Source organism: Dama dama, chromosome 32 (assembly GCF_033118175.1).
Source record: "Dama dama isolate Ldn47 chromosome 32, ASM3311817v1, whole genome shotgun sequence".
NCBI classification, from domain to species: Eukaryota; Metazoa; Chordata; class Mammalia; order Artiodactyla; family Cervidae; genus Dama; species Dama dama.
The window spans coordinates 34,684,780-34,973,137 of record NC_083712.1 but is presented as its reverse complement, the minus strand read 5'-3'; the positions used below and the strand labels follow the sequence as shown (position 1 = coordinate 34,973,137).

Below are 288,358 nucleotides of genomic sequence, written 5' to 3'. Positions count from 1 at the left end.
CACTACTGTCTGTTTTACACATGTAGTGTATATATGTATACATGTCAATGCCACTCTCTCAATTCGTCCCACCCTCTCCTTCCTGGGTAGATTTTAGACGAGGCCTTTCCCAACGCATGAAGATGAGCAAGACAGACAGGTACCTCTGCCGAGGAGCAGTTGACTCCTGTATTCTCCCTGCCGAAGGGTCTGTGTCCAGTGAACACCCTTCATCTCAGACCGTCCTGAGGGCCTCTGTGGATCCACCCACACGTGGAGGATCCTGGCCACAGCTGCAGACGTCTGCTTTCTACCTTTCTTCCTTTCGACTCCTGTTCTCAGTAAGTCAGCTGGTTTCTTATATTTGTGGACCATGTTAAAACCTCCTTGGGTAACATCTCAGGTTCCAACCACCCCACGCTTTTCTAGATGGAGTTGAATGTAGGCATCACTGGGGCTTAGAGGAAATTCTCATAGCTACTCTGAGTCCCAGGGAGTTTGTCAGGTGGTGCTGCAGGACTGGCCCCTTCTTGCAAAGCCTGCCCTGGAATTTTTATTTTCCCAGGAAACCTTTCCTCAATGGCTCAGTGGGTAAAGAATTTGCCTGCAATGCAGGAGACACAGGAGACTCATGTTCGATCTCCCGGTCGGGAAGGTCCCCTGGAGGAAGAAATGGCAACCTGCTCCAGTATTCTTGCCTGAAGAATCCCATGGACAGAGGAGCCTGGCAGGCTGAATCCATGGGGTGGCAAAGAGTTGGACATGCCTGAGTGACTAAGTGCACAGAAGAAGCCTTTTAAGCTGAGTCGAATGAGTTGATCAACTTTGGAGCCACGAGAGATAAGAGAACAAAACCGCTACTCTTCCTGGAAAAGAAGGAAAGGGTCAATGAGAAGAATTATTTATACCTCTCGCTGCCACCTTCAGCGGGCAGTTAAGATCGCCCTATTGAGTGGCCTCTGCTTATTAATAGAAGGAGTGAAGAAAGAAAAATGGAGTTAATGTTGCCATGAAGACATGACAGAGCCTCTGGTTTCCAGGATCGGCCTGAAATGAATTAAAGCCAGATTATACCAACAAATCTGTCACGCCGCCCTGCAAACAGGAAGCCTCAGCTGGGCCAACAGGAATTAGTCACGGCACACACTGGCAAACCCTACCAGACCAGGGGATGAAAAATCTGCTTCATCTGCAAAAATGAACTCTCGGAATTTGTACAGTGTTTTCCATTACCCACTTTCTTTTCTCCGAAGGCCGGTCATCAGATCTGCTTGGCTGGCTTCTGCTTCTGCTGTACCATTAAGTGTAGAAATTGGTATATGAAACGCGATCCCAACTAGCTGTGTGTCTTTGGATTCGGTGACCTCATCTTTCGGGACCTGAGTTTCACCTTCTGCAAAATAATGAGGTTGGCATCTCATGATCCTAGTACTTTAACTCTTTTTTGGAGATTAGAACAGAATACATAAGACATTTATTGCCCACCCGTGAAGTGCTCATTTGATGATACAAAATGTTGACGATGAAGTTTTTTTCGAGAGTTTTCAGTATCTAACCAGCAAGGACCTCCTGCAGAACGCAGGGAACTCTGTTCAGTGTGATGTGGCAGCCTGGATGGGAGGGGAGTTTGGGGGCGAATGGACACGTGTGTATGTATGGCTGAGTCCTATTCGCTGTCCACCTGAAACTATAACATTCTCAATAGGCTATAACCCAAGACAAAATAGAAGGTGTTTTTATTTTTTTATTTTTATTTTTTTAATTTACTGCATATCTTAGAACTTTATTTTTTTTTATTTTTTTTTTCAGTGGGTTTTGTCATACATTGATATGAATCAGCCATGGATTTACATGTATTCCCCATCCCGATCCCCCCTCCCACCTCCCTCTCCACCCGATTCCTCTGGGTCTTCCCAGTGCATCAGGCCCGAGCACTTGTCTCATGCATCCCACCTGGGCTGGTGATCTGTTTCACCATAGATAGTATACATGCTGTTCTTTTGAAATATCCCACCCTCACATTCTCCCACAGAGTTCAAAAGTCTGTTCTGTATTTCTGTGTCTCTTTTTCTGTTTTGCATATAGGGTTATCGTTACCATCTTTCTAAATTCCATATATATGTGTTAGTATGCTGTAATGTTCTCTATCTTTCTGGCTTACTTCACTCTGTATAAGGGGCTCCAGCTTCATCCATCTCATTAGGACTGGTTCAAATGAATTCTTTTTAATGGCTGAGTAATATTCCATGGTGTATATGTACCACAGCTTCCTTATCCATTCATCTGCTGATGGCATCTAGGTTGCTTAGAAGGTGTTTTTAAAAAAGAGTTTCCAGTGTCTGTGGAGTGATGTGCATTTAGAAAATGTGTTCTAAAAACAGGGATAAGGTCAACAGAACTGAATATACTTAAAAGACATCTAACAGTGTGTCCCAGTGGGTTTTTCTCTGCCCCAGAATTATAGCTGGAGAAAGTTCCTGTGTGTATGACATCACAAAGACAGTCTTGAGCACACGAGGCCAGTGCCGCCTGCCTAGGGCTCGCTGGGAGGGACCAGAACCACACGGGCCTCAGCCCCACCATCCATTGTCATGAGAGTGGGTGGGGAGGGTGGGGGAGTCTTCGTTGAGTGAACAGCACAGTATCCCAGGTGAGAGACCGTTGCCTCCCATTCCTAACCCATTCCTAAAGCCAAACAGGAGGGCTTCTAGGAGAATTTGTCTTAAAGGCTGGAGGGAGCTTTAAGACATGGAGATTGGCAGCTCGCTCCCTGACCGGGCATGTGCCAAGCTGTCAGCCTCCAGGGTCACCCCGATTCTCCTGTCTGTGCCCAGCGAATGTTTTCAGGGTTAGTGGAGGAGCAGACTGGAATCGTAGGGCAGAGCTTGCATTGTCCTTTTCAGTCTCAGATTTGGGGACGTCCTTAGACCAACGGAGTTCAGAGCTAGACATTTCTGAGGATGAAGGGCCCATCGGAGGAGGCCAGGCTAGCAGGCTTGATGGGTTTTAATATAAGATGTTTGCGGAAAGGACTGGGCAGCTCGCATCTCATTCCAGGTCTTCACTGGCCTTGCGGGGTGTAGAAGAGAGGACTCCGGCAGTCCCGACCACTCTCCATCAAGAGTAATCAGGTTTACCTGAGAAGCAGCAGTGAGCCTGCCAAGTGAGCGCAGAGATGATGGCACCCTTCTGGGTGAGGTCATCGGTTGTGGAGGGTGTGGGTTAAAGCTAATCTTTTTCTCAGAATATCATCACCTACTTGGCAGCCACCAGCAGTGGACAGAGCTAGACTGAATGAGGGCGAGTTTGGGAAGGGTCCCTTACCACACAAGGAGACTCTGGTACACCCCCCATCTCTTTTCCCAGCACCTGAGGGACATAAAGCTAGAAAAAGAAGAAGGAGCAGGTGTCTAAAGGTGTCCAAGCCAGATAACAAGGCTTTCTGGTATCTATCAGGTACTGGAAATCTACCGAATCTGCTCCATGCTGTTAAGGCAGCTACTGCCCAGTGGGGAAGAGGGAATCCACGTTGCCCAAATGCAGGAAGTTCCATATTTATACTCCGCTAAGCTGAGAAAATTTAAACACCAAGTTAAAGTGTCATGATGGCAGACTAACTCTACTTGGGAACACTCAAGGATTCAGTCAACTAGAGGAGACAGGCTCCATTAACTTTAGGACAAATACAACTGATAAGTATAGAGGCAAAATAAAATGCTGGTGGGGGCGGGATGCTGAGGCAGACTGGATGGATTCTGATTGGAAGTGAACGGCTGCCCTGAAGAGGTGACATCTGAGCTGGAAAGGAAGAATTTGAAAGAAGGAAAAAAGGGTGGGCTTTCTCAGTAGAAGATCCAGAATCAATAAGACACAGAGAGTGAATAGTGAGTAATCGGTTCTGATTAGAACAGAGAAAGGGAGAGAGGGAGGTTAGAATTTAAGGCTGTCCCAACTTGCTTTCCAGGTGGTGCTGGTGGTAAAGAACCTGCCTGCCAATGCAGAAGATGCTAGAGATGTGGGTTCGCTCCATGGGTCGGGAAGATCCCCTAGAAGAGGGCATGGCAACCCACTCCAGTCTTCTTGCTTGGAGAATCCCATGGACAGAGGAGTCTGGCAGGCTACAGTCTATGGATCTGCACAGAGTCGGACATGGTTAAAGCGACTTAGCACGACTTGCTTCAACTCACTTTTCCAGCTGTAAGGTTTGCTGTCTTTATACTTACTGATCATGAAAAGCCATTGAGAACACAGTTTAGAATTTTTTAAAGGTATTACTCTGGCAGAGGGAGAGTTGGAGGAAGAAGAGAGCAGAGAAGAGTGGGCATTGGGCAGGATTTTGCAGCAGTTCAGTTGAGAAGTAATGACTGTCTGAGTCAGAGCCTGACGATGAGGATGGGGATCACTGTGGCTCTGAGAGGTAGTGAAAGTCACTGGATGGTGGTTTAAAAGCTGAGTCAGAAAGAGTCCAGTACAGCTTCCAGCTTGGTCTGCTAAGTAGGTGATAAGTGCTATGAAGCACAAGAAGGGAAACAGATTTTGGTGGGGAAGAAGGAGACAGACAATAGAATGATAATGACCAACATTTATTAAGCCCCAGGACTTCCCTGGTGGTCTAGGGGGTGGTTAAGACTCTGCCAATGCAGGGAGCATGGGTTCAGTCCCTGGTCAGGGAACTAAGATCCCACATGCTGCATGCCCAAAAGACAAAGTAGTAGTAATAATTGAAAAACTGTAAACAGTTTACTCATTTTGGGAGTTCCCTGATGGCCCAGTGGTTAACACCCTGAGCTTCCACAGCAGAGGGCACTGGTTTGATCCCTGGTCAGGGAACTAAGATCTCATGTGCTGTGTGGTACATCTGAAAAAAAAAAGTCTCCACTTGGTATCAGCACTTTTCTGAGTGATTTATGCATATTAATTCATTTCATCCTCAAAACAACTTTAAGAAGAGATACTATTAAGTATCACCATCTTACAGATAGAGTTAGATAACAACTTTAGTGTTCTGTGTGTCAAATTTGAGGTACTCATTCGAATACCAGATGGATGTACAGTATGTGTGTGCGTGCTAAGTCTCTTCCGTCGTGTCTGACTCTTTGCAACCCCAAAGGCCAAAAGCCTGGCCTTTGCCTGCCAGGCTCCTCTGTCCATGGAATTCTCCAGGCACGAATCCTGGAGTGGGTTGCCATGCCCTCCTCCTGAGGATCTTCCCAACCCAGGGATCAAACCTGTCTCTCTTACATCTCCTGCATTGGCAGGTGGGTTCTTTACCACTAGCGCCACCTGGAAAGCCCAGATGTACAATAGGTTTTTGGAAAGTTCAGTCTTGAATTTGGGAGGGGAGTTTTGGCCGGATACTTGAGAGTATCCATGGGTAGTAATCTTTGCATCCTGAAAGTGTCTGGGTGCAGCATGCCCTGCTATAAGACTGAGAGAGGCCCTGGGAAACCAGGAACTCCACCACTGAAAGAACGGGGAGGAGAGGAGTGTGGCAGGGATGGCTGGATGCTCACTGTAATCCATGTCTCTTCTTCCTGGGCGTGTCTCCCTGGCTCCCTTGCAGCTACATGTGGTGGCTTGCTAGCCAGGAGGATGTGTGAGCCAAAGTGATGGGGCCATAATCCATGCAGCCTTTCATGTGGGCTTTTCTGTGTTCCTTTCTTTTCCAGCTGACTGAGCTGGAGACCTCCAGGGAGACTCTCATATGTAGTTGACAAATCCTCCATCAACCTGGGTCTCTAAGTGAGTGCGTGGAGCAGAGCATTCCACACCCTCGTCACCAACCAGGATGACTTGAGATTGCACTGGGCTCTAAAGTGAAAAAGGAATACGTGTCTCTTGTGATTGAATCATGTAATTCTGAGTCTACTCTACAGGAGTTACCTACCCTAACCAAAGCAGAGAGAACTGCAAAAGACATTAAGAAAAGCAAGGAGGGATGAGAGTTTATCTCTGTAGTTGCCTCCTATGCAGAATTGTTATTTCTTTCACAAGGGAGCATTTGGTTAGGTTCGATCCAGTGACTTCCTTTATTCTAAAATTTGTCACAAAATGGGTGAAAACCTAAATCCTGGGGTGACTTTTTTTTTTTTAAATGTCTTCCCTAAATCCCTTCCCAAGCTTTTGGTTGCATCTGCTATCACTCTTGGATTAGGAGCAAGTCTCGGGTGAAACTTGTCCCACACAATGCTGCAGCAACAAGCTCATTGCTTCCTTTCAACCATCTGACTTGCACACGCTGTACTCTGTACAGTCTGTCAGGGTCCCCTTTCTTTGCAGGCACAGCACGAAGTGAAGGTCAGTCAGCACATAATTGTAGGGACATTGCTGTGTTGAAAGCAGACTTCATTACCCTCTGTAAGTGCTACCTGATATTGACTGAGGCATCATAAGGAGGAAAAAAAGGCTTAATGCATCCTGCATATTTTGCAATGCAATGTATTGTGATTACTGTGGAGGATGTATGAGAACTTTGGTTGAAAACGAAGCACCTTTCTAACAGCATTTTGCACAGGAATGTTGTAATGGGTTTTGCAGGCACAGAACATACTGTCCAAATCATCAGAACCCACATTTCCTACATTTTCCAGGATCAGCTGCTAAGTCACGATTCAGGCACATGCTCTCCTGCACACTGCAGTTCAGGCCACCTGCAAATGTGAACCTCGTGTGTGTGTGTGTGTGTGTAAGTGTGAGCAAGAGACCTACAGAGACTGGACAGGGAAATGAAATGCCCAAAGGGAACCCTAAATAGGCCTCATCCACTTGTACAATTGGCATCCTCAGTGTTAAGATGAACTTGGGTGGCAAAACACTTACCTGTCATTTAAACAAAATAAAGTCCCACATAACAGGAAAAGCTACATTGGAAGCAAGACCCAATTCACACTGAGCTCCACAGGAAAGAAAAGAAATTGAATGTGCTCCTCCCTCTTAAGCATATCCAAGAGACAGCCAGTCTCGTAAATTTCACATCAACCTAGTTTGGCCTCTAAACCAAATCTGCCGTAATGCTATTTGTAGATATAGATTGCTGTCTTTTTCATTACCGTTATCAAATGATGCATTTGCGGCTCAGCTCCGAACTCCTTGACCCATTAAGTGGATTAGATTGCCTGTTGCCTTTGTCCTTTTAGCTTTTGCTTTATCCTCAAATATTCCACCCTGTTATTTTATGCATCTAATATACAGGCATGATTCTGCATGGCATGCACATACATATGCCTGCAATTCCAATTAGCCCAGCGACCCCAGACCTTCTGTTTTTTTTAAGAGGACTGTGTTCAAATCTCTCATCAGAGTCATCAATCCTTCCCTGCAGCACAGCAGCAGCTGAAACCCTCTGAGGAATGGTATGTCACAAGCCCAGCTCAGGGCTCCCTGTCGAGCTACACTCAGCAAATTGAAGATCATGCTCCCTATTAAGCTCCTGGCTGGTGCATCACGGTAGACTCATTTTCAAGAGCAGCTTACACCCCCCACCCCCACTTCATCTTGTGCATGATAATCAGTACTCCAGCCCACAGGAGCTGCAGGAGAAAAAATTAGTTCAGGAGAAGTCTTGATAGTATTATTAACGTGAAAACAGGTGCTCCTGTATGGCTCAAGAAAAACTGGGGGAAAACAATTGATGAGAGAGACAAAAACCAATGATTCAGTCCTGACTCATGAAGCCAAGGGATTACTCCATTGGGCTTCCATGATTGGCCAAACATTTATTGAGGGTCCACCATGTGCAATATGCTATGTTGGGTAATGGGGATGCAGTGGTTGAGTGAGACAGGCATTCTCACAAGCAGCTACTCAAGGAGCTGTAGAGTTGGGCACAGTAATCATAGTAAAGAGCAGTAGCAATTGCTATGATATGTGCACTTACAATTAAACATTCAGAAGGGGCCCCTCACATATTCTTGGGAAATCAAGGAAGACTGCCTGGAGGAGGTGACATTTGGGTTAAGGCATGGCAGAAGGGTAGAAGAGCTATTTTCCTAGGAGAGCTCTGGGTTTTTGGTAGGTGATAAAGAATACTTGGTAGCTTGCCTCCACGTGGCCACCGTTAGCTGGAGAATCCCATGGGCAGAGGAGCCTGGCAGGCTACAGTCCATGGGGGTGCAAAGAGTCAGACACCGCTGAGCGATGAAGCACAACACAGTCGCTTTACAATGTGGTATGAGTTTCCGCTGTACCGCAAAGTGAATCCGCTCTACCTGTACACATATCCCCTCTTTGTCCCACAGAGCACTGAGTCGAGTTCCCTGTGCTATATTGAGTGGCTTCTCATTAGTCATCTACTGTATACATAGTGTCAGTAGAATCCCTCTATTTTAAGCTTCCCAACAGACATTTGTTAAACCACGGCCGAGACTCCACTTAAATCCTCACTGATAACGCGGAAGTTTTTCCCCAGCAGACCTTTCTTTCTTACGTGCCCGTGTTTCATAGATCCACCCACTCTCCGGCTGACATCTGAGGAAGGTGTGAGAACATAGTCGCCCTCCCTTCCAGGCCTCCTCTTCCTGATTGTCGATGTATTCTTGACTTCTTATCCAGCTTTCCCTGGTGTTGAGGGGAGTGTGGGAATCATGGCACAAAGAACTGCTTTGCAAGAGCTGCAGATTGGCTCTGATGGTTAATCTCCCATGGAAACCTTTTGTTTAAGCAATTAAGAATTTGGGTAGAGGGCATTTCTAGGGATTAATGGCCAGGTGTTAAAAACCTGACTGCTTACAACCTTGTAAATAACTATTTATCACCAGGAAATGACCTGCTTCAATGTGACTAATGATATTTACTCAGAAAATTAGATGAACAAGGGCACAGGTACATTTTGAGGGATTCAAGGCTGACAGTGTTAGAGAGGTTGACAGTCTTCTTAGGCAAGACTAGCTTCTGGGTTTGCTCATTGAAGCATTTTGCTCTTGGTTTTACACAGAGGAGTTCTCAAACATTCTTTTAAGGGTATTATAAAGGGCTAAAGTCAAGAAATGAGAAATATATCAGTATCACTGTTGTTCAGATATTTAATATTTAGCAGGAATTTTGAAATTATATGAGACAATGGAAAGCAAAATCAAAATTTAGCACCAGGGTACTAAATCAGACGCTGTCATTTCTTACCTGCATGACCATGGACAAGTCACTTCACTTCTAAGTTTATTCATGTGTAAAATGAGGCTTGTGGAAGAAGTGATCCCAAAGGTATTCCCAGCCTTGTCATTTTGCAAGTATAGCTGCAGTCTATTATCAAGTCATCTAGAGAAAATTTGATGCAGTCAGAAATACGATATTGTATCGGTGTAACGCTATTTTTTTCTGAGGCGGCCAAAGAGTTCTGCACACGCTGGTCTCATGGGCTTTGGCCACCTGCTTTCATGACTGAGTGGGCTGCCTGTGAAATACCATGCTTCCCATTCTTGCCAACCCTGTCTCAGGACCTGATGTGCCCACCCTCTTGCTGTTCCTCCTGGTCTTGCCCCTAGAAAGGCTTTGCTATGAATGAATCAGGAAGGCTAACCCATAAGCCCACAAGCATTGGGAAGGCTTTACTTCATGGGTGCCAGATGTGGATGAAGGTTCTGAATAATGGAGGAGCTATTGGAGAGAGAGTCAACGTGAGTGGAGATACCACAGTATGAAGCCTTTGGAAGGTTCGTGGGGCTGGAAGGGAAAGATGGGGCCCTAAGGCATTTGTGCCTTGGTTACGGTGGTACGTGGATGGCCAGGACTAAAGAAAGGTCCCTTGTTAGAAAAGGCAAGTCAGGAGTTAAGATCTCTTTGTGGGGTTCAAATGATGACATTCTTGTCTTCCAAGAACAGTCTTCTGCAACCAAGGACACATTTCGCGTTTTGTGCATTGCATCTGAAGCTATAAATTCCATAGGTGTTGTATGGAGCATGGAGACCACTAGAATCACCAGGATCCCAACAGCTCTGTGCAGGAGGTGTTATTGTCACTACTTAGTGGGTGAGAATATTGAGGCTTGCCTCAGATAAATAATGTTCCCAAGGTCATGCAATTGAAGTCAGATAAGATTTTTGGTCTGTCTGACTCCAGGACCTGTTATATCACACTCTTTCTCCCCTCCCAGGGAAACACAGAGCCGATAATCTGCCTCCAAATAATTGACAGTGAACTATGAATTTATGTATTTAATTTTAACTCCAAATGGAAGCTAACCCTTCCATGGTGTCACCATGGGCCCAAGTGCTTTCCATGCGTGACCTCATTTAATGCTTGCAATGTGCCTTGGACACAGCTACTATTATTAACTCCATTTTTCAGAGGGGAAAAAGAGTCACAGACCAGTTGAGTGGCTTATCCAAGACTCCACAGCCAGTAATTGGTGGATTTCAACTCTCATGGCATTGACAATTAACAATATCTTCATACGTCTTTTGATGATGTGTCTCTGTTGATTCTGGAAGGTAAAGAGTAAAAGAGAACACCGGGAAAACCAATAAAAGATTGGATGTAGAAAAGGTTTAGCCTCCACACTACACAGTTTCGTTTTCACAAGGGGGAGCAGGGCAGGGACAAGGGAGCATGAATTTTCTGTGTGATCCCACCCTCTCCAGAGAGGCTGGAGGGCCGGCACCAGCCCCTTCTCCCTCAGACACAGTGGGATTCACCTCTGGCAAGGGAAGCAAAGGACAGAAACATAAGCTGCCATCAATTGATTTCTTTTTAAACATTAGAGGGGAAAAAAATAGGCAGATGATAACTCAGCATTTTAAGGCTCTGCGGATTGGTATGGTGTTAATCAAATCTGTAGGATAAAGGGGGCAGCGTTAGATGGAGCAGAGAGTCATGCCTAGAGGTCGTCACATGCTGTGTGTTCTGACTGCCGCAGCTGCTGCCCTAACTGGTTTAATTTTTCCCAAAGCCAGTAAAATCTAGGGGGAGGAGACGCCACAGAGTGGGGAGAGCCTGGGACTGAAGAGTTAGGACGTGCAAACATTTCTTAGCACAGTCGTACTGATTCTCGGTTCTGTATGATTCTACAGTGCCATATGGTTATTTTTAAAAGTGAGCACCATTGTGTTTGCACCGTCAGTCATAAAGTACAGAGAATAAAGACCGTCGGAGATGATGGTCCTGTTTTACTCTGTGTTCACCCAGAAGAGGGTACCAGTTCCAGGCACCATATTCAGAGGGGGTACAGCCAGAGCGGACCCCCAGAATACTTGCGATCATTCACCCCAAAGAGAAGGGAGGTTTATGACGGGAGGGGCCAAAGGCTGGAAAAGAAGCTGTCCTAAATAGTAAAAGGAATTGACCTTGGGCACTGAGGGGATGAGACTTTCCTAGAAAATAAAAAAGAAAAACCTATTGCTACTCAGAATAACATGTAAAGTTTGTGCAATCAAGTAGTCTTTTATTTCAATATGAGCTTTTATTTTTTTTAATTTATTTGGCTGTGTCGGATCTTTGTTGCATCATGAGGGATCTTTCATTGCACGGTGTACCTGACATAGAGTAGGTCCTCCGTAGATATTAATTAATAGCTGGTTTTAAGGGGTGAGTGAATGAATGATTGAAGAGACATCAGCATGGAAGTGGTGAGATGTGGAGCAGACAGGGACATGTGTCTCACTGCCTGGTTGCTAGAAGCACAGATGCCTCTGACCATGGGAGAATGCGAAGGTCTCATCAGGTGGAGGTTGAATTCGATGATCATCTCTAGACCAGTAATTTTATGAAACTTCAGGGAGATGGAGGGAATGGACGGAAATTGCTTTCTGAAGGTCTGATATAAGGTATGGCTCTGAGCGGTTGCCACAAACTGGACCAAATGAAGTCTACAATGAAACATAAAGGTTTTCCATTGTGGAGGAGCTCGCCATCAGGGTGGAAAAGGAGCTTTCTTAGTTTGAGTGGTCTTTGGTGCCAGGAGAGATTTTTGAAAAATTTCATTGGAATATAAAAACCCATAAAACTGTTAGTGGAACTACCCTGACACTGCTGAAGGTGGACAGTAGGGAAAGGCTTGTGCCCTTTCTCAATATTCTAGGGCAGTGGTCCCCGGCATATTTGGTGCCAGGGACTGGTTTTGCAGAAGACAACTTTTCCATGGACAAGGTCGGGAAGGTTTCGGGATGGTTCAAGTGCGTTACCTTTATCGTGTACTTTATTTCTATTAGTATGACGTCAGTTCCATCTCAGATCATCAGGCATTAGATCCCAGAGGTTGGGGATCCCTGCTCTAGGGAAATCTTTTCTCTTCTTAGCTTCTAGTGGTTGCCGGCCGCCCTTGATGTTCCTTGGCTTGTAGACAGATCAGTCTCTGCCTCTGTTGTCACAAGGAGAACACAGGGCGCTCTCCTTGTCTGTCTTCTGTCTGTGTTAAAACTTCCTGCTTCTTTTTTGCTTTAACTTTTACTTTTGTATTGGGGTATAGCCGATTAACGATGTGATTGTTTCAGGTGAAGAGCAGAGGGACTCAGCCACACACACACATGTATCCATCTCCCCCAAGCTCCCCTCCCATCTAGGCTGCCTCATCACATTGAGCAGAGTTCCCTGGGCTACACAGGAAGTCCTTGCTGTTTATCCATTTTAAATATAGTAGAGTGTACATGGGAGTTTGGGATGGACAGAAACTTCCCGCTTCTGATAAGAACACTGAACATCGTATCAGGGCTGTCCCTAATCTAGTATGCCTCATGCTTTATTTGATTATATCTACAAAGACCTTATTTCCAAATCAGGTCATATTCAGAGGTCCTGGGAGTTAGGACATGAATATATCTTTTGGGGAGAGAAATAATTATACTCACTACAAGAACACATCAAAAACACCCGACTGGTCTTCTGAGCCTTGGATGAATCAATTTTTTCCTGGAAGGTCAAACTTTGCCTCTCACCCTGACTTTTGGGAATGGTGTGTGTAGTAGGAATGGAGACCCTTTTTTATCCCCTTCCTGTATTCAAAAATTGCAGGAGAGTTCACCTTCCTAAAGTTTGACTTTGTAGGAAAAATAAGACATGAGTGAAAACAAAAACCAATTTCATTTCGAAGTCTTTGCTTGGGTCTTTGCCTAACTGAGGTACAGCTCTCAGGGGGCAGATCTCTCTATAATGAGATTGTAGTTAAATTATGGTTGCTTCTCCTTGGATGAGAAACTGCTGATTGCTTTTCCTCTCCCTTGCCAGCGATTGGCTCAAGCCAATTTGGACTGATGTGATGTATTTATTCTTCATTCATACAACAAATACCTATTCAGCTTCTATTACTGAAGGTAACCGAAGGTAATATCTTTAGAGCCAGATATCTCTAAAGTGTGGCTAAAAATCCCCTATGTGTAAGGTTGTGGCCTCTGTGAATTATTGACTTTTTTTCTTCTTTTTTTACTTTTAAAGATCAGTGTTAAAAAGATGTCTAAAAGATCATGGAGAAAAATGGAAGTTTGTCCAGAAAATGAGAATATGCAAATAACTTTCACTTGACACACAGGTCTTCATAACTCTGCTGAAGGTGCTGAGGATATGGTAGCAAGTAGGGCAAGGCAGAGAATAGACTTGTTTGAAGTTTCTGCAAAGAAAAGCTGGGATCCCTCTCCCATTGGATATGAGCAGGGATCTGTCACTGTCACAGATGCTGAATTTGAGGGAACCAGCCCTACCATAAAGCTGATGCTTTATTCTTCAGAATAGAGGAAGGGAAAGAATCTCCGATGACACGGTTGAATAACTGAACCGATCAAACCTTCTGTCATGACATTCTGTATTATGAGAAAATGAGTTATGAAAATAAACATTGCATTGGGTTTGGGTTGAGTTTCCACCTGTTGCCTGCTAAAACATTTGACACAGGCATCGTCTCTTTTGCTTTTCTTAAGTTCTGCACGGCCTGAGAGCCACGGGAGAATAAAGGGTTGTAGACCTGCTCTGCTTAACAGCATTCTGTCTTGACTGTGGGTTGTTGTAGGAGACTTTGATTGTGCTTTGAAACAGGAGATGTTTGCTAAAAGCAGAGCACATACGTGGGCAGGGGAAGCAAGGCTAGGAGCTAAGCTGTGTCTTCAAAGGAACCACGTCTCATATGCTTGTCTTTGGGGAGCTTTTTCTGTAAAGCACACAGGTTAAAACCTCTCCCTCTTTTACAGTAATCCTTTTCAGTGACCTTGAATTCCATAAAATCTCAACAGCCTTGAGCTAGGGACGTGTAATCCTGGGAGAAGAAGGAGAGGGCTGTAAGACATATCACCAGCTTGCATTCATTTCCAGCTGAAGCACCTGAGGTTAGGAGTCCAGGCATTCATGCCAGTGACTTGTGGTCAACAAAAGTCAATGATCATTCAGTCTTGGAGACTCAGGAGGGAGCAGAGCATTGTGGGGAAGCAGCTGAAGCATGAAACTGACCTATAAGAAATGAAACAAACCTGCCTTTCATGAAGTGAAAGTGTTTTTCTTGCTTTTTATTTCTTGCTTCACATTTGGTTGTTGTTCTTCCAGATTTTATCCTGTGTCTTTTTTTTTTTTTTTTAACCAAAATTCTTTCTTAAAACATTTGGCTATTGCATTAGTTTGCTAGGACTGCTGTAACAAAGTACCACAAACTGGGCAGCTTCAATAACAGGAATTTATTGCCTCTAGTCTGGAGGCTAGAAGCTTCAGATCAAGTTGTTGCAGGACTGATTTCTTCTTGGAACAGGAAAATCTGTCCCATGCGTCTCTCCCTGCTTCCCCAAGCTTTGCTGGAAGTCTTTGGTGTTCTTTGGCTTGTAGAGCATCACCCTATTGTATGCCTTCATCTTCCCTTGAGCTCTTCCTGGGTGCATGTCCGTTCAAATTTTATCATTCACAGGTCCTGAGAGTTAGATATCAATCTACTTTAGGGAGATACAATTTAACCCATAACAGGTAGCTTGTGATTAGTCACACAACCAGTCTTCTATGGGAACCCAAATAGTGCTGAGTATTGCAGTTTTTTTCTCCACATGTCAGCAATACATCAGGGATTTCCTATGGGCCATCAAACTCAAACATTCTATGGTTCTATTTGTCAGAGATAAAATTCAGGTCAAGTCATGAACCGGGTCAACAGACTCACATCAAAGTAGTGATGCTCACATGGTCACAGAGTTATAGTTTTGGAATAAAACTCTCCTATCCTTTCCTATTTTTAATCCATTCAGGCATAGGGAAGGCATTGAAAATAAAAGGATGAATCATATGTAGAGTGGCGACTGGTGATTAAGCAGGAGAACCGAGTCTTGAACACCTCCCTTAATAGTAGAGGTGTGGACTTCCCTGATGCTGGGAAAGATTGAAGGTGAGAGGAAAAGGGGACGAAGAAGGATGAGGTGGCTGGATGGCATCACCGACTTCATGGACACGAGTTTGAGTAAATTCCGAGAGTTGGTGATGGACGGGGAGGCCTGGCACTCTGCAGTCCATGGGGTCGCAAAGAGTCGGACACGACTGAGCGACTGAACTGAACTGATGGTCCAGTGGTTAAGAATGCACCTGCCAATTCAAGGAACACGTGTTCGATCCCTGGTCTGGGGAGATCCCACATGGTGAGGGGCAACTAAGCCCTCACGCCACAACCTCTGAGCCCGCACATCCTAGAACCCATGTTCCACAAGAGAAGCCGTTGCAGGGAGCACTCTGCACTGAAATGAAACGCGGTGTTCAATGAGAGCCCCAGCTGGCCGCAACCGAGGAAAGCCCGTGCACAGCAACAAAGACCCAGCAAGGCCAAAAAGAAAACTAATAAACAAATTTAAAAAATAGACACACACTCAGAAAGTAGTAGAAGTGCTTGAAACCATGGTGACTTAAAGAAGGAAACATTCTTTAAGTGACCATGGACTTAAATCTTCCCTCGGCTAAGTAGCTGGTTGACTTTATTTGTAACTGGGACTTGGCTGAAAAAAGTTCTTTTTTTTTTACCCCATAATCACCTAAAGGATAACATATTTTCAAACTGTGATCAGAGTTCATGAGACATATTTTAATTTACTTTTTGAACTTACTCCATTTGTAGCTATTTAAATTGCAGCAAAGTATTTTTTTAGAGAGAGTGCACATAGCAGAGGCTTAACTTAAATTTTTTTTTTAGTATCACTATATATGTATGGCAAGTGTAAGCTCGACTGAGGATATATAATTACTTGGCTGTGCCCTATAGTAATGTTCAATGTGGCGGAGAAAGCTGTTATTTTTAGCATCCTGAATAAGGATGCTTTCCTTTCTCAGCCTCGAGTCTTCCCTGCCACATCCACCCAAGTTAACCTTGATACATTATTGATGTATCCTCAATATTCAGTTTCTATATATAATTTTTAACGAATAAAAATTTTAAAAAGGTTTGAGGTGCATAATTTTATCACTCTGAATTCTGATGTATCAGCCTAGCTTGGCATCCAACCTCTATAATCCCTCTTTTCCAAATGACTATGGCCAGAGGACTCCCAAACAACTACATGCTGGTCTTTAGGATGAATTCTGGTCTCAAAAGTAGATCGAAATTATGATTTTTGTGCCCTCATTGTGAGATGAATTTTCAAGTGACTTCTAGGTTGCCCTGGCTTTGTTTTTCTTTTTAACATTGAGTTATATGAGCTGTTTGTATAGTTTGAAAATTCATCCTTTGTGAGTTGCATCATCTGCAAATATAAATGCTCTTTTATTGTTATTACTGTTGTTGTTATGTCCCTAAAAGACAAACACTTAGTGGCTGAACACAAGGGCGGTGATACCCTTTCATCATCTCCCTGGTAGAATACCCATATGGTGCCGCCTTCTAGGATTCAGTGGCTTCTCATTTAAAGAGGTTCCTTGTTATCCTTAAAGACACCATGGTCTCAGAACAATGTCTGTTTGGTCCTTGAGGTGCCCTGTTTTGGGGATTGAATCCTGATAGTGGAAATTTTCTCCACAGCTAGGGAAAAACCACAGCAGAGTCAGGCTATGCCCTATTGAACCGTCACTCTCGCAGGAGTTATTTCAACAGAGGTGCTCCTCCTGGGCCAATAAGATAGCCGGGTTACCACCTCTTTAGTGCTATGTCCCACATTTTCAGGAGGGTTCACACTGAAGGTTAAAAGAAATGATAAAGTAAGCGAGTTCAGAGAAGCCATTTATAAGCCAGGGAATGGAATGGTTTCATATATTCAGCTCTTCTGGATTGAGGAGTTAATATGTACCAGGCACTGTACATATTGGGTGTAGAGATGAATGAAATGTGGTGCTTACACTTGGTGGAGCTCACTGTTGGGTGAGTTTCAGGACTGGAGACAGGTAGGCTAATTAGTAGCTATAATTGTACTTATAAAATGAAAACATTCAACAAAAACAAACAGCCAGCTGTCATGAAACACAATGGGGTGGGGATCAGAGAAGGTCTGATTTAATCAGTAATATTAAAGATTCAACTTGGAGGAGAAGGAGATGGTCATGAAAACGCATTCCAGACAGAGAAAATGACAGAACAATAACTGTCCGGCAGTGATAATTGTAGCTAGTCCAAGGAATTATAAAGAGGCAGTTTGGTCAGAGTGTAAGGAAGGGGCAGGAGGAGTGAGTCAAATAAAGTGAAGGATACAAGCAGGGGGCCAGATCAAGGGAGGTCTTCTGGGTGTGGCACTGTTCCAGCAAGAGCAAAAGGGAAATGGTGAATGGGTGAAAGAAGGTTGAAGAGGAAACTTTGTTTCTTTCTACTCTCCCTCCCCTTCTTTCCTCCCCTCCCTTCCTTTCCTCCTGTCTTCTTTCCTTTTTTAATGAGTGCTCAGTATGTGCCAGCATTATTCTAGTCGCTGGAGTTACTGAGCTAAACAAAAGAGATAGAAATTGAACCCTGGCATATCCAGCTTCCTGGTCAGGAGGTCATCGCCCTAGCCCAGTGTAGCAGGGCCGGGGAGGGGGGGACCCGATGAAGCGGTGGAAGTGAAGATGGAGAGGAATGGGAGGCTCTGACATCCCTCCTTCCCCCCTCTAGCGCCGGCCACGTCCACTCGCGCTACTTCCACGACTGGTGTTTCATCCAGCTCCTGACTTGGGGATCACAGAAATCATTCCTTTAGCTCTCCTTCCTGACCTCTCCCTTACCCAGCGGCTGCCGGCTTCCATGTCTCATTTCCAGAAAATGATGAGAAAAGCAAGAGAAAGAGACGGCAAGAAAAAGTACGAATCAATACATGAATTAGAACATGAATCAAGTGAAAGGAAAGAAACGTTTGGGGAAAATGGCAGATGGCACAATGCCAGCATCAGTGTGCCCAGTGAAGGAGGAAATGGATGATGTTTTAGGAAAAGGATGGATTAACCCGGTCCACTTGGGGAGATTAGGTGTAGGACTTTAGAAACTCAAGTTCCCCATTAATTTTCTGGTTCTGACACTGATGGTGGACTGAATCTTGGGACTTCTACTTTAGCTTTTAAAACAAATTACGTGTATTGTTAGAAGGCGTCATAACCTAGAAAGGGGGCACTTCCCCAATGGCTTTCTTCTGTTGTGGCTCCTGAGCACTTAATAATATGCATAGTCTGAATTGAGATAGAGTGTGAGTGTAAAATACTCACTGGATTTGATGACTTAGTGCAAAAACAGGTCTGAAAATATCTAGTTAGTGATTTTTTATATAGACATGTTGAAATGATATTTTGAGTATTCCGAGATAAGAGAAATTATTAAAATTAGCTTCACCTGTTCTTATTTAGCATTTTTCAGCGTGATGGTTAAAAATGTAAATGATATATATACCTCTCATTATGCTTCTATTGGATACGAGATTATAATAGTAACCAGCACTTACTGAGCACCCAGTGTGTTCCCGACCTTGTACTAACACATGTTAGTACCTGTGTTACATGTTAAACAGGTTACATGTTTTAATTTTATTCTTCACAACAAATGTAAGGGTACATACTGATATAGTTCCTTTTTTACAAATAAACCAAAGAATAGAGGGATTACGTGGCTTCTCTAAATTTACACGATGGGATTGTGGCAGCGTGGGGATTCTAAGACAGCCAGGCTGGCCCCAGAGCCCACTTTCACCCCCTCCACTGCTTTCCTCTTGGTGTTCAGAGCTGCTTCGGTCTCTGACACCACGCTGATGGGTGTGGGTTTAAGAGATTCAAAAGAAGAGAGGAATGAGAGACAGAGAGTCAAGCGAACTCTTTCAAGGAGCTCTGCTACAGAGGAGAGCAAAGGAATCAGATGTAAGTTGAGGGGGAGGGTGGAGCCAACCTTCCTTTTCCTTTTCCAAGATGAGAGAAGGCCTGGCATGTGAGTATGCTGATGGGAATGACCCAGTAGAGACTTAAAAAAAAAAAAAAAGATGATATAGAAGAGGAAGGAGAATTTGGGACAGGTTCTGGAGCAGATGGAGAGCGTAGCATCTGGTACCCACGTGGAAGGCATGGTTTTAGACAGGAACATGCCAAGGTGAGCCATTAACAGTGGGAAGGCAGGAGATAAGCTGTGGAAGTCTGTGAAAAGGGACTTTCTAAAAATTTTACAGCAGAGCTCCAAAGAGCTGATCTTTTAAAATTAATTGATTGATTGATTTTTGGCTGCACCATGCAGTGTGTGGGATCTTATTACTGCAACCAGGGATTGAACCCATGCCTCCTACAGTGGACGCATGGGGTCTTAACCACTGGATCACCAGGGAATTCCCTACCTTTGAGTGAAGTAGGAAGTAATGTTATTGGCTGGGAGTGAGGATGTTGGAAGAGTCATGGATTTCAGGAGGTAAGAGAAGATTTGGAATAATCTGGAAACATGGGGCAGTGAATGGATGCTAGAGAGTGATGGGCATTTCATAGGCAGCAAAGCCAGAAGCTTTAAGGATAATAAGTGACTGTTTCCTTTTTTGTTTTTTAAATGGGATGAAATTTGCCATCTATTTGGTTGAAATGAGTCAAATGCTGATCAGATGGGGCTGTTGGCAAAAGAGAAGGAAGGAGATGGTTTTTAAAAAGCTGAGCCAGAGCTGGGCATCAGTGATGAAAATGGACCGGTAATTCATCTCCTTTATTACACTTGTAGTAAATGCTTAACTAGCTCTTAAAAAGAGAGAGGGAAAGAGGAAGAGAGAGGGAGATAATGGCGCATGGCTGTATTAGAATTTGGAGACCTGGAAAGATGTCACTCTGCGGAATGAAGCACTCTGGCTGTGGCCGTCTGGGTTATAGAAATAGATGAACAGCTCCTTAACTGATCACAGTGTGAAATGAAAAAGCTCTTCCAATGTTCCGCCTACAGGTCTGTCTCATTAAACTTTATTTCCAGGTTTGAAACCTTCAGAGCTTCTAAATAAAAGAGAAAAAAAAAAAAAAAGAAAAGAGAGCCCAGGTGAAAAATGATGATGACAGTTCGATGAGGATAGGCTGTTTGCTCACTGGGCGGTAAGCCTGATAAACCGAAACCTCTCCCTTATGATTCCTAGAGAGCTCAACTATGACCGTAGGACACCAAGTAAGATCAGAAGGCTGGACGTTATCAGAAGAACCCAGTCTAATTCTCTCTAGAGAGAACAGGAGTGATGATCAAATTTCATTTACTTTCAGGACTTAGTAAAACTGTATAAGCAGGTTTCTGTATAATGCATAGGCTTAAGTATATTTCGGGGGCTGAATGCATCATGACACATCTCACACCTTAGTCTTCTAGATTTTCTAAACCTTTTTGTTAAAAGTAATGAAAGTGGATGCTATGGGTAACAATTTCTTTAGTCTGTTCACTACTCTTGTAATCTTGTGCTTAGACCAGGATCTGGCTCGAACAACCTTCTGGGCTGTTAGACTCTTCACCCCAGCCTGGCAATCTGGCTTACCAGCTTTGGAGGGGTTGATTGTATACCCTGCTTTAAAGTACTTAGGAAAGCATCTGCTTTTCTTCTGGAGCAAAAATACGAGCCCATCTCCGTAGGGTTGGGGTTCATCTTTGTTATCTTTCTGTTTTAAATCAAAAGTATGGAGACTGTCCGCTCACCAACAGCATGGAGTGTCTACCAGCCGGCTTCCTCCCTGACCTAATGAAGTAACACATATAAACCACATAGATTCGTCCTCAAGCATCAGAGTCGAGATTTGGAAAACTCTTGTTGCTGGATAATCCAAAGTTGAAAAATCTACAGGAAAAAAGATTAGGGGACTGAAAATTTACCTAGAGGCAGATGTATTTTCCAAAGTCCTTATTCCAGTATATTCAAATGTACAGATAATAAAGAAGTCTAGATAGGGGAATGTCAAAAAGAGCTTAAAACAGTAATAAAATAGCTCTTAAAACAGTAATAATTAATACTGTACCAAGCATGACAGTTGAGCTTTCACGCAGAGATGACTTCTGAGAAGACTTGTGGCTGAAAGTAGGGAAGGAGGGAGGGTTACACTGGGGGTGAGGAACCCCCAGGGCCTCTTCCTCCTTCTCCTGGGTATTCACTTTCTGTGATCCTTTCTGGAAGGTGTATCCCGTGCTTGTGGCTTTAGCAGAAAGTGCTGTGTGAAGAGCTTGCGGCTCCTGAATGAGCTTTCTCCTCCTTTGAAGAAAATATATTGGGCAGGCCAACTCATCTCTTTAAAAGAGCTCTTACCTCCTCTTTATTGGCTGTAGTCAGTCCTTTAACCTCGATCCTTTTGGCTTTTGTTTTCACCTGCATTCAAAGTGGAGCCTTTGAGTGCTAAGTTTTAATCAATTGATTTCTCTGGAAGTTTTTTTTTTTCTTTCTTTCCAGTATTCTTTGAGAAATGCTGCCCACTTGCTTAGCTAGTCACAAGGAAGGGTGGGTGAGGGGAAGATGGCTTTTCAACATGAGGGTCTCCACCCATCCCTTCGCCATATTAGGTGACAAGGGAAGCAATTTACATTTCTTCTTTCAGAAAAAGTCACTTTTAGCACTTATACCATAGTTGTAGGGTCTTGGCGGCAAACCTTATTTTAAATGCTTTCATGTATTATCTCTTTTAATGCTCTATTCTGCTGAGTGAGGTGGCTATTGCTATTTTTTTTTTTTTTTTTCAGTTTTACATGTGAAGAAAGGAATGGCAGAGGGGAAGAGTAACTTGCCCAGGATCATATGCCAAGTGGAAAAGCTGGGCTTGTGTACAGCCTTCTGATTCCAGGCCTTTCACTGCTAACCTCTCTAGCAGGCTGCCTCCTTATGAAGCATTGCTCACTACTTCTCCTTGTCATGATCACACACCCCACACTCATCTTACTCCCCAAACTTGCCCAGTGGCAACATCTCACAAAGCTACCAGATTGCAGAGGAGGAGCACAGAGTCCTCCTCTGTGCTCATATTCATGTCCTCATATTCATGACAGAGCACGGAGATAATCTGTGGTCTGGGGAGAAATACACAGAAGGATGAAGGTAGTGGTGAGAGCCCCTCAGAGCAATTGGCTTTCACAAGACTGTTTCATAAGAGAACTTTACATTGACTTAGAGTGACTTTTGTGTGATGACCGTAATTCCAGTGGCTGTGTAAAAAGTATACAAAAGTAAATCTGCAAAATATCTAAATTCCTTTAAGAGAACGTGCAGACTATTCTATGTGTTACTGTCAAGGTCTGCCCCCATTGGTAACTGTTAATTTTTTAAGAGAAAGAGCACCAGTCAAATGATCTAATCTACCAGTTTTTGCAGTTGACTTAAGACCTGCCTGACCATCTCCAAGGTCACAGAGCAATAATACTAATAATTGACTGACTTCACAAAGCATCTACCCTGGCTTTATTTCTTCTTCTTAAAAATATTTACTCATTTATTTGTCTGCACCGGGTCTTAGTTGCAGCATGTGAGATCTAGTTCCCTGACCGAGGATCGAACCCAGGCCCCCTGCATTGAGCGTGATTAGTCTTGGCCAGTGGACCACCAGGGAAGTCCCACTTTGTTTCTTTTTTTGTCTCAGTTTTTCCTTATTAGCCTTGTCACACTTTACACATCGTACTAACCCTCTGGAATCCGTTCTTTAACAAGAAATGAGTGACTAGACTCTGTTTCGTAGCTCTTTTGGAACATAAAAGAGATAATAAAATGATTTTGAAGCAATGGAGTTTCAGTTTATTGTTGTTCCTGTCCCCTAGAATGTCTCTTCCTCCAGTTGGTGCCTAACACTTTCTCCTCTCTTTCTTTCCCAAATATTCTATGATGTTTGTTCACATTCTGATTGCCATCCGTTTTCCAGGCAGTAATACTGATTGCCTTATGATATAAGGAAATCACTTTACGTGTGCCCATGTAGTATTTTCATGGCTTTTCCCATTATTATAATAGTCTTTCCTGGGGGTTCTTCCTTCTTGAACCCATCATCCTATCTTCACTTTATGGGAAATTCTAAGTTATCCTCCTATCTTTCTTATTTTGCTTTCATAGAAGGAGGGAGATCAGAGCTGTCTGATGACATTTTAACCATTTTACCTCCATTCACTTACAGAATAAGAACCTTTACTTATTTTCTGTGATCAGAATATAATCAGCTTTTCACCCTTTGGTGATTCAATATTGTTGGGAAATTGTTCTGTTTATGAGTCCTTCACAGGAGAATGCATCCCAGTCACTGCAATTTTTTGAGTGACGATAGGACAATATAGGTTGAGAAAGTGCACTCATCACACTCTTTGCCCTTTAAAATTCACAATTTTCCAGGGTGAAATAACACGTTGTGTCATTTAAGTCTCAAAGGAAATAAACAGAAGGGCCATTCCTCTCCCAGGCTAGGAAGTCGAGATTCCTCTTATTATACCCTTGGTGGTAAAATGTTTAAAAATGCTGAAGATTTTTATAATTTTATTTTGTATCTTCTTAATAAATACAAGGATATTTCTTAGTATTCTAAAAACTTGAATGTTGATAAATACAGATACGATTAAATGATAGTAAATCCAATATACTTGAATTTAGTAAGAAAGCCAAACTGAGGAGTTTCTAAATGAAATTTTAACAGATCTACTTATTAAGTTATGGGTTTATTCCCCTGCCATGACCTGAACATAATAAGACAGATAAGCAGGAAAGAACAATGCTGGGAAAATATTCAAAACTGTAACCAACAGATAGAAATGAAATTTTTGGTGAGGAGTATGCTGTTTTGTACACAGAAGTAGAAACATAATGTTGTGCAGTTGGAACTTGTATAATGTTTTAAACCAATATTCTTTCTATAAAAAATAAATTTAGAAAAGTGTGACCACGGATGCTCCCTAAAGGTAAGGAAGCTGCCTTATTAGTTGAGGATTTTGACTGTGTCTGGCCTTTCTCACAAGGCCAGTGTCAATGTTGGCATAAATCTCTTTTTAATGGAGCGATAGAAATCTGGTTCTTAAGGGTTTAAGAGGATATACTTTGGTCATGTGTTCCTATTCATGGAGGTTAATTAATGTTTAGACAAAGCTAATCTTGTTAATAGAATTGTTCAGCCCTTTGTAAAAAGAGGATACTGGAAACGTGTCATGTAGAGCGCTTTGGAGTTTGAACAGTCACTGGACTCATAGCAATACCTCCGTTTTGTGGAGATTTTTACAGAGAGGTGTTCTTGCTCCATCTTACCCTCTCTCTCGTGTCCGTTCCTCTCCCGGTGCATGCCTGCTAAGTCGCTTCAATCGCGTCCGACTCTTTGTGACCCCAAGGACTGTAGCCCACCAGGCTCCTCTGTCCATGGGATTTCCCAGGCAAGAATACTAGAGTGGGTTGCCATGCCCTCCTCCACGGGATCTTCTCGACCCAGGGATTGAACTCACATCTCCTGCGTCTCCTGTATTGGCACATGGATTCTTTACCACTAGCGCCACCTGGAAAGTCATATTTAATGTATATATGTGTGTGTTAGTCACTCAGTCATGTCTGACTCTTTCTGAACCCACCCACTATAGCCCGCCAGGCTCTTGTCTCCAGTGGAATTCTCCAGGCAAGGATACTGGAGTGGGTATCCATTTCCTTCTCCAGGGGATCTTCCTGACACAGGCAGATTCTTTATCATCTAAACTACTAGGGAAGATCAATATATATGACATATATATTATATACATATTTATACCATATATAATCATATATACATGTATGATATATACATATATGTGATACTTACATGTCATGTATATTTGTCTATCTGTCTTTCTTTGTGTTTATCATCTATCTTTGATCTATCTTTTTCCTGTAGTGAAATGTTTGGTCTTTGTCTCTTTAACTATAAACTTTGATTTGGAACTGTAGCCTCCCCCCAGTGCCTCTTTGTTACACAGATTATTTGAGGGGTGGGACAATTAAGGGCTTGACTCTGGAAGAAACTTTGATCTTCCCCTTAACTTCCTGAAAGAACTTGCAGAGAGAGTCTGTTCCTGGAAAAGAGCTACCCCAGCTACTTCAGCAGAAAGTATAGACTCAGTGTGGTGGGGGTAACCCCTAGAGATCAGGGTCCGCTCTGGGTCCCACTGTCTCTGTAGGCCCAGCAAACGTTTATTTACCAAACATTTGCTGCTCCATCTCCATGTGAATTTCCTTCCTCCCTTCTGAAGTCCCAGACCCCTACCCTCAACAGCCTCTTTTGTCTTTAGCAGAAGATGGTGTGTAAGGTGAGGGCTTGGGCCATTTTGGTGAGTTGCTTTCTTTTCCTGGGTCTCTCCCATGGATGCATATTTCTGAGTCTTTTTTTTTTCCATTTATTTTTATTAGTTGGAGGCTAATTATTTTACACTATTGTGGTGGTTTTTGTCATACATTGACATGAATCAACCATGGATTTACATGTATTCCCCATCCTGATCCCCCCTCCCACCTCCCTCTCCACCCAATTTATTTCTGATTCTTTAATCTGGGAAGCAAACTCACTCAGAAGGACAATGCAGATAGTGGAGTGCAGTTTACTACATTGGCGGGCCCAAGGCAGAGTCGCCCTAAGGACCCCGACCAGTTTTTGTGAAAACCTTATATACCCTAAATGTACATGCTCAAACCCACCTCCCCAAATTCTCTGAAACTAGTCTGAACAAAGGAAAAGACAGATACCATGAGAGTTAACCCGTGATTCCTATGCCTTAAACCTGGGTAGTTAACAGTGGACAATTATCAATAGGCCTGTGGTCCTACCCCAATAAGCATAATAGAATTTATGATTCTATTTGGTTACACAGATAATTAGGGTATTCTTTTAGGGACAGAGAGTCTAGGTACAAGCCCTGGGGCTCTTCCTTGCTGGGGGCCGGGGGGCGGGGGCAGGGGAGGGTTGGGGGCGTGGTCTGATTTTCCAGTTGGTATGTCGTTTCCATTGATACTGGGCATATAGCTTAAATTCCACAGGCCAGCCCAAGAGGGGGTCCTGCTTTCAAGATGGAGCCTGTTCTGTCTATTTTCCTCCTTCACTGTCTCATGTCAATTTCATTCTTAGACAATTGGAAGCACCAAGAAGGGTAGAGGAAAACCTCTTCCTCTCCAGCTGATGAGAGATGGACCGCTGGGCTGGGACTCAAGTTCGGGCACTGGGAGGCCCCTTGCAGGCTAACTTGTTTCCTTCGCTCCTGACAGCTTTCCAGTCTCCTGCCCCTGATGAGAGTAGCAGAGAGGAAGGGAGCCCCGGCAGATGCCCCTTCAGGCTGAAGCAGGTGAGTCCCCCAACAGATCTGAGTGAAGCCTTGAGAGGATGCTACTTGGGCTAGAAGAGCCTTGAGGTAAATGGGTCCAAACCATGCTTGTGGACCCCAAGAGGGGCCGCCAGACTTCCTCTCGCCGAGGTGAGTTATGTGGTCAGGAGGGCAGATTCAGCTGAGAGGACCAGGTCCCGCCTGGTGATAAAGCGGTGTCCCAAGGGCACCAACATGCCCGCTGGGGTGTGTGAGTCTGAGGGACAGAAAAGGGGGGCTGGGGAGTCATAGGCTGGAAATAGAATTAAGTTGTCCTGAAGAACAGGCTCCCAGAACTGGGAGCCTCCCTCATTTCAAGTGGTCTGTGCTCTTGGCTGGTCCTTGGGATCAACCCCGGGGGGATGGGTCTCTTCCTGCTGAGCTATGTGGGCCCCAAGGGGGTTTTTCAACAAGGACACAATCACCACGGTCCCCCTCCCTTTCCCCTTACCCAAAGCTCTTTGCCGGATTATATGCTATAAACATTATAATCACATTAAGTATTTTACTTGTGAGACTACCTATTGTACCTTTTATAATAACAATAAATCTGGCTGAATGTTTATTATGCCCACAGGGTACCTAATGCCTTGGTAAACCTTCCCTCTCCTATTATACTTTCTGTTTTGTCCTTCCCTAATATGGGAAGCAAGGTGGTTGTTTTGTAGACTCTGGTATTAGTTAGAAATTTAATTTTCTTTAAGCATTTGGAAGATTACAGTTGATGACAGTGAATGATTTTTTTCCCTGAAAATTAATATCTGCCATGGAATTGAATAATAGATAAGCACTGAGATGTTCAGGATAAGAGCAGTAGAAACCTCATGGTCAGAGGGAGGGCCTGCCTGAATTAACGATTGCTCTTTTTCTGCCCTCTGCTTCCCCAAGTAAAGAACTTACCTCCCTATTTTGTAAAACACGAACTTGACCCCTAAGCAGCTGATTGGAACATGAGTGGGCCCTGACCTAAGACCCAGAGAGGTTTAGTCCCCCCAAGGACTTACTTGTAAGTGGCCTTCCTCATGTCAGAGCAGAGGTATGCTGGAAAAGCTGATGGGGAGAGACAGAATGACAGAGATCTGAAAAATCAGAGCATCAGGAGGGACGATGAGGAAGAAAAGAGACCAGAAGTCTCCTAGTCCCTTTCTAAATCCAGCGGCATTCAAAGGTACCTTGAGTTTTTGTGATCCGCCACTGTGTTCAAATAACCAAGTCCATTTTCATGCTTAAGCTCGGTCGAATCATTTAGTTCATTTCAGTTATTCGTTGCCAAAGCAGCTTTAATGAATTGCGTCAATATTCCCAGTAAAACTACCATGACCATGGGTGTTTGCTGCTGGGGGGGTGAGGGTGGGCTCAGAGGGGCACTGGGTCTTTGCCGCCTGGTTTCAGACTGTCCCATTTATCACATCTTGTGCTTCAAAGTGTGTTTTGCCTTGAAGAGGTTCTTGAGAAGCACAGCTATTGACCTTGGGCTCCCCTAAGGCACTGGGGCCCAGATACGCGAAACCTAAGAAAAACAACAGCTTTCTCTTCACAAAGTCAGTGTTGCCTTGTGTTTTTAGAGCTGGAGCCTTGATTGCGCCTTTGGGGGCTGACAGTTCTTTTGTTTTGGAAAAACACCCTATAGGTTAATCAAAGTTAAAGCCCACATCCTGTGTTGGACTGGAGACCGGGAGGCACTGAATTGAGCTCTGTAGTTTGGTCAAAGGTTGCGTTCCTCATGGGTGAAATAGCATCCCTGAGAATACGTGTGAGAAGAGGCTGGCTGGTGATGACAGGGGAAGAACAGACTCACTTTTCGTTTTGTTTGTGTTTTTCTCTATTCTGGTGGTGGGCCAGAGCCTCTGACACCAACCTGCGTGGGTTTGAGTCTTAGCTCTGCCGTCATTCAGGACCCAGTCAGGAGGCATAACCGCAACCAAGAGAATTTCATAGAAATTTCACAGGAAGAATGATCAATTAGGCCAAACAGTGTTAACTAGGTGACTGAAAGGGTTTCACAGGGGTAGCAACCCAAAGAAGTGGCTATCACCACTAGGTCTGAGGCCACAAAGAGAAGAGGCTACAAGAGTTAAAACTTAAGTTGGTAAAAGAGGAGCCCCGTGGAGATGGAAGTCAGACTTCTGAGGAGGGGCTCCTGCTCCGCGTGTCCTGGCGTCTCTGAGTTGAAAGGAGGGGCCTGTGGGACCCAGCTTTCCCAAGAGCAGGGGCTGGCCACCTATTGCTGGCCTCTTGGGAGGTGGGGGCAAAAAGGGAAGGTTGTCCTGTAAGCCTTGTGTGTGTGTGTGTGTGTGTGTGTGTGTAAAACCCTTATGCTTTTTAACTCCCTTATGCTTTCACCCAGCTTTCAGCCAAAGGTGATTGTATCGTGTGTGAAAACTGGGTCTCAGCTGTGTTTTGGAATTCACGGTTGAACCCAAGTCTATGCTTGGGCAACACATGATGGAGATCAAAAGTCACTTGACAAGGCTGGTTCTAAGATGGCTAGAGGTGAACTGTGGAGGAGTGCAGCTGAGAATCAGGTCCACATCCAAGAGTTTGGGATTAGCAGACACGATATATAATTTATATAAAAAAGATAAATGACAACATCCTACTGTTTAGCGCAGGGAGCTATACTCAATATTTTGTAGTAAATTATAATGCAAAATAAGAAAAAGGATATATATGTATATATTTGGGTAACTGAATCACTTTACAGCATACCAGAAAATAACACAAACATTATAAATCAACTATACTTCAATTTAAAAAACCCTGAAAATACCAAGTTTAGGAAGGACATAGGAAAAAAGGCTATATCCAAAAGAATTATTCAACCAAATTTACTCATACTGTCCTAGAAACAAAACTAAAACCAGCATAGAATAAATTTTTTTTTAAATGAAAAAATAAAAACCCCACAAAGCAATTTTACTATAGATACGGGAAAATGCTAACATGATACTGTGCAAAAAAGGAGGCACACGAAATTCCTTGTGTAGTGTGATCTCAAAATTACCCAGAAGAAAACTTGATGGGCATATATTAAAATAATTAACTTTGTATTGCAAAATTATGTATATGGTAAGACTACATCCACGGATGTAGTGGACATGAACTTGGGCAAACTTTGGGAGATGATGAGGGACAGGGAGGCCTGGGATGCTTTAGTCCATGGGGTTGAAAGAGTTGGATATGACTGGGCGACTGAACAAGACTCTATTAAATCAAAAAAGAAAGAAAAAAGAAACTTTGGGCATTCTGGTAGCAGGAAAAATATGAAAGCTATTAACAGAAGACTTCTGTGATAAGTTAAAGGAAGAGGAGGCTGTTTTCCTTCAATTAAATTCTGTGAGAATTTTTTTTCATGTGGAAATTTCGTAAAGAGAAAATAAATATCTCCAATGCCTTATGTATAGATTTATACTTATATTAGAAGTAAAATGATTCATATTAGAATACTTGGAATAATTTATTTATTTATTTATTTGGTAAAGGCCTTTCATAAAAACCAAGAGCATAATGTTCGGAGTGAAAGTCAGTGAAGGTTAAGTCTGGGAGGAACCACACTGCAATAAATAGGTAAATTTTTGAGTGGCTAACCTGGTCCAAGAATAGATCCTGGAGAAGCATTGACTTAACCAAGGTCACAGAAGATGCTAATGGCAGAGCCAGAATTAAATCTTGTGACTTGATTTTTCAGCCTGACCATGCTACCCATCCCCCTACCTAGCCCAGAAGAAGAAATGTAACTAACTTCAGCTTCTATGGTCAACATCCATCATTGACTTCAGCCCCTGATCCCAAATGTCTTACTAATGTATACTCACCCACTTCCCCCCTTCATATCAAACTACTTCTTAATTTCAAACCCTATCTTTCTTCGGATGAGTGTACATTTGTGTGTATGTGTGTGTGTATTTGTGTGATTGTGTACTTGTGTCTCTTAGACTAACTAGGCTTGAAGACATTCAGACAATATTCTGTATCCAGATTTTAGCCCCAGTAGGCCAAACTGCAAACACTTGTCTTTCAATGATTAATGGAGAGAAATTTATGTTATAACTGATGGGAAATTTATAAGATGCTTTTAATATAATTAAAAGTAATGTCTCTATTGGCTTTTAACTCTTCTCCAAGCCCAGTATTGGCTTCTTTCCAGAACTAACACATCTCATCCAGCAACTGGAGAACATATTTTAAGAAAAAGAAAAAAGAAAACAAAAACTTCCATCTTTGAATTCATACTTGATTGACCGGAGTGTAGTTTGTGAAATTTAATATTAGGTGACTGTCTTGAAAGATCACTGGGTTGCTCCTATTAATATTTCCTTAAAATCCAGAAATATTTTAAAGCAGAAAGAAGCAGAGAGTTTCATCTAAACCTGTCTCTTTCTACAGTTGAGGAGACTGAATCTAGAGAGGTTACACCATGTATAACCACTAATCCTGTGATTTTCTTTTTCTTTCCCCCTCATTCTTTCATTTCAAAAATAATTTTTGAGTGTCTGATGCAATGCCTCCTAGAGTTAAAAGTGAAAGCCTTGGTCATGGCCTTAAGAAATAAGAAACCAGGGGAGCGTATGTTAATGAACATTAATCTGTTTTTTAAACATGTTTTTATTGAGATATCATTGACATATAACATGTTAGTTTCAGATGTACAACATAATGATTTCATATTTTTATACATTGGGAAATGATCACCACATAAGTCTAAGTTAACATTATCACCATATATAATGTTGACTGAAAAAAAAAAAACACACAACCTAAACATTGAGCCTTATATTTTTTATTTGATGCATAAAATTGGAGACTTCAGCCTGGGACACAGCATCTCAAATAGTTCTGAGACTGCTCTGAAGAGGAAGAGAGGAAGCCAGGATAAATAGAATTTTCTGTGAAAAAACAAACAAACAACAAAAAAAAACCCAGGCAGTTGGAACCTCCAAAGATTACTGTTAATAAAAGAAAAGCAGATACCTCAAGTTAAGGAATTTAGCAATGACCATCAATCTACTATAGCATATGTTGCATTGTTAATGTTATATTCCTAGAGTTATAAAAAATGAGGGAATAGGGAAATTTGCCTGGGCAGTCAGGAAACTTTTCTAAAATGGATGATGTTTTATAAAAAGGTAAGTAGGAATACACCTACTTCAGAAACAAGAAAAGAGTATTTAAGGCAGAGGAAATGAGGTGTATAGGATAGGTTTGTGCTCACTTGGGGGATACCAAGGACTGGCTTAATCTGTAGGGAGTGATTGAGGGTCAGATCGAATAGGTCAGCTCTGACGTCATTGAGGAAGGCTTTATAGGGCCAGCTAAGTTCCATAAGCTTTATTCTGCGGGTAATGGAAATCTATTGCATAACGTTAGGTAAGGAAATGACATTCTACACTTTCACATGGGTCTGCACTTGAGAGGAATAACTGGAAGCTCTCGAAGGAGGAAGGGCAGCTGGAAGTCGAAATGATGAGATAATGAACTCGGCCAGTACGGATGCACGTTACAGAGAAGGAGGAGGCACTTAGGAGCTGCGGATTGGCAGGACCTTATAATCATGATGAGGGATGAAGAACAGGGAGCAAACAAGGAAGAAACTGAAGCTTCCGTTTTGAAGGTTCGAGTCTTGGCAATGCTGTATAACTAGGCTGTGACATACATGGGAAGTGTGGTGGGAGAAAGCGTGCATGTCGTGTTAGAGCTATTCAGCTTACTCGTGATGGGACATTTAAAGGGAAGATACACAGGAAGTAATTGAAAATCTGTGTCTTAAGCTCAGAAGCGTCTGGGCTGGTGTGGTTGATTTCGTAGTCTTTAAAGAAGATGAGAGTTAGGTAAAGAGAATAAAGAAAAGAAGTCTAAGAATGAGCCTCTGGGGGATTACTGGAAGAGACGAACTACTACAAGACATGGTTCGAAAGAGTTATTTATGTGGTAGAAAGACAATGATGGTAACTGTGTTGTTACTATGCTTTCAGTTGCTATTAACAGTCAAAGAAACTCAAAATGACTGTTATGATAAAGTAGACTTATCTGTTCATTTAGTGACAATGGCAACCCCAAACTCCAGAGGTAAGTAGAACAGGGAACAGGTGTTTTCGTCACAAATCCAGTTCCATTTCTTTCTGACTCTCTCAAAAAGGTCCTCCCATGGATGTCAGGTTCATCCCTGGACTCCTAGAAGATGACTGGGGCAATGTCTGATATCCTATCTCTATACAACTGAGGCCATTCTACCAGTGGCTCTATCTCAAAAGGGAGGAAACTTCTTCTCCCGGTTCCCATCAGCCTTGCAGTGACCTTTCATTGGATGGACAGACCTGTTCTTGAGCCAGTCTCTCTGGCCAGTGCAATTCTATAATCTGGTTGCATTAGGCTTGGACTTCTGAACTGATCACTTGCTTACAAAGTAGAGATTGGGCTGACTTCCGTTAGTGAGAGACTCATTGATTTCTCTTTTGTCTCACAAAGTGCAAGCCTGTTAAAACCGAAGAAGGTGAAGTGGAATGGTTACTAGGCAAGCGGATGCCTGTTAAGAGGGGGCATCCCCGGTGGCTCAAATGGTAAAGAAGAATTCTCCTGTAATGAAGTAAGCCCGGATTTGCTTCCTGGGTTGGGAAGATCCCCTGGAGTAGGAAATGGCAACCCACTCCAGTATTCTTGCCTGGAGAATCCCACGTACAGAGGAGCCTGGTGCGCTGCAGACCATAGGGTCACAAAGAGTCGGACATGACCGGAGTGAAGTGAATCAGCTATATGTATACATTTATCCCCTCTCTCTTGGACCTCCCTCCCACACCCCTCCATCCCACCCTTCTAGGTCACTTTCACTACCTGTTAAGAAAACCAAAGGAGGAGAGGGTTTCAGAATGAAGGAGTGGTCATTCATATCAACAATTGCAGGTCAGGGACTGCCCTGACAGTCCATTAAGACTCCATGGTGCCAATGCAAGGAGCACGGGTTTGATCCCTGGTCAGGGAACTAAGGGGCTTTCCTGGTGGTTCAGAATCATGCCATGTTTTAGTTTTTAAAAATTTTTTTGGTATAATGAGAAATGGACACATTTAATTTGCAAGGTCAGGCTTAGCAATATTACATGCACTTTGTAATTGCAGTGTAATTACATTAAAAGGCAAAGGCAATCTTCTCTGAGTATGGCCAACCACTCAGAAGATTGGTATTGGAAAGCAATAGGGCACATTTAGTCAATGTCAGGCTATAATGTTTCTAGATTTCCAAAGTGTAAAATCTGTTTTCAAACCCTAAGATCAAGAAGAATTTAATGTTATTAATTCTGTGATAATAATAATAATAAATACATCCTTATGTGGCTGCTAGGTGCCTTTCAGTTTTTAGGGGAAGTCTAGGAATGACACCCATTTCATTTTCACTTGTATGTATAGCACTTTTCACAATTCATTCCAACTTCTCCCCATAATGATCCTGTCACAATCATCCTGTGAATTGGGAATATGTGATACTATCTTTATTTCCAAACAGGAAAGAGACCCCTAGAAGAGCTGCTGAGTGATTAGCTGAGAGTTGCCAGTTATCTTGTATGGGGACCTGCTGCCTAGGTTGCAGCAGTTCCACAGCGAGTGGAAAACAAGATATCAGAACGTGATGCTAGGGAACGTGATGCTAGGACCATGTTGAAGCTGGGAGCGGTGACTTCTTGGTTAGACTTCTAGGTCACTCATAGTGTACCACGTGGACTGGGGTGAGGCTTCCAGAACTAGCTGGATGAATGAGTGACCCAGGTTCAGGCTGAGGATTAAACTGTCCAGAAAGCTTGTTTCACAGAATGCCAAACTTGGGAGTGATTGATGGATTGATTTTTATTGGAGGATAATTGCTTCACCATGTCGTGTTTCTGCTGTGTTAATCAGCTATATGTATGCATATACCCACTCCCTCTGGAGCCTCCCTCCCAACTCCTCTCCCATCCCACCTGTCTCGGTCATCATAGGACTCTGAGCTGAGCGCCCTGTGCTATAGAGCAGTGCCCCAGTAGCTATCTATGTTGCCCATGGTATATATATGTATCAATCTCAATCCCCCAGTTTGCCCCATCCTCCCCTACCCCCACTGTGTCCACATGTCCATTATGTATATCTGTGTCTCTATTCCTGCCCTGAAAATAGTTGTATCTGTACCGTTTTTCTAGGTGGGAGTTCTAACATGCCCTCTCCTTTCAGCACAAGGATGCCGAGGCCCAGAGAATTACAAGCTGGGTGAGGGATAACGTCTTCCGCAGTAGCCCCCTCTCCTAGCTCAGTGCTGTATCCGCTACTCTGAGTTCCATCCAGCCTGGAGATCTCAAGAGAAAGAGCATAAACCTGATGGGAAGACAGGTGGTGTGGTTCAGAAGCTCATCTCTCATCAAAATCCAGAGGATACGGAAAGAGTTATTTTCCTAATACCAAGTGAACAATTGGTCTGGTCAAGTGACTCTATAAAGGATACTAAAGTGGAAGAGAGTCAAAGCCAGGAGGACATCTCAAAGTGTCACTTGCTGTGAACACTCTTGATGCATTATGAAACTAGGCATTGGGATATGTCCTACATTCTCTGCAAAGATACTAAAATCTTTGGAGATTTTCTGTAGTGTTGCTATAATTTGTCTAGATCTGGGGAGAGGCAGTCAAGTTTTTTTAAATTGCAGATACTTTCCAGTAATGGATAACTCTCTTTGGGGGGGTTGGGGGTGGAGCCAGAATGCAACTTCTGGCTGATTTATTTCCATTAGAGCAAGAAACAAAGAGCCTTGTTTATTATTAGTCATGGTTATTACACGATTCATAATCTGTTTTCCCACAAGAACAGTATTGCAGTGATGAATGACAACGTATATATAGAACAAAAACGAATTTATTGCCGGATGCATTTCCAGTGACATGAATAATTGGCAGTACATTCAAGCTGTGCTGGGCAACTTTAGTTGTGCCCAAGAACTCACCTTTAAAGGAGAAAAAATGAGCAGACACATTTCTTTCTTTCTTTAAAAAATGTTTATTTGGCTGCACCAGGTTCTTTATTCACACCATGTGGGAATTTTTGTTGCAGCATGTGAACTCTTAGTTGCAGCGTATGGGATCTTTTTTTTTATTCATAAGTATCACTTTTTATTTATTTATTTTTTTTGTAAGGGATTTTATTTTTTTTAATAAATTTATTCATTTTAATTGGAGGCTAATTACTTTACAGTATTGTGGTGCTTTTGCCATACACTGACATGAATCAGCCACGGGTGTACATGTGTCCCCATCCTGAACCCCCCTCCCACTCCTCTTCCCATCCCATCCCTCAGGGTCATCCCAGGGCACCAGCCCTGAGCACCTGTCCATGCATGGAAACTGGACTGGTGATCCGTTTCACATATGATAATATACATGCTTCAGTGCCATTCTCCAATATCATCCCACCCTCGCCCTCTCCCACAGAGTCCAAAAGACTGTTCTATAGTCTTTTGCTGTCTCGCATATAGGGTATTGTTACTGTCTTTCTAAATTCCATATATATGAGTTAGTATACTGTATTGATGTTTTTCTTTCTGGCTTACTTCACTCTGTATAATAGGCTCCAGTTTCATCTTGATAGCTCAGCTGATAAAGAATCTGCCTGCAATGTGGGAGACCTGGGTTCAATCGCTGGGTTGGGAAGATCCCCCGGAGAAGGGAAAGGCTACCCACTCCAGTATTCTGACCTGGAGAATTCCATGGACTGTATAGTCCATGGGGAAACAAAGAGTTGGACACGCCTGAGGGATTTCACTTCACTTCTCTGATCAGGGATCGAACCCAGGCCCCCTGTACTGGGAGCACAGAGTCTTAGCCAGTGGACCACTAGGGAAGTCCTGAGCAGACACATTTCTAACTGATATTAGATAGCAAACTTCCCTCTCCAAAGACAGGTCCATACCTTGTCCATTTTTTTTTATTCCCTTGGAAACTTATTCATATCAAACAGTGAAATAAATGTAGGGTAGACTATGCGGACGTGAGAATGAGATTTTTATTATGACTTTTCCCCCACCACAATGACTAATACGCACTGAGTGCTATGTGTTGGAATCCGTTATGTGTTTTAACTCAGTAATCCTCATGGCAACCCTGTAAGGTAAATGGTTTTATCACCGTCACTGACAGTATAAAGACAGCCATGCACAAAGAGATTGTGTAATTTGTAAGATTAAATAACACAACTGAATAAATTGCTGATCTGGGATTTAACTGCAGGCGTGCTGGCTTCCCTCATAGCTCCATCAGTAAAGAATCCGCCTGCAATGCAGGAGACCCTGGTTCTATTCCTGGATTGGGAAGATTCCCCTGGAGAAGGGATAGGCTACCCACTCCAGTATTCTGGCCTGGAAAATTCCATGGACTGTATTGTCCATGGGGTCTCAAAGAGTCGGATGGACTCAGTGACTTTCATTTTCATGCTGACTATAGGTGCTGCTGCCTTAATCAATACCCATTCCAGTTTCCTGCACATGTATGTATGTGTGTGTGTGTGTGTGTTATGAGTGAGGATATATTTTCCTTCAAATTGATAATAATTTATGGAGCCTTAGCTCTGTAAAATATTTTAGTATTTGCTTGTACCAGTCCTTCTCATTCCTCTTATTTTTCAAAAAAATCTTTTGCTGTTTCTCCACATTATTTGATTTTCCCTTTTTTGTTTTCAATGTGTTTTCTTGACTCAGGAAAAACTCCTCTTCCTCCATATTCCAAGAGTGTGGAGACCTTGGGTCAGAAGTATTTCTGTAAAATGATTCAAGAAGTGGAAAGGGCAAGATTGACCCTTAGGTGGATAAAAAATAACCTGAGGATGGGAACAGAGGTGTGGGGTATTAGGTGTTTGTGAGGGGCTGGGGTCTTATCACTCCAGTCTTGCCCTATTCACTTGTGTGTGTGTGTGTGTGTGTGTGTGTGTGTGTGTGAGTACACATACAGATACACATACATACACAGATATTTTTTCTGGGCTTCAGTTGACATTTTCTCTGGATCCAGGAAAGGGGAAGAATTTTTGAAAACAATTATTTTAGTTTGCAAAATGGTTAGTTACCCTGGACCGAGGGAACCTGATTGATCTCTAGGCCAACGGGTCCTTGAAAAGATGGTAGCGAAATATGAGGAGGCCAGTAAAATGGCAGAAACATGATTCTGAGTGTTTCTATTATCTTTCTTATGGGATGAGGCTTGGTGATACTCAACAGTGTCTTCTTGCAGCTTAGGAACTCTGGGTGGGAAGGTTGCTTTGGGGGAAGGTAGGTAGGAGTTTCTTCTATTGCATGCTTACTATATGCTGGCTATTTGATAGTCTAAAAGCTCCACATACCTTATGTCTTTGTGCCCATGCGATTCTATCAAGTAGGTAGTGCCATCCCCTGTTCACAGATGAAGAAGCAGAGAACCAGATTAGCTGGGTGAAATAAGCCATCAGAGTATTACAAAAGGTAATCCAGACCTGGGTTCAAATCTAGTCTTTGACATGGTTTATAAGACCTCCACAATCTGATCTTTACTTAACTATCAGCCTCGTCATGTGCACCTAAATTCAACCACATAGGATTTTTTTTTCCAGTTCCTTAAATATGTCTTGTTTGCTATAGCAGAGGCATTGCTTGCTATGTATTCCCCAAAGCATCTCCTTTTCTTCCCAAGCACACAGAAAGCTTCCTTTCTCAGCCTCCCCTAGGACGTGGGTGGGACCATATGAGCAACAGGATGGAGGTGGAAATGATGCACAACACTCCCAGACCTGGCCCCTAATGCGTGTCACGTCCTTGACTCTGATTTCTGCTCCCCATGTGCACAGCTGGGTTATAGAGTCTCCAGTTGAGCTCCCGCCTCGCTACGTGGACAAGAGCCACCCAGGTCAGCTGCTCAAAGAGCTGTGGTAGTCGAGGGAAACACTTATCTGGTAAATAGCTGAGATTTTGGAGTGTTTTGTTACAGCATCTAGTGTTAATAACTGTGACTAAATCACTTGCCCTGGACTAGAGATTAGGGGACTTCCCTGGTGATCCAGTGGTTAAGCCTTCGCATTCCCAATGCAGGGGGCCCGGTTTGATCTCTGGTCAGGAAACTAGATCCCACATGCCAAAACTAAGGATTCCAAGTGCCACAACTAAGACCTGGAGCAGCCAAAGAAATAAATAAATTTAGACTAGAGGTTGGTAAATTTTTTTTTGGTACAAAGCTAGGTAGTAAGTATTTGAGGTGTCCCAGGCCACACAGTCTCTTTTGTAATGGACTGTGGCATTGCAGTCTGTTGTCATGCTTGGAATGGATTCTGGCATTGCAGTTTGACAATGGCTTTACATCATAGGCAAGTGAATGGGCATGGGGCTTCCAATAAAACTTTATTTACAGAAACAAACTCTGGCCCCCACCATTTGGCCTGTGGACAACAGTATAGCAACCTCTCTAAAGGACTAGAACAGCAATGCTGTTGTCCTATTCAATGTCTCTTTTTCCATCACTCCCAGACTCCTCCCACCCTTCAACAGATACATGGTAACAACTCCAGTTCTGGAAGGTGGATGTTTCTAGTCTCCCCTCACATCTCTTCCCCCCTCCAATTAGGTCAGGACCCATTATTCTATGTTCCTACAGTAGCCTCCTCTACATCCTTTTTCCTAATTAACTTCCCATTTATAAGGATTTGTTCAATGTCTTTTTCCCCTTAATATGCCCAGAGCTTCAGGAGAAAAAAACTACTTCTGCTTCATTCATTGTTTTGTCTCTAGAACCCAGCCCAGCACCTGGCCCAGGGTGGATGCTGTAAATACTTGTTGAGTCAATGGGTAACACTGCCTTCAGTGATTCACCACTGCCTTCAATATATAGAACTTGTGGAAACTCATCCTTCCTCTTCCTTCCCTCTCCTCTTCCTCCTTGGCTGCAGTCCTTGGGCTCAATACAACTAAAAGGAAACCAAACCCACAGTTACCATATTATAGCCACATTCTTGAATGGAGAAAATACCACAGAGATATTTACCCTCAGGCATATTTCTTTGGTGTAAATACTGACCCTGTCTTCACCTCAGGCAATGTTTTTTCTTCAAGACCATACAGCCTGGGGTGTCTTCTCATAAAAACCAACCTCTGTCGCAGTTCTGAAAGCTCATTGTATCTTGAGCCCCATAAATGGGAAGAGCTATTTCTGAAATTCTGTCATCGTGTTGCCCCAACACCTATGAATTTGAAAATGTTTCCAACTTTCCCCGATATTGTGGATATTAGGTGAGTGCATGCTATGTGCTAAGTCATTCAGTTATGTCCAACTCTTTGCGACCCCATGGACTGTAGCCTACCAGGCTTCTCTGTCCATGGGGATTCTCCAGGCAGCGATTACTGGAGTGGGTTGCCATGCCCTCCTCCAGGTGATCTTCCTGACCCAGAGATCTAACCAGCATCTCTCACATCTCCTGCATTGGCAAGCAGGTTCTTTGCCACTAGACCCGCCAAATGATCAAATACAGTTCCACCATACACAGAAAAAGAAGATAGGGAAAAAGGTACTCTATTTTTAGGATAAAGAGTAAAAATATAAGAGATCATGGCAGCTTAGAACAGCATAAGATCAGTAAGATATGTAACAGAGCAGCCAACATAGACAATCAAGTAAGATGAACTTGTAGTTCTGTGGTCTTTGATTTGAGCTGATAAACCATGAGGATTAGAGCTCAAATACTGTCCTGGGCACATTCCTAGTGCAGCTAAATTTACTGGGACTACAAGCTGAGTGGTGAGCCATGCTTCTGGGTGTCCCTCATGAGTTCCCCATGACATCTGTGAATCTGAGAAGGGAAACACAAGTGGGCCAATCTGGGAAGAGTCCAAAGGCATTTTACTCAAAAGGTAGCATCAGCTGTCTTTTACCTTGTCGCGTGGTCAAGTGGAGAGTCAGCAGGAGCTTCTGCAGGTGAGTCAGGGAATGAAGGAGTGGGGATGGGCAGCATCAGAGCCTTAGGAGGTCTTGTGGGACTGGTAGCCATTTTCATCTTTCAGTCTAAGATGTAGATTTAGAAATAGCTTAAACATAATGTCCTTTGGGGAATAAAACTAAATTACTACTACTTTTCATATTGGAAAGTCACACAGGTCCTAGGATGGGACTTTATGAAAGACAGTCTGGCCCCAGTTCATTTACAGAAATGAAATTCCCTCCCCTGGCAAATCTGGTCCCTTAATAGTCACTGGAATCTACCTCTAAGAAGGAGGATAATCAAAGCCTTCTAACGACATGGTGACCAGTCTGTCCCTAGAACTCAGCTCATTGTAATGTGCCGTAAATATTTGCAGAACTTATGAATGAATGTTGTTATTGACTGGCTGACTGATGGAATGAATGAATGAAAGAGGGCTATTGAAAGAGCCCTGTTAAGTGGTTCCAAGTCTCCTTTTCTTTTTCTGACACTATTTCCCACTTCTACAATGATCATTTGTCAAGTGGCTTTATAATGATAATAACAGGATCACTTGCACTTATGCAGCCCCATCCATGCCTTATTTTAAGTAGTATTCAGGCTTTCGCCTCAGTTTTCTGGGTGCTTTGCATGTGCTCATGTTGACCCAGGTGTCAATCAACAAATAATTGCTACAGTTCACCCTCCTGGGAGTGGGATACCTGTGTGGCCGACCTTTTTGCTCAGCACTCAACGGACAGAGGAAACGTTGTCATGTTGAACACAGATAACTGGAAACAGAGACTTTGGTCAGTTACATTTAAATTGCAAGGTTTTGAATTATGCCTTCTGATGGAATTCAGTGTGATCATTAGGATAACTAAACGCATCAGGCATTCAACATCTATGCCGAACTAAATGTAATCAAGGAAAAGAGAGACTTTTCCCTCTCCACTCTGTCATTTTGTTTTGCAACTCTAAGCATTACTGCATGCTATAATTCTCCAGAATAATATTTAATTCTACAGCTAAAATGCTGTATCAGACATATTTCAAGCTAATTATTTGCATTATAAGATTACATTCTATTCTTTAATAGCTTTGCAACATACTCTTTTCATGACAGCCTCAGTGATTTCCAAAGATTAATAACATGATTCAGGCTGAGTTGCCCAGGCCCATTTGCTGTGTGGGATTGGAGCTCTGCTTTGGGCCAATCTTATGCTCTGCTGCATGGAGGCTGGTTCTCTAGTTAAATAGCCACATTATTTTCTTTCTTTTTTAAAAATCAAATTTATTATTCTTCTATTATGGTAAATTTAAATAACAGCAAACAATAAATATAAGGACTAAAAAGTTGCACTCCTTTCTTCCTGCTACCATGCATTCATTCAAACTGCAAATATTCCTGAGTAACTGCTATGTGTCAGGTATTGTTCTAAGCACTGATATTTTGGTGAATTTCTAAATACCCATTTCAGATGAAATTAAGAGGATCTGTGTGTGAAATAACTTTTAATGAAAATGTAGCTAGGTGACATTTGTTTTCAGTCCTCTGCCCCTTCACTCTTGGCCTCAGTCCTTCCAAGACTCTCTTTTTTCTCTACTTTTCTGAAATTCCCTTCTCAGCATATTAGGAGTCTGGAGTCCTGTCCTGATGCTGACATAAAACTTGCTTTCATGAATGATTCTTTTATTTTTATTTATTATTGGTCAGGCCATGTGACATATAGGATCTTAGTTCCCTGACCAAGGACTGTACTCATTTCCTCCTGTATTGGAAACATTGAATCTTAACCTCTGGACCACCAAGGAAGTCCCTCATGAATGATTCTGATGAGTATGCATTTACCCCTGCTTATACTGCGCGAGCTGAACGAAATAGAGGCTTGCTTGGAATTTCTATCAGTCTCTTAGATATCAGAGGAGGAGATACTATGGCTCAACTATAGTTTGACAGACAAAATCTTTGCAAGCAATATAACCAAATGGTAAAAGCCCAGCCCCTTGATGGAATATCTGGCATAGAATGGAAGGTGGATGTGGGGGGTACCCTGATCCCTGGTAAGCAGTTTCCTACAGCCCTTTATAGGTAGTGCTGGTCTTGCATAAACATTTGATATTTTCCATCGCAGTAGAGAGTGGGGAGCAGACTGAGTGTGACAAGGGGGATTGTTCGTGACCCGCTTTCCTGGACATTGTGCCTGATCGTGGTAACATGGAAACTGGCCTGATGTGCTTAAAAAATGCCAGTCATCCTGCTAAGAGTTGACCCCAGAGCCTTCTTTGGGAGTTGGACTCTTGAGCTGCTCAGAGATCAAACAGAAGAGCCTTTCCTCCAGAATTGGAAAATCAAGATTTTTCTCTAAAGAGAGTTTTCTTCTGGGCTTCTCTGGGTCGCTGTTAATTTGCAGCCCAACTGAGTGGGTTAAAAATGTCTTTTGATCACATACCAACATGTGGTCATCAGAACACTGGTGGCATTCAACCACAAAGGGAGACGGAGAGGGAGGGAGGAGTCTCAAAGTGACCTTGGTGACAAAAAAGGACTTCCTCAGCGAGGCATGTATCTCGTGCAAGGGTCTCACACAAAGAGGGAGCTGTGACGGGCTGACATTTTGTCCGTGAGTAGCTGCTCAAGTATTTGGAGAGGCTGACGGGATCCCACTCTCCTGGAAACCCCCAAAAGCTCTCAGAAAATGCCCGCTTTCATTTAGCTTTTGCTAAAACAACTAAAATACCCTTCTCATAATTGTTGGGACATCTCGACAACACAGTCCTTTCTTCCCCAGCTTGCAACTCAAACAAATATTGTTTCATTCATTTCTTGCGGGCTTCCCAGCCTCATACCAACCTCTTTTCACGTTGAGAGGCATTTCCCAGGACTCCCTGAGGGTGGCAGTGTTGTTCACAAGTCAGGGACGAGTCCGAGAAATTGGGCACCTGCTGGGGGAATGATTTAAGAAGCATGGCTTTGCGCTACCAAACTGAGCAAGCTTATGATGAGGAATGAGGATTTGTTTGAGCCCACGATATAACTAAATGCCCCCAGAGCCATCCACTCCAATGTGTATATGAAGCGCAAAAAGAAAGGATGAAATCTAAAATGCTCTTGTCAACAGAAATGTATGGATGAAGGTGGCAATGTAAATCCTATTTCAAATAGGCTCAATTCCAGATAATTACTTAATATGAGCTTACTACCCACAATGCCTTAGGGTCTATGAGTTATCCACCCGACAGCTGGCTGGGCAAATTCAGATGATGTCACTTCACCAGGAATTTTCCAGGAGGAGACAAACTGCCCTTGCTCTCATCCAACTTTAACTCTCCAAGAATTTGCAATCCATGTGGTTTATTAGTAAACAGCCTATTGTGCTTTGAGCTAAGTCGTTTGAAGGTCGTGTACTAAGAATGCTCTAACAAGATATTTCACACTTAGGCTTATGTGAATAAAGCTTCTCAGAATGACCCAGTGTGGAATTGAGCAACTAGAATTCAGTGGAACTCACTGGTAATTTTAAATGAGAAGGAAAAAAAATCATTACCGTTAGTATTGCTGGGGAAGGGGGGCATCCATTTCTGGGCACAGTCAACATCAATCACTGCCTGTAATCAGGATGCCTGTGATGGTGTTTAGATATACCTAGTGATGACATCATAGTGTCCCTTGGGGACTTGGTAAATGATTGATGTCAGACCCTGAGAGGACATTTTAAGGGAATACATTGCTAGTAGCAGAAAGAGCAAAGCTGCAGTTGAGGCTCAACAGACAGATCAGGGATGTGAGGAAAACCCCTCAGTATGGAAAGCTGGGAGTATCCAGGTCTTCCCAGAAGACCTCAGGCTGCGAGTTTCCAAGACGCAAGTTGAGTCACTTCTACCTTTTTTCTGTGTGTGGTCACTGGGGTTTTTCCCAGTTTTCTAGAACTCTGAGAGAGAGGAGGCACAGAGAATTCTATTTGTATTTAAATGACTAAATGTGGCTGCCTAACTTTCCTCCTTGCATTGCTTGAAAAGGCAGTGGGTTGTCTGAAATTGTGCTTCACATCAATGCCAGCCACTTACAGAGGTCACTCAAGACCTCTCCTTCCTGGATATGGTTAGTAATAATTCAGGAAAAGTTTTCTAGGAAGAAGTGCCATGTATAGAAAAATCCAAGTAGTAAACCTATTATCTGGCTGGTGGTGGGTTAATCACTTGGTTGTGTCTGACTCTTGCGACCCCGTGGACTGTAGCCCACCAGGCTCCTCTGTCCATGGGATTCTCCAGGCAAGGACACTGGAGTGGGTTGCCATTTCCTTCTCCATTTATCTGGTTACTGGAAGGAGTTCAGCTTGCCCAAGCCCATGACCAATAAGGGGGCAGAGCTGGGATCTTACCAGGAGGAGACAGCAGATAAACTTTTGAAATCATTGAATGGGATTACGATTCTGTTGTGCATTTGTTTGAGAACTATTGATTTAGAAGGACAAAACTTTTTTTTGTTTTTACCCTTTTTAACTTTTTTACTTCATGTTGGAGTATTTTTTGCGTGTCTTTTGCCAAGGCACTTTCCCATTATTTCCAAAGCTAAGAACCAGATCATTCTTCTGGCTACTAAAAGCCTACCTACTTGGGAAAAGTGCAGGAAAGAGACATCATTGTGTCTATCATTCACAAGGTTGGTGTAGATATATATGTGTGTACAAGTGTGTGCATGTGTGTAAGTATGTACATGTGTACATTCAAAATCATGATCAACCTCTGCCCAAAAGACTACTATGCTTAAAATCTAACCAATTCCTTCTTCACTTTATTTCACTGCCCAAAATTTTACCAATTAGAGGTATAGTTGGGTTTAACAAGCATCTTTTCAGATTCAGATATGAAAGTATATGGATGTCAGTGTTGGAGGAACGTTCAGAAATCTCTAACTTGTACTTTTTCTGTGATTATGCCTTTTTAGGATTTCAGCACCTTTCCTCTAATGACATTCTTCATCCACACAAGGAAATTGTTCCCAGATGTCAAGGTCGGCACTGCCCATTATCCCTTACAATTCTATGCAGGGAGGTGTAGAAACTACCATCAAGATGAGGCCAATCCTACCATCCATTGACTCCAGCAAGTTATTGTTGGAAGCAATATAACAAATAGCCCTTTGTCATTGCTCTTTGGCTTGAATACACAGGCATGTTATGTGGGGTCAATTTCTCAAGAGCTCCAGGATACAGTATTGCAAACTGTCCCCCATACCCATAACTGCCATCTCCCTGAGTGAGGCTAGGGCCTGTCTCTTAGATATCACTTGGTATATTTTGACAGAGCGACCCACTTTCCTCCTAAGCACTGAGATGTGCCAGTTGTAACTATCACTGCTGGGTACCACCCAGACTTCCAGCAAGGCTCAAGTCACCTCCCAGGACACCTTGCCAGCTGCCTCCAGAGAGAGGGGAGTCTTCTGCATCCCTATAGAACTGGCAGTGGTATTCAGTTCAAGCATAAAAATAATAAGTTTCTAAGGATTCTAAGGATCAAGTCTTAAAACTCAACATTCAAAAAACTAAGATCATGGCATCTGGTCCCATCACTTCATAGCAATTAGGTGGGGAAACAATGGAAACAGTGACAGACTTTATTTTCTTAGGCTCCAAAATCACTACAGATGGTGACTGCAGTCATGAAATTCAAAGACGCTTGCTCCTTAGAAGAAAAGTTATGACCAACCTAGATAGCATATTCAAAAGCAGAGACATTACTGACAAAGGTCTGTCTAGTCAAAGCTATGGTTTTTCCAGTAGTCATGTGTGGATGTGAGAGTTGGACCATAAAGAAAGCTGAGCACTGAAGAATTGATTCTTTTGCACTGTGGTGTTGGAGAAGACTCTTGAGAGTCCCTTGGACTGCAAGGAGATCCAACCAGTCCATCCTAAAGGAAATCAGTCTTGAATATTCATTGGAAGGACTGATGCTGAAGCCGAAGCTCCAATACTTTGGTTGCCTGATGCAAAGAACTGACTTATTGGAAAAGACCCTGATTCTGGGAAACATTGAAGGTGGGAGGAGAAGGGGATGACAGAGGATGAGGTGGTTGGATGGCATCACTGACTCGATGGACATGAGTTTGAACAAGCTCCGGGAGTTGGTGATGGACAGGGAAGCCTGGCGTGCTGCAGTCCATGGGGTTGCAAAGCTTTGGACACAACTGAGTGACTGAACTGAACTGAAGTCTTGGACTGACTTACTTAAACTGAGGTCATGACTGTTTCTGATGATTGCCCATGGAGGACATGCAAAACTCTGGTGCTGTTTTTCTCGATATGTTTCTCCCACTCTTTGTTCTCTTCTGCCTAGAAACTGGACCTTTTTGTTACCAAGATTCGTGCTTTTCACTGAATCGCAGAATTCTACCACCAGTGCTGCCTCTGTCCTTGTGAGCCTGAAGCAGGAAACCCCTCTCCTACAGTAAGCTCTGCCCGGTAGATTATGGTCCCCTTCAGTGTATTGTGAAAAATTACCTCTTTCTCAGGCAATTCAGATTGGACATCTACTAGCAGTTGTTTTCTTGTAGGAAGATTTGTGACTGACACCTGTGTTCCTGTCAAGAATATATATTCCTTCTCTGTGCTCTCAGTGAAGTCCTCTGTAAACACACAGATAAATAAATATATAAATGTTGCTGCCTTCCCTTGCTTCTTCCACATTTTCTGGACCTGTACCTCTTGATGCAGTTGGTGCTTTAGGTGCCTATAAGCTCATATGAGTTAAGGAGAATGATGGGTAGAAAGCAACCTTCCAGAAATATAGAAACAAATTGTAATGTCCTTCAGCTTGGGCCACGCTCTTACATCTTCTGGTGATTAAGATTATACTGCAGTTAAAGAACAGTTAAAAAAAGAATCTGATCCTCCATTACCTCCTGGGCAGAAAGATCCTTATATATTTGGAAATCCTATTAAACCATTCCTTGAATAAATATTGAAGCTTGCACAGCACTCTTTCTGGGAGAACCCCAAGTGAGTCTGGGAAGCCCGTAAATGTGACATTGTGTACAGGAAGGGCAACTTCTTGAGATCAGATAAGATGTTAGTAATTTAGTTTTGAGACTCATCCTCTGTAATAATCAAAGATGGTTCAATATTGCTGGTCATTTATTCCCCACTGTTACACTCTAATTAGGCTTGGTCACTAATTTCAAACAGTGAAGAAGAAACATGTCTGTTTCACATGGCCATGATCTTTCTGAAGCTAAAGGTCTTGTTCACTTCTGACGACCTGTTTTACCTAGCCTCAGGCAACACCCACACCAGTTACACTGAAAGGGACCATAATCTGCTGGGCAGAACTTACTGCAGTGAACTTGGGACTCGAGTCTATGAAGACTTGAACCTCTCAGTCAAGGTTAATTGCACTCTGCAGGAATGGGGGTTCATAGCCAACAGATTGTTTTCTGTTCAGTTGTGGGGACATTGCATTGAGAAGATCTTGCATCCCTTGGCAGAAGTACTGAGACCATGATAGGTTAAAGCTGTTGGAATACAATCAGATCAGTCTGTTCCAGACCAGCTTGGCTTTCTTCTCCTTGTGTTTAGACTTCCCCAGACATGTGCCAAGCAGCTACAGTTGGAGGGTTGATGCTCTGTGCTGGAAATGGATGGTTCCAAAAGGTGATTCTCCTCAGGAAAATTTCTATCCTGAGAACCTTGGCCCCATTAAGTACACATGGCATTTCCCACCAAGTGATGGGGAAATTACATCAAAGTTCATCATGGCGTTTGATACAGTGATTCCTTTCTTCCAAGCTTGGCTTCCTTCTCTCTATCTGCTCATTGTCATCCTCTTTACTCATTGCCTCCCCCGGCTCCTCCTCCCATTTTGACCCTGAATCTTAGTTGTTACCTGTTTGGGGGTTACTAGAGTTTGTTTCTCTTTGTCGTCAATGTTGGGCTTTCCTGTGTGTTTTTGTTTTGCGGTAATGTTGTGAATCAGAAATTGATTCCTTTTGTCTTCAAGCATTGCTTGTCAATTTCCACATTCTGAAACCATGGGTGTAAAGCTCTCTTCTCACTTGAGTACAGGGAAGTTGGGGGTGAGCAGTGCTTTTATTTTTATTCCTTTAAAATGCACAGCTCGCGTCCCTGAGCATGGCCAGGGGAATCATAAGGAAAATCACTGCCACCTGGCGGCCCCCAAATTCCTCAGACTTGGCCCACTGTCCTCATCATGTCTATTTTCTGACTCTCTTTCTACCCTGTGTCACTGACTTTCTGATTCTTATTATTTTGACTTTGTGCCTTGGCTCCCCCATTGCCGTCCTTTAAAAAAAAAAAAATTGCAACCTTGGACTCTGCAAACTTAAAAAAAAAAAGAAAACAAAACCCTCTTGTAGCTCTGAGAGTGATCATCCTTGGCTCTGGGTCTCACTCAGCTCTAGTTTTTCCCGGTCCCAATGGTCCCACTCACATAGGTCCACTTTGAGAATAAACTAGTGCTGATCCTTTTTCTATAAGTTCAGCTTTCAAGTAACTGAAGGCAGCAATCTCCCCACAACTGCTCTTCTCCTGCTAAGCAACCCAGTTCCTTCATCATTCCTCATATGACCTCATCATTTAGTCTCTTTACCACCCTGAACCCTCTCTACCGAATACATGCTAGCTTGTCCAGACCTTTCATCGTGTGTGGGTCTCAGAACAAAACAAATCAGGGTCGAGTCAAAGGTACCATCATGTCCTTTGTTTTGTACACTAATATGTTTATTTAACAGAGCCCATGTTCGTAATTGAAATTCTAGCCCCACCCCCAGCCCCCAACACTAACATCAGAGTTCAGCAGTGGGTTAGTGAAAATCCTTAAACCTCTCTATACTGATGTTCAGACACAACCCATCCTTTTCCAGTCCTTTTAAAATCTTCCTTCTGAAAAAGAGACAAAACAGCTTAACAGTAAGTACTGTAAGAAGATAAACAGAGGCAAATTAAACATTTTTTAGATGTTTATTTGAGCAGAAATCAATTCAAATCTAGCAGTATCCAATGTAGCAGATAGAATAAAGCTCCAAGGAGCTATACAAAATGAAAAACTTTTGTCAACAGAGGGGAGCAGGAACAAAGAAGTTGTACTATGTGAAAAACCAGGTTCATTTTTACAAGGTTACTTTCCTTTAAGGGATGGCAGGGGGTTGATCAGGCAGTTTACTTAACTAGTGCTGATCTGATTCCTGATTGACTGGTTTGAGATTTCATTTCTGGGAGAGCTGAAACTAAAAACTTTGGTTTGGTAATGTGGGGCTTAGCACAAGTGACTCCATTTTGGGCCTGTAGTCTTGCTTTTAACAGTGCAACACAATGCTTTTCAGACGATGTTCCCATTGAACCTGGAGTTCTCATGACTACACTTCTAAAATTAATCCCTGTGATTTCTTTTCAATTCAGTGAATAAATTAAGTTGATAGAATTTCCTCAAGATTTAACTCATATTTTTTTCTAACACAATTACAGCTGTATTTAATAGTGCTTAACTGAACGAGTAAAATAGTTCAATTGGTTTTTGTTGTTGTTGTTGGTTTCAAAAAGCAACATGACTTCCAGATATGTTCCCTCTAAAACAACATTAAGAAACTGCTGTTCAATGTATTGAGTACCTCTCCCCTTAACATACAGCTCATGTGTCTGATCAAAGTGGTACCATCTGTTATTGATTAAATTGCTGAAAAGACCTCCCCGATGCAGATGAAATGCATTAATTTATTCTCTTTGGCGAGATCGTTCAGTGAGTGGGAGTTTAGTCTTTGTCTCTCTCTCTCTAGACATTTCTATTTCTTCTATAACTATAGTGAGACACTTTGTCGAAGGCTTTCCTGCAATTCAGATTCATCTGAAACGTTTATTTCATCATCTAATGGAGAGAGAGAGGAATCACTTGGGTACGGTTTGTTCTTGAAGGGTCCCACGGTATCTCCTCGTGTTCTCCACATCCCCCTGTGTGTGCTCACAATTCAACCTTTTAATATTCCATTGCAGAAACTTGTGTGGATCTGATGTCAAGCTCACTAGTCCATAAATGACAAGCTCCATCTGCATTTTTTAAGATAAGTGGGAACATATTTATCTAGTCTCCATAACTCCACGAAGTACTGTTCATCCTTGAAGAATACTATACCACGATATGTGTTTTTACAGCCAGGGAACCGAACCACTTCAGCGATGTCAGGGACTGCTTTATTGGACCTCACCCATTTGTCAATATTTATTCTACCCTTTTCAGGATAGAAATCATGCTTACTGACAAAGTATTCTAATGCAGAATTCAAACAGTCCTTTTCTCTCTCACAGTCATCTGTTAATACTACATCCATAGCCCAGGTGGCTGATAAGTACATTTCTTGTTATTCTATTTACTTTCAATATAACAAAAAATACACATGTTTGCTCTCTTAACATGGTTGACTCTTCTCAGCTATTTGAGAATTTTAGATACTTCAATATCATTCTTAGAGATTCAAGCCAGTTCCCTCCCTTTTTTGTATGCTGTCTCCCCTTTCTCCTTATGTCTCCTGAAATTTGAGTTTCTAGAGACTTAACTATTCAAAGACATTAGTCTCTTTTGCCATGCCTTCTTTTTGTTTCTTACTGAGATCATTTGTATGATCATGGATCATTTTATTGTCGAGATACAATTTTTTAAAAATTTGTCCACTTTTAAATTTTAAAAAAATTCAAAATTTTTTTAAAAATTTGAAGAATTATCTTCACGTTCATCATGTTAGGCATGACATAAGGCGGAGGGAGGTACTTAGGGCTCTCTTCTGCATCCAGCTTGTCTTCTCAGTTGCATTTGAAATGAGGTTGATTAAGAAACACGTGACTTTCCAGACAAAAAATGAAAAATAGTAGAAATGGGGCTTTAAAATCCTGCCACAAGTTTATTAAAAATAACTAAGGACATTGAGATAAAATTTTCAGGAAAACCTTTTGAAGACACCAGATTTCAGAAGGCGCCTGGTTCCATCCATGTGTTACTCCCTACCTGCCCCAACCACACTTTGCTGCCATCGGTACTTACCTGCTCCCTCCTGACAGCCTTGTGCCTAGGATCTTTTTTTCCTGATTCTGATTCCAGTTCCTTATTGAAACTAAAGCCAGTCCCTGATCCCAGTCAGTCACCGGAACCATGACACTCCTCATGTAATTACTGAAATGTCTTTTCTGAGTTGCCCCTACCTTCCAACATCTTTCATATTGACCCAAAGGATTTGCTTTGTTTATAATGCAGACGTGCATCTAATGGAACCATTGGTGGCCCAGTGTCCTGCCCCATCCCTATCACCATCTTCAGATATTGACGTCAATCTAGATTTGTCTGTAGTTCACTGACATGTTCCAGTGTTAGCTTGCTTCAGTCTCGCTGAAGAGTTCTCAGAATGCATGGAGTTTCAGAAAGAGGGAATATTTACTCTTCTTTGGAATCAACATAAAATAATTTTTAACAAAATTCAAAAGAAGTTAATGACTATTTTCAGATTCTAGGCAACGGACAGGATTTGCAGTATTTTCACAACTCCACTGAAAACATTTTGAAACGTGAAGAGTGTACTTGGCCACATGAAAAAGAATGTAGTAAAATAATACAAATTCCTTCTTCGATTGATCAGAGATCAAATATAGAGTCTGGGTGAGATTTTGGTCTTCATGCTGAATATTTGCATCAGTAAATATGATTGCCAAATACAACTTGAATGTTCCAGGAATCTGACTTACATTTAAAATTTTTACAACAATCTCTTCTTTCCATTTCAGAGGGAAGGAAACTGAATTGTGGGGAAGTAATTGGAATGAGGTCCTCTAGCTAGTAACTTCTAGATCTAGAAAGTAGGGCTACTAGCCATTTAAGTTAGCCTGAGATTGTCCAGGATTTAGCACTCAAAATCCCACGTCTTGAGAAACTCTCAGTTCCATGCAAACTCATGCTACTAGTGAGCCCACAATAAACTTCTGAAGCCCATGTTTTTTTCCTCTAATTGCCAACCCGTTTTGTTTCCTCTGAGCTCTGCAATATTCCTGTAAAACACTTCAGTGGTCCTCTAAAACAGTGACTATCTTTTAGTTCCTTCATGATCTACCAGCGAATTTCAAGACCACTCACCTTTGATATGGAGGCTTCCCTGGTGGTAAAGAGTCTACCTGCAATGCAGAAGACCTGGGTTCTGTCCCTGGGTTGAGAAGATCCCCACTCCATTATTCTTGCCTTTGATATACCAGTACTTTTTCATAACTCACTGCTTTCTTCTTTGTCCAACTTCTTACTGAGCCAAAACACTTAACATCCCTATAATACCCCTATTAATATGAGTGGCCTTGTACTGATTAAGACTTACTCTCTTGGTAAGAGCTTTTTTTAACTCATAAGCACAGAAAAAGCATTGGCATTCTGAAAAAAGGCAAAAATCACGGGGTTAATTCTCATTACAAAATTTCCAAGTGTGTCTAATGTTCTTTTGCTGGAATCAGTGTTTTATTAGAGAATATTTTTAAGTAATTAAAATAAGTAAGTCATGGGGATATAACCTATAGCATGGTGGTTAAAGTTAATAATACCATAGAGCATATTTGAAAGTTGCTAAGAGAATAGATCTTAAAACTTCTCATCACAAGAAAAAATAAATTTGTAACTATATGGTGACCAATGTCAGCTACAGGAGTTTTTTGATTCTCCAATGTGGATTTTGATATTTTCACATTTCATTGACTCACCCTTTCTTTGTGTGCCTGAGTGCTTAGTCGTGTCTGACTCTTTGCAACCCCATGGACTGTAGCCCGCCAGGCTCCTCCATCCATGGGATTCTCCAGGCAAGAATACTGGAATGGGTTGCCATTCCCTTCACCAGGGGATCTTCCCGACCCAGGGATCAAACACACATCTCCTGTGTCTCTGCCTGGGAAGCCTTTTCTTACTAGATTTATAAGTCATAATCTGGAATTTTTGCTACAAAATTTTAATGAACTCAGAAGAAAATGATTCTTTCTGTGTATAAAACAGCAATTTCCCATTTCAATATGAAAAACCTTAGGATAAACTATATGTCAGTAAAATTTTTTAAATTGTATTTCTTTATTTAGACTGTGCTTGTCTTGATTGCTGACATGGTCTTGGTTGCGGCCAACAGGGGCTCCTCTTTGTTGCAGGCCACAGGCTTCTCACTGTTGTGGTTTCTCTTTGGGGACTAGTGGGCTTCAGAGTGGCACACAGGCTTAGGTGCTCCATGCCATGTGGGGTCTTCCCAGACCAGAGATCGAACCTGTGTCCCATGCACTAGCAGGTGGATTTTTTTTTTTTTTTTTAACCACTAGACTACCAGGGAAGTCCCTGTCAATAAACTTTTTTAAAAAAAACTCTTGAGGGTATGTATGATGGTCATCTGGAAGATGTAGCTAAATGCTCATGTGAAATCTTCCCAACCTATTCTAGCTAACAGAGATCATCTCCATCCTTGCTTGGCATAGAGATATTCAGGTTTAGTGACACCAGTTGCTAATTGATTCAGTGTCAGTGTGATGTGGAGCCTTCTAGGTGTGTTTCTACCTCCAGTGTTCTGTGATGTCCTGGGCTTGCACAGATTCCATGGCAAGCTGAAGAGAATCGGGATGCTAGCAGGGGGTGATAAAAAGGATTATTTCTTGTGGTGCACAAATGTATAGATAGCTCTTCTGCTCTCTCACTGGGTGTTGCTAGAGGAACATCCATGAGGAGGTTGCAGAGGTCAGGCATCTCTGGGGAGACTATCATAAAGATGCATTCCATTTTCAATACACCATTATTGCCTGCTAGTTTTTGCTGGGGACAGGTGGCTCTAGTGGAAAAGAATCCGCCTGCCAGTGCAGGAGATGCAAGAGTCAAGTGTTTGATCCTTGAGTTGGGAAGATCCCCTGGAGGAGCTCATGGCAACCCACTCCAGTATTCTTGCCTGGAGAATCCCCATGGACAGAGGAGCTTGATGGGCTGCAGTCCATGGGGTCACAGAGTCAGACACGACTGAACGACTGAGCAAGCACACATGAGTGAGAGTTGGTGGCCAATACAACTCTTCTAGTCACTCTTGGGCCTTCCAAATTTGGGAGACAACTTTGCTTGTCTCTACACTAGAAAGTCAGCACGAATACAACAATGGGTTACTGAACTCCTCCTGGGTGCTCAGCACCGTACTAGGCACTGCAGATAGAGATAGGTGTGAAAAAGTCATTGTCCTCAAGGAAAACTTAAAGCATAATGGGAAGAACTAGCGTAATAAATAGACGATTCAGGTAAGTCCCCCACATACGAAAGAGTTCCGTTCCATGAGTGCGTTCAGAAGTCCAATATGTTCAAAAGGGCAACCCAACTAACACTATTGACTATATAGTACTGTACTATAATAGGTTTATAAGGCTTTTCACACAAATGATACATACAAACACAAAAAATAAAGAAAATGTTTCTAATCATACAGTACAGTACCACTAAGTTAGTTATTGCTCAGTCATGTCCAACTCTTTGCGACCGCATGTACTGTAGCCTACCAAGCGCCTCCATCCATGGGATTCTCCAGGCAAGAATACTGGAGTGGGTTGCCATTTCCTTCTCCAGGGGATCTTCCTGACCCACGGATTGAACCCGGGTCTCCCGCATTGGAGGCAGACGCTTTAACCTCTGAGCCACCAGGGAAGCCCCACAGTACCACTAGCAGACAATATATTACATTGTACACCAGTCACGCAAACTAACTTATGTGATTGGACACAGGAACACATGTTCGCATCTTTGAAAGTTTGCACCTTGATGGTTCATATATCTGGGGCTTACTGTACTAGAAAGTGCAACAAGTGTTAATACAGGGGAAGACGAGAGTGCGGCTGAAGACAAGGAAAGGAGTAGTGATTTGAACAATTCTATTTTACATGGAGCAAGATCAGAAAAGAGGTCTGGGGGTGGGAAAGGAGGTTGAGAAAGGGGTGAAGTGGTTTTTCTGGGGCCAAGACCAGCTCTGGCCTGCCGCGAGCAGAGCTGAGCATGAGACCGCCGGGAAGTCTGCTGTCTTGGGCGATCCTTGCCCCTGCTTGGCAGCGCCTTCCTGTACCTTGCACGCATCTGTCAGCTCCCGTGATTTGTTCCTGCCCACCCCTGAACTGAGAAATGAGTTTTCGGGCCAAATTCCCCAGTCAAAAATTCATTAATCTCATCCCGTGGCCGCCTACATTTTTCTTAGTCTCCATCCCCCTGAGCGAGAATACCTACAGTTTGTTCAGCTGTCACTCTGGAGTCTTCTAACAGGCTCCCTGTGGCGGGGTGCGGTGGGGCCTTTTATCTCAGGGCTTTGTCTGAAGTTGCAGTAGCTCCCTGGGCATTTGCAAAGCCTGGGGCCAGGAGTTCAAATCCAAGGAAAGTTCCCCTCATAGATCGCACGTTAGGGACGCCAAGCCCAGGGCTTGGAACACGAATCACCGCAGCACGTTGCCACTGCCCTTTATCTGAGAGGACAGAGATGCTGGGATGGAGACGAGGATGGTGGTGATTAACTCAGCTTTTGATATCTGACATGTTTTGAAGTTGGAAACATACGCAATGTGCATTAACTTGCATCCTACTGGTACTGGATTCTTTTTTTTTTTTAAGATTTTTTTTTACGTTTATCATTTTTAAAGTCTTTACTGATTTTATTACAACATTGTTTCTGTTCTGTGTTTTGGTATTTTGGCCATGAGGCATGTGGGATCGTAGCTCCCTGACTGGGGCTTGAACCCACACCCCTTGATTGGAAGGTGAAGTCTTGACCACTGGACCACCAGGGAAGTCTCAGGATCCTTTTCATGTGTGCATTCTCCATATACGTGACAAGAAGGTGACGTGACTTGACAAAAAAGTAGACCTCATCTCAAATGCCATCCTGAACAGTGACAGGAATACAAAGCCCACCCTCACAAGTTTTGTCAACAGAATTACATGAGTCTTTTCGCATGACATGGATTTTCCATTAGCCCTTTTAAATAATGTCACGTTAACTGGGACCATCAGAAGAAAGATTGTCTAGGAGTATTTCTCTTTGGGAGTCTGAGTTACTAAGGGAGACAATACCACCTTCAGAATGCAAAATGCTGAGAATCTTAAAAGACTTAAAAATAAAGCAAGGACATATGGAAACAACAGCAGGTCTTATGCTTAGACTGGAAATCAGTGCAGACCGCGGGGCGCCTGGAGCTTGGTTCCTCTCCCAGCTCTGCCAGGCTCCTCTCTGCTGTCCACCGGGATGATTCCTCTAAAGGCAGGGAGGGGTGAGAGTCCTCTCCCTTCTAGTTTTGTTGAGTAGGGATGGCAAAGCTGTTTCTTTTATCATTTAAGCATTCGTGTGTGTGCTTGCTCAGTTGTTAAGTTGTGTTCCACTCTTTGTGACCCCATGGACTGTAGCCCACCAGACTCCTCCATCCATGGGATTCTCCAGGCAAGCATACTGGAGTGGGTTGCCATTCCCTTCTCCAGAGGATCTTCCCCACCCAGGGATGGAACCCATGTCTCCTGCATCACCTGCATTGGCGTGAGGATTCTCTATCACTGAGTGAGTCATCTGGGTAGCCCATCATTTAAGCATAGAATAGCTTTAATGAAACAATACAGGATTGGTTGAGTCTCTCTGCTCTAACCCAAAAATTGCTTTTCTTTCTCCAAATTTAATTCATAGCTTTATTCCCCATGTACATTTTTTCAAGTTGTTGCCATATTGCCTATGTGATTTTACGACTTGCTTTTAGGAAAGGAAAACTTTAGTAACATTATTTCAGGGACATTTTCCATGTCGTTACAAAGGTTTCAGGTTGATCATGTTTAATGATTGAATAATTCCCCATTGACCAGATGCTTCATAATATATAAGCCAATTCCCTTGCTGTTGGACATTTAGGAAAACTATTGTTTTTGGCAGGTTTCTGCTTCTGCAGAACTCCCAGCTGTGTGGGCTGAGATGGAAAAGATCAATCCAGGGCAAGCCAAGATGGGATGCTGGGGAGCATGTGGACAGGATGCCAAAACCTAGTCCAAGGAGCAGAAGTGGGGTTGGGAGGGAATCAGGGTTAGATTTCAGGCTCATAGAGAAGGAACTTATTTTCCCACTCCTTCTTGTTTTACTCCTTTATTTCCTTTTATCTCTACTCTACAATCTTATTCCTCTTACTCTTCCATAAATAACTATTCCAAAGTGTTTTCCAAAAGCAGCTCTCCAGAGCTCATTTGTAATTCCAGGGAGGGTCACTGGGCAGGCTTTCTGCAGGGCTCCTGCCAGGGTGGGGATGAGGAGTGGGGAAACCCTGGGCAGAGGTGCTGAGTGGATCACATTACTTCTGCTGAAGTTTTCCTTCCAGTAGATAAAAGATATGGCCTTTACAACCAGCTTTATCATTCATGGAGTTGGGCTAAACTATAGTAATAGAAGACATCAAACATCTAGTGACCAAGGACAAGGAGTTTACGTCTTCACCTCCTGGTGATACAAGGCTGGTATTCAGGTCAGGGGATGGCTCTCTCTCGTGGGATCACACTGCTCTGCTCTCTTCAACATGCGACCAGTAGGATCTCTGAGGTTCACCATCCCTGCCCACAAGAAGGCAAGAGAGAATGAGGGAGTGTGAATGGGAGGTTGTATAGGCTTGGTCTGCAAGTGGAGATATTATACCCATTCTCATCCCAGAGCCTCCCAACTTCAAGGGAGCCTAGAAAATGTGATTTCCTAAAGACAGAGAACAGATTTGGGGGGTTGTTAGTGATATCTGGGATTCCCAGGTGGCGCTAGTGGTAAAAATCTGGCTGCAACATCGGAGATGGGGGTTCAATCCCTGAGTCGGAAATATCCCCTGGAGGAGGGCATGGCAACCCACTCCAGTGTTCTTGCCTGGGAAATCCCATGGACAGAGGAGCCTGGAGGGCTACAGTGCATAGGGTTTCAAAGAGTTGGACACGACTGAAATGACTGAACATACACGTAGTGACATCTGTACTGTCAGTAGTATCTGTGTGCTTGGTCGCTCAGTCGTGTCCAGCTCTTTGCGACCCCGTGGACTGTAGACCGCTGGGCTTCTCTGACCATGGGGATCTCCAGGCAAGAATACTGGAGTGGATTGCTGCTCCCTCCTCTAGGAGATCTTCCCAACCCAGGGATAGAACCCAGGTCTCCCGCGTTGCAGGTGGCTCCTTAACCATTTGAGGCACCAGGGAAGCCCTAGAAGTATCTGAGACATTATTCATGTACATATTGTTTATTTGCGGTACCAGGTCTTCACTGCAGCATGTGAGATCTTTAGTTGCAGCATGTGAATGAACTCTTAGTTGCGGCATGTGGGAACTAGTTCCCTGACCAGGGATCAAATCTGGGCCTCATGCATTCACAGCACAGAGTCTTAGCCACTGGACCACCAGAGAAGTCCCTATTTGAGACATTCTGACAAAGGAGAACTTTGTCTTATTCCTCAACTGGTTTAGAATTTTTGCCAAGAAGGGTGCTGTTTGAGAATCTCTAGAAAGACTCCAACAGAAATTATTTTGGTGATGAAACAGTATTAATGATATGAGTATACTTTCTCAGTGACATTTGTTGGAATGGAGGAGGAGGGTTGGGGAAAGTGAGAAAAAGAGAAGTGGAAAATATTCCGGTGTAGTGAGTTTATGTCGGAGAAGGCAATGGCACCCCACTCCAGTACTCTTGCCTGGAAAATCCCGTGGACGGAGGAGGCTGGTAGGCTGCAGTCCATGGGGTCGCGAAGAGTCGGACATGACTGAGCGACTTCACTTTCACTTTTCACTTTTATGCATTGGAGAAGGAAATGGCAACCCACTCCAGTGTTTTTGCCTGGAGAATCCCAGGGATGGGGTCGCACAGAGTCGGACACGACTGAAGTGACTTAGCAGTTAGCAGCAGTGAGTTTATGTAAAAGTCATGAAGTCATACTCTCCATGGGACCACATTCACTGTCCTTACAGGGGCGCCTCTTTATCATTCTTGACAGTCCACAGATAGCTATTTCAATTGTATGGGTCAGCTTGTGTTCTTCAGTTAGTAATTTTAAACTCCACATTTTCTACCCCTCTATATACTTCACATTCATTCATTGAATCAAAATTTTATTGGGTTCATGAAACAACTTATTTTCTAATACAACTAGCAGTTATCAACAGTCAAAGGATATCAGTGTTTCAAAATAAATCTGAATTTATTAGAATTAAAGATGAACAATGGCTGGTAGAATTCTTTTGGAATAGGAGAGGTGATGCAAAAGGTTGATAAAATTCCATCATGAAACAGTGTCTATTCTAGTGCAAACTAGGAGACACAAAACAGTCAAAGGATATCAAAGTTTTGAAATAAGATAAAATTTAAATTATTAGATTTAAAGATAAATTATGGATTGTCTAATACTTTAAGACTGGAAGAGGTGATTGAAAAAAATGATGAAATAAAATTTGACAAAGAAAATCTAAGAGTGCTCGAGTTCTAAAAATAGGTCGGGCAACCAAGTGGTTAAAAAAGAAATACTTTCTTTGTAAAGGTTGGACTAATGGTGGATCACAGAGAAATGATTAGATAGAGCATATCCTGTAACAGTTCAAGAGGGTATTCACCAACAGCAGTCTTTAGGAGCCAGGAAGAGAAGAAACTCTTTTTTTGTATTTCTCTACCTGTCCTAGCTGACTTTCTTGCCGAAGTCCTGTACTGATTTTGAAGCCCCTTATACTTATTAAGCAGCAATAGGAGGCCCTGTAAGCTCAAACTTGGCAGCTCCATCTGGACTATGTGACCCCTCACCACACAGGCTGCTAGGAATTCTGAGTGTATGAACAAGAGTCATCCCAGTGGTCATCTCTCCTGGGTACCAGGTGGGGGCCAGGCACTGGGTGAACCACTTCACGTGCAGTATTACATTTCATTTTCATAGCCTCCCCCAGAGTAATGCTTTTCCCATATTGTGTGTTAGTAAAACTGGGGTTCAGTTTACCGAGCTTTCCTGAGATTACATGGCAAATAAGGGTAGGTTGGGCCTAAGAAGCCAGGGTCATTAATACCTGACCTTGAGCGTGAACAGTTATGCTGTACTGCATTTCTTTAGGACCACAAAGCCCTCAAGTTACAATATGAACACCCTCATTCGTTTTTATAAAAATATTGTCTTCATTTTAACTCTCCTTCCCGTGTCCCTAAAACCAACACAGAATTATTTAATGGCTGTCTTCTGAGGTCCTTGCCATCCAAAGTGTTTATGATGAAGACACGTGATTTGAGGAAACCTTTCACATCTGCAAAATGGGGTCTTTTTCATTTTAAATGAGATGTTGTATAATGAATCACTTCGTAAACTGAACACTTCAATAGAAATGATTGCTGTTTCTGCTACATGGACAAGACTGGAAACATATAAGTATCTTGTGAAAAATTTTAGAATGAAAAACAAGCATTTTGGTGAAGAAATACTTTCAAAACCCTTATAGGTGCCTTCATGGGTGTGTGTGTGTATGTTTTCGTCCAGTTGCTTTATCTACTTATTTATGCATTGCTGGCTTTTTTGGTGAGAGTTCCCTGTCCACCATTTCTCATCTGAGCCTCTGGGATCATGTGTAATCCAACTGGAGAGTAAATTTCAGTAGACAATCAGCAATAAGATTTTGTGGTTTTGGTTCAAAGACTTTTCTACAGGGGTGAAATTCTTCTTCTGCAAACGAAAAGCTGCTAATTGGCTAGCAGGGAATTGGACTGGTCTTAGTTTTCATCAAGGCTTAACTCCTTTAGCCGCTGGTATTATACTCTTAGTCTGAAATTGATCACTGTGGTAAAATAAACACACTCCTCTTATTTTCTGAAGTGGTTTAGCCCGGTTATCTTAAGTGTCAGGATTGTCATTTTAAAAGTTCAAGAACTCTTTAGGTCCCAGGAAGGATTTGTGGACCCTATTCTTAAAAGGTGAAACAGAAGTCATTTATTAAATGTCATTATTAACAAAACAGTTTTCATGAGTGTTTAGATCGACTGAGAAAAGGTGTGCTGGGTTTTCTCAGAGAGGAAAGGATGGAACACAGTTGGAAACAGCCTAGAGGTTGAGAAATCACAGCTCCCTCTATCTCCAAATCTTTCCTGATCCCTGTGCCTAAGCACAAATAAAAGTGCAGATTTCTCTCCAACAGAGCAAACTGCCTTTCTAAGTCCGGCCGCAAACTCATACTTCATGGGGAACGGAAGAGCCCAATCTGTGAAGAGCGGTGTCCTGCCGGGGCTCTTGGTTTCCCGTCTTCCGGTGGGATTTGGTTTCTGGAAGAGGTGCCCGCCTTGCATCTCACTTTCTTTAGCCGGATGCTTGTGTGTGAGACGTTGTTTGTAGCATCAGTCAAACTTTCAGCCAAATTCAGCAGCGTTCCCATGGAGACCATTGACCGAGCAGGGTGTGAATTGAATCAGCCCGTGGTCCCCAGAGCTTGCTGTGCTGCTGTAGCGGTGAGCCTGGTGGTCTGTACCAAGCCCAGCATCTCCATGATTAGTGCCATCAATTTCTTTCCTTCGGCCCACCAGTCTCCTCTCCTCACTGTCCCCGAGGGTGTTGTAATCAGCTTTTCATCAACTGTCTGTAACACTGCAGTAGCCCCCTAACTGGGTTCCCTCATTCTATTCCTGTTCTCCTACAACCTGTTTTCCACTCAGTAGCTGGAATAATCCTCTGAAAATACAAATCCAATAGTGTAAAATGGCGCAGCCAGTGTGGAAAGTGGTATGGCCGTTCTTCAAAAAGTTCAACGTAGGATTACCATGGGAAAATGACATGTAGTCATGTTACTCTCAGGACATCTTACTGAGCCACACTATGTAAACCACCCCCACCCCTTCTATTTTATCCTAGGTTATCCTAGTTTCCTGCAAACACTTATCACTCCCTGACATTATTTTGTATACATATTTGTCTGTTCACTGTCTTCCCAGCTGGAAGGTTAGATCAGTGAGATCAAAGATGTCTGTCCTTTTCATCACTGTGTCCCCAGTGCCTGATTCCAATGAATATTTGTTGAATGAATAATCAATGGATGAATAAACGAATGAGTGAACCACTGCTCCGAGGAAATGCAGTAATAGTATTAGAAGGTCTGAAGCAGAGGACAGATGACTTCAGTGTCCAGACAGCGATGAAGCGGCTGGTGGCTGTGGTCCGTTACACAACGAGTTCAGTAGTTCAGCATTCTCCCCAGCTCCCCCAACCTCAGACTCAACCTAGCTTAAGGCCACCCCTGGTGTTTGGGGACCCTGAGGAGAAGGACTATTATCACCTTCTCTTGTTGCCTGCACTGCCTGACATTCTTCAGTTTACACTTTCCACTTCGCATCCCCTGTCTGGATCTCTGCCTCTCAGCTTGGGTTTCAAAGAATTAAAATCTGAGCCTACCATCTACACCTCTCTGACACAGGCAAGCTCAGTTGCTTACAGATGATGGATGCGATTATCACCACCTGTAGCTGAGATGCTTGCCGCTTCACTGAATTTTGTTTGAAAAAAGGAGACGATGGCTATTTTTTCTTTCCACTTTGGGCTCTAATTTTCATGAAATGTTTGCCTCTTCTCCTGTCTTGGACTCTTGAGGGAGGGACAAACATGTTCTCAGTTCAAACCTTAACCTTGGCTTTGACCCTTCAGCTCTGTCTCCCAGGCCCAAGTGACTCTTCACACGCAGCTGGACTATTCTTTAATACCTATTTAATGCGCCAGAGCTGTTCCTACAATAATAGTCACTATCACCTCCAGGAATCTGCCCGCATCCACACCAGAACAGCTGTGATGACCTGTCAACCTTCCCAGGGGTCATTTTAGCTTTGTTTTGGTTGTGACATGGGATCGGGGTCTGGGAGTCCTCACTGGGGTCCAGGTGGCTGTCCGGCCAGATACATTTGTACTTGGAAAGCTGATCACACACATATGGCTGAGTGGGGCTTGGTTGTTTTGTTTTGCTTCATTTTTCTCCCCCCTCAGAAGCTTTTGTTCCACCTCTTAAAGCCACAGACTAGACTCAGGCTCTTCCCCCATTATTTTAACATGAGTTATCGTTGAAAACCCATGAAATTATGTTTTTAAATGTGGAGGTTATTGGGATCCTCTTTTGGCCAAGTGAGAACTGTTTTCTAGGGGAAAAGATATTTAAGATGAGACCAGAGGAGGAATAGGTCTCATCTGAGGGAAGTGGAAGGGAGGATCCATAGGAGGTCTGCGATCCACTTTGAGTTAACATTTTGAGAAAGGTATAAGGTCTTGTCTCAGTTCATTTTCTTGCATATGGATGTCCGGTGCCTCCAGCACTGTTTGTTCAAAGGACAATCTCTCTCCATTGAATTGCATTTGCTTTTTTTGATCAAAGAAAAGTTTATATTTGTGTGGGCATATTTCTGTGGTCTCTATTTTGTTTCTTTTTGCCTATTCTTTCATCAGTATTATACTGTCTTGATTACTGTGTAGCTTTACAGTAAATTAGGTAATGTCAGTCCTCTTACTTTGTTCTTCTTCAGTACTATTGGCTACTCTGAATTTTTTATCTTCCCATGCAAACTGTAGAGTCAATTTATTAATATCTACAAAATAACTCTTTGGGATTTTGATCTAAATTTCATTAAGTCTACAGATCAGGTTGAGAAGAACTAACATCTTAAGAATGTTGAGATTTCCTGTCCATGAGAAGAATATCTCTTTATTCACTTAGATTTCCTCTTCATCCTTTATCATAGTTTTATAGTTATCTTCATATAGAATTACATCTATTTTGTTAGATTTACACTTCAGTTCAGTTCAGTTCAGTCGCTCAGTCATGTCCGACTCTTTGTGACCCCGTGGACTGCAGCATGCCAGGTCTCCCTGTCCATCACCAACTCCCGGAGTTTACTCAAAACTCACGTCCATTGAGTCAGTGATGCCATCCAGCCATCTCATCCTCTGTCATCCCCTTCTCCTCCTGCCCTCAATCTTTCCCAGCATCAGGATCTTTTTCAATGAGTCAGTTTTTTACATCAGGTGCCCAAAGTGTTGGAGTTTCAGCTTCAGCATCAGTCCTTCCAGTGAATATTCAGGACTGATTTCCTTTAGGATAGATGGTTGGATCTCTTTGCAGTCCAAGGGACTCTCAAGAGTCTTCTCCAACACCACAGTTCAAAAGCACCAATTCTTCAGTGCTCAGCTTTCTTTATAGTCCAACTCTCACATCCATACATGACCACTGGAAAAACCATAGCTTTGACTAGATGGACCTTTGTTGGCAAAGTAATGTCTCTGCTTTTTAATATGCTGTCTAGATTTCACTTAAGTGTTTTATTTTTAGAGGGTGTTGATTTAAATGGTGTTGTGTTTTTAGTTTCAAATTCCAGTTGTTCATTACTGTTATATAGGAAAGAAATTGACTTTTGTATGTTAACCATTGGGCTTCCTGGGTGGCTCAGAGGTAAAGAATCTGCCTGCCAATGCAGGAGACACAGGAGATGAAGTTTCGATCCCTGATCCAGGAAGATCCCCTGGAGGAAGAAATGGCAAGCCACTCTAGTTTTCTTGCCTGGAAAATCCCATGGACAGAAGAGCCTGGTGGGCTACAGTTCATGGAATCACAAAGAGTTGGACATGACTGAGCGACTAAGCGCGCGCACACACACACATGTTCACCATTAAGTAGATGTTAGCAGCAGTGTTTTTTATAGATTTTTTCCTATCAAGGTGAGGAAATTCTCTCTATTCATAGTTTGCTGAAGAATTTTGTCATGAATGGATGTTAGATTTTTATCGAATGTCAGAGAAAAATCTAATGAATGTTAGTTTTTTTCTATATCTATTGATACCATCATATGATTTTTCTTTAGCCTGATGTGATGGATTATATGAATTGATTTTTTAATTCATATCTAGGAAAAATCCTATTTGATCATGGTGTATGATCTTTTTACACAGTTTTGCTAGAATTTTCTTGAGGATTTTTACATCCATGTTAACAAGAGATATCGATCTGTAATTTTCTTTTTCTGTAGTTCTTTTGCTATAAGAACAATGTTGGCCTTATCAAATTAATTAGTATCATTAATTAATAACCTATTTTCTGGAACAAGTTGCTGAGAATTGGTATTAAATTCTCTTTGAAGTGTTTGATAGAATTCAACATTGAAACCATCTAGGCCTGGTGCATTCTGTTTCAGGAAATTATTAATTTTTGATTTAATTTCCCTAATAAATATCAGCTTATTCAGTGTATCCCTTTCTCCTTGTGTGAGTTCTTGTATCTTTTAAGAACTTGGCTTGTTTCCTCTAGGTTATAAAATCTGTGAGAATAGAGTTCTGTATAATATTCCTTTATTACTCTTTCCCCCTTTTATTATCCTTTTAATGTACATGGAATCAGTATTCTCTCATTTGTGATAATAGTAATTTGTGTCTTTTATTTCTAGTTAGGGATTCATCAATTTTATTAATATTGATATTTTCAAGGAAAACTTTTGGTTTTACTGATGCCCTCTATTAATTTCCTGTTTTCAATTTTGTTGAGTTTTGCTCTATTTTTTTATTTCTTTTATTCCATTTAAAATTGAATTTAATTGTTTTCTTTTTCTAGTTTCCCAAGGTAGAAGCTTACATTATCGAGTTTAGATCTATCTTTTTTTCCTAATATATCCTTTCGTTTCCCTCTAAGCACTGCTTTTGCCACATTCCACAAGCTTTGACATTTTATTTTCATTTTCAATGAGTTCAAAATATTTAAAAATTTCTCTTGAGAATTTTCTTTGACCCAGGTGTTATTTAAAAGCATGCTGTTTGATTTCCAAATAGCTGGGAATTCTCCTGTCACCTTTCTGTTTTTGATATCTAGTTTAATTCCAGTGTGGTCTGAGAACATCATTTGTTTGATTTCTGCTCTTTCAAAATTGTTAGGGTGTGTTTTGTAGCCCAGATGGGGTCTGCTTTGGTGGATGTTCCATGTGATCCTGAGAAAAAATGTGTATTCTACCGTTGTTGGACGAAGTAGTCTAAAAACGTCAATTAGATTCAGTTGATTGATGGCGCTGTTCAGTTCAACTGTATCCCTACTGATTTTCTGTCTGTCGGATCTTGTGATTACTGATAGAAAGAGGATAGGTTTTAAAAAACACATGTCCTTTGTATTTTAGCCATCCTAATGAGTATGTAGCTATATCTCACTGTTGTTTTTATTTATTGTTTCATTTTAAAACAATCTCAAACTTTCAGAAAATTGCCAAATACAGTACAAAGATTTTTTTTTCTCTCTCTCCTGAACTATTTGAGAGTAAGTTGCTTATCTAATGTTCCATCATTTTTGTACACTTTAGGGTGTATTTCCTACAAACAAGGACATTTTTGAACATCAACACAATACAGCCATATACACCAGGCTCTCAGATCCTCTCAGTCAACAGTGCTAAGGAATATACCTATACATATGCCTGTAGGTATATCTGTTATATCTGTGTTTATTTCCTTATATGCCTCCATGTCTCCATCTATCTATCTATCTCTCTGTTGTTTAGTCACTAAGTCGTGTCCAACTCATTGCAACACCATGGACTGTAGCCCGCCAGGCTCCTCTGTCCATGGGATTCTCCAGGCAAGTATACCCGAGTGGATAGCCATTTCCTGCTCTAGGGGATCTTCCTGACCCAGCAATCTAACCCAAATTCCAGCACTGGTAGGTGGATTCTTTACCACTGAGCCACCAGGGAAGCCCCATCTATCTACCTACCTATTTTAAAAATATTAAATTCATTCCTACCTTCAGTTTCCAATCCAGCACGTCAGGGTTCAATCTAGTTTTCTCCCTTTTCATTCCAGCACTTCCCACAGTTCTCATCCCACCCCAGCCCTGATACCTGGGGCCACTGCAGCTCCTTGCCACCCACATGTTGATGTTGACGCCGATCTTCCTTGGTCCCACCTAATGGTTTTTGTACTGAATATTCAGAAAAGGAAGGGGAGGGAAGAACATGGGGGGATGTAGAGAAATGAATGAATAGCTTTGGCAGAGACTTAGGAAATAGTGATGGAATTCCAGTTGAACTATTTCAAGTCCTAAAAGATGATGCTGTGAAAGTGCTGCACTCAATATGCCAGCAAATTTGGAAAACTCAGCAGTGGCCACAGGACAGGAAAAGGTCAGCTTTCATTCCAATCCCAAAGAAAGGCAATGCCAAAGAATGTTCAAACTACCACACAATTGCACTCATCTCACATGCTACTAAAGTAATGCTCAAAATTCTCCAAGTCACACTTCAACAGTGCGTGAACCATGACCTTCCAGATGTTCAAGCTGGTTTTAAAAAAGGCAGAGGAACCAGAGATCAAATTGCCAGCATCCACTTGATCATTGAAAAGGTAAGAGAGTTCCAGAAAAACATCTACTTCTGCTTTATTGATTATGCCAAAGCCTTTGACTGTGTGGATCACAATAAACTGTGGAAAATTCTGAAAGAGATGGGAATACCAGACCACCTGACCTGCCTCTTGAGAAATCTGTATGCAGGTCAGGAAGCAATAGTTCTATAGGACATGGAACAACAGACTGGTTCCAAATAGGAAAAGGAGTACATCAAGGCTGTATATTGTCACCCTGCTTATTTAACTTATATGCAGAGTACATCATGAGAAGTGCTGGGCTGGATGAAGCACAAGCTGGAATCAAGATTACCAAGAGAAATATCAATAACCTCAGATATGCAGATGACCACTCTTATGGCAGAAAGTGAAGAAGAACTAAAGAACCGCTTGATGAAAGTGAAAGTGAAAGAGGAGAGTGAAAAGTTGGTTTAAAGCTCAGCATTCAGAAAACTAAGATCATGGAATCTGGTCCCATCACTTCATGGCAAATAGATGGGGAAGCAGTGGAAATAGTGGCAGACTTTATTTTTTGGAGGTTCCAAAGTCACTGTAGATGGTGACTACAGCCATGAAATTAAAGATGCTTACTACTTGGAAAAAAAGTTATGACCAACCTAGACAGTATATTAAAAAGCAGAGACATGACTTTGCCAAGAAAGGTCCATCTAGTCAAAGCTATGATTTTTCAGGTAGTCATGTATGGATGTGAGAGTTGGACTGTAAAGAAAGCTGAGTGCCGAAAAATTGATACTTTTGAACTGTGGTGTTGGAGAAGAGTCTTGAGAGTCCCTTTGACTGCAAGGAGATCCCACTAGTCCATCTTAAAGGAAATCAGTCCTGAATATTCATTGGAAGGACTGATGTTGAAGCTGAAACTCCAATACTTTGGCCACCTGATGCAAAGAGCTGACTCATTGGAAAAGACTCTGATGCTGGGAAAGATGAAGGCAGAAGGAGAAGGGGATGACAGAGAATGAGATGGTTGGGTGGCATCACTGACTCAATGGACATGAATTTGAGTAAACTCCAGAAGTTGGTGATGGATAGGGAGGCCTGGTGTGCTACACCTCATGGGGTCGCAAAGAGTCAGACAAAACTGAGCAACTGAACTCAACTGAACTCAACTGAACTGAACTAGAGGATAGTGTAAATAGGGCTTGATGGGGGATGAGATGTGGAGGGGAGGAGGCCCGGAGTCACAGGTGATGCTCAGGGATGATTTAGAGATAGAGAACAGAAAACAGGAAGAGGTTTGGGGAATGTGTGGGAATGGGATGGACATGGTAGAAATGGGGCTCAACAGGGAAATCTGGCTTCAAACACCCCTTGGCTGTTCAGATTATATCTAATATTTAAAGATGTGGAAGTGGGGTGGTACTTTCTCAGCAACATATATGTCAATTAAAAGAGAAGAAACCCTAGAGAAGAAGTCTATAGGGCGCTCTAATTAAGAAGTGGGCAGAGAATAGGAGTAAACTATGATAGAGAAGGAGGAGCTTGTAGAGTGTCGGGGAAGTCTAGGGAAGGAGGTCCGCTGAGAGCCACGCTGTCAACAGGTCAAGGATGGATGCGGATGGAAACATACCTCCTGGATTCAGCCACGGGGCCATTAGTGACTGTCACTGTCAGTCAAGTAGATGGGAGTGTTGATGGCGGGGGCAGTTGATTGAAAAGGGAATGCCAATTCAGAAAGTGCATAGTGACTGTCCCAGGAAATTTGTGAATCCTCAGGGAAAAATAAGAGTCTAAGTATGTAAGGGACCGTCAAGGCTGATGAGAGAAATACGCAAGTTATAATATTGTTGGAATGTGTTGAAGACCCAGGGATGAGGGGAAATAAATACTATGGGTCTCTGATGAGGTTAGAGGTCAATTATTGTCATACTTGAGGGAGAGAAAACATCACCTAGAAAACTTTAAAAGTACACCAGTCTTGGATGCTAAATCTAGAGATTCTGCTTTTGAAGGACTGGATTAGGGCTTCTGTGCCCTGTGGAGCCTTCTGTACCTGGGCGATAATGATGCTGGCATTTCACAGATGATACTTTGAGAAGCGAGAGAAGATAAACGGATGGAGAGCACAATGGTTGGTAATCCTCTGCAGACAGAAAAAAAGAGAGGTGTTTCATCCATTATAATAGGAGCAGGAGTAAGCACATGTGTTGTCTGAAGACAGAACATTTACTGATTCTTGTCTGGTGCATTCTACTTTCTCTCTGAAATAAGAGGTGCCTTTTCCCTTGAGAATGAGGGGTTAAAAAGTTTGAAGAGAGTGGCAAAGATCGGAAATACTTATGATGGAGCAAGGGAGATTGTGTACTAGTGAAATAAAGAAGGATTTCTGAGGAGTTTGAGAACTGAGTTGAGGTTTATAAATTATGAATTTATAGCCTGAATTGTTTTCACTTGTCTCAGAGTCTGATATTCTAGGGTGAGCACCGAGAGAGTGGTGGGCTGGATGGTTCTAGGGTTTGTGTTTTGCCAGGTGTGAAAGATGATGTAGTAGAGTTGCATTTAGTCCCAAGAAGATTGTTGAGATGATGAAATCCAAGGTCACCAAGAGAAGAAGTAAAGACAGGACTCTAATGAAGAGACTAGAGATGAGTCAAGGGGCAGAGGTCTCCGAGAAGCCGAGCATGGATGGACAGAGCTTTGTGGTCTTGGGGGTAAATTTGTGATTGGAAGATTTGAGAGTTTTAGTTGTTCTGGGTGAAGCTAAACTGTGTAGGATGTGGTCATGAGAGTGAAATAATAAAGTAGAGTGGAGACAAAGGTCACTAGAGATGAAACGTGTCAAGAAAGCTAGAAGCCAAGGTCTTTCCTTGGTGGGTTGTCTCCACCAGTTTTACCTTTTCAGCACACTAGAAATGGGACATGTCAAATTACACGTCTTATTTTTTCTCTGAATGTGCATTTAAATCAGTGCATTGCTTCTGGAAAGAATGAACCTCTTCAGTGTGACCTCTAATGACAGGACATCTTTGTTATTTTAAGGAACACACAAGCTCAGAAATCAGATACTTAACCTTACTCTGCTTAAGGGAAGAGCAGCTTAGATAAAGGTATTAATTTGCAGTAGCATTCCTGTCCTTATTGTGCATCACTTAAAAATGGCCCCATCATTGTGCTTTTATAAATATGATCATCAGACCCCTTGCCTTAAAATCATTGGGGGTGATCAGAGGGGGTGACCCCTACTCCTGGGTCAGCCCTAGACCTATTAGTACAGTTTACTAGAGTGGGAGGGGGCTGAGTTGTGTGGTGCTGGATTCTGTATTTTAACTAGATCTTCAGAGGACTCATGCCCACATTCTAATAGACATACACGCACTCTAATAGACGTACATGTGTGTACTTGAGTCCATGTGCTTGCTGTGTGCCAGGAGTGTGTAAGTCTGTGTTGTTGATGCACAGGATTCATGCACAGACCTACATTCTCTGAAATGTGCCTGCTTGCTTCACTGAGGCACATTTTCATTCTCGCAACTATTGCTCCATTTGTGTGCATGTGTGTGTGCTTAGTCATGTCCATGGACTGTAGCCTGCCAGGCTTTTCTGTCCACTGAATTTCCTGTTCAAGAATACTGGAGTGGGTATTCCCTTCGCCAGGGGATCTTCTGGACCCAGGGATCGAACCCAAGTCTGCTGCATTGGCAGGCAGATTCTTTAGCACTGTGCCACCTGGGAAGCCGAACTGCTAATACATAGAATAGAGACAGCTATGAAATGCCTTCCTGCTTGTTACTCTGTGGAATACAGAATACTCTCTAGGGGATTTTAAGCAAATATTTTTTTTACAGATTTTATCTTTGGTTGAATTACAGAGCTTGATTCCATGATATCCACCCCCAGTGAGGGCATAATCTTGGAACTCTTAAAAAATAAATATCACATTCACTCATTGTTTTTAATGAAACTGTGTGTTCGTCCAGGGTGAACTGGTAAACAAGAATTTCAGGTTTCCAAATGTCACAAAAAGGACAACATCACAGCCTGCTTTCAGAAGAAACCAAATGTTCTAATTAACATTTTTATCTTTGACATTTCCTGACTGCCTTTATGTGTCCCCGGGGCTATTATTGTAGTTTAACTTTTAAAAATAAAATTCCCATATTCACTCTTGCCCCGATTTTTATAGGCAGTTAATCTCAGATAGTTCATCTGCTTGGTTGATTTACATTGCTAATGTCACTTAAGAGAGGTAATCAGAATGCTTACAACATTTTGCTCTGTTTAGCTTAGTGCTACAATTGTCTGAGATAGAAGTACCAGTATTCTGTTCCAATAACAAACTCAATAAATTTTTTTCTTGGGGTTAATGTATTCTCTTATTTCAGTTTTCCTTCCACTCTTCGTCTTCATTTCCAAAAAGCATCACATTTATTCCTATGCTTGGTTTTTCCTATTCAGCATCTGGGTATGGCCATTGACATCTATCAGGTTCTCAATAACTTATTTGAAAGTTCTCCAGCTTCCCTTGCCTCTTATATTTTTAAAAGGATTCATAAAAAACCTGAAAAGACGGAGTTATAACAAGTTTACATTTTGCAGCTGGTTTGCGTGTCATAGAGCAAGTTGTGGTGTGATAGTAAAAGAAAAAGAAGGTGGAAGGAATAAAATCATCATTTATTGTGCAATGCTTTATGCTGGAGTCTGTGCTAAATGTGCCGTATCTTATTTCATTTAATCCTCACCGAAATTTTGGAAGTTGGGCTTGTGATTACTACTTTTAAAGATTAAGAACTAGGTAAGACTCTGAGAAATTAAAGTCATTCACTCAAGTTCTCCTTTTTCATCAAGTATGCCCCCCCCAGCCACTTATATTTTCAATATCTATCTTTCCCAGCCAGATTCTTTCCCTTATGACATAATGTATTAACAATCTCAGAACCTAAAAAATCAAGTCTTCCTTCAACTGTAATTTGTAGCATTTGTTTTCCTCACAGTTAATGGTCTTGAAGGAGCTGGCTATGTTCTTAGTTTTTACTCCTAACATCTTTACACCTGCAGCAATCTGGCTTTAACTTCAACCTTCCAGTGGTTTTGTGCTGTGCTGTGCTTAGTCGCTCAGTCGTGTCCGACTCTTGGCGACCCCGTGGACAGTAGCCCTCCAGGCTCCTCTGTCCATGGGATTCTCCAGGCCAGGATGCTGGAGTGGGTTGCCATGCCCTCCTCCAGATCCTAGCAGTTAAGCACATGCATTAGCACAAAACCACCATCTACTCCGGTTCTCACCTGGCCTGCACGCTTTCGGTGTTGACTATGTTTGACTCACTAGCATGGTTGTTAGCCAGAGTAATTCAAGAAATTCAGCAGTGTTCATGGCACATGGGAAATGGCATTCTCTGTGTTATGTGAGTGTGTGTGCTCAGTCGCTCAGTCGTGCCTGACTCTTTGTGACCCCCTGGACTGTAGTCCCCCAGGCTCCCCTGTCCATGGGACTGTCTCAGCAAGAAAGGTTGCTGTTTCCTCCTCCAGGGGGTCTTCCTGACCCAGGAATTGAACCTGAGTCTCCTGTATTGGAAGGCGAATTCTTTACCACTGAGCCACCTGGGAAGCTGCCCCCCCCCCCCCCCCCCCCCGCCATGTATTATTTTAACATCTTAAAACAGCATTTATATGGAAGGAAAAAAAAATATATATATATACACACACATATACATATATACATATATATATGTATTTTTCTTCTGCATATTATATTGTTTTAACATCTTAAAAAACATTCCTTTCTGGCTGGGGCGAGACTGCTCCCCGCTGGGCTAACCAGTTCTTAGAGGTCAGCTAGGGCTCAGCTGGGAGCATGGCCTTAATATGTCAGCTAAGCAACCTGGAGCCTGGCTTCCTCTATCTGGCCCTGAACCCCAAGAGACGATACCTGAATTATCCAAGGGGCAGGTACCAGGCAGCTAGAGACCATCCCCTAGACCCCAAAGCTTGCTGAAATGATCAAGCCAGCCCTAACCTGTTCACCCGTCCTGCTTTGTCTCTCCTGCAGAAACCCCAATGAAGGCCGTGGTCCAAGCCCTCCCCTGCTTCCTATCTTCTGCCTCCTGATCCCCCTGGCGTTTTCCTAAGTGGCTCTGGGTGGTGTGCTCTGACTGCTGTCTCTAGGACCTATAAGTACAATAAACTTTATTTTCCTGAACCACTCCTTTGTCTCCTCTTGTGGCCCCCGATGGCTGACTATCTCGTTAAAAAATCCGACAGAAACCCTCATTAAGTGTTAGATGTTGTTGATGTGTGGCAGTGATTGGTACTCCTGGGCATCTATGAGCACAACGATCCGGGTCTCTATCCACCTTACAAATTTTACATTTTTAGTTTCTTTTATTAGTTTTTGTCTTTCTTTACTGTCCTTAGACTCAGGCAAGAGGAGTCCTTGCTCCAGGCTTCACCTTCACATGAAAAAATCAGTTATATTGAGATGTAATACATGCACAATAGCATTCATTGATTATCTTTTGTTTTTACTATAAGATTACATAGTTATTTATTTTTTTAATGAAAATACAATCTATTTGCATAAGTAGAAACAATATAACGTTCTAGATCTCAAGTGGCAAGTTCATTTTATTTATATCTCAATATGTATTTTTTAAAAGGTGTATTTATTTGTTTGATTGCATCTGGTCTTAATTGTGGTACACAGGGCAGGATCTTTGATCTTGGTTGCAGCATGCGGGATCTTTAGCTGTGGCATGGGAATTCTTTGCTGTGGGCATGCAGGATCTAGTTCTCTGACCAGGGATCAAACCCAGACCCCCTGCACTGGGAGTGTGGAGTCTTAGCCACTGGACCACCAGGGAAGTCCCTTAATATGTATTAAACTATACTATCTTTATATGTTCTTTTATATGCTTCAAGTATTATGTGATAGGAATGTAATTAATTATTTGATGTTTTGACAGGTATATAGACTCCTGTACTCGCCACCATAATCATGACATAGAGCATGTCTCTCGTCCCCCAAATGCCTCATGCCTCTTTGGAATAGTCTTCTCCTCTTCTTCTTGATCCTTGGCAGCCATTCATCTTCTCTCTGTCATTATAGTTTTGTCTTTTCTAAAATTGTGTACTCATGGAAACGACAGCATTTAATCTTTGGTATCTGGATTCTTTCACGTAGCATCAAGGTTTTGAGATTCATGCCTGTTGTGACACAGCAGTAATTTGTTCTTTTTTTTTTAGTAGCTAAGAAGTCTACAATTGGTGGTGCAGAGGTAAAAAATTCACTCGCCAACATAGGAGATCCAGGAGACCTGGGTTTGATCCCTGGATGGGGAAGATCCCCTGGAGAAGGAAATGGCAAGCCACTCCAGTATTCTTGCCTGGGAAATCCCATGGACGGAGGAGCCTGGTCAACTATAGTCCACAGGGTTGCAAAGGGTTGGACACAACTGAGTGAGTAAACAACATGAGAATTAATCCACCCCCTGTGACTCCTTCCTGGTCAGAGGTAGAGTCAAGGATGTAAGTCCACCTCCGCAGGGAGTGGTCCCGCTCCGTCCCTTCTGCAGCAGCGCCCTTCCCACAGAGTGAGGACTTTGTGGGGCCAAAGGATAGCCTCACCCCACATGTGTGTTTTTCTCTATTCTAGCCCCTATTCTTGATTATCAGAAGCCAGGAACCTTCTATTTGAATAACACAGACTGACTTCTAGTCTGACCTTTCCCTGAATCATTTTCCTTTTTTAACTTTAAAAAAAAATATTCATTTTTACTTATTTGGCAGCGTTGGGTCCTAGCTGTGACATGTGGGATCTTGGCTTGTGAACTCTTTAGTTGTGGCATGTGGGATCTAGTTCCCCAGCCAGGGACCAAACCTGTACCCCCTGCATTGGGAGAGTCTTAGCCACTGGACCACCAGGGAAGTCCCATGGATCACTGATGGAGGACCTAAGAGTGGCTACTTGCTGGGGTGATGTGATCAAATGTCCACCTGTATACCGAGAGGCCCCTTGTGGTATCGTATGGATCCAGGGGTGGGAAAAGAAGGGAATCTGAGCATCTGGGGTCAGTTCTCCCCAAAGACCACACCTTGGCATGGGAATTGCCGGTACAAGAATTCTAAATGTAGGTTGGCATTCCAGAATGTTATGATAGTATGTTTTTCAAGGTAGGAGAATCAAGTGTTTTTTATTTAACACTGTGTTGGCTTAATGCGTAACTTTTAAGTCTTAGATGTATGTATGTGGGCCTTTGTACTTTTGCTCCAGACCTGGCAAATGTCAGGAGTGGGCTGACTTTTTGTCCTTACTACCCTCTAAATGTATGTGTTTCTTTGTTTAAAGGAAAATAAAAGAGAAAAAAGAAAGAAAAAAAAAGTAAAATTATATCTAGGAGTTTCTCTGGAGCTGTTGCGGTCAGTGTGGGTTCGGCTCAGTTTCAGATAGCTCCTCGTTCCAGCTTACGCTTCTCGATATCTACAGGCTCCTCCGGTGTAGTCAATGTTTCCTAGAGGGATTTTAATCTGTTGCACAGTCCCTTCTGCAGCGGTTCCCTTTGTTTATTTGGCTTCTGTTTGCCGGTCTCTTCAGAGCCTCATTTCCGCCCTGACACAGGCGGGCGGAGGTGGACTCTTATTCAGGTAGCTAGTTCCGTAGCTCTGCGGGGAGGGGATGGCGCTGCAGGGAGAGGCTGGCGCTGTGGGGACAGGCTTGCGCCGCGCGGATGGGCTGGGGCTGCCAGGAGGGGCTGACGCTGCTTTCTCCGTCTGCGCTGCTCAGGCTCCCGGCTGCTCTATATGGAGCACGCCCCGCGCTGCGCGAGGTTCCAGCCCTCGGGTGTTCCACAAAAGCGCGGAAGGAAAAGCTGCGCCTGCTCTCTGTGCCTTCCCCGTCAGAGCGGTCCAGGCAGCCAGGGGCTTGGTGGGCGCACTCTCCCCAGGTGTGGCGCGCCCACTCCCTTCCGCGGACCCAGTCTCAGTCTCCGCTGGCGCCAGTCGGGTGCGCGCGCCTTCTGCCCTCCGAGTCCCCAGCCCCAGTCCCGCCCGCGCCGGTCGGGTGCCTGCGCCCTGTGTCTCGCCGCGCCCTTCCCCTCCCCCCTGCCTCCTGCCTCCGGCGGGGCTGGGCCGGTCCGCAGCCTGCGAGCTCCTCTCTGGACCCTCTCGGTCCCTTTGTTCTGCGAACGGCCGGCACTGTGTTCGGGCCGGTTAATTTACTCTCTCTCCTTTGGTCTCCCACAGTTCAAGTTGGAAACTCACAGAAGCTCCCTCCGATTGTCCTCAGGGCACTCAGGCCCGGACCCTACCCCAAGCAATGCCGCCTAAGACTCCCTTCCCGGGACGGATCTCCGTCCTTAGCTCTTTTGTCTCACTTTTTATCTTTTATATTTTGTCCTACCTCCTTTCGAAGACAATGGGCTGCTTTTCTGGGTGCCTGATGACCTCAGCTAGCGATCAGAAGTTGTTTTGCGAAGTTTGCTCTGCGTTCAGTTATTCTGTTGATGAATCTGTAGGAGAGAAAGTGGTCTCCCCGTCCTACTCCTCCGCCATCTTGGCTCCTCCCTCCTCTTTGTTTAAAAAAATATTTATTAATTTATTCGGCTGCATCAGATCTTAGTTGCAGTCTGTGGGATCTTTGATGTTCGTGGCAGCATGCCAGCTCTTCATTGTGGCATGTGGGATCTGATTCCTTGACCAGGGGTTGAACCCGGGCCCCCTGCATTGAGTGTGGAGTCTGAGCCTCTGGGCCACCAGTGAAGTCCCTGTGTGTGCTTCTTGTGTCTGCCCTTTGTCCTCTTCCCTTATCACTCTAGATTGTATCTTCACCTCTGTTCCCCAAATTTCCACTAACAGAGTTACAGGTTGGTACAGGTATGCATTGTGAGTAGGTCCTACAGATTCAGTTGGTACAAGTGTACAGACAAGACTGGAAATGTCTTGCTAGGTGCAGGGGTGGAGCAGAAAGATACACCCATAGGCAAAAGAGTATTAAACTATCTGAGAAGTTTGTGAATAAACCAGAAAGAGCTGAGCAGTGTAATGGGTGAGTCTGTACAGGCTCTAGAACCAGGTTGCCTGGGATCAAATTCTGTTCCTCCCACTTACTACCTGTGAGACCTTGGGTAGGTTTCCTAATCCATTTGTACCTCAGTTTCCTTGTCTATACAATGGGTGTTATAATGGCAACCATCTCATAGACTTATTTTAAGGACCTATGATTCAATACTTATAAAATGATGCGACAATGCCTGGGAAATAGGAAAATCTCAATGCATTTTAGCTAATATTTTAATGAGATACATTTGCAGGATTCAGGCTGGGATTTCCATATGTTTCTGTTGCATATTTTAGAATTGGATAATCTTTACTTGCACATTTTAGAATAATGTATGGTGGTTCTTTGGGCTTCCCTAATAGCTCAGTTGGTAAATAATCTGCCTGCAATGCAGGAGAGCCTGGTTCGATCCCTGGGGCAGGAAGATCTACTGGAAAAGGGATAGCTACCCACTCCAGTATTCTTAGGCTTCCCTTGTGGCTCAGCTGGTAAAGAATCTGCCTGAAATGAGGGAGACCTGGTTTAGACCCCTGGGTTGGGAAGATACCCTGGAGAAGAGAAAGGCTATCCACTCCAGTATTCTAGCCTGGAGAATTCCATGGACTATATAGTTCACGGTGTCACAAAGGGTCAGGAGCGACTGAGCGACTTTCACTTTCTCTAATGGTAGCTCTAGCTGCATTTACTCCAAAGCTGGCTAGGTGCTCACCAAGGCTATCTCCTCTTTCTGGGAGCATGGGTGGATTTTATTTCCCAGCTTCCTTTGATGTTAGGCTGGGGCTGTGTGCTTGAGTTCTGGAAAAGGAAATGTGTGCAGAATTGATGTGTATCACTTTTAAACATGGTCATAATTCTTCTCAGTTACACTTCTCTGTCTTCCCCCACCTGAGGACTAGATTATCCCAGGTTTACCTTGAAATTTGTAAAATGGCAAAAACATAAGATATAAGCACTTGGGCTACTAAGGCATAGTTTGCAAGAGAACCACCAAACCGGGAATATTTGCCTTGAACTTGAATGAAAAATCTTTCTATTGCATTAAACCAATAAGACTTTGGATTGTCTTCTACAGCAGTTAGTCTGTTCAAGTACAGGTATTTATATGTTGAAGTGGAGTCCTTTTATAACAAGAGTATGAAATATACGTTATTGGCTTAGCCATTGGCTATGGTAAGGAAATTGAAACTGGCAGCTGGAAAAATGGTAACCGTGTTATGCAGTGGCAAGGCATTTCGTGAAACTCCTTCCTATGAACACTGGGAAGGTAGAACCTGTTGGAACTGAACTCTAGGTGAAGAACTGAAAAATATGACTCTAGTGGGGTATGATTTTTTTTATTGGCTGTGTTGGACAGAGAAAAGCCTTGAAAAAGAAATGGCTAGGTTTCAAGTATAAATGAAAGGGAATAGAGAGAGTCTGGAAATTCAGTTTCGCAGAGTTGAAAATGTCAGCTGTGTTGTGGCATCTAAAGAGTGAAAAATGGAATTTAGGAAAAAACTTTAAGCCCTGACAGTCCACTAAATCTTTTCAGGTGAATAAAGTGATTCACAAAAAAAGATCAGTTGAAGGATAGGGTATTCTCCAGTCAGAAGTTCTAGTCTCAAGGTAGCTATTTTTAAACCGAGAGACATTCTTACAGTGGCAAAAAGGCAGAGGTAAAGCATATTCGAGAATTCTGTCTAGGAAAGATCTTTGAATGTGGTTTCTGGCACTTGCAACTGCTGGGAAGAAAATTGGTTAGAAGTCTATGAAGTTTTTGAGGAGTTTGTATTTCCAAATAAGCCACACACTAAACAAATTTTTAAAAACCTGTTTTGACTCCTTTAGACTTGCAGCGATCACTGGGACTCCACAATTGCATAAGTATGAGGTGGATTTCCAATGCTCCCATAGACATGCCCCCCTCTTTCCCACTTCACAGAGTGGACAAGGCAAAGATCACAGAGGAAGGAGCCAGGGTCCCAGAGAAAGCTGGACATGGGTATTCCTCTTGGAGAACACAAGAGAAACCTTATCAAACTTTTCCTATCACCATTTCACAATCCTTCACATTTTCTACCCTAGAATGACTTCAGCATTGTTGAAGACCATTGACTTCTAGACTTTTCCACATGTTCCCTTTGTAAATGGGGGCATTGATTGCTGTAGTCTTGCCTCTGTCCCACCGTTGCATGTTGCATATTGGGGGTGTGTGTGTGTGTGTGTGTGTGTGTGTGTGTGTGTTGGTGGTGGGAGATAACTCATCTTTTAATTCATAGATTATCAGAACATAAGGGGCCTTAAGTACCCATAATGGATGAACTGTGCACTTCTTGGGGATCTAGAACTAGAGGCAGTGATTGGCTGTGACTTTGAGGTCCTCGTTGGTGAGAGAGTGAGTGTACTTTGTATGTAGGAGGAAGAGTGAGCTGAGAATTTGGTGGCCAGAGGAAGTCTGTGCCAGAGACTTTTTTAAAAAGTGATTTCCAGTTAATTTTTTTAAAAAGTTTTTTGATGTGGAACATTTTTTTTAAGTATTAAATTTGTTACCATATTGCTTCTGTTTTATGTTTTGGGTTTTTTTTTTTTTTGGTCCCGAGGCATTTGGGATCTTAGCTTGCTGACCAGGGATCGATCCTGCACCCCTGCGTTGGAAGGCAAAGTCTTAACCATGGGACTGCCACGGAAGTCCTTATGGCAGAGGTTGACTAGATGTTCAGGAATCTCATTCCCTCTTCCTGAGTGCACAAGAATAATGCATTTCTCTATTTCTCTTGAAATTAGATTAAAATAATGCGAGCCACGGTTGACCAGTGGTCTGTTGTAGAAGTGATGCACACCACTTCCTGGCCTGGGCACAGAACCCTCTGAGCACTCGCCTCCCCCACTCTCTCCTCCTTCATCCACCTTGGAATTTACATCAGCAAGAAAATCCCTTGATCATGTTCAGCCACTGTAACTTTGGAGGTATTTTTCCCTTTCAAGCAGCATATCCTGAATAATACACCACACCATATCTTGGGAGGATGGAGCGTAATCACTTAAGATGGGGCATCTTTGTTCTTACAGATGGAATGAACACAGTTTCTTACTCTGATCTCCAGCATGACCTCTAACCCTGAAGAGGTTGAAAATCCTGAGTCAGATGTTTGCAAGGAGGAGAATGCTGCTGGTGTTCCGGGAGGTTCTTACAGTGGTGGAGTCCTCCGGGATTTTAAGAGAGCGATCTAAAGAAGGTGGGCACGTGAAAATAAATCAATGAGTTTTCCACTCCCAATTCAGTGATTTTGAGAAAATATCTAGAGGAGGAACGGTAGAGTACGATCCATTTGCAGAGTGTTAGGTCTAAGGGTACCACTTTCTTTCCAAGGTTCACCTGAGCTCTGAAGTTTGTTTAGGGTAAATATTACAGTTTGAGAAGCAACCGCTAGAGGGTGCGTGCGTGTGTGTGTGTGTGTGTGTGTGTGTGTGTGTGTGTGTGTTGTGTGTGTGTGTGTGTGTGTGAGATCAGGGTATGCTATTCTCATTGCTGTTGTCATTTAGTCGCTAAGTTGTGTCCAACTATTTTGTGACCCTGTGGACTGTAGCCCACCAGGCTCCTCTGTCCATGGGATTTCCCAGGCAAGAATACTGGAGTGGGTTGCCATTTCCTTCTCCAGGGGATCTTCCCGACCCAGGGATAGAACCCACGTCTCCTGCATTGGCAGGTGGGTTCTTTACACCTAAGCCATGCAGGGATATCTTTAAGTTGGAGTAGTCCATGGAAAAGTTCCAAGTTCAGAATTGGGCAAGCAGAGGCAACTGTTAAAGAGCCTCCCAGGGCAAGTGTTTACTGTAGTCCATGTTCTAAAAGTTCCTTTCTTCTCTTCACTGTTCACTATTGCCTAAGGGCCAGGTTAATACTTTGGGGAGTATGGAGACTGTACAAAATCTTTACATTAATTATTTTAGGGCAAAAAAAGGTCTTCAACCTGAAGATAGCATTAAAGGAAGTATGCTTAAAGAATTAGTGAGGAGAACATGGGAGTCATACCAATCTGTTCCAAGAAATTGGATGAATTTAATTAATTATTCTACTATTATTATGTTTTATATTTTGGCCATTCTGCACAGCATGTGGGATCTAGTTCCCTGACCAGGGATCGAACCCATTGGCAGCGTGAAGTCTTAACCACTGGGCCACCAATGAAGTACCGATCAGATGAATTTTCAATGAGATGTTTTTCTGGAAACTCCAATAAGGGAGCTTCCCTGATGGTTCAGATGGTAAAGAATCAGCCCGTGATGTAAGAAACCCAGGTTCAATTCCTGCTTCAGGAAGATCGCCTGGAGAAAGAAATGGCAACCAACTCCAGGATTCTTACCTGGAGAATTCCATGGACAGAGGAACCTGAAGGGCCCCAGTTCATGGAGTGGCAAAGAGTCAGACATAAGTGAGCAACTAACACTTTCACTTCCAATAAGACAAACAGCAAGAATGAATTCCCTGATGTGACTTACTTGGGAGAGGCAAAATTTCTCCTCCCATTGTATCTTGAACCCATTGCAATCAGACTTTTATTTTCACCTCTCCACTGAAATGACTCTTGTCAGCATCTCTAAGGACTCCATGTTAACCCATGGGGTGTTTTTCCATCTTATTTGGTCTTCCAATAGTATCTGACACATGATTTACTATGGTTTCCTTGGAATAGCTTCTCCATTTGGATTCTCATTCACATGGGTTGTTTTAAGTTCTTATTTTCCTTTGCTGGTCTCTCCTCGATATTTACGTAAATGTTCGTGTTCTCCAGACTTACTGTTTTAATCTTTTTTTCTTTTCTATCTATGTTCATACATTTGGTGACCTCACCTATACTCTCTTGGCTTTAAATTCCATCCATATACTCATGATTTCTGGATTTATATCCCTCCACTGTACCTCTTCTCTGAACTCCAGATTCATACAGCAAAATGCCTTCTGGAATCTTCTCTTTAATTTTTTTTTAGCAGCCATCACAAAATTTACTCCTGATATTCCCCTGACAAGCCTTCTTCTCATGTGCTTTTCTCATATCCGTAAATTACAGCTCAGCCCTTCCAGTAGCTCAGGCCAAAGGCCTTCATACAGCCCTTCATTCATCTCTCATACCTGAGTTTATATGAAAGAGCAAGTCCTTTGTTTTGACCTTCATCGTATAACTAGACTGCAGCTCCTTTTCACTGTCTTGGACTTCTGCTTTTGGTTTTGATGAAATAGTTTATATCCAAGCTACCTTCCTCAGAGAATGACTAGGACACCTGGATGAAACAGAAGGAAATCAATGCGAAGGCATCTGAGAGCTGTCAGTGCATCCAAGACTTGCTTGACTAAGAGCTCAGAGAACAGAGACTATTCTGAGGCAAGTGCAAAATTTTGTGTTATTATTCCTCATATTGGTTGATCCATAAACTGCATAATGCAAACATCAAAGCAGCAAAGCAGGGAGCTGAGAGATAAAAGGTTGAGAAGCTCACTAGAACTTTCCTTGGTTGTAGGGAGCAGGTGGACATCAGAGCTGGGAAATTATAAGGATTTGATGACCCAAGATTTTCAAGGGAAGAAAAATGTAGAAGAGTGAGTCTGATACTCTGCACTGCTTTTTCCCACTAAAGCATGTGTCTGTTCGTACAAGGTCACAGGCTGAGAGGCAGGAAGCTTAGTTGATGTATTTTTCAGCTTCGTGGTCCTCAGGAGACAGTATTTAGAGTTCAGGGCCCCTGTACAGTTATCAGGCTTTCAGTGAAAACTCCTGAAGGTCTACATCCTAGGAGCAATGGAGAACTCAGAATAGTTTCTTCAGAGACTAAAATCCAGTCTTGAGTAAGTTGTTTCTGATCAGACAGGTTAAGATCAGCTGTTCCTACTCTAATTTTTGCCCAAAGTTAATAAAAATCCTCTCTGGTGGAAGACAACATCCTCCATAGTGTCCACTTTTTTCATGACACAATGTCATTTGCACACTATACTTTATAGTATAGCAAATATCATGCATTCAATAAAATTGATAAATTAACAAAATCAGAGGTGACTAAAATAAAAAGACACAATGTAAACAGACCCACAGTTGATCCAGTTATCAGACGTATCAGCTATAGATGCTAAAATAACTCTGATGGCTATGTTCCAGAAGATGGATGGCACAATGGAGAATATCTGCCGAAAAGAGGAATCATTTTACAAATTAAATAAACTGATGTTAGGAAGCTTCAGCCACAGAGGCTAAGTTTAATATCAGGTTAGATGTGGCTGAAGAATGAGTTAATAAATTGGAAGAAAGGCGAGAAGGAAAATATACACAACAAAACATAGAGGAAAAAAAAGAAAACACTGAATGTTTCCCAGAATGCATAAATAATGCATGGGAGAGTAACAGAGACTGCCGTAAGGGTAATTAGAGTCACTTACGGGGCAGAGGAAGTGAACGGGACAGAGCAGTGTCCAAAGGGCTGGCCAATGCTGAGTACATCCCCAAACTGATGGAAGAAATCAAGCAATAGATTCAAGAAGTCCTTTGAACCACAAGCAGGATAAGTACTAAGAAAACCACACAGAGGTACCTCAAAATAAGGAGACAGAAACCATGACAAAGAGAAAATCTTAAACGTAGCTCGAGAAGAAAGTGACGCTTGAAAAGAATCGATAGTCTGGTGTCTCAAACAAAATGATGCAAGTCAAGTCAGAATAAAAAATAAAGGAAATGCCATCTTTAAAATGCTGAAAGACAGTTGCAGTCTATCACACAAGATCAAGTAAAGACACAGCAATTGGGAAGTTTACATCGTTACCTGTCACCTGTGTCCTAAAGACAAACAGGGTGGAGATAATGTGCTTGGAGATTTTGGTAAGCCTCAGACTTGTTCCGACTATCCTGCCAGGTAATGCCAGAGAGAGTTGCAGTCTCCTTATAAGCATGAACTAATTACAAGTCGGATGGTTATTACATTCTTCTTTGATCCCAGTCTCTTCCCCCACCCTTCAGGAAGTGATTCCAAAGACTTCTTTGCCAGACTGCAGAGGAGGAGGGAAATAAATGATGTGGAACATTTTCAGCAGAATGAAGATGCAAATGTGAGTGAAGCAGATGAAAGGAATCTGGGAATTGTAAGCCTAGCTAGTAGCTGGCCATCAGAATCCCACAGTCCTAGAACTTGGCCCCTAAATCAGCGGATCTACAATGGCCAATTAATTCCTTTGATGGAAGTTGGAGAGGCTAAAGAGCGAAAGAGGAACCAGATCTGATGGAATTATGATACATCTGGACAGTGGGTAATGATTTTACCCAGCTGTTCGAAAGTGCCAGCTGGCTCAGAGAGGAGTGTAGCAACCTAGTGGTTGAGAAGAACAGATGGGATGTTTGGAGAAGAAATTATTTGAATGTACTGAGATGACTTTTTTTTTTTTTTTTTATTGTGTAGTGTTTATTACTAGGATGGAAAAGTTTTTTACTGGAGCAAGGATTCATTAAGGAGAGTTAGCCAAAGAAATGATAAGTGAATTCCAGGGGGGAAGAGTGGGACTATGTGATCATGGCATGCTGGGACCAGCTTATACTGGTGGTGAGAAGTGACTGTGCACTTTTCTCTCCGATCTCATGTTCAGGGATGTGTTTGGTAGCTTGAAATCTGCCATCAGTTCAGTTCATTCGCTCAGTCATGTCCGACTCTTTTCAACCCCATGGACTAGCAACTAGTCCGTGAAGGACTAGGCCTCCCTGTCCTTCACCAACTCCCGGAGCTTGCTCAAACTCATGTCCATCGAGTCGGTGATATGCCATCCAACCATCTCTTCCTCTATTGTCCCCTTCTCCTCCTGCCTTCAATCTTTCCCATCATCAGGGTCTTTTCCAGTGAGTCAGCTGTTCGCATCAGGTGGCCAAAGTACTGGAGCTTCAGCTTCAGCATCAGTCCTTCCAATGAATATTCACTGTTGATTTCCTTTAGGATTGACTGGTTTGATCTCCTTGCAGCCTAAAGGACTCTCAAGAGTCTTCTCCAAGACCACAGTTCAAAAGCCTCAATTCTTTGGTGCTCAGCTTTCTTTATGGTCCAACTCTCACATCCATACATGAAATCTGTCATAGTGAGTGCTACAAGTCAGGACAACCCTACTCTGAGAACCAATTTATTAAGCAGTTGCCAGTACACCATTGGAGTTATGCCATATGACATATTCCATGACACCAATTACTGGGACCATGTGAACAGATTAAAACATCTTTTAAATGTTATTTCCCATTGTATAACTCAGGCTTAGACTTAAGATCAAGTTCCGTTTTTCTTTTACCTTCCAGATCATACCCCTGATTTTTTTTTTCATTTATTTTTATTAGTTGGAGGCTAATCACTTTACAATATTGTGTTGGTTTTTGCCATACATTGACATGAATCAGCCATGGATTTACATGTGTTCCCCATCCCAATCCCCTCTCTCGCCTCCCTCCCCATCCCATCCCTCTGGGTCTTCCCAGTGCACCAGCCCTGAGCACTTGTCCCCTGATTTTACAATAAGCACTTTAAACTTAAATTGTCTAAAATTCAGTATCTTCTTTCCCAGACTACTTTTTCTTCAGGTATTCTTTACTGTAGTTCTTGACAGCATAAGCTAGGGACCCAAATCAGAAACGTAGATGCCTCTCTGGTTACCATTCTCTGATGATAACTGGATCTTCACAGACCAACCTAATTAGCATATACTATTCTTATTTATTTTCCCATTTCCTCTATTAATCCTATTGTCTTGGTTCAGGCCCTCAGACTGTTGCCTCACCCAGTTTTTTCAAACACTTAAATCATTAGAATATTTCAGTCAATATCCATGCTTCTTTTCTTGAGATTTGGGTTCAATTCTGAGGAGAGTTCTGAGGTCAATATTTTTTTTCTTTTAAAAAACCTAATTTCGTTTTTTGTTTATTTTTTGGCTGTGCCACATAGCATATGGGATCCTAGTCCTAGACCAGGGATCGAACCCCTGCCCTCTGCATTGGAAGTGCAGTCTTCCTTTGGATTATTACCGAAGTCCCTGGCATCTGTATTTTTAACAGGTGATCCAAATTTCAGACAAATCTAATTCTCAGCTAAGGCTGGAAAATAGATACCCAATAGAGATCAAAATTTCTAGTCTTGAAATCCAAACCCAACCATAATCTGTTCTCTGCCTGTTTTTCTAGCTTTATCTTCCATTACTTTCCAGCATATCTTCACTTCTTATATTATTTCACCAACCGTTTATTATGCTCCAACTGTGTACCAGAACCTGTCTTAGGTGCCCACAGTTACAGTGGCGAAAACAGACAAATTATTTGTACATATGAGCCAAGCATCACAGTCTGGGGGGTCACCAGTCACACCATTCCTAGACATGCCTTCGCACTTTGGTCCTTCATATTCTTCTTGTCTGGGTGCCCTTTCACTCATCAGCCTTCTCTGATTGCCTTCTGCTCCCAGTTCATTCCTCTGTTTTATCTACGAGGTTGATTTCCTGGTCTTTTTCTCTTACTAGACTTCTGACATCTTCCTGGAAGAGTTTTCAACCCTTGGTGTCTAGACTACTCCACTATTCTTGCCTGGAGAATTCCATGGACAGAAGAGCCTGGCAGGCTACAGTCCATGGGGTCACGAAGAGTCGGACACGACTGAGCAACTAACACACAGACACACACACAGTGTCTAGACCAATAATTGACATAAAATAGTTCTCAACCATGTTGAGAAATATTGAATGAATATTGCTCAAGTAATAAGTAACACAGAAGGGATTTGAATTGAGGCGTATTTGACCCCAAAGTCATGTCCTTTTAACTAAGCTGCACTCTTTCAATAAAGTGTGGTTTACCTTGTCAGGGGAGCCATTCTTTAATCATTCAAGGAGAATCAAATGATACTTGCAGACAGAGCTACTACCCGTCCAAAGGGAGATGGGCCAATCTACCACTTTAGTTGATCAATATCTAATCCAGATAGGAAAGTCCATGCCAAAGATTTGAGATTTATTAAACTAACAAAAGAAGAAGACAAATTTCTCCCTTTATCTTGGTCTGAATAGACATAGCTTTACCATGCAGCTATATTCCCCCTAACTAGGAAAGGCGGCAAGCCAAGACTAGATAGTGATATTCCCTAATACAGTTTTCACCTAACCAACTAAACTTATTTCTCGGTGTAGGTCAAGTGCAGAAACTGGCACACAAAATTCCTCAGAAGCATTTCAGAAATATTGAATTAGAAGAGGAGGTTGATATTGTTTGGCAGAAAATGAACATCACTCTCAATCAATTTAAGCATCCACTTTATTGAGGAAATTAATGCAACTCCTGTGATTTTTATTCTTTAGCATAAAAAAATTGGGGAAGCAAAAGCTAACGACTAAAATTTAGAATCTATTCTGTCATCTGATTTGGGAAATGGGTGCTGACTCTGCTGGTTCTATTAAAAATGCTGTCCATAAAATATTCGTAGGCTAGTTTGGCACAAGTTGTTTTAGAATGGCGAGAAGGACCATTATTAATAAAAGCTTCTCTTTCCCTTCTAATTAATTCATGGTGATGCCACCAGAGTGTTCTTCCTGTGTCATAAATTTGATTGTGTCACCTTCCCCTCTGCTGAAAAACTTTAATGACTCCACACCTCCTATAACAAAATATATAAATACTTTAGCTTTGAATTTGTTTCCTACAACCTGATCAACACCCATCTTTCTAATTCACAATTCTCAGTTTTTTTTTTTTTTTTTTTTATTTAGTGTCTGTGCCATGCAGCATGTGGGATCATAGTTCCCCGACCAGAATTGAACCCGTGCCCCTGGCACTGGAAGCACAGAGTCTTAACCATTGGACCACCAGGGAAGTCCCCAATTCTCAGTTCTAAATGCAATACACATTGCATTCTTTAATTACTGGAATGCTCACCCATAAATGCCTCTTGACTTCCCCCTGCTGTGTCCTTGACCAGCTATTTTATCTGCCTTCAAGCCTTTACTTCTTGTTTCCTGACAGCTCCTACCATCACTCTTGTTTTTCCCATTCTTAACAATCCCTCAAGGATGATTCATTGTTTTCTCATCTATGTTCACGCATAATTTATACATAAGTACATGAATCAAACCTTAGGACAAATGGTCTGACAAGCACAAGTATAATTAAGAGAACAGAATAATCAAAATGGTTCCAGAAAATCTGGGATGTGTAGTTGCCATAATTATGACATTTATCACTAGCACCTTGGGTCAAGCATTCTATTGTATGGATGTATGAATAATTCCTTGCTTATTTCTCAATTTCTCATTTGTTTATTTATTCAGTAAATATATGTGAAGGCCTGTCTTGTGTTACGCACCGTCACAGGCAAGGGAGATATAAAGAGAAAAGGAGATGTTTATGCTTTCACGGAATTATATTCTGTTCAAAGAGACAGTGAAGAGACAACTAAGGAAATAGCTTCAAGTAGTGGTAATTACTATGGAGAAAATAAAAAAATTATAATAGAGAGTGACCTGAGAGGTGGGAATGGGCAATATCAGATATGGGGCAATTTCTGTAATAATAGATTTCTTTTTATAGACCCCCAATGCAATAGAAAAGTGTAGGAAAGTTTTGAACAACAACAACAACAAAAAATCACAGAATCTCCCAGAGCCCTATATTATTGAGATTTTGTGGAGGCTTCCCCAAGTAGGCATGATCCATTATTAACTCCATTTCCTGCCCCTCTCCCCTCTGGAGGATTAGGGGTAAGGCTGAAAATTCCAAGCTTCTAATCATGCTTCGGTCTTTCTGGAGCCATCCAAGAGCTCACCCAGGGTCATCTCAGGAAAGCAAGAGATGCTCCTACTGCCCTTATCACTTAGACACTTACAGGGGGTTTAGAAGCCCTGTGTCCAGGATGGGGATCAAAGACAAATGTTAGAAGGAGATGCTCCTAGTATTAGCAAAAGAGTTTCAGGAGCTCTGTGTCAGAAACCAGGAGCGGAGACCAATACATTTATTCTCTATTATCTCACAATGGCCAATGCCGTCCTCTCTCTAACCTTACCACTGTGTTTTTATGAAGCAAACATCAAACATTGCTTAATTCTATCCATAAACGTATCAGTATGGATCTTTAAAGGATAAGAATGCTTTTTTTAAAAAAAATTCTTTATGTTTATTTCAGGCATTAGCATTAACAGAACATTATGGCCATTCCTGTGAAATACATGCTTAGCATTTTAACTTATTATTATTTTTAATATTTTGACTGTACTGCATTTCATTGCTGCATGGGCTTTTCTCTAGTTGCAGCAAGTGGGGGTACTCTCTAGTTGCACCATGCCGGCTTCTCATTGAGGTGGCGCGGACTTCAATAGTTGTTGCATAAAGACTCAGTAGTTGCAGCTTCCAGGCTCTAGAGCACAGGCTTAATATTCGTGGTGCATGGGCTTCGTTGCTCTGTGACTTGTGTGATCTTCCTGGATCAGGGATGGAACCCGTGTCTCCTGCATTGACAGGTGGATTCTTTACCACTGAGCCACCAGGGAAGCCCCTTCAAATATTAGTATTTTGTTAATATTATCAAATATGCAGCAGGATTCAAATTTCTGATTCTCATTTTTTTTTCCCAGTGTGTGTTTGAATTGGGATATCAATAAAGTCTATATCTTGCAATTAGTTGGTTTATTTTCACTTACACATACTCTGATTTCATCAATGCTGCTTTTAAAAAACAACCAATGCTCTAGATTTACCTCAATCTCTTTCTTTTCTTTCTTGCTATTTTTTGTTGTTTTCAGGAAAACTAGTCTTTTGTCCTGCGAAGGACCCCACACGTGGATTTCCTTGATCACATTTCTGTAGTTTTCCTTTAACATGTTCTCCAGTCCCCTGTATTTTCTTCATCTAGAAAGTGGATATAGAGACCTAATCAGATTCAGATTTAATTCATTATTTTATTTCTGGACCAGATTTGCTTGTTTTTGAAAAGCAGCATTGATGAAATCAGAGTATGTGTAAGTGAAGAGAGTTGAGTGGAAAGGGAAAGGGGAGTTTTATTATTATCATTTTTTAATCCATTTTCTTCAAAATCATGGCCTTAGAATTGGTCCTATCTGGCTATGGTTTTTCCAGTGGTCATGTATGGATGTGAGAGTTGGACTGTGAAGAAAGCTGAGCGCCGAAAAATTGATGCTTTTGAACTGTGGTGTTGGAGAAGACTCTTGAGAGTCCCTTGGACTGCAAGGAGATCCAACCAGTCCCTCCTAAAGGAGATCAGTCCTGGGTGTTCATTGGAAGGACTGATGCTGAAGCTGAAACTCCAATACTTTGGCCACCTCATGCAAAGAGTTGATTTATTGGAAAAGACTCTGATGCTGGGAGGGATTGGGGGCAGGAGGAGAAGGGGACGACAGAGGATGAGATGGCTGGATGGCATCACCGACTCGATGGACATGAGTTTGAGTAACTTTGGGAGCTGGTGATGGACAGGGAGGCCTGGCATGCTGCAGTTCATGAGGTCGCAAAGAGTCGGACATGGCTGAGCGACTGAACTGAACTGAACTGAACATCTTTCAAATTGACTGGACTTTTTAAAAATGGATGTGCATTTAAAACAAATAAAAGCTTTATTTGTTTATTTTTGGCTGTGCTGGGTCTTTATGTGCACAGACTTTCTCTAGTTGCAGAGAGCATTGGCTACTCTCTAGTTGGGGCACATGGGCTTAATTGCTCTGCAGCATGTGAGATCTTCCTAGAGCAGGGATTGAATCTGTGTCCCCTCCATTGGCAGGCAGATTCTCAAACCCTGGCCCATCCTGATCTGATATTTTGAAGTGGTCAAAGTGGAATCAGAACACCTGTCTTCTCACTGCTAGTCTGATATTCTGGATTTTGCCATTTCTCTTGGTTTGGCTATTTCATGACAAAATCCTCACTCCATTTCGTGTTCTGATCTCTCTTAAGCACTCCTTTCATAGAGGGTTACACTGAAGAAATATTAGAAGTTTAGAAAATCTGATTCAGACTGCGGCTCTGGGATGGCTGCCAAGTTTTTGCAAAGTGCTTTTCAATAATTCATAATTCCTTAAACATGGAAACCCACTGCCTAAATATAGCCTGAGAAAATGTGCTCTGGTGCTTAGGAAAGCTGAAAGCTGTGTATTCAAATACATTAAACTTCTCCATCCCCTCAGACAAACACATCCAGCATCACCCATTTGTTTCTACAGAATGCTTTACAATAACCCCTATTGAAATACACGGGCACCAAAGATGCCATTCTATGGCTTGTCGTATTTGTGTTGTTTCGGGGGTTTTGTGCAAGTTCAACACTTAGGAGCTTCTTTTCCTTTAGTTTGGCAAGACCATTAAGTGCCCTGATGTCAGGATTCTGCACAGGATGCTGGAGGGCCAAAGGAGAGGTTAATGGTGGGCTCCAAAGGAAGCCAGTGGAAAAGAGTCCATGGAACTGGAAGGCCAGCTTTTCCCAGCCAACTGGGAACTTGAATGCCCAGCTGAGTTCCAGATCTGCAGAGGAGACATGATGTTCTTGGCCACCTTGGGCTCTGAGGGCCTCTGTGTGGATGAGGGCAAGATGAGGGTATCAGAATCTTCACAGATTTGGTCTGTTTAAGGTCCAGGATGGTTTATCCTGAGACAGTGTCTTGGAGAAAGATTTGTCACTGTTTGAAATTTCTGATCAAGCTCACTGAGTCTGTAACTGGAGCTGGGCTTCCCCTCTGCCTCAGTGCTTCGGTGGCTTGGTTTCTGAAGATAACCAAGCCCTGAATTGGCCTGGGCTCCAGTAAAGCGTCTGCCTACAATGCAGGAGACCTGGGTTCGAGACCTGGGTCGGGAAGATACCCTAGAGAAGGAAATGGCAACCTACTCCAGTAATCTTGCCTGAAAAATCCCATGGACGGAGGAACCTGGTAGGCTATATAGTACATGGGGTCGCAGAGTCGGACATGACTGAGCAACTTCACTTTCTTTCACTTTCTTTTGGAGAAGGAAATGGCAACCCACTCCAGCACCCTTGCCTGGAAAATCCCATGGACAGAGGAGACTGGTAGGCTAGAGTCCATGGGGTCTCAAAGAGTCGGACACAACTGAGAGACTTCACTTTCACTTTCCTTTCCTAATCCCTATCTTAATCTCTGTTGATAATAAATCTTAAGACATCTTTCTCTGTTCATCCTGCAGGCACGTAGAGACTGGCCACATTCTAACCTCCCCCCACCCCGACCCCGAAGTATTCGTTTTTGCCTTCTCAGCATCTCTCCACACACTCCATTTTTTGCCTGTGTTCTGTTTAAGTGGTTCCTCTGTTGAGCAGATTTTCCTGAACTAGTTGCCTCTCTCAGCTTGTCACAGTCTTGTTTTTTTTTTTTTTTTTCTTTCCCTTCATTGCTATTGCCACAGCTTGCATTTAATGGTTTCTTTGTGGTTTTACTTAATTTCTATCTTTCACTCCCCAACACTCTCATTAAGTGTAAACTCCATTCGAGCAGGGATCACACCTATCTTACCCACGGCTGTATTCCTATTAGTACAATGTGTGAACCATGACAGGGTCTCAGTACATATTTGTTGAGTGAATGATTGAATGAATGAATTCTTGAATTGTGTCCCACCTAAGTCTAGTCTGTTTGCCAATCTTCTGTTGAATCCAATATAAAAAAACTGATAATAAAATGTAGTAACTACTCATTTGAATGGGCGTATGCTGGCTGGAAGGACATGCCAATGGTGAATTCTCAACAAATATTGAGTACATCAGTGAGTAGACTGAACTTTAGTTGATTGCAATAGTATAGTTTTGTTCTACATGCACAATCTCTTTTATTAAAGCACTTGAATTTAACAGCAGTAACCAGGTAAGCAGGTCTTTCTTTTTATGAACACACTTAGTTTTATTTGACAGAACACCAATACAGCTTAAAAAATGACTGAGGCAGCCTTGGAAAACATTTGAACCTAGAGTAATTTCTCTGTTAACTTTCATTTACATCATGTAGCCACCTTCCTGAAGCAGATGATTTTTTAGAGGCATTTTTAATAATGCAACTTTTCCCTTATAAATTAATTATGAATCGTAGACTGGAATTAAAATCTCTTCCTTCTTAAGCTTTGGGTTCACATAAAATCAAACAATGCCTTGTCTGAACTTAATGTTTTCCTCTTCTGGTAACAGGGTATGTGTTTACCTTTATGAGCTGAGCTATTTAAAGGGAAGGATTTTTCTTGATTTTCCAGACCTCTCAATGAGAAAGGCGTGTGTTATTTCCTCTGTGCCTTTGATTGAAGGGTTTCAAATCTCTTATTTGATAAATATCACAGGAGAAAGAGTACTTAACACGGCATACAAAAGCTCTGTGAGTGATACACACACGAATAAATCTCACCTATTCAACGAAGATTTTTTTCAGTCTTTTATTGGAGTATTTGCTTTATAATGTGTGTTAGTTTCTACTGTACTGCAAAATGAATCAGCTATATGTATATATCTCTCCTCTTTTTAAAATTTCCTTCCCGTCTAGGAACCAAGCTCTCAGCCCTGAGCATGTGAGGAGAGCTGCCCGTGTTATACAGTAGGTTCTCATTAGTTTTTACATAGTGTCAGTAGTGTTTATAAGTCAATCCCAATCTCCTAATTCTTCGCACACCTGCTTTCCCCCTTGGTATCCATACATTTGTTTTCTATGTCTGTGTCTCTATTTTTGCTTTGCCAAAGAGATCATCTATGCCATTTTTCTAAATTCCACATATTTGTGTTTTTCTTTTTCTGACATACTTCACTCTATGATGGTCTCTAGGGCCATCCATGTCTCTGCAAATGACTCAGTTTTGTCCCTTTTTATGGCTAATATCCCATTGTATATATATACCATAACTTCTCTGTTGATGGACATTTAGAATGCTTTATAATGGCTATTATAAATAATGCTGCAGTAAATACTGGAGTGCACGTGTCTTTTTGAATTATGGTTGTCTCTGGGTATATGCCCACTAGTGGGATTGCTAGAACATATGATAGTTCTAGATTTAGTTTTTAAATTGACATTCCCACCAACCATATAGGTACAGGAAGGTTGCCTTTTCTTCACCAACAAAGATTTATTAAGCTGGGAAATATCCTAAGTAGGCAAAGATATGAAAAAATAAAGATCATAGCCTCTGATTCAAGAAAGAAACGTTTACTCTAGTAAGAAAGACAAGCATGTAATTAATCAGAGTCCAGTGTGATGGGTCTCAGCTCAGACGAGTAAAGATGAAATGCATTGAGAAAATAGAGCAAGGTGGGTACTAACTGCCTGGTGGTGTCCTTTGCTGGATGTGCTCTCGTGACCACTGTATACCTAGATGGCACATGGAAATGCACTTCATCTTGGGAAATTCTCCAGACTGCATCACTTCTGTCCACTCTACAGCATCTCCTAGTGGGTTTATTCTACTCAGCATCCACTTTGGAACAGGCACCTTGAGCTGACCACTGAACACAGGCTTTGCTTTCTGGTTTTGACCTTCACCTCTCCTCCAGGTCACAAAGCTCTGCCCCACAGCTTCATACGCTTAATGAAAAGGCAGTGATCGTCAGACTTGGTTGCACAGTAGAATTAACCTAGGGAGTTTTAAAATATACTGATGCTTGATTCCCTACAGAGATTCCATTTTAATTGTGCTTGGCTGTTGGAATTTTTTAAAGCCCCCCAGTTGATGCTAATATGCAGCCAAGAGGATGAGGGTTGCGCTCTGTGTCCTACATGGGAATCACCCTTTCTTCCACCCCCAAATCGGCCCTTCCTCTGGGAAACTGGACACAATTTTGTAGATGGTCTCTTAGATTTCCACTGATGCCCGGCTTCTGATGAAGGTATATAAGCAATCCCGTAGAATCTTTACTCTGGTTGTCAGCACAGGCGCAGATAATAGATGTGAGTGCTGGGTCTAAACCTCTCAAACTGATGAGCTGTCACAACCATGAGCTTTTTCTCGTCATCCTGGAAATTGGAGAATCGTTTCTAGGGGCTCTTTAAGCTCTTATCTCTCTTCTCACTCTGCTATTTTCTCCCTTGGGTTTGCAATGTTTCTATACCATCTGAAGAATTGAGGCTTTCAAATGTGGTGCTGGAGAAGACTCTCGAGAGTCCCTTGGACTGCAGGAAGATCAAAGCAGTTAATCGTCAAGGAAATCAACCCTGAATATTCATTGGAAGGACTGATGCTAAAGCTGAAACTCCAATACTTTGGCCACCTGAGCTGAATCATTAGAGAAGACCCTGATGCTGGGAAAGATTGAAGGCAGGAGGAGAAGAGGGTGACAGAGATGAGATGGTTGGCTGGCATCACTGACTCAGTGGATATGAGTTTGAGCCAGCTCCGGGAGCTGGTGATGGACAGGGAAGCCTGGCGCGCTGTAGGCCATGGGGTCTCCAAGAGTTGTACACGACTTAGCGATTGAACAACAGTAACAGTATCATCCAGTTGAGCTCTGTTTCTTGGTTCCTCCTTCTGTCTGCTTCTCTGTAACGACTGCCGCATTTTCCACTTACATATTTTGGTTTTGACCTCTGTATTTACTTCTGGGACATGACCTCTTGTCCTTACTGACTCTTGTCTGAAATTTTTTTGGAGTGATTCCCCCTGTCTTGAATAAGGAGAAATGCATACCACCGAATGACTTCAGTATAATCTTACTTTCTCAGGTAAGACACATTTAATTATTTTGAAGTGAATATGAAATAATCATAATCTGGTTGCAAACATTTTGAGAAATGCACTACTGACTAAAATAATTAGAAATGTCCCTGAATGACAAGGAAGCCAAGGGTAAGGATCTTTGTTAATGGCACTTGTCTTAATTAGCCTATAGAGGAAGACTGGATATAAGATATATATATTTTTTAATTTATTTTTTTGCTCTCTCAAATTTTAAATGGGAAAACCAGGCTCAGAATTACTCCAGCTCATTTAGGATTCTTTCCCAGTACTTCCTTCCTTCAGCTCTTGGTTTCTTTTCCTTGTCAGTAAATGAGCGCCCCCCCACCACCGTGTTCCAATAACCCTTGAGAAGGAGTTGAATATGCTTCTCTTTGCAGCACAAATTTCCACTTCTGTAGGAAGACAAGTGCAGCAAATTGGGTTATGACTGAGAATGACATTAAGGTGTCAGTGGAATAAGTTCTTATTTCATTTTATTAGCTTCCTGGGAAAGTGCAAACTTCAATAGCCATATATGTTCTCCCGGGCAACACCAAGTCTCTCTTGTGTTTTATTTTTAGCCTTGACAAGAAAGCTGTCTTTGCCAATTTGCCTCAAAACAGGTGATGGATGTAATATTTATTCTCAAAGAAAGGAGTAGCAAGAATAGCAATAGCCTACATTTATATTGTGCTTATACATATTTTATATCATTTGATCCTTGTAGCCACCAATGCAAGACACATTGGCATTATCTCTCCTAAGTGAGAACTTGAGGGTCATGGGAGTTGCCTTGTTTTTTGTTTGTTTGTCTCGTTTTTGCCTGTGGCCCCACCATGTGGTGTGTGGGATCTTACTTCCCCGACTAGGGATTGAACCTCTGCCCCCAACAATGGGAGTGTGGAGTCTTAACCACTGGGCCACCAGGCAGGTCCTGAGTTGTTTAAGGTCACTCAGCGAATCAGCAGAGAAGCCAGGATTTGAATCCTTTTCTGGCTGTTACCAATACTCATGATTTTCCTATCCAAAATGCTGCCTTCATGTCTGCTTTTATTTACTCCAGGGGTCAGAAGGATTCCCCAGCACAGCACACAGATTAGATGCCCAACATACACAATGCTCCGTCCTAGCATTGGACTGAAATGAACAAAAAAAGTGGTGCTACCTGAAAAGCCTCGTTATTTTTAGGAGATGCTGACAGAGGGACAAATAAAACCATTAACTTAGCTTTTAAAGAGGCGATAAGCAATACTGGCAAAGGCAGAATCGAGGCAAAATCATTGAAGTGGTAATGTTTACTTAGCAAATTTCAATGACTCTTATGAAAATTAGTCAAGCTTAATAGCTTAGCAATACAAATACAGAAAAATGAGCGACAAATTCATCCCATCAATATGGCAAAGATTCTTAAAAAGTCCTAAGATGCAGTTTTGTGAAGGACGGAAAGGGAAATGAATTTCATGTAATTGCTTGTGGGTTTTAAAGTTGGTACAACTGCCACGGGGCAATTTGGCATATTAATTAAAAAACTTAGATATAGGCATTGTGTCTATCTTCCTGTGCTAGGTATTATGCTCGGAAGTAGGAAACCGATGGATGGTAAGCAAGATATTTTTCCTGCCTCCTTAGTAGGAAAGACAACTAAATACACAATCACAACAATGTCATCATTTGACAAAGAGTATGTAATGGATTTTCCTATTTTTGCAATAATGAGATCTGTGTATGTGCGCATGTAGAATATTAAATACATTAAAAGAATAAATACCAGAGTTTAATGGTGTTGGTTTCATCTCTGAGTTGCAGAATTATGGGATATTTATTTTCTTTGTATGTTTTTGTGTAGTTTTCAAATGCTCTGATAATTAATATGAATTACTAAATAATCAAACTATATCATGAATCCCTGCCTTTTTTACTAGCAACGAAAATCAGTTCATGAGTCAATAAGAACCAGGCTTGGTGGCATATACAAATCTAGAATTTTATGCCTGGTATACTTTGGAGCAAGCCTCCGAGTATCCATCTGAGATCCAGTTGGTCTCCTCATCACTCCTGCTTTCTTTTACTGCACTTGTGTGTCTGAGCTGCTGTGTTGTTCAGTCACTCAGTTGTGTCCGACTCTTTGCGACCACATGGACTGCAGCACGCCAGGCTTTTCTGTCCTTCACTGTCTCCCAGAGCTTGCTCAGACTCATGTCCATTGAGTCAGTGATGCCATCCAACCATCTCGTCCTCTGTTGTCCCCTTCTCCTCCTGCCTTTGATCTTTCCCAGCATCAGGGAGCTGCTGGTGTTTGGACCCAATTATCATTATTGGTTTTCTTTTATTTTAGAACTTATTTATTTCAAACATTTGCAATTTTCTCCTTAAATACAAGATAGCTGATAGAAAGAAAAAACATTGAAAAACATCACGTTGACCCTTTGCCCCATATACAGACATTGTCAGGCTTTGGTATTTGCTTTCAGATAATTAGGTAAAAAAATAAGAACAGAAAAAAATAATGTAAAATTGAGGTATTCTATTTAACAGATGTGTGATTTCCGTTCAAATATGATTTCTCTATTAATTAACAGCCTTGCTATTGGGTTTCAGTACAGTTTGTCACTGAGACCGGAGTCCAACCTTCAGCCTAAGTTCTGTTGGCTAATAAGCTTGCCCTCTGCTCAAGAAGGGAACTTGGTCCCTAGGACCTCAAGCTTCTGGTTAAATATCTCTAGATACATCTCTAGGAATATCTGAGAAACTCTCCAAGGCTTAGGATCTAGAAATTTTTTTAGAGCATCCTGTTGTCATGTTCTTTCTCCTTCCGTATTAGAATCAAGTGAGTTCTTGCTTCCAGTCTTGGAGATGAAGACTTTTCGGTACACACCTGCTCTCCAGGAAAAGCAGCTTACTCACTGAACTATTAATAGTTCTTTAATCCATCACCCAACACTTTGGATCCTTCCTTCTCTTCTGCTGCCTACCTGGGAGACCCAGGATGCCTTGTGAGTATGGTTTATCATAGACTCCCATTCCAGATTCTTTCACTGGCCGTCCACCTGTCCTATATTTAGCCATGACCTTTTCCTCAGCAACACCTCAACCTTCTCATTTAAACTTCCTGATTTTGCATTCAGGCTGCACAGAAACCTCATATTTATGGCAATTGGCAAGCATCTCCCCCCCAAAAAATTAAATAAAATAATTTTAAGTTTGTGTAACTTTAATATTCTTTTTAGGAAGTAATGAAATATCCTTATTTAGGCTATTAAATAAAAAGTAATCAAAGTACCTTGCAAATCCAATTATTTATGTGCTGCCTAAAAATTTCTGTAATTTAAATAGTGGTTTATTTCTCCTTGGGATCCACTAACAATAACAGAACTTACTTTTAAAAGAAATTGAAGAGTCAAATACCTATGGCAAGTATTCTCGGAAAATTCTAAAAGATAAAGTGTATCTGGATAGCACTATAACAGTAAATTAATTTGAAAGTTGACTTGTGTATTATTTAAATATGTTCTCGATAGAAACACTCAGAGTGTCAAAATTCCCCTTAGGTAGCTTCTCAGTGGAGTACTATCTTTAGTCCAAGAAGGAAAAAACAAATTGAGACATAATATTTATTTTAAAATATTAATTATTTGATAATGCATGGCAGTAATGATTTATCACCATTTTGGTAAAATTACTCATTTGCCTAAAATAATTAAGACCATTTGCCTAAAATAATAATAAAATTATTATTTTAACAATTAAAATAATAATCTTAATTATTTTGCCTAAAATAATTAAGAAAGGTCAATGACAGTATATTCATTGCTGAATACTCCAGTATTACGGGATTTGCACTAAGTGAGGTCATATCTGTATTAGGGACCGAGGGTGTTTCAATGACATTAAGCATGAATAATTTTCATATAGGCCATTTGTATTTGCAAAACAAACACCATTCCTTCAATTTTGCCTCACAGTGCTACCATTCCGGATATTATGCATTGCCCCTGTAAGTCTTAGTCTCTTAGGTAAGCTGTTTCTTCTTTTTGTCTGGCATCTTAAGTTCTAGTGATCTTGTTTCTTACCATTTCTTGAGTATACTTGTTACTAATTATCCAAGCAGCAAAAGACAAATGTTGGATGAAGTCTGACCTTCTGTGCTGGAGATCTGAAAGTTGTCTTTATTTGCGCTGTGATCAGTCGTCACTCGAGTGCACGCTCAGTTGCTTAGTTGTGTCCGACTCTGTGCGACCTCATGGACTGTGGTCCGTCATGCTCCTCTGCCCATGGAACTGTCTAGGCAAAAATACCGGAGCTGATTGCCATCCCTCCTCCAGGGGATCTTCCTGACCCAGGGACTGAACCCCCATCTCCTGCATCCCCTGCATTGGCAGGCAAATTTTTTTACTACTGAGACACCTGGGAAGCCCTGGTATTTATTTAAGGGTGGAAAATAACTTTTCCTATTCAGCATATTAGACACATATTCATTATGCAAATAACCCCCGTGTCCCTCTTAAGAATCAACTGCCTCCTCAAATATATTTAGGAAAGAAAAGAGATTTGTTCCACATCCAACCCTTAGTTGAGAGACCATTGCCTATTGTTATTTCCTAGGCTCCTGGCATCATTGGTTACCCTGAACATCATCAGTTACTTCTCAGTAGGGCTAAGAATTTGGATCAACTGGTCTTAGCAGAATGACGTTGAGAAAGGCCATGCTTCCATTCATTATTTCTAATAGATTTTTGTCATTTTTTGATGACTGAGTCTTGGAATCTCCTTTCTATGTTTGAAGAATCACCCACGCTTGGAGACAGAACCTGCTTCTCACCATGGAAGTATGCTAGATAATCACATTCCCATCATCCTTTGCAGTTAGGGCTATATGACGTGCCCTTGGCTTCATCCATCACATACACCGACTGAGTCAGGAGCTGCTTCTGTGAAGAAGTGCTACTCAGAAGCTCTTCTGGGGAGCTGCGGAGGCAGTTACAGATCTGTGGAGGCAGATCCCAAAGGAAACTGTCAGTGGTGATTGTGGCAGTGGTGGGTGTGCAGTGTTTGTGCTGGCAATCTTGGAAGTGTCAAGAGTCATGTACAGTGATGGTAACAGTGATGTCTTGGACCATCTGTGGCATTATTTGGGCTTTATGTCTGGCTGCATGTCCCAGAGCCTGATTCTCTAGAGATTATAAGCAAGCCAACATCCTTTATGTTAACTTTTACATTTTTATATAATTTAGAACTGACAGAAAATTTGCAAGAATCTACTAGGAATTCCTATATATTTTTGGTTTAGACTCTTTTAATCTTTCTTTAAAAAAAAATCTTAGACTCACATAGAATTTGCAAAAGCAGACAATAGAGTTCCCATATATCCTTCACCCAGCTTCTCCTAATGATAATAACTTACAAATCATAGCATAACTATCAAACGCAGGAAACTGATAAAATTACTGATTCAACTACAGACTTTATTTGGACTTCACCCTGGTGGCTCAGATGGTAAAGAATCTGCCTGTAGTGCAGGGGACCTGGGTTCCATCCCCGGGTCGGGAAGACCCCGTGGACAACGGAATGACAACCCACTCCAGTATCCTTGCCTGGAGAATTCCATGGACAGAGGAGCCTGTTGGGCTACAATCCATGGGGTCGTGCAAAGAGTCGGACATGACTGAGCAACTAACACTTTCACTTTCAGTTCTTATATACATTTTTTAAAAGTGTAAACAGTTCTACAAAATTTGATCTCATGTATGGGTTTGTGCCTCCACCACCACAATCAGGACACAAACCTTTCACACGCCAAAGAAGCTCGCTTTGCTTCCACTTTGCAGTCACACTTTCCCGGAAATATTGTCCTTAGCAACTCTGGACTGATTCCCCATCACGATTCTGTTCTTTTGAGAGTATTGTGTAAATGGAATCATGCAGTATGCAAGCATACTCATCTCTTAAAGACAAATAATAATTCTTAGAAACAATTCAGCCTTTCTCCAAAATAAGGGAAAGATTTTCTTTCCCTTCTTTTTTTTGGGGGGGGAGGAGGAGAAACATTTTCTAAACACACCATATTCTGTATAGATTCTTTTATCCATTGTCTCCACTTTGAAAACAATGTTTTCTATTATCATGCAAAAAAATAATCTCTGACATCCATCTTCTGTTTGCAGATGATGGCTAGCTATTGGGGTCTCACAGCCCCCCTTCATTGATCTGCCAGACACACATGCATGTACTTCTGTTGACACCTTTAGTTAGCTAAATGTCAAAGAGAAGCTTTGAAATAAACTTAAATTTTTTTTTTTTTACTTTGGTCCATATTAAATTCCTTGGCATCCTTCTCAAATTTTCATTAATAAAAAGGTGGGAAAAAAGGTGGTGTCAAGGTTTATTACCTTCCTTGTCAATAGCAGACCTCAAAGGATATAAATAGGTCTGTGTGCGTTCCATCAGTGACATAAATTAAACATGGTGAACACTTTGTTAATATTCCTTCACAACCTAAAGAACTTCCTCTCTTTTCATTTTGGTACCAACACATGTCCTCTTTGATAAGGGACTCTTCTCATCATAGGTGACTCAATTTAGTAGAAACAACAGTTTCACATAATTCTCTTGGTGCTAACCCAGACACATGCATTTACCATGATTGGGTCTTCTGTAGTCTTCATGGTTTTTCTTTTTCTCATTTGGCCCTTTGCTGTCCATTGACTTCTACCTGGCACTCAATACAGAGCCTTAGTACTAAAAGTTTCAAATTCAATGCAGGTGGATTCAGAAAGACAAGAGGCATATGAAAGCTGTTTTATTTTTTATCCATATGGGATTACTGAAAAGATTTTTATTTAAAAATTAGTTATACTAATTATATGGTAATTTTATTACATATGGGGTTATCCATGTACAAAATGAATTCCCTGTAAGCTGGGATAGAACTTTTATAAGTATGCTAACAAAATGCTCCAGAGAAAAACTGATAATCTAGAAATGATGGAAGGATTAGAACTTACTAGAGTAGTGTAGTGAGAAACTTCATAGTAGACTTCAGTTAAAGTAAACTTCAATTCTTAATGAAGATGTGAGTTTTTCTTTCCAGAAAGGCATATTGGAATTACTTGAATGAATTTTTGACAATATACAGCAGCTTATAAAGATTTTGGTGATTTCACTCCTGTGGGATGAGAATCATTTTTGCAATGATTCTGTTTTACCAAAGAACGTACTTTTCCTTGGTTGGGCTAAACCTGAAGCAGGATTATGAATTACTAGGTTAGAATTCTAACAACCTCAATTGATAAGATTCAGGTAAAACTGTGGATGAGGTTGTGCACTGCAGACAGATAAGTTGAAACTGGCCTTTTTGTCAGTTGCTTGTGATAATTGAGGGAAAATGCAGAGGCCATAAGAAAAGAACTTTGTTGTGCTTATGTATGGGTCAGAAAAAATTTTTGGTATACATTAGCTCAGAGGGGCCCAGGAAGAGGGAACTCACTCTTCAGGGAAGGAAAGGAAGCCAGGATCTTTGTATCAACCTTTTTTTTTTTTTTTTTTTTTAACTTGAAATATCAGAAAACTTTACTTTGAAGGTGACTCTCTTTATTCCTTTGTTATGGTCTACAATAAGTTCTCTTTCTTTTTCCTTTAGTATTGAATGAACCTCTTTGACATAATTTTCTGGTCTCTGCTTAATAAAGTCTTTTTGTCCATGTTTAGGCAATTGGTGAGCTTGAAAAACTTCATAATCAGGCAAGAATTCTAGAGCAGGACTGTCTAATGGGACTTTCTCTGATGATTGAGATGTTCTATACCTGTGTTGTCCAATATGGTAGCCACTGACCAATAAACTGTGGAAAATTCTGAAAGAGATGGGAATACTAGACCACCTGTCCTGCCTCTTGAGAAACCTGTATGCAGGCCAGGAAGCAACAGTTAGAATTGGACATGGACCAACAGACTGGTTCCAAATAGGAAAAGGAGTACATCAAGGCTGTATATTGTCACCCTGCTTATTTAACTTATATGCAGAGTACATCATGAGAAATGCTGGACTGGAGGAAGCACAAGCTGGAATCAAGATTGCCAGGAGAAATATCAATAACCTTAGATATGCAGGTGACACCACTCTTATGGCAGAAAGTGAAGAGGAGCTAAAGACCCTCTTGATGAAAGTGAAAGAGGAGAGTGAAAAAGTTGGCTTAAAACTCAACATTCAGAAAACTAAGATCATGGCATCTGGTCCCATCACTGCATGGCAAATAGATGGGGAAACAGTGGCTGACTTTATTTTTCTGGGCTCTAAAATCACTGCAGATGGTGATTCATTAATGAATTCACCATTCATTAATGAATATTCAGAACTGATTTCCTTTAGGATGGACTGGTTAGATTTCCTTGCAACCCAAGGGACTCTCAAGAATCTTCTCTAACACCACAGTTCAAAAGCATCAATTCTTTGGCACTCAGCTTTCTTTATAGTCCAAATCTCACATCCATACATGACCACTGGAAAAACCATAGCCTTGACTAGATGGACCTTTGTTGGCAAACAAATGTCTCTGCTTTTCAATATGCTGTCTAGGTTGGTCATAACTTTCCTTCCAAGGAGTAAGCATCTTTTAATTTCATGGACACAACTCAGCGACTGAACTGAACTGAACTGACCACTGACTAACCACAGAGTTTTTGAAATGTGACTAGCATCACTGAGAAACTAAATCCTAAATTTTATTTAGCTTTAATTTAAATGGCCACAAGTGTCCAGTGGCTATACTATGGAACAGCTTAGCTCAAGGAGGGAAACAAACAGGTGAGATATTCTGGACTTATTTAATTATAATTTCTTTTGTAATTATAATTTCTTTCTAGAGCTGTTCACTTTTAAAACCTCAGAGGCTTTATAATTTGTTTCATTGAAGGAAGCCTGTTAATAAGCTGTCTCTGATTTTGCTCAAATGTGCAATTCTCCCTTACAGTGTGTTCCTTCTTTCAGGAATGCTTACTCATTCCTTTCTTGACCTGACCACAGCATGCTTCCCCATATTCATGAGACATACAAGGACAAGCACATAGGGATTGTGTAAGAAGGACTGTTTATATAGACACAGAGCATCCTCAGCTGGCAAGAGGCTGGCTTACAAAGGTTCATTGTGAATTACGGTTTTGAAACATTGGGCAGGTTTTCCCACTGACTCAGGTTACAGGAGCAATCATATCAATTCACTTAACTCAAAATGTAGGTGAAGTTATATTTGCTTTATGAAATCTTCAAAAATGATAATGCTGCAATTATAATACAAATTGTTGTTGTTTAGTTGCTCAGACGTTTCTGACTCTTTGAGATCTCATGGACTGTAGCCTGCCAGACTCCTCTGTCCATAGAGTTTCTCAGGCAGGAATATTGGAGTGGGTTGCCGTTTCCATCTCTTAGGGATCTTCCCAACCCAGGGATCGAACCCGCATCTCCTGCATCAGCAGGCAGATTCTTTACAGCTGAGCCACCAGGGAAGCTCAATAAAATAAAGGTGATAGTTTTCTATTAAGGGTGAGAGAGATAAGAAATGGAGGGACTTAGGATGTGCATATTTTCCATGAGAGTGGGGAAAAAGCAAAGATGTTGGTGAAGAAGATGGAGACTAGAGAGTCCAGGAGACCACTTTTGAAGCAGTGCCCTTATCACTGGGCAGTTCAGTTCAGTTCAGTTCAGTCACTCAGTCGTGTCCGACTCTTTGCAACCCCATGAACTGCAGCACGCCAGGCCTCCCTGTCCATCACCAACTCCCGGAGTTTACCCAAACTCATGTCCATTGAGTCGGTGATGCCATCCAACCATCTCATCCTTTGTCATCCCCTTCTCCTCCTGCCCTCAATCTTTCCCAGCATCAGGGTCTTTTCAAATGAGTCAGCTCTTTGCATAAGGTGGCCAAAGTATTGGAGTTTCAGCTTCAACATGAGTCCTTCCAATGAACACCGTGAGGATGAATTATGGGGAGAGGGCAGCTGTCCAAGGAGAGGTGCTGAACGTTTCTAAGTTGACAGCTCAACAATGACTGGGGAGAGAGTAGAGCAATACCTCTACTCTCGGTAGCTTTTTATTAGTTTTAAACAAGACTTTCAAAAGAATACCTGAACAACACGGGACTTAACTTCTCCATAAGCTCTAGGAATTAGTCTTATTAGGCAGGCCTGGCAGGCTATCTTTCCCATGGGTTTGGGAAAAGCAGAAAAATATGCGAGGAATGTCCTGGCTGTAATTGTATCTCCAGCGTGTAGTACAGGGTCTGATGGGCCATTGTTGAACACATGATTGCAATAATAATGGCAGAATGGATGCTACAACTCTTGTGCAGAGCTCTTTGTCCAGGAAGGAGACAAGGAAGCAGTTCTGACCTGTGGACACTTGTTTATATTTTTCTTGGGGTTATAGATTACTAGTATTTTGCCTCTAGAAACCAAATGTCAGTAGAATTTCCTGTGGCTCTTTTGCAGAGATGGAGATAGTCTAGATTTGCGTCTTAATCACAGTTAAACTTTATAGAAGCTTTTACTTGTATGGAATTCAGTCATTTCATTTCTTTGGATTATCCGTACACTTTCTGTATTGTGGTCTACTTTGACACATTTGACAAATGGAAGATTCTGGAGGACTTGCTATCATATTGGCACCTGCAATTCATTTAGATTTCTTGGGCCCTGTGTGAAAGAGACCTGGAAGAATGCAGCATTCAGTCAACCATGGGATGAGCTGCTATTTTTTATGGTCTGACTGAAGTTCCTGTTAGCCCTTGACTGTTTCCTAGGATGCAGCTATCATTTTCAGATAGAAAAAAATGAAAGCTTAAATGAAAACTTAGAAACAGATGGTTTTGCCCTAAACCAATTGATTTAACACCAATTTATCTAAGATTTAACCTCCATTGAGAATTTCTACATCAACTCGGCATCCTTTTTTCCCCTCATACTTTTGAGATTTTTATCTTTTTAGAACATTTTTATCCAATAGACTGGGCTGACTTTTTTTGGACAGTATGGAGTAACAGGAACAGATTCATCCTTTTGACTAAAACAGCCCCCCTGCCACCTAAAAAAAAAGACAAAATATATGAAAACAACAATACTTAGAAATTGGAGTTCAGATAGCACAAGGCAGTGGTCCCTAAGAGAGTACAAACTGAACGCTATGAGTGCCCCCAGCTAACTTACTGAGAGTTTTAGGCCACTGTGCAGGAAGAGGAAACTCAGAGGAACTAATTATGGGCAACTCCTACATACTGTGTAATTGCATTTGTAAATTTTCCAGCTGGACCTTTGTACTAGAGATATTTCCATGAAGGTTTATGTTCTGGTTGTGTCCACAGTCTTCTTCTGAGGAAAATAACACTCCCCCCTCCCTTTAAAAAAATTTTATTTATTTAATTATTTTATTCTTGACTTCCCTGATAGCTCTGTTGGCAAAGAATTCGCCTGCAATGCAGGAGACCCCGGTTTGATTCCTGGGTTGGGAAAATCCACTGGAGAAGGGATAGGCTACCCACTCCAGTATTCTTGGGCTTCCTCGTGGCTCAGCTGGTAAGGAATCCACCTGCAGTGTGGGAGACCTGGATTTGATCCCTGGGTCGGGAAGATCCCCTGGAGAAGGGAACGGCTACCCACTCCAGTACTCTGGCCTGGAGAATTCCATGGACTGTACAGTTCATGGGGTCACTCTCCCCCCTTCCCTCTGCTTTTTTTCTTCTTCATAATTTTATTTCTTTATTTAATTTGTGGCTGTGCTGGGTCTTCACTGCCGTACGCGGGCTTTCTCTAGTTGTGGCATGTGGGGGTGCTACTCTCTAAGTTGCGGTACCGGGCTCCTCATTCTGGTGGCCTCTCTTGGTGTGGAACACAGGATCTAGGGCCGTGGGCTTCTGTCCTTGCAGCACGTGGGCTTCGTAGCTGCAGCTCCAGGCTCTAGAGCACCAGCTCAGTAGTTGTGGCACATGGCCTTAGTTGCCCCGAGACATGTAGGGATCTTCCCAGACCAGGGATCGCACCCACGTCTCCTGTTTTGGCAGGTGGATTCTTTACCACTGAACCACCAGGGAGCGAAGCCCCCTTCCCCTTCTTTGTGATTAAAGTTGCCGTGGCGTAGCCCGTGCAATGATTAATCAGTGGTTATATTCCTCACCCTCTGGTTTTCACTGATGGGGTCAGGGAGCCAGTGTTCATATTTAGGTGGAAAATCAAGGTGCTGTTGGGCAAGAACTTTGACCCAGTATCTTGTTTCATATTGGATAGTAACTAATTGAGCTGCTTGGATCTTCTCTCTTGGAAAGCATAAATGCCAACAAAAAAAGAGGGTGCCTAGAACTCAGGTTGTGTCTCAAAAGATTGAGCTATTATTTTGGTTTAACACAAGGTCTGATATCTATCCTAGTCTTAATAGTCCACAGTGCAGGGTAACTACATGGTTGCTGAGATGATTTTTCTGTTTTCTTTCACAATAAATTACTGTTACCAAAGGTTATATATGTGTGTTTTTTCTTACAAACTAAAATAGGTTCTTTATTCTTACTAAGAATAATGTATGGCTATGGTTGAGTCCTTACTATGAACTAAGTCCACATATAGCATCCTCCCAAAAGTCTTGTAGAAAAAATATGTAATTATTGCTAATACAATTTTATAGATTATAGCCCAAGGTCAAATTATTAGTATGTATCAGAGTTGGGAATCAAATCCAAGTTCAAGTTCATCTGACTATCAGTTTACACCCCTTTTCTTTCTCTGGTTGTCTGTCATTGATCAATATTTTTTCTACCTAAGTTAATTAGGACACCTAAAAAAAGATGAAACTCAGGGTCTATATTGGACTCAAAACCTGTTTAAAAATTTTTTTTATTCTTGGATAATTATTACTATAATTGGATCTGTTTTTCTTGGGCGAGTTGTCAGTTAACTGCTATTAAAATTCCAATTAGAATGTTTTCCGAATAACCATTTTTTCCCAAGTAATTAAATAAGAGATTATCTTCTTTTTGAGAAAATGTTAGCTGCCAGCAAACATGTTTTCAGCTAATAGGTTTTAAATTAAATGCATTGTAAGTGGTATTTTACTGCTAGGTAGGAGAACTGAATTCTTCTCAGAAAGATTAATATTTCTCATCAAAGAAACACACATACAATTCTCACTTTCAAGAAGAGGCACTTTAGATGGAATTGTAAGTTAAGAAAATAAAATGCTGCAACCTGTGAATATAGTATGGTTTGAAAAGGCGATTTCAAAAAATCCAATAAGAAAAGTTCAATGCAGAAAATATAATTCGCTTTAGGAATTATCATATATATCATCACAGCTTAGATTAGCAAATTTGTGTCATTGGACCTATTAATTAGATAAAAATCTGGCATGGTTTAGAATACAAGGAAATCTGGAAGATAAACTGTTGGACTACACAACAGAAGTGACTTGAATTCATTGGTATTTTTGGCAAAGGACTAATAATTGCTGTCAGTTTTCCAAAGAGCTACAGAAGGAGACTAGGGGAAAAAATGCTGTAAGAATTCTTAAGCCCTGTTACTTTATAGCATCCACAGGCTTTCAGACAGTATCCCATATTATGCTTTTTCTAAGATTAAAAGAGAAAAACCTATATATTAGAATTTCAGCACTTTTAGGTTGCTGAACAGAGAATCTTTTTGAGCAGTCATTGTTTTAAAAAACAAAAAAGCATAAAACACAGCCAGTTTCCTTGAATTGGACCCTCTTTTGTGAGAGCTATATGTGTGAATGTAAGTGTCCTGCCATCTTTTTTGGTTATTCTAAGTATATAAAAATTGTTATTAGTGAAGGTAACTTATTAATATCATTGCGTGCAGTGCTTAGTCGTTCAGTTGTGTCTGACTTTTTGCAACCCCATGGACTGTAGCCCACCAGGTTCCCCTGTCTATGGAATTCTCCAGCTAAGAATACTGGAGTGGGTTGTCATGCCCTTCTCCAGGGGATCTTCCCAACCCAGGGATCGAATCCAGGTCTCCCGCATTGCGGGCAAATTCTTTACCATCTGAGCCACCACGGAAAGCATTAATATCATTAGTATCATTATTATTAAAATACTGCAGCACATAATGAAAGTCAAACAGTACTAAAAAGTATGAGTCTCCCTTATGACCTAGACTTAGGAAAGAGATTGATTGTCATCAACAGTTCCTCTGTGTCTTTTGTAAAAGTTTCAATTGTTGATATATATGCACACATATTTACATAATGAGAGTAACAGAAATGGTATGGACCTAACAGAAGCAGAAGATATTAAGAAGAGGTGGCAAGAATACACAGAAGAACTATACAAAAAAGATCTTCATGACCCAGATAACCACAATGGTATGATCACTCACATAGAGCCAGAAATCCTGGAGTGTGAGGTCAAGTGGGCCTTAGGAAACATCACTATGAACAAAGCTAGCGGAGGTGATGGAATTCCGGTTGAGCTATTTCAAATGCTGAAAGATGATGCTGTGAAAGTGCTGCACCCAGCAAATTTGGAAAACTCAGCAGTGGCCACAGGACTGGAAAAGGTCAGTTTTCATTCCAATCCCAAGGAAAGGCAATCCCAAGAATGTTTAAACTATTGCATAATTGCACTTATCTCACACACTAGAAAGTAATGCTCAAAATTCTCCAAGCCAGGCTTCAACAGTACATGAACTGTGAACTTCCAGATGTTCAAGCTGGTTTTAGAAAAGGCAGAGGAATCAGAGATCAAATTGCCAACATCTGCTGCATCATCAAAAAAGCAAGAGAATTCTAGAAAAACATCTATTTCTGCTTTATTGACTATGCTAAAGCCTTTTACTGTGTGGATCACAACAAACTGTGGAAAATTCTTCAGGAGATGGGAATACCAGACCACCTTACCTGCCTCCTGAGAAATCTGTGTGCAGGTCAAGAAGCAACAGTTAGAATTGGACATGGAACAACAGACTGGTTCCAAATCAGGGAAGGAGTACATCAAGGCTGTATATTGTCACCCTGCTTATTTAACTGATAAGCAGAGCACATCATACGAAATGCTGGGCTGGATGAAGCACAAGCTGGAATCAAGATTGCCAGGAGAAATATCAGTAACCTCAGATATGCAGATGATACCACCCTAATGGCAGAAATTGAAGAAGAACTAAAGAGCCTCTTGATGAAAGTGAAAGAGGAGAGTGAAACAGTTGTCTTAAAAGTCAACATTCAGAAGACTTAACATCATGTCATCCAGTCCAATCACGTCACGGCAAATAGATGGGGAAACAATGGAAACAGCGACTTTATTTTTGGGGGCTCCAAAATCCCTGCAGATGGTGACTGCAGCTATTAATTTAAAAGACACTTGCTCCTTGGAAGAAAAGCTATGATCAACCTAGACAGCATATTAAAAAGTAGAGACGTTACTTTGCCAACAAAGGTCCATCTAGTCAAAGCTATGGTTTTTCCAGTAGTCATGTATGGATGTGAGAGTTGAACTATAAAAAAAACTGAGCACTGAAGAATTGATGCTTTTGAACTGTGGTGTTGGAGAAGACTCTTGAGAGTCCCTTGGACTGCAAGGAAATCCAACCAGTCCATCCTAAAGGAAATCAGTCCTGAATATTCATTGGAAGGACTGATGTTGAAGCTGAAACTCCAATACTTTGGCCACCTCATGTGAAGAGCTGACTCATTGGAAAAGACCCTGATGCTGGGAAAGGTTGAAGGCAGGAGGAGAAGGGGACAACAGAGGATGAGATGATTGGATTGCATCACCGACTCAATGGACATGAGTTTGAGGAAGCTCTGGGAGTTGGTGATGGATGAGGCCTGGTGTGCTGCAGTCCATGGGATTGCAAAGAGTCAGACACGACTGAGCGACTAACCACCACCACCACCACAATATTTAAGTACTAGGGATTATCCTGATGTATTAGAATGGCGCTTTCATTGCACTCAAGTATTTTCCTCATGGCTTGTGCTAATGAATGTTCAGCTGAGGACTTAAGGAAAGCCTCTATCTGTCCAGAAACTTTCTAACAGAAAGTTAACTCTCTGTTTCTGAAATGCTCTCCTTTTTGGTACTTGGCCATGTGAACTCCTTACCCTCCTCAGACTCCCAGTTCTGTCCCCTCAACTTGGGGAGACTCTTACTTGATTCAGACTTATACAAAACATTTCCACAAAACAGCCAGTGAATTCTTTTCCTTAAGCCAGATTGCATAACGATTTTTGGTACTTGCCTTGAAAGAGTCCCACCTGTTTGTTGAACTCTATGGAGCTATTTTTCATAACATGTTTTGATACACATGGTAAGAATTCCAGCAAAGCACAGAGGACCTCTGCAGGGGTCCATTAAAATAAAATATAGTTAAGGGGCTTTTTGGCTGTCTAATTCAAGAGTAATTATCAGGCTACTAGAGGGAGGAATAGACTAAATCACTTGATATCAGTTCAGTTCAGTCACTCAATCATATCCGACTCTTTGCGACCCCATGGACTGCAGCACGCCAGGCCTCTCTGTCCATCACCAACTCCCGGAGTTTACTCAAACTCATGTCCATCGAGTCGGTGATGCCATCCAGCCATCTCATCCTCTGTTATCCCCTTCTCCCCGCCGCCTTCAATCTTTCCCAGCATCAGGGTCTTTTCAAATGAGTCAGCTCTTCACATCAGGTGCCCAAAGTAATGGAGTTTCAGCTTCAGCATCAGTCCTTCCAATGAATATTCAGGACTGATTTCCTTTAGGATTGACTGGTTGGATTTCCTTGCAGTCCAAGGGACTCTCAAGAGTCTTCTCCAACCCCGCAGTTCAAAAGCATCAATTCTTCGGTTCTCAGCTTTCTTTATAGTTTCCCACACATATTATTCTCTCAAACTTTAAAATATTACACAAATGGTTTATTTCATCTATTTTGAATGTGATACATACTCAATATAAAACACATACATGTGCATATACACATATGAATTATCACCACCATCATTAAAAATTATATATTAGAAATAAAGATCATTCAACATATTATGATCCAGTGATAGTTCCATCTTTGTTCCACAAGAGAATTCTTAATTTGCAGATAACCATGCTGTGCTTAGTCGCTCAGTTGTGTCTGACTCTTTGCGACCCCATGGACTGTGGCCCACCAGGCTCCTCTGTCCGTGGGGATTCTCCAGGCAAGAATACTGGAGTGGGTTGCCATTCCCTCCTCCAGGGGATCTTCCCAACCCAGAGATTGAACCCAGGTCTCCCACATTGCAGGCGGATTCTTTACCAACTGAACCACCAGTATCAAAGCAGAGTGGACAGTCTCAAAAGCAGACAGTGTGACAGAGTAGGAAATGGGATGAGGAAGGAGACCCTTGAACCAAATGGGAAAACACAATATTTTGGAGCAATTTCACATAGTGCCAAGTAGCCTTACACTTATCCACATCTCATAAATATATATTCTAATTTCATCATATTATGATTTTTGTTTCAAAATGATATCATCAAAAATAGCTAACATATTTTTAGTAATGAAGGAATTGTGTTATAAATTTTATCGTGTGCCAGAAACTATTAAATTGAAAAGCAAACATTAGTGTTATGGTTTGGATTAAGCTATCTAGAATATTCAATAAATCAGAATCGCTTATTGCCTGGTGATAGTATGTAAAAGAACTTTTATTATAGCTTAGTGGTAAATTTATCTGGGTTGTTAAGGGCCCTCTGAAGCGTAACTGGGACTGGATGGATGACAAACTTGCAAAGATTATGAAGTTAAAAAGAAGAGGAGATAAAGCAGAAGAAATAAATCCTTAATCCTTTGTTCAGGAAATGTTTAGTCTTATTGTGTCCAATAAATCAGGGAAACACAATCAAAATGTCAAGATTCAATAAGCATCATCCTCTCTGTAATTCATTCTTATTTTTTTCCCATTTTCTTTCTTAACAACAGTTTTCTTTTTTGTATTTCTAATTTTAACCAGACCAAGCCTCTTTGCAACTCTATGCATTTGAAGTCTCATTTATGTTAGGGGATGACTGTAGGCCAAAAAAGAAGGGATAGAATGAAGATGGGAAATAAGAAAGGAGGATAAAAAACAAGGAAGGAAGGAAAGAAAAAAAAGAAGAGAAGGAACAAAGGGTCACCTGAAGACAACAGCAGAAGTGCAGCAAAATAAATGGGCATCACCAGTTCCCAAAGTTTGATTTACCCTTAAAAGCAATTTTTTTTTTTTGAACCCAGTAAGAGCACATGTTGTTCTCTTATAGATTCACAATGCACATTGGCAAATTAAGGACTTGGAGAAGGAATCGGCTTAATTTTGTTTAACTTGGCATTTCCCAAATACATGTTCTTGGTATGCACATGATTCCTTGTGAAACAACTATTAATACGATAGTAAGTTAAATCCCATGGAGCACACTTTAGGAAAAATTGAAGCTTACAATTTCAGTTGCACGTATTATTGAATTTCATTATCTTCCTCTTAAGCACAACTTCTCTTTTTTTTACCAGCCTTGTTGAGACATTGTTGACATGAAATATTGCATAAGTTAAAGGTGTACATTGTGTTGATTTGGTGCACTTATATGTTGTGAGTCCCCACCATAGTGCTAGCTGACACCTCCATCATACCACACAATTACTGTTTCCTTTTGTGGTTACAACCTTTAAGATCTGCTCTTTTATAACATAGTTATAAAATTAATTAACTGTAATTACCATGCTGAATGTTAGCTCCTCAGAACTTATTCATCTTGTAATAGGAATTTTGTATTTTTTGACAAATTTTCTTAACTTTGGCTGGCTTATCATTGCTATATTGATTGCATGTCATTATATAATGCTTGATATCCTCTATTCCAGGTAATGATATACATTAGGTATATATCACAAACTTTCTGAGCCATAGTTCTTTGGTCTCTGAAGTCATATTTTGAATAAACGGGAGACATGAAATGGGCTGAGAGGTCCTCAGGCTTCTATTTTAGAAAGATAGGTAGAAGAATCATGGCTTCCTAAAGAGTTCCATGCCCTAATCCTTGGAATCTGTGAATGTTAATTTATATGGTAAAAGGGACTTTACAGATATGATTAAGTGAAGGATCTAAAGAGGGAGAAATTATTTTGGATTATCCAAGTGGCTGTAAACTGATCACTTGAGTTCTTCAAAGTAGAGAAATTTCCCTGGTGCAAGACGACCGAGAGATGGTAGCATCAGAAGGGCCACTGTTAACTGAGAAGATGGGGGAAGGGACCATGAGCCTTGGAGAGTGGCAGCCTCTAGGAGTGAGAAAAGGCCTCTGTAAACAAATATAGCTCTGTTGATTCTTCAGTTTTATCCCAATAAGACCTGTGTTGGACTTCTGACTTATAGAATTGTAAGATAATATATTTGTAAAGTGTAAGTCCCCTGCAAAGGCATATGTGAGGTGGAAGCAACAGGAGGAAGTCTTTTACAACTTTATCCCAATCAGAAGCAGAACACATGTAGAATAATATATATTGTGTTAACATTAAGTCATAGTAATTAAAAAATATTTGGGTGGATGATAAGACATGGTTCAAATGGTAAAGAATCTGGATTCAATGCAGGAGTCTGGCATCTGATCCTGGGGTCGGGAAGATCCCCTGGAGAAGGGAATAGCTACCCACTCCAGTGTTCTTGCCTGGAGAATCCCATGGGCAGAGGAGCCTGGTGGGCTACAGTCCATCGTGTTGCAAAGAATCAGACATAGCTGAGCAACTTTCACTCACTCATTCACAAGACCTAAAACACAGTTGACTTTTATCACACATGAATTTAAAACAATTTGTAAATAACAGAATGAAGAATGCCCCACATTTAAACTTAGGGAAGTCCAGTGACATCTAAAAGATGCTTTGGCTATGTGTGTACTGAGAAGGGGGGCTTCTCTGGTGGGTCAGACAGTAAAGAATCTGCCTGCAATGCAGAAGACACAGGTTCCATTCCTAGGTCAGAAGATCTGGAGAAGGGAATGGCAACCCCCTCCAGTATTCTTGCCTGGAGAATTCCATGGACAGAGGAGCCAGGAAGGCTATAGTCCACGGGGTCTCAAAGAGCACTGAGAAGGATAGAGGGATGCCCAAGTGCGGGACAGGTATCATTGTCAATGTCCTCCCTGCAGTTGTGGGCAGAACATGTCTGAGAGTAATAATACTAAACTAAATTTAGAATGATCTGGAGTCTTCCAATGGGATACATTTTTGTTCAAATAAACCAGATTTGGATGTTATTAGTTATGATGCCAGTTGAGTCTTTGGTTTGCCTCGGTCTTCATGGATGTTACTCATTGCTTTCCACTTCTGTCACTTCGTGCCCATGTGTTTGACGTCTGAGTAACATCAGATGGTAGGATCTGTGGAGTAACCAGACAGCCACACCAGAAGCAGCAGATTGTCCTCCTGCTCCTTCTCCTGGGCTTAGCTTTAATTTTTTAGGAGTTTGCTCCTGCCAAAGACCCAGATCTCTAATAACTGGTATGAAGAATGACACTTGAATTAGTAAAACATATAAGAGCTTAGACATTGAGAAAGGAAAGGCCTAAACTCTCCGTTGTTGAATTCGTTATAAAACAAATTCCTAGGAATTTAATGAATACAATTTCTGTGGGCCTCACATTTGGAAACAATGAGGTGGAAAATATGAAATAACGTGTAACAGTATTGTGGCACGGAGGATCAGATCTAGAAGAGTTTATTTTGGGCAGTGAATGTTTTCCCATCTGAGGTTCCTATTTAGACTTATGACCACTAGCTGGCATGCGAATTCTAGTTACACTTGGAAGATTTTTTTTTTTTGCCACTTTTGTCTGGGACTCGCCTCAATTTTTTAAGATTGTCAATAAAAAGGTGGACCAGTAGCTGGGCATGATTTTAGTTCCATGATCAATTAAGGCTTCACAGAAATATAAAAAATTGAGTGTAAATTAAAGGAGACAATCTGAGACCTGCCATTCTTGATTTTTCCAGGTTTTCAGATTCTCATTTAGAAATCACAGGAGTACTTTTCTTTGACAGGCATACCCATAAGTAAACATTTTTTAAAGGGATAATCAGAACCCCCTGAATTGTCTGTGGTTCAGGAATCTTCACTGGCCTGTCAAATTGGCAGAAGTCTCCTCTAAGGACCTCAGAATTTATCCCAGCTGGCACTGCTGATTTGACCAGATTATGTTTCAGCCAGTCATTGGCTGGGCCTCGTAAAGGCCTGTTTTCATAGTTAACTGTCAGCACTGGGCTCTTCCCAATTAAAATCAGACTAATACCACTTCCAGCAGCTTGGCAACCTACCCCTTGAGTTTCCCATCTGTCGCTTCTGCTGTTTTTAACAGATAAACCCCCACATCTCAGGCTTCACCCAATAAGAAGTGTTGTTTCTTGCCCATGTCATCCTAAACAGGTGTTCTAATTGGCAGGCAGCATCTCCCCAGCAGTGGTGCTTCATGAATCGGCAACATGTGGTTTCCAAGTTGGCTGTCCTTGCTGGAAGGGGTAAGAGAATGAAGGATTCATGGCGGAGGTTTTTTATGGGTCAGCGTTTTTATGGAAACTGGTGTGCCTCCCCTCTACTCATATACCACTGACCCAAACTCTGTTGCAGTTAGATGGCCAGATCTAACTGCAACAGAGGCTGAGAAATACAGTCTAGTTTTGAGGCCAAGAAGAGGAGAAATTGGGTTTGATGAATAGCTGTCTTTAACACACCTATGCTTGTACAATTATTTTAATAGTATTTAACATTTTTAAATGGCTTTTTACCTACTTGTGATTTCTCACATGTGAATTTGAAAAATTATTCCAGTTTGTCTTGGAAATACCTATTATTTTATCATTTTGCTGTACTTTTCCCAATATATACATATAGTCTATATACATATAAAATATGTGTGTGTATGTGTATAATTCAAGGTTACATAGTTACATAGGCCAGATCCACAACTTGAGACCAGGATGTATAACTCTGAGTGTGCTGAATGGTTTCATTTTATTATATTTCAATCTCAAATATATAGAGAAGATGATAAAAAGGTCCATGAATCAATACTTTTGATTGATATAATCTCTAATGTAAATTCCACACTGAGTAGTAAATATCTAGAAAACTATCTTAACTTTTAGAGCCTCAAGGGCATCTAATATTGGGATCTTTTTGTAATTTCCTCTGCTACGCCTTCCATTTTTTCTTTTAGTATTAATAATTTCTTAATCAGATTGACTCAGATTTATCATAATCACTCTGGAAACTGAGGAGTTAGAAAGAGGCATAGATAGATGAATAGATATGGTAGAAGGCTGAGCTTTCTAAAAATTACAAACTTACAAAGGCCAAACTCACATCATTTTCCTCCTTTCCCTCACATCCAATAAAGGATAGCCAATGGGAGAACAATAGAAAAAAACAATGGCACCTTTCAGTACGTAAAGTGGTCTGGAACTTGAATCAGAAATCTGACTACAGGGACTTCTCTGGCTATCCAGTGGTTAAGACATTGTGCTTCCAATGCAGGGGGCACCAGTTTGATCCCGGTCAGGGAACTAAGATCCCTTATGCTGCCTGGGGTGGGCAAAACTAAATGACTAAGAAAAAGAAAAGGAAATCGACTACAAATGCAGCAAGAGAGGCGGGCTGATCTAGGGGGTGTGACAAACTTTGAACCATGATGATGACACCAGTATCTCTGTGTTATTGTCCAGGGCAGACAGCTGCTTCTCATGATCGCTGCCAACGAGGGGTCCAGGAGAGTAGAAAACTCAAGTGTGTTGTTTGTAAAGAAACAAACTAAAGTTCAGACAAACTCAGAGAGGAATCAGCTAGTTAGTGAAAAATGCTAAAAAGCCAGAAACACCTGGTGTAGGAGAAACTACCCTAAGAGGGGCCGTCAACATTACAGATAGCAAACGAACAGAGACATCTTCCCAGGGTAGGATGAAGGGAGGTGTTTTATTGTGGCCTGATAAGGTGAGTAATATGGAAGGATTGTTTCCAGGCAGCTGCTGCCCATTAGATGAAGGTGGTGAGCGACTCCACTGAGAGCCTTTCAGACAAAGTTATGTGAAAGTATGCACACACCAGAAACTCTATTGAAGATGTTAGATTGATCATGCTCCAAGTTCTGTTGTGGCTAGAATGTTTTCTGGGCAAAGGGAAGAAGGCCAGGCTTGGATTGTCCATATGTCTTAAACACTTAATGAAAAATAATATTATATTAATTCCTTTATATCCTCTGTGATTTGTCCAGGAGACTAAATATGATTCAGATTGTCTTCATGGGACTCTACTGATTAAAATAGACATTTCTTGGCCTTCTTTTTGTGTTTCAATTCCCCAAATTTTTTTTAAATTTCAACTTTAAACTTATCGAAGGTAGAACCAACATTTGATGATGTACTGTTTCCCAGACCTTATCTCAATGCTTGATGTCTTGAAATCCTCCATATGGTCCTGCAAAGGAAAGAATTGTAATAACCACATTTCACAAATGAGGAGACTGCTTTGCTTAAGGATACAGAAAATGGCAAAATCGGAAAATTTATTGTCTTTCTCAATGCAAAGGTCATGCTGTTTCACCTAGAAGAGGTGCAAGGATCCCTGACATTGCATTTGAACTTGACAGAGTTTTTGGCTCTTACTTTTACAGTTAACATAGCAGCTTCTTCAACTTTCCTCTACTTTATGCTCCTGGAGGCAACATTGTGGCCCTAGTCACTGTGTTTCTTTTAATCTTGAACAAGTCGCTTCTCTTTGTCCAGTGGTAAAATGACGAGATTGGATGAGAGGATATCACAGATCTCTACCAACTTTGACAAATCTCCAGTTCAAGGACTAGGATGTACTATTCTCTCAACCATCCTCCTTAATGCGATACCTAGGAAGAATCTAGGAGCATTTTCCATTGCCAGGTAATAGCTCCTTTTGCTTCTTCCCTCACTGTGGGTGACTCTTTTTAAAATTGTGGTATCATTGCTTTACAATGTTGTGTTAGCTTCTACTGTTCAACAACAGGAATCAGCCATGTATGTGTGAGCATTAGTCGCTCAGTCGTGTCCAACTCTTTGAGACCGCATGGACCGTAGCCCAGCCAGGCTTCTGTGCCCATGGAATTCTCCAGGCAAGAATACTGGACTGGGTGACTATTTCCTTCTCCCAAATCCGCCATATGCATACATACATCCCCTCCCTCTTGTATCTCCCTCCAACTCTCCCATCCCACCCCTCTAGGTCATCACAGGGCCCCGAGCTGAGCTCCATGTGCTATATAGCAGCTTCCCACTAGCTGTCTATTTTATGCATGGTAGTGTATAGATCATTCCCAACCTCCCACCTCATTCCACCTCCCACTGTGTCCACACGTCTGTTCTCTATGCCTGTGTCTCTATTCCTGCCCTGAAAATAGGTGCATCTGTACCGTTTTTCTAGATTTTTCATATATGTGCTAATATGATATTTGTTTTTCTTCTTCTGACTCACTTCACTCTATATGACAGACTAGGTCCATCCACGTCGCTACAAATGACTCAATATTGTTCCTTTTTTATGGTTGAGTAATACTCTTAAAAAGGCGAAAGTGGGAAAACTTTCCTATATGAATCCATACTCAGAAAGGCTGGTGTGACAGTGAACATCAATTTCTTATTCATCAAGATGAATTCAAGCCCTGCCATCTGTCATTTCACCCATCTGCAACAAACATTAGGAAAATAGCTGTCACACTTGGAAGATTCCTCCATTTTTCCAGGAAATTGAAAGTGTTTGCCTCCTTTGTAGACGGGCAGCTGACTGAAAGTGCTTATCAAAAGACTACTGCGGAGAGTGAGGATAGCTAACCCTTTCGGGAAACTTGGTTGCATAGGTAAACTTACATTTCTCTTTATCCCTATTGACTCAGTCAGTGTTTCTATGATGCTTGTATCATCCCAGGAGCAAATTTTAGAAAAGCATGGCAATTTCATTTACCCTCTTCATGGAAGCAATTCACAAAACAAAATAAAACAAAAACTATTTGTTTTTCAACTGTGCTTGTGAACTTACTTTGGCAGATAAAGCACATCTTTCCTTTAGTATAAAATCCCTATAATCCTCACGTGGAGTAATCTATTTGCTCTATCATTTATTCAATATCATTAAATATCTGTTTAACCCATCGAAGGGATTCATTACTTCTTCAATAAAACATTTCCTTACCGATAAAATGGCCCTAAATAATATGAGCTTATAGTCATTATGTGCAGTAATTAAGAAAATGAATGAAAGTGCATCCTTCCTCTGTGAAAGGTACTTGTCAGTCACTGTATAGAATTTAAAAAAAAGATGATTTCATAAGGAAATAGATCAAGTCCTCAAGAAGCTGTAGTCCAATTAAAAAAGATAATGTATGTTCATAAATTACCCAAAGTTAAAGAAGAAAGTGGCAGGTATGGAAGAGAAGTTATAGGAAAAATGCCACAGGAATCTGGAGAACAAAGGATACTTCTAGGATTATGATACAGTATTTTGCAGAAGGCAGTTGAACTCAGCTTTTAAGGATGAATAGGATTTGGACACATACAAATGGAGGAGAGGGACTTCCCTGATGGTCCAGTGGTTAAGACCCCGTGCTTCCAATGCAAGGGGCATAGGTTCGATCCCTGGTAAGGGAACTAAGATCCCAGATGCTGTGTGGTGCTGCCAAACAAACAAACAAACAAAAAATGGAGAAGAGAGGATGAAAATACCTCCTGAAGATGCAGTATGAGATTAGAACTAAGAAATAGGTGTCCCAGGGCAATAATCAGTGGTTTAGTTTGGTTGAGGAATGTGGTTTATGGAGAGGGGAATGGTAAATAAGGTTGGGAATGTAAGTATGACTAGATGGAAGATGAGTCTGAGTGCTTTTATTCTGTAGACCAGGATTTTGTCTAATAGTGAGAATAGAGAGGTTATGGGATAGAGCGGATGTAATGAAAGAGGACAGAAAATTCAATGAGGGGCATATTGGATTTGAGATGTACCAAGAGCTTCTTGTTGGGTTGCTAGGGAGGACTGAGAACTGGGACACTGGAGGAGGTACCCAGCGTGCTGTAGTTCCCTTGGCTGTACATTTACTGCAAGCAACATGCTATATAATTCAGTAGAACAGAAGCACCTCCTAAGACTTTTGTAAACAAAGAGCCTCAGCAATTCCATCACTTACCTCAGTTCCTAGCCACTGAAGGAAGTAGAGGTGACACAGAAGTGAGAGTGAGTTTATTCAAATTTTAAGGTGAAATGTGAAAAAGATCTGCTGAAGGTGTTGAGGACTAAGAGGTACTATGAAAAATGGAAAAGTGAAGCTGTTAGTCACTCAGTTGTGTCTGACTCTTTGCGACCCCATTAACTGTAGTCCGCCAGGCTCCTCTGTCCATGGACTTCTCCAGACAAGAATTTCTCCAGGGGATCTTCTTGAACCCAGGTCTCTTGCATTGCAGGCAGATTCTTTACCATCTGAGCTACCATGGAAGCCCCAAGATTTTTGGATTCAGTTTATAGTGTATTCATGATGGTCTGGGGTGAAGGAAACTTAATGAGCCCTCAAAACAATTAAGTGAAAAAAGTTATCAATAAGGACAAGAAATAGAGCAAATAGTACACCTTAACTGCACAAGTCCCGAGAATAACTGCAAGATTGAAAAAAAATGACTGATATGTGAATGGCAGTAAAATCCAAAGGAAAAAACGAAGTGCTAACAAGTTGCTAGTTTTTATATTTTAATGTGGTAAGTTGCCATTCACATCAAAGTGTTTTCTGATTTGAGGAACTGAGATAGAAAATTCAAGGTAAGCAGTGAAAACCCCATTACCATGTCAGGGAGCCTTATCTGTAGTTTATTTTCTGCAGCTTGATTTTGTTGATGGAGACTGGTTACAAAGATTATCATAGAGATAAGAGAAATTGATAGACAGAAAAGGTAACTTGAAAACAGCAAAGGATATAGCCAACATGGCAGAATAATATCTTAAAACCCTATCATGCTGAAAATATCAAATAAAAGACTCCCTGCCATAAAACCTCAGAAAATACCTCTGTGAAGTAATATAGGGAGAATATTATTGGAAGGACTGATTTTCTTCATGGGCTTTGGACACATTCATTGTGTGTGTTAGTCGCTCAGTCATATCCAACTCTGCGAACCCATGGACTGTAGCCCACCAGGCTCCTCTGTCCATGGGATTCTCCAGACAAGAAAACTGGAGTGGGTTGCCATTCCCTTCTCCGGGGGATCTTCCCAACCCAGGGATTGAACCTGGTCTCCTGCATTGCAGGCAGATTTTTTTACCATCTGAACTATTTAGTAATATCATGCAAATCAGATATCTCTGCCATTATTTCTTATAACTCTGTGTCTAACAGGAGGACTTCCTGAAAAATATGAGGGCTTAGGCAATACACTTGCAGTGAATTCTCCAGAAAGTCAGAAAACAATTCATTTCTCACTATTTAGGGTCTGAAATCAGGAGACCTGACTGACACCAACCTTTGAGTTGATCCTATAAGTAAATAAAAAGTAGGAACCAAGGCTAGAAAAATCTGCAGAGGCTTTGAAATCCAGGTTTAAAACGTTTGACTTATTAAAAAAAAGAATAGGCCTCAAATAGAGTCACTTGTGCTCAGCCCCACGACAGCAAAGCAAAGCTTAATACTTAATCTAATTGCAGTTTCAGCCTCTTTTAGGCTTGAAATTTTATATCAGTCACCCTGGAATTTCCTGATCAACTCTAGTGAAGTCGTCTTCAGGTGAAAGCCCCCCACCCTTCCCTCAGAGGAAGGTGACCTCACCAGAAATAATCTTTCCTTTTGTTTTTGATTTCCTTGTCTCATCCTTTTTGCCTTTAAAAACCTTCCATTTTAACAGCTCCTCAGAGTGTCTTTCTGGGGCTTCCCTGGTGATTCAGTGGTGAAGAATCTGCCTGCAATGCAGGGTTTGATCCCTGGGTGGGAGAGAGCCCCTCGAGAAGGAAATGGCAACCCACTCCAGTATTCTTGCCAGGAGAATCCCATGGACAGCGGGCTACAGTCCCTAGGGTCTCAAAGAGTTGGACACGACTTAGGGACTAAACCACCGCCACAGAGTGCCTTTCTATTAATAGTTGCAGTTGGGATGCCAACCAATTCATGAATTGATGGATAAAGTGATTAGATCTTCAAAATTTACTTAGTTGAAATTTGTTTTTTTCACAGATTACATCCTTCTGGGGAAAAAAAAAGGGGTACTTATGTGAGGTTTGGCAGGGAGGGTGGCAGGTGGTAATATGAGCCAATCTGTATTTTATTGTCAAGTGTCAGAGAAGCTGGAATAAGGAGAAATTTGGGGCCAGGAAGAATCAGAGAGCATGGTCCAAGAGCTATTTCTCAAGTCGAATAATACAGTTAGAGGAAAAAAGATCACTATTATATCTTTTAAAACACAATCTTAAAGAGTTTGTTTAGTGAACATCAAAGTTTTTTTTATTCTTTACATGAGATTTTGCTCTAAATATTAAAGAATAATGTGATTGAATGCAATATTCTAGGTTGGCAGTTATTTCCTTGCTGCATGTGGAAGATACAACTCCATTGCTTTCTGGACTTCGTTGTTGATGAGATGTTATTAATACTATCAATCTATCAATACTTTTCTTTGCTAATTTGTTATTAATACTATCCCTCTATCAATATTTTTCTTTGCTAATTTGTTGTTAATACTATCAATCTATCAATACTTTTCTTTGCTAACATTAATGATTTTTCTCTTCTTTATTTTCATTGTGTGACCAAGGTGTGGACTTATTTTCATTGTATTTTTATCTATTTTTAGTGGATAATTCTAGTAATAAATTTTTGATCTAAAATTTTATTTTTTAATCAATATTCTAGAATATTCCTAGCAATTAATTCTTCAGAGGTAGCCTACCGTCATTTCTTCCTTTCTCTGTTTCTATAATTTTTATTGAACATTAGATATTAGGCTTATCAATCTTTCATGTGTCTTAACTTCTCTTCAAAATTTTTTATTTTCTAGATTGCATTCTGGGTAAGCCTTTTAGTATCATTTTCCAAATTCACTAATTAGATCTTTTAATTAGAATCCAAGTCAGAATGTATCCCAGCTCTTGCAGTTTTAAAATTTGGATGATTGATATAAGTTTGATGTTCAAGTTGTGTTATTGATTCTTTTTTAATTTTTTTTTTTATTAGTTGGAGGCTAATTACTTCACAACATTTCAGTGGGTTTTGTCATACATTGATATGAATCAGCCATAGATTTACACATATTCCCCATCCTGATCCCCCCTCCCACCTCCCTCTCCACCCGATTCCTCTGGGTGTGTTATTGATTCTTGAAATCAGTTGATTCACACGACTTTGTTTTATTTCTGTTCATATTGTTTCAAAACTTTGTTCTTTTCAAGATGGCAGTTATGTCTTGGTTTATTTCCTTAAGCATAACTTATTTTAAAGTTTTTATCAAACTGTTCAATGAAATGAATTTCATATTGTGTGTTTTGATTATTGATTGCACTGGCTCCCTTTCTTTTTTTAAAAAATATTTATCTATTTTTTGGGGGCTGTTCTGGGTCTTCACTGTGGTGCATGGACTTCTCATTGTGGTGACTGCTTGTTGCAGGCTCTAGATGCTCAGGCTTCAGGAGTTGTGGCTCACGGGCTCAGCTGCTATAGCCACATTGGATCTTCCTGGACCAGGGATCAAACCCATGTCTGCTGCACCAGCTGCCAGACTCCCAACCACTGAACCACCGGGGAAGTCCCTCAATGGCTTTTTAAACATTAGAATTCTTCAAGTGTTTATAATATTGCCCTGCAGGCCTCTGTTTCCCTCTCTCTGTCACAGACACAAAGACACAAATGCACACCCACACACAAAATAACTTCAGAGTCTGGAATCTCAAAAACAAATAAAAGAAAGAAGATGCATAGGAGTTACCAATTCAGGAGGACAAGTTTCTCTTACAAGGACAGACAGCTTGGTAACAACCTTAGAAGTCTTTCTCACTACTGATAATTCTGGAAAATGTGCAAAACTAATATTTTATTAGCATCTTATATAGGATTTATCATGTAGTATGTATTAAATATATATTTGTTGAATTCATTTCTTAATAACCATGCTAAAGATAATTGTAAGACCACTCAAAATCATACCTGCAGAAGGAAACTGAAGCCCTATAGCTATAGAGGCTTCTAAAAGCATTGGAAGGAAAAATAAAAAGTAGTAAAAGTTTACTGAAACTATTAATCTAGGCCTAAAACTCCCAGGTACTATCTTTAGAAAGTAATGAACTAGAGCAAATGGAGTCAGGATGTCTCATTATCATAAAGTCTGGGAATGTGAATCCCACAGAGTAAAGGTTGACAGCTAGGGAAGAAATGAGCAGAAAGAATTAAGAAGGAAATGCTAGAGGGTTTAACATGAGGAGGGGTTTACAAAAGATAAGGTGTGTTAATTGAAAATAAGAAGCGCTAATATTAATAAAAAAAATGGGACTGACTGAATGTGTGTATGAGATGTTATCCAAGGTCTGGAGAGATTTAGGAAAGGAGGAGACATCGTAGTAAGAACTATAATACATTATATTTGTGCAGCAAATTGCTTTTTAGTTTAGGAAGCTTTTCTACAGACTTTATTTTACGTGAACTTTACAAGTACTCTATGAAGTAGAAAAATTATTATTTAGGTTCAGGGATAGTAATATTATTGAGCAGCTTTTCTTTTCTTTCTTTTCTTCTTTTATTTTTGGCCACGCAGCGAAGTTTATGGGATCTTAGTTCCCCAACCAGGGATTGAACCCGTACCCACAGCAGTGAAAGTTTGGAAGACTGCCAGGGAAGTCACGAGCCGTTTCTTTATGCTAAAAATTTCACCTGTTTATACAGTTTACTTGGAGTTAGAAAACCTGGGCTCAAATTTCAGCTCTTCTACTTATAAGGTAGGAGGCCTTGAGCAAGTTACTTAACATCTCTGTTCTCAGTTTCTTTACATATAAGATGGCCTAATAAAAGTTTTTATTGAAGGGATTGCTATGAGGTTTCAATGACTTAAGACATTTAAAATACTTACAACAGAGTCTGGCACACAGCAAGGACCTTTGAAGGACCTCAGTGTTATATATAATAATAATCACTTTCTTCTCTGAAGGAGCAATTGAGGTTCTGAGCAGTTGAGTTTTTGATCAGGGTCATGTAATTAGTCACGTTAAAAGCTCAAAGTTAGAGTCTCACTCCAGAGTCTCTGCTTTTCTAGAAACACTGCATATCGCTCCAGTCATTGTTTGTGGGGATATTGAGACAGAATATTAATATAAAAAATGGAAGAATGTGTATGTATAAAATCAAGCTGGAAACATCCCCTGGGAGAAGAGTCCTCAGGTAAAGTGAGTACTTCAGTAAGTGTAGGTAAGGAGGCTTGGAAGAGCTGTTATAGCTTTGTGTCTGTAGGGTTTGGTACAGTGCATGACACTCTCGACATGAAACTGAATTACTTTTTGGTCATCTAATCAGCACTCTCCAATAAAAAGCAAGACTTCAAATGGCCTTTGGGAAACTACCTGTAACCTACTCTTAGTCATGGTATTTGGGTGAGAATGACTCCTAATCACCTCCTAGCTCCAGGGGTGGATGGTCGTGATTTGATTCATCTTCTCAATATCCTATTTCCCTTGTCACAGAATGGCCATAAATGGTCATGTCAATCAATTCAGACTAAAATAAACCAAGGAGAAGTTTGCTGGAATTTTGCAGGAGGAAATTGCATTTCTTCTTGGAATTACTAGTAGGTGCACTTACATTTCTCTTGGATGAGGCCCTGTGAGGATATGAGGGCTGGAACTGCTGCAGCCATTTTGCTATTATTAGAGAAACTGAAAGAGAAGAGTAGGGGAGGAAAAATCTTTGGTGACATCAGCTGTTTATTGTGTGAGCTTGTAAATAAACTGCTTGCCTGGAGAATCCCATGAATGGAGGAGCCTCTCTGCAGTCCACCGGGTGGCTAAGAGTCAGACACGACTGAGCGACTTCACTTTCACTTTCATGCATTGGAGAAGGAAATGGCAACCCACTCCAGTATTCTTGCCTGGAGAATCCCAGGGATGGGGGAGCCTGGTGGGCTTCCGTCTATGGAGTCACACAGAGTCAGACACGACTGAAGTGACTTAGCATTAGCATAAATAAACTGAGTGTTGTCTGGAGCCAGTCTTACTTCTGGACTTTTCAGTTAGGCAGCTCCTGTATTTTTTTAGATAAAGAGTATGTGCTTTTTCTTTTTGTCACTAGTAACACAAAAACTTCTGATACAGTAAATTTTCAATAAATAGTTATGAAAAAGAATTTGGATTTTTTTGTAAGTTTGGTCCATAACCTTAATATATTAAAAAACTATTAAAAACAGTTTAGAAAGGACTTCCCTGGCAGTAAAGTGGATTGGAATCCACTTGCCAATGCAGGGGACATGGGTTTGATCCCTGGTCTGGGAGGGTTCCACACGCCGTGGAACAACTAAGCCTGAGCCCCACAGCTAGAGAGTCCATCTGCTCCCTCCTTCTGCAACAAAGGTCCTGCGTGCTGCAACTAAGACCCAAGGCAGCCAAATTAATCACTTAATTAAAAAGATAAATTAAAGTTAATTAATTAAAAAAGATTATATGGACAAGGTTATTTATTGCCCTGGTTAAATTTAAACAATAATATAGCTACTCAATAGAGTATTCTGTTGCTGAAGAAAAGAATGAAGAATATCTCTTTATCTTAATATATCCAATATATTAAGTGGAAAGGAAAAGTAGAGAAAAATGTATATAGTAGGCAAACAATTGACTAAGAAGGAGATTATATGAATATATACATTTGTTTATATTTTTTAAAAATGGAAGATAAACCTTATAATTTTTGAAAAATAGTCACAGAAGGAGGAGGAAGTGTGGTGGGGGCAGATATTGAAGCTCAACTTCCTTGACTATACCTTTGATTGAGGATTCGTTAAATATTTTACATAATTGTAAATTAAATTAAATTAAAAAGCAGTCCCTAAAAACAAAAAGGGAAGTAAAATACCTCTATGGGTGACATAACTCCATAGAATAATTTTTACAAGTGACTTTAAAACAGTCATTTGACTGTACATTCTAGGGACAAAAACAAAGTGCAAACTTTGTCATCAGAATGTCTAAAATCTAGTTGATGTTAGTATCATTAAAATAAAGAAATTAAGACTTCCATTTCTGGGGACTTCTCTGGAGGTCCAGAGGTTAAGACTTCACCTTCCAATGCAGGGAGTGAGGATTCGATCCTTGGTCTGCAAGCTAAGATCCCACATGGCCAAAAAACCAGGACATAAAAAACAACAGAATCAATATTGTAATAACTTCAATAAAGACTTTAAAAATGGTCCTCATCAAAAAAAAATTCTTTAAAAAAAAATGACTTTCACTAATGGATGGTTGCTTAGTCGATAAGTCATGTCTGACTCTTTTGCAACCCCATGGACTGTAGCCCGCCAGGCTCCTCTGTCCCTGGGATTTTCTAGGCAAGAATACTGGAGTGGGTTGCCATTTCCTTCTCCAGGGGATCTTCAAACCCAGGGATCAAACCTGAGCCTTCTGCTTTGTCAGGCAGATTCTTTACCACTGAGTCACCTGGGAAGCCTGACAGAGATGTTCTTTTCCCTATTTCTCCCGTTAAGTACAACCCGAATCCCTGAACGTTATGTAAAAACAAGCATAAGAAGACTCTGAGAGCTGAAGAAAAGCAGGAGATTGGCCATGGACCTCAGGATCCAAGGAACAACGTAGCAGTGATTTCCCTGGGTTTTCTTCCTTGCTTCATGAATCCCGGGCTGAGTGTTAGAAATGCCAATGAGGACAGACATAAAAGCAGCAAGAAAAGCCTGGTCTCTCTAACCAAAGGGCCAGCAAAGGGGCAGCCTCATAAGACAGACATCTTGCAGACACCTCTCTTCGAGTCAAACATCATCCCACCCCCATGAGCCAAAGCTGAATGTGGAGCCTAGGTGCCCACCCTTGCCTGACAATTTGTTACCAGTCACCCCTCATCCTGCCCCGACCACGGAGGTGTCAGAGTTGGGCAGTCAGAGAGCTGAAACTTAACCGTCAGCAGTAACAAGGACTCTGCTTGCCAAGTTGTCAGCGGAGGTCACTTGGGAAGTAGTAACTGGGCACTCCTATCCCCACAATGACAACTCAGAATTCTACAGCCGGTGGAAACAACCTTGAGGAGTAAAGGGGAAATCGAGATGCTCTCAGCTGAAGGAAAGCTAAAAGGATTTGTTGCCAGATTGACCCTCAAATAATGGCTTAAGGAAGTTCTGTAAACAGAAGATGAAAAAAGAAAGAAACCTTGGAACATCAGGAAGAAAGGTAGTACAAGAGAGTAAAATTGAGTTGCTATAATTTGCTTTCCTTTTTCTCTTTCGTCTTCCAAATCGCGATTGAGGCAAAATTAGGACAATTTCTGATATAGTTATTGTGTATGCAGAGGAGACTTTTTAGATAATTAATTATATTATAAATGGGAGAGGGTAAAGAGAGGTAAGCTTTCATTTACGCTAGCAAAATGTTATCTGTAGACTATAATTGTCTAGTCGCTAAGTTGTATCCAACTCTTTTGTGACCCCAAGGACTGTAGCCCACCAGGCTCTTCTGTCCATGGGGTTTCCCAGGCAAGGATACTGAGAGTGGGTTGTGATTCCCTCCTCCAGGAGATCTTCCCAACTCAGGGATTGAACCTGCGTCTCTTCCACTGGCAGGAGGATTTTTTACCACTGAGCCACCACAGAAGCCCCAGGCTATACGAGGGTATCTATATAATGTAACAGGGCTTCCCTGGTCACTTACTGAAAAAGAATCCACCTGCAGTGCAGGAGACTCAGGATCCCAGAGTTCAATCCCTGGGTCAGGAAGATGCCCTGGAGGAGGGCATGGCTGATACAGTCTTTAACCTGTCAGTGATATTTCAAAGGCAACAGGCTGAGGGAAAAAAGAATGCCTTTCTCCAAAGGTCACATATTGTATAATTCCATTTATATAACATTTTAAAAATGGAAAATCATACTGATGGACAAGAAATTAATGGCTGCCAGGGGCCCGGGATGGCGGGAGTGGGTGGGTGTGACCTCAAATGGTAACATGAAGGAGTTTTGGCTGGTGGTAGCTTCATGAGTATACAGATGCCATAAAACAGCATAGAACTGTAAACAATACATTGTGCCAATGTCAATTTCCTGTGCTAATATTATGCTATAGTTTTGTAAGCTATAACCACTGGGGGAAACAGGATGAAGGGCACAGGGAATTCTCTGTCTATTTTTGCAAATTCCTGTGACTGTATAACTATATCCAAATTAAAGGTTAAAAACATTAGTTATTAAAGAACAATGTTTTGAAAGTTTTAAAATATGCACCTAGTACAGTGATAATGAGAAGACACAAGGGCCTAATTCAGTATAAATAAATCAGGGCAACTTGACTGAGGAGGCAACATTCATAGTGAAACTTGCAGGACAAATGTTTGTCAGGCAAAGTGCAAAGTTGACCAGGACATTTCAGTATTATGGACTTGTAAGTACCCCCGAAGAGGAAAATGGGAGGAAAAGCACATTTGCAGAAGCATGTGTGGTTCATTATGAATAGGCTGTGTGGTTCCCTGGGAGTGTGGCAGGTCTCATGAATGAACAGGGCCTCCTCCGCAGACATTCCAAGGACATAAGTTTGATTGCCCATGTGTATGCTGACTTGGGCTTCCCTGGTAGCTCTGTTGGAAAGAATCCTCCTGCAATGCAGGAGACCCCAGTTCCATTCCTGGGTCGGGAAGATCTGCTGGAGAAGGGATAGGCTCCACTCCAGTATTCTTGGGCTTCCTTGGTTGGTAAAGAATCTACCTGCAATGTGGGAGATTTGGGGTCGATCCCTGGGTTGGGAAAATCCCCTGGAGAGGGGAATGGCTGCCCTCTCCAGTGTTCTGGCCTGGAAAATTCCATGGACTATAGTCCATGGGGTTGCAAAGAGTTGGACACGACTGAATGACTTTCACGCTGACTTGGTCTTCCCAGGTGGCGCTAGTGGTAAAGAACTGCCTGCTAGTGCAGGAGAGGTAAGAGACCTGGGTTCAATCCTTGGGCTGGGAAGATCCCCTGGAGGAGGAAATGGTGCCCCACTACAGTATTCTTGCCTGGAGATTCCCAAGGACAGAAGAGCCTGGCAGGCTGCAGTCCATAGGCCCGCACAGAGTCAGACAGGACTGAGTCAGACAGGACTTAGCACACACGCATGCTGACTTCTGTCTTTCTCAGTTCAGTTCAGTCGCTCAGTGATGTCTGACTCTGCGACGCCAAGGACTGCAGCATACCAGGTTTCCCTGTCCTTCACCAACTCCTGGAGCTTGCTCAAACTCATGTCCATTGAGTCGGTGATGCCATCCACTATCTCGTCCTCTGTCATCCCTTTCTCCTCCTGCCTTCTGTCTTTCCCAGCATCAGGGTCTTTTCCAATGAGTCAGTTTTCACATGAGGTGGCCAAAGTATTGGAGCTTCAGCTTCAGCATCAGTCCTTCCAATGAATATTCAGGACTGATTTCCTTTCGGATGGACTGTTTTGATCTCTGTGCAGTCCAAGGGACTCTCAAGAGTCTTCTCCGACACCACAGTTCAAAAGCATCAGTTCTTCGGTGCTCAGCTTTCTTTATAGTCCAACTCTCACATCCATACATGACTACTGGAAAAACCATAGCTTTGACTAGATGGACCTTTGTTGGCAAAATAATGTCTCTGCTTTTTAATATGCTATCTAGGTTGGTCATAACTTTCCTTCCAAGGAGTAAGCGTCTTTTAATTTCATGGCTGTAGTCACCATCTGCAGTGATTTTGGAGCCCCCCAAAATAAAGTCTGTCACTGTTTCCATTGTTTCCCTATTTGCCATGAAGTGATGGGACTGGATGCCATGATCTTAGTTCTTTGAATGTTGAGTTTTAAGTCAACTTTTTCACCCTCCTCTTTCACTTTCATCAAGAGGCTCTTTAGTTCTTTGCTTTCTCCTCCCCTGATACAAATTGTATCACTATGATTTCATGATGAAATATTAAGAAGCAAGACACAGAATTCTTTTTGTATGCCTCATACCACTGACCTCCAATTAATTATCCTTTTTTATCATGCTTGTGTGCTCAAAATTTTAATAGAAGAAGGAGGACAGAAGAAGCCAGGTAGATATTGAGAAGAGGTGGAAGTGGATTTTAAATGTTTATTACGTAACGGGTGGGACTACCCTGGTGGTCCAGTGGCTGAGACTGTGCTTCCAGTGCAGAGGACGTGGGTTTGATCCCTGGTTGTGGAACTAAGATCCCACATGCCATGTGGCATGATCAAACCAAAACCCCCCAAAACAAAAACCAAATAAAAAATTTGTAAAAATCCAATTAAAAGTTATAAACAAAAAATAATGGGAGGTACTATTTAAAAACACACACACCCACACACACACACAACTACCAAGAAGCACTGGCCCCGTGGGACAGGAAATACCTACAGTGTCCATCTGGGCCCAGATGGACACAAATGCAGGATCATGAGCTTCGTACGAGGCTCCCTTCAGGGACTGTTGCCGTTGTTTAGTTGTACCGTCGTGTCCAACCCTTTGCAACCCCATGGGCTGTATCCCACCAGGTTCCTCTGCCCATGGGTTTCTCCAGGCAAGAATACTGAAGTGGGGAGCTACTTCCTTCTCCAGGGGATCTTCCCAGCCCAGGGATCTAACCCGAGTCTCCTGCATTGGCAGGTGATTTCTTTACCACTGAACCACCAGAAAAGCCCACTTAGGAATACAATAGGCTATGGTAATCCCCCGGATACCGAGTATGTTGCCATTAGAAAATCAGTACAAATGCCAAATGTTTCTTCTAGTTCCAAGTGACATTAAAATGATTGGGAGGATTGACCTGCATCTGTAGGAAAAAAGAATGAGCCTATGGTTTGTCAGTATGGGTCACATATTTCAATTCATTTAAACTTACATTTATCCAACTTAGTTTTCACTGTGTGTCAGGGATTCTTCTAAACACAGAGGCCTTCAAAACTTAAAAGCCAGGAAATAACTTTGTCACATATGAGTTTCAGAACTTTTCCATGTAAAAAAATAGAAACATAATTATGGTATTCAACAAACTGGGGAAAATGTTGGCCCAAAATAGGAAAGACAAATGGTTACTATTCTTAAAATACAAAGAGCTCATCTAATTTTGCAATTGAAAAATTGATGTAAAACTAAAATAGATAATTCAGAGAAGATATATTTATATATGGTTAGTAAATATTTGAAGTGATGTTCAGTCTCACTGTTAATCAAAAAATAATAAGTTTAAACAAAATACTTCCCACTAGTATAGGAAATAACATATACAGTTGCCAAGGGTAAGTAAATGCACAAATAAGTTCAAATTTTTGAAAAATCTTTTAATATGAGTTGAATCTAAAAATATTTAATAACTTTGCTCTAGAGATGGTACTCTAAAGATTTTTCATGAAGAAATAATAAAAAGACAGACAAAGAATTATATATATGAATATTCATTTAAATATTAGAACAAATACTTTTAAAATAATCTAAATTCTAATGAGGGCAGTGATATAATAACACTAAATTCAGAAATTGCACTATTTGTAGACACTGAAAATAGTGTTTCAAAGATTGACATGGTAAAATACATAGTCTACAAATATCAAATAAAAAGAGTTAAAATATTGCTAGGTATATTTTTATTTTCCTTTTTATAATTTTCTGTATTCTCTAAATTTTCTATAATAAATATATTCTACTTTTGTAATTGGTAAGCCAGTTATAATTTTAATATAATGATGTGACAGTTCATTAAGGAATTATTTATCAAAGTTAATTTTTCTAACAAAGTTTCAGTAACTAAATATGTTTCTTCATAGAAAATTATTAATTCATGATGATTATATATTTATTTATTATCTATCTTCTTTAGTAGAATGTCAGCTTCTATCTTTGTATTTGTACTATAGCTCTATGTAACAAGAGATTTCTGCCCTAAGGGAAATTCTGTCTGTACCATCCAATACAGTAGCCACTAGACGGATCCATGTAGTGACGGAATACTTGAAATGTAGCTAGTGCAACTGAAAACTTGAACTTTTTATCTTATTTAATTTTAATTAATGTAAATGTAAATTTATGTAGTCAAACTCTGTATGGACAATGTAATTCTAGAGCCAGAATCGTTCCAGGCAAAGAGTATTTGCTAAATGAACACTTGTATAATGCTTGGGCATTATTTGATGACACTGGGATAAGAACAGAGATAAAGTTAGTATTATCCAACATGTATTGAAAATATTCCTATTGAAAATTCCTAATATCAAAACAAAATGGGCAACAGTGGCTCCAATGATACTGAGAAATGCTTGTCACTCAGCTGTGTCCAACTCTTTCGGACTGAAGCCTGCCAGGCTGCTCTGCCTGTGAGATTTTTCAGGCATGATGACTGGAGTGGGTTGCCATTTCCTTCTTCAGGGGCTCTTTCTAACCCAGGGATCAAACCCAGGTCTCCTGCTCTAGCAGGCAGCTTCTTTACCACTAGCGCCACCTAGCACTGTAAATATGAAATCGTTTAATCCACTAATTCAATCTCAAAAAATCTGAGTAAACCATTTCCTCTCATTTTACACACAAGGAAATGGAGACACAGAGAAGTAAGGTAACTTATTCAAGGACAGGCAGCTAATGAAGGCTGGGTTCAAGTCTAGGTTGCCTGGGTTCTCTTGTGTTCTTAGCGTCTGTAATATAATGTCTAGGTGAGCAGATACCTCCTAATGACTGGGATGGTGTTTGTTGTCAAAGCTACAGGTTTAACTGTACAGCCAGATGGATTTGGATGGATTTTCTAAGTTAAACTCCCTGTATCCAAGCACAGCGAGCATAAGGCATAGTGCCTTTGTTTTGTTTGGTTTGCAAGCATCTACACCACGGGTCCTCAACCTCCAGAATCTAATGTCTGATGATCTTAGGTGGAGCTGATGTAATAATAATAGAAACAAAGAGCATAATAAATGTAATGTGCTTGAGTCATCCCCAAACCATCCCTTGCCCCCTGTCCTTGGAAAAACTGTCTTCCATGAAACCGGTCCCTAGTGCCAAAAAGGTTGGGGACCGCCTATCTACACAAACTCTTGAAATTCATCCAATAAACATGTACTTTGTGAAACTGAGTGTCAGAGGTTGTGTTAGGTTCTGGAACTGCAAATATAAAGAAGCTATGTTACCTTCCTTCCAGGAGTTCTTACACTAGTAAAGAAGTGTTCATAAAAGCAGATTATAAAATGTGATCAGTACAAAGATGAAAACATAAAACTAGATTCTGGAAGCCAAGAGAGAGAGAAACACTTGGAAAGAATGGATCCTGACAGTTGGGGGCCCCTATTTGACTCCACTTTTGTTCTGCAAACCCCCTGACCCTCATTCGTGCTGTAAGACCCCCCAGAGTCATGGTCACAACTTGTAGATTTGTGTTTGACCCACATCTGCCATTGTTAGCTGGTGACTTCAGGCAAGTTGTTTTTTCTTTCCATAAAGAGTTCAAACATCCCTACCTCATGGATTTTTAAAAAATGAAAGTAAAAGTGAGATCTTACTGAAAAGATCCAGTGCAAAATGTAAACCACTATGCCAATGTCAGGAATCTCTCTGATTAGTTCAACTATACCATTGAGAGAGGGTAGAAAAGCAAGGGTTTTATCCTAAAAACTCTTGGGGACTAGATGACAGGCCCATACATGAATAATGAATGGAATAGACTCCCTGGAAGGTGTCTAGACTTCAGGAGGAGGGGGCGGTATCTGAACTAACATCATCCCAAAGGATCTCATTTGCAAAATGTACTGTTAGTGCCTGGGTTGGCACAAGTGAGTTGCATTACAGAAGTCTGGTTGGAAGATGAAAGATAAAGGACAGCAAATGGAGTGTGCAAGGTGGTGTCTGCAGGCATCGCTGGTGACAGTGTAGATCTACATGTGATATTAGTGGATCACAAGAGGGAGAAAGCAGAGGGTCCAGGAATATTTGAGAAAGAATAGAAATCTGTGAACTATAACTTGAGACTCATCAGTTTGGCATAAAAAACCCACGTTTGTGAAACACCATACAGCCTTAAAATTGACTCTCAAAAATAGTTTCCCTTTAGTCTAACAAAGAAAAGAGTAAATAAAACCCTAACACCAGACAGTTTGCCTTAAGCTGTATCACCCAGATTTTGCAAGTAAATAAAAAACCTAGAAAGCTTAAGTTATTTGCTCAAGGCTTCACAGTATAACCAATAAATAAGAAAGAATTTCTGATGTGAAGACCATTTATTTCCACCACACCGTAGCAAATAGGCACAGTACAGGGAAATGAAGTTGGCCAAGTTGGTTAATGACTGATGTCCCTGGAGAATAAAGTGAAATTGCAATTTAACAGGAGAGTCAGGCCTGGATAAGCTGGGTTGCCAGCTCTGTGGACCATCTTAGATCTATTTATGAGCCTTTAAAACAATCAAAAAAAAAATTTTTTTTTTTTTTTTTTGGCCTCACCTGCTGGCATGTGTGATCTTCCTTCCCCAGCCAGGGGTCAAACCGGCAGCTCCTGCATTGGAAGGGCAGTCTAAACCCCTGGACCGCCAGGGAAGTCCCTATGACCCTTTTAACTGGGATTGATATTAATCAAAATTTATTCAAGATTTTCAGTGAGTTAAACAGGAGTAGAGGGTTACGTCAACCTTTAACCAGATTAAGGATGGCTTGGCCTTCCCCAGGCAAACTCACTTTCCTGGAGGCCTGTCTGCAATGGCCAGAGGCTGTCTTCTTTGTCAGCAGAGCTCTGAGAATTTGCCTGAAAACAGAAGTTCCTTGGGCTGCCCTGGGGAGCCTGGCATCCCTTGAAATCCGCTTATGAAAGAGGGCTTTTGCCTGAAGCTCTAACTATCTCTTAAAAGGCAAGGGAAGAGAGTGGCAAAATATGCAAGGGATTCCAGCAAGAGAAATGAATTTGGCCTTCATTACCTAACTTTGCAGACAGAAATCTCTCAGAGCGGCACGCCTCGACTTTTATTGTGCAGCAATCTTGTTAAAATACAGATTTTTAAACAAGGGATCTTGTTAAAATGCAGATTCTAATTCAGCAGACCTGGGGTGGGGGTGGAGCTTCTGCATTTTTAACAAGCTCCCAGTTGATGCTGACGATGGACCACAGGTTCAGTAGCAAGTTTAGAGCATCCGCTTACAGATAGAATTTGCCCCAATTCTCCACTTGCTTTCTCTGGAGCAGAGAGTCTCAGAATTTAGGTCACATTAGAATTTCCTGAGGACCTTGGAAAAAATGCAGAGTTTGATTGGGTAGACCTGGGTGGGGTCTAGGAATTTGCCTTACTAATAAATACCTCAGCTGTCCCATTTTCTAATTAATGTAGCTTTAGGGGAAGTACAGTGGGGACCCAAAGTACCCAGCAATGCTCCAGAGATGCTCAACGGGGCCAGTACGCAGCTTTTGGGACCAGTAAGTCTTAGCTAGTGAGAGGTTCCTTTAACTGGCTGCTGCTGCTAAATTGCTTCAGTCGTGTCTCTGTGCAACCCACAGACGGCAGCCCACCAGGCCCTCCTGTCCCTGGGATTCTCCAGGCAAGAACACTGGAGTGGATTGCCATTTCCTTCTCCAATGCATGAAAGTGAAAAGTGAAAGTGAAGTCGCTCAGTCATGTCCCACTCCTAGCAACCCCATGGACTGCAGCCTACCAGGCTCCTCCGTCCATGGGATTTTCCAGGCAAGAGTACTGGAGTGGGTTACCATTGCTTTCTCCCCTTTAACTGGGGAACAGTATAAAATTCAATTTAAAAAGTTCAGCCTAGGGGCTTCCCTGATGGTCCAGTCGCTAAGACTCTGTGCTCCCAATGCAGGGGGCCCAGGTTCAATTCCTGGTCAGGGAAATATATCCTACATGCTACAACACAGAGTTCACATGCTGCAACTAAAGCTTCTGCATGCGAGACAAGTGCTCCGGCCTGGTGCACTGGGAAGACCCAGAGGAATCGGGTGGAGAGGGAGGTGGGAGGGGGGATCGGGATTGGGAATACATGTAAATCCATGGCTGATTCATATCAATGTATGACAAAACCCACTGGAAAAAAATAATAATAATTATAAAAAAAAAAAATTAAAAAAAAAAAATAAAGCTTCTGCATGCCATAACTAATACCTGGCACACAAATATATATATGTGTGTGTGTGTGTGTGTGTGTATGTGTGTGTATTTATATGTGTGTATATATGTGTATGTATTTATATATGTATATTTAAATATGTGTTTATATGTATATATATTTACATATGTATATATATTTATTATATATTTAAATATGTATGTATATACGTGCATATATATGAAGTTCAGCCTATAAATTCAGCAAAATAAAATAAAGTTAATGGGGCCTGGGGCTTCTGCATTGCTGGGCAGAGAAAAGGAATCTCAGATCTCTTCTGATTGCACTCTTGCTCATTTCAAGACCTGCAATGTGATGAGCCGCGGAGAGTGACAATAACTGACTCCAGACTCCCAGAAGAGGGCACGTATAACAGCCCCTAGAGGTCTAAACACTCTGTAAGAAGGACAGAGGACACATGTAGCTCTCCAGCCAAAATTGAGTCATATTTTTTTGTTTTCAGAAACTGTTTCTATGGAAACTCACCATCTAGGTCTCTTGGTCTCTGCAAGCAGGGGTCATTTTGAAAGATGTGTGTTTTTTGGTGGATGTAAAGTAGCAATATAGAAGTGAGTAAAGTTGATCCATGATGCAAACTGAGTTGTGTCCCTCTGTGACCTCCCATTCAGATTACTTACCCCCTGGGGAGGAGAGCGATGACGTGGTTTCAGGTGTCCATCCTGAACTATAGGGGAGCACAAGGTGATGGAGAAAAACAAAGTGGGACTGAAAGGGCAGTGAATCAGAACCCAAGAGATTAGTTGATGCAGTCCTGGCTCAGCCACTAAGTGGCTGTGAGGTCTTATACCATCACTGGACCTCACTGGGTCTTATGTCCATCACATAATGGGCATTAGGATAAGATGGTGGGAAGGCATCACTGACTCAATGGACATGAGTCTGAGTAAGCTCTGGGAGTTGGTGATGAACAGGGAAGCCTGGTGTGCTGCAGTCCATGGGGTTGCAAAGAATTGGACACGACTGAGGGACTGAACTGAACTGAACTAAACTAGATTGAATATAAAGTCCCATCTAGCTTGGGAATTCTGTGTTTTCATAACTGCAGCCACTGTTTTCTTCTCATCAGTACTCTGAGGAGCTGAGAGGAGCTAGGGGAGAACTCTTACGAATGCTCACTAAAGAATGCATCACATAGTTTGTGTATTTGACTTACGTACTTCTCTAATTTCACGATGGCATGAAATTCTATGGTGTGAAATACCTTCTACTTGAAAACTTCTGCCTTTTTTTCCTTATTCTTTCTGATCCAGTTATTGCCACAGACTGTATCTCTGATTCCCTAAACCATTCAACTCTCAGATTTAGAATAAATGGAGGAAGCTTGGCTCCTTTTACAGTGACTTCTCCATTAAACTATCATAGGTGGTTTTTTGGGGTTGTTTATTTGGAATATTTAGATGATTTTTTAAAAATACTAGCAGAAGGATGATGACTGATATCTTTCAATCCTGGAGTCTGGGAGATAGACTACAGAATAGATTTGGATCCCTTGGGATATATAAATCGAGAACTTAAGCCTCAACTGCTTTGTGTGAATCACTTAAATTATAGCTAATTATTCCTCCCTCTTTCATCTTACAGATCATTGCTCTTTCTTATTTATCCTTTAGCATATTTCAAAGTGTAAGTGAGCAAATTTAGGTAATATATAATCTAAATTTATACCAAACACGGAAATGACTGGGTATATTAAAGTGAAAATGTCAGTTGCTCAGTCGTGTCTGACTCTGCGACCCCATGGACTGTAGCCCGCCAGGCTCCTCTGCACATGGGATTCTCCAGGCAAGAGTACTGGAGTGGGTAGCCATTTCCTTCTCCAGGGGATCTTCCCCATCTAGGAATCGAACCCAGTTCTCCTGCCTTGCAGGCAAATTCTTTACCATCTGTGCCACCAGGGAAGCTTGGGTAGATTAAAAATATGTTCTAAAACCATGCAGAGAACTTGGTAAGGAGCTCTCTGTGGGACTGAACACATTTCATCGAAAAGTGAAAGTGTTAGTCTGAAAAATCTGGGCCCCTGGGAATGTATCTGGGCAAGAAGAAAGGAGGAATCTTGTTCAGGCTGCAGCCCTGGATCTCCTGCCTGGATACACAAGTCCTGCTGCAGTGCCGATGTCACCAACTCTGTGGACTGAAGGAGGGGCTCATGACCTCTGATTTCCTGGCTCCTCAAGTCTCAGACGGAGATAATAATGCTAAGGTCCTAGGGTGGATATGATAATTAAATGACGCTTATAAAATTCAACAGAGCCTGGTTCAAGGAACTCAGTCAATAGAAGCTAAGCTAATGATAATGAAAAGAGTGTTGAAAGTGAATAGGGGTTGATCTACTGGCAGACGGAACAAACTGTGGAGATAAATTCTACAGCCAAATTCAAGCAAGAATAAAGCCTAACTTGGGAATTAAGGGTCATAAGAACATTTTCTGAAGTTAAATGATTTCAATTACTTTCAATCCACCACTCTTTTGGCGCTTCATTTGTCTGAAAGCCATGGGATTTAAGAGCCGCTGGCTGATAATCACACTTTATAATGCACAACTCAAAAGGAGATGGAAGCTCAATGAAAGGGAATAAATTAATTTGTAGTATTTCTTTTTCCAAGGTGGGTTTCACTGGTGGCTCAGATGCTAAAGAATTCACCTGTAATGCAGAAGACCCAGGTTTGATCCCTGGGTTGGGAAGATCTCCGGGAGAACGTAATGGCAACCCACTACAGTATTCTTGCCTTGAGAATCCCATGGACAGAGGAGCCTGGCGGGCTACAGTCCATGGGGGTTGCAAAGAGTTAGATGCGACTGAGCGACTAACATTTTCACCTTGTTTTCTCCAAGGTATCAACTGCTGATTTTGAGACACATAATTATTGAAATGATAATTGCCTATTGGAACAATTGCCAAGTAGAACATTGGAAGCAAAAAAAAATGAATTACAGAAGAATGGAAAGTTCTGTGGATGATTTTTATTATTTCAAGCCGTTTGTGCTACTTAGCAGTCTTCAGAGAAAAAAATCAATAAGTATTATTTAGAGCTTCCCTCCAGCTTCCAGTGTTTGGGGAACCTTTTCTCTATCAGTGGGCCCATAATTTCATCAATATAGTATCATTAGCACTCCACAGTTAGCAATTAACCTTTATCCAACAAGCTCCATTATAGCTTTAGGAGAAAACTGTCAGTCACAGGGAGTATGCTCAGATTTCAGTGGTACAGCTAGTTCTGTTTAAGAGAGATGAAACAGCTGTTGACGTTAGAGTCAGACCTAAAGTAAGCATCGATTTGAAAACACCAATTTCCTGTTTTTCAGGCAACCAGAGGAACCAAGGGGGTATCTATATCAGTCATTTTTAATTTTGGTAAGAAGTGAAGTGCTTCCCCGTAGGGGAACCATTACATCCTGGTTTCTTGCAGGATTTATTTAACAACTGCTCCATTTCAGATACCAAAATACATATGAGTCCTCCAATAGTTACACTACTTTATTTGTAGAGTACCTTCGCACAGCTACTTCAAATGATCCTCATGACAACAATGGGAGGTTTATGTTCTTAAGAACAGTTATGTTCTTTCTTCTGATTGGAAAGTAACACTCATAAAGGTAAATAAAGTAAACCACCCTTCCTCCCACAGCTATTAAGTAGCACAAAGCCCTGGTCATTCTTACGCACTTTCATAAGTACTTTTGAGCCAAAAGGTGTTCCTGGAGCCATTCCCCAGATCTACCAGTAAATTTCTGGATGACCTTGAAAGTTGCCTTTTTGATACTCAGAGTTCTCAGTTGTAAAATCAGCTGTAAGAACAGGGAGCTGGACTGTAAGCTTGTTTCTAGATGTGAGATCTATGATTCTAGACATCTCCAAATTAATTTTATATCTCAGCAAGACTACTTCAGTATTAATTATTGATGCAGTTACATCACAATGCTCTAGTCGCTGTCCTAGCATATATATTGTAAGAGTATTGATGTTTTTAGTAATATGAGCACACTGTGCAGCCTTTGTCTTTTACATTTTTGCAGAGCTTTTGTTGACTCTTTAAAATAGTGTCCAACGTTTACAGATTATATTTATAATCATATTAACCATTAATTTCCTCCTAAGTCTAAAAAATTGCTTCTGACATGTATTATAAATAACTGGGATGATTTAAGTAGTCAACAGAAAATAACTAAGAGATGGATGGAGTAGCGCTTCATTCATGCTGTTTATGTTAATGTGAATTGGCTGGCATATAAAATGTCATTAGTGAAGGAGAAAAAGATTCCAGAGACAGGTCTACAAATAATCTATGTATTTAGATGAAAAAATTCTAAGTAGAGAAAGAAATGCCCCATTTTAATTTGTCAGAGACTAAATTAAATCTAGAAAGACATATAAGCTTTTATTAAGAAGATTTACTTTTTGTATAATATATAAAGACAGTTGGTTTCAAAGATTAAAATTGAATAAAATCCAGTAGAGAAACAGTGACTTTTTAAATTCAGGAAATCTTTTGCAGAGAGAAAAAAGGATAAAACAACATATGAACTGTATTCAAAAACCCTTGAGAACGTACCTTGGATTGTCTAGCTCTTAAAGAAAAATTCTATGGGCCTTGCTCCTTCATCTTCCTAGAGGCCAACTTTAAAAGGAGTTTGCATTTTCTTTGATTTCATGTTCCACTTACAGCTATGAGGTTTGCAAAGGGTTGAACAGGAATGGAGGAGATCTGGAACCCAATGATTACTGTGATAGACACACTTTATTTATCTTTATTTTATTTATTTTGGGGGAGGGTACTTCTTTCTCAATGAAGGAAATAATTCTGAAGATGACTTCCCTTGAGTCATTTATTCAAAATTCCATATCACTTCTGTTGCAGGTTTTTTTAAAAAAAATTAATTTATTTATTTTAATTGGAGGCTAATGACTTTACAATATTGTGGTTTCTGCCATACATTAACATGAATCGACCATGGGTGTACATGTATCCCTCATCCTGAAACCCCCTCCCACCTCCCTCCCCATCCCATCCCTCTGGGTTGTCCCAGTGCACCGGCTTTGAGTGCCCTATTTCATGCATCGAACTTGGACTGGTCGTCTATTTCATATATGGTAATATACATGTTTCAATGCTATTCTCTCAAATCATCCCACCCTCGCCTTCTCCCACAGAATCTGTGTCTCTTTTGCTGTCTCACATATAGCGTTGTCGTTTCCATCTTTCTAAATTCCAGATATATGTGTTAATATACTGTATTGGTGTTTTTCTTTCTGACTTCCTTCACTCTGTATAACAGGCTCCAGTTTCATCCACCTCATTAGAACTGATTCAAATGCTTTCTTTTTAATGGCCGAGTAATACTCCATTGTGTATATGTACCACAACTTTCTTATTCATTCGTCTGCCAATGGACATCTAGGTTGCTTCAATGTCCTAGCTATTGTAAACAGTGATGCTGTGAACATTAGCGTCCATATGTCTCTTTCAATTCTGGTTTCCTTAGTGTGAATGCCTAGCAGTGGGATTGCTGGGTCGTATGGCAGTTCTATTTCTAGTTTTTTAAGGAATCTCCACACTGTTCTTCATACTGGCTGTACTAGTTTGCATTCCCACCAACAGTGTAAGAGGGTTCCCTCTTCTCCACACCCTCTCCAGCATTTATTGTTTGTAGGCTTTTAGATGGCAGCCATCCTGACTGGCTTGAGATGGTACCTCATTGTGGTTTTGCTTTTCATTTCTCTGATAATGAGTGTTGTTGAACATCTTTTCATGTGTTTATTAGCCATATGTATGTCTTCTTTGGAGAAATGTCTGTTTAGTTCTTTGGCCCATTTTTGATTGGGTCGTTTATTCTTCTGGCATTGAGTTGCATGAACTGCTTGGAGATTAATTCTTTGTCGGTTGCTTCATTTACTGTTATTTTTCTCCCATTCTGAAGGCTGTTTTTTCACCTTGCTTATAGTTTCCTAAGTTGTACAAAAACTTTTAAGTTTAATTAGGTCCCATTTGTTTATTTTTGCTTTTATTTCCATTTCTCTGGGAGGTAGGTCATAGAGGATCTTGCTGTGATTTATGTCAGAGAGTGTTCTGCATATGTTTTCCTCTAGGAATTTTATAGTTTCTGGTCTTACATTTAGATCTTTAATCCATTTTGAGTTTATTTTTGTGTATGATGTTAGAAAGTGTTCTAGTTTCATTCTTTTACAGGTGATTGACCAATTTTGCCAGCACCACTTGTTAAAGAGATTGTCTTTTCTCCATTGTATATTTTTGCCTCCTTTGTCAAAGGTAAAGTCAAAGATTTCCGTGCTTGTGATGGGTCTGTTAAGATTTTCTATTTCTTCTGGTTCATTTTTGGAAGGTTATACTTTTCTAAGAATTCATCCATTTCTTCCAAGTTGTCCATTTTATTGGCATATAGTAGTCTTTTATGATCCTGTGTATTTCTGTGTTGTCTGTTGTGACTTCTCCATTTTCATTTCTAATTTTGTTGATTTGATTCTTCTCCTTTTTTTTCTTGATGAATCTAGCTAATGGTTTGTCTATTTTATTTATCTTCTCAAAGAACAGGCTTTTAGTTTTGTTGATTTTTTGCTATCATCTCCTTTGTTTCTTTTTCATTTATTTCTGCTCTAATTTTTATTATTTCTTTCCTTCTACCCTAGGGTTCTTCATTTCTTCTTTTTCTAGTTGCTTTAGGTGTAAAGTTAGGTTATTTATTTGATTTTTCTCTTGTTTCTTTAGGTAAACTTGTATTGCTATGTACTTTCCCCTTAGCACTGCTTTTACTAAATCCCATAGGTTTTGGGTTGTCGTGTTTTCATTTTCATTTGTTTCTATGCATGTTTTGGTTTCTTTTTTGATTTCTTCTGTAATTTGTTGGTTATTCAGAAGTGTGTTGTTTAGCCTCCATATGTTTGTATTTTTAACAGTTTTTTTCCCCCTGTAGTTGATATCTAATATTACTGCATTGTGATCAGAAAAGATGCTTAAAATGATTTCAATGTTTTTTAATTTACCAAGGCTAGATTTATGGCCCAGGATGTAATCTATTCTGGAAAATGTTCTGTGTGCACTTGAGAAAAAGGCGAAATTCATTGTTTTGGAATGAAATGTCCTATAGATATCAATTAGGTCTAACTGGTCCATTGTGTCATTTAAAGTTTGTGTTTGCTTGCTAACTTTCTGTTTAGTTGATCTATCCATAGGTGTGAGTTGGGTTTTAAAGTCTCCCACTATTATTGTGTTACTGTTAATTTCCCCTTTCATACTTGTTAGCATTTGCCTTACACGTTGAGGTGCTTACATGTTGGGTGCATATATACTATTAATTGTTTTATCTTCTTGGATTGATCCCTTGATCATTATGTGGTGTCCTTTGTCTCTTTTCATGGTCTTTATTTCAAAGTCTATTTTATCTGATAAGAGTTTTGCTACTCCTGCTTTCTTTTGGTCTCCATTTACATGAAATATCTTTGCAGCCCTTCACTTTCAGCCTGTATGTGTCCCTTGGTTTGAGGTGGGTCTCTTGTAGACAGCATAAATAGGGGTCTTGTTTTTGTATCCATTCAGCCAGTCTTTGCCTTTTGGTTGGGGCATTCAACCCATTTACATTTAAGGTAACTATTGATAAGTATGACCCTGTTGCCATTGTTTTATTGTTTTGTGTTCGAGTTTATAAACCTTTTCTGTGTTTCCTGTCTAGAGAAGATCCTTTAGCATTTGTTGAAGAGCTGGTTTGGTGATGCTGAATTCCCTGAGCTTTTGCTTGTCTGTAAAGCTTTTGATTTTTCCTTCATATTTGAATGAGATCCTTGCTGGGTATGGTAATCTGGGTTTTAGGTTTTCTTTTTCATCACTTTGAGTATGTCCTGCCATTCCCTTCTAGCCTGAAGAGTTTCTATTGAAAGATCAGCTGTAATCCTTATGGGGATCCCCTTGTGGGTTATTTGTTGCTTTTCCCTTGTTGTTTTTAATATTTGCTCTTTGTGTCTGATCTTCATTAGTTTGATTAATATGTGTCTTGGGGTGTTTCATTTTGGTTTATCCTGTTTGGGACTCTCTGGGTTTCTTGGGCTTGGGTAGCTATTTCCTTCCCCGTTTTAGGGAAGCTTTCAACTATTATCTCCTCAAGTATTTTCCCATGCCCTTTCTTTTTGTCTTCTTCTTCTGGGACTCCTATGATTCAAAAGTTGGGGCATTTAACATTGTCCCAGAAGTCTCTGAGGTTGTCCTCATTTCTTTTAATTCTTTTTCCCTCTCTGCTTCATTTATTTCCACCATCCTATCTTCAACCTCACTTATCTTATCTTCTGCCTCAGTTATTCTACTGTTCATTCCCTCCAGGGTGCTTTTGATCTCATTTATTGCATTATTTATTATTGATTTACTCTTCTTTATTTCTTCTAGGTCCTTGTTAAACATTTCATGCATCTTCTCAATCCTTGTCTCTAGTCTATTTATCTGTAACTCCATTTTGTTGTCAAGATTTTGGATCATCTGTACTACCATTATTCTGAATTCTTTTTCAGGTAGATTCCCTATCTCTGCCTCTTTTGTTTGGTTTGGTGGGCATTTATCATGCTCCTTTACCTGCTGAATATTTCTCTGCCTTTTCACTTGGTTTAGATTGCTGTGTTTGGGATGCCTTTTCTGTAGGCTGGAAGTTCGTGGTTCCTCTTTATTGTGGAGCCTGCTCCCTGTGGGTGAGGTTGGACTAGTGGCTTGTCAAGGTTTTCCAGTTAGGGGAGCTTGCATCTGTGTTCTGGTGGGTGGAGCTGGATATCTTCTCTCTGCAGTGCAATGAAGTGTCCAGCAGTGAGTTTTGGGGTGTCTGTGGGTTTGGCATGGCTTTGGGCAGCCTGTCTTTTAATGCTCAGGGCTGTGTTCCCGCTTTGCTGGAGAATTAGTGTGGTCCGTCTTGCTCTGGAACTTGGCTCTTGGGTGGAGCTTGGTTTCAGTATATGTATGGAGGCTTTTGGGTGAGCTCTTGTCTATTTAAGTTCCCCGGAATCAGGAATTCTCTGATGTTCTCAAGTTTTGGAGTTAAGCCTCCTGCCTCTGGCTTTCAGTCTTATTCTTACAGTGGCCTCAAGACTTCTCTATCCATACAGCACAGATGATAAAGCATCTAGGCTAGGGACACCCAGATAGTTTCACAGAGTTACATGGAGAAGAGGAGAGGGAGGCGGGAGATAGAGGTGACCAGGAGGAGAAGAGGGGGAGTCAAAAGGGGAGAGACCAATCTAGCCAGCAATCAGTTCCCTAAGTGTTCTCCACAGCCTGGAACACCCAGAGAGATTCACAGAGTTAAACAGAGAAGAGTAGGGGGAGGCAGGAGATAGAGGTCACCTGGGGGAGAAAAGGGAGAGTCAAAAGGGAAGAAAAGAATTAAGCCAGTAATCACACCCCTAAGTGAAAATGGATACCAAAGATTAGATTCTTAAAGGTACAAATTTGATAACAAATACCAAAAAGCAAAGATTAAGAATATAGAGTAGAGGTTAGACTCTCAGAAAACAATATTAAAAATACAAAGCAAAATCAATCACAAAATTTATAAAAAATATATATATGAAATTTGCTTTAAAAATAGGGTCTTTTTTTTTTTTGGCAAGGTAATAGTAGGTTATAAAAATGAAATTTAAAGGAGTAATAAGTTAAATTTAAAAAAATTGATGTGATAATAGTAAAAATATATCTAGGAATTTCTCTGGAGCTGTTGCGGGCAGTGTGGGGTCAGTTCAGTTTCAGATAGTTTCTTGTTACAGCTTGTACTTGTTCTTAAGGTCTATAGGCCTCCTCCAATGCTTAGTCAATGTTAATCACAGGGTTTTAATCTGTTGCACCCCGTCACTTCTAGAGCAGTTCCCTCTTCTTTGTTTATTTTGGCTTCCTCTGTTTGCAAGTCTCTTCAGGGTCTAATTTCCACCCTGGCACAAGGGGGTGACGGTGGTCACTTATTTAGGCTCAGTTGTTCAGTTGTGTTGTGGGGAGGGAGAGTGAAAGTGAAATCGCTCAGTCGTGTCTGACTCTTTGCGACCCCGTGGACTGTAGCCCACCAGGCTCCTCTGTCCATGGGATTTTCCAGGCAAGAGTACTGGAGTGAGTTGCCATTTAGGGACACTACAAACAAATATCACTGGCGTGTGCAGGGAGTGCTCACAGTGTGTGGATCACACTGGGTTTGCCCCAGCTCAAGGCGGTGTGTGCTTCCTGGGTCTACACTGCTCAGGCTCCAGGTTGCCCTGCAGGGGAACTGTCCAAAGCAGGCCCTGCATTTTGTGCACTTGCCAGGTCTAAGCTGCTCGGGTTCAGGTTCTCGGACACTCCACAAAGGCACAGACTCTGTTGGCTGTGCATTTTGTGCCCTTCCCAGGTTCGAGCAGCTCAGGCGGCCAGGTGCTTGCTGAGGGCACTGTCCCGGGTGGGCCGTGCGTCTTGATCACCTCCCTGGTCCCAGCCCGTGGTTCCCCAGGTGCGGCCTGAGCACCACCCCGGGTGTGCCGTGTGTCTCCTCTGGAGAGCTGATCTCTGGCTGCGACCCTCCTGCGAGATGTCAACCGTCCAGGACCCCAGGAAGACGTGATTAGCGACTGGATGCTGGTCTCTGCAGCTGAGATTGGAATAGCCCCTCGCCTCCCGGCTCCGGCTGTCGCCCACCTGCCTCTCTGCCTCCTCCGGTGGGGGCGGGGCCAGTCCACAGCCGACCAGTTCTCCTTTGGTGTTCGCTCAATCCTTTGTTCTGTGAGCGGGCCAGGCTGCGAGTTAGAGCCTTCTGTGGGAAAGTTCTCTCTCTTTCCCTTTTCTCTCTGGTGATCCCACAGTTTGGGTTGCTATCTCATGTTAGCTCCTTCAGATTGTCCTCAGGGCATTCAGGCCTGGTCCTTACCCTAAGCATGCAGCCCACGTCTTCCTGTCCAGCCCCTGCTCGCTGGTGGCGGACGCGAGCATCTGGGCTATCTCTCTGCTGGGAGTTGTGGTTAGGCGTGTACTCTGTAGGGTTTTTTGTTGGTTTTTCTTTTTTTCCCTCCCAGTTATGTTGCCCTCTGAGATTCCAAAACCCCCCACAGACCCACCTGTGAGAGGATTTCCTACTGTTTGGAAACTTCTCGTCCCTAACTCTTTTGTCTCTCTTTCTGTCGCTTATATTTGGTCCTACCTCCTTTCGAAGAGAATGGGCTGCCTTTCTGGGTGCCTGGTGTCCTCTGCCAGTGTTCAGAAGTTGTTTTGTGGAAGTTGCTCAGCATTAAAATGATCTTTTGATGAATTTGTGGAGGAGAAAGTGGTCTCCCTATCCTATTCCTCCACCATCTTGGGACCGCCCCTGTTGCAGGTTTTAATAATGCATACATATAGGTTACTAATGCCTTTTTAGAAACACAACTAACATGCTAGCATTGCTTTTCCTTGTCTTTCACATCAAGTATTATATTACTGTAGTCATCAACGTTACAATTATTATGTGGATTTAAAGTCCTTCTAAAAGCAAATATAAGCAAGAACAGTACTAAGAGGGAAGTTAAAAATGCCTACATGAGAAAAGAAGAATGATTTCAAATAAACAATCTAACTATACAGCTCAAGGAGCTAGAATAAAGAACAAAATACAAATTATTAGAAAAACACAGCTTAACAAGAAAAAATTATGAAGAAATATAAAGATTGAACTCACCTATAACTAGGATGGAGATTGAATCACTAATCAAAAACTTCCCAGTAAGAAAAGCCCAGGACAAGATAGTTTCACTGGTGAATTATATTAAACATTTAAAGAAGAACTAACACCAATCCTTCTCAAACTCATTCAAAAAATTGAAGAAGAGGGAGCACTTTCAAATTATAAAGCTAGCATATCGGTAAGCCAGACAAAGACCACCCCCCCACAAAAACTATAGGTCAACAAACCTGGGTAATATAGATGAAAAAATCCTCCACAAAGTACTAGCAAACTAAATGTAATCACACATTAAAAAGATCACGCATCATGACCAAGTGAGATTTATCCCTGGGATTAAAGGCTGTTTCAAACAATGAAAGTCAATTAATACAATGTACCACATTAACAGAATAAAGCATTCAAATCACATGATCATGACAATAGAGGCAGAAAACATATTTGACAAAATTCAGCACCCTTTCTTAAAAGAATTGCTCAACAAACAAGGAAGAAATCACCTCAACATAGAAAAGGCCATATATGAAAAGCCCACAGCTAAAAGACAGAGAGTTTTTTCTCAAAGATCAAGAAGGCAAGGATGTCCACTCTCACCACTTCTATTTAACTTAGTACTGAGAGGTCTAGGCAGAGCAATTAGGAAAAAAAAGAAGGAAGAAAGTAAACAGCATGATCTTATATATGTAGAAAACCCCAAGGACTACACAAGAAAGAAACTTTCAGAAGTAATGAACGAATTCATTAGAGTTACAGGATCCAAAATCAACACACAGAAATCAGTTGTGTTTCTGTACACTAACAATGAAAACAACCACATTTGCAATACTGAAAGCTAATATAAGGCCACCTGATGTGAAAAGCCAGTTCATTGGAAAAGACCCTGATGCTGGGAAAGATCGAAGGCAAAAGAAGCGGGTGGCAGAGGACAGGGTGGTTAGACAGCATCACTGACTCAATGGACATGAATCTGAGCAAACACCAGGGGAGAGTGAAGGATAGAGGAGCCTGGCGTGCTGCAGGCCATGTGGTTGCAAAGAGTTGGGCAGGACTTAGCCACTGAGCCACAGGAACAATATTACTTAGACTTCAGGTTTTCTTTTTTTTTTTTTTGGTGGATGTTCTAGGATTTCAAATATACATCCTTAAGTCATCAGAAGCTGCTTTTGGGTATTATGCAACTTCGTATACTGTGCAATAACTTATAATAGTATACTGTCATTTCCTCCCTCAAATCTTTGCACTGTCTTTGTTATACACATTGCTTCTATACATGTTCTAAACTCCACAATACATAATACTTTGTTACTATTTTTGCTTTAGACAATTATGTTTTAGATGGTTAAAAATAATGAAATGTGCCTTTTATATTTGTCCTTCTTTTTACAGTATTGGAATATCTTGACATCTTTGTGTAAATCCAGATTTCCACCTGGCATCTCATTCCTTCAAACTAGAAAGCTTCCTTAAACATCCCTGGTGGTGCAAGTATTTTGGCAGTGAATTCTCTAAGCTTTTGTTTGTCTGGAGAACCCTTTATTTCACCTTCATTTAAAAAAGATATTTTCATTGGGTAGAGAATCTGGGTTGCCAGGTTTTTGGTTTATTTTTAAGACTCGGAAGATGTCACATTACTGTTTTGCATGGTTTCTGAAGAGAATTTTGCTGATATTCTTCCTTTATATGTATGTTTCTTTTTACTCCAGCTACCTTCAAGATTTCTTTCTTTATCCTTGATTTTCAGCATTTTTCCTATGATATGTTCAGGGACTTGGGGAAGTGGTTACTTACTCTTTTATTTTTAATTCTCTGCAGTGGCTTCCCAGATGACTCAATGCTAAAGAATCTGCCTGCCAGTGCCAGAGCTACAGGAGACGCAGGTTCGATCTCTGGGTCTGGAAGATCCACTGGGGGAGGAAATGGCACCCCACTCCAGTATTCTTGCCTGGAGAATCCCATGGACAGAGAAGCCTGGCAGGCTATATCTACGGGGTTGAAAGAGTTGGACACAACTGAGCTGCTAAGTACACAGGGTCTAACATGGGTGCCTGAGCCTCAGTAATTATTTTAGCATTCAGCCAGCAGGAAAAAAAATTGGGTAGGGGAGAAGAATGTATCCCTCTCTTTGAAGACTCTTAAGAAACTTCTTGGAAGTCCCGTCTGATAATTCTTCTTTTGGCTAGAACTGAGTCAAGTTGTCCACATTGGACACAAGAAGACTGGGAAATATATTTTTTATTCTGAATGGCCATCTAACTAGCTAAAACTCATGAGGTCTCTGACTAAGAAAATAATAAGGAATATAGAGTAAGGGGGGAGGGTAGCAGTCTTTTCCACAGCTGTGTGCAAAAACCATCTCTATAGCCTTTAAAAACTACAAGTAACTGGTGTTTCAAATACCTATTGCTATGTAACAACCACTCCAAAACTTAGTGGTTTTAAATAATAATATTTTCTTATTTCTCATCATTCTATGCTTGGCTGGGCTCATCAGTTCAGTTGCTCGGTCATGTCCAACTCTTTGAGACCCCATGGACTGCAGCATGCCAGGCTTCCCTGTCCATCACCAACTCCTAGAGTTTGCTCAAATTCATGTCCATCAAGATGGTGATGCCATCCAAGCATCTTATCCTCTGTCATCCCTTTCTCCTCCTGCCTTCAATTTTCCCAGCATCAGGGTCTTTTCCAATGAGTCAGTTCTTCACATCAGGTGGCCAAAGTATTGGAGCTTCAGCTCTAGCATCAGTCCTTCCAATGAACACTCAGGACTGATTTCCTTTAGGATGGAGTGGTTGGATCTCCTTATAGTGCAAGGGACTCTCAAGAGTCTTCTCCAACACCACAATTCAAAAGCATCAATTCTTTGGCGCTCAGCTTTCTTTATGGTCCAACTCTCACATCCATACATGCCTACTGGAAAAATCATAGCTTTGACTAGACGGACCTTTGGCGGCAAAGTAATGTCTCTGCTTTTTAATATGCTGCCTAGGTTGGTCATAGCTTTTCTTCCAAGGAGGAAGCTAAGCTCAGTTGGATGGTTTTTCTAATCTACAGTGTCTGCTGAGATCACTCGTGAGGCTGATTTTGGAGGCGAGCTTGGCCAGCAATATGTGATGGCCTTGCTCACAGGTCTGGGGTCCTGGTAGGGAAGACTGGACTATTCAGAAGGCTGCAATTCCTCCCTTGTTCTCCATCAGGAGAGCCAGCTTTCTCTATGTGGTGATCAAAGGCTCTAAGAAGCCAGGTATAAGATGCCAGGTCTCTGAAAGGCTAGATTCAGAACTGTCATGATGGTACTGCTATTGTATTCTATTGGTCAAAGTAAGTCACAAGGTTATCCTAGATATAAGACTAGGAGAAAGAGACCTCACCTTTGTATGGGAGGCGAGGCACATGCACAGAACGAGAGGAGGAATTGCTGGTGGCTGTCTTTGGCCGTTTCCCAGGTGGTGCAGTGGTAAAGAATCCGCCTACCAATGCAGGAGACACAAGAGATGCGGGTTCGACTCCTGGGTTGAGAAGATCCCTTGGAGAAGGAAATGGCAAAGCCCTCCGGTGTTCTTGCCTGGGAGATCCCATGGACAGAGGAACCTGGCGGGCTACAGTCCATGGGGTCACAAGAGTCGCTTGAGCGACTGAGCGTAAGCACACATACAAGTCTTTGGCTGTAGTCAGATCACGACGTAGAGATTCTCAGCAGGCGAGGAGTTTGCTGAAGTTGTCTGTATTTAGGGCGAAAGGAAGAAGTGAGGAAGCTCACAGGTGGTGTGTTTCATATATGATAGTCTGATTCACCAGCTTCCTCTGATATCACTACCAGAATCCCAGCAGACAAAACCTTGGAAGAACACATAGAAGTACCCATAATGGGACTTCCTGGTGGTCCAGTAGTTAAGACTCCATGCTTCCACTGCAGGCGGTGTGGGTTCAGTCCCCGGTTGGGGAACTAAGACCTGGCATGCTGAGTGGCACAGTCAAAAAAAAAAAGAAGAACCCATAATTTCTGCACAGAGCAGTTCCTAAAGTGACAAAATTCCTCTCACACAGAGTTGTCGCAGTGCAAACCGGTAGCTCAGTTGGTAAAGAATCCACCTGCAATGCAGGAGACCCCAGTTCACTTCCTGGGTCAGGAAGATCCGCTGGAGAAAGGATAGGCTACCCACTCCAGTATTCTTGGGCTTTCTTTGTGACTCAGCTGGTAAAGAATCTGCCTGTAATGCAGGAGTTTTGATCCCTGGGTTGGGAAGATCCCCTGGAGAAGGGAAAAGATACCCACTCCAGTATTCTGGGATGGAGAATTCCATGGACTGTATAGTCCATGGGGACACGACTGAGTGACTTTCACTTTCACTTTCTTTCTAATGTGTGTCTTTATTTTATTTTTTAAGATTTCTTTTGATGTAGGCCAGTTTTTAAAAGGCTTTATTGAATTTGTTACAGCATTGCTTGTGTTTTATGTTTTGTTTTTTTTTTTTGGCTGTGAGGCATGTGGGATCTTAACTCCCCACCTGGGATGGAACCAGGACCCCCTGCATTGGAAGGTAAAGTATTAACCCTTGGACTGCCCGGGAATTCTGTCTAAAGTGTGTCTTTAAAATATGTGTCCCTTTGACTTAGTAATTCCATTTTGAAAGACTCTATCATAAGCTCATAGCTTATCAAGTATGAACAAAGATGTGTAGTGCAGTGTTTTGTATACAGATAAGAAATTGGAAATAACTGAATATTTATTAGAAAAGGGAGATTTATCTAGAGGGACAATAGAATACACTGTAGTTTTGAAGGATAATAAAGTGTGAAAGATCTTCACCACACATGAAGGGGTAAAAGCAGCCTAAAGAGAAGTAAAGTTAGACATGTATAAATTAGATATAATTTCCTTTTTTCCAAAATTGTACACAAGAAAATGTCTAGAAGGATACATATTAACAATGGTCATATTATTGTTTTATTTATTTTTCTCAGTCGTATTTTCTAAAATTTTTTTTACAATAAATAAGCATTGTTAATGACTAATATTATATACAACATTTAATACTAAAGTAGTTGTACAGTACTCACTTGGCATGGTTTACGTTTTCCAAATATAACCGTGTAAGTGAGGTTTATGTGAGTTCTCTTTGTTCTTCCCAAGGAACAGAGAATTATATTCAAGCATTCCCTTTCTGGATATAATTGTAATTTTTGAGCCGTGCCATCTGTGTGGGGCTTCTTGCATCTCTCCTTACTGTTTCAGCCTTTCAGCTACACTTTGGAATAATTACAACAGAACTAACCTTGAAGTTATCACCTCTGATAGCAAAAGAAGGCAAGATCCTGGGAATCTGGATTTTTTTTTTTTTTTTTGGCCGTGAAGCCTGTGGGATCTTAGATCCCTGTCCAGTGATTGAACCCACACCCCCTGTATCGGAAGGCAATGTCTTAATTGCTAGACCACTTGGGAAGTCCCGATCTTAATTTTTCTTATGGTACAAGCATATTCTTTTTAAATTCCACATCTCCTTTACACTTTTTCGTAGGTTGTGGGTAGGTTCCACAGGGGGTCCCGGTTGCTATGTCCTGGGTAACCATTGGGTTCTCCACCTTGAGACATCCATGGCTCCATCTGGTCCTCATTCAGAAGGACCACTGCTACTGACAGTGAGGCCTCTCCAGATCCGGGGGCTCTCTTCGCTGCTCCTGCATCCCTCAGAAGTGGATTTAAAATTATCCCACTCTTCACAAACATCCCTTGGGCTCCGTAGGAAACCAGGCCGGACTGCAGAAGAGCCTTCACCACCTATTTCTATTCAAGCGCTCCTGCACCCTCTTGCGGTAGGGGGCGCTCTGAGGCCTTGTCTTAGGAACCTTACCTGGGACCGTCTGTGGAGAGCAGACGGTCCATGGGGAATAGCCTCACTGTCTCCTGGATTCCTCAGATGTTGCTACAGTTTCTACTGTTTCTATTTTCCTCTCCCCTTCGTTTCTGACATGATGAAGAGCTCTGTCTCAATGGATATGTAACCCGTTTACTTGATTTCTTTGATGCTTTCCTTCTCCCTCTTCAGGGGAAAAGTTGCTCTGTGTTCAACCAAATCCTTGAAACTCAAAAGCCAAGATTTAGAAGACAATGATAAGGTTTCACCATTACATGAGAGGTTTGTGATAGGATTCTTTTTTGTAATCTTTACCAAGCTATGGGGGCATCCTTTTACTATATTGAGATGTCTACTGCTATCAAGAATGGGCATTGTATTTTATCAATTGCTTTCTAAGTATCTATTGAGATAACCATGTATTTTTTCTTATATACCTTCTAAAGTAGTAAATAACATTAATAGATAAGTATATATTCAGTCTTCTGTATTTCTGAAGGAAGGTCTCCTTTGTCATGAATTATCAGCTCTTTAATATGCTGGTGGTTTATTGAAAGGGTCACTGAGATTCTGAAAACCTATGATTGAATTTGAGCTTTTGGTAGGTGCCTGACTCTGATCAAGTCATTTAATTTTCATTAACTTTAGTTCCCTCAAGGGTAATAAGCGTACATTCCATTTTGTTCACAAAGTAGCTGTTAGGATTAGGTGACATAAGATTCTTATTTAATAAAAAGATTGCATAAATATCGTTTATTATCTAAGGTATTGAAGAGAACTGAGTGCTTATATTTATATTCCCCTGTTGGGAAGCATAAGCTATGTAGCATACCACTAACGAGAGTGAACTAGTGCATTGAATTACTGCTTTATACAACTCCCCTTTTTCCTAATGGCATTGGCTCCATCCCCCAAATGGATGAGGAGCCCAAGGCACACAGGATGATAATTAATTTTCACCAAGACTGCTTTGATGTTAGAAATGCCATCATGGCCTTGTCTGAGAGTCCTGGGATACCAACCAACAGTTCTTGGTTTGTAGCTGGAGCTACTTCTTCAAGAATTTTAAAGGCTTTATTTTGATGGGTAGAAAGAAAATGGCCCATGGGATGATATTTTGAAGGTTGACCACTAGATGGCATTATGAACCTATCAGAATTGGTTTAATGAGGCATTTATTCACCAGTTAAATACTAATTAGTTAAAGTTATTAGTAAACAGAAGTTAGTGATAATAATAGCACCATCTTTGAGAAAGCTGTCTGTACCCATTGTTTTGAATGTCAGCTAAAGGTAGCAGTAATACACGCTATCTAGGGACACTGTTGTTTAGCTCCACTTCAAAGTAATTACCTCTATAAGGAAAATAATTACATTATAACAAATAGAATGGATATACTCTCAGAAATAGAAAGTCAGTGAGAAATTCTTTCAAAAAAACTAAACATATTTTTCATTCTCAATTGAATTACCTTTGTGAGATAAATGAATTCTAAAAAGGGTTTAGATAAGTATATCAACAACAAGATTAAACTTAGCTTTAAAAGGAAGTGGGTAGGATGACAATGCGGAAATAATTTTAGGTTTAACTCAGAGAAGGCTGCTTATTCTGTCATCTCTTTGGGGTTCCTTTAGGCAATGGAACACTTAGGTGGATGGAATTTTAGGTAGTAATAATAACAAATGTTAGGATGACAGTTTTTAATTCTTATTTTAATTCATATTAAATGTTTTGATAGGTAGTAACTGAATGTAAGGCTAGGCCCTCTTTGTTGGGGACACTGATAGTAGCATTAGCTCACCCTAAACAAATGCTGGCTTTTCTGTTTTTATTTTTGTTTTGTTTTATTTTTCGGCAGCATCTCACGCAGCATGTGGGATCTTCGTTCCCCACCCCCTGCACTGGCAGCCTAGAGTCTTAAGCAATGGACTGCCAGGGAATAAACCCTGGTTTATTCTTCTGCTTTCCTGTAATCTCATTTATCCCCTCCATGCATCTCTACTTCCTCCAGTACACCTTTCCATGTTTCCCTTGCTATCAGAAAGTAGAGTGTTTCAGTGGAACCTTTCACAAGTCACAGCAGTGTAAAGCAAAGAAGCATTTATCTTAGGACATGTCTTGCTAAAGGAAGCACAAAATACATGGAGATAAAGCACAGATGCTCAAAGACACAGTTCAAAGCCACGGCAGTTGGGTGCTGAGCGTGATTGTGGGGAAGAAGCTTGGTAGGGCCACCTTCCTTGTTCCGGGTACCCCCTGCCTCTACAATGCAAAACAAATGCCGAACACTTGTTTTGCTTTTTGCCTTTTATGGTCAGAGCAAAAATCTCCTTCAGATTTCTTTCCATTAGAGAAAATAAGTACTCATGCAGGTCTTCTGAAAAAGCAGAGTGGCTTAGAGTGAACTTTCGAAAATCAGGGGATACCTGCACTGACTCTTGTAGTATTTTAAAGAATATAACAAGTTTCTCCTCTCTCTCTTTAAAAAAAATATTTGCTTATTTATTTAGTTAGTTATTTTTGGCTGCACTAGGTCTTTGTAGCTGTGAGGGCTTTTCTCTAGTTGTGATGAGGAGGGGCTCCTCTCTAGTTGTGGTACGAAGGCATCTCTTGCTGTGGAGCCTGGGCTCTAGCTAGGCACATTAGTTGCAGCATGTGGGTTCAGTAGTTGCACCTCCTGGGCTTTAGAGCAGAGGCTCAATAGTTGTGGCTCATGGGATTAGTTGCTCCATGGCTGTGGGATCTTCCTGGGCCAGGGATGAAACCCTGTCTCCTGCATTGGCAGGTGCATTCTTTACCACTGAGCCACCTGGGAAGCCCTACGTCGATCTCTCTTGAATTTCTTGAGAAAGAAGGAACTACCATCAGTTGTAAGCACAGCTCCTAATTTGTGCTCAGTCCTACTCTGAATGTTCTTGTGTGCGTGCTAAGTCACTTCAGTCATGTCCATCTCTTTGCAACCCCATGGACTGTAGCCCGCCAGGCTCCTCTTGTCTGTGGGATTCTCCAGGCAGGAATACTGGAGTGGGTTGCCCTGCCCTCTTCCAGGGGATCCTCCCGACCCAGGGATCAAACCTGTGTCTCTTAAGTCTCCTGCATTGGCAGGCAGGTTCTTTAAGACTATGGCCACCTGGGAATGTTCTTATATATCATGTGTTTGTGATGATGCCTATTAGGGATCTTTTTACAACTATGAAATAAGAGACCTGTCATCAACGATTTCATAATTTATATATATGGACATGCTTGATAAAGAAAAGACCAATTTCTAATGTCCAGGAGGTCTGAGGAAAGAAGAAAAAGAAGGGCAAGAAATATCCCAAAGATGCAGTGCATAGCAATTCATTATCTAGAGCTGCAATCCCACAGAAAAGTTCATAAATGTCAAGGATCCTAAGAAAATTTGTTTACAGTTTTCCTGGGTCAAATTTTTGGCTTCAAATTTTATTTCACAGTTTTGAGGAATTCTGTCTTCACAGTTAATCAGTAAATGGTCAACATTTAAGTCATGCCACTCTTCTGAAATCAACCAAAGTTCAAGTAGAATATTCTTAGTCAAGTGTTGTCATGCTGACTAAGGGCAAGGGTGAGGGAAGGTGGGAGAGGATTTGGGCCCTCACAGAAGTCACATGAACAACAAAAATATCATTCTAGGGCTGAAGAGTTCTCCAAGTCCAGGAGCCAGAGTTCCTAACCAATGGGAGAGGTGGGAGCTTGAACTGCCCCCTTAGGTCAGTGGGAGAAAAATGTTTGGAATGTTATTTGCATAACTATGACCTCAAGTCAATACAACATGCCCGGGCAGGTAGAATCCACTCCCCTGGAGGTCGAAGTCTCAAGGGTATACTTTTACCATTTCAATGAGAGAGATTCTTATCATGGGATAATTCTCATCTACATAAGGTGAGACTATAAGTTAATGTGATTCATTTAACATGAACAGGTATAACCGAATGTATGCTCTGTCCCATTCCACTCTTTCTTACACGGTCTTCTGTGTAAAAGAATGACTAAAATGCAGTTATCTTTCTCATCAAAAGAAATCAGATTATTTCTATTATAAGCCTCCCTCTCCCCTCCAAGCCAATGTCAGTCTCCTGTTTTATCCTTACATAAAGAGCATTCAGGAGCAGGAGTGAAGAGGTCTCTGGACAGAGGTACCCTGGAAAGAATCTTGAAATCTGAGACCCAGTACCACCTTTGCCTTGGAGCAACTTTATGCCTTTGGGCAAATCAGGTGACCTCTTAAGGTTCCAGCTTCCTGGTCTGAAGAATGTGGAGCTGAACCAAAGAGATTCTCATGCAGTGGGTTTCTACCCATTGTGCACAGTAGAGTCACCGAGAGTCTTTGAAGGAGATGAGTTCCTTGAAATAAGTGATGGTGTTTTAAGCCCAGATCTTACCACAAAGCAAGACATGTAGTAAGGTTGCCAAAGTAGAAAATAAACAGGATGTTCAGGGAAACTTGGATTTCAGATAAATGATGAATACATTTTTAACATGAGCATGTCCCGAATATTTCTCTGACAACTCCACACATAACAGGAAGTCCAAGTTTGTATCTGGAATGAATTTACATCATCAAGCCTCTACAGGGGGAAATTTAGATGAAGAAGGTAAAGAGATAGGAGGTGTGTGTTTCAAGTTATACCACATCCTTTCTTTCTCTGTCTTTTTTTTTCTTCCCCCCAAGCTTAACAGCCTTGACTGGAGTACTTTTTAAACCTTTGACAAGAACTATTATATCAATTGAAGTGCTTTAGTCTGTGAGTAAAGTATTGTTGCTTAGTCACTAAATTGTGTCTGACTCTGTGATCCTATGGACTGTAGCTCTCAAGGCTCCTCTGTCCAGGGAATTCTCCAGGCAAGAATACTGGGATGCGTGGCCATTCTCTTCTCCAGGGAAACTTCACACCCAGAGATCGAATCTGGGTCTCCTGCATTGCAGGCAGATTCTTAACCCCTGGACCACCAGGGGAGTCCAGGTGTTGTCCTTTTGAAGGCCTTTGTACGTTAAACCCTGACTCAAAACAAAGACACATCTATGTTGGTCCTAACATAACCCTTTAAACATGTTCTCCTTTAGTCAGAATGATTACAACACCAAAAGTTCATGATCACTTTCCTTTTTGCTCAGAGAAAACAGACTTAGAAGAGCTGGCAGAATCCTCCTTTCAGAGGGGGGTTTCTTTCAGCTGGAGTTCATCCAAATATACTTTCATTTTTAAGTAGGTTATTAGAAGGAAGGTAAAACAGATAATAATTTTCTTTTGATGCCTGATACTGCCCAAGGTTCTTAAAGTGCTCTGCACTCTGGTTTTAACCTCCCTTTGATCAGGCGGAGCAGGCCAACGTACATGTTTCAGTGTGGGGAATATTTAACTAGTCTCGAGTCTAGTTATTTAACCTAGTCTCGAGACCTGCAAAAGGGGTTGGCCCTGATTTTTTCACACAGTGTTACACGCTTTTGTTCACCATGTAAATGGGGTGTGTAACTGGGGTAAATTCTTTCACAGCGCTCCTAAAGCACACATATTAAAGAGTATTTTCCCAAAGCTTACGTAGAATTCCAAGTGGTATACACAGTAAGTTTCAAATGCTACATATGGAGAAAAGAGAAGAGTAAGAAAACTGGTATTTAACAAATAGCTTTGCTATTCCAGACATGATGCTAAATGTCTGACATCTTTGAGTTTATAAAATCTTGCAAACTACTTTTGGGGGTTATTTTACAGGCTATTGATTCATCCAAGGTTATCCAATCTAATGAACATCAGAGACAGAATGGGAATGATTGCCAAAGACTACTCCTGCAAAGGAAGCGATGTGGGGTTTCTACAAACATACACTTGATAAGGTAGTTTTTTCTTAGTCTGTATCTTTGCTTGTTTGTTAAAATAGAGTCTCTCTTCAGGGTGGAATTGCAGAGCAGGCTTTAAATCCAAAACAGCACTCTCCTGATCACAAGCAGGATATCCAAGCAGAGATCAGTTTTTCAGAAAGAGGTGCACATTTTCTCCTGCCCACTGGTAAGGGTAGTCAGAGTTTCTGGAATTCCCTCTGTTACACATTCCAAGCACAGCAAATCAATCATTAATTATTTTCAGGAAGCGTATTCAAAGTTCTCTTCCTTCTTTAGGTGATATGACAGAACTGTGAGGAACAAAACAAAAACCCTGGGTACATAGTATTGGCTTGGCCAAAAAGTTCATTCTGGCTTCTCCATAACATCTTACTGAAAAACCCAAACGAACTTTTTGGCCAACCCAATACTTAGGCAGCATCTGATCCCGGGTCTCCTTTGTTTACAGATCCTTTAATTTCAACACAGCTTCATCATTTCCTGAGGGCAAAGATGGGGAAGATGGATTTTTGTAATGAGTAAATTGCTATTGAACTTTCTTGACCTAATTATGTAAATCTGAATCATAGCTCAAAATAACACAGGCTTAGAATCTTGAGCTGTATGTGAATTCTTCAAAAAAGGCTTGGAGGTACGCATAAGAGTTTATAACAACTACATGAGAAAAGTCTGAACTTTTTTTTTTTCTCTTCTTTTTTAAGAAACAGCAGCAACTGGGGTGCATATATTTCCTCCTGGGCCTGGCAGGCTGGGAGCAGAACACAGACAAAGGCATTGAGGCACGTGGGCCTGTGATGGCCTGGATTTCGCCTCCCGGATGGTAATGAAATGAATGTGAAGGGACTGAAGTGATCGTCCCAGAACTGAGAGACGGTGTGGAAGCAACACAAGTGTTGATCAGGGCGCAGGTGCAGGAGAGGGGGTGCAGTGGGTGTGAGATGGGGTGTGTTGGGGTGGGGTGACCTTGGGGGCACGGCCTGTTGAAGCACGTTGGGCCCTGGCTGGGTGCCAGGGCTAGAAGAATGGAAAGGCTCCTGAAGGTGTGTCCGCAGACAGGATCGGCCCTGCGTGAAACGGGGAGAGTCCAAGGTAACTCCCATAGGAAGGCGATGAGGCGGCAGGTCTCGGGCTCCTGTTCGGGAATACATGGACAGCTGCAGCCCCTCCTGCGTGTCCACCTGCATCTGGCCAGTGCCATCTCTGTCAAGAGTTCTGAAGGCTCGGAAAACCGACCAGCCGGACCAGAGAGCTGATGAAGCTGTCAACACCCACGTTTCCTCCCTCATCTGAGTGGCTTCGGACGATACAAGTAGACCCCTGAATGCCTCAAAGGTCCCTGGGGAGTTCCCCGCTGCCCACGGTCCCTGAACCACCAATGGTCAAATTGTATATTTCCTGCCACTTCTGAACATCGTTCCATAAGTACTAGAATTTCTCAAAGTCCAGCTTGCTGGTCGTGGCACCACTGATCACGGCCACCAGGCTGTGACAGGTGTCAATGCCCAAACGATCAGTCTTCAGATCAGGATGTTGGGTTATGAGTTGGTTGAGAAGGTCTGAGAGTTCTGTGGCAGTGAATGCCCTGCGTCTACAGTCAGCTAGGCAAACAGCCTCGGAAACTGGCGGACTTGCTCACCACCTGGCCTGGAGGATGGAGCGAAGCATGCAAGGGGCCGGGTCTGGGCTGTACTGCGCAGGCGCCTCCCGGTCCCGCGCCGATGACCCCGCCCAGGAAGCACGTGGCGGTCGGCCCACCGCTGCCGCCGCGTTCCCCCGACCCACGTCTCCTCCCAGTTCCACCTTCTCCGCCCTTGCCTCTGCCTCCCTGCCCCCCAGCCCCGCTTCTAACCAGCATCGTGGCTGTGAGTGAAGATTTCCCCACGCTCACAAGTCCGCTGGTCCAATCACCTCAGCATCATCTCCAGGTGTTGGACTTTGTAGGAAGGCTGCTTGAGAAACTCTAAAGGAAATTAAGCAACAAATTCCAGTTATCTCCAGCAAAAAGAAGAAAGAATTTAAAGGTAAAAAATATTTGCTGCCTTAAGTTTTTTTTTTTTTTTTTTTTTAACGGGGCGTGTGGGTTTTCATCTTTCTGTTTCCCAATAACTTAGACATAATAAGTGTTTAATTTGCTGCTTTAGGGTAGAAAATTCCTAGATTCAACAGTGATTTGTTCAACAGTAACTTCAGTACTTTGTGGTGAATGCCAGACATGGATATAGGGCAGACTAGAACTATAAACTGGGATAATAGACAGAAGCTGTCACTGCATAAAAGAACCAGGTACCAAAATTGAAGAAAAAAGATGGGAATAAATTCTAAGGGATTTATTCTTTAGTGTGACCCAAGAATGTCAGGTCATCCTTATGCTGTCCCACCCACGTATTATATAACTGAGCAGAGAGGCCCAAGGTCCTTGAAAATTCTCCATTTTTTGCACATTTAACAATGTGCAAAGAACCTGTGAGAAACATATTTTTGAATAGAGTTAATAATAACGGAATATTACAAAGTGTGATGTTGGTCCTTTAAAATGGTTTGAGTCAAAGATCATCTGCTAGCGTATGGATTTCAGTTTTGCTACCCAAAAGAGATGGCTTCAGATTACAGTATTTAAAAATTTCAGTTTACTCTCTGAACTCTAATTTAATATTAACTTTCGCTTAGAGAAATGTCTTTTGAAATCTAACCTGAGCCAAAGGAAGACTTCCGCTGACAATACCTTTTGCCTGGGAATGATTCTTTGCCCCTCCCAGTGTTCCTGTCTTCATCCTTCTGATGTCTATTACTATTTTGTTTTTGAACGCGGTGGAAGGGGGCTGTCTTAAAGCCTGATCCGTTCTTCCTAGAAACCCTCAGCATCACCTAGAATTGCAGACAAGGCAGGCGTCCGGCAGACTTGCCTCAGTGTCAGTCTAACTCAGACCAGAGAGGTCCTTCTCTGATTGGGGACAGAGATCATTAAAAGTGTGTAAAAGCTAGGCTTGCACCCTGATTCATGAAGGAATCACCGTTGCTTACACACCTAAGAGAAGAGAGTCCCTGATGGCTCATGAAACCAGGAAGAAACCTGACCCTGAAAATGCAAAACATATGGATTACAACTGAACACGATATTGTCCCAATATTCAGGAAACTGATGAAAGATTTTGAGTTTTAATCCTAGTGTCCGTCTCCTGAAGACACAGAGAGTCTCAAATAGTACAGGCCACATCCCTGATTTTTTTAAAATGAACTTTTAGCCAAGCAGCTGGTAAACAGGTTTCCTTGAATGCATTCAATATCTTACTGTCTTTTCAAAGATTCCCTTTGATCATTCATTTCTCTGCTAGTCTAACTTCTTATCACTGATTTCTTCTGCCGGTGTAAGGCTCATACTCCTTGTTCCCACAATATTATGCAAATCTGTAATACTCCTAAAATGAAAACCATAGTGCTCAACATGCTACTATAATAAAGACTTTTGAATTATAGTCATAAAAAGACTAATTTGGTCTCTCTAGTTTAAAACAAGACCCTAACACATTTTAAGGATCGAGAAAAGAAGCATTGCTATTTGACTCATTCTCCCCAGTCAGTCTTTGAGTTATTAGTTTTGAGTCTGTTTTCTCTATGTTTTCTTAACCAAAGTATATCCTACTAAATCTGAGAAGCAACCATCCTAGGTTAAGATTTTGATTCATGTTTCTCTCTTTTCCTTTCCAGTGTTTCTCTCTGATCGTCCCTGATTTCCCATAGCATGTAATACTCATATAATGCAAAGAGCTAACCATGTTCCCTAATGGATTTGTACATGTCCATATGGTCCATATCTTGAAACAGTTTTTAATTTCATATAGCTGTGCTCTCAGCTGCTGGTTTCTACTGCTTCCAAAAACCTTGCCAGACCATCTGCAGACCTCTAATTATACTTCTGACCAGAGGGCAACTGGCAGGAATTAAGTGTTATCACCGTATTCAACAAAGTTTCATGATTCCAAAGCCCTAGCTAAGAAGCAGTACCAACTGGCCTTCAGAAAGAGCCAGAGGTTAGCAAGGCCCCTACTTCAGCTGCTGTCCGGCACTCATGCTCCTCTGAGTCAGCAAGTATTGTTGACGCTTAGGAGGAGCCAAACTCATTTGAAGAGTGATTTCAGCATCTGGGGAGATGGCTTCAAGTTCAAGTCCCGATGACCGTGGCAACCACTTCCAGCTTTTTTATTGGGACTCCAAAGGACCATGCAGTAGAAACAAGGGCAAAATTAGAATACATTTTAGCTATTGTAAATCCTCTAATACAAAATGTGCAAACTATGCCTGTTTTTGTAAATAAAGTTTTATTGGACCATTGCCAAAAGAAAAAAAAAAGTAGCAGAACTCAGACCCTGCACAAATATCAGTCATCAGCTGGTCAGAACAATAGGGCTGGATATGTGAACAATAACAAAGACTTTTGAGATGCTGGCATGCCTTCTTGGAATCAGGAGGAATAATTGTGACTAGCTTTGAAATCACAGCAAATCATAGGATGAGGCTAACTATATGCAGCTTTAAGGAATCCCCACCAGAAGAAAAGACCCGCTAAACTGAAGGAAGTAAGCTAGTTCAACAGATTTTCTGTGTAGGAGGTGACCTGAAGTGAGGGAGTGCAGGATCCCTGTGAAAGCTTTGCAGACCAGCGTTGATTCAGCCGATCTGAAAATGGTTGTCCCCTTTCTCCTCAATAATCCATCCCAAAGTGGCATGATTTATCTATAATCGGTTAACTCCTACAATTTTTTTTTTTTTTTTAGTTGCATGGTATGTGGGGTCTTAGATCTCCAACCAGGAATTGAACTCATGCCCTTTGTATTGGAAGCAGGAAAACTTAACCACTGGTCCACCAGAGAAGTCCGTACTCCTACAGTTCTTTATTCATGCCCTTTTAGCCATTTAGTCATTACATCCAGTTCCATCACTTGCTTCCTTGTCTCACTTCCTGCTTGAAAGGATGTTTTTGGGGAAAGGACACACATACACACATGCTGTTGTGTTTGTTGTTTCAGGGAAGCCTAAAGCTGTTGGGTTAGTCAGAAGGGAATTTCATGCTTTTATTTTGCGAGTGGACTGGTAGATAAGAGTGAGATGTAGGGTATGCATGACAGGAAGAAAAGGAAAATTGACAACCAGTGGATCCCTCGTTATATTATGCTGGCAAGTGATCTGATGCTATTTGGCAAGTTCGAGTTCAAATTTCAGAGACAGGAGGTTTTATGTAGAGATGTAGGTATATGTAAAGACGAAGTATTGGACCAGTCTTCATTTTTATTTGAAAATTAACTTTATTGACATGTCATTTATGTGCCGTGTAATGCATTCATTTAAAATGCACAACTCGGACTTCCCTGGCAATCCAAGCTTCCAATGCAGAGGGTGCAGGTTTGATCCCTGGTCATTGAACTAAGATCCCACATGCTGCATGGTGCGGCCAAAAAAAAAAAAATAACACTCAGTGTATAGATGTGGAACTACTGCCACAACCATGATAGAGAATATTTTTGCCATCCTCTAAAATTTCTTCTTGCCTCTTTTCTGTCCCTCCCTTGTTCTACCCTTGGTCCCAATCAAAACAGAGCTGATTTTCTTGTCACAGGTTTTTTTTTTTTTTGCATTTATAGATTTTTATAAAAATGGAATCGTTGTCTTATGTTTGGCTTTTACGTTCAGTGATGTTGACATTCATTTGTTTTGTGGCTATATTAGCAGTTTGTTTGTTTTTACTGTTGTATAATATTCCACAGCTTTCAGTTTATCCATAACCTGCCTGGGAACATCTGGATAGGTTTTAGTTTTTGACTGTTGTACATAAAGCTTCTATGGATGATTTCCAATTGGGGGTGGTTGTATGCAAAACTCTTATAAAGATTTGTATACAAGTCTTTGTGTGGACATACGTTTTCACTTCTTTTGTGTATATACTTGGGAGTGAAACATCTGGGTCATACGTTTCATTTTTTCAGAAATTACCAAAAAGTTTTTTCTGAGTGATTGAGCCATATAACTTTCCCACAAGGGATGAATGAGAATTCCAGTTGCTCAACACCCTCACCTCCATTTGGTTTCATCCATTGTTTAATTATAGCCATTCTGATGGGCGCATGGTGGAATTTCACGGTAGTTTTAATTTCCATTTCCCTGCTGATTTAATGTCGTTTACATTTTTTCACGCAACTTGTATTCTGTCATTAGTGAAGTATCTGTTCAATTCTTTCACTCATTTTTTAAATTGAATTGTTTGCCTTCTTAGTATTGAGTTATCAGTGTTCTTGAAATTGTCCAGTTACAAGTCCTTTGTTGAATATATGCTTCAAAAACATTTTTCACATTCTCTGGGTTATCTTTTCATTTTCTTTTGAAGACTCCAACTTTTCTTTTGATAAATCCTGTTTTGGTGGTGTTTTCTTTTATGCCTCATGGTTTTTGTATCCTATTTAATAAATCTTTACAAAACCCAAGTCAGTAAAATTTCTCCATTGTTTTCTTCTAGAAATTTTGTATAGTACTAAACTTTATACTTAGAGCTTCTCTGGTGGCATGCGCGCTCAGTCACTTCAGTCATGTCCGACTCATTGCGACCCTATGGACTGTAGCCCGCCAGGCTCCTCTGTCCATGGGGCTTCTCTAAGCAAGAACACTGGTGTGGGTTGCCATGCCCTCCTCCAGGGGATCTTCCCAACCTAGGAATTGAACCCACGTCTCTTAGGTCTCCTGCATTGGCAGGTGGGTTCTTTACCACTAACACCACCTGGGAAACCCTCCCCTGGTGGCTCAGATGGTAAAGAATCTGTGTGCAGTGCAGAAGACCTGGGTTCGATCCCTGGATCAGGAAGATCTCCTGGAGAAGAAAATGGCAACCCATTCCACTACTCCTGCCTGGAAAATTCCATGGCCAGAGGAGCCTGGCAGGTTATAGTCCAGGGGGTTATTTAGGTCTGTGGTCATTTCGAGTTAATTTTTGTGTATAGTTTGAGTTGCCCTTTTTTTTTTTTGCATATGGATATCCAGTTGTTCTAGTACCCTTAGATATACAAGGAAGGAGTTCTTTCCAGACTCTGTTCTGTTCCGTTGTTCCTTATGCCTGTCTTTTTGTCAGTACTGTACTATCTTGATTTTTGTAGATAGTGTAAGTTCTTCTGACACTATCAAGTTCCATCTTGTTCTTCTTTTTCAAATTGTTTTGGTTATTCTAGAGCCATCAAATTTCCAAATACAATTTAGAATCAGCTTGTCAGATTTAGTCAAATGCTGACTGGAATTTTGATGGGGTTTGCTTTGAATCCAGTGATCAATTTGGGTAAAACTGACACCTTAACAATTGCATCTGTGAATGAATCTGTGAATTCCAGCTTATTATGAAATGAGAACCTTCCAATAAACCTATGTACATGGATTATTTCTCTGTGTATGTGAGTCTTCCCTAATTTTTTTGAGCAGTGTTCTATAATATTCAATGATGAGTTCTCACATATCTCTTGTTAAATATATTCCTAAGTATGTTTTGTTTTTAGGTCCCCTCTTGTAAGTAGAATTTTCATTAATTTTCTGATTGCTTTCTGCTAGCATACAAAGTACAATTCATTTTTGGATATTTAACTTTGTATTCACCAGCCTTGCTAAATTTACATATTAACTCTAGTAGTCCTCATATAGATTCCTTGGGATTTTCAACACAAATGTAAATGTAGTACATCAAGCCATCTGTAGATGTAGTCCAATTTTCTTCTTCCTTTCTGCCTTTATTTGCTTTTGATGTTTACTTCATTTTTTCTTATTCTTATTTTATTATTTTGTAGTCAGTTTTTACCCTCCTTGCTCACTGGGGATAACCCAACACTATGTTAAAACCCTGACCTGGGGAAATTTAGCAGACATCTCAAACTGAGGCAGGATCAAGGGTAGGAAAACAGCTGAAAGAAGATAGAGAAACAACCAAAGAAGATACTTTGAAGAAATCTAGCTTGCTTGAGGCAAGCCTGAAGTTTTAGTCTTGCTCTGCGCTTACTGTTTTTGATGAGATCAGTCACATCAAGGTCCTTTTGAGCTGGCTGGAATGAAGGAAAAAAAATGTGTGAGGGCTCTGAGTGGACAGGTATTAGTTGTGACTGGAGAGCTCTGTGGACTTGGAAACTCCTAGGATTTTCAAGTGAGAGGCCAAACAGCCATAGGCTCACACGCCAGTCAGATCCCAGTTCCCCCGCCCCTGCATGTCCACCCAAGCTGGAGAAGCGGTCTCTCTCTTTCTCCATTTCTGGACCTTTCTTTCTTCTCCAACAGTATCCTCCTTGCTTACCAGAGACCTTTGCTTCATCCCCTAGCAAAAGCTCTCAGGAAAAACCTGAACCCCCTTCTGTGATTAAAATCTGCCCATCCCCACATCTTGCCCACTGTTGTTTTATGAAGGTGTCTCTGAAGATGTTTTAAATCCCAAACAAACAGAACGACAAACACAGCAGCAAAACCTAAAGGGAAAGTGAAAGTCGCTCAGTCGTGTCGACTCTTCGCGACCCCATGGGCTGTCCTCCAGGCCATGGGAATTTTCCAGGCCAGAATACTGGAGTGGGTAGCCTTTCCCTTCTCCAGGGGATCTTCCCAAGCCAGGGATCGAACCCACGTCTCCCACATTGCTGGGGGATGCCTTACCAGCTGAGCCACAAGGGAGGCCCTATAAAAGGAAGACCAGCATTTATTGATAGGTGGTGCTAGTGGATAGATTTGAGAGATAATAAAAGTAAAATTAATAGAATTTGGAGACTGATTAATCTGGGGAGTAATGGAGACAGCATTGATGAGGATGATTCTTAGGTCTGGGGTTTGGGGAAATGGTGGCCAGCTGGGCTGTTTATGAGCTCTTGAACCCAAGTGGAGTACTTGTCTGTAGAAGAATAGCTCCATAATTATCTTCCCAAATGGTATACTTAGTCCTTTAATCCATCTTAACCATTTCACTAAATGATTAGCCTCCCCCTCTGCAGCTAATTTGCCACATCTGTATAACGCCATCATTTCCTGAGTCACTAAGGCTACAGAGCTGGTGTGCACCATTAGTTCCTACTCTCCTCACCCCTCCCTACACTTCCAGTTAGTCATCCTCACCAGCGTCTCATGAGTCGGCCCCCTCCTTCCCTCCCCACTGTTATAACTCTCGTCTGAGCCCCATCACTTCATGCCTGAACTATTTCTGAGCTTGAACAGTTCCCTAACTTGTCTTCATACCTCCAGTTGCTCCCAAATGCAGTCCATCTGGGACCCCATGGCCAGAGTGACTTTGTGTAAACACTGCTTTCATCACCTCTCCCAGCTCAGACATATTCAGTGTACTCTTTTCTGGACCGATGAGTCACCCAGCATCTCCCCAGCATGTCTTTGGCATTTCCACCTAGGGAAGCTTCGCTGGGATGAGACTTTCTCCTAACATCTTCCTCTACCTCCCTAAACAGTCTTCTTCCTGTTGGGCTCGGCTCTGGTCTCAGCCTCTGTGAGTCTTCTGGGACCATCTGCAGCCATCTCTCTGAGCTCTGAAAGCCTCTGCCACGTCATACCAGTTTTGTTCACTTTCTTGCATTCTTCTCTGTGTGAATCTCATCTGCCTATCTGAATAGTCAGCTTCCTGATGCTGAGTCAATAGACCTCTTCTCCAGTCCGTGATGCACAGGCAGTGGAGAGAGAATCAGGTTCTAATCAACTCACTACTGCTGTTACTATTAATTTTTTAATGTTTATTTATTTATTTGACTCTGCCAGATTGTGGCTGTGGCATGTGGGACCTAGTTCCCTGACCAGAGATCGAACCTAGGCGCCTTGCAGTGGGAGAGTGGAGTCTTAGGCACTGGGCCATCAGGAAAGTACCTGCTTTTATTTCTTGCTGCCTCTTGAGTTTGTGGTTGAAGATGGGTTATGCCAGTTTGGTGAAGATTTGTCTGCGGTTGCTGGTAATATCTGTGCTGTGGTAGGTCCCAGTAGTGACTTGTGTTGGGTGCAGAGATCATACTCTTTCTGACTCATGTTCCCACACCCAGACATTATTCCTCAAGCACGTTGCCGGCTCAGAGTGACAGGATCTGGAATATCCTCAACATTAGTTGTGGACCTATCAGAACCTCCAAGAAGCCCTTATTTTCAATCTTTGTCACCAGCCCAGGTACCTCCTATGCTCTTGGTTAGCCCAGCTTTGGGAGGCTTTCTGTGCTTTATAGAATTAGTACGTTTCCTCTCTGGGAACTACATTTCTGGGACTTCCTTGGCGGTCCAGTGGTTAAGACTCCATGCTCCCATTGCAGAGGGCTTGGGTTCAATACCTGGTGGGGCAGTTAAGATCCCTCATGCCATATTGAAGCCAAGAAACCACATTTCCACACCCGGAATCAACTCCTATATATATTGCAATAGGGAGCTTCCATATTGTCCTCCCCTCTTCCCAGCAAGGAACACCCATTCACCCTACATGTACGTTACCTAAATGCTTTACAGCTCATAGAGTGAACATGTGGGGGGGACAATGAACCCCACAAGTGACCCTATGCAGCATGAAAGTGCTTGAGTCCAAGATGACCTATGATTGCAACCGTACACAAAGGAGAGGCCTGTTGCATTTTTCGGTGCCTGTGCCAAAAATTACTTCCTGTTTGCCTCTCCTTCATCCACCAATTCATCCTCCAGTCTTCTGTCCTGCTCTGTGGCTAAGAGGGCTGCCTGGAGTTTGGACTAAAGGGAAGTACCTCCAGAGACTGCAGCTGGGAAGAGAAAGGAGCCACCTGTTCATTTCCTAGTTCCTTCCTGCTGCATCGCGGTTGTAGCAGCAGCTCCATCATTTACAGCAAAAGGACTTGCACGGCCTTCCACGGCTCTGATGCTCTGGGCTCCGAGCATGCCACCCACTCTGTGTGTCCTCTCAGACTCCAGGTGGTGACAGATTTCTGGTGTTGCTCCTCCTGGCATGTCAGCAAGGCTTGATGGCTCCCTTCACCCGTTTCCTCATTCAACTTCCTTAAACTCTTAATGCACCATCTGTCTGCCTCATGGCCCCTAATTGATACAATGCCCTCTCTAAGAGCACCAAGGTTAATCTTTCTTTGCCTTTATACAGATGCATCTGGGTGTGTTGATCTCTCCCAGGGTGCTAAACATGGTGACTGACCCTAGAAAAATCACTTATCTCAGATGAAGAAAGATGATTCATAAGCCAGACCTTAGTTCTTGGTGTGAATCCAGGGTTCCTGTTGACAAACCAAACTGCTGGGTGTGACCCCTGTTAGCTCTGGCCCTGTGAGCCTGACCCTCCACCCTGTGGGGTGTATGGAACCCTATGGGGTTCTCAACTGATAGTGAATGATCAGGACCACATCATCTTATTTATTGACAGGGGTACCCATTGAATAGGCTCAACGGCCCATCTACAGCTCAATGGAATGTGTCCTCCATCTTCTAGCTCTGCGTTTCAGGACATTGTAACGATAACACTCTTCTGATGCTAGCTAGCTTGCCACCGCTCTGGCCAAAATTATTCCAAGGGGGCTGATGCTTCTACACTGCTGTCTTCAGTGTCATTTGGATATGATATGTTCACAGTCCTCTTTCTGCTCAACCAGGGTGACATTCATGCTCAGAAGTGTAAGAGCCACTGATGGCCTGTTTCATCAAAGAGAAGCCCTCACCAGCAAACCCTCAGTGGAGTTTGCTTGCTTTGCCGCTCCCTGGCGGCCTCAGAGATTCTTGTTTTGATTATCCTTTCTGCACACATCATGTTTTTGAAATTCCCAACATATTTCTAAGTTATTTTAGCTGGGTATTTTCCTGCCAATCTTAAAACCGGCGTTCCTACTCTTGGCTGCTTAATGACGCTTCCTGATGGGGAAAAAAAAGAAAAGAAAAAAAGGATCTATCTCAAGATCTTTTCCCTCAGGAGGTAGCGTAACCATCTCTTTCAGAGGGTTTTTTGTTTTTTTTTTCATTCAAGTGCAGGATGCGGAAGGGCCAACACATGCAAATTTGAAACAAGCATTTCCAGAGCGTCAGTCTTGTCACGCATGCGTAAAACAAATTATCCAATGGGAGCGGTACGTAAATCACTCAACAGAGCATGCCAAAAAATTCCATTGCACTCCTTCCAGGATCTAAAACCCAAACATGTTAGCGTTCCAAGCCCTTACCTAAAATATTCTGAAGGGAAAATGAACTGTGAATAACTTTGGAGAAAGGAGAAGCAATTCATCCACCTGATGTGACCACCTGCTAATCAACGTTCCCACAGTGTTTCGTATCCATCTATGAATCAGAACTCTCGAGCTAAGTTTATGGCTTAAAAAAAGCCAAAGATTCCTGTCATCATCATCACTGTTCTTTACCAGTGACTGGAGCCAGAATCTGCTTGAATCGTGATGCGTCTTAAAAGGATATTTGTCTACGTGGGTTGTGTCTGATTTGGGGGAGGAGCGTGGCCTGGTTCCAGAAGCTGGGGCTAATGGGAAGTGCAGTAATTCACAGTTAAAGAAAGGAAAAGCCTTAGAGAGTATGGACGAGAGTTTTAGTGTCTTAACCCACTGCGCACCCATGGAAGAGAGAACTCGACATGTGTTAGGAGTGTATAAGAAAAGGTACTTCCACGTACTTTTTTAGTAAAGTGCTCTTGTGTAAGACACAGCAGTTTGTGCAACATGGTTCGAAAAGCATTTATTGAGGTAGACAGGAAACAATTCTTCAGCAAAATGACTGCCCTCCACATGCAGAAAGTAAGTAAGGTCAAACAGGAGAAGCCCCTAAAAACTGGAAAAAGAGAAATGGGTTCAGCTATAAGACCAATGCCCTGAAATAGATTAGGGGGCACATAGCCTGGCCCTGAGCTGCAAGATTCAGCATAGTTCTTCATCAGTTTGCTGAGGCTGCTGTGACAGAGAACCTGGACAGGGTGACTTAAAACAACAATCGCATATATATAGTCTCAGAGTACTGGAAGCCAGAAGCCTGAAGTCAAGATGACAGGAGGGCCACGCTGCCTTCAAAATGTGTAGGGACATCCTTCCTTGACTCTTCCTAACTCCTGGTCTTTGCCCACCATCACTGGCATGCCCCAGTCTGCATCACCCACATTCTTTCTCTGTGGTTGGATGGTGTTCTCTGAGGGTCTTTCCTCTTAGAAGGACACCGATCATACTGCGTCAGGAGCCCACCATACTTCAGTATGACTTGACCTTAACTATTACATCTGCAACAACAGTGTTTGGAAATGAGGTCACGGTCTGAGACACTGGCACTTAGGATGTCAACATCTTTTTTTTGTAGCAGGGGGACACAATTAACAATTTATATGTGGAAATATGGCAGGAATAAAATTTACAAATTAGGAATTTTCATCTTTGTTTCTTTTCTCCTTTTTTTCTTCCCTTCCTCCCTTTCTCTTTTTAATTCCTCCGCTTTCCTTCCTCCCTCCCTCCTTCCCTCCGTCTTTCTTTTCTCTCTCCTCTTCTCCCCATCACTCCCTCTTTTTCTTTTCTTGTTTCCCTAGCCATACCATCTCAACGGGGAGGGACGGACAGAACTAGAAGACACTGAGTTGATGTGTATAAGAAAAGGCTTGTCGATAGCCAGAGATATATGACTCACAATGAGAAGGACAGTCTGCCCGTGTTATTAGGAAATCTCACACACAGCATAATGGACTTTTGAAGATGGAGAAAGAAGATTTAGAAGTGTAACGTGGGTAAGAGAACTAAAGATGATTTTCAGAAATTGGCTGTGCTTCTAGGAACAGCCATCCTTTACCACCAGTGAGAGCATCCTGAGTCCATAGCTGTGTTATACTTCATGGCTTCGGAGTCACGTCTGTATTCCGTCCAGATGTGTCACTGATGAGGCAGGCTCTGAGCAGGGAGGAAGCAGGACTGATTTGGCTCATGCTGCGCGAAGCCTGGGGATTAGCATGCTACATAAATCTGATGGGGGTTCTCCACCAACAGAGGCATGATGACAAAGACAGGAAGAAGTAAATAGTGGTCAGGTCCGTTCAGGCACAGCCCAGAGGACAGAGAAGCTTTTCTGGTGGATTTTAGTATCATGACTCCCTGGGATTTCACTGCTGGTCCAATGGTTGAGAGTTCGCCTTCCAATGCAGGAGCTATGGGTTTGATCCGTGGTCAGGGAGCTAAGATCCCACCTGCCTCTTGACCAAAAAACCAAAACTTAACACAGTAGCAGTTTTATCAGTTCAGTTCAGTCGCTCAGTCGTGTCCGACTCTTTACCACCCCATGGACTGCAGCACGCCAGGCCTCCCTGTCCATCACCAACTCCCGGAGTTTACTCAAACTCATGTCCATTGAGATAGTGATGCCATCCAACCATCTCATCCTCTGTCGTCCCCTTCTCCTCCTGCCTTCAATCTTTCCCAGCATCAGGGTCTCTCCAGTGAGTCAGCTCTTTGCATCAGGTGGCCAAAGTATTGGAGTTTCAGCTTCAACATCAGTCTTTCCAATGAACATTATATTATATTCCAATGAACATTATATTATAACAAATTCAATAAAGACTTTAAAAATGATTCACATAAAAATATCTAAAGGAAAAAAAAAAAAAAATCTAAAGGAAACCATACTCACATGGCTCCTCCGTAACAGACAACCACGTCTTATGCTTCCTCGGCTGAGAACGAGTCCTTCACATCACCCAAGCGAGCCCACCTGTTCTGCTCCTATGCTCATGAAGCAAAGTTCTCACTTTTAATTTTCTCCTCCAAGGGGAGAATGTATTAGTTGCATTGACAAAAATATTCTCTTCCCTTCAGAGTTTAGCACACTTTTTTGTCCAGGGCAGGACTGCGGGTATTTTAGGCCTTGCAGGCCGTAGCAGCTCCGTGACAGCAATGCAGTTCTGCTGCGCTGGGGGTACGGAAGCCCTCGACACACGTGTAAACCTCGGGCCTGGGTGAGCTCCAGTGTGACGTGGTTTAGACAAACAGACGTCAGGGGGAGCTAACAAACCTTAGTTCGCTGACTCTGTACTAGACCATAGGACAATAGTTTTTTTTTTTTTTTAAGTGAAAATTTGAATTTCTGCTTTATATGTAAATCTCAGTTTGGTTAATCCACACTGCCTTTGTCCCCGCCCCCCAGGAAATTCCAGTGGTTTAATTTTCTAATTTTATTTTTTAAATTTGAAATCTTTTTATTTTAAACTTTTTACTTTGTGTTGGACTATAGCCGATTAACAATGTTGTGATAGTTTCAGATGGACAGCAAAGGGACCCAGCCACACATATATGTGTGTCCATTTGAATCTCTTTTATGGGTAAATCTCACTTAGTTTGGTTAATGCATACCACCTTTGAGAAACAGTTCCACCTTCAATGGGCTTCCCTGCTGGTTCAGTCAGTAAAGAATCTGCCTGTGATGCAGGAGACTTAGGTTTGATCCTGGGTCAAGAAGATCCCCAGGAGGAGGAAATCGCACCCCACTCCAGTATTCTTGCCTGGGAAATTCCATGGACAGAGGAGCCTGGTGGACTACAGTCCATGGGGTCACAAGAGTTGTACACAACTTAGTGATTAAACCACCACCACCATCCACCAGGATCAGGTTATTGGGTGCGGTTAATTCACATACTTGTTAACCTTGTAAAGCATCATGGCAACAGCGTGCTGGTTTCTCCCCAGCCTCAGCATACAATTTTATATCAGTGATTTTTCTCTTTTTGGTGTTTTTTCACTCTGTGGGGCCTCACGAGATGAACTAGTTTTGTAAAGGACAGTGTGAGCCTTAGAAATGTGAGCTGACAGAAATGAAAACTGGAAGCAAGGATGAGTATCCAGGATTCCCAGCCTTAGGTGTGGTTTCCCAGCCTTTGAACTTGGCTTCTACAACTTATCATAAAAGCTGGAGACCTGGGACTTTAGTCAGTAGGCAGCAATTATGTGGTACTGATGATGATGGTGAGTAACCAGTGGCTTGGTGCAAAGGGCTGTCAGGACTCCCCATAGTTTGTATATTGTCTTTAAAAATTTTTTAGGTACTTCCCTGGTGGTTCAGTGGTTAACAATCCATTCTCTCAATGCAGAGAGTCTGGGTTTGATCCCTGGTCAAGGAACTAGATCCTTCATGCACAACTTAAGACCCTGCACAACCAAATAAATAAAACAAAATATATTTTTTTAAACTAAATGCCACTAAACATTTATTATCCATGTATTTATCTAAGCCTCTCTCAAACCTGTTTATGTTTTGGCTTTACTACTAGTTCAGCTGACAAATTCCATGTATTTATTTCTCTCCTAGAAATCAAGAGCATTCCAAGGGTGTCCTTTGCAAAAAGGTTCTTTGGGTACTTCACATACCACATCACGTCTAAGTAACACAGATACATATACAGTGATTTCCCACCATTTTAGCCACCCAAACTTGCTAAAACATTGCATGGGATCTTAGATAAATTTGGTAACAAGTGCACTGGTCTACTTGTAGATCATTTAATTTTCCCCCATAGAATTCAACCTCATATCACACACAGTCATTTTTTTCTTTTAATTTGTCTTCCCGCCACTAGAATATTGGCTCCACAAAGGCAAAGCCTTTGTCTATTTATCGCTATAGTCAAATGCATAGAAGGCCTCCAATGAATATTGTTAAATAAATGAGGCAACGTGTGAGGTGAGGTCCTGATGCCCACCTGAGTCTGATGCTTCCTCTGTGACCCCCTTTCTCTCATCTGGTACCCACCTTGGGCATGCTCCGTGAAGCCCTTCCTGGGATGTAAGGTGGAGTTTGATTGGCATAGAGCCTTGAAGTAAAGCTCACATGCATTTTATCTTATTGGGGCCTCTTGACCACCCATTACCACTTTCAATTTGCAGATGAGAAAACAGACTTGGTCACAGTCACATTGAGGAGAAATGTTAAAAGCCGTAGCACCGAGACAGCTCCAGATACACTCCACCAGAATTGCAAGCTCCTTTGACTGCAACTTATGGGAAGGGATTTTAAATTATACCCCAGAAAATATACACTCACACACTTATACAGTTAAAGCAAAATTTCTACAAAAGAATGCCCTTACTAATGTAATACACTCTGATATTTTTGTTCTGTTTAATTTCAAAAAAATTCTAATTGCAACCACAGACTGAAAAACAGCGTTGTCTGACATCCAGATTTTCTTGCATAATTTCCCGTCTTGTATCGTCTTTGCTTTTCGTTTTGAAAATGAAAGGGTAGTTGCTTTCTTCTCCTGCCAGTCTTCCAAGTGTCTCTCTCAGAGTGAAGTCAGCCAGTCCAGGGAGCAGGGCAGTTTCCTTGAGTTGAAGTCAAGGAACACAGAATGGCCAGGACATTCATCATCTGAAAGGGAATGGATAGAGGCGAAAGCAATTCCGATCTGAAAGTCTGGACGTGTCGGGCAGGAAACAGTTAAGAGACCAGTCATTGCCTTGAGCTGCCAAGACCACCACACTGTTCCTCCAAAGATTAGACAGGGAACAGATGTGGGGTAACTCGAGTCCTTCAGAGGAAGATAGCAGCGACGTAAATTAACCTTGTCTCGGGCCTGACAGGGGGACCTCGCGCTTTTTGAAGTCTTCAGAGTGAAGCTGTGTTTTATGGGCCCTTCAAGGTTGTATACCTTTATCCAACAGAACGAGCTTAATTAGAGCCGCTTGTTTACTGGCGGGGGGGAAGCGAGGCCAGTGGGGGCTATCAGGGTGACTGCTAGGAAAACAGGCGAAGGAGCCTGCAAGATGGCTGAGGTTTCCTAGAGTTCTCTTCAGCTTGATAAGACTCCCTTCACCCCTGGAGATGACTTTGGTCTATTTTCTTCCAAAACTGGAGAAGCAAGGAGGTGAAAACATTCCATATGCCCGATCTTCCGATTTGGAAGGATTGTGATCACCATCTCCCGTGAGGCTGGCTTTTCTGGTGAATGTCGAGGTGCACCCACAGCCCGCTGCTGGAGCTCGGGCCTCTGGGACCCTCACCTACCTATTGACCAGAGCCACCACCTGGGATGTGGCTGAGTTTTATCAGCGGGTGTTTACCCGGAGGCTTTGAGGAGGGCCTGGTGCTTTGGCTCCCCGAAGATAAATCCTGTCTTCAGGAGCGGCCCAGCTGGGGTGGGATTTGAGCCAGAGATGGCTATGCTAAGGGCTGGGTCCCAGAAGAAGATAGAGGATTTGGCTCATCACTGATAAGGGCTTGGGGATCAGAGGCCTGCTAGGAAGTCCTGGTCAGATTCCTGGAAGAATCTGTGAAAAGGCAGGAGCTGGGCCTGGTGGGCGGCAGATGGGGGTGCTGGAGTCTGCACCAGGCTTCTCTGAACATCCAAGGGAGTGCCTGGGCTCCTGGGCAGGGAACAAGAGGATTGAGCAAGGCTGGGGGTGGAGGGCAGAGGGGGGACAGGAAGCTGCTGTGTCTGAGGGTCCCTGGGCTTCTCTGAGTCCCTGGTTGATGTGCTGGGATCCAGTGGTCAGGAACTGATCAGGGCGGACAGATCTGGGTCCCAGAGCCGTGCTTACCTTGTCGTGGGCAGCTGTCTCCCACCATCACCTTCAAACCAGCTCTTTGGTCCTACGAGGAGAGGATACAGATTCACCCAGGCCAGCCCAGGGCCCGCCATGAACTGGTGGATCCTAAACAGAGAACGGCAGAGGCTGCCTATTCTCTCTGGTGGGAGAGCTGTGTCTTCTTTTCGTTCCCAGGGCCAAGTTTATTTGTGGGTGGGGGTGCCTGCATTCCGGTTGTGGAATCTGAAAGACCCCTGAAACAAGTCCCTGCCTTAAACATCCCTTCCAGACTGCCTGAAATGACACCTACAATTTGAAAATTTAAGTGTTATTTAAAAAAAAAGTTGGCCCACAGGCAGATCTGAGAGCATTGTAACTGTTCACATCCTACCACTCCCTTTGCTCATCTTCTTACCGTCGGGCTGAGGTCTTCGCGGTTGAAGGGTTGGAGGACTTTCTGGGGAGGGGAAGTAATTTGGAGTAAGAGGCATTGCTGGGAAAGGCAGTCCAGGGGGATGTCAGCTTGAGGTCTTTGGTGAATGTGAGTGTTTGTGGCAGGGAGGGTGGTCAAAGAACAGATTTTAGAAGGGAAAGTGTCCAGGAGAAACCAATGAAACAGATGAGGAAGGACCAACAGAACTGTATTGTGATGACTTAGAAACTATCCCAAAGTTTACCTAGCCCTTCTGTTCCTCTAGCTCTTAAATCCTGGTGGGGCTTGAGTGTCCTTTTGTGTGAGATGCTCTTGCCCAGGGAAAGAACAGAGACCTTTCAGCCTCCTGACTTTCAGCCTGGAGTCTAGGCGACACCCTTGTGAGCAGTTCTGAGCACTTTGCAGTGAGCTCTTCTGAGCAGGGACCACTCATGATTCTTGTGTGCATCACCCCCACTCAGCCTAGGAAATGCAGAAGGTACATAATAACGTTTGCCCAAAGACTGATCCACCCAGTGGATGGGGTGTGCCGGGGGCACATCTCACACCAGTATGCGGTCCCAGACCCTGGTCCTTGCTCTTCCTCCTGCTGTGTTCTTCTCAAACCATCAGATCTGTTCAGTTCACTTCAGTCGCTCAGTCATGTATGACTCTTTGCGACCCCATGAATCGCAGCACGCCAGGCCTCCCTGTCCATCACCAACTCTCAAACCCATGTCCATTGAGTTGGTGATGCCATCTAACCATCTCATCCTCTGTCATCCCCTTCTCCTCCTGCCTTCAATATCCCAACATCAGGGTCTTTTCAAATGAGTCAGCTCTTCGCATCAAGTGGCCAAAATACTGGAGTTTCGGTTTCAACATCAGTCCTTCCAATGAGAACCCAGGACTGATTTCCTTTAGGATGGACTGGTTGGATCCCATTGCGGTCCAAGGGACTCTCCAGAGTCTTCTGCAACACCACAGTTCAAAAGCATCAGTTCTTCAGTGCTCAGCTTTCTTTATAGTCCAACTCTCACATCCATATGTGACCACTGGAAAAACCATAGCCTTGACTAGATGGACCTTTGTTGATAAAAATAATGTCTCTGCTTTTTAATATGCTGTCTAGGTTGGTCATAACTTTCCTTCCAAGGAGTAAGAATCTTTTAATTTCATGGCTGCAATCACCATCTGCAGTGATTTTGGAGCCCCCCAAAATAAAGTCAGCCACTGTTTCCATTGTTTCCCCATCTATTTGCCATGAAGTGATGGGCTCAGATCAGTAGGTGCCGCCTAGTCATCCCTCCAGACTCAACTCAAATGCCACATCCTCTTTGTAGCCTTTTCTTTCTGTCTTCATGTGAGTCCGCTCGTGTAAACACCTCATCACATATGTCACAGTGGATTATCATTGCTGACTTCTTTTGTAATCTTACCCACTTGACTCTGACCTTCTTGGGGTCATTTGTATCTTATTTCCAGCACATAGCATGGTACTTGGCACCTCGCAGACTCTTAGTAACCTTTCAGTGAATTGTTTAGACCTTATGTAAAATTGGCTTCCCTGGTGGCTCAGACGGTAAAGAATCTGCCTGCAATGCAGGAGACCCCAGTTCAATCCCTGGGTCGGGAAGATCCCCTAGAGAAGGGAATGGCAACCCACTCCAGTGTTCTTGCCTGGAGAATCCCATGGACAGAGGAGGCTGGCGGGCTACAGTCCACTGGTTTGCAAAGAGTTGGACATGACTGAGTGACTAACATTACTGCTACTGCTATATAAAATTAGTTTCAAGGGATCTCACCAACGTTCCCAGTGGGTTTTCAGCCATTGTAGGGCTCAACAGCAGAGGAAAAAAACAACACCTGGGTTGGAATAGGAGGAGGTCTGTCTTCTCATTTCAGTTTGACACAAAGAGCTAACTCCGTCTCCTCACCAAGTCAAGTTCTCTTAACTCTCCTTCTAAACACTTTCTGGACTTGGCATCTGAAATGGCAGGTGATTAATTTGGCATACGAAGAACTGGCATGCCTTTCTAGGACTGCCGAGTACTGAAGGATTTTCAAGAAATAAAAGAGTCTATACGAGGATTGCAACCCAAATCCATAAACTAAGCGGCCGTCTGGTTGTGTGGAGCCCTGCAGCTGGGAGGCAGATGTGCTGGGCTGGCCTCTCGAGTGGCACAGTGAGGCTGGGCCGAGGGCTGAGCACGCATGGGGCATGTTGGTTTCACGTCGGATTTTCTGCCTCTGGACAGATCCAGCCCCTCCCTGCTGAACCTCTCCTGCTTCCCAAGAGCTGAGGCAGTTGGTGGGACAGGTTTCTGCCAAAGTAAGAGACCCGTGTTAAACGTAGGGTCAAAGTGTGGGTCCGGGTTTGCATAGATATGCAGAGTGTGGAGTCTCCTGCTGTGGCATGCTTCATCCTTGGTTTAGGGGGGAACTGCCAGTGTTTCCCTTCCACAAGACTTGAAGCTGGCTTCCTCTCTCCCTTCCTCCCTCTTCACTTTTTTTCTCTCTTTATTTTTTCATTTTCTCTATTCTTTCTTTCTCGCTTTCTTCCCTCCCTTGCTTCATTCTTCCCTCTCCCCCTCCATTCCTTCCTTCCTTTCTTCTCTCCATCACCCTCCTTTCCTTCATTCACTTTTATTATGACATCCTTCCTTCCTTTCTTCTCTCCATCACCCTCCTTTCCTTCATTCACTTTTATTATGACATATAAAGATATACATAGCTTTTCGGCGCCGCCCTGAGAGGGGTCCATACGGCGTTGTTCTCGATTCCCATCGTAACTTAAAGGGAAGCTTTCACAATGTCCGGAGCCCTTGATGTCCTGCAAATGAAGGAGGAGGATGTCCTCAAATTCCTTGCAGCAGGAACCCACTTAGGTGGCACCAACCTTGACTTCCAAATGGAACAGTACATCTACAAAAGGAAAAGTGATGGCATCTACATCATAAATCTGAAGAGAACCTGGGAGAAGCTTCTGTTGGCCGCACGGGCCATTGTCGCCATTGAAAACCCGGCTGATGTCAGTGTCATATCCTCCAGGAATACTGGCCAGCGAGCTGTGCTCAAGTTTGCGGCTGCCACTGGAGCCACTCCCATCGCTGGCCGCTTCACTCCGGGAACCTTCACTAACCAGATCCAGGCCGCGTTCAGGGAGCCAAGGCTTCTGGTGGTTACCGATCCCAGGGCTGACCACCAGCCCCTCACAGAAGCCTCTTACGTTAACCTGCCCACCACTGCTGTGTAACACAGACTCTCCTCTGTGCTACGTGGACATCGCCATCCCATGCAACAACAAGGGAGCGCACTCAGTGGGTCTCATGTGGTGGATGCTCGCCCGGGAGGTTCTGCACATGCGTGGCACCATCTCCCGAGAACACCCATGGGAGGTCATGCCGGATCTCTACTTCTACAGAGATCCTGAAGAGATTGAGAAAGAAGAGCAGGCAGCAGCTGAGAAGGCTGTGACCAAGGAGGAGTTTCAGGGAGAGTGGACTGCTCCAGCCCCAGAGTTCACCGCCACTCAGCCCGAGGTGGCAGACTGGTCCGAGGGCGTGCGGGTACCTCCCGCGCCGATTCAGCAGTTCCCCACGGAAGACTGGAGTGCTCAGCCTTCCACCGAAGACTGGTCTGCAGCTCCCACCGCTCAGGCCACTGAATGGGTAGGAACCACCACGGAGTGGTCGTAAGCTGTTCTTCAACAGACTTCCACCAAAATGGAAAATAAACCGTTTCTAAAAAAAAAAAAAAAAAAGATATACATAGATTAGTGAACATGCTGTAACAAACCCCCCACCTTCCTGTCACCCAGATTCAGTAGCTGTCAGCACTTGGTTCACCCCCTCGTATGTCCTGCAGATCACAGACTGGATGATGTCTGAGGCCCCTTCTAGCTCTGAGAAGACAGGAGTCTTGCTTCATCTCACTGTTCCTGCACTGTCTGTGGTTTCTCCACCATGAAGAGTATACAGGGGGGTACATGTGTATTCAAAACGCAGTGGCAGGTCTAAAGGAAGAGTTGCCTGTATGTGAAGGGTGTTTCTGATCCCTCTCTATGCCCCATTTTTTATCAGTGCCCTAAGCCCATCCACATAAAGATGTAATTTACTGTAAAGGGATTATGCTTTCTGTGCAAATGCCGCTTCCAGAGAAGCTCCTAGCCGCTGCTTTCAGCAGGATGGCTGCTCCTAAGTCACTTCTATATAAGAAGTCTGGTGTTGCCACCAGTAGTGGGTGATCTCAGTGTCCAGCTTCTAGAAGCCAGATATCATGGTCACCTACTTTAGCTTCAAGAGCTCATCTTTTGGCTTCATTTTCCATTCTCAGAAGATGTCTCTTTAATTGCCTTGGTTTGTGGAGTGGGCTACTTCATTTTTTTACTTTTTTCTTTTACTTTCTTTTCCTCCCTTTCCCCTCCTTCTCACTTCTTAGGATCACAGCAGCTATCATTGAGCATTTACAACTTTTCAAATTAGACTGATTCGAGTTCGCTATATGTCTTCGTGGAATTCAAAAAAATGACTTTATGTATGCGGCCTTTGATCTTTCCAGCCATCTGTGCAGTTAAAATGCCTCTGCTTAAGCAACTTGGCATTTTTTATACCGTCTTGATCGTTCATACTTTTTGTAAATAATGCCAGTGTTTCTTAGAAAACTGAGCTACGAAAAAAGTGGGTGGGAGATACATGCCACCTCAGCATTTTTCCATTTGTAACTTTCCACTAGTCCTTTGAAGAGGTGTACATTAAGATAGCACTGTGTGTGGTTCTTAGTTCTGTTAAAGTGCTTTACTACCACTCATTAATTCTCAGGTTGGAAACCAAGTCACAGAAGAAGAGAATGACTTGGCTAGTGTTGCAGCTTAGTAACTATCAAGTTTCAAATCAAGGTCAGAATGTCCTGTGCATGTGATGTATTGTATATATGAGTGTACATCCTAATTCTGTGTCCCAGAATAAATTAATACATGAGGTAGAGAAAGTCCCTCCATTAATTGAATTGCATGTTTCTATTTCAAAATTACTGGCTTGAGTTTGGAGTTTCACTTTAAATATGCTAATGTGTAAATTAATGTGCGTTTACATTTCTATAGCATGTGTTCCACTTTGTCTCAGCTCTGGACTTCTAGAACTTTGGGGGAGTCATGTAAGCTCTCTGGAATCTTTGTTTTAATGTGTTGGAAAAAAAACAAAGAGGACAAAAATATTTCTACCATTTCTTTTGCCTGACATGATGTACCTTTTTTTCTTCTGTTTTAAGCTTTTATTTTATGTTGCAGTATAGCGGATTAACAATGTTATGATAGTTCCAGGTGGACAACAGAGGCACTCAGCCATACATATACAGTATCCATTCTTCAAACTCCCCTCCTATCCAGGCTGCCACATAAGGCTGAGCAGAGTTCCCTGTGCTATACAATGGGATCTTGCTGGTTATCCACTTTAAATAATGACATGCTATACTTTAAAATCAAGACATGAGGCTGAGTCCATTTCACCAGCTGCTGATGACTCCTAACAAGGACATATACATTAAAATCAAATAGGTGCCTGAAAGCTACAAGTGTAAATACAACCGTAAGTAAGAGATGTGCATGTTTATCTTTTCTGCTGTGGCTGTTTCACTTCCAGGTACGGTGCCTCACGCACATGCATTTTGAATGTGTACAGAGAGTGAGAATTTGGCCCACTGCATATTTGGTATTCAGCTCTAAAAAATGTTGGAAGATTTTTTGTCGTTCTTCTCAAACGAGTGTTGCTTGGGGGAGATATGTGACATGCCAATTAAAATGTAGACTTTTTCAACAGTTTTGACTTTTTTTCCCCTTCAGAGCTTCGAGGCATCATGTCAGGTTCTCTGCTGCCAGCCACTTTCCATAATTTTGCTATTTATTTCCTATGAGGGCTGTAACCCGTGTTCTCATGCTGGTACAAATGGAGGCCTCCTGGTTCATCCTGGTCACCCGGTGCTCCAGGAAACCAGGTTGTTCTCAGGATACAACCAGACCCATGTTGACATAGAAACCTCTGCTCCTTTCCAAACTGCTGACTGCCAGACATCACAGAATTTCACCAAAAAATTGATAGTAGGGAGGATTGGGGAATATCACGGAGCCCCACATAAGAAGGCAGGTCATCATTCATTACTTTATTTCATGAATATTAACTGAGCCCTTTCTTTGTGCCAGGAACTGCTCTAGGGGAAGGGCACATAAAAGTTAAAACAGATGCAGATTCTCAAAAAAGAAAATAAGCAAGTAAAAAAATGATTGAGATACTTTTGATGGAACTAGACAAAAAAAAAAAATTTGAATTTAGGGGGTGTGGCAAGAGGCTGAATGGTCACTTTGGAGAGCAGGTTGGGAAAGATTAGCCTGAGGAATTTGTATGAAGATTGAGGATTGAAGGTCAGGAAGGACGCAGATCAGGGAGGAGAGAATTCAAGTGCAGGAAACAGGGAGTGTGGAGGTCCTGAGAGAGAAAACGCCTGATATGTTTGAGGAACAGAAGGGAGGTGGCAAGTTAGGAAGGTGTGAGTGAGAGGGAGTGTGTACGTCAGAAGGCAGAACATGGAGGGCTTCCTAGAACCAGAGTGAGAAGTTTGGATTTTGTTCTCAGGATAGTCACAGTGATTGGAAGATAGAATCTGAATCATTATGCTACCAAAAGTACATACATACACATGCATATGTACATGAATACATAATACATACATATATGCATACATTCGTGGTAAGTCACTTCAGTCATGTCCAACTCTATGCGACCTTATGGACTGTAGCCTGCCAGTTGTCCATGGGATTCTCCAGGCAAGAATACTGAAGTAGGTTGCCATTTGCTTCTCCAGGGGATCTTCCCAACTCAGGGGTCGAACCTGCATCTCTTATGTCTCCTGCATTGGCAGGCAGGTTCTTTACCACTAGTGCCGCCTGGGATACATACAGACATAAATGGAATTGGAAGAACCAAGGTATCTGGAATGATGTATTAGGATTGAAAGTTCTAAATTCACGTAGTTTTGGAGCAGATTATTAAGAATAATCTGGAGAGTGGCATGGCAGCCCACTCCACTATTCTTGCCTGGACAGTCCCATGGACAGAGCAGCCAGGCAGGCTCTAGTCCATAGGGTTGCAAAGAGTCTGACAGGACTGAAGCAACTTAGCATGCGTGCATTAAGAACAAATGTTCACATTGAGGGAACTAGAATTGAGACACATGTACCCCAGTGTTCATTGAAGCACTGTTTACAATGGCTAGGACATGGAAGCAACCTAGATGTCCATACGCAGATGAATGGATAAAGAAGTTGTGGTGCATATACAATGGAACATTACTCACCTATAAAAAAGAACACATTTGAGTTAGTTTTAATGAGGTGGATGAAACTGGAGCCTATTTTACAGAGTGAAGTAAGTCAGAAAGAAAAACAGCAATACAGTATATTAATGCATATATATGGAATTTAGAAGGACAGTAATGATGACCCTTTATGAAAGACAGCAGAAGAGACACAGATGTAAAGAACAGACTTTAGGACTACGTGGGAGAAGCTGAGGGTGGAACAATATGAGAGAATAGCATTGAAACATGTGTATTACCATATGTAAAATAGATGACCAGTGCAGATTTGATGCATGAAGCAGAGCACCCAAAGCTGGTGCTCTGAGACAACCCAGAGGAATAGGGTGGGGAGGGAGGTGGAAGGTGGGGTTCAGGATGGTGGACGCATGTACACCCATGGCTGATTCATGTTGATGTATGGCAAAAACCACCACAATAATGTTAAGTAGTTAGCCTCCAATTAAAATAAATAAATTTGAAAAAAAAAAAGAGCAAGTGTTCATAACAATGTCTGGAGGAAAATGAGACTTGGAAATGAGGCTGAAAATGGCTAATTTTGCAGCAGGGACCTCACCCCCATCCTCCACTCTGGCAGCAGAAAGAGAAGTAAACATGCAAAGGTCCATTAGATGAGAAGAAACGCTGTGCAGTCCATCAGATGTCAGCCTGGAAGAAAGAGGTCTCTGCCATAGAGAACTCGCAGTGTCAGGCAGCTTGGGGAATGAGTGGACCCACACGCCTAAAATATGGTCAGTAGTAATGACAGTTGGCCAGAAGAAGCCCAGAATCTAAGCTCTAACAAACACACGGTTCTCATCCTTCCCTTCCTCCCTCTTTACTATTTAATACTTGGCAAGAGAAAGGTCACTTGACAATATTTATTAGCTCATTAACTGTAAGTGTCTTTGCTGCCAGGGGAGTTTTTTTTTTTTTTTTTTTTTAATAACAATTCTATTCTTTTCTACAAGCTTCGCTGCAGGTGTAAATGGAACAGTGAACACTAGCTCTCTCCTGGCACCCAAGAGCTATAACTAAATACTACTTTTTCTCCAGCTGGTAAAAAGGAACATGATCAGACTGAGTCTGGCTTGGCTGACTTATAGGAGGCCAACTAAGCAAAAATCAGCATTCCTTGTGCATGGGCAGTGCTTTCAAGCTGGTGAGTTCACTATCCCATTTCCACTGTTCAGACCCCTACTCCCGAGAAAAGGGAATGGAAACGGAATTAACATGCACCAAAGGCTTCTGGTGGCTCAGATGGTGAAGAGTCCGCCTGCAATGCGGGAGGCGTGGGTTTGATCTCTGGGTTGAGAAGACCGCCTGGAGGAGAGCGTGGCAACCCATTCCAGTATTCTTGGCTGGAGAGTCACTGTGGACAGAGGAGCTTGGCGGGCTACGGTTCACAGGGTCGCAAGAGTCAAACACAGCTGAGCGACTAAGCACTCACACGAGTGCCAGATGCTCGGATGCACTGAAAAGTGAAGTCAAAGTGTGGGTTGCATCGTCGTGTCCAACTCTTTGTGGACTGACCAAATGATACCCACCGACCAAAAAACGCCAACAAAAAAAAAAAATCCATTCACCCATTCATTTCCAGTGTTTGCACAGATTCTTCTTGTGCCCCCCACCCTTGACTTGACTAACTCCTAATTCTCCTCTTAAAACTTATCTCGGGAGTTCCCTGGCGACCTAGTGGTTAGGATTCTGTGCTTTCGCTGCCATGGCCCAGGTATGATCCCTGATCAGGGAACAGTGAGATCCTGCAAGCCGCGGGCATGGCTGAAAAAAGAAAAAGAGAAGCAACTCGAGTGCCAGCTTTTCTGGGAAAGTTACCTTCCCTCTCATAGTACCAAGTGCAACCGTCATTGTTACATATGTTCCACCCTGAGTTTGTTTGTCCAAATGCTGGTGTGTGTATTCCTTGAAAGCAGAGATTTCGTGTCCCATTTTACTGGGTTCCTGAGTTAGCTGTAGAATGAATGAGTGAATCATGAGTTAATATGATGAGATTATTATTTACTAGGCACCTCCAATGTGTGACAGTATTTCATACCAGCTCTAATGCTGGTTGCCACTGATTTGGTGATATTTGTATCCAAAACCCTTGGTACAATGACAACAGTAGAATCCTCAGGGCAGACCTAAAAAACCAAATCAATTTCTTTCTCTTTCTCTCCTGTCCTCTTTCCCTCCTTCTCCACCCCCCCCCCCTACTCTATCTCTCTCTCTCTCTCACACACACACACTTTTCTCAGATCAGGGGATCAAGAAAGCATCCTATTGTTTTGCTATGGGATGAACTTCTTAGGTTAATTGATGTAGGACTCATTTGGAGTGGACATTATCTCTCCATGACATCCATCTATAACCAAGGCCCTGTGAACTTTTAAAGAAAATGCTGGCTTTTGGAGGAGAGGTTGGCCAGCCTTTGAGAACTGTCCCACAGGACCTGGAACTGAGAGCTCATATTCCTGTGAGTATAGCAGATGGGTAGCAGAGTATGATTAACCATGATAGGCCAACTGGTTAAACTTTTCATCATTTTTGAGCTTCAAAGTTAATGCTTATTGAAAATGAATGCAGCCATTCCAGAAGGTGAGAATACAATATATTTAAATAGAATCATCACAGAATGTCAAAGCAGGAAGTCTTTCCAGGGTTTTGAAATAACTTGATTTTCTATGATAATTAATTGAATTTTCCACTCACCCTATTCCCTTTGAGTGGAAGTCTGTGGATTCAAATTTTTTTAAAACAATGAAAGCATTAAGGACTATTTAACTTTTCTCTACTAATGGGAGCCTCAGAAAAGGATGGGTCTGTTCTGCTTTATCCTGTCTTTATGATCAAAGCGGCGCTTATGAGGCCAGCTGAACAGAAGAGAAAATGACTTGTGATTCAGAACCAGCCCTGCGATTGGTGGGGATGGTGTAAAGAAGAGAGTAAACCGGGTGCTGATGATATCAGAGAGACTGGCTTTTCAGGAGAAAGCCTTTGTTTTACAGGTTTGGGGAGAATTTACGAATGGTTAATATTTGCAACCATAGCACGTTTTGTACAAGCAGGGCTTTGAACAGCAACTGACCAGATGCCGACAGATGTGAAAGGGGATAGTGCTTTGGATGTGAAGTGCTCTCTGTATTTGCACGGGGGCGAATCAGAAGAGTCCTTCTTGTTCAGAGGACACTGAGGCTCAGCAGCTACAGTTTTACAAATTACCAGCCAGTAGTTTTTCCTTCGGGGTGTGCCTTAGATTACCTGTCAGGATTTTTTCTTCCTTTCTGAAGGAACGTGCCCTGTAGCCAGAACAACCGTCTGTCCCAGAATTTTGAGAACCGTTCTGATGTAAAATAATCTATCCTGTCGTGCGCCCCCCGCATGTTAGATTGTGTGACCAATTTGGGGTTCTGAAAGCGTGGTCACCATAGATTCAGCCATTCCAGCTGAACAATTGCATTCCATCAACTCTCAGACGATTCCATCATCCAGTGGTCGCCTTGGCACCCCCTCCGGCTTGGACCCCACGCACTATTGTTCTTGAGGATCTGAAGTGAGGAGAAAGAGGGCAATACTCTCTTACCATATTACAGGAATACTACTACAATTTTTTAGGTGTGGACAAAAGTCTTTTTTTTTTTTTTTTTTTAAGCCACGCAGTGCGAATTGTAGAAAAGTTAAAGGAAATATAACCAAGCAAACAAAAGGAAAACATCCCAAACCTACCAACCAAACATCATTCCCATTGTAATGTACCTATATATAAACACATTTTAGATATCTTTTTTCTTTTTTTAAATAAAACTTTTTCTTTCTTTTTTTTTTTTATTAGTTGGAGGCTAATTACTTCACAACATTTCAGTGGGTTTTGTCATACATTGATATGAATCAGCCATAGATTTAACAAAACATGTGGTCCTAATGACCACGTGTAGGTTTGTTACCCTAGTTCTCATTTAGCGACGTGTTACGGACATCTTGGTATATCATGAAATGTACGTTTATGTCATCCTTATAATCACTGCCTAGTCCTCTGTAGTAAAAATATGCAATTAATTACCTTAAGCCCCTTGGATGTTGTTATTTTGATGTTTTGTTGTTACACACAGTGCTGAGAAAAGGCATGATTTTCTTCACGGAAAGTATTTGGGTGGTGATGTGGGACTTGGTCCAGTAAGTCTGCAGATCTTCCTGGAAGCTGCCAGGAATGATAGCTTGCTGTAATGTCTGATAGTCTGGTCATTTTATGCCCAAACACATCAATGACACACTAACGAATTCCACTTTAATCTTTATTATCATTTACCATTGGCTTCCCGTGTGTTTCTCAAGGATTCTCTGGTGTCCAGACCAACTTTGTTGATCATCCCGTTGCCATTATATTTTTGGCTGATGGGGCAAGCGTGGCTCTGAGGTCAGCCTATGGTTGCGTCTGTCTGGATCACATTTTCGGGTGATGCATCATACACCATGTCTGCTCCCTGGCTCCGACCAACAAGACTTTAAAGAGACTGAAAAAAAAGGCTCAGAAAGTTTCTTGGATATCAAACAGCTCTTATAAAAATAACATTTTTATGACTTAAAATGTAAATGAATCAGAAACATATGGATTAAATTTCCTTTGAAATACCCAAGGGCTTAGACACTGAAGGGAAGAGCGCTTGCAAAATGAGTTAAATCGAGTTGTGCCAAAAATAAAACACGTGAAAAATTGTTGGGGCGGTTTCGCTGACCCCTAAGGTGCTCACTGGCCTTCCAACTCTCGGTTTGAAAAGTTCTTCGATTTAAACTTTTGGGTCACTCAGGAGAAGGCATTGAGGATGAGTTCAGTGGGTATCTGGCTCTCGAGTTAAAGAACTGATATTAGAAAGTCAAATTGGGATCAAATGTTCTTGAAACACGCCTTCCTTCTTCAGTATCTCACAGTGTCCCTCTCCAGCTGTCATCCTGTCTATCCGGTGTGAAGGATGTTCCAGCAGGACTCAGACTCTGTTGGGGAAAAGACTGGTAGGATCTATTGATCAAGTCCAAATTCACACTCTGTTCTTCCCTTCCCTTGTCTGTCCCCTTCTCTGCCCGTTGCCCCTCCTCCTGTCTTTCCCTCCTCCTGTCCCTGAGGTCAGGAAGCATAGAAGCAGAGCCTAAGATGGGCATTCTCATGTAAGTGATTTATTGAGCAAATGCTCCCTGGAGAAATCTGTAAGAAAGTGAGGGAAACAGATAGGGTGGGGGCAGAAGGTAAGGCAGAGATGTGGGTACGGCTGGCATCTAGTCTCAGCCAGGTTCTTCAGGGAGCTCTGAAGCCTGAATGGCTTCTCTGAGTTGTCCAGAGTTTCCATATTTGGAACCTTGAGGTTCCCCATCAGTCGGTCATTAGCATCAGCTGCCCCTGGAGTGAGGATGTAACATCCCTGGAGTTGAGAGTGGGGCAGCTCCCATGTCTCTGCTGTGGGCAGTCCTTGAGGGCATTGCTCCAGGCAAGAGTAAAACTGTGGTTCTTAGTGGACCACACCCAACGCAGTCGGGGAATCGATGTAGTTTCACATAAAAGAGTTCTGGTGGGGATCAATGGTGTCCACCATATCCCTCTTCTCAGCTTCAAAGACATCTTTAAATTCACTCTCTCCAGCTTCCCACATATTCAGATTGTTTCCTTTTTTTTTTTCTTGCCTTTATCTTCTTTGCATATTTCCCACTGCAGTCATGCTCATCTAGACTTCATCATCCTCAAAGCTAGATTACCTTCCTCATTTCTCAACTGAATCCCCAGCTTTAGAATATCCCCTAAACCAAGTTTTCTCACAGATGGCTGGATTACTGTTATCCTCCAAAGACCAGTTTCAAATGTTGCAGGATCACTTGTAGTTCTTAAATATCTATGGAAACATTTCTCAGTTGTTTTTTTAAGATGAAGGTTATGTTAAGATCATGGTGTACTCTTTGGAACCCTAGTCAATGCTGATGTAGTAACTTTAATGAAAAATTTGCTATATCTTGTTTTATACTAAAGTAGGTTATATGGAAGAGTGAAGTTTAATAAAAATTATTGGAAGAGAGAATCTATCAATTAAGCTTTAATTTTACCTATGTGTAATAATATGTAAAATCCTTAGACCAGTGCCAGAGAAGTGTAAGTGCTCAATGAATATTGACTCATATTATCATGGTGGTTACAATAGTCTCATAACTCGTCTCTCTGATTACACTTTCGTCTTCCTCCAGTAGTTGTTTTACATGGAAGCAAGAGTGTTTAAGATCATGCATGCATGCTAAGCTACTTCAGTTGTGTCCAACTCTTTGCGACCTTATGAACTGTTGCCCACCAGGCTCCTCTGTCCATGGAATTCTCCAGGCAAGAATATGGGAGTGAGTTGCCACGCCCTCCTCCATGGGACCTTCTCAACCCAGGGATTGAAACCTCGGCCCCTGTGTCTCCTGCATTGGTAGGTGAAACCTTTACCACTAGCATCACCTGGGAAGTCTGTTTAAGACTGCATTTAAACCCAAATCAGGTTATTATATTAGTGTCTTGCATATATTTCTTCCCAGAATATTGACAATAAAACCCAGTCTTTTTTCAAATTCTTTTCCAAATTAGTTTGTTACATAACATTGAGCAGAGTTCCCTGTCCTATACAGTAGGTCCTTGGTGGTTGTCCATTTTGTATATAGCAGTGTGCACATGAAAAGATGCATACATATCAGTTCAGTTGCTCAGTCGTGTCCGACTCTTTGCAACCCCATGAACCGCATCACGCCAGGCCTCCCTGTCCATCACCAACTCCCGGAGTCCATCCAAACCCATGTCCATCGAGTTGGTGATGCCATCCAACCATCTCTCCTCTGTCCTCCCCTTCTCCTCCTGCCTTCAGTCTTTCCCAGCATCAGGGTCTTTGCAAATGAGTCAGTTCTTCACATCAGGTGGCCAAAGTATTGGAGTTTCAGCTTCAGCATCAGTCCTTCCAATGAGTATTCAGGACAGATTTCCTTTAGGATGGACTGGTTTGATCTCCTTACAGTCCAAGGGACTCTCCAGAGTCTTCTCCAAAACACAGTTCAAAAGCATCAATTCTTCGGCACTCAGCTTTCTTAGTCCAACTCTCACATCCATACATGACTACTGGAAAACCATAGCTTTGACTAGATGGACATTTGTTGGCAAAGTAATGTCTCTGCTTTTTAATATGCTGTCTGGGTTGGTCATAGCTTTTCTTCCAAGGAGCAAGCGTCTTTTAATTTCATGGCTGCAGTCACCATCTACAGTGATTTTGGAGCCCCCCCCCCAAATAAAGTATCTCACTGTTTTCATTGTTTCCCCATCTATTTGCCATGAAATGATGGGACCAGATGCCATGATCTTAGTTTTCTGAATGCTGAAAAAGCCAACTTTTTCACTCTCCTCTTTTACTTTCATCAAGAGGCTGTTTAGTTCTTCTTTGTTTTCTGCCATAAGGGTGGTGGTATCTGCATATCTGAGGTTATTGATATTTCTCCCCGAAATCTTGATTCCAGCTTGTATTCATCCAGCCCGGCATTTCACATGATGTACTCTGCATATAAGTTAAATAAGCAGGGTGATAATATGCAGCCTTGACGTACTCCTTTCCCGACTTGGAAACAGTCTGTTGTTCCATGTCCAGTTCTAATTGTTGCATTTTGACCTGTATACAGGTTTCTCAGGAGACAGGTAAGGTGGTCTGGTATTCCCATCTCTTGAAGAATTTCCCATAGTTTGTTGTGATCCACACAGTCAAAGGCTTGGGCATAGTCAATAAAGCAGAAGTAGATGTTTTTTTGGAACTCTTGCTTTTTCAATGATTCAGTGGGTATTGGCAATTTGATCTCTGGTTCTGCATATGTATAACTGAAACTAACACAAAATCAACTATACTCCAACATAAAAAGTAAAAAGAAAACCAAAAAACAGTCTTTACCTTGGTCTGGAAACACACCACAGACCTGCCATGCCTGTGTTTCCAAACTTTGCTCCATCCGCTGCCCAACACATGCTTCCAACATGTGGGCCTCCTTCATTCCCTTAGTGCTAACCTCGTTCATACCTCAGGATCTTTGCATCTGCTGTTTTCTCTATCTGGAAAGGTCTCCTCCTCCTGCTCCTATCTAGCCCACCACCCTGCATGACTAGATCCATTTTTAGGCCTCAGTTTAAATGTTTCTTTCTCCAAAAGTCATTTCCTGACTGCTTCATTCATTCATTCATCCAACAAATATTTATTGAACTCCTACTCTGTGCCAGACACCTTCTAATCCCAGAAGAAAAAAACAAAGACAACCATCATTATAGAAAGGCAATAGTCCTTGACTTCATAGAACTTACATAAAGCAGAGAGAGAGAAACCAAAATAAGTAAGTGAATTATATGTGTGTATGCATGAAAAAATAAAGATGAGAAGGAAATAAGAAGTGCTGGAGAGGAATGATTGCTAGTTTTATTAAAAAGGTCAGAAAAAGCCTCTTTAAAAGAGAATCTTTCTTGGAGCCAAGGCCTGAAATAGCTCCAACAATCCCACTATTTATTCTGCATTTCAGTCTTTTGTGTTATGTCCCTCCTCAGAGCTACTTGTTAAAATGGATGATTTTCCCCCTTTTTTCCTTGGTCTGTTTCCCCCACTAGACTGTAAATTTAATTAGGACAGAAGCAGTCTGTCTTGTTTACTGTTATAGTCCCAGCCTGTAACACTGTACCTGATACCTAAAAAGTATTAAGTATCTATTTATGCAAGGCATATGTTAAGTTATTACTGAATCAGATATTAGAAATCAGTACTCTTGAAGGCAACCTATCATACTGGAATGAAATGAAATGCCACGTGTGAAAGATTGCATAATGACAAAAGCTAAGAAAGGCAAAATGAAGTGTAATAAATTGAACCATAATGCGGTCTCATACTTTTAGAATAGAGATGGAGCATAAATAAAAGAGAAACACTTTCATTACCATCTCAGCAGTGTTGTGCGTTCCATCATCTTGCGACAGAAGCCAAGAACAGAGTCATGTTCCACATCTGAACCTCAGACCTCTTTTATCACCCCACTACCCCACCCTTCTTCCAAACATAAAAGAAAGAAACGGCGTCTCCACCAGATCTTCCAGGTCTATCTCACTTTCCCCAATGACTGCCAAAGATACTGAGAAGATAAAGACTGAATGTGTACAGTGATTCATTTAGACCATTTTGGGTATGGATGGGGATGAAACCAATCAGGCTGCTTGTACATTGTTAAATAGTCAACAGTCTGAATTTCAAAATCACCCCTAGATCTGACAAGAGGAGTCCTTGCAGTGGGCTTGCACTTCTGAGAGCTTCACTCTCTTAGTTGAACTCCTTCTGATGGGGCGGGGTCTTTGGGCTAAGAAGATCTGTTCATACAGTGACCATCTCTGGGCACTAGGATCTCAGAATTCTTTGCCCAAGCACTTCCTGGGCCCGTGCTCCCAAAGAGCAGAAGACAAAGCTGACGTGCCTACCCCTACTCCTATACCCAAGGAACCATGACCAAAGATTGGCTACTCATGGGGAGAGTACAGACATGGGTGGCTTGAGTGTCCACATGGACATTCATAAGGTCCCTTGCAGCACAGGATGGAGCCAATGCAGATGAAGGAAGAAGAGATGCAGGCTGCGGTCCAGGTCCTGGCAGAGGGGGACTAGGTCTCTCACTGCTGCCACTGGTGGACTTAGAATTCTAAGGAATCTGGGAATCGTCTACATCTGAATCTGACCTTCTAACCTTGACAGTGTGACATCAGTAGAGGTGGAAGATCAGGGATTCCGTGTGGGTCAGGGTGGCTTGACTTGGATTGAGAGCCTTGAAGCTCATGGCATGTAAGTGTCTCCATCTGTGCCAGCCTCAGGCAAAAAGGTCTAATACCTTTAAAAATTTTTCTCCATGCTTGTCATGGACTAAGAGGAAAACTTCGTGCAGTCTGGTAGCAACTCAATCTAAGGGTGCGACAGACTGAATATTTGTTGAATTCTCATTTCTCAATGGGATGGTATTTGGAGGTGGGATCTTTGGGAGGTAATTAGGTCATGAGGGTGGAGCCCTCATGAATGGGATTGCTGCCCTTCTAAGCAGTAATGTGAGGATAACAGCAAGAAGGTGCAAACCAGGAAGTGGACCCTCACCAGACACTGAGTTGGCTTACACCTCAATCTTCTACTTCCTAACCTCCAGAGCTGTGAGAAATAAATGTTTGTTGTTTAAGTACCCACTCTACAGTGTTCGCAGGTACTTCCCAGGTGATGCTAGTGGTTAAGAACCCACCCACCAATGCAGGAGAAGTAAGAGATGCAAGTTTGATCCCTGGGTCTGGAAGATCCCCTGGAGGAGGGCATGGCAACCATCTCCAGTATTCTTGCGTGGAGAATTCCACGGACAGAGGAGCCGTGGGCTACAGTCCATGGGGTCACAAAGAGTTAGACATGACTGAAGTGACTTAGCACACACCATGATGTTCTGGTTGGGATCGAACCCAGGTCTTCCATATTGCAGGCAGATTCTTCACCAGCTGATCCACCAGGGAAGCCCAAGAATACAGAAGGGTAGCCTGTCCCTTCTGCAGCGTATCTTCCCAACCAGGAATCAAACCGGGGTCTTCTGCATTGCAGGCAGATTCTTTACCAACTGAGCTATCACGGAAGCCCCACGATGTTCTGTTTTAGCAGCCTAAACTGATCAAGACAAGTGGAGATACATCTTAGGAACAAAAATAGAACCACAAAGCACATTCAAAATTTGGAGACCTGGGACTTCCCTGGTGGTCCAGTGGCTAAGACTCCATGCTCCCAATACAATGGGCCCAGGTTCGATCCCTGGTTAGGGAACTAGATCCCACCTGTCACAACTAAGACCTAGGTGCAGCCAAATAAATATGTAAATATTTTTTAAAAACCCACAAAATTTGGGGACCTGAGAGGGACCCTGTCTTTGTATATACAGGCCTATAGCTGATGGGTACCAGCCATAAGCTCCTGAATGTCACACCCAGTGCTGAGAGAGCTATGGAGTGTGCCCATGGAGCTATCATTTCTTACAAACACCTGCAACCTTGCTGAGGTTTGGGTTTCAACCCTTTTCCTAAACTCCATTGTTCACTCCAGGTGAAGAGTCTTGAGAATTAGAAAGTATCCAACTAATATCCTAGTGTTATTCTAAGGAAGACCAAGAAGACAAATTAGGAAGTTCTATGCCAAGAAGTCAAGGGAAGTACAGTGTCTTGTAAATTATCCTAATGGATATATTCAGAAAGAGTAGTTATGAATTCATTTAGATTACTGAGGAAAAATGATGTAGCAAATCGGATTCCAGGTGGAGCAGGAAGGTTCACAGTTTGGTCAGGGCTTTGCTAGACACTTAAGATATGTGAAATATTGTCTTATTTCATGTTTCTTTGATAACTAGGGATAGTTAATATCTCATAATGTTTATTTATAGACCAGGTGCGTTTCTCTATTGTATGCTGTCCATATTTTTACCTGTTGATATACTGGGGCATTTAGAGTGTTTCTTATTTGTTTGAATGTTTTAAATATTTTGTTTCTCTCTTAATTGTATGCATTTTTAATATAAAGAGGTTTTACATTTTATCAGTTTATAAGGTAAATTTTAAGGGATTGTGACTTATCTTGTACAAAGTCTGCACATCAATTAGGACAAAAATATTCCTTAGGCAAAATTTGGTCTTTTATCTAGGCGTGTGCTATGTAGTTACATATTTTCCTTTTTTTAAAAATAAACTTTTTTATTTTAAGATGACTATAGATGAACATTCAGTTATAAAAACTAATACAGAGAGAACTTGTGTACCAGTTTTGCTTATGGTATCTCTATTAAAACTGTAGTCAGTATCACAAACAGCATGTCAACACTGATCCAGGCAGGATGCAGACCATTAGCGTCAGCACAGAGCTCCCTCAGGTCGCTGTTCTGTACCCACACCCAACTCTCCCAGTCTTCCCCCTCCCTCATCCCCAACATCCATGAAGCTGTAGTTCATTTCTACCATTTTTTCACTTCAAGGATGTTGTTCAGTTGCCAAGTCGTGTCTGACTCTTTGGGACCCCATGGTCTGCATGGGCTTCCTGGTCTTTCACTGTCTCCTGGAGTTGGCTCAAACTCATGTCCAATGAGTCGGTGATGCCATCCAACCATCTCCTCCCCTGTTGCCCCCTTCTCCTCTTACCCTCAGTCTTTCCCAGCATCAGGGTCTTTTTCCATGAGTAGGCTCTTCGCATCAGGTGACCACAGTATTGGCAGCTTCAGCATCAGTCCTTCCAATGAAAGTTATACCAATGGGATTGCATAGTATGGAATTTAAGATGGGCTTTTTTCATGTGGCATAATTTTCTAAAGATTTATTCAAATTGTTCTGTATATTAATAGTTTTTTCTTATTCAGTTTTTGGGGTAGACAGTCACACAGTTTCCTTTCTTACTTGTATATCGGTATTTCCTTTTCTTGCTTTATTACACTGGGTAGAGCTTCCAGCACTATGCTGAATAAGAGTGGGGAGAGGGGCTATCTGCCTTTTCCTGAGCTTGGTAAGGAAAAACTTCATTCTTTCATCATTAAGGATGATGTTAGCTGTTAAGTTTTTCATAGGTTGAGAAAGTTTGCCTCTATTCCTGTTTTGCTGAGTATTTTTCTCGTGAGCAAGTGTTGAATTGGGTCAAATCATTTTACTGCATTGATTAAACTGAGTCATGTGATATTTCTTCTTTAGTGTTAATATTGCATATTACCTTGATTCATTTTTGAATGTTGAACCAGTGTTGCATCCTCAGATAAATCTCAGTTGGACATACTTGTTTAATTCTTCTTGTATATTGCTGAATTCTATATGCTAATCTATCTTATGGAGAAGGAAATGGCAACCCACTCCAGTATTCTTGTGTGGGAAGTCCTATGGACAGAGGAGCCTGGTGGGCTACAGTCTATGGGGTCACAAGAGTTGGCCATGACTTCATGACTAAACCACCAATCTGTCTTTAACAATTTTTTTGTGTCTATATCCATGAGAGATATTGCTCTATAACTTTCTTTTCTTATACTTGTTTATGTCAATTATTTTCATGTTTATTTATCTTTTTTCTTTATTTTTTAATGTATAGAGGTTTGCATTTTAGCAATTTATAAATTTTGGTATTAGAGTAATACTAGTTTCATGTAATGAATTGAGACATGTTTCTTCCCCCCTCTCTTTTTTCAAGGAAATTGTATAGAATTGCTTTTAAATCTTCTTTATATATTTGGTAGAATTCTCAGGAAAACTATTTGGGCTTGGAGATCCCCTTTTTAGGACTTTTAAAATCATGAATTCAATTTTTGAAATTACTTATAAGGTTACTTATTCAAATTATATATTTCATATTGAGTGAATTATAATGATTTGTGGAGTTTTTTGTCTAAGTTGTCAGACCCAGGTGTAGAGTTATTCTCTTATTATGCTTTTGATGTCTGCAGTATTGATTTCTGGTGTTGGAAAGTTGTCTTTTATTTTCTTTGAGCAGCTTGTTTAAGGTTTGTTAAGTTACTGATTTTTTTCCCAAAGAACCAATTCTTTGTCTCTTTCTCTATTGTTTTTTTCCTGTCTTCAGGTTCACTGATTTCTGCTCTTACCTTTATTTTCTTGCTTTGGTTTTATTTATTTAGGTTTATTTATAATTTAGATTATTGTTATGAGACCTTCCTCTTTTCTAGTGTATGCCCTTGGTGCTGCCAATTTCCCTTCTACTTCTTGCTTCTGCTTTAAATTTTGTTTCCTTCAAATTTTGATATGTTTTGTTTTTGCTTTCACTCAGTTGAATATACCTTTTATGTTTCCTTTGAAGCATCCTCTTTGACTCATGTGTTACATAAATACCTATAGTTCAGTTTCCAAGTGTTTGGAGATACTTCTTTTGGCATTCTGTTATTGATTTCTAGTTTGATTCTTCAGTGGTTGGAGAATGTGTTCTGTAGCATTTCAGTGCTTTTCAATTTGCTGAGGCTTGTTTAATAGCCCAGGGTCTATTTTGGTGTGTGTTCTGTGAGTACTTGAAAAGAAGGTATATTCTGCTGACACTGGGCGGAATGTTCTATAAATATCAATGAGACCCTACTGTCTCATGGTGGTGTTTTCTTCCATATTTGCACTGTTTTTTCCTGTCCAGTTGTTTTGTCAGTTGTCGAGGGAGGGATGATGAAGTCCCCACCTAGAGTGAGTAGATTTTGGATTGTTACAGCTCCTTCCAGATCTATCAGTTTTGCTTCACATATTTCCCAGCTCTTTTGTCTGTGGCACACTAATTTATAATTGCCATGTCCTCTGGGTGGATGGACAGTTTTGTCATTCTGTAATGTCCCTCTCTGTTGCTGCAGTTATCCTTGTTGTAAAGTTCACTTCAATATTTATATAGACGTTCTTGCTTTCTTTTGATTAATATTATCATGATATATATTTTTCCTTCCTTTTATTTTCAACCTGAATATATCATTATTTTTAATGTGAGTTTCTTGTAAGCACCATATAGCATCTTATGTTTTCTAATTCACTCTGCCAATCTTTGTCCTTTAAGTGGCTGCTTTAGTTTTTACATGGTGTGTATGCAATTTATCTTAGTCTACTGGTGTGTCATTTTAACTCTTACCTCATGTTCCTTTACCCTTTTTCATTTGCAATATAATAGTCTTAAATCTTCTGTCTGCATACACTTCAGTTAGAACCATACCAGACAGTGTTATAATTTTTGCTTTAAACATCAGTCATAATTTAGAAAATTTAAGAGAAGTTAAACCTGTTGTATATACCCAAATATTGCTTCCCATGTTCTTTCTTCTTTACTGAAATTCCAAGATTCCTTCTATTATCATTTATTTTGTGTTCAGAGAACTTAATTTAGCCATTCTCTTTGGGTACCTGTGCTGGTGACGAATTTTAAATTTTGTTCATCTTTGGATGTCTTGATTTTCATCTCATCCTTGAGGGATATTTTCGCCGAGTACAGGATTCTCTATTGACAGTTGATTTCTTTCAGCATGTGAAAAATATTGGGCCACTTCCTCCTGGTCTTCACGGTCTCTGACAAAAAAAAATCTGTCTTCATTCAAATTGCTTCCCCCTATAGGTAGTGTGCATGATTTTCTGGCTACGTTCCATATTTTTTACTTTTTCTTCAGTGCTTAGAAGTTTAATTATGATGCCCTTTGATGAGAATTACTTTGGTGTATCCTATTTGGAGTTCACCTAGTAGGCTACAGTCCATGGGGTCACAGAGAGTCGGACACGACTGAGTGACTTCAGTTCAGTTCAGTAGCATCTGGTGGCTCAGATGGTAAAGAATCTGCCTGCAATGCAGGAGACCCGGGTTCAACCCCTGGGTCAGGAAAACTGCCTCGAGAAGGGAATGGCAGCCCACTCCAGTATTCTTGCCTGGGAAATCCCATGGACAGAGGAGCCTGGTGGGCTTGACTGAACAACTAACTCTTCGCTTTATCTTATTGAATCTGTAGATTTAACCCTCTTGCAAGATGTGAGACGTTTCCAACCATTATCTTATCAAATACTTTTCAACTCTTCCCCTTTCTCTTCTGTTCCCAGCAACCTGATGAGGTGAATATTAGATCTTTTGTTATAGTTCCACAGGTATGAGGCTCTGCTTGTTTTTTTTTCCAGCCTGTTTTCCGTCTTGTTTCAGACTGGGTAATTTCTGTTGCTCTGTCATCCTGTGTTTTTGCCTCTGTCATTTCTGCTCCGCTGTCGGGTCCCTCCACTGGGCTTTGCATTTCAGTTATTGCTTTTGTTCCAAACATGTTTGTAATTGCTTGTTGATGGATTTTTACCATGGCTACTTTAAAATCTTTGTCTAATAATTGTAACGTCTTTGTCATCTCTGTGTTGGAGTCTGTTGACTGTCTATTTTCAGTTTGAGATCTTCCTCATTCATAGCATGGCAAGTCATTCTTGATTGAATCCTGGACATTTTGTGTCATGAGACTCTGGCTTTTATTTAAACCTTGTGTTTTAGCTGGCTTTGTCAGCACTGCTCTGGCAGCAGAAGGTGTTACTTCCAGGTGGAGGTAAAATCAAGGGACCCCGTTCAGCGTCGTTTGCACCTAAGTGGGTGGGCTTGGGGGTGTTGACTGGGGTTGGGGTTGGAGGGTGGAGGGTGGTCCTTGTTACTGCTGGACAGGCTTCATATTCTACCCTTAGCAGTACCTTGACTGACGCTGTGGTGGGGGTGATTTCCTAGCTGAAGGATGATATTACATGTCCTTACTCTCCAATTAAGCTATTAACATAACAAACGAGGCAAGGATATACAATGAGGAAAAAATAGTCTTTTTAAAAAGTGATGCTGGGTAAACGGAAGAGCTACTTGTAAAAGAATGAAATTAGAGCATCTTCTCACACCACGTACAACAACAACAACAACAAGAAACTCAAGATGGATTAAAAACCTAAATATAAGACCTGAAACCATAAAATTCCTGAAAGAAAACATAGGCAGTACACTCTGACCTAGCTCTTAGCAACATCTTTTGGGACTCTGTCTCCTCAGACAAGGGAAAGAAAAGCAAAAATAAACAAAATGGGATCTAATCAAACTTAAAAGCTTTTGCATAGCAAAGGAAACCATCAACAAGGCAAAAAGGTTACCTACTAAATGGAACAAGATAGAAGGTATTTGCAAGTTTTAAGGGGTCCATATCCCAAATATATAAAAATTCTTACAACTCAATTTCAAAAGCCAACCAACCACCCAACCAAAAACCTAGTTAAAAAATGGGTAGAGAACCTGAACATACCTTTTTTCCTGGAAGATGTACAGATGGTCAAAGGGCACATGAAAAGAGGCTAAGCATCAGTAATCAGCAGGGAAATGCAAATCAAAACCACAGTGAAATATTACCTCACACTTATCAAGATAGCTATTATCAAGAAGATGACAAATATGTGTTGGTGATGCTGGGAAAGATTGAAGGAGGAGGAAAAGGGGACGACAGAGGATGAGACGGTTGAATGGCATCACTGACTCGATGAACACAAGTTTGAGCAGGCTCTGGGAGTTGGTGATGGACAGGGAGGCCAGGCGTGCTGCAGTCCATGGGGTCACAAAGAGTCAGACACGACTGAGTGACTGAACTGAACTAAACTGATGTGTTGGTGAAGATGTGGATAAAAGGGAACTATCCTTCATTGTTGGTGGAGATGTAAATTGGTGCAACCACCATGGAGAAGAGTATGGAGGTTCCTCAAAAAAGTTAAAAATAGAATTACCATATGATCCAGCAATCCCACTCCTGGGTATATATCCACAGAAAACAAAAACAGTAATTTGAAGACATATGCACCCCAATGTTTATAGCAGCATTATTTATAATAGCCAATATATGGAAGCAACCTATGTGTCCATCAATAGATGAATGGATAATGAAGATGTGGTACATATATACACACTGAAGTATTACTCAGGCATTAAAAAGAATACAATTGAATAATTAAAAGGAAAAAAAAGCATTTGGAGCAACACGGATGGACCTGGAGGGTATTATGCTTAGTGAAATAAGTTGGACAGAGAAACAAATATATGTATGTTTTCACTTAAATGTGGAATCTGAAAAATAAAACAGATGTCCAAATACATATTCACAAATACAGAGAGCAAATTAGTGGTTACCAGTGGGGAGAAAGCGATGGGGAGGGGCAAGATAGAGGAAGGGGATGAATGAGTATAAAATAAGTAAGTTGCAAGGATATAATATGCAGCCCGGGGAATAGAGTTCATACTTTATAATAACTTTATATGGTGTATAATCCATAAAAGTATCAAAAATATCACTATGTTGTATATCTCAAGCTAATATAATATTGTAAGTTGACTATACTTCAATTAAAAAATAAAAGGCCTGACTCTCTGCTAGGCTTCTTCTGACATCACCAGTTAAGGAGAAGAAGAGATGGGACTTCCCTGGTGGTCTAGTGGTTAAGAATCCTTCCTGCAATGCAGGGGGCAGAGATTGATCCCTGCTCGGGAACTTAAGAGGCCACATGTAGCAGAGACGCTGAGCCCTCACACCACAACTAGTCTCTGTGCTGCAAGCAACACCCAAGGCAACCCCATAAATAATTTTTTTTTTTTTTTTTACAAAAAAGGGAGAAGAAGAGATAACTCATTAACGCTGGGCAGGAGTTGGAACCTGGGGACTTCACGGGATCTCCCCTACCCGGCTGGTAGGGCTCTTTACCTCTCATTGGAAAACAAAAGCCAAGGCTTCCTTCTTAGATACTGCTTCTGCAAGGTGGGACAACCTTGTCGCCAACTCTGGGGATGGAAGTTTTTGTTGTTGTTTTGTGTTTGGCTGGAGTAGATGATCTCAACATTTTCTCTTTCTAGGCTGTCTCTATCTTCCTCCTTTGGATATAGATAACAGGCTTTTGTTGGGGATAGATTTTTTTTTTTTGTCTGTACTTGGCAGTCCGAATTCTAGCTTCTTTAGCTCCAGTAGTGGGATGTAAGAAGCAATAAACAGACAAACAGACTCAAAAAGCCCATTAATGTAACTCACCACCTTATCATTCTGCAGGTTCAGAGATTCCCCAGCCTGACTGCCTTCTTTGTACTTTTCAGAGTTGTCTTCTGTTGCTTTGTACATAATGTCCAGGATTTTTAGTTGTAATTGGAGGGAGGAACAGGAAGAAGTACATTGACTTCATGTTCTCTCAAGGGCGGTCCCTTAAATCTTCTTTTATTTCTTTCAGTTGGTTTGTCGGTATTTATTCACTTTTACAGGTGCCCCGTAGTTCTTGTTAAGTCTATAAACAGTATGTGATATTGTTACTATTTCTAAGCTGAGTGTGGGATCTAGAACACTTGAATCCTCCACCAGTTCTTAGTTTCTTGGAAACTACAAGGAGAGTCCCAAGAAACACATGTATATATGAAAAACATTCCAGATAGAATCACATTTTATTATCAGCTGGGGCTTTGACTCCACAACCCCATATAAATTGGTATACCGGTGACTGGGGCTTGAAGGTATGCGAATCTTTGAAACAGTGGAGGCTTAGTTGTGGCTTCATTAAGCCCAGGGTGAGAGCATACAACCCGGCATCTTCACTTCCTAGCTGGGTGAGCAGGAAAAGTTCCCTAAGTGTTTCAGGGCCTCTGTTGATTTGCCTGTAAAGTGGAGATAAATGAGTACCACAGGAAGAGAAGTCTGCTGTCATTCTAAAATGTTCCTCCCTATAGATAAGGTGTCCATTTTTTCTGGTTGTTGTCCAGATTTTTTTTTTTCTGTCTTTAGTTTTCAGAAGTTTATTTATGATGTGTCTCAGTATGGAATTTTTTGGTTAATCCTGTTTGGAGTTCTCCCAACATTTTTAAAACTTTGAACTATAGCTGATTTACAATGTACACCTGTCAGTTTCAGGTTTAGAGCAAAGTGATTTAGTTATATATATTTATTCTTTTAAAATACTTTTCCTTTATAGGCTATTATAAGATTTCAAATATAATTCTGTGTGCTATGCAGTAAGTTCTTAAATCCTTGTTGTTTGTCCATTTCATATATAGTAGTGTATATCTGTTAACCCCAAAGTCCTAATTTATCTCCCTCACCTTTCCCTCTTGGTAACCATAAATTTGTTTTCTATGTCTGTGAGTCTGTTTCTGGTTTGTAAATAAATTCATTGGTTTTATTTTTTAAAATTCCACATATAAATGCTGTTATAGGCTATTTTCTTCCTCTGTCTGATTTACTTTGCTAGTATGATCATTTCTAGGTCCATTCATGTTGCTGCAAGTAATATTTCATTCTTCTTTTGACTGAGATCTCCCAGCTTCTTGACTTTGTAGATTTAAGTCTACAGTAGGGTTAAGTGTGTTACTATGCATACAGCATTTATAACTATCTCATAAGAACAATATAAATGTTAACCATTAACATAATCAGTACTCCTTTTCTCAAGGTATCACAGAATGCAAAAGGCAGTGCCGTGTGGTCAAAGTCTACCATATGACCCAGAAATGCCACTCCTAGGCATATATCCAGAGAAAAACATAATTATAAAAGATCCATGCACCCTAATGTCCACTGCAACACTGTTTACAATAGCCAGGACATGGAAGCAACTTAAAGTCTAAAAACATAGAAGTGGATAAAGAAGATATGGCACATTTATGCAATGGAATATTACTCAGCTGTAAAAAAGAACAAAATATTGTGCCATTTGCAGAGATGTGGATGGACCTAGAGACTGACGTACACAAGAGTGAAGTCAGAGAAAGAAAAACAAATCTATATTAACCTATATATGTGGAATTTAAAAAATGGTACAGATGAACGTATTTGCAAAGTAGAAATACTCAGATGTGGAAAACAAATGTATGGACACCAAGGGGGGAAAGCAGGGAGTGGGATGAACTAGGAGGTTGGGATTAACATGTATGCACTACTGTGTATAAAATAGATGACTAATGAGAGCTTCCTGTATAACACAGGACCTCTGCTCAATGCTCTGCAGTGACAGAGAGGGGATATGGGTGTACATAGAGCTGATTCATTTTGCTATACGGCAGAAACTAATGCAAAATTGTAAAGCAACTAAACTCCAATTAAAAAAAAAATCTGTCCTTCCCATTGATGGTAGTATCTTCTAACCTTTTGATGGTGAAGACTGTTTATTTTCCTTTGTGCTTTTCCCTTGAATATGTGAGCAGTTCCCTAATGTCACTGACACTGAAATCTTCTTCAATATGTGATAAACAAATAAAGATTCTAATTTATTTGTGGTGGTTTTATATCTTGTCACCTTACTGCTCTTATTAACTTCAGCAGCTTTTTAGTTGATTATTTTGCATTTCTGGATGACCAGTTATTTTATATGTAAACAATAATTATTTTGCTTCAGTTATGAGACTTATTTTGCTGCCCAGACTTTGAAAAACAGATAATTTTCTGTGTTCTCTTTGCTTTGATTGCCAATATAGGTAAAACATCTATTCTCTCTTTCCAGATCAACAACTTCTTTCTTGTAATTATCACCTCTTTTGCTTTTCATCCAGGAAAGCATCTCCTTGCTTATGTTTTTGGTTTTTTGTTGATCCCAACATTTTTATTGATGGTTTTATTGCTGGAAAAATATCTTAAAAGTAATTTCCGATAATGATGATGTTATGTGGAAGAGACTTATTTTTAGACATTGATGCTCCTTTATTACAGAATTAGAATTATCAGAGAAGATGAGCCAAAATATTTTCTTATCATCTTCTGGTCCATCTTCATTTGCTCTGTGCATAAATAAAGAAAACTCTATGATTTTTCTCTGTCCAATTCCTTGGGGCTACAATTACTGAAATTTCAATTAATAATTTTTCTTCTCTTATACTTACTTTCCAGCAGAATTGCAGTTTCTTGCCTTTTCGTGTATCTTTATGATCTTTCAAAAGAAATTTAAAGATAGTGTATCAAGCGTCAGTTTTAACACATATACTTTTGTACCAAATACTAACTTATAATTGTTACTCTCTGTGTGAACTTGAGTATGTATCTTTCCAGACTCAGTTTTATATATAAATTGGGGGAGGATGAGTGAACTAAAATTATTTATGATGTTTTCCATTGCTAATATCATCTTTTATCATAGGCTTCTGTTAATAGAAAGTGAAAGTCGCTCAGTCATGTCCAGCTACTTGTGACCTCATGGACTATACAGTCCCTGGAATTCTCTAGGCCAGAATATTGGAGTGGGCAGCCTGTCCCTTCTCCAGCGGATCTTCCTGACCCAGGAGTAAAACTGGGGTCTTCTGCATTGCAGGCAGATTCTTTACCAACTGAGCTATCCGGGAAGCCCAATTATTTAGCAAAAGCAAACAGAGGTGGGCTTGTCCAGGATTTGAACCCAGGACTTCTTGCACCCTAAGCGAGAATCATACCCCTAGACCAACAAGCCACATGTTAGTAGGAAATATTCAAATTATGAGGTAAATATAATGCAGTTTAAGTAATGAAGATTATATTTAAAATATTCAGCTCAGACTCATGCAACCTCCAAAACTCAAAGATAAATACCTGTGTATGGTGTAGCAATTCTGATAATTCTGTGCAGGTATACTGGAATTGAACGACTAAGTACATAGATACTGGATGGAAAGATCTAGTTTTCTCACTGTTGGGGTGGGAGTTTACAGATAAACAAGAAAAGGAGGCTGGAATGATTCGTGTAGTAATAGATTAGCATTGAAATCACAGATATAAACTGTGTTTAGCTTAATATCAGTGAAGATGGTTACCAATAGACAGTGAGATATACACATACAGCAATTGGTATAACACATATATTGGGTTGTCCAAAGAGCTCATTTGGGTTTTTCCATAAGATGTTAGTTATTAAAAATTTTGAATGAACTTTTTGGAAAACCCAATATTTACTTGCTCTGTCAGCTGGAAGGGCCTGGGGACAGCACCCTAGCATCCAGATTGGATTTTAATACCTTTCTCCAATAGGTAGAGTCTGGGCTCCTTAGCGAAATGGCTAGTTCCAGGATTGGGGCAGAAAAGATTTATGATGAGAAACCTGGAACATCTTTTAGCATCAAAATGTAAAGGAAGTATTAAAAAAAAAAAACTGTATAAGGATGAGGGTGCATCAAAAGCACATGCAAGCTGCACCATAAAGAAGGCTGAGCGCCAGAGAATCGATGCTTTCGAATTGTGTTGGAGAAGACTCCTGAGAGTCCCTTAGACTGCAAGGAGATCGAACCAGTCCATCCTAAAGGAAATCAGCCCTGAGTGTTCATTGAAAGGACTGATGCTGAAGCTCCAATACTTTGATCACTTGATGGAAGAGCGGACTCACTGGAAAAGACTGATGCTGGGAAAGATGGAAGGCAAAAGGAGAAGAGGGCGGTAGAGGATGATATCGTTAGATAGTATCACTGACTCAATGGACATGAACTTGAGCAAACTCCAGGAGATAGTGAAGGACGGGAAAGCCTGGCGTGCTACAGTCCATAGAGTCACAAAGAGTTGGCTATGGCTTAGCAACCAAACAACATGATCAAAAGGACACCAGAGCCAGTGGAAAGATCTCTCAGTGGCCCAAACTGGAATAATTTCTGCAACAAAATAAGATAGTAGAGGATTGATTATAACTCAAAGTATAAAATAAATATCCAAGAGTCCATATTGATAGAAATGAAGTATTGAGTAGGGAGGCTAGACAAATCTCCCATGCTGAAGAATTCAAAATAATTTAAGTAGATGCTCAGCCCTCTAATTAAGTGGAGCATAGCTCTCCTCTTAAGGTGGTCTATGGATAGTGACTTCTTTCCAAAGAGAACAGCATGAAATGGAAGGGGGGAGAGTAACTCTCCAGAGGAGAACCTTGACAAGGCAACCTCAGCCAGATGATCAAGGTCAAAGTCAACAGTGATGAATCATGGGGTTAATAGGTGCCATTGATATGATGTGATTAGAAGAGCCCTTCACCTTTGTGATCTTCCTCCCAAAACACACAACTCCAGTCTGATTGTGAGGAAAACATGAAACAAATCTCAAGTGAGGAAAATTCTACAAAATACTGGATGAGTTAGTATACCTTGAAACTTTCAAGGACACCAAAAACAGGAAAAGTTTGAGAAACTGTCACAGCCAAGAGGCCTCTAAGGAGACAATACAATTAAATGTAATGTAGTATTTGGATGAGATCCTGAAACAGGAAAGGATGTTAGGTGAAAACTGAGGAACTACCCATAAAGTATGGACTCTGGATAATAATGCATGCATGCTAAGTTTCTTCAATCATGTCTGACTCTTTGCGACCCTCCTCCGTCCATGGGATTCTCCAGGCAAGAATACTGGAGTGGGTTGCCATGCGCTTCTCCAGGGGACCTTCCTTATCCAGGGATCGAACCCGTGTCTCTTATATCTATATTGGCAAGTGGGTTCTTGACCACTAGTGCCACCTGGGAAGACCCCTGGTTAATAGTAATGTATCAGTATTAGTTCATTAACTGTAACTAATGCACCATACTAAAGAATAGAGAAATAATATTAAATAATAGAGAAAATGGGCCGTGGTACATGTAAAGATTACATATCTTTGCAGGGTGTGTGTTTTTTTTTTTTTTTTCTGTAAATCTAAATCTGTTCTAAAACCAAAAAAAATTTTTTAAATGAGTGAATGGAAGGAACAATGAACAGGAAACAAAGAGATTTTTTAAATGTTGTATAATGAAGGGAACTTTGTGGAAAATAATAAATTTGATTAGTTTAAAAGTATAGACTAGAATCAATTATTCTTTTATTTTCCTTTGCAAAAATAGATGCAAATAGAAGGCAAAAAATTTGGGCACTGTGTAACTAAGTCAGCATGTGGCCAATAGCGTTGATTTCAGTTCATAGCTTACAATCACAATAATCAGACCAGAGCCAATGAGCCAAGCTATTGGAACTATTTTTCCAATAGAGTAATTACTTTAATTCGGACCAGGGAACTATTTGGGGGAGGGAGGGTGTGTGGTTAGGATAGTACATAGACCCACTGAAGTTATTAATTAGTTTACACAGCTATGGCCAAAAAGCACAGGAATAATGAGCTTTTATGAGGGAAACAAACCAATAAAAAGAGGATATGAATGGTTTTTCACAATTGTGCTGATCTGATTACTGAAGAGTGTATTTTGAATTCGTTTTGGTATTGAATCATTGCAAAGCAATGCTTTTGTCATCTAATTGTTAATTGCTCTTCATGATGTAGATAAATGATAATCAACTTTTTGCATTTGCAAATATTTCCCAGCAATCAGATGATGAAGTGATATTTTGCATTGTTTCTTTTTGTTAATTTTCAAGGTATTTTTACATGCTTAATGATTTATTTTTTGTCATTTGGAATAAAAGGTTTTTACCTTCTTCATAATTGCATCTATTAACTATCAAATTTAAAAATATATTGGAAAAAAGTTAGCCATAATTCCATCATGTTAACTTTTAAAATATATTTCCCATTAGGCTTACTTATATTTGAACTACAATTGTGACTACATGTATATTCAATTCATGTCTGACTTAACAGTTGAGTATAAGGATTTTCTCATGCTGTTTAAAATTTTTAATAGCCACTATTTTGAGTATTATAAAATATTAAATCACGTGTTGCATGATTTATTAACTTATTAACCTATTGGATGTTTATAGGTTTTCCCCAGTGATATTTTATTCACCCATATATGTTCCAATACCAGAAGAAAAGGCCAAATCCACTGATTTTTTGTGTCTCTGTGTGTGCTGTGTGACTGTAGTAGTCTTACATTTGAAATTCAGGAAAGATAAGTGGGGTCCAAACAGTCAAGCATGCAAGTAAAATACAAAGGTGTTTTTTAAACTACCACCTTCATTTCAAATCCCATTCATTTAGCCTCCCCAAAATGAAGCATATATCTGGTTAGCTATGTAATAAAATAACAAACACACTGCATTCTATACATCACGAGACAGTTGCCTATAAAACTAGACCTTAGGCAGACACCAATACAACATTGTAAAGCAACTTTCCCCCAATTAAAAATAAATTTTTAAAAATGCCCAATTAAAAAAAAATGCCCAATTTAAGAAAAATATATATTGAGAAAATAAAATGTAAAGCTAAATTTTAGTATGTAATACTTTAAAATTAGAATATAATGTATCAGATTGGGGTTAAAATGAAGACATTTTAATGTTTCAGAGAAATTTTAATTTTGATTGACATGGTAGAAAAGAATGAAACTTAGACACATTAAAAAAAAAAAAACCTAGACCTCGGACTTCAGCTTCCTTTACACTGAGTATCATCCTCTCTGAGCCGGTTGTCTGGCAGCCTCTGTGCTCATGCTGGATTTCTGAAACTGAATCCATGACTGTGACTGGTGGGGCGAGATCATGTATGCCAACAGACTCCAAGTCAGGATTGTCAGTTTCCTATGAAGTCAAAGGATAGTAGTAACTTCTAGCAGAAATCTCTATTACTGAAGGGTCTCCTTTCATTAGAGGACAGTGGATTTTCCCTTAATTTCCCAGTCCTTCATATCCACTCTGCTGCCATCCTGTAAGATGGGGGTGTTTTCATGGATTCCTACCAGATCTGTATGCCACTGAGGTACACCCTTGTTAACCCTTGATGTCACAGAAAGTGTTATAATGGCACGCTGGAATTGGGAAGAATAGTCATTTCTCAGGCCACCAATGTATATCTAATGCATTGAATTTAGAAAATCTCTTGTGGGTATGAAATGCAGGGTAATAGACCTCAAATCAAACTCATTAGTCAAATAATACTTTGAAAATATAGTTTTGTCAGTCTTGTCATCACCAACCAATTCATATTTAAACAGAACTTGGGATTCTTGGGGCTTCCCTGGTGGCTCAGATGGTAAAGAATCTGCCTGCAATGTGGGAGACCTGGGTTCAATCCCTAGGTTGGAAAGATCCCCTGGAAGAGGGCATGGCCCACTCCAGTATTTTTCCTGGAGAATTCCCATGGACAGAGGAGCCTGGCCGTCCATGAGGTCGCAAAAAGTCAGACATGACTGAGCGACTAAGCAGCTTCTTATCATGATGGTTCTTCTGGAAGTGTCTCTGTTCCTCACCTGGCTAAGTACAAATCCATTTCTTGCTTGATTGTTGATTGGTTTTTACGTGATCTCTGTTAGTGATGAAATTGAGAACATTTAAAATGTCAAATATTGCAGCATGAAGATGCTTTTGATCTAAAATGGGTGAACTTTCTTTTGAATTGAAAACAATTCAGTTCATAAATGGATGTCTCATTCATAGATATCTAATTCATTCATTCACAACATATTTATTGAAAACTGACAGTGTGCCAGTCACTGTTCCAAATGCTATGAACAAAGCAGGCAGGAACCCCTGCATTCATGGAGTGTATCTTTTCACAGCCCAGAATCAATGAACCCCACTGCCTTCTGAGGTGAAGTCAGTAATACTGAGAAGATCACTATTGCTGAAGAAGGAATCTTGACTAGACACTAGAAATTCTTTACATCCCTGCTCTGGATTCACCTCCACTTCTCCGTAGAATGAGCAGTTACTGAGACAACAGAGGCATCAAGAGCTTCTGAAATGAGACAGGGAACCCAGGGAACAGATTCTGCTGAGATGGGGCCAATGAACAAATTCTACATTTTGTGTGTGTTGGGAGCAGGGAAGCTTGTGGGCCAGAGGGAGCAAGGAAATTATTTTTCAAAAACAAAGCAAAAATACCTGCAAGACTGAATAAAATATACTCTACAAAAAGCAGTAATATGTAAGAAAGAGAAAAACAAGCCTTAAGTTTCACAAAGATTTGGATGCAAACCAGAGATTTAAATCAGAGCAAGAGCCAAATAATGCTACACTGGAAACAAGTCAGAATGATAGCTTTTATGGCTGGTTTAAGAACTATGAAGTTGCTCAGGATTTGGGGATCTTGTTTTTGAGTTTGGAAGGTGGATGAGTATAAGGAGTCGCCAGTACTTAAGAAATTTAAAAAGGGTCACTGGGAGTGAGGAGAACTTAGGGAAAGTTAAGGACCCAGTACTGTCAGATTGGATCTTTTAATCCAACAGGAGCAGTTACTGAATTTACCAGGTCCATCCTCTGCTTCATACTGCACTTCAAGGATGAGAAAGAGACAGCTCTGAAAGTATTCTGTATCTTGTCTGGATGGGAATAGGAAAGCCATTAGTGAGCCTGCCAGATGTTGTATGGGAATTCAAAGGGGAGCTTAGAAGAAAAGAAAATAGACTGAATGTGTCCAAAGAAGACAGACAAATAAAAGGAAAAAAAAAAAAAGAACTAGGGTCGAAGACAGACGTAGAACATATTAACTTGTACTCCTTGAGAAGTTAGTTTCTCATCCCATCCTTGAAGATATTACATGCACAATTTAGCACGGTTTTGTTGAAAGAAGACAAAAGAACAAGTTATAAAAAGGGCTTGGGGGAAATTAGGAAAATGTGGAGCTTCATCTGTCTTCCTGTCATTAAAATACTAGAGTTTATTTGGAATGACTAGGAAGCCCTGGTTCAGTGGTAAATAATCCACCTGCCAATGCAGGAGACCCTGGTTCGATCCCTGGTCTGGGGGGATCCCCTGGAGAAGGAAATGACAACCCACTCCAGTATTCTTGCCTGGAAAACCCATAAACAGAGGAGCCCGTCAGGCTACAGTCCATGGAGTCACAAAGAGTTGGTCATGGCCTAGAGACTGAACAACAGCAATTGGAACGAAGCAAGATGATTTGTGAACTTGGTTAAATGAAAGAAAATGGATTAAAGTGTGGTTTACTAGTTGGTTTCAAGGTTGCCTGTGGAATTTTTGCCAAACTACATGCATGAATTCTCAACATAATGCTCTTCTAGCAAATTTCTGGAAGATGGTATGGACTGTGCTCACTAAATATGTCTTGGTGTTCTTTGCCCTTTATATCTTAACACATCAATAACTGTTTTTGTTATATACTAAGGGATTTTTACTCTTTAGATGAGGGTAACTCCAATTATTTTCCCTTGAAATTTGAAGTAAAAACATAAGGCGTGAATAAATAATTCCTTCTGAGTTATGTCAACTGATGATCTAAATATGCATCCTGAATGTGTGAAAGAGTATTTTGGAAAGATCTGTGCCTGCAAAACATTAACATGTGAACAAAAATCTCTCTTTTCCCCCATAAGGGGAGATCTTTTTAATGATGCTTTCAAGCTGAGAAAGATAGGAATGGTTTCCTGGTTCATCAGCATCACATGGATCCAAATATTAGCTGGATATGAAGAGTGAGGTCACTAGATCTGAAACAAGAGGCTTTCTTTCTTTTTTTTCTGGATCCTTAAGGTCCCACTGTGACCTAAATTACACACAGACATATATACATACCATTTCCAATGACATCAGTTGAAACTTCCTGTGAGCAACTGGGAAAGGGACTTGGCCTGGAATTCCAAGAAACCCAACCTGAGGTTTTAAACCATAGTCATTCCCAGTACTTTGCAACTGATTCAATTTCCAATGAAATTATCGTCGTCCCTGGTTCCAAAAGCAAACTAAAGGGAGAATTGAATTAGAAAGGAGAAATATTTTGTAGAAAAAAAACAACCCACATTACTTTGTGAGAACATTTCAGGAGGACCCCAAGGAGACAGAGCCCCAAGGTGCTATTCCCAAGATCTGTTGGATTACCTGGAAACAGATGTTTCGTGTAACTAAGGTGGTGACCGCAAGTGAGCAGGAATGGAGAAAAGGAGTGAAGAAACCAACACCTCCTCTTTCCTTCAGTCTTATTTCCACCCCCCTTCCCCGGAAACCCAAGCTTGATTTGCTATTTGGCTCGAGGAGCAGAAGAGGACAGAGGAAGTCACAGTGCATTTCCATTTCTTGTCCAGTTTCCAGTCCCATGTCAGTAGAGCTAAACCTTGGATGGCCTAGTAGCATCCCCACGGAGGGCTGTTTGGCAGAGAGAGGGAAGGAGCTGGCGTTGGAGGACAGCCGTCTGCAGCGCTCAGCCCGCAAGCTGTCTCTCCCCTCTGACCCCTGTCAGTACTACAACGGGGAGAACAAGATAAAGAACACTCCCTTTCTCATCAAAAAGACAAGAATTTTGTGTACAGCAGGCAGCAGACACTTTCTCCTTGGCCAGTGTCCAAGCTGGCTACAGAAATTCATCTGCAACAAAACAAATCAGAGCCGCCCTGGGACTCGAACCATAGGAGGTCCAAGTCCACCTACAAGCAGCTTCTCCAGGACTGACAGATGTCACAATTAGCAGATTATGGGGCCAACTGTATGGAAATGTATATATATATATATATATATATATATTTTTTTTTTTTTTTTTTTTTACAAGATAACATGGTTTAGAGTCACCATCACTGACACTTCAGAATGCTTGTTTCTACCAGACTTTGGATTGCACGATAATGTGAAGTCATTCAATGGCCCACATTTATCTACTTTTGGAAAATAGGGTTCTGAATCCCAGGCTGCTAAAGAGAATTGCCTGTGGTAAAGCCAGCTATTTCCAAAAGTAGCCAAGACAAAAATTCATATCTCTTGCTGGCTATTCCAGGCTAAATGATTCACCTTCGGTAGACACGGTGCTTGTCCTAGATTCCACACAAGTTGACATGCCGTCCAGAAAAGTTTGGAGCAGATTATCCTCAGGACATTTATGTCCTCAGTTAGGAATTTACTGAGTACCTTTTGCTAACAGGAGATGAATATGAGGGGCATAGGTTCCTCAAGATTTTTAGAGATATCTGTGGATCTACCAAGGCTTGCCACTGTGTTCCAAACAGCCTTGTCTGAAGGCTCCATTTCTTACTGAAGTAGCCTGGAAATTTTTTTCTAGAGGAAACACCAAAGAAAGTCTACCATTCTAGAGAATTCTGAAGAATTTCTAGGCTTGCAAAGAATATCTGCAGTGTTGTGGGAACTCTGATTTCCAACTGAACTCCCACAGAACTTCTTGGAGTTCTGAGACTTGTTTTAAAATAGCACATGGCAGAGAGCAAAGTGTAGGCACAGTCTCTTTTTTTTTAAAAAGAGCTAAGTAATACAAGAAATTTTTAAAAGAAGCTATACAGAATTTTGACAAGGAAATCTGAAATCTTGGTGCAATGGAAATGTTTAGAGTAAAAGATACCAAGAATGTAGTTCAAATGGGACCTGGGTAAGAAATGAATAAGGCTAAATAGTAAAGTAGGATGAATGAGATACCATCATTCAGTGATTAAGACTGCAGATTCTGAAGTCAGACTGACTTGACTTGGATCCATATTTGGTCATTCATTAGATATGTAGCCTTAGGAATATTACTTAAAACTCTTTCACTTAAGATTTTCATTTGTTAAAGTCAGAGATTAACAAACCAATCTCATAGCTGTTCATCAGGCTTTTCAAGGACATGACGTGTGGACAAACTAAATATGAAGCCTAGTACAGATTAAGTGCACAATAAATGTCAGTTAAAGTTATCTTGAAATAAAGAAATCAAAAGTCTGAAAGTGAAGAGAAGGTGCAATTTATTTGGTGGGCAGTAGTAGGAAGCAATTTAGATATAAGAAATATTATGGAAAAATGCCCAAAGATATGGAGCCCATATTATCTGAAAAAACAATTAGCACACAGGGCTAGAGAGTGGGAGACGTGAGTGCCTATTGGGATTGCCATAGGACATCAAGGAAAGGCCATTTCTGCATGAAAGTGTGAATTATATTTGCAGAGGAGACAATTCTTAGGCTGAGGGCTATGGGAAATTAACATCTTCCCTTAGGCTATGATTTTTAGCTAGAATCAACTGTAAATTACTTCATTTACTATATTAATGTGGCTCTTTTTCCTTCTTTGCACTTCTAGATACACAGATTTTGATCATTTGACTACTTGGTAACGTTCCACCAAACGTACTTAATGGAGAAGAGATGAAAAGGCAACTAGTCTTGATTCGCCAGGTGCGTACAATGGCTGCCGAGGAGAAAATGGCCACAGCAACCTCCCCATCAGTTTGAGCCTAGATTCTCGGGATTTCCTGAGACACTATGCCTGTCATTTGGTTCTGTCCCAAGTGCATGTGCCCAATTTCATGAAGACTTTGGGGGCTTATACAGTCGTCTCCCCTTTTTCTATGGTTTCCCTTTCCTTGGTTTCACTTACCTGTGGTCAACCACTGTCCAAAAACGTTAAATGAAAAATTCCAGAAATAACCAGTTCATATCTTCTATTTTTATGTATTTATTTGGTGGTGTTGTTGCAGCACACAGGATCTTTGTAGCGTCACTTAGGATCTTTCGCTGCGGCACACGGACTTTCTCGCTGTGGCGCGCATCAGCTCAGTAGTTGCTGGGCGCAGGCTTGGTTGCTCTGCGGCATGTGGGGTCTCGGTTCCCCGACCAGGGATTGAACTCTGGTCGTCCTCTGCATTGTAAGGTGAATTCTTAACCACTGGACCATCAGTGAAATTCCAAAGCATACCTTTTAAATTCCTTGGCATTCTGAGCAGTGTCATGAAATCTGCTGATGTCCAGATCCATTCACCCATGATGATCCAACTCACCTCGCCTCTTAGCCTTCTGGGTTATCAGGTTGGCTGCAGACTGTTGCTATCACAGCTGGTGTTTGAGTAACCCATGTTTTATTTCATAATGGCCCCAAAGCATAAGAGTAAGTGATGCCGGCAATTCAGATATGCCAAAGAGAAGCCAAAAAGTGCTTCTTTTAAGTGAAAAGATGAGGCTCTTGATTTAATAAGAAAAGAAAAACTTGTGTGCTGAGGTTGCTGAGATCTACAATAAGAAAGAATCTTTAATCTGTGAAATTATGAAGAAGGAAATAGAAATTTGTGTGAGTTTTCTGCTTCCTCTCAAACTGCAAAAGTTATGGCTACCGTACATGGTAAGTGCTTGACTAAGATGAAAATGGCATAAAGTTTATATGGTAAGATATTTCGAGAGAGATCACATTCACATAACTTTTCTTACAATATATTGTTATAATTGTTCTATTTTCTTGGTTATTATTAAACTCTTACTGTGTCTAATTTATATTTTAGCTTAATCATAGGTATGTATGTAAAGGAAAAACATATAGCATATACATTAAGTCTACTACATACGAACAAGTTTTGTTTCGAGAGTGCCGTCGAAAGCCCACTTTTTGTAAGTCCAACAAAGTTAGCCTAGGTGCCCAACAAGCAAAATTGGGTATAGAGTACTGTACTGTAATAGGTTTATAATACTTTTTATACAAATAATATGTAAAAAGCAAAAAAATAAAGGAAACATCTTAAATCTTACAGTATGGTACAACAGCTGGCCTATGGGGGCTGGCCTCAAGTGAACAGGCAAGAAGAGTTATTGATTGGAGGAGAGACAAGAGGTGGGAGACGGTAGCGCTGAAGGATTGTCAGCAATAGGAGACGGAGGGCAAGCTGCAGTTTCACTCACACCTGATGTTGATGACACAGGTACATTTTCATATTTGAAAGTTCACAACTTGAAGGCTCACGTGTTGGGGACTTACTGTATAGGACTTGATACTATCAGTGGTTTCAGGCATCCATGGGCTGGTTTTGGAATGTATAACCCATGGATAAGGGGAGATAGCTATATAAGCCTTGTGCTAGGAGCTAACCCCAAACTCCCAATTCATCTCTCCCTCTGGGCAACCACAAGTCTGTTCTCTGTAAGTCTGTTTTTATTTTATAGATATGTTCATTTGTGTTGTATTTTAGATTCCACATGTAAGTATTTACAGTTATTTAAAAATCTTTGCAGGCAGCTCATAGAGCTGTATTTCTTCAGAGTCCATTTTTGGATTTTTATTTTTTTCCTTAACGACCCAATGTTTCCCTGTTTGTATGCCTTGTAAGTTTTTGTCATGATTTGGGCATTTGAAAAACAACCACTTGTCCAAGTCTTTGCTCACCCAGGGAATGATCTTCACCATCAGCCCGGCTGGAGGTTCTTGGACTTTTCAAACTCTATCTGTTCTCTTACTCACCCTGGCATCTCCTGCGGCTTCAGCCTTGCTCATCTCTGTTTTTCAGCACCTCCTAATCTCTAACAGTGGTCCCTTCAGCTTTATGAGTCAGGCAAAACAGAACCTAGTTGCTTGGGAAGTCCCCAGAGAAGCCAGAACATTAGACTGATGAGCTGCTCTCTGTTCTCAACCGGGAGGAGGAGCCCTGGTGTGGAAGGTCCCCTCTCACTTACTTAAGGCAGTTCTGTATCAAGGAGAGGGGCGTGGATGGCCATGTCAAATGCTACAGTGTTACCTACCCTTGGGTGGGAATTTGTTCTGGATTTTCTATCTCCTGGATGCTGTAGCTTCTCAGCTGGTCTCTGTTGGTCTCAGAGAGGTATTATGGTCCATCTATTGTTAATTTTGTGTCTTTGTTGGGGAAGGCGGGCTTGTAGCTTACTAGTTCTCCATATGGCTAATGTCACTCGATTAATGAATTTTTGACCAAGATATGAAGGCAATGTAATGGAGAAAGTGTAGTCTTTTTAAACATATAGTGTAGCAACAATTAGGGCTTCTGGGTGGCTCAGTTGGTAAAGAATCTGCCTGCAATGCAGGAGACCCAGGTTTGAACTTGAATCAGGAAGTTCCCCTGAAGAAGGAAATGGCAACCCACTCCAGTGTTCTTGCCTGGAGAATCCCATAGACAGAGGAGCCTGGCAGGTTATAGTTCACGGGGTCACAAAGAGTTGGGCATAGCTGAGTGACTAAACCACCACTGCCAAGGAAAAAAGAAAAAGAAATTTTGATCTATATATAAAGGTAATTCAAAAGCAATCATAGGACTTCCCTGGTGGTCCAGTAATTAAGAATCAGCCTGGATGTTTTCAGGGGTCATGTATGGATGTGAGACTTGAACTATAAAGAAAGCTGAGCACCGAAGAATTGATGCTTTTGAACTGTGGTGTTGGCAAAGACTCTTGAGAGTCCCTTGGACTGCAGGGAGATCCAACCAGTCCATCCTAAAGGAAATTAGTTCTGAATATTCATTGGAAGGACTGATGCTGAAGCTGACACTCCAATACTTTGGCCATCTCATGTGAAGAACTGATTCATTGGAAAAGACCCTGATGCTGGGAAAGATAGAAGGCAGGAGGAGAAGGGGATGACAGAGGATGAGATGGTTGGATGGCATCACCGACACAATGGACTTGAGTTTGAGTGAACTCCAGGAGTTGGTGATGGACAGGGAGGCCTGGTGTGCTGCAGTCCATGGGGTCACAAAGAGTCAGACACGACTGAGCGAATGAACTGAACTGTAAATGCAGGGGACACAGGTTTGATCCCTGGTCCGGGAAGTTTCCACATGTCGCCAAACAACTTAAGCCTGTGAGCCCCACTACTGAGTTTGCATGCCCGAGAGCCTGAGCTCCACAACAAGAGAAACCACTGCAATGAGAAGCCTGCACATCACAACTAGAGAGTAGCTCCCACTCGCTGTAACTAGAGAAAGCCCTTGAGCAGCAATGGAGATCCAGGGCAGCCAAATAAATAAACAGCAATCATATACCTAAATGTAAAATTTAGAAAACTATAGATGCAATTAGTTGGTGTATACAACTTCTTGATAATACCATTTATATGGAAATTTAAAGGTCTTAGAATAGTGAAAGCATCTTGAAAAAGAGAAACAATGTTTGAATTCTCCCGTTACCTTATTTTGTGATTTAATATATAGGTATTAATACTATAATCAAGATAGTATGGTACTGGTTTAAGGACAGAGAAGTAGACCAAAGGGACCTAATGGGAAGTCAAGTAATAGATCCACACATAGAATCAATTTTTTTTTTTTTTACAAAGCTGCTATTGTTATCTACTGTGGAAAGAAAAATCTTATCAATCTTGTTGTTCCAACCTGGATATCTTTGTAGCAAAATAAGTACACTTTGACCTATATTTCACCCTATACATAAATCTCAACTGAAGATGGATTATAGACCTAAATACAAAAGCTTAAAATAAAAAGCTCTTGGCTACCTGGAGATTATCTTTTCTACGTTGAAGTAGATTACTTAGAATATAAACATCACTAACAATAAATGAAACACTTGAGAGACTGGATTTTGTCAAAATTAATAAACAATTTGTTCATCAAAATAGATTGTTAAGAAAATGAAAAGGCAAGGCACAGATGGGAAGAAAAATAGACATATGACACAAGGAACTCACATCAAGATTGTACAAATCAAAACTTCTACAGATCAATAGTAAAAAGTAAACAACTCATTAAAAATAAGAAAAATATTAAAATAGACCCTTCAAAAAAAGAGGATGTACAAATGGCCAATGAACACATAAAACATACTCAGCACCTTTCGTCAATATGGAAATGCAAATTAAAAGCACAGTGATTACCAGTACATACCCATTTGAATTTCTGAATTTAAATTAACTATAAATTTCAGTTGTTGAAAAGGATGCAAATCAACTGGTACTCTCATAGAGTATGGTGAGACTATAAAATAGTCCAACAAATTGAGACAGTTATTAGCATTTGCTTTTATAGAATTAAACATACATTTATCTTAAAAGCCAGCAATTTCACTTCTACTAATTTACCTCAAAGTAATGAAAACACATGTCCATCCAAAGACTGGCACAAAATATGTATTGCATTTTTATTCATAATAGCAAAAACTGGGAACAATCCAAATGTCCATCAACAGGAGAATGAATAAATTGTGGTACATTCACACAGTGGAGTGGTATTCAGCGATAAAAAGGAACAGATTATGGATACATGTGGCATTATAGACAAATCTCAAAAATAGCATACTGAACAAGAGAAACCAGACACAGAAGAGTACACATGTTATTCCATTTTTCAGTGGTATCTACAGTTATTGAAATCCAAATGGTAGTTCATTTGGGCTCTGGAGATGGGGAAAGTAGAAGAGATTTGAAGACATTTTGTAGTGTGATGTCAATGTTGTAGATCTTAACTGGGATATTAGTTACATGGTTATACATATTTATTAAAACTTATCACACTGTTCATTAAAGATCTATGTATTTTAAAAATCTGTAGGTGAGTTTCTGGAGAAGATATTGGGAACCTACTTCTTTATTCTATCCTGGAGAATCCCATGGACAGAGGAGCCCGGTGAGCTGCAGTCCACAGGGCTGCAGATTCAGACATGACTGAAGGGACCTAGCGTGTACTCATGAACATATGTAAGTTTACCTTCATAAAAATGTTTTTAAAGAAAAATAAAAAATATTTTTAGTTAAGCAAAAACAAGGTAATTCATTACTATCAGATGAGCTCTCATGGAAATACCAAAGGTTATTTTTCAGGCAGAACAGGTGTTGATGAAGATGTAGTTGAAATTCAGGAGCTGCAGATAGCAATGTAAATTGGTACAACCTTAATGACTATTCCGCCTTATCTATAAAACCAACAACCCGGCAATTCTACCTCTCTTTACTGAGAACCATACATTTGTGATTTTGCAACAGGCTATATTTCATGTGTATCTGCAATTTTCAGAGAAGGTGAGAAATTTCAATAGCAAAGTCAAAGTATAAGAAGCAGGTAAGATCTCTATTTAGACGGTGAGACCGGTAGACATATACCTGTGACGGAACCTGGGCTCCCGAAGAGAGCTGGCAGTCAAGGAGGGTGAACCAAACGTAGGATGAAGGGAGGACTGCAGACTCATTCCAGCACCACGTGACCTGGCAGGCTGGCTCTAATATCCCAGAAGCACAACATCCAGCCCACCCCAGCGTCCACACAGTCACGGCTCTGCACTCTCCCAGAAACGAATTAACACCTGCAAATCCAAGGCGATGATGATGCCTCCAACTAGTCTTACTGCTGCTGCTGCTGCTAAGTCGCTTCAGTCGTGTCCGACTCTGTGCGACCCCATAGACGGCAGCCCACCAGGCTCCCCCCGTTCCTGGGATTCTTCAGCCGAGAACACTGGAGTGGGTTGCCATTTCCTTCTCCAATGCATGAAAGTGAAAAGTGAAAGTGAAGTCGCTCAGTCGTGTCTGACTCTTAGCGACCCCGTGGACTGCAGCCCACCAGTCTCCTCTGTCCATGGGATTTTCCAGGCAAGAGTACTGGGGTGGGTTGCCATTGCCTTCACTAGTCTTACTATTTCACTTTGAATAAAATTATTTATTTATTTGGCTGTGCCAGGTCTTAGTTGCAACACGCAGGATCTTTAGTTGCGGCATGTGAGATCTAGTTCCCTGACCCAAACCATGGAACCCTGGTCCCCCTGCTTTGGGAGGTCAGAGTCTTAGCCACTGGACACCAGGGAAGCCCCACTATTTTACTGTAATTAAAACTCTGTCTCTTCTTTAATGGAACAACAACAACAAAAGTTACTGATTACAAGTGGCACCTTTCTGAATGAAATTTTTCTGACTAATTCCCTGTCTTTTATTTCCAAAGCAGTCAATTAGAATTTCCTATGTTCCTTACATTTTCCTGGCACAGCAGGCTCAGTGGAGGGTTGTGATGAAAGGATGCTTAAAGCAGAGAGCAATAAAGTCAAAGGCCTTGAGGTGAATGAGAAAACAACATAGTGATTTGGAATTAAACACTCCTGGGCATACACACCGAGGAAACCAGATCTGAAAGAGACACGTGCACCCCAATGTTCATCGCAGCACTGTTTATAATAGCCAGGACATGGAAGCAACCTAGATGCCCATCAGCAGACGAATGGATAAGGAAGCTGTGGTACATATACACCATGGAATATTACTCAGCCTTTAAAAAGAATTCATTTGAATCAGTTCTAATGAGATGGATGAAACTGGAGCCCATTATACAGAGTGAAGTAAGCCAGAAAGATAAAGACCAGTACAGTATACTAATGCATATATATGGAATTTAAAAAGATGGTAACGATAACCCTATATGCAAAACAGAAAAAGAGACACTGATGTACAGAACAGACTTTTAGACTCTGTGGGAGAAGGTGAGGGTGGGATGTTCTGAGAGAATAGCATTGAAACAAGTATACTATCAAGGGTGAAACAGATCACCAGCCCAGGTTGGATGCATGAGACAAGTGCTCAGGGCTGGTGCACTGGGAAGACCCAGAGGGATCAGATGGGGCGGGAGGCGGGAGAGGGGATCGGGATGGGGAATACATGTAAATCCATGGCTGATTCATGTCAGTGTATGGCAAAAACCACTACAATACTGTAAAGTAATTAGCCTCCAACTAATAAAAATAAATGGGGGAAAAAAAAAAGTCATTCCGTCTCACTGGGCTGTCTGCAGTCTAGGGAGCTGGCATGAGAGATGAAGTGGGAAAGGTAGGCCAGCCTCAGACTGGAGGAATTTTGCAGATATGTTTGGATTTTCAACAAAGATGAAAAACTCCAATCACTTTTTTTTTGTTTAATCTACCTAAGATTTTTTAAAGGCAAATGCTCTCCGGAAGTTTAAGGATTATCTCTCCATAGATATATTCACATGAGGACTATAAAGCTGTATTTTGGAAAACAACTTGGTATTCTTTCTGTGCTTTAATCTGTGCTTGACATAAAATAGTAAGAAAGGATCCAGTTCCCTCCTGTTGATCCTAGTTCTTGTACCATCATCACTGACCCAATTACTACCAATGCCATTCGCCACAGACTTCATTATCTACTTCCTCTGCTGGTTTGTGTTGGAACGTTTTAAACTCTATCCAGGGATGCTTTAGTGAAATGAGGATTTCACTAAAAAGTGAAAATAATTAATTTAATTCATTTGAGTCTTCTCCTGACTAGCTCATTCATTCTTTCACTAGTTTTTCTTTTTTCTTTTTTTTTTTTAAGAGTTACATTTTAAAAAAACTTCTTATTTTTTAGCCACGTTGCCCAGCTTGTGGCATCTCAGTTCCTCGACCAGGGATCAAACCTATGACCCCTGCATTGGAAACGCAGAGCCTTAACCCCTGAATCACCAGGGGTGTCCCACACTATTCTTTAACTTCAGAATCTCTAGTACACCGACCTTCTTCTTCCAATCCATCTATAACCTTCTGTTTCCATTTCTTCTGCAATTTAGATAAGACCTATGAATCATGACTTCAAATGCTCTATGTATCCTTTAGTTTTTCACCCTCCTTACTTTTTTTGTGCAGTAAAACCCCAATGAACCACTTCAAGTCCAGGGGAAGACGGACAGGAAATGAGGAATATGGAAAAACAATTAGATAGAAGCCGGCCTAGGGGTGGGAAGCCCGCCATGATGGTCTTCTTGTAATCTAGGCAAGAAGTGAGAGGAGCCTGCACTATGGCAGAAGGACTTTATAAAACACTAGGACCAGATTCTAGGAATATCAAAGAAGTGGAATGATGAGACTTCATTTCTGGCTTTTGCAGCTAGAACAGTGGCCAGCTGTTCACTAAGATTGGTAACAGTGAAAGGGGAGACTTCGGTAAAGAGAGAATTCACTTCAGCTAACAATTAGAAGTCCTTTTGAGGTCTCTAAATGGAGCTTTTCTGGAGTTGAGGAGACAGTTGTGGGGTGTATAGGTGACTTGGGAGTCATGGCAGGTAAACAGTAATTGGGGCCATGGGGTTTAATTAACATACAAAAGGAAAATGTGTTGAGAGAGAAGAGAAACCCAAGGCGAAAACAGAAGGGTCCATTAAATAAATGTGCAGAAGCCAAGGAAAAAGAAAGCATCAAAAAATTAAATAATGAGATGAACCAAGCTCTAAGAGATCAAGAAAGGGAAAAAGAGAAAATGTCTGTTGGATTTAACAATAAAGAAATTATTGACTCAGAATATGAAGCTATTGACTCAGATTTTCAGCTGGAAATCGTTTGCAATAGCTTGAGAAGTGAATAGAACATGATAAAATGGAGAAAACTTAGAAATTGTCATTCAATAAGCCCAGCTGAAATGGAAAAGAGCCCAGTAAGAGGGCAATGCATGAATGAGGCAGTACTTTAAAGGTGGTGGTGATCATTTGAGTATGTTTAGATGTTGATGGGGAAACGCTTGAAGATAAGAAGAGTTGGAAGGTTTAGAATAACATGGAAGAAGCAGGTGGAGTAAGGATTCTGAGAGGTGGGTGGGGATGGGATTAAGAGCACAGGCAGGGAGATTGAGACTGAAAAAGGTCTGCCTGTTGAACCCTTCTGCATTGTTGGTTTAAATGTAAGCTGGTGCATCCACCATGGAAAACAGTGTGGCGGTTCCTCAGAAAACTAAAAATGGAATTGCCACACGATCCAGCAACCCAACTCCAGGGAATATCCCCAGATAAAACTATAATTAAAAAATATACATGTACCTTTATGTTCATAGCACAACTATTCACAATAGCCAAGACTTGGAGATAACCTAACAGATAGCCATTCAATGAATGGATAGAGAAGATGTGATACATATATACTATGGAATACTACTCAGCCACAAAAAAGAACAAAATAATGTCATTTGCAGCAATGTGATACAACTGGAGATTATCGTACTAAGTGAAGTAAGTCAGAAAGAGAAAGACAAATAAGATACCACTTTTGCAGTATCACTTGTAAATAAGATATCACTTGTAGCTTCCCTGGTGGCTTGGATGGTAAAGAATTTGCTTGCAGTGCCGGGCACCCCGGTTCGATCCCTGGGTCAGGAAGATCCCCTAGAGAAGAAGATGGCTACCCACTCCAGTATTCTTGCCTGGTGGACACTTTTTCTATATATAGAATCTAATACATGGCACAGATGAATTTATCTACAAAACGGAAACAGACTCATACACATAGAGAACAGATTTGTGTTTGCCAAGGAGGAGCAGGGGAGGGAGATGGATGGACTGGGAGTTTGGTGTTGGTATAAACTTTTACATGTAGAGTGGATAAACAAGGTCCTAATGTATAGCAGAGGGAGCTGTATTCAATATCCTATGATGAACCACAGTGGAAAAGAATGTGTATAGGCGTATAACTGAATCACTTTGCTGAACGGCAGAGATTGGCACAACATTGTAAATTAACTGTGTGTATGTGCTAAGTCACTTCAGCCATGTCTATTTGTGATGCTATGGACTGTAGCCCGCCAGGCTCCTCTGTCCTTGGGATTCTCCAGGCAAGAATACTGGAGTGGGTTGCCGTGCCCTCCTCCAGGGGATTCTCCCAACCCAGGGATCGAACCTATGTCTCCTGTGTCTCCTGCATTGCAGGTGGATTCTTTACCACCAAACCACCAGGGAAGCCCTGTAAATTAACTATACTTAAATTAAAAATGAAAACTCCCTGTTGTTTTGATTTGAAAGGTAAAGATTAGAGATGAAAACAGATGTAGGCAAGTAGGCAGGGGAATCTGGATTGGAACAGGAAGTAGCTGGAATTTCTTCCCAAAGCCATCTGTTTCTATTATCAATTATTTTAAGGAAGTGAGGGGAGAAATTCAAGCTCAAAAGGAAAAAGGGATTAGGACTGAGGAGAAGGAAAACTGAAGGTGAAAATCCAGCTAGATGGGCAACTATAGATGTGTAGTTTCAGATTCTCAACTCTGCCTTCTGATAGCATCACCTGGGGAACTTTCAGTTCAGTTCAGTCGCTCAGTCATGTCCAACTCTTTGCAACCCCATGAACCGCAGCACGCCAGGCCTCCCTGTCCATCACCAACTCCCGGAGTTTACTCAAACTCATGTCCATCGAGTCGGTGATGCCATCCAGCTGTCGTCCCCTTCTCCTCCTGTCCCCAGTCCCTCCCAGCATCAGAGTCTTTTCCAGTGAGTCAACTCTTCGCATGAGGTGGCCAAAGTATTGGACTTTCAGCTTCAGCATCAATCCTTCCAATGAACACCCAGGACTGATCTCCTTTAGGATAGACTGGTTGGATCTTCTTGCAGTCCAGGGGACTCTCAAGAGTCTTCTGCAACACCACAGTTCAAAAGCATCAATTCTTCGGCGCTCAGTTTTCTTCACAGTCCAACTCTTACATCCATACTGTTGGAAAGACCATAGCCTTGACTAGACGGACCTTTGTTGGCAAAATAATGTCTCTGCTTTTTAATATGCTATCTAGGTTGGTCATAACTTTCCTTCCAAGGAGTAAGCATCTTTTAATTTCATGGCTGCAATCATCATCTGCAGTGATTTTGGAGCCCAAAAAAATACAGTCTGACACTGTTTCCATTGTTTCACCATCTATTTCCCATGAAGTGATAGGAACTTTAAAAAATACTTATTCCCAGTTCCAACCCAAGAGATGCTAATTTAATTGTTTTGGGCAAAGTAGTTTTGAAAAGCTCTGTAATTCATTCTAATGTACAGAAAGTTCTGCTCGGACCCCTTTGTGGAATTTTGCACTAACTGGGTAGAAGTAGTGAAGGCAGATGGTTGAACTGACCAGAGTTAGAGTTTTGCTGGGCAGGTTCGGAGGAAGGAGAATGGAAAAACGTTGAAGGCTGCTCTACAAAGTCTAGGCTGACGTGAGAAAATGAAGATATGAGCTGAATAAGAAGACTGATAGAAAATAGAGTAGCCAAGGAGAGGTGAACACATGTAGAAAGAGGGAGGGGGTGATTGATCCAGAAGCAATGAAGAAAGTAGTATTCCCTTTTAACTTTCTGATGAGCTCAATCCACTCCTTCAGCCACATGCCATTGAAAACAGTTTTTAAAATATTTCTCATCAAAACTATAGAAGAAATAGAAAATAGAGTTTGTATGGAATTGATGATTATGACAGCACTTGAAGTGTGGGGGAGCAGAAAGCATAGATGGTGGGGGGAAATTCTCAATTAAAACCTGTTTTTATGGTTTCTCTTACTTCTCATGTATCGGTCTGAGGTTTCTTGCTTATAAATAAACACTTAACACCTAAGAAAGTAATTGGAATTTTAAATTTTAGTGGGTATTAGGTAGTAGTAGTATGGTTTGGAGATTATCCCTGCTCTGGAATTAAAGATATGAATAACGTTTTTCTCTAAGGAAAGGGTGTGATTAATAGAATTTAGGGATGTTGTCTGTATTAGTAGTAAGTTATTGGAATGGTCTTAAGTCATCTGCATATAATATAAGGTTATATGTAGTAGGAATCCCAGAGAGGAATGATAAACAAGGCATCAGTAGACCTCAGGACAAACTCATTTACTCTAGATTTCTGTAAGAGTCTAGGGAAAAACTCTGAACTATTTTTAACAAAGATGAAGTAAGATGGGGGAAAACAGCAGAGCCTTCAGATTCCACAGCCACACAAAATAAAGTCTTGATCATGCCTCAAGAGTAGAGAAAGAAAAATGCGTTCTGAGAATGCGCACGTTATTTCACAAGGAGTCTTAGAAAAAAGACGGCTGGAGCATTATTCATTGGAATTCTTTTTTTCCATTGTTCTCTCCTTAAAACTGGCCCTGTTTTATCTTCCTCTGAGACTGTTTGAACTGTAGATTCTGATGTCCTTTGAACTTTGTTCTTTGATAAAAGTTGGGCAAAAAACACACGCCACATACAACTGGGGACCTGAGATTTGAGACTTGTGATAGTTCTGGGAAGGACTTCCTGTCCTATGCCAAAAATGAAAGACAAGTGTTCAAACTGACCAGGGGGCAAAATATTTCCATAGTTAGTCATTCATATCTACTGAGAAGCATCAATGAACTACAAGTTTTTTAGATTCAAGGTTTTTTTTTTTTTTTTTGAAATCCTGTTTACGATCCCCATCAAGCTGACAGGGCAAGAAGGAAACATCCCCTAGGATTGGTGTCCATCAACACATTTCCACCAAAGTGGTGTCTGGAAAAAAACCACACTTCTCTATGTTCCTCCTTAAAAGATGGTGCCTTTTGAATAGCTCAAAAGGAAACAAAGTGGTGGAGTTTTGTTTTCAACTGTTTTTTCCACTCTGTGACTTTTTGTCTTCCTTCTTGCAAAAGAGTCTTTAAATAGAGGCATATGTGATTTTAGTATTCTCTTTGATTTGAATACTTTCGTAATGGTGGTAGCTTAAATTGATGGAGGTCTGTATTCCTTTTTTTTTTTTTTCTCTGTGTTTTAGTAATTTTATGGGGCTTCTCTATTCCAACTGGCTGGGTTGTGTTGCATTCATGTTACCCAGATCACTCTTCTTCATAATTGAAATACATAAAAAGCTAAAATATGGCTCAAAGGATTTCAATTGGGCCCCATATATTTGAAGGGAATTTTTGAGCACAGAATGCAAAGCTGATCATATTCTCATCATGTGATAGAAAAACAGATTCCGGAGTAGTAATGCTGCTTACTTCTGATGCTAGACAAGCAGAGGAGCTGACCGGCTGAGCTCCAGTCTGGGGGAAGACAGAGAGGTTAGGATCCAAGGCTGATAAACTTCACTGTACCTGCAACCTGGGAAGTGAAGTAACAGTGAGGTAATACATGTCAATAGGAAGTCAGGGAGTGAAATCTGCATAAAGTCTCCATAGGGAAGTGGACCTAACTCCCCCTTCTATACATAATGGTGTAACATACTGGGGGAAAAAAAGGTAGGTTGAATTCATGAAACATTAATACACTCAAGAAGCAAACACAGAAATAAGAGGATAGTGTGTTTCATTTGTAGATAACTTCCAGGAACATTTTTCAGGATAATCACCTCCTAACTCAGCACAATTAATTGAGTAATTATCATGTTTGTTTGTTTGTTTGTTTTTTAACTTCGCCTGAGAAAAATGGCTTTAACACATTATTGACTGGGGGATTATTGCAGAAACTAATGGATGTGGCCAATGATTTGTTATATAAATGAATATTGGAGCACTCCAGTCAATAATGTTTGGGTAGCAAGAAACATATTACTATGTCTCTGGTCAGTAAGTTGTTAAAAATGAACCCACCTGATCTAGTCAAAATTTGCTGTGTTTCACAAGCCCATCTCATCCTTGAACTTTTATCATTATAGGCTTTAGCAAAGTTATTGAATCACAGGGAAAAGTGACTTACACAACTAAGTGTGTATTGTTCATCAAGTTACCCATGCTTTTTTCTTGGGTTTTGATGGTAAGAACCTAATGATACCTTATGTTGTTTAAAAGTGGGGACAACTATACATCTGTGAGAGCAGCTAAAATGAAAAACAGTGACAGTACAAGATGTTGGCAAGGATGGAAGAAAATAGATCCTGTACTTTCCTGGTGGGAGTATAAAACTGTACGGCCACTTGGGAAAGTAGTTTGCCAGTTGCTTAGAAAAGTAAAAGACATGAACCTTACGATTCAACAGTCACAGTCTTGGGTATTTATCTCAGAGAAATGAAGACTTATACCACACAAAGACCTGTGTGCAAGTGTTCACAGCAGCTTTATTGGTAATTAGCGAAAACTGGAAACAGTCCAGACGTCCTTCAGTGAGTGAATGGTTTAAATAAACTGTGGCACATCCATGCCATGGAATACTACTCAGTAATAAAAAGGAACAAATGATTAACACACACTACAGCTGGGATGGGTCTCAAGGGAATCATGCTAACTGAAAAAATGACAATATCTAAAGGTCACAGAATGTATGATTCCATTTAAAGAATGTTCTCAGACCGGTGGTAACTACATGAATCCACACATACGATAGAATTGCATAGAACAACATACACATAGACACACATACAGGTAAAACTGGTAAACTCTGAATAAGCTATGTGAATTGTAACAGTATCAATTTCCTAGTTTCCATATTGTATTGTAGTTCATGTAAGATCCTACCATAGGGAGAAATTGGGTAAAAGTTACATGGGATTTTTCTAACATTTCTGCAACTTTCTGTGAATCTTATAGTCCTTTGAAATGAAAATTTGGAACAAATGCAGTATAGCATGAAATCAGGGCCACTCTTTGAAACATTGTCTGAAAAAATATGACCAACTTTATTTTGAGGCAATAAGAAAGCCAGAGTGACAACTTGTGGATAGATGATGGCTATAAAAATAGAAATCCCCAAATGTAAACTGATTTAGTCTATTTTCATGTTTCTGGTTGCTAAAACATCTGATTCAGTGTGTTTATTGATATGTTTTTCTAATTGTGACATGTCAGTTTTTCCTAATGAAAAACATTGCGGAAGACCAAGCTACAACGTATATTCCTATACAGCTTCAAGATGCCATTCTGTTGTTGACTTTGAACTCAAGCCATATCCCCTTTCTGAAGATGTGCAGCAGTTGATAACAGCCACTGGGGGTCAGACTTCCCCATGGCTCCTGCTCACACATGTTGCATACCCAGTATAACCACAGAGCCCAGACTTAAAGATAGTAGCACTCAACCTTTCCTTTCTACTTGTAAGAGCTCACCAAAACAGACAGAAATATTTCTATTCATGGTCATCATCCAGCCGGGAACACAAACAGATCCACGGATAGTGGAAGAGATAGCAGAGTAGTTTTCTATAAATCCCAGTTGAACAGATCATAGTTAACGAGGAATCCAGCAAAGGGCTAGAGTTTCCTCTAACTGCTGGATGAGATACATTCTACCTTCTAGCAATCCGGGAAAGAGGAGACCCACCCTTGGCCCCTGCCATTAGAAGTCCCACTCTGGCTCCCATCCAGCCACGCTCCTCACTATGGGATAAGAATCCTAATTACTTTTCAAATGGCTGGAAAAAAAAAAAAAAAGGCTAGATTTCTTGCCAATAGTTAGATATCACTTTTTAAAAAAATATCATTTTAAAAAGTGATATAGATATCACTTTTTTTTATCACTTGGTTATAGTAGTTAGAGTGCAAATTTGATGATGAGCAGAAGATAGTTCTGAAAAAGACCTTAACCTAGAGAAGATATCGGTCTCCTGGGGCTGTGGATGGAGGAGCAAATTTTAAAAGGACTATGTCCCATGGGGTCACAAAGAATCAGACATGACTGAGCAACTAACACTTTCACTTTTCATGATGAATCACAGGCGAAAGTAGATCAGGCTGGTTGTGGCCAGATGTAGGAGTTTTGAATTTTTTTGAGTGTGAGCAGTGTATCACCGACTCTGATTGCCAGGATGTGGCGCCGAAACACCAAACGCTGAGTTGTTGTGTTGGAGTGCGCTGATGCCAAAGGATGGGCACCAAACGCCACCGCCAGGCTCCCTGATCCAGAAGAGATGCTGGTGATTGCCAGTGCGCTATCATGGCCTCCCAGGTAATGCTAGTCGTAGAGAATTTGCCTGCCAGTGCAAGAGACATGGGTTCCATCTCTAGGCTGGGAAGAGCCCCTGGAAAAGGGAAATGGCAACCCACTCCAGTATTCTTGTCTGGAGAATCACATGGACAGAGGAGCCTGGTGGGCTACAGTCCATGAGATCACAAAGAATCAGACATCACTCACTGCCGCCCCCCCCTCCCCCGCCACATCATTGTTGGTTGATGTGAGTGTTGGTTGCCTCCAGTTGGTTCTCTGAAGACAGGGTGGATGAGTCATAAGGGCACCTCCTGTGTTTCTGCCTGTATAGAAAACCAGTGACTTGAACCCTCTCCCAGAGGGAGAAGAGATAATTTGTCGCCCCAGGGACTAGGGGAAGATTTTCCAAATAGTCAACTTCACAGGTCAGGCATTACTTGGTGTAGACACTTCAGTGGTCAGATCTCTTCCCTCTCCACATTTCTAAGTGGAGTTTGGATTCTGGGACATATATGTCCCTGAGATGGTTCTGGAGATCTGTTCTCAGACTTTGAGAATCTAATTTGGTTTGAACTAAGGGATTTTCAAGCTTCTCTAGGGTCTCCTTTGCATACTTTCTAGCTCTTGCTTTGCAAGGTGGGTTATGATGTCTTTACTTAGGATTCAAGAGCGCAAAGTGAACAGTCTAACCACAGAGTCACAGAAATTTCCTAAGATGACTGCCTTGGAGACCTAGGTGGCAAGACACACAGCTTGCATTAAATGGCCATAAATACAGTCGTGTGCTAAGTGAAGCAATAACAACTAAACCCATCAACTTTAACTGAGGTTGAGAAAACAAAAGACCTTCTAGTTTACAGTGGCCCCAAGCCAGGAGACTGCTGAGACTGGAGAAAAATCAGACTGCAGACTGAAGAATGCTATCTTCTAACAAGAATGTGCTCATGAAAAAATTTCAGGAGCAGCAGTTTTGTCAAGTTTCTTCCAGAATGTTAATCAGCCAGGACTTCAAAGTATTGCCAGTCAGGTAAATATTCTCTGGCAGGTGCAAGGAAGAGAAACACACAAATGCTCCCTTGAGCAAACTTAGAAGAAATAAGATCTCATGTTATATGCTGGCTCTTAATTTTTTTCAATAACAATAAATTAGCTTGGGATTGATGAAAGATTGAAATATCACCTAGACCTTTGAGGATATACGTAGATATAAGTATAGCTTATGGAGGCGGCAGAGGCAGAAAAGAAAAAAATAAATGCTGCCCTTAGAATGAACTTGGGGTTTTCTGGCATACTACAAGATTAAATAAATGTTTCTTGCCATTGGCAAAAAGTTAATTTTAAGTCACAGCTTCTGTGAGTTCTCATCAATCTTCTCAAGTCATTTCTTTTGATCTAAACTTTCTTTTGAGCAATCAAGTAAAAGATTATGATTCTCAATAACATATTTATCCAGCTGTGATGAAGTTAAACTCACATGGAGCAGGAAGAGCAAAAATCCATATTGTCAAAATTTACTGTAAGGTACTAGAGAGGTGGGGTAGGGAGGGAGAGAGGCTCAAGAGGAAGGGAATATATGTATATATATATAGTGGATTCATGTTGTGGTACAGCAGAAACTAATACAATATTGTAAAGCAATTTTCCTCCAAATAAAATAAATTTTAAAAATCTGTATCTGAAGTCAGACACTGAATTACAAAGCTCAAAACCTCATTTTTACATCCCATGGCATTAAGAGAGGTAAACATCTCAATTTCCAACACAAAGTTTCCTATCTTGTGTTAACAGTTGTTCAGTATCTTTGAGGCCCCGGAGAGCTGCTGGGTTGGGATAAAACCATGTAACATAGGGGATTCACAGAGGGCTTTGCTTCCAGAATGGTTGGGTATTGTTCTTGCTGCATGTACAAGCTACTGAAACATTCCGAAACTCAGTTCCAAATCTGTAAATGAAAAGAACACAGCTCTCCTGGAGGGCTGTCATGAGAATTAGGGGAAACATGAGAATTTGCATATGGTAGGAGGCATTCTGTAGATGGTAGTTATCACCCCCTGAGCACATTGAATGAACACACGTGACAAGTGATTAAACATTTCTTCTGGGGAATGTCCCAGGTCCTAAATTGGATTTGCTGACCTCACTCTCAGAAGCATTTTGAAAACCTCAGAAGTCCTTGTAATTTCATTTTCCCCCCTAGTTTTATTGAAACATAATTGACAGACAGCACTGGATACGTTTAAGGTGTACAGCATAATGATCTGACTTACCTACATCATAAGATGATTACCACAGTAAATTTAGTGAGCATCCATCATGTCATATAGATACAAAATTAAAGAAATAAATGTTTTTTTTTCCTTTCTGATGAGAACTCTGGGTTTACTTGCTTAACAACTTTCGTCTATAACCCAGGGATCAAACCCAGGTCTCCTGCATTGCAGGTGGATTCTTTACCATCTGAGCCACCGGGGAAGCCCATCTATAACACACATCAGTGTTAATTATGTTTGTGTTAATTATACGTATCACACTGCACATTACAGCCCTAGTATTTACTTATAACTGGAAGTTTGTACTTCTTGATTACTTTTGTCCAATTTCCCCTCTCCCTAGCCCCAGTTTCTGGTAACCAAAAAGCTGATCTCTTTTCCTATGAGCTCGTTCGTTTTTGAAATATAATTGACCTTCAAAAATTTGTTAGCTCCTGATACACAGAACAGTGAGTCGGTAGTTCCATACATTTCAAAATGAGCATTACCATAAGTCTAGTTACTATTTGTCACCATGCAAAGATGTTACATGATAATTATTGACTGTATTCCCTACATGAACAGTATGAAAAGGAAAAATGATAGGATACCAAAACAGGAACTCCTTAGGTTGGTAGGTGCCCAATATGCTACTGGAGATCAGTGGAGAAATAACTCCAGAAAGAATGAAGGGATGGAGCCAAGCAAAAACAATGTGGATGTGATTCGTGATAGAAGCAAGGTTCGATGCTGTAAAGAGCAATATTGCATAGGAACCTGGAATGTTAGGTCCATGAATCAAGGCAAATTGGAAGTGGTCAAACAGGAGATGGCAAGAGTGAATGTCAACATTCTAGGAATCAGTGAACTAAAATGGACAAGAATGGGTGAATTTAACTCAGATGACCATTATATCTACTACTGTGGGCAGGAATCCTTTAGAAGAAATGGAGTAGCCATCGTGGTCAACAAAAGAGGCTGAAATGCAGAACTTGGATGCAATCTTAAAAATGACAGAATGATCTCTGTTCGTTTCCAAGGCAAACAATTCAATATCACAGTAATCCAAGTCTATGCCCCAACCAGTAACACTGAAGAAGCTGAAGTTGAACGGTTCTATGAAGACCTGCAAGGCCTTTTAGAACTAACACCCAAAAAAGATGTCCTTTTCATTATAGGGGACTGGAGTGCAAAAGTAGGATGTCAAGAAACACCTGGAGTAACAGGCAAATTTGGCCTTGGAGTATGGAATGAAGCAGGGCAAAGGCTAATAGAGTTTTGCCAAGAGAACGCACTGGTCATAGCAAACACCCTCTTCGAACAGCACAAGAGAAGACTCACACATGGACATCACCAGATGGCCAACACCAAAATCAGATTGATTATATTCTTTGCAGCCAAAAATGGAGAACTCTATACAGTCAGCAAAAATAAGACCGGGAGCTGACTGTGGCTCAGATCATGAACTCCTTATTGCCAAATTCAGACTTAAATTGAAGAAAGTAGGGAAAACCACTAGACCATTCAGGTATGACCTAAATCAAAGCCCTTATGATTATACACTGGAAGCAAGAAATAGATTTAAGGGACTAGATCTGATAAACAGAGTGTCTGATGAACTATGGATGGAGGTTCATGATATTGTACAGCAGACAGGGATCAAGACCATCCCCATGGAAAAGAAATGCAAAAAGGCAAAATGGCTGTCTGAGGAGGCTTTACAAATAGCTGTGAAAAGAAGAGAAGTGAAAAGCAAAGGAGAAAAGGAGAGATATTCCCATTTGAAGGCAGGGTTCCAAAGAATAGCAAGGAGAGATAAGAAAGCCTTCCTTAGTGATCAGTGCAAAGAAATAGAGGAAAACAACAGAATGGGAAAGACTAGAGATGTCTTCAAGAAAATTAGAGATACCAAGGGAACATTTCATGCAAGGATGGGTTCAATAAAGGACAGAAATGGTATGGACCTAACAGAAGCAGAAGATATTAAGAAGAGGTGGCAAGAATACACAGAAGAACTGTACAAAAAAGATCGTCATGACCCAGATAATCACGATGGTGTGATCACTCACCTAGAGCCAGACATCCTGAAACGTGAAGTCAAATGGGCCTTAGAAAGCATCACTATGAACAAAGCTAGTGGAGGTGATGGAATTCCACTTGAGCTATTTCAAATCCTGAAAGATGATGCTGTGAAAGTGTTGCACTCACTATGCCAGCAAATTTGGAAAACTCAGCAGTGGCCACAGGACTGGAAAACATCAGTTTTCATTCCAATCCCTAAGAAAGGCAATCCCAAAGAATGCTCAAACTACTGCACAATTGCACTCATCTCACACACTAGTAAAATAATGCTCAAAATTCTCCAAGCCAGGCTTTAACGATACGTGAACTGTGAACTTCCACATGTTCAAGCTGGTTTTAGGAAAGGCAGAGGAACCAGAAATCAAATTGCCAACATCTGCTGGATCATCATCATCAAAAAAGCAAGAGAGTTCCAGAAAAACATCTATTTCTGCTTTATTGACTATGCCAAAGCCTTTGACTGTGTGGATACAATAAACTGTGGAAAATTCTGAAAGAGATGGGAATACCAGACCACCTGACCTGCCTCCTGAGAAATCTGTATGCAAGTCAGGAAGCAACAGTTAGAACTGGACATGGAATAACAGACTAGTTCCAAATAGGAAAAGGAGTACGTCAAGGCTGTATATTGTCACCCTGCTTATTTAACTTATATGCAGAATACATCATGAGAAACGCTGGGCTGGAAGAAGCACAAGCTGGAATCAAGATTGCCAGGAGAAATACCAATAACCTCAGATATGCAGATGACACCACCCTTATGGCAGAAAGTGAAGAGGAACTGAAAAGCCTCTTGATGAAAGTGAAAGAGGAGAGTGAAAAAGTTGGCTTAAAGCTCAACATTCAGAAAACTAAGATCATGGCATCTGGTCCCATCACTTCATGGCAAATAGATGGGGAAACAATGGAAACAGTGTCAGACTTTATTTTGGGGGGCTCCAAAATCACTGCAGGTGGTGATTGCAGCCATGAAATTAAAAGATGCTTACTCCTTGAAAGAAAAGTTATGACCAACCTAGATAGCATATTAAAAATCAGAGACATTACTTTGTCAACAAAGGTCCGTCTAGTGAAGGCTAAGGTTTTCTCAGTGGTCATGTATGGATGTGAGAGTTGGACTGTGAAGAAAACTGAGTGTCGAAGAATTGATGCTTTTGAATTGTGGGGTTGGAGAAGACTCTTGAGAGTCCCTTGGATTGCAAGGAGATGCAACCAGTCCATCCTAAAGGAGATCAGTCCTGGGTGTTCATTGGAAGGACTGATGCTGAAGCTGAAAGTCCAATACTTTGACCACCTCATGTGAAGAGTTGACTCATTGACTCAAGAAAAGACCCTGATGCTTGGAGGGATTAGGGGCAGGAGGAGAAGGGGACAACAGAGGATGAGATGGTTGGATGGCATCACCGACTTGATGGACATGAGTTTGAGTAAACTCCGGGAGTTGGTGATGGACAGGGAGGCCTGGCGTGCTGCGCTCCATGGGGTCGCAAAGAGTCAGACACGACTGAGCGACTGAAGTGAACTGAATCTCCTTTGCCTACTTCTTTCTTCCCCCATATCTTCCTCTCCTCTGCTCTTTTCTTTCTTCTTTCTTAATAGTGTTTTCACTGGATTGTATAAGCCAGGTATAGAGCTTTCCTTTTTAAGAAATGCTGTTGTGTTGAAGAAGCTAACTCAGAAGCATCAGAAAGCAGAGAGCATGGCAGTGGAGGCTGAAATTGAAGTAAGCAGAGGTTTTTGTTTATCTGTTTGATACTCAAGGCTTGCAGTATTCATTTATTTTCTAACTACACGTACATGCTTATCACGACTGTGGTTGCTTTTCTTACTGTCTGCCAGTTCCTAGAATGACCCTTTTCTCTCTCCCCCTTACCATCACAGCAACTATGTGGCCTTGAAACATTTTGTGCCATTTCTCTTCTGGTTTGCTGTCACACAGTCCCTGAGAAGAAGTGGAGGTGACTCCAATTCATCTTTCATTCCTTGCTTTTTGTCCTCCAAAACTTGATAATGGTTTCCTTCCTGGAAAAGATAAAATTCCAGAGTCTCTCCTCCCATCAACTCTCTCCTTTTCCTTCCAAGCTGTGAACCATCCATAATTATTATTCTTTACATGAAACTTTCCCCTTAGACTTCCTGTTCTTTTATTTGTTCTTGTGGATAAGAGGATGAAATTGAGCTGGAGGATAATATTTTAAAGTCCATTTTCATCTGAATGTATAAGGCACCAGAAGAGTTCTAATTAGGACTATAGGGGAAAGGTGGAAGGATGAAAAAGAAAAAAATATATATGTATATAAAGAGAGAGAGGTCTTCAGTAGATCACAGGACTCTGGCCTTAATCTTGTCTTGAGTATTTGAATGAACACAGATGAGACATCAAATTTGCTGATGAACCAAAATGTGGAGAGATAATTAAAATGAAAATTGAAAGATGAAAAAGCCAAATTATTTCAGTGTATTAGAATCATTGATGAATGCCAAGAGAACAGAATTGAGCAGGCGTGCATGCAAAAATCTGTATCTGATATTTAAAAGTAGTTGACTGTAGTGTGGAAAATTAATAAAGTGTTTAAGAAGAAACAAACCACAATGATGGAAATATGTGTAAAGGACAAGCGAGCTAATTGAAAGAGCTCCCAATGGCCAGAGCTGGAATAATATGTACAAGATAAATTGGATTATAAGCCAAAGAATAAAATATTGGATTATAATCCAAATTATAAATATCCATGAGTCCCTGCTGATATAAATGATTTACTCACTGGGAGAGAATAACTTTACCTTGACTGTACAACAAAACCAAATTAAAAATTCTATATGAGAAGAAATCATTTATATTTTCAATTTTCCTTGGCACATAGAAGTCTTTTCTAGAATCAGTTTAGATACTAATAAAATATCCCTGATATTTACAGTAAAAATAATATCACTTGCTTTTGTGAAGAATCTTAATCCATGAGTTGTTGTGCTATATGAATTGTATCTATTATTTCTATATATTTCTCTGCTAAACTCTCCCTCTTATATTTATTATCCATGGGCTTCCCAGGTGGCGCTAGTTATAAAGAACCCACCTACCAATGCAGGAAATGTAAGAAAAGTGAGTTCGATCCCTGGGTCAGGACGATCCCGGGAGGAGGAAATGGCAACCTGCTTCACTAACCTTGCCTGGAAAATTCCAGGGACAGGAGGGCCTGGTGGGCTGCAGTCCATAGGGTCGCAAAGAGTGGAACAGGAGTAAGCAACTGACAACAACAACATCTCCATCTCAATCCTGATACATGCTAGCTTTTGCCTGATGTTTTTCTTTCCATTTTACTGTATGGGAGAGAGTGTTTATTATTCCTCCAATGTCCACTGTCCACTTGAACCATAGTAACAGAACCCTTGATTTTTACTATGTATGTGACCAACCAAAATAAGCATTGCATTTCCCAGCATCACTTATAGCTACATTCTGATATTTGGCTTGGTTCTTGCCAATTGGTTGTAAACAGAAGCTTGTGCAACTTCCAGGAAGTATCCTCTTTCCAGATTTCTGGAATGTGGAAAGTAATTTTTAGAGTTCCTGCAAGCATCTGGGACCTTGAGGTGACTTTGGGGACCAGAAGTCATGCATGCAGGAACAGAAGATATAGAGAGGTTAAGTTCCTATCACTGAGGACTGGCATATCAGCCCTGGATGACTGCCTACAATTTTTCCCCCCAGGGATATCATATTATTTATTTTCCTATAATTTAATTTATGTCTAGCATTCACATTCTTCCCAGCAGAGGAAAATTTAATTAATTCAGAGAAAATTCAGTCAGAACAATGTATATAGTAGGCTGCTTGAAATTATAACACAGGTCATTGAAGCTCTATTTTTTCAGTCTTTTTTCTACCATTTTTAATGGTTTTTACTGCATGTCTTTTTGCCCGTTAATCTTTACTTTTTCAGCATAGAATCCACTGTTAGTTCCATACAGAGTACTTTTTTTTTTTTTTTTTAAATTCTAGCTCTTGCATGGTTTGCCTTTAAAAGTTTTGTTTAGGTCTTTTTTTTTTTTTCCATGTCTCTCCTTAATATGTTCAAGCATTACACTGCTTTCTTGAACATACAGAATATAGTTATAATAACCGTTTTAATGTTCTCAACTGCTAACTGCATCACCCATGTAATTATAAATCTGCTTCTATTGCTGTTTCTCCTTTTTATGGGTTATATTGGTCTACTCTTTATATGCCTTGTGGTTTTTTATTTGATGCCAGACTTGTGAATTTTACCTTGTGTTAGATACTTTTGTATTCTTATAGCTATCCTTGAACTTTTCCCCCTTAATTGAAATTAAGTTACTTGGAAATAGTTTGATCCTCTTGAGGCTTGCTTTTAATATTTGTGAAGTGGGACCAGAGCAGCCTATAGTCTAGTTGAGATAGTACCCTTCGGAGTACTTCACTCAATGTCCTGTAAATTGGCAGCTTTTCCTTTTTTTTTCTGAAAGAAACACAAACTATTCCTGGTCCTGTGGAACTTCCAGAGATTGTTAGTTCTTCTCTTTTTAGATGGTTCTTTCTTTCCCCTTCCATGTTCTTTTCCACTCATGCTCAGCAGAAGATCTAAGAGGGATCCACTGCAATCTTCAGAACTCTGCTTCTGTGTCCCTCTCTCCTCTTGGATATTTGGCCCTATGTGTTCTCACCAGTGTCGACTAAAAACAATGTACAAAGTCAAAGTTGTGGGTTAAGTTTGAGGCAAAATGAGGACTATAGGCTGGGAGACAGCATCTCAGTTAGCTCTAAGACACTGCTTCCAAAGAGGGGGAAGGTCAATATATGTGATTTTGGTGAAGGGGGAGTTCATGCAATCAAACACATATCTTACAAAAGGTTTTCTGCTGGTCACAAGCTGCTGATGTCATCGTGAAGGGATTTAGTGCTTTTCTAGATATGGGGAGATGCAAGGATTGGGCTCATAAAATCAGCTCCTGAAAATACCTATCTAGAGACTTGTTCCACCAGTTTCCCTGGAGCACAAAAGGGCCTCATTCTCCATCCTGAACTCCCTTCAGGGTGTGTCAAAGGTCAACAGCTGCACAGGATTCAATCCCCACAGAGGCAGATGGCAAATGCCATTGGCAAGTTCCAATTAGTAGTTGACACTGGTTTAGCCTAACTCTGTCTTCATAACTCAGCCACGAATCTACCTCATTTTCTCTCCTGCACTGCAGCCTGGAAACTCTCTGCAGTCAGTAAACTGAGAAAACTTGTTTGTTTCCCCTCTCTTAGGGCTTACTGTCCTGTGTTGTCTGATGTCAGTGTCTGAAAACCACTGTTTCAGAGACATGTATAATTGTTTAGTTGTTTCAGATAGGAAGGTAAATCTGGCCCCTGTTACCTTATTTAATTCTTTTTATTTAAAAATTATTATTTATTACCTATTTATTGTAGAATTGATTACACATACATAAGGAGAATGTGCGTGTGTGCGTGTATGCTAAATCACTTCAGTCATGTCTGACTCTTTGTGACCCTATGGACTGTAGCCCGCCAGGTTCCTCTGTCCATGGGATTCTCCAGGCAAGAATACTAGAGTGGGTGCTATGCTCTCCACCAGGGTATCTTCCTGACCCAGGGATGGAACCTGCAACTCCTGCATTGCAGACTGATTCTTTACCTCTGAGCCACTGGGGAAGCCCACGAAAGGAGAATTATTGTATGTCAAACTCCAGCATCCTTAAACAGTAAGGTTGAAAGAAAAATGTACATGGAAAAGTTAAATCAAGGCCCTCAAGAATAAATTATTATTCTTTAATAATCATTCTTTAATGTCAGAGGTAATTTATTAAAACTCCACAATCCCATCTCAATGTATAGAAAAGATATGATGGCTTTTAAAAGGTGTTTCACACGTAGCATACTTCTCTCTCTTCATTTAAATAAACTCCTTACTTGTAGTCACCCTCTCTGACTTCCAGGAAGTATTATTTTTTGTCTTTTCCAACTAGATCACAATTATCCGCTGAATAAATATTGGCAGGTATTTAGTTCTTTTTAAATGAGAGAAATACACTTCTCTATTTTAGTGCTGCTGTTGACATAATTCTAGCATTATACTTAATTCTAATATTATACTTAAGTTGCATAATCCTCACTAAACATGCCCAGTAAATTTTAGTTGGATATCTGTTGTTCTAAATAATTATCCAGGGATCAATATATTTGATGGATATATTTTTCCTGGGTGGAGAAAATAGTCCATTGTGCATTTCTTGAGATGCTGTAGGTTACATAATATTTAGTCACTGAGGAAAAAGATTTTATTTGAGGACTAATTAACAAATGATCAGCTCCTCTCACAGGGCTGTAATTGGGCTTTTCAGTAGTTAATAGGTTTAATTAGTGAGCTGGTTCTTAGATGTCAATGTTAACTCTCAAACTCTACACACACACAGAGTAAAAAACAGAATTTTTTCTCCAACTAGATGGAGAACGTTCACATCATCCAGGCTATGTGGTCGTATTATTTTGCCGTAAGTTCCATCTTTACCCTTCTGGAAGCAGTTACTCAGGATGCTTCTTTCTGTGTCTGTCTTTAACATCTCCTATTTTCACATCTTTTTACTCAGTATAGTCCAAGCTTCAAAGATGATGTAATAAAAGGAAAATTGAAATCAGATCTGAATTTATCAACTGCTTGGTTACTGCTTATTATTTCATTACTTAGTTTCATCCATTATTCATCACTTAGTCTTAGTTTATTTCATTTATAAATGGAATATCACCTACATCATGGAGCTGTTTAAAGTACCAAATGAGATAATTTAGTGCATATAAAAGTGTGCACTAAAGTGTTTAAAGAATATATGTGTTAAATAAGTGTTGATGGATTGCCTTCTTTACAATTCAGCCTTCTTTTTTCTCTCTTTTACCCTCTGCTTTTCGAAGAGAAGCTGCCTAATGAAATATTCAAAATGAAGGAAAATTAATGAGGGTTATCTTAGAACTTGAAGGGGCTATAGAGTAAGGTGTTCTTTATAAGGATGCTCTAAGTGTGTTCTATCAGTATCCACTTTGATCTCAAATGCAAATGTCACTCAAATGCAACTATCAGATAAACTAATCTTTAGAAAATGCCAACTCAGAAAGTAAGAACTGTGGTCTCTGAGATAAGCATGCCAGCGTCCAAGAAATCACTTTAGAAACACTTCTGGCTTCTATTAAATCTCTATTCAGTACTAACATTGGCTTACATTTAATGCAGGAGGTAATGAGAGCCCATTTGAGTTGTCTCCTAAAGCGGCCAAAAACTTTTATTGCTGTTCTCAGAGTGGAGCCAAGAACTTAACCCTCATCTGTACATTAAAGACATTTGATTAGATAACTTCCAGCTGTAAAAATTCTATGACTTAGCTAATTATTCATTATAGAGGTACAGCCCTTTCAATTTATCTCACACGAATCATGTCAGTTTATGTCAGTTCAAGCCTGGTGGGCCTAATCCATAAAGGAAAAAGTTGGTTTTGCATTTTATCTTGGCTTCACACCTATTGCACTACAAATAATAAGACTTTAATAAGAATAACTTATCTTGAAGGTAAATTTTCCATTTATAGAGCCATTGATAGTTTCCCCAATAGGAACTGTGGTTATGAAGTGTGGAGAGAGGGGAAAAGAAGAAAAAAGGAGAAGGCTCAGAATCCTCTTTCCCCATCACTTTGCACCATCTTCCTTCTGTGGGTGATGGCTAGCATAAAACTTTTTTCCTCTCATGAGAGTCTCCTTTTTTTTTTTTTTTTGATGTGGACAATTTAAAAAAATCTCTATTGAATTTGTTATAATATTGCTTCTGTTTTATGTTTTGGTCTTTTTTTGGCCAGGAGGCATGTGGTATCTTATCTTCCCAATCAGGGATCAAACCAGCGCCCTCTGCACTGGAAGGCAAAGTCTTAACCACTGGACCACCAGGGAAGTCCCCATGGCAGCCCTTTCTGTAGACAAGAGCAGACCTCTTATGTTTTTTTTTAAATTTTAAACTTTTTATTTTGTGTTGGAAAGCAGAGACATTACTCTGCCGACAAAGGTCCATATAGTCAAGGCTATGGTGTTCCCAGTGGTCCCATACGGTTGTGAGAGCTGGACCATAAAGAAGGCAGAGCGCCAAAGAATTGATGCCTTGGAACCGTGGTGCTGGAGAAGGCTCCTGGAGTCCCTTAGACAGCAGGGAGATCAAACCAGTCAATCTTAAGGGAAATTAACCCTGAATACTCATTGGAAGGACTGATACTGAAGCTGAAGCTCCAGTATTTTGGTCATTTGATGCAAACAGTTGACTCATTGGGAAAGTCCCTGATGCTGGGAAAGATTGAGGGCAGAAGGAGAAGAGGACGTCAGAGGATGAGATGGCTGGATGGCATCACCAATGCAATGGACATGAACTTGGCAAACTTCGGGAGATGGTGAGGGACAGCGAGGCCTGGCATGCTGCAGTCCATGGGGTCACAAAGAGTCGGACATGACTGGGCAACTGAACAACAGAATAGCTAATTAACAATACTGTGGTAGTTCCAGATGAACAGCGAAGGGATTCAGCCAAACAGATACAAGTATCCATTCTTCCCCAAATACCCCATCCCATCCAGGCTGGCACATAACATTGAACAGAGTTTTATACGCTATACAATAGGTTCCTGTTGGTTATCCATTTTGAATATAGCAGTGTGTACATGACCTTCCCAAATTCCCTTACTATACTTTCCCCCTGGAAACCGTAAGTTCATTTTCTAAGTCTGTGAGTCTCTTTCTGTTTTGTAAATTCATTTGTATCGTTTCTTTTTAGATTCCACATACAAGGGATGTCATATGATATTTACCTTTCTCTGTCTGACTTACTACACTCAGTATGACCCTCTCTAGGGCCATCAGTGTTGCTGCAAATGGCATTATTTCATTCTTTTTAATGGCTACTATTCCATTGTATATATGTACCACATCCTTGTGTATTCCTCTGTTGATGTCCATTTAGGTTGTTCCATGTCTTGGCTGTTATAAACAGTGCTGCAGTGATACTGGGGTGCATGTATCCTTTTGGACCATGTTTTTCTCTGGATGTATGCCCAGGAATGGGATTGTAGGGTCAGATCGTAGTTCTAGTTTTAGTTTCTTAGGGAACCTCCATACTGTTCTCCATAATGGCTGTACCAATTTACTCTCCCACCAATAGTTTAGGAGGGTTTTCTTCACTCCGCCCCATTTCCAGCATTTTTCGTTTGTGGATTTTTTGATAGCCTTTCTGACCTGTGTGAAGTGACATCTCATTGTAGTTTTGATTTGCATTTCTCTAGTTACTAGCAATGTTGAACATCTTTTCCTGTGCCTGTTGGCCATCTGTATGTCCCCTTTGGAGAAATGTCTATTCAGGTCTTTTGCCCATTTTCTGAGTGGGCTGTTTGTTTTGATGTTGCTCAGCCTCATAAGCTGTTTTAGATTTTAGAGACTAATCCCACATTGGTCACATCATTTGCAAATATTTTCTCCCAGTCATTGGATTGTCTGTTCGTTTTGTTTATCGTTTCATTTGCTGTGCAAAGCTTTTGAGTTTACGTAGGTTCCATTTGTTTATTTCTGTTTTGATTTCCATTATTCTGGGAGATGGATCAAAAAAGGTGTCACTATGATTTATGTCCAAGAGTGTTCTGCCTGTGGTTTCCTCTAGGAGTTTTATAGTGTCCACAGACACCTTATCTTCGGGCTAAAATTTTCCCAGTTCTGAGCTTTTCCATCTAGATGTCCTAAGCAAAGGAGGAAAGAAGATTATATAGACAATCTCTTTTCCAACATTCTAGCCACATTTTCAGCATTTCTTCAGTGCCATATCAGACGCAGCTTGGTCCTGAACACTTCCCCGATCTTCAGCAACAATGAAAAAAAAAAAAAAGACTACCCACCTTGGAAATCTGAAAAAACTAAGGGGAAAAACATTAGGGAAAATGTTTCTTCGGCAGCCATTCCCTTTCTCTTTCTTTCCTCATTACCTTTCTGGAACAAATTAACTCTGTTACCATTTCTTCTGATTAGTGTGCTATTTTTTACGCCACTCCAGGCAAGTTTAAGCATTTGGTGTCACTGCGGCCAAGCTACATTGAGCAGCCACCAGCATTCAATCTATCATTTACAAACTCTCAGAAGGAAAATGGAAAGACGACCCTGATTGAAAATCTGCATAATCCCTTCCTGTGGGGATAAGCTCTCACGGTTTATCTAAATATATAAAGCCCACCCCGTGGCAATCAATCTAATTATGGGCACAGAGACTATACAGATTGTGTCTCTCTCACCATGACCTTTTTCTTGTTAACCAACATGCTTTTCAATGACAGGGGAAGGATCTTGTTAAATGAAAGCTGCACAAAAGAAATAAAAAATTTCTTAAATCTTTGGGGTAGGCAATTGAATGTGACCACCTGAACTTAAGGTCAATCATTGTATTTAAAACTACTGCTTTGTGGAAATTTTGATGAAAATAAACGTGCTTGTTGGGATACACAAGTGGTCAATCCAATAGCTTGCATTTTATCTTGAAGCAAAAGATGGCTCTTGAACAGAACTGTCCTATATGTTCTTGAGTAGGTCTGGCAGTTCAAACTGCCAGTGTTTCTCTGGGGATTAAAATACATGATGGAACTGAAGGATACTTGAAAGCACACTTTATCCTTTTAACCTACAAATATTTATCGAGTTAACTATTATGTGTCAGAACTCTTCTCAGCGTTGTTTATACTGTGGTTGGAAAAAAATAAAAAACAAAAATGAAAGCAGAAAAAGCCTCTGCCCTCAGAGAGATTCCTTGTCAAGTCTAATGGAAAAGAAAGGCATTAGAGATTTAAAACCCCAAATAAATACAGAATTATAAAAGAATAGGTTGCTGTGAGAGAGAGCAAATATAGTTCTCTGATTTGAATCTCTCTGGGGAGGGAGATCATGTAAGGTCTCTCTGACAAAGAAGTATTTGAATGGAAACCTCAAGGATGAGTAGGGTGTCACCAAGAGGAACGTTCAAGGGAAGAGCTACAGGCGGAGGACACATTGACACCGTTCAGTAGTGCTCAGAGGTTCATGTTTCACCAACAAATCAGGCATCAGGTGAGAGAATTGCTGTCCTGCGTTTCTAACAATTGGAAATTTGCTGGATGATGTCACAGAGTTGGACCATCCTTATGCCTGGAATTCACAATGAAACACTCCAGTAATTCTCTTGACTGGATAAAATTTGACATCTATAATGGCCAACAGTAAACTCTATCTAGTAAGACTTGTCTGCCTAATTTCACAGGAATTAAAGCCCCAGCTTCTATTTAAGAGTATATTGTCAGACATACAGATCTTGCCAACAGGGTCAGAAAATCTCAGGAAATACAGTATTAATAACTGTAGATGATTTCAGATGTGAAGGAGAGCATGCAGACTGATAGGCTTATTAAATGGACCACTTGGCCATTCAAAATCTGTTTTTAAAATGCTCAGTCTATAACATTAAGTATTTGTTTTACTTACTTCTTATTCTGATAAACTCTGGTAATTATGCCTTGTTCACAAGTTTCCCAACATCCAGAAACACAACAGTATTTATAGAAAAAGAGTCCAAATTCTGTGGACCTTGATATCAGCACTCTGCAAAAATCATAGAGATTTCTATTACAAGTAAAACAGAACTGCTTGTCCCTTAAATGAGTTAAAGAATTTGTAGACATAATCTTTATTAACTTCATTACTCTCAGAAAAATATTTTCCAGAGCATATTCCATAGAACACCAGAATCAGAGAATGTTAATAGATGTTACCTGAAAAAAAAGAGATTTGAAATAGTATGGAAATGCCAAATTAAACAAAGTAAAAGGATTATTTTTTACATAACACTTTAGATCCCTTAATATACAAGTGTTCATTGAAAATATCAAAGAGGAATCACTATGTAGTATTTCTTAGATGCATTTATCTGAGGAACCTTTTTCCATAGGTCATCAGTGGGGATTGGCATTCTGTGCAGCATTCTTTGGAAGCGCTACCCTAATGAAGATGTTTAAGTTGGATGAGTAAAGCATATATCTAGGAATCATGTTACATGGAGATTTATAAGCTGTTAGTAAGCAAAGTCTTGCAAGTTTTATTGTTTAAGTGAACTATTTAGAAAAAAATTGATACCAATAAATGAATAATGTGCTGTAATTAGTCTGTCAGTCATGTCCTACTCTTTGTGACCCCATGAACTGGAGCATGCCAGGCTCCTCTGTCCATGGGGACTCTCCAGGCAAGAACACTGGAGTGGGTTGCCATTTTCTTCTCCAGGGTAAATCTTCCCAATGAGGGATTGAGCCCAGGTCTCCCACATTGCAGGCAAGATTCTTTACCATCTGAGCCACCAGGGTATATTAATAATTGCTTCAGCTGGGTTCATGCAGAATTAAATTAAGGACATATGAGACCATTACAAGATATAAGATGATCTCTGCTACCTGTTTTTATTGGAATGTAATTGCTTTACAATGTTGTGTTAGGTTCTGCTGTACAGTAAAGTGAATCAGCTACATGTTTACATAACCCACTCCAATGTTCTTGCCTGGAGAATCCCAGGGACAGAGGAACCTGGTGGGTTGCCGTCTATGGGGTCTCACAGAGTCGGACACGACTGACGCGACTTAGCAGCAGCAGCAGCATACCCTCTCTCTTGGACCTCCCTCCCACTCTCCCATCCCACCCCTCTAGGTCATCAGAGAGTACAGAGCTGAGCTTCCTGTGCTATACAGTAGCTTCCCACTGGCTGTTTTACATGTAGTAGTACTTATATATATATATAGATAGATAGGATTTTCCACAGTTTATTGTGATCCACACGGTCAAAGGCGTTGGCATAGTCAATAAAGCAGAAATAGATGTTTTTCTGGAACTCTCCTGCTTTTTTGATGATCCAGTGGATGTTGGCAATTTGATCTCTGGTTCCTCTGCCTTTCCTAAAACCAGCTTGAACATCTGGAAGTTCACGGCTCACGTATCGCTGAAGCCTGGCTTGGAGAATTTTGAGCATTACTTTACTAGCGTGTGAGATGAGTGTAATTGTGCAGTAGTTTGAGCATTCTTTGGGATTGCCTTTCTTTGAGATTGGAATGAAAACTGATGTTTTCCAGTCCTGTGGCCACTGCTGAGTTTTCCAAATTTGCTGGCATACTGAGTTCAGCACTTTTACAGCATCATCTTTCAGGATTTGAAATTCTGAAAGAGATGGGAATACCAGACAACCACACCTGCCTCCTGAGAAATCTGTATGCAAGTCAGGAAGCAACAGTTAGAACTGGACATGGACCAACAGACTGGTTCCAAATAGGAAAAGGAGTATGTCAAGGCTATATATTGTCACCCTGCTTATTTAACTTATATGCAGAGTACATCATGAGAAACGCTGGGCTGGAGGAAGCACAGGCTGGAATCAAGATTGCCGGGAGAAATATCAATAACCTCAGATATGCAGATGACACCACCCTTATGGCAGAAAGTGAAGAGGAACTAAAAAGCCTCTTGATGAAAGTGAATGAGGAGAGTGAAAAAGTTGGCTTAAAGCTCAACATTCTGAAAATGAAGATCATAGCATCCAGTCCCATCACTTCATGGGAAATAGATGGGGAAACAGTGGAAACAGTGTCAGACTTTATTTTTTTGGGCTCCAAAATCACTGCAGATGGTGATTGCAGCCATGAAATTAAAAGACGCTTACTCCTTGGAAGGAAAGTTATGATCAACCTAGATAGCATATTAAAAAGCAGAGACATTACTTTGCCAACAGAGGTCCATCTAGTCAAGACTAAGGTTTTTCCAGTGGTCATGTATGGATGTGAGAGTTGGACTGTGAAGAAAGCTGAGCACCGAAAAATTGATGCTTTTGAACTGTGGTATTGGAGAAGACTCTTGAGAGTCCCTTGGACTGCAAGGAGATGCAACCAGTCCATCCTAAAGGAGATCAGTCCTGGGTGTTCATTGGAAGGACTGATGCTGAAGCTGAAACTCCAATACTTCGGCTACCTCATGTGAAGGGTTGACTCATTGGAAAAGACCATGATGCTTGGAGGGATTGGGGGCAGGAGGAGAAGGGGACGACAGAGGATGAGATGGCTGGGTGGCATCACCGACTCGATGGACATGAGTTTGAGTATACTCCAGGAGCTGGTGACGGACAGGGAGGCCTGGTGTGCTGTGATTCATGGGGTCGCAAAGAGTTGGACACGACTGAGTGACTGAACTGAACTCGTAGGTAGGATGCCTATTGATGGTGGAGTAGAAGGATGTGCACTCATGTTCTCCTGTGAGAACTCCAAAATTGCAACTCGCTGCTGAACAACCATCGAGAGGAGAACTTTGGATCCCACCAAAAAAAAGATACCCCACATACAAGGGCAAAGGAGAAGCCCCAACAAGATGGTTGGAGGGGTGAAATTGCGTTTAGACTCAAACCCCATGCACACCAGAGATGCTCAGAGGGCTCCAACACAACCTTGTGTGCACCAGGACCCAGAGACCCCGCAGAGACTGAGCCAGACCTGCCATTGAGTGTTTAAGTGTCTCCTGTGGACACACAGGTCAGCAGTGGCCTGCCATGGGGACAGGGGCTCTGGCTGCAGCAGACCTGGGTCACGCAGTGTGTAGCATAAGCCCTCTTGCAGGAGGTTGTTATTAGCCCCACCATAGAGCCATCAAACAGATGACCCACAAACTGCAGAACAATTATACCAAAGAAATTCTCACACCATTAAGAAAGTTCTAGGACCCACAACAGATTTCCCAACCTGGGGTTCTGGTGAAGGTATTGAGAACCCCCAGCAAATTTGACTTTGGAGGCCAGTGGGGTTTGATTACAGAACTTCCACAAGACAAGGGAAACAGACTCTTGGAGGGTACAAACAAAACCTCGTGCTCACCCGGAGCCAGGAGAAAGGAGCAGTGTCCCCATAAGAGACTGAACCAGACTTGCCTGTGAGTGTCCAGGAGTCTCTGGTGGAGGTGTGGGTCAACAGTGCCCTGCTGTGGGTCAGGGGCACTGAATACAATAGTGTGTGCCTAAGTACTTTTAAAGGAGGTTGCCATTGTAGTCATTACCCTTACCATAGTTTGGCCTGAGGCCAAACAAAAGGGAGGGAATACAGCCCCATCCATCAACAGAAAATTGGATTAAAGATTTGCTGAGCATGGCCTACCAATCAGAACAAGATTCAGTTTCCCCCACAGTCAGTCTCTCCCATCGGGAAGCTTCCATAATCCTCTTATCCTCATCCATCAGAGGGCAGACAGAATGAAAACCACAATCACAGAAAACTAACCAGACTGATCACATGGGCCTCCATGTGATCAGTTTGATTAATTTTCTGTGATTGTAGAGCTCAATGATATTATGAGCCATGCCGTGTAGGCCACCAAGATGGACAGGTCATGGTAGAGAGTTCTGACAAAACATGGTCCACTGGAGAAGGGAATGGCAAACCACTTCAGATTTCTTGCCTGAGAACTCCATGAACAGTATGAAAAGGGAAAAAGATATGACCCTGAAAGATGAACTCCCCAGATTGGTAGGTGCCCAGTATGCTACTGGAGAAGACTGGAGAAATAATTCCAGAAAGAATGAGGAGATGGAGCCAAAGCAACACAACACCCAGTTGTAGATGTGACTGGTGATGGAAGTAAAGTCCAATGCTATAAAGAGCAGTGTTGCCTAGGAACCTGGAATGTTAGGTCCATGAAGCAGACTAAATTGGAAGTGGTCAAACAGGAAATGGCAAGAATGAACATCGACATTTTACAAATCAGTAAACTAAAATGGACTGGAATGGTCGACTTTACTTCAAATGACCATTATATCTACTACTGTGGGCAAGAATCCCTTAGAAGAAATAGAGTAGCCCTCATAGTCAACAAAAGAGTCTGAAATGCAGTACTTGGGTGCAGTCTCAAAAATGACAGAATGATCTCTGTTCACTTCCAAGGCAAACCATTCAGTATCACAGTAGTCCAAGTCTATGCTCCAACCACCAATGCCAAAGAAGCTGAAGCTGAATGGTTCTATGATGACCTACAAGACCTTCTAGAACTAACACAAAAAAAGATGTTCTTTTCATCATAGGGGACTGGAATGCAAAAGTAGGAAGTCAAGTAATACCTGGAGTAACAGGCAAGTTTGGCCTTGGAGTACAAAATGAAGCAGGGCAAAGGCTAACAGAGTTTTGCCAAGAGAATGCACTGGTTGTAGCAAACACCCTCTTTGAAAAACACAAGAGTTGGGAGACTACACATGGACATCTCCGGATGGTCAGTACTGAAATCAGATTGATTATATTCTTTGCAGCTGAAGATGGAGAAGCTTTGAACAGTCAGAAAAAACAAGACAGGGAGCTGACTGTGCTTAGTTCATGAACTCCTTATTGCCAAATTCAGACTTAGATTGAAGAAAGTAGGGAAAACCACTAGACCATTCAGGTCTGATCTAAATCAAATCCCTTACGAGTATACAGTGAAAGTGACAAATAGATTCAAGGGATTAGGTCTGATAGACAGAGTTCCTAAAGAACTATGGACAGAGGTTCATGACATTGTACAGGAGGCAGTGATTAAAAACATTCCCAAGAAAAAAGAGATGCAAAAAAACAAAATGGTTGTCTGAAGAGGGCTTACAAATAGCTGAGAAAAGAAGAGAAGCTAAAGGCAAAAGAATAAAGGAAAGATATACCCATCTGAATGCAGAGTTCCAAAGAATAGCAAGGAGAGATGAGAAAGCCTTCCTCAGTGATCAATGCAAAGAAATAGAGGAAAACAATAGAATGGGGAAAACTAGAGATCTCTTCAAGAAAATTAGAGATACCAAGGGAACATTTCATGCAAAGATGGGCACAATAAAGGACAGAAATGGTATGGACCTAACAGAAGCAGAAGATATGAAGATGAGGTGGCAAGAATACACAGAAGAACTGTTCAGAAAAGATCTTCGTGACCAGATAACCACAATGGGTGTGATCACTCACCTAGAACCAGAGATCCTGGAGTGTGAAGTCAAGTGGGCCTTAGGGAGCACCACTACAAACAAAGCTAGTGGAGGTGATGTAATTCCAGTTGAGCTATTTCAAATCCTAAAAGATGATGCTATGAAAGTGTTACACTCAATATGCCAGCAAATTTGGAAAACTCAGCAGTGGTCACAGGACTGGAAAAGGTCACTTTTCATTCCAATCCCAAAGACAATGCCAAAGAATGTTCAAACTACCTCACAATTGCACTCATCTCACATGCTAGCCAAATAATGTTCAAAATTCTCCAAGCAAGGCTTCAGTAGTATGTGAACCAAGAACTTCCAGATGTTCAAGCTGGATTTAGAAAAGGCAGAGGAACCAGAGATCAAATTGCCAACATCTTTTGGATCCTAGAAAAAGCAAGAGAGTTTCAGAAAAACATCTACTTCTGCTTTACTGACTATGCCAAAGCCTTTGTGTGGATTAAAACAAACTGTAGAAAATTCTTCAAGAGATGGGAATACCAGACCACCTTACCTGCCCCCTGAGAAATCTGTATGCAGGTCAAGAAGGAACAGTTAGAATTGGACATGGAACAACAGACTGGTTCCAAATTGGGAAAGGAGTATGTCAAGCTGTATATTGTTACTCTGTTTAATTAACTTATATGCAGAGGACATCATGTGAAATGCCCAGTTGGATGAAGCACAAGCTGGAATCAAGATTGCTGAGAGAAATAGCAATAACCTCAGATATGCAGATAACACCACCCTTATGGCAGAAAGCGAAGAAGAACTAAAGAGCTTCTTGATGAAGGTGAAAGAGGAGAGTGAAAAGGTTGACTTAAAGCTCAACATTCATAAAACTAAGATCATGGCATCTGGTCCCATCACTTCATGGCAAATAGATGGGGAAACAATGGAAATAGTGACAGACTATTTTGAGGGGCTCCAAAATCACTGCAGATAGTGACTATAGCCATGAAATTCAAAGACACTTGCTCCTTGGAAGAAAAGCTGTGAGCAACCTAGACAGCATATTAAAAAGCAGAGACATGACTTTGCCAACAAAGGTCCATATGGTCAAAGCTATGGTTTTTCCAGCAGTCATATATGTATGTGAGAACTGGAGCATAAAGAAAGTTGAGTGTTGAAGAATTAATGCTTTTGAACTGTGGTGTTGGAGAAGACTATTGAAAGTCCCTTGGACTTCAAGGAGATCAAACAAGTCAATCCTAAAGGAAATCAGTCCTGAATATTCATTGGAAGGACTGATGCTGAAGCTGAAACTCCAATACTTTGGCCACCTGATGTGAAGAACTAACTCATTGGAAAAGACCCTGATACTGGGAAAGACTGAAGGTGGGAGAAGAAGGGGATGACAGAGGATGAGATGGTTGGATGGCATCACCGACTCGATGGACATGAATTTGAGTAAGCTCTGGGAGTTGGTGATGGACAGGGAGGCCTGGCGTGCTGCAGTCCATGGGGTTGCAAAGAGTTGGACATGACTGAGCTACTGATCCAGTTTCTGTGTTTCTAAAACACACACTTCTCCTCCCCCATAAGGTGTTGAAACTAGCATTCAGCTTATAGTGTACAATAGCTTTTAAAAATAATCTTTCCTTTATGAAAACCCATAATGCTCCCCACATCTACACTATTTATGAATTTAGCTAAGGTCTTGTTCCCAGGAATCTTCCTGGTTAATGTTTGTTGGCCAATTTTCTTTTCTTAATGTACTATACCATGAATATCAGTTTTCTCCTAATACATCCCCGTTTGTTTCTTTATTGAAGGGGGTGTGTGAGCTTAGTTGTAAAAGTTAACACTGACCAGCAGAGACCTTGAACTCAACAAGATCTTTAAAAAAAGAGATCCTTAGAATTCTTTCATTATGGACTAGTCTTTTGAATCCCAGAAATTAGCTCATATTGATGGAGGCAGAATAACTGGCATTTTCTTAGTGACTTTTCCTTCTATTGTTTAGTAAGCACAATGCCTTAGGATACATATTGGTTTTCAGATTTTCTCCTGAGAGAAAAGGGAGGACCTTATTATGCTGCTAACATTCATTATTTTAGACATTCTGCTGAGAGAGAGCAGAGAAGGCATTTGGAAGGAATTGCTTTTCTATAGGTCATTGGATCATCTGATTATTGGTCTCTGTTTCATTGATCAGTATGGACTCTAACTTCACAGATATGACCAATTACTAAATTCAATGAAAACAAGATTAAAAGCCCCACCAAGAACTAGAAAGATGATAATGGAAGATCTCATTTTGCTGGTCCTGGGAAGTTTCCCACAAGCTGACTAGTGGGTTTGTTCATCCGTCCCTCTCCCAAGGCTACCGTGTGGCCTTTCTTCCCAGAAGGGCTGAATGCATGATATTTCGGTTCCTGGAAACAATTTGTCGTGCCAGCATAACATTTACTACCAACGCGTGATGTGTAAGACACTCATTTCCCCAATTCCCTCATCATAGTGGACAATGTTGATAACCTTTCTAGAGGGCTCATATCACTGAACAGGGAACTGAATGCTCCGAAATGATCCCAATTTTTAAGTCATTGCAGATGTTAGAAGTCTACTCCAGTATGTCGATATGAGAACTAGTTTGTTGACTGCATCACATGAATAGATTATAATTCATAGAAACTCATAACTCAAGGGAGTCTGATTTTTCCTTCTGTCAATTTTATCACCTTTATTAACGTCCACACTGAAATCACCACTTCAGCCAGCTGATAGTGTATGTGTGGGAGGGGTGTGTGTGTTTTGTGGAATATTCCAAGAAAAATTGTCAAACTTTTTCTTACATATGTTAATGGATTGGGCTATTCTTGAATCTTCCAAAGATTAGTATATGAATGTAGACTTTAACAATTTTCTTTTTCCAGGAGTGAGAATTCAACTCTGTAGAAAAGAAAAAAAAAGAAGCATAATCCATTTTGTTGTTAAAGAACTTTGAGCTAATTGGAAAATATGAGGTTTTGATCTTTTTTTTTTTTCCTTTATTTTTTTACTTTCCAGGTGTATAACCTGAGACAAGTCACGGTGACTGTCTGGGATTCATGTTAGAATGATCCCTAAGAATCCTTCCGAATTTAAAAGTCTTTGGTAAAAGTATGATTTTCTATAGGACTCAGACTTTTTCAGTTCACGGATTTCTTACAATACCACCGTAGACAATCTACTCACTTATGCAAGATAAAATTTTGGGAAAATTTTTTGCTAGACAAGACAATCGATGCTGGAATATAAGGTTTTCTAAATACATTTTTTAAATTTCTGTTATATATTCACCTCTGGTTATTTATATTTTTAAAAAATCTTTGTTTGGTTTCTCACTGTATACATCCATTTTTCTCCTGAGTTCTTTGAGCTTATTTATTCATTGACTGCTCTACATGGCCTGTGGGATCTTAGTTCCCTGACCAGGTATTGAAACAATGTCCCCTGCCGTAGAAGCATGGAGTCTTAACCACTTGGGCATCAGGGAAAATCCCTGAAATAGAAGTTTAGTAAGTTGACATTAGAAGTTGGTATTAAGGTGTTAAATCTAAGTTTAAATTATCCAGAATTATACTTATTTATGGACTTCCCGGGTAACTCAGGGGTAAAGAATCCCATCTGCAGTGCAGGAACGGCAGGAGACATGGGTTCAATCCCTGGGTAGGGAAGATCCCCTGGAGGAGGGCATGGCAACCCACTCCAGTATTCTCACCTGGAAAATCCCCACAGATAGAGGAACCTGGTGGCTAACAGTCCATAGGGTGGCAAAGAGTCGGACTCAACTGAAGCGACTTAACACACACACACACACACACACACACACACACACACACTTATTTATGTAAAATAACCAGATTTGTTCAGCTTTTAGTAGAAAGATAAAGTATGGCAAGATGATTCGGATCAATGAGCTTTTCCTGAAATAGCCACAGCTTGAAGTCTGCACATTAGCTTGGTCTTAATCTTCCCCTAACTGCGTCCTCTATCATTCTTACTGCACAATGATTATAAATGTTCAAAATGATGACTTCAAGTTACTGCAAGATCTTCAGACATCAAGAAAAGTCAAAAGAGCTATGCTAAAAAGACCATGCTTATTAAGGGAAGGAAGTCATACCAGTATCTAAACAAATATATTCAAAGGCGTGTTTTTAAGAAAAAAAAAAAAAAAGATTATTTGGTGAAGCAACCATTTCACACGTATTTATTGAGCATGAGTTTTTCTACATATCACAGGGCATTTATAAGTTTGATATATACTCTTACTTGCCAAAAATTAAACAAGTGTGAGAGTAGGGAAGAAGACAGTAGTTCAGAGTAATGTGTTTATGGTTGTTCTGGTGAATTGACACTCATCCTCTGTCTTACACACTGTTAGTGTGCCTTTCTGTAAGAAAGTGTAAGAGCCACCTCTCCCATCCTGTTTGAAAGCTCGTTCTAGAGGCAAGTTAGATTCTTCCCGATTGAGGCAGTCCATGAAATTTGTAAGGCAGAAGTGGGAGAGGAGTCTTCCTATTACTGCTATACTTACTTTTACTTGAAGCCAGGTTGTAAAGATGGGTTTTTCTGCAGCCACGTGGCAGCGTCTGGTCACTAACTTTGAGGTATGAAGAGGCGTTGAAGGCATGGTAGTAATGCTCCCCAAGAATCTGAATTCCAGCTCCACAGCTAGGTATGGAGCCTAGCAATTCCCCTGGGGTCCTGTGTTTTGAATATGGCAGAGATAAATTTTCCCTCTGATGGACCAGTTAGAAAGTTTTGTTGGAGGGACTCCTAGGTCCTCACCCTAAAGCCCATTCTGTGAACCCTTACAATAAGTCTGTGAACATCCTCAGTCTCTGTATTAAACCCCTTTCTACTTAAAATAGCTGGCATGCTTTGCATTTCCAGCCCCAAATACTTGTAGACTCGTGAGTGATCCTATAGTGAAAAGAGGAAAATAAACAGTGAGGACAAGAAGTATAAAGTTTTATGGACTAGATGATCAAGCTGCAGCTTGAGGAAAAAGTAAATGGACACCTGATGATTCTTTGTACATTTGGGGTAAAATTTATTCATAAATTCATGCTTGTACTTTATATGTATGTAATTCTAATTTGGATTTTGTACCAACATAGGAATAAGACCATTGAAGGCCCTAAAAGCTATTACTTTGGGACACTTTGTTTTACTAACTTTAATTTAAAGAGATTCTTAATTTTCCAGGCTCCAGTGCATGAAAGGATTCCCCAAAGAGCAGTTGCTGTTGGTTTAGCCCTAGACCTTTAGGGTAAATTATGAACAATCAAAAATGCATTCCAGATATTTTATGGATAAAGCTAAAGCCAACAAAAGCCACAAAAGTATGGACTGAAGGATAAAAATACTCTTGTGCTGAAGTATTCTAGGGATTTTAGTTTAGTTTTGTGACTTGAAGGCCTCAAATCATGAAAGGTCAAGTTAGGAAGTAGTGCTGAGGGATTTTAGGAATGCTGCTGAAATTGACAGAAACCCCAGTCCTGTTAGGAAGCTTCAGGGCATCACTTTCACCTTCTTTTCTTGAACCGTTAAAAGAATTTTCTTGCTCCCTGAGATTAACAACTCCAAAGCAACCTGGACTTTTACTGGACCTAATTCTCTTAGTTAGAGTGAGCATGTGTCCTTGGTTTCTTCTCCAAGAGGTATAAAATGGTAAGCATTCCTTCTTTCTACTAATCCTCCAAGTGACCAACCATCCTTGATCTGACTTTTTTTTTTTAATATTTCTTTCTTTATTATTTATGTGGCTGCACTGGGTCATAGTTGTGGCACTTGCGTTTTAGTTGAGGCATGTGGGATCTAGTTCCCTGACCAGGGATTGAACCCAGACCTCCTGCACTGAGAGCCCAGAGTCTTAGCCCCTGGACCACCAGGTCCTGACTCTTGGGTGCAGGTCTCCTCCTGACGTAAAAGACAGATTCTTGATCATTGGCTTCTGAGATGAGGTTTTCGGAGGCAACTGAAGGACTGATGCTGAAGTTGAAACTCCAATACTTTGGCCACCTCATGTGAAGAGTTGACTCATTGGAAAAGACCTTGATGCTGGGAGGGATTGGGGGCAGGAGGAGAAGGGGATGACAGAAGATGAGATGGATGGATGCCATCACCGACTCGATGGGCATGGGTTTGGGTAGACTCTGGGAGTTGGTGATGGACAGGGAGGCCTGGTGTGCTGCGATTCATGGGGTCGCGAAGAGTCGGACACGACTGAGTGACTGAACTGGACTAAACTGTGCCTCTAAACCTCAGACCAGTTACACATTAGCAGCCACAGAGCACATCAGATTAGCTGAGAACAGGATGGGGCCTAAGTGTCTTATTGTTCCATTTGCTTGGGACTTAACAACTGGTTGAGGTACAGAAAAGAATTTCCTCCAGGAACCACCAAAGAATGAAAGGATGATTATGCTCTGCCTTTCTAGAAAATGCAACAAGTTCCATTCTTTGTCATTTATTGGCCATGCATATTATATTACTCAATCACTAGAACCACTGTGTGTGCACGGTCTGTCACTTCAGTCATGTCTGACTCTGTGAAGCCCTGTGGACCGCAGCCTGGCAGGCTCCCTGTCCATGGGATTCTCCAGGCAAGAATACTGGGGTGGGTTGCTGTGCCCTCCTCTAGGTGACCTTCCCAACCCAGGGATCAAACCTACGTCTACCTGCATTGGCAGGTGGTTTCTTTACCACTGGCACCACCTGGGAAGCCTCTCACTAGAACCATTAGGAGATTTGTAAATGGCAAAGGGGACAGAAAGCAACTGTTGCTAAATAGCCCCATGAAATTGCTAATGTGAGTCCTCATATTCCAGACTGATCGATCACTCACGGGCTTCCAGTTCTAAGTGGAACAGGAATGTGAGAAGCAAATGACGCAGAAGCTGTTCTCTTTCTTCCAGAATTAACTGTGGGATAGCTTTTACAGATCACAAGATCACGCTCCTGGGATTCAGAAGATGCTCTATAGAGTGGTGGTTTGCAACCTAAACTAGACCTTCTTTACTGTACTGTCTGGAAGGATCTTTGAATCCTGCCGTACCAAGGGGGCTTCGCCCTTCTGCTCATAGGCTCTTGTGTTCTCCACTTCCGCCTCCCTCCTACTCTGATGAAATCAGTACATTTTAATAAATAAGTGATTAGACCTTGAACCTTGGAGTTCTCTTTGGAGTCTCCGTGGAGACAAGAAGTCCACCTCTGGCCTGGTCTCATGTGTAGGAAGTTTTTATGGATGGCAGAGGCGTGGAAAGATTCAGTCCTCTGGCATATCAGCCCACTTTGAAGAGGCTGAGGCTTATTTAAACAAAACTAAACAACTGTCTTAAGTTCGTGGAAATTTGACTGGCTCACTCAGCATGGTTTTAGGGTTTGTTTTGTTTTCTGATGACTGATGAAAGGAATCTTCCCTTATTGAGTAATAGCCCACGGTTTAATCTCCCTCCCTGCTGAAGATCAATCTCCAGTGAATGAAATTTCTCTTATTCCCTTATGATGAGCAGAGTAAGTGTTTCAGTGGGAGGAGAAGATGCAAATATAAGCATCTCTACTGCTACCAGGGATGAGCATTTAGGAAAGGAAGAGAGGAAAAAGAGCAAAAGGCATCTTAAAGATAAATATGTACAATGAGGCTATGTAGCTAAGTAAGTCGCTCAGTTGTGTCTGACTCTTTGTGATCCCATGGACTCTAGCCTACCAGGCTCCTCTGTCCATGGGATTTTCCAAGCAACGACTAGAGTGGGTTGCCATTTCCTTCTCTAAATAAAGCTAAATAAAGGAAACTAAAAGAATTTGAATGGTATTGTCTTTTCTAAACTTAAAAAATGGATGATAGGAAACATTTTTATGAGTTAAATTGAGTTGTTTTAAAGAGTTTGCCTACAATATTTGCTCTCAAAAACTTATTGCAAATGAAAAATAGTATGTGTTCATTGCTTGGTGATTTATGTCTTTTCCCATTACTTCAAAGATGAATATGTTGGAAGATATTTAGATTTCTAAAGCTAGCTAGAGTTTCCAGGGAGAAGGTTTATCATATTGGAAATGTTAAAGGTAATGCTGGTTTTTGTGTGGAGTGTGGAAATTCTTGGAGGTGAAATGTAAGTACCAGGAAATCCCAGAGATCACCACCGCAGGGGAGAAACATTTCATGTTTGTTAAATTAAGAAATGGCATTTCACATTGAGTTTTTCCTCCTTCACTCACAAGCTGCTGGGTTAACTCAAATCTGTACTAATTGGGGGTTGTGTTTGGCTCAAAGTTACAGGCTCTTTAAAAAAGGCACAAATGTCCATATATTATATACACCATTCCTAATTATAAAATAAAAATGACAGTACCATATTGGCTCAGTTTCCCATTTCAGATATCACATGTGGTATTAAGTTCAATAATGACAAAATATATGGAAGGTACTAGAAATATAAAACTTTCATTTGTCAAACATGCTTCACATATTTCATCTTTGAGTTTCTTATCTTAGGTTTTAATGATACAAAATGAAGCCAATTTCATATGTATCCCGTGTGACCAGAAGGTGACCCTTCTTGAACTTTAACAACTTTTGGGATTTTGTGACATTGTAACACTGGCAGAGACATTTTATTCTTTGAATACAGCTTCTTTCTGGAGAGGTAATTAAACTTGACCAGTATGCCCCTGCTAGAACTGTGGACTCAGAAATAGTTCTTTGGTCTTTAGAGAAAAGTATGAAAGGTACTTACCCTTGGAAGGAAGATTTGATCACATAGGAACACCACCCGGTGTCCTGAGCCTACTTGACTGCTGTCAGCAATTCTTTGCTCGTGTGTTGGATAATGGATTATGAAGACATGAGGAATGAATGCCAGAATCTCTGGTTGGGCAATTTATTCTCAGGATCCAGTGTCTTGATCTGTGCTGTTTTACAGGCTAAAATAAGGATGAGAAGACTTCACTAACAAACAGTTACTCATTTGTGTGTCTACTGCACCCCCTCTCCAGAAAATCCCAAGTTGCTGTCAAGGACACAAATTAGTTCAGTTCAGTCGTTCCATCGTGTGACCTCTTTGTGACCCCGTGGACTGCAGCATGCCAGGCTTTCCTGTCCATCAGTATCTCCTGGAGCTTGCTCACACTCATGTCCATCGAGTTGGTGATGCCATCCAACCATCTGATCCTCTGTCCTCCCTTCTTCTCCTGCCCTCAGTCTTTCTCAGCATCAGGCTCTTTTCCAATGAGTCAGTTCTTTGCATCAGGTGGCCAAAGTAATGGAGCTTCAGCTTCAGTGTCAGTCCTTCCAATGAATATTCTGGACTGATTTCCTTTAGGATGGAATGGTTGGATCTCCTTGCAGCCCAATGGACTCTCAGAAGTCTTCTCCAACACCACAGTTCAAAAGCATCAATTCAAGAACACAAAGGAAGAGCAAATACAAGAAGATGGAACTGAATGTCATGGGACCATTTCTTTTTGTTCGGGAAAGTCCAGATCCAAAAAGTCAAAGTATGGAGTTGTCACCGTATTCTTCTTTTTAAGGAAAAATTCATCACTTCAGTTGTTATTTTCCTCCAGCTCAAACCTTCTGTAGTTGAGGCTTATCTTCAGAAAGTAGAAAGACTGAACGTCTCTTCATGACACAGTTCTATAGCTCTCTCATCAATCTTGTCAAGGATGTGAGTCCTAGATTCTAAGAGTAAGGGGGAGTATTTGAAAGCATCTTCAGTCTCCTAATGTTACACAACATGAGGCCACCAAGGCTTGAGTATTCAAGTAATGAGTTCAAAGTGACTCAGACACGTAGTAATACAGACAAAACCAGTTTCCACAAGCCCCTGTTCTGTATCCCCTGCTTTTCTATGTAACCTACAGTACTTTTTTAGTTCTCCAGACTTTTCATGTATTCAGTTTCTTTCTTCTAGAATTGGTCTGCATGAATGGATACCACTATCAGCCATGAATCCTGATAGATTCAACTCAAGCTTTGTGGGGAATCTAAATAAAATCTCAGTGTTGTCAGGGACCTCACTGGGTGTAGTCGATTTTGGCTTTTTGGCTCTTTGTTTTGTTTGCCTGTATCATTGTTGTGTATTAGACGTCTGTCCTCTGCTTGAGTTACTATAATATCAGAGAATGCTTGAATTTCGGAGATAGGCCACTCCATTCCTGAGAAACTCTACTCATGTGAAGAATTATGTATTATTTTGAGCAAAATATGCCAACCAATAAAGTCCACCAGTTGGCCAAAGTTTGTTGCCCAGTAAGGGGAAAATGGCTCACTTCTCTACTCTGGTACAATAGAAGAGCAGACTGTCTCCCTTGAGTCTCAGTCCTTGAATCTTTGAAATTTAAGAAGGCATGTCCATCCCAGGAGGCAGTCTAAGAGAAATCTCAGACTGCAGACATCTCTTCTGTTCCTGTGAGATTGACAGTTGCCATGGGAATGGAGAGAGCGGGAGGTGCTATCCTCAGAGCCTCCATGATTTCATCCTAGCACAGTTCCTGCGGGGACCTAAGTGCCTGCTAAGATTTTTATAGAGGCCCATCAGCTGGGCCTTGTAGAGGAAGTGCTGGGTCCCTCTGCACCAGAGCAGGGAACATGATTTATTTAGTGCTTACCGAGTGGCTCTAATGTCCCTGCCTGGCCTCCCTCACCGAAAAACACGGAAATTCTGATTTTATTTTAACTCCAAGCTGCTGTTTCCAGTTGTAGTTCTTGGGTGGATTTCAATAGTTTCTAATTAAAAGACGAGAGCACTGTGATAAACCCTTAGCCAATCAACGACCTATAGGTCCAGTGGATGCATCTAAAGTGCAGATCAGATTCCAAATGCTAAGCCCTTAGTTTTTCTGTGGCTATAAGCATGAGGAAAACAGCTCAGACTGGCTTCAGGAGGATCTTCAATGTGACTCACCCAGGCTTGGGAATTTCAGCTGAGAATACAGTTAGGTTAGTTTGCGAACTAATGGGAAGCCTGACTCTGTCCTTAGAGGGAGACACCACTCAGAAAACCACATGACCATGTGTATGTACATAAAAGGGAGCCTGGGAGCCTGAAAGGGGCTGCCAGGAGCCACCTAATGTGAAATCCAAGGCTGGAGTTTGTATTGATCTTGGAGTGGGGCAGTGAGGAGCATTCTGTGAGAGTGAAAGCTGCATCACTGGAGACTCCGAGGCACTCTAGGGAAGCCTCAGAACCATCCATCATCGTTATTTTGTCAGGAAATAGAATAATTGCACCTATGTTAAGTTCCTAAATAGGTTTAACAATATCTTTGCCAGGTTATAGGCAGAACACCAGAGCGCATCATCAAAGTCAATACCTTGCCTCGCTACACCTGATTGTAGCTGTGGTCAAGAAGTGGACCATCTCTTAGACACTTCTCAGATACATTCTTACATCCAAAAGCCTCATTCAGTTCTCAGAGTGGCAGCTCTTGGAAGTTTCTAGTAATTCCCTGGAAATTTCAGAATATCCAGTAAAAAGCCATTTTTCTTGAATAGTAAAGAGGTTTGTCATGCTGGGTGGGAATTTCCTGAAAACCAGCCAGTTTGTCACTATTAGACCATTGCAGGAAGTCTGTGATATGCATGCCATATTATGGGCAAAGTTTAAAAAATTAGTAAGATACACAGAAAGATATGGTAGTAACACAAAGAACTCTCAAGATCCATTATGCAGCATAAGACATAAAATGTGATCCATAAATCTGAAACCTGTCTATTCTACCTCCCCAAATCATCTTCCCAGCACCTTGAAAAGTAGTCTCTGTCCTAAATCCCATGCTTCTTATTCTCAAGAATTTCTTTGTAAAATTAGTGCATAGTATCAACTCAAATGTGTATAAACTTTATATAAAGCATATTCTGCACATCTTTTTCTGTAATTTGCCTTTTTCCATTAAACATTATGTTTGAAAGATTCATCCATGTTGGCAAATATAATCCCAGTCCATTCATTTACATTTCTGATTAGTATTTTTATTTATTTTCAGTCTCCTGTTGAAAGATATGTGGTTTTTATTTTGGTTAAAAAATGTATACTTTTAATTCTTTTATATATTGTCAGATTGTTCTTGAAAGTGGTTGTTCTTTGTTCAGTTGCTCAGTCGTGTTGAACTCTTTGCGACCCCGTGAATGGCAGCATGCCAGGCTTCCCTGTCCTTCACTATCTCCTGGAGTTTGCTCAAACTCATGTCCATTGAGTCAATGCCATGCAAACATCTCATCCTCTGTCTCCCCATTCTCCTCCTGTCCTCACTCTTACCCAATATCAGGGTCTTTTCCAAAGAGTTGGCTCTTTGCATCAGTTAGCCAGAGTACTGGAGCTTCGGCTTCAGCTTCAGTCCTTCCAGTGAACATTCAGGGCTGATCTCCTTTAGGATGGACTGGTTTGATCTCCTTGCCACCCAAGCGACTCTCAAGAGTCTTCTCCAGCATCGTAGTTTGAAAACATCAATTATTTGGCACTCAGCCTTCTTTATGGTCCAACTCTCACATCTATACATGACGACTGGAAAAACCATGACTTTGACAATATAAACCCTTGTCGGCCAAGGTGAAGATAGTTACACTAATATGTACTCAGATGGGCAATATATTAAAGTTTCTATTCTTCACATCCTTGCTAATTCTGCTATTGTCAAGCCATTAATGTGTTTGCCAATACAATGGTATCTCATGGTTTTAATACTCATTTCTCTGAATTCTAGTGAGATGAAGCATCTTATTGGGAAGGTTTGTATTTTCAACACTAAATTTTCTCTCCCAATTTCCTTCTCCATTTTTTACTCTAAATATTTCCCTTTCTGTATCTCTCTTTCACACACACAGACACATACACAACACACACACACACATTCATATGCTGCAATACCTTCCACTGGTATGTATGTTCTGGAAGGCAAAAACATAGATATATTCTTCATTCTTAACATCAGATTTGATTGAAATAAAGTACTTAATAAATATCATCTGAAGAAGTAAATTTGTGTTTTTTCAACTCTTGTTTCACTGTAGGTCCTGGCCACAGAAATCACCTACTCCAGTATTCTGGCCTGAAGAATTTCATGGACTAAGGAACCTGGCAGGCTACAGTCCATGGGGTTGCAAAGAGTCGGACACTACTAGGTGACTGTCACTTTCCCTTTCAAGAATATTGATGGGCAGAGTCTCAGTCTTTCACACCTGGAACACAGTAGGAATTGTTGGCTTTAGGATGAATGGATTGTGTTTCTTGGTTTCCTGAGGTAAATAAATGTAACATGCAGCATAAACCGAAAACTCAGCTTTAGTACAAAACTGATACAGTCCCTGCTAAGGGATTAAAACTCATGGAGTTTATGATGGAAACTTGCTGTAAGTAGGTGCCAGGCACTGTGCTGTATAAGGGATGCAAAGAGAACTATCATCAACTTCTCTGTCCTGAAGGAACTTAGAAAAAAAAAGAAAAAACAAATATTAAATATTATAATTTCTACATTTACCTCTACATTCATACAAATTATATATGGTTGAATACATGTACATATAATAAATATATTATGATACATTATGCAAATATTTTAATATCTTTATCTACCTCTACTTTTACAACGCGTGTTCTACAAGCCCTCTTTGGGTTACTCAGACACCAACTAATGACCAGAGAATGTGACCTTCAAAATAGTAGCTGGAAGTCATTCTTCCCTTTTTAAGGGTCAGTTATCTGTTTCATAAGATGACAGACTCACTTTGACGTTAGACTCAGAAAGGACTAAGTGTTGGTAACTGGAGCATGTCTTCTTGTTTTCAATGATACGCCCCCAGAATGACATAAAGCAGGAAAGCTCATTGAAATCAGAAGGTTCATATAGGTCAAAAGCCAGTGTCAGGGCTTCCCTGCTGGTCCAGTAGTTAAGACTCTGAACTTCCACTGTAGGGGGGACAGGTTCAATCCTGGGTTGGGGAACTAAGATCCCGCATGCTAGGCAGCATGCCCAAATAAAAATGTCTTAAATAAATAAATAAAGTAAAAGCAATTTAAAAAAATTTCTTTTTAAAAAAGCTAGTGTGGGATGTAGTTACATCCCATTCTAGTTTATTCTAATTTTTCCTTTTCTTGTATTTTCTATTGGCACATACACAATATGTCTTTCTTACTCTTAAAAGCAGGTGCTCTGTGTTGAGGGAAAGAAGAGTGAAGTCAGCAGAACATTGAGGTCCTAGTTTTGTTCTGCCCACTAACACGAAGGAGAAGTGAAGAAGTGGCCCCGTCCCCTCCTCAAAGGATGGTGAGCCCTAATGTTCTCTAGCTCAAGAAGTCTCAAGTCAGAGGGATGTTTGGTGCGCATTATATTTATTTATTGACAAATTCAGTGGCTTTAAGGGTTTTTTATAAGTGTATTTCAAGTTTTGAAAGCACAAGTTTTTTGTTTTTTTTTTTTCAAATTTTAAATAGGCCCTAGAAACAGTAAAAGAAGTCACTTTCATTAACTGCCCTGAACACAAAGTTTCTAACGGTTTCAATGGGAAGCAATTGGGTTTTCCTGGAGCCTGTGTTTTCAAACTGAGAATTCTTAGCAGATGGCTGTGTGCAAGGTGAAGTCCAAGGGGAAAATAAACAGTACCCCCACTGTAAAAACACCCATCTCATTACATTCTGTTCAAAATTCTGTACCCTACTAAATGGACTGGCTGTCCATCAAAATGCTGAGTGTCCTTGGTAAATAGTATAGGGAAGGAGAAATATTAATTGTCAGTCATTTTTGAGAATATTACTTGGTTATCTTGCAAGGTCTGAGACTCTGAAGGAATGAAATAGAGAAGTCATTTATGAGTGTAAAAAATAAAGACCAGTTGTTTTCTGGAAAACACAAGTAGAGATAAGGTATGTGGTATGTGTGGAGATCATTATGTGACTTCAACACAGAAAGGCTTGTTTTCCTAAATAAAAGTGGGTTGGTTTAGAGGTTTCAAGAAATCACCTGAAATTTAAGCATCTTTTGTGTCTGTCCTGCTACTATAGACTTTAACTACCGACTCAGCATCCTAGGCTCCCACAGGAAGAGAGGGGGAAGGGAAATAAGGCCCACCTCTAAGCTGAGTTGAATCTCTTTAGAAGGAGACTTTTTAGCTGTTTCACTTGATAATTCTGCTTTCATCTGACTGGCCAGACCTCAGTAGCATAGTCACCCATAAGAGCAAAAGAGGTTGTGTAACATAGTACCTGAACTGGACATATTATGTTCTGGAGTCAATTTAGGGTTTGGTTATTAAAGAGGAGGGGATACTTGATACTGGGCAGACAACTAGCAGAGAAATAAGCAGATGGAACATGAGGAAGGAAGAAGTAGTGCATGAAATTGGACAGTAGCTTTTCAGACATCACAAGTTTATGCGTGTAAATACTGTCGCTGGTGGGTCATTGAAGCTTCTAGACTTATCTACAGTACTATGTTGAGTAATGGAACTGAGAAACCTGTATGCAGGTCAGGAAGCAGCAGTTAGAATTGGACATGGAACAACAGACTGGTTCCAAATCAGGGAAGGAGTACGTCAAGGCTGTATACTGTCACCCTGCTTATTTAACTTTTATGCAAAGTACATCATATGAAATGCTGGATTGGATGAAGTGCAAGCTGGGATCAAGATTGCTGGGAGAAATATCAATAACATCAGATATGCAGATGACACCACCCTTATGGCAGAAAGCAAAGAATAACTAAAGAGCCTCTTGATGAAAATGAAAGAGCAGAGTGAAAAAGTTAGCTTAAAACTCAACATTCAAAAAACAAAGATCATGGCATCTGGTCATTCACTTCATGGCAAATAAATGGGGAAACAGTGGAAACAGTGAGAGTTTTTGGGGGCTCCAAAATCATTGCAGATGGTGATTGCAGCCATGAAATTAAAAGGTGCTTGCTCCTTGGAAGAAATGCTATGACCAACCTAGATAGCCTATTAAAAATCAGGGGACATTACTTTGTTGACAAAGGTCCGTCTAGTCACAGCTATGGTTTTTCCAGTAGTCATGTGTGAATTTGAGAGTTGAACTATAAAAAAAGCTGAGCGCTGAAGAATTGATGCTTTTGAACTGTGATGTTGGAGAAGACTCTTGCGAGTCCCTTGGACTACAAGGAGATCCAGCCAGTCAATCCTAAAGAAATCAGTCCTGAATACTCATTAGAAGGACTCATGCTGAAGCTGAAGCTCCAATACTTTGGCCACGTGATGCGAACTGACTCATTTGAAAAGAGCCTGATGCTGGGGAAGTTTGAAGGCAGGAGGAGAAGGGGACGACAGAGGATGAGATGGTTGGATGGCATCACCGACTAGATGGACATGAGTTTGAGTAAACTCCGGGAGTTGGTGATGGACAGGTAAGCCTGGTGTGTTGCAGTCTGTGGGGTTGCAAAGAATCAGACAAGCCTGAGCGACTGAACTGAACTGAATAGAATGAAAATAAACAGTCATTTTCACCTCTCTTGGTCTCAATTTATTTACCAAAAAATGAGGGCATTTATTATATTAATAGTTTTCAGTTTTCTTAGCAGCAAAATTCTTTCTTCTAACATAATTTTTTACAGATTCCCAGATAAGACTGTGGAGAAGGCAGGGGCACTCCACTCCAGTACCCTTGCCTGGAAAATCCCATGGACGGAGGAGCCTGGTAGGCTGCCGTCTGTGGGGTTACACAGAGTTGGACATGACTGAAAGCGACTTAGCAGCAGCCGCAGCAGCAGATAATATTGATGAAAAGGGAAACTTACGCAGTGGAAGTGGGAGTAGTGAGCTGTCAGCCCATTCCTTGGTCTTCCCTTTGTTCTAAATACAATATGGCCTTGGAGATACCGTAGGGCTCTAAGTTAAAAAAAAAATGTAAAATTCACCAATCTTGATGTTTTTCAGACTTGAACATTTTAGGGTTTGATGACTTACACCAAAAAAGGAGTAAAGTAATTAGCCTCCAACTAATAAAAATAAATGGAAAAAAAAAAAAGGAGTTCTGTAGGCCTTTTGTTCATAAACTTTTGTCTTTCTCTTCTTAGAAACTGGGGAGAAGATTTCAACATTTATTTTTTATCCAGGGAGAAAATAAGATTCTTATTGTTTATTTTTATTTGGGAAGAAAATAGAATAAAAATTCATATAGTTCTGATTTTGTATTTCTATTTGGGAGAAAAATTTGAGTAGCCTTCAAGTATCTGACCCCTTTTTGCATAAAATGAAATATAACATCTAGTTCTGTTCATCGGGTTTCTTTGGAATTTTTTATGAATGTACACGTTGTGCATGCCTTGTTATTTACTAGAGTCATGTAAGTAGCTACATTTAGATGTGTTGTTGTCAGAATCCTCTCCTCCCCCCACCCAAAGTATGTTTCCTTCTATGAAGTGTTGCTTTGAAAATCCACAAAAGCATATTCCAGATAATCTATGTCTGATCACACATGATTTTCTATATATATTTTTAGTTAGTGCTTGGATTCTATCCAAAGGTGAATATCGAAGGGAGAACTTTGACTCTCTTCCATGTAGTCAATTTAGTAGAGTCATGGAGAAGGGGGGAGATGTTTTCCTATAGGAATTGTAGCCAAAGTGTTGGACTTTAAATTTCATGTGTGGCTTTTCCTTTATGAGGATTAGCTCCTGTGTGAGTCTGAAAAAAAACACTAGGAAGAAGTAAAACCCTAGATAGAGATAGTGTAAAAACGGAGGGTGGTTTTTGAGTCACGCTTAATAGGAATCTAGAACTCTTTGCACTTTCCAAGTTTTCGCCATTCTATTGGGACTCTTAAACTGAAATAATAATCTCTTTTCCCCTTTAAATAATTCTTGTCCTACTTTTAAGACTACTAGGGGAATAAAATAAAACACATGCAAAACTTAACATCAGCATTACGAAAACATATGTAACAGCATGCTGAAACTCTGCAGACCTTGTAAAAAACCATTTAAGACCACAGAGAAAATCACCTAACACAGAGACCAAAATGTATTTGAATGCAGAGCGTAGGTTCAGTGGGCAGGAAACTGAGGATTTACTTTTGGCTTTGTCATTGCCCACATCTGTGCCTTCCATGTGATGATCATTCTTATCCACCTGAATTTCTAGTCTCACCCTTTATATTGTCGGGCAATATTTTTCAGAGATACTGGGAATAGTTTGGTCATTTCGTCTTAAAGTCTTAGGCCAAATGAGTGAAGGTGACTAAATAACTCAAGAGGGATTACTTCTGTGACAAACACTAATGAAATACAAGACAGTCTGGCTCTCACAGTCATGGAACTGGCCTTAACTCTACAGTCATTTGCAGAACATACAAGTTGATGATGATCCACTGTTTTCTCTAGCTCGTTAGTTCTACAGCCAGATTTCCTTGAGTAGATCTACATCATTGAATCTTCCTTTGACCCTTAATGTCCTGGCTTTATCTCTTTCCTATTTAACCAGAGATTTTAAAAGATCAACTTCTACATGCAGTGGATTTTTTTTTTTCATCCTAAAAATCTAATAGATTCCCCTTGTGAAAACTCAAAATGGTAGGAAATGAGGTGCTACAAATCAATGGACTTAAAAATTTCTCTCTTCAATGTTGAGGTCACTGGGGCCCTCTTTAATTCTAATAGTTCCAAGCAGCCAAACACAGTCCCTAGTCCTTGACCTTGAAATTTGGGCTTGGGTCCACAATCTTCAGAACTGGGAGTCAGCCCAAGTTTAGCTCTTATCTGGCTGCAGCCCAAAAGTTTGGTAAAACTCCTAGAAACAAAATATCTATAAACAAACAAAATGAACTAATATATTGCTTTTATGCCATTTGAATTGAAATCAGAGCAATTACTTTTAAAATGTCACATAAAACTATCTAAAGAATTTGCTAATTTGCTAAAAGTGGTTCTTTAGCAAACATGATGGTTTTGAGAAGAAGCAAAACACCATTCTCTGTCTCCCTCTTTGTATACATTGTTCACCTATGAGCACACAATTTCCGGGGACCCACAGTACACGGGACGTCAATGATACTCAAAAGGAGTCCAAGGTCATCTTCTGAATTCTGTGACCCAGTAAGCAAGGATCCTGACAGCCCCAAGAAGCAACACTTTCCATCAGAACCAGAATTTGCTCTGAACTCAGAAACAAAGCACATCCATCTAAGAAACACTGACAACCAAAGAACCCTCTCATATCCCTTCTTATTTGTGTTAGTGCTCCAAGCCGTCCAGCACCTTAGGCTGAAAATGATGACACAGTAGAAATGGTAGACTTCCTTCACCTTTTCCTGTTGCTAAGACACGACTTAGCAACTCGTGTCTGACTCTTTGCAACCCCATGGACTGCAGCATGCCAAGGTCCTCTGTCCTCCACTATCTCTGAGAGTTTGCTCAGGTTCATGTCTACTGAGTCAGTGATGGTAGGTACCTGATCATCGTCCTCACCGTTTCTGACTCATTAGTAAACCAAAGGTAGAGAGTGTGGGGATCAAGGAGTGACATTTAAAAATTTGAATTTATTTTGTGAAATCAGGGTTTGTACCCTTCCCCCACTCTTTTTTTTTTTCTAGGGGAGGGGAACACTCAGGGATGGCATTACACACTTAATCAGTACTGTCTACTTCTCTTTCTTTTTTTGCTGTTCATATCACAACCAGAACTAACTGCATCATTTGCAGCATGCAGTGCAAAATGAAAAATGTGAGTCCTCTTGTTCAAAAACCAGAAAAACATGACTGTGAAAGCCCCTACGTGGCTTTCTCTTTCTTCTGTGTTCCCTCTCGTGGTGTGGTGTACTTTAAGTGATGACTATGGATGTTACCATTCATCTCTATATTTCACAATACCAATTTTGAATGCAATCATAAGAGCATTTAGCTTGTACGGGAACCCACCCCATTTACACAATTTGTATTTTGTAGCTTATACACGTGTATGTATTTTGTTGTTACCAGAACCATGAAACGCTTCATAAAATGCCTTCCAGCACATCCCTTTCTGTGGTGATGCCTCATCTGTCTGTCCCACTGCCAGGAAATAGTCTCTTCCCTTTTTAACCAAATCTGACTCAGAATCCAAAGTCCAGCTAACAATCTCCCTCCCTCTCTGATGTTTTTCTTCACTCATTTGGCCCTCAAAATTGGTCTGTCCTTTAAATTCATAAAGAATATACATTTATTTTATTTTCTATGCCTCTGCTTGAAATCTGCCTATACTCAGCTTTCAATTTAAAATTTAATCATCATGCTTTTCCAACATAAATATTTCTTGAGGGTAGAGATTGTATGATTAAAAATATAGCCTCAGTGATCCAAAAGTTCGTTTTGAACAAAGACAGTCCCCCACCCCCCAATTTTTGAATAAATAGTTAATGTGAATAGTTTTTCACTGTCCTGTATCCTAGGATCTGTGAGTAGAAAAGTAAGAAACAAATAATAAAAAGTAAAGAAAAATAAAAATTCTGTAGAAGATCAATGTAGGTGGTTCATGGGAGGGCCAAATGGTTATGTAACTTCTCTTAAAATTTTTGAAGGTTCATTCATTCTTTTCAGTTCAGTTCAGTTCAGTCACTCAGTTGTGTCGACTCTTTGTGACCCCATGAATCTCAGCACGCCAGGCTTCCCTGTCCATCACCAACTCCTGGAGTTTACTCAAACTCATGTCTGTTGAGTCGGTGATGCCATCCAGCCATCGCATCCTCTGTCGTCCCCTTCTCCTCCTGCCCCCAATCCCTCCAAGCATCAGGGTCTTTTCCATCGAGTCAACTCTTTGCATGAGGTGGCCAAAGTATTGGAGTTTCAGCTTCAGCATCAGTCCTTCCAATGAACACCCAGGACTGATCTCCTTTAGGATGGACTGGTTGGATCTCCTTGCAGTCCAAGGGACTCTCAAGAGTCTTCTCCAACGCCACAGTTCAAAAGTATCAATTCTTCGACACTCAGTTTTCTTCACAGTCCAACTCTCACATCCAGACATGACCACTGGAAGAACCATAACCTTGACTAGATGGACCTTTGTTGGCAAAGTAATGTCTCTGCTTTTTAATATGCTGTCTAGGTTGGTCATAACTTTCCTTCCAAGGAGTAAGCGTCTTTTAATTTCATGGCTGAAGTCACCATCTGCAATGATTCTGGAGCCCAAAAAAATAAAGTCTTTTAACAGGTCAAATAATCTTTAGGACTCCATTTGCCTGAAACAGATTTCTAATTCTCCTTTGGTTTTTAAAAACATTTCAGACAATTATCAAACAATTCTGGATGCTTGTTTTCCTCATCTCCAAAAAGACCTAAAGGAAATACTATAAAAATGAAATTAGACTACATCAAGATTTAAGGATCTACAATTGAATAAGTTAAATTTTTAGAGTAAATTCACTTCAATAATAAATTGAATTAATGCTCTTTTAAGCGGAACTCTGCAATTATCCGTGGAGCTGGAGAAAGTAAGGTCTTTCACAAACCTCTCACATTTTAAGAAACTAGAGACCAGAGTTCCAAATGTATTTGAATTTCTGTTTCTTTCCTTCCCCAGAGAACTCCTATGCAAGCAGTTCCTTGGCATAGTAACCACGTTTAACTCTGGACATTCTTCATCTTCAAATAAACTTTTGCTAATTACAAAGCAAATTCTACTCGGCTTTTAAGAAATGATAAAACCATAGTTCAGGGTATTTTCAGACTGGGTTGTTTTTAGGGGACTTTTGACTTGTATTCAGTGGGTGCCTGGAATGTAAGCAAACTCAGCATGAAATGAAAGCTCAATTGCTCACCAGTTTCACACTGCGGAGTTGCGGAGACCACCAGGAGAGGTATTGTGTGTGTGGTTTGTCATTCAGTCATGTCCAACTGTTTGTGGCCCCACGTGCTGCAGGCCTCCCAGGCTCCTCTGCCCATGGAATTTTCCAGGCAGGAATGCTGGCGTGGGTTGCCATTTCCTCCTCCAAAGGATCTTCTCAACCCAGGGATTGAAGCTGCATCTCTTGTATCTCCTGCATTGGCAGGCAGGTTCTTTACCACTAGCGCCACCTGGGAATCCCTAGAACAGGTATTAGAGATATATTTACATTAAATGGGCTTCCCAGTTGGTAAAGAATCCGCCTGCAAAGCAAGAGACCCCGGTTCAATTCCTGGGTCAGGAAGATCCACTGGAGAAGGGATAGGCTACCCACTCCAGTATTCTTGGGCTTCCCTTGTGGCTCAGCTTGTAAAGAATCCACCTGTAATACCGGAGACCTGGGTTTGATCCCTGGGTTCAGAAGATCCCCTGGAGAAGGCTGCCCGCTCCAGCATTCTGGTCTGGAGAATTCCATGGACTGTATAGTCCAGGGGGTTGCAAAGAGTGGGACATGACTGAGTGACTTTCACATTCACTTTCACTTTACGTTAAATACAACCAGGCCATCATTAGGATAGAGGCTGCATGTTTTTATAGCTTATCTAATAGTTTTTACTATAGAAAACCGTATGACTATTTACAAGTTAAAAGTTATATGAGGACATTTCTGTATTTGAAGTAAAAAGGATATACCTCAACCATACATCAGATAGTGTTATGTGTATGGTGGGATCTGGATTCTAAGAAATGAGATTCTGAGTCACCTCACTGGCAACCTAAAGCTGAGAGGCATCTAGAAAGCATGATAAAGGAAAATCATAAAAAATTAATGATGATCTGGGGACCAGCTAAGGGAATAGAGACTGTAGCTGGTCCCACTACATCTTTTTTTTCCCTTGATAAATTTTGCCTGCCCACAACTTGGAAGCAATCCTAACATGACAAAGTGAACTCAACGTCGACATGAGTGGGTGTGAGAAGTATAAAGGATGGATCAGAGCTGATGTCTCTGAGCTGATATCTCTGCTGCCCGATTCATATCAGTTCAGTGCTCAGCATTCCCATAATCACCTGCAGGTTTCTACATCAAGCTCAGCTTCTTATTTGCAATCACTCTGACTGAGAGCTATTTTTAGGCATCAGAACATGTTAAGCCCATGGAGGACAGACTGGAGGGAGCTGGGGCTAGAAGCTCTGTGAGCAGCTTCATTGTCACCAATAGATGACATTCAGGAAGGGACAGCTTTGAGAGGTGAAGTGCCCATCCAGAGGTCATCAGAGGGCTTGGAAATGAATTGCTCATGATGCTTGACTGATTCTTGCCTTCTCTCCCTTCCTTTCCCTTCGGGAAGGCCTCCTAAATAAACCAGCACTAAATCCAGCTCATGGTCTGCTTGTATGGGAATGCAAATTTAAAACAAGAGACTTTGGGGACTTCACTGGTGTTTCAGTGGTTAAGACTTTGCCTTCCAGTGCAGAGGGTGAATGTTTGATCCCTGGTCAGGGAGCTAAGATTCCACATGCCTCAAGGCCAAAAACCAAAACACAGAACTGCAGCAGTATTGTAACAAATTCAATAAAGGCTTTAAAAATGGCCTGCATTTTAAAAAATCTTTAAAAAATAAAATGAGATTTTTAACCTAGGTGCACCTGAAACCAAAGAGTGAACTCATGAGCATTACGCTATCCTGCAGAGTCTCTTAAAATATGACCTATGGAATCACTGCCTTAGGATTACATGGTGATCACAGTTGAAAATGAAGTTTCCCAGGCAAATGGGTCTTGAACACCCTGGAACTTGAGACCCACTTTGGTATTTTGGGTCTCAGTTAAGATTTCCTTGGTTAAGGTGGATCCTCTTTTCACATGTAAAAATTACACGTAGCTTCAAGTTGCTTAGACCAGCTCTAATGATTTTCCACATTCTTATTTCTTGTACATATATCTGTATGTTACTTATGCTGTATGCTTCTGCTTACAGATACATTTCTGTATTTTATAGTAGGTCAAGAGTTTCCTTAGAAAATAAGAAATTTTTTCTAATTGTGGAAAACAAAATCCAAGGAGCAGAGAAAATGGCTTAAAGCTCAGGAATTTTTTTTTTCATTGGAGGATAATTGCTTTCCAATGGTTTCTTCCCATTGGTTGGTTTCTGCTGTACAATAATATATTGTACAATACAATATATATTTATATCCCCTCCCTCTTGAATCTCCTCCCACCCCTCATCCCACCCCTCTAGGTTGTCACGGGGCACCAAGCTGAGCTCCGTCTGCTATTGCAGCTTCCCACTGGCTATCTCTGTCACACATGATAGTGTATATATGTCAATGCTACTCTCTTGATTGACTCCAACCTCTCCTTCCCTGACTGTGTCCACAAGACCGTCCTCTACGTCTGTGTCTCTATTCCTGCCCTGCACATAGGTTCATCAGTGCCCAAGAGGCCTTGAAAAGACCAGTTAACCTCTTAGTGTCTGTATTTCCATATGTGTTAAATGGGACTCATAACCCTGATGATGTAAGGGTACTAAGCAGATGAATTATTTAATGTTAGATGATCTATAATCTGCCACACAATATTAGTTTGAAGATGCCCATCCATTATTCATTGCTGAATGCACTTATCTTACATTATTAGAGTGTGCAGTCCCTCACAAATTTCAGATTAGTACAGACAGTTTTTAATAGGTGGCAATGAGCTACATGCTGTGGGCTATTTTTAGCTCAAGTGAGTCCCTCCTAGGTGCCCCAGAGGGAGGTATAGGGATCTATAAAAAACAATGAACCTAACCATTGTGGTGGATGATAAATATTACTGTATTTATTTATAGTTTGGTAGACCCTTGGCATTCAGGGGTTTAACATCACGCTTTGTAGTCTTCAGAGGTTCATGTCCAAGAGTGATCTGCAGTGTTATGGTGGCATGAATTTGAATTGTACATAGTAAGCCTGGAGAAGGAAATGGCAACCCCCTCCAGTATTCTTTCTTGGGAAGTCCCATGGGCAGAGGAGCCTGGGGGGCCATAGTCCACGGAGTCACAAAGAGTCAGACTGGACTTACGACTAAACAACAAAAACAAGCCTGAAACGTGGGGCCTGCCGCAGTAGGACAGAGGGAAGTGAGCGGGTTTCCCCTCATCTGTGCTCCATCCTGCCCTGCCTTTCTCTTCTCTCGGATGTAGTAGCTGTTCTTACTGATAAAACCTTTGTATATTTGTGAAAAATGGCTCTTCTGGGAGAAATAAACCATTGTGAGGGCCAGTGATGAAACTGAAAAAGTCTAAGAAGTGCCTATACTCAGCCAGAAAAAAAAGAAAGCGATTTTAATAAATTAAGGAGTAGAATGTTGAACTTGGCAGATTTAAATCCATGATACAATCAAATCCATCTAATGGGTATATGAAGACCAGAAAAATCACTTCATGAAATTATGTTGGTAACAGTTCTTACAAAATCTAGATTTTATTCATTTATTTTTCCATTTTTACTTTTTCAAATATGGCTAATCTGAGGGTCAGCAGAGGAGCTGTTTATAGGGTTCAATGTTACCTTGTAGTATTTTATAGGAGAGGTCATATGCTATGGTCATGCTCCATCACATCCTTTTCTTTTGCATTTTATAGGAAAAGATCCTATAATCTCCAAATGAAAAGTTTGCTTCCTCCTTTTTGAATCATTTAAGTTCCTTATTTTGTCATGTTGTGTCAGCGCTTCAGAAATAATGTTCACAGGCAGACATGCTTCTATTGTTCTTAACTGTAACCAGAGTGTTTCTAGGGTCCCTCAAAGTACAAAATAAATTTTATAATGTATAATTTATTTTATAATTTTATAAATTTATAATTATTTAAAATTATAAAATATATAAATAAGTTTTATCTTTCATAACTTGGGTGTCCATATAAAAGTTAGTTTGAAAATATTTAAAAATTCTGCATTGCTGTTTGGTTTGATTAGTTGTCATTTATGTTCTTGAGTGAAGTTTTCTTAAAGTTCTCTCTTGTTTGTACTTGGTCAAGTTTGGACATCAGACACCCATTTTTTTCTCTTGTATTTTAAGACATTCTGTATATGTTGTAAATTATCTATCCTCCAAAGATTTTCAAAATTTCATCTGTAAATCTACACTGCAGTAATTTTGAATAAGCTATAAAATTTTATTTTCTATTTCTATTTATTGCTATATTTAGGCTTCCTATATTCTTTAATTAGTATTGGTAATGTTGTTTAGTCACTAAGTCATGTCTGACTCTTTGAGACACTATGGACTATAGCCTGTGGGCTTCTCTGTCCATGGAATTTTGCAGGCAAAAATACTGGAGTGGGTTACCATTGCCTTCTCCAGGGGATCTTCCTGACCCAGGGATCGAACCCACGTCTCCTGCGTTGGTAGGTGGATTCTTTACCACTAAGCCACAGGGAAGCCCCATTGGTATGTTAATTTTCCTTAAAAGCATAATTTTTCCAGGCTTCCAAAATCCAATAAATATCTGTAATTCATGATTAAAAATGTACCTGTACCACTTTACAGGTGTACCTGTACCACCTGTACCACTGTACACTGTACCTGTACCACTTTCTCTCTAACCTTTCCCACATGTTGAGAAGGAAGAAGAGAAAAAGAAAAAGAGCAAGACAGTGAATAGTAGTAAAAGCAAAGGTGGATTGAAAGAGACCCACTGAGGGGAGTAGAAAAACCTGCTTTATTCCTTCTTGATACAGACCTCCTTTCTTAAAAGAGTTATTACATGAGAAAGGTAAAGCTAGGGGAAAAAAAGATAAAGAATGGGCTTTCAAAGGTTTAGAGAAGCCACCGTTAACCAAGTTTCTTCAGCTATTAAAAATGATTTATATTAACTATATCCAGCTTTTCTTATGAAAATTACATAAAATATCCTGTAGTTCTCTGAATACAATCCTAGGTAAATATAAGCTATCAGCATTATTTTATAAATTTCATATGCTCAATCCTGAATCATTCTCCTCTAGCAAATTTCCATTTTTAAATTATGTCCTCTATTTTATGTTGAAGAAGATAACCAATATGTGCCTTGTTGATTGAGGGCAGGTTCTGACATGGACAGGACTTTCCAAGAGAAAAAGGGCCTGTGAGCTTAGTTAATATAGTCATTATTACTGATAAGAGTTGTAATCACCAGTATAGTCTTCTTGACTAGTTTTTTAAGGGAAATTAAGCAAATAATTATAACTATGGAACTATGATGGCCCTTCTTAAAAGAATCAGTACTTATTGTGAAAAGAGGAATAGATACTTTTAAAAATGTGGTACCTTGATGAGAAGTTCATGGAAAAGAGAGAAAGATATTAGCTCGTAGCCCAACTACTTATCTTCTGTTCATTAACCTCTCTGTCCATGTACTCTTCTTTTATAGTACCCGTGACATGGGAAATTTGTGGCTGATACTCTGGTAATGATGGTTGGAGAAATTATTTGATTTCTTTCCTAGACATCATTTCCCCATTGTTTTGCATTTCATCTATTGTCTCATGACCAGGGGCAATGTCCTGCTGGTAAATAGTTTGTGCTTCCTGAAAGCCATCATTTTAGCTATTCCACAAAACGTCTCTAACTTCCTCATGCTGATACAGTCACTTCTGTGGGTGGCAAATAGTGTTTTGGTCATTAAGAGCATGAACTGAGAACCAGGAGAAGAAACAATGAGGTACTTAATTGAAGCCCAAGGTGTTAAGCCAACCTTGTCATTCTGCAGCTCATTAAGGCATCCATAGACGTGTATTTCTCTAAAAGGAAATGACCAAATGAAATGTCCATTCTCTGCTATTTGTAAGCATCGATTTGTACAACTGGAAAGAGGATGGAATGGGAAGTGCTGATGGTCCTGGAGAATTTTATAAATTAATCTGCTTAACTCCAAACGGGGACATACTTTAAAAATCAACTTCATTAATTTTAAAAATTAATTTTATTAAAGTATAGTTGATTTACAATATTGTGTTAATTTCTGATAGACACCCTAGTGTCTCAGTTATATATTTATATATATTCTTTTCCATTGTGGTTTATCACAGGATATTGTACATAGTTCCCTGTGCAATACACTAGGATCTTGTTTATCCATTCTGTTTATACTAGTTTGCATCTGCTAATCCCAAATTCTCAACCCTTTCCTCTCCCACTCTCTTCTCCCTGGGTGACCACAAGGCTGTTCTCTATGTCTGTGGATCTGTTTCTGTTTTGTAGATATGTTCATTTGTGTCTTATTTCAGATTCCACATACAAGTGATATCACATTGCAATTGTCTGACTTATGTAACTTAGTATGGTGTTCTCTAAGTTCATCCACGTTGCTGCAAATAGCATTATTTCATTCTTTCTATTGGCTAATATTCCATTGTGTATATGTACCACATCTTCTTTATCCCTTCATCTGTCGATGGACATTTAAATTATTTCCATGTCTTGGCTATTGTAAATAGTGCTGCTATGAACATAGAGGAGCATGTATCTTTATGAATTATACCTTTGTCTGGCTATATGCCCAGGAGTGGGACTGCTGGATCATATTGCAACTCTAATGTTGTTTTTTGAGGAACCCTATTCTGTTTTCTATAGTGGCTGCACCAATTTACATTTTGTATCAACTGTGTCGGAGGGTGGCCTTTTCTCCAGCATTTGGTTTTTGCAGATTTCTTAATGGTGGCCATTTTCACTGGTATAAGTTTCTCTTTTGTTTTGACTGGTTTGTAGTTTCTATCTGCATTTCTCAAGTAATTAGTGATGATGAGCATCTTTTCATGTGCCTGCTCACCATCTGTATGTCTTCTTTGGAGACATTTCTGTTTAGGTCTGCTTAATTTTCGATTGGACTGTTTAAAACTGCATGAGTTTTATGAGTTTGTTTCAGAGAGTGTGTATGACAAGGAGGGCCATCTCATGAATGTAAAATATTTAGATAAGCAGAGGCAACAGAAGCACAATCATGGCTGTGTGGCAGAGGTGCAAACCTAATTTTCTTATGTCCTCCTTCTTCCCCACCCCCGCCCTTTGGCTAACCCAATTTCTTAAGATAAAGTGACTAAGCTGGTTCAGCAAAGACCAAGAACATCAGGTAAACAACTGTAATTCATTGACCTCCACTGTGAGTCACACGGCGTTACATGTGACTTGGGAAACATATTAATATTTGTATTAATATTTAATTTACAGATCACCTTGAACACTGGATCCTTGCGTTCTTCTTATGCTGGAAGTTTTACTTTGATTATTTTACATTTTGCAAGTGCAATAAACAAACTAAGACTCCACAGTCTTAAGTGACTAGTCCTTTGCTTTGCCACTTCTAAGCACAGAGCTGGGACCCAAATCCCAGGGGTCAAGCTCCAAATCCCATTCTGTCCTTGCCTTCAGCAATTACTGATGTAGGGGAGGTATGACCCACCCTTATGAAATAACAGAATTAAGCAGAGCACGTAAAGTGGATACTGGGGTAAATATCCTCATTCCAGTGTCAAAGCAAAGCTGGTGGGTCCAGATGGCATGTTTGACCATTAGTAACTGACTCTGAAGCAACTCTGAGATTAGCTTGAAGGATTCTTGTGAGCCTTATATAATGATACACCCATATGAAAAATACTGTTTCATACATCTGCCAAACATATATTGATTTAATCTACAAGCAGGGCTTAGATTCCCATTGCACCCATTATTTACCCCAGGGTGGATAATGATTCTTTAAGCTCCTTTGGTCCTGGCTGCCCTCCACCTCAAAAGATGAAAAAACCTTGCAATGCAACCTTCTCTTCCTTATGTAGTCAACTCATGTATTTTTAAAAATCATGATTAAAATGCTTGAGGATTAGAGTACTCAGAGGAACTCCCCTTAAAATGAATAACCAACAAGGACCTGCTGCGTAGCACAGGGAACTCTGCTCAATGTCATGTGGCAGCCTGGATAGGAGGGCAGTTTGGGGGAGAATGGATACATGTCTGTGTATGGCTAAGTCCCTTCGCGGTTCACCTGAAACTATCACAGCATTGTGAATTGGTATACACTAATATAAAATAAAAAGCCGGAAAAGAATTAGTGGAAAAACCGGTGAAGTTCAAATAAATACAATATTTTAGTCAGTAATATTGTATCAAGGTTGACTTCTTAGTTTTGATAATTGTTCTGTTGGTATATGAGATGTTGT

The 288,358-nt window shown here is 41.1% G+C and overlaps 1 protein-coding gene, 2 long non-coding RNA genes and 1 other non-coding gene across 4 annotated transcripts; all 4 read left to right on the top strand.

The window, feature by feature from the left end:
* The first annotated feature begins 139,421 nt into the window (after window positions 1-139,421).
* Window positions 139,422-139,494, top strand: TRNAG-CCC (transfer RNA glycine (anticodon CCC)). The gene has a single exon. It is a non-coding gene; the product is annotated as a tRNA-Gly (tRNA).
* A 16,354-nt stretch (window positions 139,495-155,848) lies between these two features.
* LOC133050418 (uncharacterized) lies at window positions 155,849-164,075 on the top strand. The gene is made up of 3 exons (XR_009691609.1): window positions 155,849-155,982; window positions 163,032-163,153; window positions 163,861-164,075. It is a non-coding gene; the product is annotated as an uncharacterized LOC133050418 (long non-coding RNA).
* Window positions 164,076-164,182: 107 nt separating this feature from the next.
* LOC133050424 (uncharacterized) lies at window positions 164,183-271,777 on the top strand. The gene is made up of 3 exons (XR_009691610.1): window positions 164,183-165,180; window positions 220,808-220,902; window positions 271,396-271,777. It is a non-coding gene; the product is annotated as an uncharacterized LOC133050424 (long non-coding RNA).
* Window positions 184,803-185,825, top strand: LOC133050428 (small ribosomal subunit protein uS2-like). The gene is given in 2 exon segments (XM_061134582.1): window positions 184,803-185,305; window positions 185,307-185,825. Coding segments are annotated over 2 exon segments (885 nt in total). The 5' UTR covers window positions 184,803-184,874; the 3' UTR covers window positions 185,761-185,825.
* Window positions 271,778-288,358: the final 16,581 nt, after the last annotated feature.